The sequence below is a fragment of the Phyllobates terribilis genome, unplaced genomic scaffold (genome assembly GCF_046119375.1).
Source record: "Phyllobates terribilis strain yellow unplaced genomic scaffold, ASM4611937v1 Scaffold_11__3_contigs__length_659146591, whole genome shotgun sequence".
NCBI classification, from domain to species: domain Eukaryota; kingdom Metazoa; phylum Chordata; class Amphibia; order Anura; family Dendrobatidae; genus Phyllobates; species Phyllobates terribilis.
In genome coordinates, this window is record NW_027362771.1 from 386,665,931 (window position 1) to 386,954,288 (window position 288,358).

The 288,358-nt window shown below is 44.8% G+C and overlaps 2 protein-coding genes across 8 annotated transcripts; both read left to right on the forward strand.

The window, feature by feature from the left end:
• Positions 1-33,006: 33,006 nt before the first annotated feature.
• On the forward strand, positions 33,007-126,809 carry RAB27A (RAB27A, member RAS oncogene family). Of its 7 annotated transcripts, none has more exons than XM_073653007.1 (7): positions 33,007-33,131; positions 48,655-48,762; positions 73,564-73,736; positions 78,229-78,314; positions 98,514-98,617; positions 117,059-117,182; positions 124,418-126,809. In XM_073653007.1, the coding sequence occupies exons 3-7, from the start codon at positions 73,584-73,586 to the stop codon at positions 124,614-124,616; spliced, it is 666 nt and encodes a 221-aa protein (XP_073509108.1). In that variant the 5' UTR covers positions 33,007-33,131; positions 48,655-48,762; positions 73,564-73,583; the 3' UTR covers positions 124,617-126,809. The 7 variants fall into 7 exon arrangements, with proteins under 7 accessions (XP_073509108.1, XP_073509107.1, XP_073509109.1 ...); XM_073653006.1 differs by having other exon boundaries at positions 33,044-33,193; XM_073653008.1 differs by having other exon boundaries at positions 33,063-33,193; positions 48,652-48,762.
• Positions 126,810-143,915: 17,106 nt separating this feature from the next.
• Positions 143,916-161,596, forward strand: RSL24D1 (ribosomal L24 domain containing 1). The gene is made up of 6 exons (XM_073653013.1): positions 143,916-144,085; positions 151,128-151,241; positions 157,736-157,808; positions 158,092-158,155; positions 158,241-158,326; positions 161,357-161,596. The coding sequence occupies exons 1-6, from the start codon at positions 144,005-144,007 to the stop codon at positions 161,428-161,430; spliced, it is 492 nt and encodes a 163-aa protein (XP_073509114.1). The 5' UTR covers positions 143,916-144,004; the 3' UTR covers positions 161,431-161,596.
• Positions 161,597-288,358: the final 126,762 nt, after the last annotated feature.

Genomic DNA, 288,358 nt, shown 5'->3' on the forward strand with positions numbered 1-288,358 from the left:
CGCCCATCTGCTACCTGCCTGTTAGCCTACCTAGAGGCTCCGCCGTCACGTGCTGTGACCACCTGCCAGTCCAGAGACTCTTGCCCGCTCACCTGGGAGCGCTCATCTGCTACCTGCCTGTTAGCCTACCTGGAGGCTCCGCCGTCACATGCTGTGACCACCTGCTTATCCTGAGACTCTCGCCTGCTCACCTGGGAGCACTCATCTGCCATCTGCCTGCTAGCCTACCTGGAGGCTCCGCCGTCACATGCTGTGACCACCTGCTTATCCTGAGACTCTCGCCTGCTCACCTGGGAGCACTCATCTGCCATCTGCCTGCTAGCCTACCTGGAGGCTCTGCCGTCACAGGTCGTACCTGCCCGTTTACCCAGAGACTGCCCCGGTCACTTGCTGTGACCTCCTGCCCATTTACCCAGAGACTGTCTCGGTCACTTGCTGTGACCTCCTGCCCGTTTACCCAGAGACTGTCCCGGTCACTTGCCGTGACCTCCTGCCCGTTTGCCCAGAGACTGTCCCGGTCACCTGCTGTGACCGCCTGCCTGTCTTCCCTGGTCGCCACCCGCTTCCTTACAAGGACTGCCCCCTTGTATAAGTTGCTCAGAGGTTCCGCCTCCCAGACCCGTTACACGAGGTTCTTTATCCACCATCCGCACAATCTTGCGTTGAAATCTCTCCTCAATTTTTCTTTTCCGTCCACATCTAGGGAGGTTAGCCACAGTGCCATAGGCTTTAAACTACTTGATGACAATGCGCACGGAAGACACAGGAACATTCAGGTCTTTGGAGATGGACTTGTAGCCTTGAGATTGCTCATGCTTCCTCACAATTTGGTTTCTCAAGTCCTCAGACAGTTCTTTGATCTTCTTTCTTTTCTCCATGGTCAATGTGGTACACACAAGGACACAGGACAGAGGTTGAGTCAACTTTAATCCATGTTAACTGACTGCAAGTGTGATTTAGTTATTGCCAACACCTGTTAGGTGCCACAGGTAAGTTACAGGTGCTGTTAATTACACGAATTAGAGAAGCATCACATGATTTTTCAAACAGTGCCAATACTTTTGTCCACCCCCATTTTTAGGTTTGGTGTGGAATTATATCCAATTTGGCTTTAGGACAATTCTTTTTGTGTTTTTTCATTGAAGACAAATTAAATGAAGATAATAATACCAAAGAATTTGTGATTGCAATCATTTTCAGGAAGAAACTGAGTATTATCTGACAGAATTGCAGGGGTGCCAATACTTTTGGCCACCACTGTATTTAGTGGTAACTTCGGGATGGCTAGCCTGTACTCCCATTCATCCAGTGTTAGATCAGAGTGTGATCCAATTCTCTCAGATGAGAAAAAAATTTCTCCATCATCTCTTTTCAGTCAGTCTGTGGAAATCAGACTGCACTGAGATGTCATCCGAGTGCAGTCCAATGTTTTCCATGGACACATTGACTTACATGGCCAGGTGCCATCATAATATCGGATCCAACACAGACATGCAGCGATTTTTTTCTTGACCCAGCAAGATCCGAGGAAAAGATCTGACATCTGCACGGCCCCATAGAATAACATGGGTCCGAGTGCGATCTGATGTTTTGCTGGATTACAACTGGACCGAAAAATACGGCCATATGTACAAGCCCTAATAATCAGCCATCATCTGTCTCATACAGGCGTGGGTGGAGTGGACCCCGCGGCTGTTAACCTGTCAAATGCCGCTGCAACAGCACCATTTTCAGAGTGCTGGCAGGGGGCGCACTGTTCTATGCACCCATTTGCGCGCACGTGGGACGCTGATAAGTTGCCAAAACAGCCAGGGGTCTGAAGGACCCTGTGCCTGTCATGACGGTACTCCTGTGAAAGCAAGCCTGTGATTCTTGCTATACACTATACTGTGTATAGCACTAGCGTTCAGAGGATCACAGGTTCAAGTGCCCTAAGGTAACTAGCAAATGTAAAAAAAATATAAGTTCAAATAACCCTCCTCTTCCTCCATAAAAAATACACATATTTGATATCATTGCATTTGTAAAAGTCCGATCAATCAAAATATATAATAAATTAATATGATCAGTAAACGGCATAACGAGAAACAAAAAACACACGCCAGAATTGCATCATTTCAGCCCCCAAAATGATATCAATAAAAACATTGGCTCTGGGAGCAAAAATCAAGTCCTCACACTGCTCCCGGGAAATGGTGTCACAAGAGAATTTTTTTACTTTTTACAAGATTCTAAATATTTTTTCACCACTTAAGTAAAATAAAACCTATGCATGTTTGGTATCTCCGTGATTGCACTGACCTGGACAATCATTTTGCCAGGTAATTTTTACCATAAAATGAACTCTGTAAATAAAAACAACTACTGTGGAATTGCATTTTTTGCTATTTCGCCATACTTGGATTTTTTTTCCCCACTTTCCAGTATATCACATGATAAAATGGCTGGTGTCATTCAAAACTACAACTTGTCCTGTAAAAAACAAGCTCTCACACAGCTATGTCGACGAAAAAATAAAAAACTATGGCTCTTAAAAAAAGGGGAGGAAAAAAATGAAAAATCGCCCGGTCTAAATAACCCCGTATTCCCCATTAAACAATACAGATATTTAACAAAAAAAGAAATATACTTGGTATCGTTAAGGTACGCAAAATCAAAATATACAATTATTTCAACCATTTTCAGGAAACTGGTCCCCAAACAAAATGTGCAAAATAAAAAACAGATCTCACCCTCCCCAGGTCCACTGGTCATTCAAAGCTACAGTTCAGCCAATACAAGTCATTACGTGGATGGCAAAAAAAAGGTTATTTGTCTTGACTATGCTGAAGTTGGTTGCCAGTTTTATATTTTTTGTAGCTGCTTTTAGGTGTATTCACATCAGGGGACAGCAATGCAATGTATTTTATTATGGTGATTATTTCTGATTGTTATTTGCAAAATTTTTGCTTTTTTTGTTTAATAAGAAACCAACTTCATTTATTGTGTCCTCTCTCCCTCACTCCTCCCAAATTCATTATAGTTCCCTGTAAAATATCCTCCTTTCCACCCCAAATTCATAATAAGTTCATGTATAGTCATCTCTCTCCACCACCTAAATCATTGTAAGTCTCTGTCATGTGACCTCTCCCCCCTCCCAATTCTTTATAACTTATAGTGTCCCCTTTTCCACCCCCAATTCATTATAAGTCTCATTACTGTGGCCACTCTCTCCACCCAGTATATTGAGTCCCTGTATAGTGAAGTCTCTCCTTACCTCCCCAATACATTATAAGTGCCTGTGTTGTGTCCTCTCCACTCATCATGCTGTCTCACATTTTGTTATTAAAAAAATAAACAATTACAGACTTCTCCAGACGATGCTCTATGGCCGTGCTTCATCCTCTCCTAGCCGGTCACTTGCTGAATGACGTAGGCAAGGCGATTACATCATTGAGTGACTTCTTGCAGATCTACTGCTACGTTTTATTGCCATCAGCGGAGCTTGCAGGAACGCTCTCTGTCTGGCGATGCACATGATGGTGGTGAAAAAGAGTATAATGAAGGCAATCTGGCCATGGGCTACCCCGGAACCTCGGGAGCCAGGCAGTAGTCTACAGTGCCCTCATTACTGTCTGCCCCTGCCCCCCTCCACTTCTGGGCATCTGTGTAGCTGAACTAGTTGCATGCACAGTATATCTGCCCCTGATATATATATTACATACACGCTCACTTACATATTATACATATACACACGTGTTAGAATAAAATACATGCAGAGTATAAACATGGACACCACACACACTGAGCACATAACAGGCATACACAACATACAATTACTAGTGTTGAGCGAGCACTAAAATGCTCGGGTGCTCGAAGCTCGGGCCGAGCTCGCCGTGATACTCGGGTGCTCGACCCGAGCAACGAGCCCAATGTTAGTCTATGGGGGACTCGAGCATTTTTGCGGTGGCACCCCCGGCAGTCTTTTAAAAGCCTAACAAGTGCCCAAAACGATAGTGACAGTGCTCAAATGACATGGGGACAGCATGGGGATCGCCCCAGGAAGCATTTCTGACCCCCAGGTCACTGCTGTCAACAACGTGGTCAGCGGTATTAAGCCACTTTTACAGGCTCACAATAAAACGTAAGTGAAACTTTTTTCCTGTGAAATATGTTAAGGAACATCCTTTCCAGGGAAAAGACTTGTGTATAAGTTAAAATAAATGACCAAAAACAAAAATACTCCTCCACACCATCGGCTATGTTCACAAGTAGCATTTTTTATGCGTTTTTGCACTTTTGTATTGCTTTCAACTATGACAAATGCATTCACCGGGAAATGTCATTTTAACATTTTACAACGTTATTTGGCCATGTGCTGTGTGACACATGCATAAAGTGCTGAAAAGACATGGGAACAGCACGGGGAAGACCCCTGGAAGCATCTCTGACTCCCAGGTCACTGTCTAAAAGTGTGCCCATCATAAGTGATCCTTGCCGCATCAGAAGATGCAGACTTGCAACTATCCCCATGCAAGTTCTAGTCCCAGGGCAGTGTTCAATTGTACCTCCCCCATTCCTTGCAATACAAGCGCAAGTATGCAGCCTGCCACCCACCCACCCCCAGGCTGCAATACCATACTGCTTGCTTGCTTGAACTTGAAATTGGGCCTTTTAGGCATGTGGAGGCAGAATCTGGCCACCACGTCATGGCTGTGTTGGCGGCCTGGAATCCATACTCAGTCCCCAGCCGCCCGGCGGCCGGGTGTCCATACTCAGTCCCCAGCCGCCCCGCGGCCGAGTGTCCACACGGTCCCCAGCCGCCTGGGGGCAGTCGGGTGTCCATAAATGGTCCCCAGCCGCCCCCATTTCTCCTTGGAACATCCCCCCACACACTTTTCTTAGCCCAGCCTGCTTTAGGCAGCATTGGACGAGCCCACCAGAGAACCAGACTCCTCCGGTGGGCCCTGACTTCTCCATCGGTGGAGTTGAGAGTGCCAAGGTGAGGAGCATGATGATGATGACAGAAGTTAGCATCTGCTATGTTTTCTTTTAATGCAAGTGTAAGTGTGCAGCCTGCCACCCACCCACCCCCAGACTGTAATTCATACTGCTAGCTTGCACTTGAAATGGGGCCTTTTAGTTTAGAGGAGGCCGAAGCTGGCCACTACCTCATGGCTGCGTCGGCAGCGAGGTATCCATACTCAGTCCCTAGCCGCCCCTATTTGTCCTGGTGTGCCTTATACATAAGATTAAGCGTGTATACCAAAACATTACCTGTGCCCTCCCCAGTGCATTTAGTGGGAAGGAGAGCCTATTCCGCTGTAGTGTGTGCATGCCAAACCCCTGTTCATGGTACATGCGAAGATGCCTCCCACCTTGCACCTGTCGTTGCAGACTTGCAACTATCCCCATTCAAGTCCTTGTCCCAGGGCAGTGTTCAATTGTACCTCTCCCATTCCTTGCAATGCAAGCGCAAGTATGCAGCCTGCCACCCACCCACCCCCAGGCTGCAATACCATACTGCTTGCTTGCTTGCACTTTAAATTGGGCCTTTCAGGCATGTGGAGGCGGAATCTGGCCACCACGCCATGGCTGTGTCGGCGGCCTGGTATCCATTCTCAGTCCCCAGCCGCCTGGTGGCTGGGTGTCCCCGCTTGCTCCCCAGCCTCCAGGGGGTGGCCGGGTGTCCAAACTCGGTCCCCAGCCACCCCTATTTGTACCGGTAACCTTTCCCACACTTTTCTTAGCCTGGCCTGCTTTAGGGCAGCATTGGCCGAGCCCACCGGACTATCAGACTCCTCCGGTGGGCCCTGGCTTCTCCATCAGGGGAGTTGAGAGTGCCAAGGTGAGGAGCATGATGAGGATGATAGAAGTTAGCATCTGCTTTGTTTTGTTGTAATGCAAGCGCATGTATGTAGTAGCGGCTAGGCCTGAGGAGGTCAGCGTTTTTTGCCTCCGAGGATTGCTGGATGTTTTCCTGCTACTATCCAAGTTCTATGACTCCCGTTAAAACAAAGCTTCAGGTGATAAATGATGGATGAGGTAGTGGAAAAGGAGAAAGAGCAGGAGGAACAGGGACCATTCACATCAATATCAGGCCAGTCAACCAGATATGTCTTGTAGGATATGTTTCTGTAACAAAAGGAGCGGTTCGGCTACACAGTTATAGGGCATACAGTGAGTGCAATGCCTACCAAAAATTTCGAGGCACTCCAATGCCCCTTGGAAATGACATGGAGGTCAGAGGGCGTTAACTAAACCTTTTTTTCCATTTATAGCAACTGGGTCTCCTGTGCACTGTTGGCCTAAGCAGTGAATGGAATGCTTTCCAAAAATTAAGAGGTACTGCAATGCCCCTTACAAGAGCCATGTGTGGCACCCCAGGGGTCTGGTCACCACAGTAATAGAGATTACGTCGGAGAGCAAGTGGGAGGTTTCCTGGTCAGGATCCCTTAAACATGCAACATCCTCCTGCCCCAGTCCTGGGAGGGGAGAATTCAGCCCTTATAAACTGGATCTGGGGTGGGGTTGAGTGAGTCAGAGAACAGTCAGAGTCAGAGTGAGAGCAAGGGAAAGTAACAGCAAGGAGCTCTGTAGGAGCTAGGAGCTAAAGACGAGGGGCTGGAATCTGAGCAGAGCTCGCCCTGGCAGAAGACAATAGGAACCGGACACAGGAGTCCGAAGCTGTGAGGACTTATATATCCAGCAGCAGAAACCAGCCGGCAGGGGATTTCAGGTCCTCTGGCCATAGAAGCCCGGAGGCTCAGTCACAAGCAAGGGACCAGCACCGCCGTCGTGGAGTGGAGGCTAACAGAAGGCCCCAAGTCACCAGCCATACGGGTGAGCACTACACGGTACACTCAGGGACGTTGGCTACTTCTACCCGCTTACAGCAAGGTAGCCAGGAAGAGTGCAGACAGACGGGGATGCCTACAACTCCACCTGGCCAGGGGAACTCCTGCTTGCTCACAGACTGACCGGGCCTCTTATGCTAGCCAGTACTCCCGGGAGGGTCTACCTTATAATCATCAGTAAAGACCCTGAACTGCACTGCAAAGACTCTGAGTCATTCCTGCTGCGCTCGTGCACCATCACCCCCATCATCCACACTCACTGCCCTGAGGCTATACTCCTCCCGAGGGGAGTTATCCCATTTTATGCTTCGCACACAACACCAGCCTCAGCGCTCTGCCTCGCAGCGGTGGTACTCCCTGACCGCAATCCACGGGTGGCGCAGTCGGACAATTAACCTCAAAACCTAAGAAAGATTGCCACTGGTTTGACCAGCCTGAGCCACGGGACCGGGTCACCGCCACGGAGACTACAGACCCCAGAGACCCGGCACCGGGTATCCCACACACGTGTACACACGGCCCAGGGGGCGCGTCACATTCAGTACAGCATATTACAAACATAAGTCCCATTATTGGGGAGTGGGTGTCCCATAGTATTTGCTTATGCCTTGCAAGCAAAAGGTGCCAAAAATTAGGACGGAGCAACTTGCAATGCCCCTTACAAGAGCCATGCAGTACAGCATATTACAAACATAAGTCCCATTATTGGGGAGTGGGTCTCCCATAGTATTTGCTTATGCTTTCCCAGCAAAAGCTGCCAAAAATTAGGACGGAGCAACTTGCAATGCCCCTTACAAGAGCCATGCAGTACAGCATATAAAAAACATAAGTCCCATTATTGGGGAGTGGGTCTCCCATAGTATTTGCTTATGCTTTCCCAGCAAAAGCTGCCAAAAATTAGGACGGAGCAACTTGCAATGCCCCTTACAAGAGCCATGCAGTACAGCATATTACAAACATAAGTCCCATTATTGGGGAGTGGGTCTCCCATAGTATTTGCTTATGCTTTCCCAGCAAAAGCTGCCAAAAATTAGGACGGAGCAACTTGCAATGCCCCTTACAAGAGCCATGCAGTACAGCATATAAAAAACATAAGTCCCATTATTGGGGAGTGGGTCTCCCATAGTATTTGCTTATGCTTTCCCAGCAAAAGCTGCCAAAAATTAGGACGGAGCAACTTGCAATGCCCCTTACAAGAGCCATGCAGTACAGCATATTACAAACATAAGTCCCATTATTGGGGAGTGGGTCTCCCATAGTATTTGCTTATGCTTTCCCAGCAAAAGCTGCCAAAAATTAGGACGGAGCAATTTGCAATGCCCCTTACAAGAGCCATGCAGTACAGCATATTACAAACATAAGTCCCATTATTGGGGAGTGGGTGTCCCATGGTATTTGCTTATGCTTTCCCAGCAAAAGCTGCCAAAAATTAGGACGGAGGAACTTGCAATGCTGGCACCCTGGTGGTATAGTGGTGGTGGAGGCTGAGGATAAGGAGAAGAAGATTAAACAGCCGAAATGAGGAAGCGTATACCCATCTGTGGGTGTGAAGAGGTGCATGTGAATACACCTCCCGAAATAACACAGTGGATTTGACTTTATGTTACTCTGCTGTCATTTGGTGGTGATGAGAAGTCTGGCCCAATCCAGCCCTTGTTCATTTTGATAAGGGTCAGCTTGTCAGCATTGTCAGTTGACAGGCGAGTGCGCTTATCAGTTATAATTCCCCCAGCGGCACTAAAAACACGCTCCGATAACACGCTAGCGGCAGGGCAGGCCAGGACCTCCAAGGCGTACAGAGCGAGTTCATTCCAAGTGTCCAGCTTGGATACCCAATAATTAAAAGGCACAGAGGAATCACGGAAGATGCTGGTACGATCGGCAAGGTACTCCCTCACCATCTTTTGAAACTTTCCACTCCTTGTGAGAGTACCCCGCGCCTCAGGGCCTGTAAGCTGGGCGGGTGTCAGAAAACTGTCCCAGAACGTTGACAGTGTTCCCCTGCCTCTGCTGGATTGGAGATGCATCTCTCTCGCCTGTACGCCTTGGTTGGGCAACGAACTGTGACCTCTGCCGCTAGCGTGTTCAGATGGGAAGAGTTCTGCAGCAAGGGCCTTCTGGTATTGCCCCATTTTTGTAGACCTCTCCACCTCAGGAATAAGAGAGTGAAAGTTCTCCTTGTAGCGGGGGTCTACAAGTGTCACCAACCAGTAATGACTGTCACCCAACATTTTGACAACGCGAGGGTCACGGTTAAGGCAGCGTAACATAAAGTCAGCCATGCGTGCCAGACTGGTAACGGGCAAGATTTCCATGTCCTCACCAAGATGACGACTGACCATGCTCTCCTCCTCCTCCTCCTCTTCCTCCTCCCCCCTGTCCTCAGGCCACCCACGCTGAACCGACGGTATGACACTTGTACAGGTACTACCGTCTACAACGCATGATAGCAGCTCCTGTTCTTCCTCCTCCTCCTTCTCTCCCTCATTGTCCCCCAATGCACATTGGGATGAGATGAGGCTGGGCTGTGTGTAATCGCCCGCTACGGCTTCTTGATCCATCTCATCATACTCTGGCTGCAATGCCTCCTCTTTAATTCTCTGCAGAGGGCGTTGCAAAAGACAGACAAGTGGGATGCTGACACTAATGATGGCGTCATCGCCACTCACCATCTTGGTGGCCTCCTCAAAGTTTGTCAGGATGGTACATATGTCAGACATCCAGGTCCACTCCTGAGGTCTTATGTGTGGAGTCTGACCTGAATATCAACGGCCTTGTTGCAGCTGGTACTCCACAACTGCTCTCTTCTGCTCACAAATCCTTTGCAACATGTGGAGGGTAGAGTTCCAACGTGTGGGGACATCACACACCAGTCGGTGTGCCGGAAGCTGCAAACGCTGCTGCAACACAGCAAGGGCGGCGGAAGCTGTAGCCGACTTGCGAAAATGAGCTGACAGGCGGCGTACTTTCACGAGCAGATCTGGCAACTCGGGGTACGATTTAAGAAACCGCTGAACCACGAGGTTAAGCACATGAGCCAGGCATGGTACGTGTGTGATCTCACCTCGCCTCAGAGCCGCCACCAGGTTACGGCCATTGTCACACAGACCATGCCGGGATGTAGGTTCAGCGGTCTCAGCCACAGATCTGCCTGCTCTTTCACAGCTGTCCACAACTCACAAGCAGTGTGAGGTTTATCACCTAAGCTTATGAGTTTCAGCACAGCCTGTTGCCGCTTGGCGGAGGCAGTACTGCAATGCTTCCAGCTTGTAACTGATGTGGTGATATCTGAGATGGAGGCTGAACATGAGGAGGAGGAGGAGGAGGAGGATGCGCAGCAGCTGTACACTGTGGGGGCAACTCTGACTAACATAGGGCCCGCAATCCTCGGTGTGGGGAGGATGTGTTCCGTCCCAAGGTCCGACTGGGTCCCGGCTTCCACTATGTTTACCCAGTGTGCCGTCAGAGAGATGTACTGTCCCTGGCCACAAGCACTTGTCCACGTGTCCGTTGTCAGGTGGACTCTCCCAGTAACTGCGTTGTTGAGGGCACGGCAGATGCTTTCGGACACGTGCTTGTGTAGTGCGGGGATGGCACACCGGGCAAAATAGTGTCGGCTGGGGACCGAGTACCGAGGGACGGCCACCGCCATAAGATTGCGGAAGGATTCCGTCTCCACCAGCCTAAAAGGCAGCATTTCCAATGCAAGCAGTCGTGAAATGTGCGAATTTAGGACTGTGGCCTGTGGGGCGTTAGCTGCGAATTTCCGCTTTCGTTCAAAGGTCTGGGATATGGACAATTGAACGCTGCGGTGGGACGTGGACGTGGACGTTGATGCTGTTTCTTGAGAAACTGCCATAACAAGTGAAGACTGAGAGGAGGGGGCATCTTTACATGCAGCATGGACAGGGGATTGCCTTGCACACACAACAGGGGGTTCTATTGCACGCACAACAGTGGAAGAAGCAGTGGTGACACCCGCTGACACTGGTCGTGGACCCTGGGTTTCGCCCCACAAAGTCGGGTGCTTTGCTGCCATGTGCCTGATCATGCTGGTGGTGGTCAGGCTGGTAGTTTTGTCACCCCTGCTGATGCTGGCATGGCAGGTGGAACATGTGGCCTTTTTGGGGTTATCAGCAGAGTCTTTAAAAAAATTCCAGACTCTGGAAGACCTACCGCTTGTACTGGCAACGTCCCTCGTGTTGGTGTTACGGGGAACGGTTGCCTGCCTTCTGTCTGCGGCCACCACACTGCTTCTTCCTGCCTGTTGGGGTACTCTGCCTCCCTCCCCCTGTGTGCTGCTGGCCTCACTCTGCATGTCCTCCTTCCACGTTGGGTCAGTTACTAGATCATCCACCACCTCCTCCTCTTCCACTTGCGCACCACGATCCTCCTCCTCACTTCCTGGCAATTGTGTCTCGTCATCGTCCACCTCTTGTGACAGATTGCCAACGTCGACTTCCTGTGGCCGTGGCTGTTCAAATATTTGGGCATCGCAACATGGGATCTCCTCTTCCACCACTTCAAGCGTATCAGGCGAGGAGCCCAAATATGGAAATGGACCAGTGAACAGCTCTTCAGAGTGTCCAAGTGTGGGATCACTTGCTGTCTGACGACACTCGGCATGGTGGGAGGAAGGAGCATCAGGGTGAGGAGGAGTATGCGGTCGAGACTCACGGCTACTAAGAGTTGACCGTGTGGAAGACAGACCGGAGGTGGTGGTGCCAAGGTAACTGGAAGTATTGTCTGCTATCCAATTAATAACCTGTTCACACTGATCAGTTCTCAATACTGGTGTTGTTCTGTGCTTCCCTAGTAATTCGGTCAAGAAGTGGGAGCGAGAAGATGTGGCTGTTGGTTGTGGCACATTTTCACCTTGGCCATGGCCCCGTCCTCTGCACGAACCATCACCAGAACGTCCACTTCCACGTCCCTTGCCACGCGCCTTGCCCATTGTAAATGAAGTAAAATAGCTTACACTTGCACTATCAATGGAAAAAGGGTAATAAAGAGTAGATTAGAACCGTGGAAGAGGAAAACCACAGTTATTGTTTACTGGGGTATACCACACTTTTTTAAATAGAGATATTTGCGGCTGAACAGTGAGCGACACACTCAAACTGTTTTTTTTTAGATACCAAAGGCCCAAAACTGGATAGTACAGCGATTTGACCCGTGGAACTGCGAAACCACACTGGGATGTCGGGCCTACACAAGACTATTTTCAACAGATATATTTTTGTGTCACAACAGTCAGGAGACACTACTGTTTTTCTTTACGGAAAAAACTACCAAAACCTGAATAATAGAGATTTTTTACCGTGGAACAGCAAAACCACAGTTATAATTTACTGGTGTATACCAGGCTTTTTAAAATATATATATATTTGCAGCTGAACAGTGAGCGACACATTCAAACTGTTTTTTTTAGATACAAATGGCCCAAAAGTGGATAATACAGAGGTTTGTACCATGGAACTGCAAAACCACACTTGTATTTCTCGGGCCTACACCAGACTATTTTCAACAGATACATTTGTGTCTGAAAAATCAGGGAGACACTATTTTTTTTTTACAGCAAAAAATGCAAAAAGCAGGATAATAGAGATTTTTTTTACCCTGGAACAGCAAAAGCACACTTCTGTCTCTCTGGCCTACACCAGACTATTTTCAACAGATATATTTGTGTCTGAAAAATCAGGGAGACACTATTATTATTTTTATACAGCAAAAAATGCCAAAAACAGGATAATAGAGATGTTTTACCGTGGAACATCAAAACCACAGTAATAATTTACTGGTGTATACCAGGCTTTTTAAAATATATATATATTTGCAGCTGAACAGTGAGCGACACACTCAAACTGTTTTTTTTAGATACAAATGGCCCAAAAGTGGATAATACAGAGGTTTGTACCGTGGAACTGCAAAACCACACTTGTATTTCTCGGGCCTACACCAGACTATTTTCAACAGATATATTTGTGTCTGAAAAATCAGGGAGACACTATTTTTTTTTTTTTACAGCAAAAAATGCAAAAAGCAGGATAATAGAGATTTTTTACCGTGGAACAGCAAAAGCACACTTCTGTCTCTCTGGCCTACACCAGACTATTTTCAACAGATATATTTGTGTCTGAAAAATCAGGGAGACACTTATTATTTTTATACAGCAAAAAATGCCAAAAACAGGATAATAGAGATGTTTTACCGTGGAACATCAAAACCACAGTAATAATTTACTGGTGTATACCAGGCTTTTTAAAATATATATATATTTGCGGCTGAACAGTGAGCGACACACTCAAACTGTTTTTTTTAGATACAAATGGCCCATAGAACTGCAAAACCACACTTCTATTTCTCTGGCCTACACCAGACTATTTTCAACAGATATATTTGTGTCTGAAAAATCAGGGAGACACTATTATTATTTTTATACAGCAAAAAATGCCAAAAACAGGATAATAGAGATGTTTTACCGTGGAACATCAAAACTACAGTAATAATTTACTGGTGTATACCAGGCTTTTTAAAATATATATGATATTTGCGGCTGAACAGTGAGCGACACACTCAAACTGTTTTTTTTAGATACAAATGGCCCAAAAGTGGATAATACAGAGGTTTGCACCGTGGAACTGCAAAACCACACTTGTATTTCTCAGGCCTACACCAGACTATTTTCAACAGATATATTTGTGTCTGAAAAATCAGGGAGACACTATTTTTTTTTTTTTTTACAGCAAAAAATGCAAAAAGCAGGATAATAGAGATTTTTTACCGTGGAACAGCAAAAGCACACTTCTGTCTCTCTGGCCTACACCAGACTGTTTTCAACAGATATATTTGTGTCTGAAAAATCAGGGAGACACTATTATTATTTTTATACAGCAAAAAATGCCAAAAACAGGATAATAGAGATGTTTTACCGTGGAATATCAAAACCACAGTAATAATTTACTGGTGTATACCAGGCTTTTTAAAATATATATATATTTGCAGCTGAACAGTGAGCGACACATTCAAACTGTTTTTTTTAGATACAAATGGCCCAAAAGTGGATAATACAGAGGTTTGTACCGTGGAACTGCAAAACCACACTTGTATTTCTCGGGCCTACACCAGACTATTTTCAACAGATATATTTGTGTCTGAAAAATCAGGGAGACACTTTTTTTTTTTTTTACAGCAAAAAATGCAAAAAGCAGGATAATAGAGATTTTTTACCTTGGAACAGCAAAAGCACACTTCTGTCTCTCTGGCCTACACCAGACTATTTTCAACAGATATATTTGTGTCTGAAAAATCAGGGAGACACTTATTATTTTTATACAGCAAAAAATGACAAAAACAGGATAATAGAGATGTTTTATCGTGGAACATCAAAACCACAGTAATAATTTACTGGCGTATACCAGGCTTTTCAAAATATATATATATTTGCGGCTGAACAGTGAGCGACACACTCAAACTGTTTTTTTTAGATACAAATGGCCCATAGAACTGCAAAACCACACTTCTATTTCTCTGGCCTACACCAGACTATTTTCAACAGATATATTTGTGTCTGAAAAATCAGAGGCACACTTTTTTTTTTTTTTGGGGGGGGGGCACCAAAAGGTTAATAAGATGGGTATTTGTACATTGTGAAGGAGGAAAAAAAAGAGGATTTAGATAAAAAAAAAAGGATTTTTTCCTGGCCCCCGGGACCTGGAGCTAAGTCCAGCAATTTCAGCAACAGGAGCAGCACACAGGACTGTAATGCAGCGTTTGCTGGTATAACCACTGTGTCTCCTATACAGCCTGCCTGCCTGATATACCTGGGATGGATATTAGTCCTGAGAAGGACTGTTTGTTTGATCTGGCAGCCTTTACAGACCCTACACTAACTATTTTGCAGGATATATCTCTCCCTAAATCAGCAGCGCTGTCCCTACACTGTCTGATCCGGAGCGACTGTGTCCAAGATGGCAGCGCCCGATTTTAAATACTCGAGGTGACGCTGTGCGGCCAGCCAATCACTGTAATGCCACAACCAACATGGCTGCGGCATTACAGTGACTGGCTGGCAATCCCTGCATGTTCATTGGCTCTGTAAAGAGCGCCAAACATGCAGGGCGGAGACCCGAGCTCCCGCCCGAGTAACCCGGAAATGCTCGGTGCTCGCCGAACATCCCGAGTAGCTTGATGCTCGGGCGAGTACCGAGCAGTGTCGAGCATGTTCGCTCAACACTAACAATTACCTTTCTGCTGATTGGCTGCAGCCCAAACTATTCTATAAGAACAGAAGTCGATCCACACAGATCACTGCTTTAATATTATATAAAGCGTCCGAGAGTGGTAGTCATGACCGAGTTGCTGTCCCGTTACGCTCTGGCACTTTACAGGAAAACCATGTCCCAGCCCCAGTGTGCTGTCAGGTGTGGGGGGCATCACACTTACTTGTAGGCCGCAGGCCTCCACTGTTTCCAGGCCTCTGTCTTCAGGAGCCGCTGCACACAACTGAGGGGACACCAAGTTCATTTCAACAAGCAAACATTTACTGGACAGTTTAAGTTCATCAGATGGTAACATGTGGGATACGGCACAACACATGTTCAGCCTCACCATTCACTCCTCCTGGACTATCTCTTTGCCCACTGGCTCCGTCAGCCCCTGGGATTTTCTGTCCAGTTTCACAGTGCATCCGGGATCTGCTACCTTCCCTTCACACGATTCCACGTCCATCTTCCCCTGTGCCCCCAAGGACACGATGCACCCTTTAGCCCCAATGTCGGGCCTTGAGCGTCTGACGTTACTGGAATGTCCACATGGGATTCTAGCACAGCCCCCCGATGCCTTGAACGATAGGTACATGCTGGCCCTAGCAGCCCACTGCACTTCAATTTGTCCTTGTCACTGTACTTCCCCATCTAACAACTACCAGGAAGAGAGTCCCTTTTCTAACCTCACTAACCTCCTATTGTGGGCTAGTCCCAAACATTAACTGTATCTTACACCTGTACATTGAACTAACTACAGTTGCTATCCTACAATAGTATGTACTAAGTCTAATCTTACCTTATGTCCTATCCTTATACTGTGCACTATCACATGTCCTATACCACTGCCATGAACTATGCATATTATACTTCCCATTACTATATCAACAGTCTAGTTACGATAAATACTATATATTTTATATATATAGAGTGGGGAAAATAAGTATTTGATACACTGCCGATATTGCAAGTTTTCCCACCTACAACAAATGGAGAAGTCTGTAATTTTTATCGTAGGTACAATTCAATTGTGAAAAACAGTATCTAAAAATAATCCAGAAAATCACATTGTATGAATTTTAAATAATTAAATTGCATTTTATTGCGTGAAATAAGTATTTGATCCCCTACCGACCAGCAAGAATTCTGTCTCTTACAGACCAGGTCGTTTTTCTTTAAGAAGCCCTCCTACTCTGCGCTCATTACCTGTATTAATTGCACCTGTTTGAACGCATTACCTATATAAAAGACACCTGTCCACACACTCCAGGCCAAAGAGCTGTCTAAGGACACCAGGGACAAAGTTGTAGACCTGCACAAAGCTGGGATGGGCTACCGGACAATAGGCAAACAGCTTGGTGAGAAGGCAACTACTGTTGGCACAATTATTAGAAAATGGAAGAAACACAAGATGACTGTCAATCTTCCTCATTCTGGGGCTCCATGCAAGATCTCGCCTCGCGGGGTAAGGATGATTCTGAGAAAGGTCAGGAATAAGCACAGAACTACATGGGAGGACCTGGTCAATAACTTGAAGAGAGCTGGGACCACAGTCTCAAACATTACCATTAGTAACACACTACGCCTTCATGGATTAAAATCCTGCAAGGCACACAAGGTCCTCCTGCTCACACCAGCACATGTCCAGGCCCATTAGAAGTTAGTTCACCAATGACCATCTGAATGATCCAGAGGAGGCATGGGAGAAGGTCATGTGGTCAGATGAGACCAAAGTACAACCCCAAGAACACCGTCCCAACTGTGAAGCATGGTGGGGGAAACATCATACTTTGGAGGTGCTTTTCTGCAAAGGGGAAAGGATGAATTCACTGTATTGAAGGGAGGATGGATGGGGTCATGTATCGCAAGATTTTGGCCAACATCCTTTCCTCAATAAGAGCATAAGAGCATTGAAGATGGGTTGTGGCTGGGTCTTCCAGCATGACAATTGTCTGAAACACAGCCAGGGCAACTAAGGAGTGGCTCCGTAAGAAGCATTTCAGGGTCCTGGAGTGGCCTAGCCAGTCTCCAGTCCGAAATCCAATAGAAAATCTTTGGAGGAAGCTGAAACTCAATGTTGCCCAGTGACAGCCCCGAAACCGGAAAGATCTGAAGAAGATCTGTATGGAGGAGTGGGCCAAAATCCCTGCTGCAGTGTGAGTGCAAACTTTGTCAAGAACTGCAGGAAACATCTGACCTCTGTAATTGCAAACAAAGGTTTCTGTACCAAATATTATGTTCTGTTTTTCTATTGTACAAATACTTATTTCATGTAATAAAATGCAAACTAATTATGTAAAAACCATACAATGTGATTTTCTGGCTTTTTTTTTAAAGATTCTGTCTCTCACAGTTGAAGTGTACTTACGATAAAAATTACAGATCTCTCGATTCTTGGTGACGCACCCCTGGGCCTGTGTCGCACAGCGTTGCGCATGCAGGAGCTTACCCGGAGCCGGATCTGTTGAGGGTTGTAGTCTCGTGGCGGTGACCCGGTCCGTGCCCAGGGAGTCAGACTAAGTGGCATTGTATTAGCGGTAGATGTTGGACGACTACGCCACCCGTTGAATGCAGCGAAGGAGCTGCCGCTGCAGGGCAGACCGCTGAGGCCGGTGGTAGGATTGTGCAGCGTGATAGTATCACCCCCAACGGGAGGGGTATGGCCTCAGGGCAGCCGACGTGGATGATGGGGGTAGCAGGAATCACTCAGAGACGATGCGGTGTAGTTCAGGGTCTTTACTGGTGATAAAGATAGACCCTCCCGGAGTACTGGCTAGCGATCGGGGCCTGGTCAGTCCTTGAGCAGATGGGATCTCCCCTGGCCAGGCGGAGTTGTAGGCCTCCCAAACTGACTGTACTCTTCTGGCTACCTTGCTAGAGGCGGGTATAAGTAGCCCACGTCCCTGAGTGTACCGTGTGGTGCTCACCCGTATGGCCGGTGACTCGGGGCCTTCTAGTGGCGTCCGCTCCACGACGGCGGTGCTGGTCCCACGCGTGTGACCGTGCCTTCGGGTTTCTTGGCCAGAGGACCTGAAATCCCCTGCCGGGCGGTTTCTGCTGCGGGGTAAAGATTAGTCCCCACAGCCTCGGACTCCGGGTCCGGTGATAGCTTCTCAGTCAGGGCGAGCTCTGCAGCTGCCAGCCCCTGACTCCTTATAGCACTGCTCCCACAGAGCTCCTGATGTTCTTCTCCTATATCTGCTTCTCTTCTCTGTCTATACTTCTTCTCTACTCACTAACCCTGCCTCAGCCCTAGGTTTATATAGGGGAACTTCTTCCCCTCCCAGGACTGGGCAGGAGGTGTGGCATGCATAGGATCCCTGACCAAGAGACCTCCCACCTGCTCTCAGACGTAATATCTCTATCACTGTGGCAACCAGACCCCTGGGGTGTCACATTCCCCCCTAGTGAAATTTAGTACTCCGGGACTAAACATATTTTTAGAAAAACATAACAAGGTATAAACAATAATAATACAATAAGAAAAACACATAAAGATGGTTACGGCGTGTCCGCAACCGGGTGCAATTTTGAAGAAAAGCAAGGTGTCCATTTCACCAAAACAGGGAGACGTAACCAGGTAGGGGTCTGTCCTGCCCCGAGTCCTTAACAGTCTTTAGTCCATTCCTAGGTTACGCTCCAACCAATTGTACAAGGATTCCCGGTAAACCCACCAAGGACTCCTAAAAATAACTAGAAACACATAATTATTTACAAGTAACAGACAGGTGACCTCAATAAAACAATTTAAACACTTCAAATCCTCCAACGTGCGGGTAACTGGCCTCTAGTGGCCCTAGTGGACCTACGGAGCTGACTGTCTGGCCCTGAACTACAGGGTGTAGGAGCTGTCAAGGGTAAACTGGGCAGCTGTTTACGGGCTCTTTGGCTCACTAGGGGTACGGCAGGCTCACTATGAGCAGAGGGTTGATCCTCCTGTTCTGCTTGTGTGGAGTCTGCTGCCTCCTGGACCGGCTGCTCTTCCAGCTCTACCTGTTGCTCCGTAGGCACTTGGGATGCTGGTTGGAGGAACATGGGGACGGGTACCACAACTGCACCATTGACTTGAGTCCAGGACCGAGGGAAGTCTCCGAGCACAGTACTAACCATATCTTCCCTTTCCTCTACGGGTCGAGGGTCTTCTTGCTCTCCTTCTGGGTTCCGTAGCTGTTCGGGACACTTCTTCAGGTGGTCCCGGGATACAATGGCTGTGGTTTCCCCTCCGTCTTTGCTGATGGTACAAACCTTCGGGTTGTCGTGGCTTGAGGGCAGTACGGTGTACGGGTCCTTCTCCCACTGGTCGTCCAACTTGTGGAGCCGTCTCTTCCTCTTCAAGACCTGCTCTCCGGGTACCAGGGGAACAGCGGGAGCATACTGGTTGTAAGTTTTCTCTTGTCTTTCCCTAGCGAGACAGAGACTTCGCTCCACGCTCTCCTGTACTTTCCGGTACTGCTGCTGCCTCTCTGTGTCCCAGTCTGCTTCCGGTGAAGTGTCCTCGGGTGTCAGGACTCCCATCTCCAGGTCAACAGGTAGCTTACCAGGCCTTGCCCTCATTAGGTAAGCCGGGGTACAGTTGGTGGAACCTACAGGGATGTAGTTGTATAGGTCCACCAGGTCGGGCAGCTTCTCAGGCCACAGACTGCGTTCTTCCAGGGGCAACGTTTTCAGAAGATCCATTACCACCTGGTTCATTTTCTCACAAAGTCCATTAGTTTGCGGATGATAGGGTGTCGTCCTTATCTTCCGGTAGCCATACAGATTGCAGAATTCCTGGAAGACCTCCGCTTCAAAAACAGGTCCCTGTTAGAACCTTGCTGTTAGGTTTTTTTTCCTTTGCTGGTCACATGACCTTGTTGGCCTATTTAATCCTGCTCCGCCCTTCTGGCTTTGCTGGACTTCATTGTATATCTACTTTCTAGCTAGCCTGTGCTCTGTATCTAACTCTGTTAGTTTGCTTGGTCTACGGACCTCTAGGTTCTATCTATTTTGTTTGTTCGTCTGTCTGCTGCTATTTCTGTTAGGAGGTGTCCCATATTCCTCCCAGTCCTTAGTACTTGTAGGGATTCCCTCCCCAAATCTATAGGTCTCCGTACAGACTAGATTAGGACTTTAGCAGGTCTGATCGCAGGATCAGGTTCCCTGTTACATCGTAGGGATTCAGCTGAGTCTTATAGTAGGGACAGATCTCCTCTCTTTCCTTAGCTTTGGTAGCAGAACATAACAGTAAGTCCAGCCTGTAAATTCTCTAAGGAAAGATTTTTTTTTGTTCCATCATGGTGTCGGTTCAGGATTTGGCTAAACACCTGCAGGGACTCTCTCTGGAAGTGGCCGAGCTCCGTCAGCACGTGAGTAACTGTCCTGGAGCATATTTCTTGGAGCCTAAGGTATGTTTGCCGGATTTATTTTTTGGTGAACATCGAGAATTTTTTTCATTTAAAAATGCTTGCTTATTGTATTTTCGTTTGAGACCCAAGTCCTCTGGGGATGAATCCCAGCGCGTAGGGTTCATAATGTCACTTTTGCGCAAAGAGCCTCAGGAGTGGGCCTTTTCTTTGCAACCTAGTGATACATGCTTCAGATCAGTGGATAGTTTTTTTTCTGCTTTAGGACTATTATATGATGATCCTGACCGTGTGGCATCAGCTGAGACTGAGTTGAGACGTTTAAAACAAGGATCAGGTAATATGGAAAAATATTGTACACATTTTCGTCGTTGGTCCACTCAAACAGGGTGGAACGATTCTGCTCTGAAAAGTCTATTTCTTGCTGGGCTCAGTGAAAAGGTTAAAGACCTGCTAATTGCTTATCCTACACCTGAGGATTTGCAACAGGCTATGCAATTAGCTATACGGGTGGACAGAAGACTGCGTGCTAGGGTTAATGAGAGCAAATCCTCTGCTATGTCAGTTTCTGGTTATGATAATGTGTGTACTAACAGTGGTGAACCGATGGAGATTGGATCGGTGGCACCTCGCTCTCAAGAAAAACACCGTCGTTTTTCAGAAGGCTTGTGTTTCTATTGTGGAAAATCTGGTCATTTGATTAAAGGCTGTGAGCTTCGTATGAAGAAAGAAAAAAAAATGGTCAGTCACGCCCGTATTGCCTGTTTAAATTCCAAGGGTATATTTTTAGCTGCTTCCACGATTGCTCAGGAAAAATTAATGGAATTTCGGGTGTTTGTTGATTGCGGGTCTACACTGAATGTTATTGATGGGGGATTCGTGGAAAAACTCAATTTAAAACCTGAACCTTTATCATCCCCCATTGCTGTGGTTTCTGTGGATGGCTCCCCTTTGAAGAATATTACTCTCAAGGTCAGTGAATTTCCTCTCACTATTAATGGTGTTCACCATGAGAAATTGGATTTGGTAGTGTTGAATAACTTGCCTTCTCCAGTAATATTGGGTTTGCCCTGGTTAAAATTTCACAATCCTGTACTGGATTGGTCTACCAGTGAAATTAAATCCTGGAGCCATAAATGTTATGACAAGTGTTGTAACGGGCGTATTGCAGCTTTGGATAGGGGAGAATTGCCTGTTCCTATTCAGGATTTTTGGAGAGTTTTTTCTGAGAAAGAATCGCAGGTTTTGCCTCCCCATAGAGACTATGATTGTTCTATTGAATTTGTCCCTGGAGCGACTCTTCCTAAAAGTCGTTTATTTAACCTTACTATTCCTGAGAGGAAGGCTTTGGAGGAATACATACAGACAAGTTTGGCCGCCGGTCACATTAGGCCCTCTAAGTCTCCTGTGGCGGTTGGATTTTTTTTTGTAAAAAAAAAGGACGGCGGTTTACGTCCTTGTCTGGATTTTCGTGAGATTAACAAAATTACGGTACGCAATCCTTACCCACTGCCATTGATTCCTGATCTGTTTAACCAGTTATTGGGGGCCAAGTGGTTCTCTAAAATTGACCTTAAGGGGGCATACAATCTGTTGCGCATGAAGGAGGGTGATGAATGGAAGACTGCTTTTAACACTCCTGTGGGTCATTTTGAGAATCTGGTTATGCCTTTTGGTCTTACTAATGCTCCTGCATTTTTTCAGAATCTGATTAATGACATCCTTAGACCTTTGATCGGTAAAAATGTGGTTGTGTATTTGGATGACATTTTGATTTTTTCGCCAGATCTGGAGTCTCATTGGCGGAGCGTGCGTGAGGTATTACAGTTATTAATGGACAATTCGCTTTTTGCTAAGCTGGAGAAATGTGAGTTCGCTGTACAGAGAATTAGTTTTTTGGGCTACATTATCTCCAGCAAAGGTTTTGAGATGGATCCGGTTAAGGTTCAGGCTGTGCAGGAATGGCCTAGGCCTATTGGTTTGAAATCAATACAGAGGTTTTTGGGTTTCGCCAATTACTATAGAAAATTCATAAAAAATTTTTCTAGTATTGTCAAACCTCTGACTGATCTCACCAGGAAAGGTGCTGATGCGGTTCAGTGGTCTTCTGAGGCCATTGAAGCTTTTGTGTATCTCAAGGAGAGGTTCACCTCTGCTCCCATCCTTATGCAGCCTGATGTTACTAGGCCGTTTTTGGTTGAGGTTGATGCTTCCTCTGTGGGGGTTGGCGCAGTATTGTCTCAGGATAACGGGGATGGATTACATCCCTGTGCATTTTTTTCAAAAAAATTTTCGGAGACTGAATTGAATTACGATATTGGTAATCGGGAATTATTGGCTATTAAACTCGCATTTGAACACTGGCGCCACTTCTTGGAAGGTGCGGAATTTCCCGTTCAGGTTCTTACGGATCATAAAAATCTGATATATCTTGACGCTGCCAAGCGCCTGAATGCCCGTCAGGCTAGGTGGGCACTGTTTTTCTCGCGGTTTAATTTCTCCGTTACTTACATCCCTGGTACTAAGAATGTTAAGGCGGATGCCTTGTCTCGCAGTTTTTCTCCCATAGTCGGTGCTGAGAAAGAGGAAAACATTTTACAAGAAGGTGTTGTGATAGCTGCTTTAGACTCCGTTTTGGAAGATGAGATTCTTAAAGCTCAGGAGAATGCCCCATCTAACACTCCTCATGGGAGGTTGTTTGTGCCTGGGACCTTTAGGAGAGATTTGTTTGTTGAGTGTCACGAATCTCGGTTGGCAGGTCATCCCGGAATCTCTGAGACCAAGAGACTGGTGGGTCGCAGTTTTTGGTGGCCTGGATGGCAGAAGGAAGTCATTAAGTGGGTGCGCCAATGTACTATATGTGCTAGATCTAAGTCCTCACATACTCCTGCTGCGGGGTTGCTTTGTCCTTTGGAGGTCCCCAGTGCTCCTTGGACACATTTGGCTATGGACTTTATAACTGACCTTCCCCCCTCTGATGGTTTTACTGTCATCTGGGTGGTCGTGGACCATTTTAGCAAGATGTGTCACTTGGTTCCCTTCGTCAAACTGCCCTGCGCTAAAACTCTCGCTAAGGCCTTTGTCAAGGAAATTGTCAGACTTCATGGCGTTCCTACTGACATTGTTTCTGATAGGGGTCCTCAGTTCGTGGCTCGTTTTTGGCGTGCCTTTTGTGACAGGTTGGGAATTCATTTGTCGTTTTCGTCCGGATATCATCCTGAATCTAATGGCCAGACAGAAAGGAAAAACCAGGATGTTGAGCAGTTCTTGCGTTGTTTTGTGGCAGACAATCAAGAGGGGTGGTCTGAGTTTCTGCCACTTGCCGAATTTGCTCTGAACAATCATACATCTTCTTCTGCTGGTTGTTCGCCTTTTTTTTGTTGTTCTGGGAGACATCCGTCGTTTGGGTCGTTCTCCAAGTTGGGATCTGCCGTGCCTGAGGAGGAGAATTTTTCCGGTGATTTGGAAAGAGTTTGGACGGATGTGCGTGGTAATCTTCAGGAGGCCAACAGAAAATCTAAAGACTACTTTGATAGGAAACGACAGGAGGTTTTGTTCGCTGTTGGTGACATGGTTTGGTTGTCCTCTAGGAATCTGCGGTTGAGGATTCCTTCTAAGAAATTGGGTCCCAAGTTTGTAGGGCCCTTTAAGGTGCTTCAGGTTGTCAACCAATCTGCTGTTAGGTTGGAGGTTCCTACCTCCTGGAGAATTAATCCGGTCTTTCATGTCTCTCTGTTAAAAAAAGCTGTTGTGTCGGATGGTGACGCCTCTGCCTCTGTTCCTCCGGTGGTGGAGGACGGGGAATATGAAATTTCTCGCATCCTTGACTCTAGACGGTATAGAGGTAGTTTGCAGTATCTTGTGGCCTGGAAAGGTTTCGGACCCGAGGATAACTCTTGGGTGAGGTCAGATGATGTTTCCGCGTCCAGACTTATCAGAGCGTTTCACAGGAGATTTCCTGATAAGCCTGGTCCTAGGGGATCCGGAGGATCCTCTTAGAAGGGGGGGTACTGTTAGAACCTTGCTGTTAGGTTTTTTTTCCTTTGCTGGTCACATGACCTTGTTGGCCTATTTAATCCTGCTCCGCCCTTCTGGCTTTGCTGGACTTCATTGTATATCTACTTTCTAGCTAGCCTGTGCTCTGTATCTAACTCTGTTAGTTTGCTTGGTCTACGGACCTCTAGGTTCTATCTATTTTGTTTGTTCGTCTGTCTGCTGCTATTTCTGTTAGGAGGTGTCCCATATTCCTCCCAGTCCTTAGTACTTGTAGGGATTCCCTCCCCAAATCTATAGGTCTCCGTACAGACTAGATTAGGACTTTAGCAGGTCTGATCGCAGGATCAGGTTCCCTGTTACATCGTAGGGATTCAGCTGAGTCTTATAGTAGGGACAGATCTCCTCTCTTTCCTTAGCTTTGGTAGCAGAACATAACAGTCCCTGATCCGTCAGCACTTGGTCCGGGTACCCGTGTGGACGGCAGAAATGCTGCTGGAAGGCTCTAGCTGCCGTTTGAGCTGTTAAGTCCTTAACGGGGACGACAACCAAGAACCGGGAGTAATGATCCACAATGGTTAACGCGTAGACGTAGCCACTTCTGCTTGGGGTCAGTTTTACATGATCCAAGGCTACCAGTTCCAACGGCTGCTTGGTGACGATGGACTGAAGGGGGGTCTTCTGGCTGGCACGGTCCTTCCTTCTTAGGTTGCACGGGCCACAGTCTCTGCACCACCTCTCGATGGTTCCCCTCATGCCTACCCAGTGGAACCGCCCGCGCAGCAGGAACTCCAGCTTCTTCCATCCGAAGTGTCCAGCCCCGTCGTGGTATGCCTCCATCACCATGGCTGCGTCTCTTCGTGGCACCACTACTTGCCAGATTAGTTCATGCGTCCGGGAGTTAACCATTCTGCGGCACAACTTCCCCTTGTAAAGGAACAGTCGACTCTTCTCAGCCCACAGTTGTTTGGCTTCCTCCGGAGCGTCTGGGTCAAGGCGAGCCTCTGGCCGAGTCAGCATCTCCTTCACCAGTCGGACGGCAGGGTCACTGTCTTGCGTTTCCTCCCAGTTGTAGTGAGGCAAGGGGTTAAACGTAGCGGCTTGCTTACTCCTTACCCGATGGGAATACTGGATAGTCCCATGACGGTGGAACGCGGGGAGTTCGACTTCTTCCAGTCCCTCTGGATCTTCTCCTACGTCCGGTAGGTTTGGCATCCTGGACAGGGCGTCCGCGTTGGTATTGGAGCGTCCTGCCCGGTATTTGATTGTGAACTCGTAGTTGGACAGACGGGCCATCCATCTCTGCTCTAGGGCACCGAGTCTTGCCGTGTCCAGGTGTGTCAACGGGTTGTTATCCATGTACACGGTGAACCGGGAAGAAGCGAGGTAGTGCTTAAAGCGTTCGGTGACTGCCCACACCACTGCCAGGAACTCTAGCTTAAATGAGCTGTAATTCTCAGGGTTTCTTTCGGTGGGTCGCAGTTTTCGACTGGCGTAAGCGATTACTCGTTCTTTCCCCTGCTGGATCTGGGACAGTACGGCTCCTAGCCCGATGTTACTTGCGTCGGTGTAGAGGATAAAGGGCTGGCTGTAATCAGGGTACGCCAGGATTTCATCCCCCGTGAGGGCCATCTTCAGCTGGCGGAAGGACTCTTCTTCTAACTTCTCCCATTTGAAGGGCGGCTTCTGGTTCTTGGCCTTCCGGGACTGGCCTATCAGGAGGTCCTGCATAGGAGCTGCCTTTTTGGTGAAACCGGGGATGAATCTGCGGTAATAGCCTACCAACCCGAGGAACTGCCGCACTTCCTTTACACTGGAGGGACTTGGCCATTCCTTAATTGCGGTGATCTTATCAGGGTTGGGAGCCACTCCGTCAGCGCTCACCACGTGTCCCAGGTACTGCACCTTTGGTTTCAGGAGGTGACACTTGGAGGGTTTTACCTTTAGGCCGTAGTTTGCCAGAGCTTCGAACACTTCCGCCAAGTGTTTCAGGTGGTCCTCATAAGTCTTGGAATATACGATGACATCGTCCAGGTACAACAGGACCGTCTCGAAGTTTTTGTGGCCCAGACAGCACTCCATTAATCGTTGAAAGGTTCCTGGTGTGTTACAGAGTCCGAACGGCATGCAGGTAAACTCGCTAAGTCCCATCGGGGTGGTGAATGCGGTCTTCTCCCGGTCCGCCTCTGCTACAGGAACCTGCCAGTACCCACTAGTGAGATCCAAGGTAGAGAAGAAGTTAGCAGATCTTAAAGCAGCCAAAGACTCCTCTATCCTTGGTAAGGGGTACGCATCCTTGTGTGTGATACGGTTGATTTTCCGGTAATCTACACACATCCTCATGGTGTTGTCTTTCTTTTTGACTAAGACTAGTGGAGCTGCCCAGGGGCTACAGCTATCCCTGATCACCCCAGCCTCCTTCATGTCCCTAAGCATCCCCTTGGCGTGTTGGTAGTGTGCAGGGGGTACGGGTCGATACCTCTCTTTTATGGGAAGATGGTCTCCCGTGGGGATGCGGTGTTCTACCCCCTTGACTCGCCCGAAGTCTAACGGGTGTTTACTAAACACTCTCTCGTACTCTTGAACCACCCGATAGACTCCCTGTCTCTGGTGTGAGGGAGTGGAGTCAGTACCCAAATGTAGTTGCTGACACCAGTCCTCCATTGTTTCCTTAGAGCCGTTACCTTCCTCCGGGGAAGATGGAGGCAAGGGTTCTACGGACTGTATGGAATTTTGATTGATGGTATACAATTTGGCTAGCGTGGCATACCGGGGCAGGTACACTTCCCTCTTCCCGATATTTATTATGCGAACGGGCACCCTCCCATGGCGTACATTGACCACCCCCCGTGCTGTCAAAATGGTGGGCCTACTGTCTGAGTAAACTGGTTCTACCATTGCCTGGTAATCTCTACCTCTCAGACCAATAGCTGCCCGGCACCAAATCATCATTTCACTTTTTGGGGGCATGGCAATAGGGAAAGGGTCACACATTCTTACGCTACCAATCTCACCACCGGAGAGTTCTATCTGTTGCCGTCGCATCAGTGCCCGGATCTCTTTCTGGAGCACTCGCTGCTGGCCGGAGCTGGCGTTCTTGGCAACCTGCTGTAAAAGGAAAATCACCTCTGCAAGACAATTTTCAATTACATTAGTTCCTAGAGTTATCTTTGGGTGACTCTCGTGCTTGTCAATGTCTACAATGATCAGTCCCTGTGCCGCCAGTTCAACTCTACCGATTTTAATGGTCACCTCTTTAAATCCAATCTGTGGCACGGGCTGACCATTGCTGGCGATGATACTCAAATCGTCGTCAGGGTAGCGGGTGATATCCGAGTCATTCCAGTACTGCTTGAAGAGCACGTACGGGATAGTGGTAACCTGTGACCCGGTGTCCAGTAGGGCACTCATAGGGATGCCATCCAGTACCACAGGCAAGACTGGACGTCCTCCCACATATTTGTCGCGCCAGTTCGATGGGCCTGATGATCTTTTTCCTGGGGTTTGGCCCTCTACCCCAGGTTGTGCCAGTTTAAAGGACAGTACCTTGCCATATGTCCGGGTTGATTGCAGCGGCGGCAGATGGGTTGTCCGTCCTCGTTGTATCGGTCGCTGGGTCTTCCTCTGGCCGGTGGGGTCCTCCTTGGTCGACGCCACGGGATGTCCTCCGGTCCGGATGCCAGCTGGATCTTCCCTGGAGTGGAAACCTGTAAAGACTGCACAGTTCGGGTTAGCGCAGCAACGCTTTTAGCTAGCTCTTGGACCTGATGGTGCAGGTCCGGAGCCGGGTCATTGTTCAAAGCCTGCGCATCAGCCCCCACAGGCCCTGCCGACAAGGGCGCCGCCTCCTGGTGGTAAGTGATAGTAGGGCGCCTGTGGGTCACAACGCCACCCGGTGCCGGTTCTCGGAGCACCCGGATGGCTCTGTCCTTGAACTGTGCAAAGTCCAGATGAGGATCCTGTAAGGCCATTGCCCGCAACTGGGTCCGGTGGGCATTGCAATATAGTCCCTCTATAAATTGTTCGGTCAACAGCCTGTCCTCGTTTCCCACACCGTCAGGGTCGGTCTGCTTAATGGCTCTCAGGGCCTCTTGTAGGTTTAGTGCATAGTCCCTTATACTCTCATGTGCTCGTTGCTTACACCCATAGAATCTAAGCTTAATCTCGGCTGAGGTGCGGGTATCAAAGGTGTCCCTCAGCCGGGTTAGTATCCCTGCAACAGTCCTCCCCCCAGGTGGCCAGGACTTTACCTCCCTTTGGGCTGCCCCGGTTAATTGGGCCACCAGGATGCTCACTTTTTGCTCTTCTGTGAGGGGATACACCTGGAAGAGGCTATCCAGCTTTTCTCTAAAGTCATGCAAGGTATGTGACTCCCCTGAGTACTGGGGTAGCCAGGCCGCTCCCGGGATATAGGGCATGGTGAAAGGCATGACTGCAGCAGCGGTGGCGCTGGCGGGGGCTGAGGCAGTGAAGCTCTCCTCCGTATCCGACATCTTCCTCCCCCCTAGTGGACCGTGGCCTACCTTGCGATGATCCTCTTCCGTAGGCCGCGGCTCCGCAGTGGATCGTCAGGGTTGAGGACCTTCCGTCGCGCTCCTGTGACGTCGGCGTCTGCTGGGCTCCTTCCAGGACCTTACGCAACGTCCGGACGTGAGGCGGGGCTTCAGTTCTCGCGCGCTTTCGGAGTCCACGCCCCTCTTCTTCCCGCGCGGCGTCTTCAAGATGGCGTCCAACGGCGGGAAAACTCCACGGATGGCGGGAAGAAGGCAGAAGATGGCGCCGGATGGCGGGAAAACTTCGCGGATGGCGGGAAGAAGGTAGAAGATGGCGCCGGATGGCGGGAAACCTCCACGGATGGCGGGAATCTTCACCACTGGTAAGTTTGAACAGTCTTTTTCAGGCACGCAGTACCCGGTGGTTGCGGGCACGAGATCCTGCCGACTACGCCAAAAGTTGACGCACCCCTGGGCCTGTGTCGCACAGCGTTGCGCATGCAGGAGCTTACCCGGAGCCGGATCTGTTGAGGGTTGTAGTCTCGTGGCGGTGACCCGGTCCGTGCCCAGGGAGTCAGACTAAGTGGCGTTGTATTAGCGGTAGATGTTGGACGACTACGCCACCCGTTGAATGCAGCGAAGGAGCTGCCGCTGCAGGGCAGACCGCTGAGGCCGGTGGTAGGATTGTGCAGCGTGATAGTATCACCCCCAACGGGAGGGGTATGGCCTTAGGGCAGCCGACATGGATGATGGGGGTAGCAGGAATCACTCAGAGACGATGCGGTGTAGTTCAGGGTCTTTACTGGTCATAAAGATAGACCCTCCCGGAATACTGGCTAGCGATCGGGGCCTGGTCAGTCCTTGAGCAGATGGGATCTCCCCTGGCCAGGCGGAGTTGTAGGCCTCCCAAACTGACTGTACTCTTCTGGCTACCTTGCTAGAGGCGGGTATAAGTAGCCCACGTCCCTGAGTGTACCGTGTGGTGCTCACCCGTATGGCCGGTGACTCAGGGCCTTCTAGTGGCGTCCGCTCCACGACGGCGGTGCTGGTCCCACGCGTGTGACCGTGCCTTCGGGTTTCTTGGCCAGAGGACCTGAAATCCCCTGCCGGGCGGTTTCTGCTGCTGGGTAAAGATTAGTCCCCACAGCCTCGGACTCCGGGTCCGGTGATAGCTTCTCAGTCAGGGCGAGCTCTGCAGCTGCCAGCCCCTGACTCCTTATAGCACTGCTCCCACAGAGCTCCTGATGTTCTTCTCCTATATCTGCTTCTCTTCTCTGTCTCTACATCTTCTCTACTCACTAACCCTGACTCAGCCCTAGGTTTACATAGGGGAACTTCTTCCCCCCCCAGGACTGTGCAGGAGGTGTGGCATGCATAGGATCCCTGACCAAGAGACCTCCCACCTGCTCTCAGACGTAATATCTCTATCACTGTGGCAACCAGACCCCTGGGGTGTCACATTGGTAGGAGGGAAAATTTGGAAAATTGGCAGTGTATCAAATACTTATTTTCCCCACTGTATGAAAAACGCAAGACATAATTTACGTTAAGCATTATTGACACGATTGGTGTCTTCAGGGGTAGGATCGCAGCTGCACAATCAACTACTCTTACAATTAAATACAGGTGCATCTCACTAAATTAGAATATCATCAAAAAGTAGCCCCGACCAAGTATTGAGTGCATTTACTGAACATACATTTCAGTAGGCCAACATTTCAGATTTTAAAACATTTTTCAAGCTGTTGTTATAAAGTATTCTAATTTACTGAGATAATGACTTTTGTGTTTTCATTGGCTTTAAGCCATAATCATCAACATTAACAGAAATAAACACTTGAAATAGATCCCTCTGTTTGTAATGACTCTATATAATACATGAGATTCACTTTTTGTATTGAAGAACTGAAATAAATTAACTTTTTGATGATACTTTCATTTTGTGAGACGCGCATGTATGTCACCACAGTGTGCTGTCCTCTTTCCCTGTGATGCAAGCAATGTGATCCAGAACACGTCTCCAGAATTCTCTCTTAGTTTTATATACTTCTGAGGACATCCACATGTTGTCATATATATGACGCCTTTCGTTTTGCAATTAGCAAATTCTCGATTGCTGTAGGTCTTCTGTGTAGAGGCACTTCAAAATTATTTACTGCTTTCAAAGGCTTTGCAACCTTCACATGTAAAGGTACCAGTACTTTTGTTAGTCAACCAATTAGTCTCAACTTTAGGTTCTACAAAGTGACCGTGAACCAGATGGTCCTTGAGGTTCTTGCCTATATCCCAGAGATCACTCAGTATCTCACGGACTTTCCTGCTCTGATTGTAATAGGTACCAACAAGATGGCTAATGTTATTAACCTCTTTCTTTTTTTTGGGTATTAGTAGAGAATTGCGATTTTGAGTGAGGGCATATCTATATGCATCGCCAACTACTTTTCTGGGGTATCCCTTTTGGAGAAAACTAGTCTTTAGATCTTGTAACAATACGCAAACAATTTCTCCTCAATCTTAAATATTGGCCTTCAGGGATCCTCCTACGTAAAGGCTCCGGGTGATGACTTTCCCAGGAAAGCAGTCTGTTTGTCAAAATTAGGTTTCCGAAACTAGGTAGTTTCCAATAGACCACTTGATATAGTACTTATTGTAATGTTGAGAAAATTGATCCTTTCTCTCTGAATCTCGCTGGTGAAGAATAAACTAATTTGGTTGCAATTCAGTATCTCTACAAACTCTGTAAATTTAATCTTGGTGTCCATCCATAGAATGAAGACATCATCAATATAACTCACCCATAGCAAGATGGATGAGGTATATTGTTCCATGACTTCAATAAATACCACCCTATCCTCCCACCACCTAAGATAAAGGTTGGCGAAGCAGGGCATGTACGGGCTTCCCATGGCGGTCCCAAGCTGTTGATGGTAAAAGTGGCCACCAAAAGTGAAAACACACTTGGTCAGAATAAAACGAAGTAGCAAAATCACAAACTGATTGTGTTCAGCAAACTGCGTGCCTCTGGTTTGAAGGTAATATCGTACAGCCTCATAACCACAGTCATGGGGAATCAGAGGAGTTAAATGCTAGCACCGATCGTGGGCGCAACTTCAGGGTGTCAGCTCTCATACAGAGCTGACACCCGCATTTGATTGTGAGCCCGTGTGATCGTGAGGATTTATATGTACGGCGGTTTGCGGGAACGCAGGTCCCACAGCCCATCCATATACGGCGAATATCGGGAAGGGAATAAATAACATAGGATTCTTAGTAACACTGTTTTGATCAAAAATAGCATAAAAGCCAACCCAGGACAGCAAGGTGACCCTAATTGGGAGGGTCCTACACTGTCTAATATTAAACCTTAGCATGTGTCAAAAGTGACCAGTGTGAATAAGGGCAGACAAAGGACTGGGTCCTGAACTCTGGACACCTCAGCCTTGGGAAGCTTTTTAAATGTAATGTCCTGCTCAAGGTGGGGAGGCGACACCCTCACTTGCACAAAAATGCAAAAATCCAAGAAAAAACACACATTGAGCTGGAATTTGAGTTGGTATACATGCAACATATAAACGCATGTTCACATTGACCCCTATGGGATTACAGAGCGTTGCACTCAGCATTTTTCGGCAGCCCCATTGAGAATGAATGGAGCGGTGGTCCGGAGTCCAACTTGTTGCCGAATTTTTATTCCAGGTACAAAAGGAAGCATTCTACCCATCACTGACCCCACTAGCAGGAATTAGCCCCTTAAGGCAGTTTGCTCTGCCGCTTGCATTTATATTTGGGATCTGTATTAATTTTGGGGTCTGATCCACCATTTGTCGCTCATATCTCCTGAGCTCGGGGGTCTCCTATATGAATGGCTGGGGCAGAAAGACAAACATCTCGGATATCATCTCCCTTCCCAAAACGTGCACAATCTCAGCCATTCTGCACTTCCACCAATAGGGATGACGGCACAACTTCCATCGTCCAACCACGGTCTGCCGACTACTCCATAGATGTGATACTACCTCCGTGTGGGGGCGGGGCCTGACACCTCACCGGGCGGGGCTGGTACATCCGTGGGCGGAACGGCATACCTTTGTAGGCGGGGCCTGACACTAAGTGGGCGGGGCTGTCTACCGCTATGGGCGGGGCTGATAGCGGCTCGGGAAGTGATGTGCTCCGGGCAATGCGCTCAGCTGCGACCCAAATAAGGCAAGTGCGCGGTGCGGTGCCCGGGATGTGGACGGCGCTGACGGGGGCTCCGGAGGTCGCAGGTGGGAGCGCAATGGCCGGGACACTGTGCTAGTGGTAACAGGCAGTGCGGGGGGCTGGAAACTATATTACTGCTGCAGAGTGCCTGTAATGGAGGCACTACAAGTCCCAGCGCGCTGCACAGCACTGCTCTATGTGTTCTGTGGACGCTGAGGGTCAGCACCTGCCCCTTAGACTCACTATGTGCCTGCTTGGTGTTTAGGCTGCAGGGGGCTCTCCTCCTAGTTACCGGCCAGTGCCCTCACTGATGGCAGTGCTCTGTATCTCCTACATGGGGCAGCCTGGTGTCTGGGGGAGGGGGCAGCCTGGTGTCCGGGGGGGGGGGGGGGGCTGCCTGGTGTCTGGGGGAGGGGGCTGCCTGGTGTCCGGGGGGGGGGGGGCTGCCTGGTGTCCGGGGGGGGGCTGCCTGGTGTCCGGGGGGGGGGGGCTGCCTGGTGTCCGGGGGAAGGGGGCAGCCTGGTGTCCAGGGGGGGGGGGGGGCAGCCTGGTGTCCAGGGGGGAGGGGGGGGGGCAGCCTGGTGTCCAGGGGGGAGGGGGGGGGGCAGCCTGGTGTCCGGGGGGGGGGGGGGGGGGCTGCCTGGTGTCCGGGCCGGCTTCCTTCTGTATGGACGATGTGCTGTTCATACGCTCAGGCTTTTGCTCGTCTTATCTACTTCATGTTTCCAGTATGTTCACATGTTGCGTTTTTTTCTGTAAAAACCGCAGCTTTTTCCTGCCCCAGCAAAGTGAATGAAGTTGCTGTCATCTCGGCAGGTGCTTGGTTTGCTCCTTGCAGGTCTGAAGCAGTTTCACGTCTGCAGGATGTCAGTTCCTTCAGCGATTTTGCAGCATTTTCACCTATTCTAAAGGGAAAAAACCTCACACAGCATTAAACACATCGGTTTTTCCTGCCAAAAGACCCGTTCTTAATACCGAGACGTCTGCCGCTAATACCTAATGTGTACAGCGTCTTTGGGGTATGTGCAAGATGGGAGACGTGAGCGGACCGTCCTTCAGGGGTTCTCCTCTCAGAAGATACTATACGAGTCATTGGGAAGACGCCATGGAGCCTTTTTGTGCATTTTGCCAGCGTTTTTGTTTGGAAAGCTGTGAGCGGTCTCTTCTTGGTGAATGTAGTTAAAGAAATGACTGGAAAACGCCGGTAAAAGACACCAGAATAAAACACCCAGGGAATAAAAAAAAGGCGCCTCAGGAAAAATAAACTCCAGCATTTCCTGAAGCTCTGGACGACATGGCGGCTCTGGTCATTCTCACACTCTGTAGAGCTGGGATTGGCTGTATGGAATAGTCGGGCGTCTCGTGAGTCGGATGGTGCGGATCACAATGTGTCCCCTCTGCCCATCACTAGACGTGGCGCTGTAATATGTGTTGTCCCAGACTAATGACAATGTCCTAACGAAATCTCAGACTTGTGTGTTTTTGGTCAGGAAAACCCATTCAAGTCTATGGGTCCGTGAAAAGTACGGAGAGCACGCGGATGACGACAGTGAGCAGTCCGTGTGCCGTCTGCCTGAAAAAAGCGGCTCAAGTGCCCCAGAAAATGAACATAATGACGGCATTACTGTGCACATGCTCCGTCTTATGTGACACGTTTTAACCACTTCAGGGTTTGTCACATCTGTTCATCCCCTTCATGGTGTACATGCTCATTCTTCTGGTGGCTTCTGCCGGGAAGCCGCCAGCTCTCTGTACTTCAAAGTAGGCCGCCGCTAGGACAGCAGCAAAGCTACGTCTCAAAAACACCTGCTGGCATTTTCCTCAAGTTTCTTTGCCAAGGAAGATTCGGTGGCTGGGCACTCATCCAATTGTACGGGTTTGCAAAAAAAATTGGATGCCATAGGAGCCACAGTACAGCATCCGACTTTTACATATGCATTTCAGTTCTGTAACATGGGAAACTGTAAATGGTCTTGTAAATTAATACCTGTTGCTGTAAAAAAACAGATTGCACATGGCCTGTATGCTGATAAGTTAGAAAAGAATCATCTGAGTTTTCCAGATGAAAATCTGACTTGTATATTTTTTTTTTTAGACTGTTGTGTTAACCTACCCTCAGGATGAGTGCACACTGTGCCTAAAGTATATGTTGGGAGCTTTAACCAATGTATACCTTAACATTCCTGTATGCTCCATTCCTTTTAGCTAGGCAGCGGCCAAAAAAGTATTCTTTGTTTTGTTTTAGTAATTTTAGAGCAAAAACAATCTAGCATCAGCCACTGTGGTGTAATTTGATGCATTTCCAGACTATCTAGTCTAAAGCCCCCAATATGTATTAGATGGCTGTCGGATGTACAATGGTTCCATCCCATACACAAGAGTCCTGAGAGCCATATACCAGATGGACAGTCCAAGATCGGACATTCCAAATCAATATTTCACCCAACAATAAATTGTCCGGGACCGCCATATACATTTTAACGCTGGTCAAACACATTTATATCGGCGGGTTCAACCAACATTAATCTAATGTTTATGGGGGTGGGAGTAAATTTACAGTGTTCATTTTTTTATTCATTTTTTTTTCCCCATAAGTTTGTTTATATAGAACTTGAAAAAAATATATTTTCATTATAGGACACACCACCAAATTGTAATAAAAAAAAAAAAAAAAAAAAACTTGTGTATTTTTTTTTTTATTTTTTTTATTTTATAACAAACGTTTAAAATTTCTGAAAAAATAGTGCGGGACCTATAGAATACACTGAGGTTCCTGCTGTTCTTTACATACAGTAAGCAGCATTTGCTCATATGGAGCCTGGCCGGAAAGAAAAGGCTGGAGCTGCCCAGATGGCCCAAGGCAATAGAGTGGAAGCAGGCATATATAAGGCCACCGGGGCAGTGGCTTGGTCTTTTCTTCCTATCTTGGTAATTAGGGTCCTTGAAGTTGGTTTTAAATTGGTATGGGAGTGTCCACAGGACATGGATCCTTCGGTTACATGTGGTTTTGGGGTCTGTTGATTTGTGGGACTTACGTCAAATGGATGTCGAGTCCCGGATGTGGCGGTTTTAAACCGTTTGCACCCTCCACACACGGTTCGGGTGGGGGGCGGGGGTTGGTGGTGGACGGCTGGGAGCAAGTGGAATTGTGGCATTGGGATCACCGGACCCTTCTTAGCTTCAAGGACCTTAACGCATCTTTATGTGTGATATACGCTTCTTAACTATGCGTTAATAAAGTCCACTGCGGCCAATTGCACCCAAGCCATGGTGTCTGTCGTTTTTGGGGGGTAAGGAGGGAGATGACCGACACACCTCAGATTGACGATACCAATGTCAAGTAAACAGAGCTGAGCTTGCTCCTTGTATTCCTGATCAATCTATTGCTCCCAGGTCTGAGGAGCCACAGGCCGGATTACATTCTTACATCATGGCTGGCACCTCAGGTTGTAATTTAATGTCTCCATTTAATTGTCTGGAGAATATACTTGGGTGTTTTGCTGTATGCTGATCCAGGATATATTGGGCAAGGTGCTTGGTCTTCACTCTAAATCGTGCTCCTTGTCATATTGCAGAATAATGGGTCAGTTGTGTTGCCATAGATCCCGGATTCATAAAGAATTTGTAGCCTTTCCTTTGATTTGCACATTTCCTGTGTTGTCCACTGCTGAACCTTTGGTAGCATTAGGAATATCATTAAAATGAGTAAAGTGTTTAGGATCGCCCATACTATATCTGTACAGTGACTAAGAAGTGTTAGATTGGGTAAGCTATTTCAGTAAATTATGGGGCTCCCTTGTACGTCTTCGTATTATAGAAACACTTGCCTTGTAACTATACTGCCTTGCGTCATCTCACCTTTGAATTCACGCGTCACTTTTGGTGCAGTTTTTTAGGCAAAGCGAGAAGTAGATCTAAAAGAAAAACCATCAGGAAGGCTTTAAGGAAATTTGTCACCAGGTGTTTGCTGCCTCATTGGAGAGCAGCATAGTGTAGGGTCAGAGACCCTGATTTTAGTGATGTCACTTACTGGGCTTCTTGCTGAAGTTTTCATAAAATCACTGTTTTATCTGCTGCAGTTCTGCAAGTATTTTTAATAATAAGCTCTGTAACTGTTCTGCATCATTGACAGCTTTCTGTGTACACTGTGCATAGGCAGAAAGTTGCTGATTGTGGTTATACAGAGTTCATGAGTATGGGTGACTACATAATAGGTTTACTAGTCCTCTAGTGATAACATCCTGCTGAAATCACTGTTTTATCAAAACTACAGCAAGTGGCGCCCAGTAAGTGACATATCTTAGGAATTGGGGTCTCTGGCTCTACATTATGCTGCACCCATGTAAGATAACAAAAACCTGCTGACAGACTCCTTAGGGGGCTGAAAGAGGGGCGGACACCGACTGAAGAGGGCCCCTGTGCAAGAACAGTATGGGCTCTTTGTAGTCCAGTAGCTCATCATATTGCACAATTCCACCTGCTTTGGAGATAGAAGTGGCTCCCTACCTCTTGGGCTTCTGCACAGGCTGTACCAATGGTACGTCCGCCCCTGACTTAAAGGATGCTAAATGCATGATTGCTGGACACCTCCGCTCAAACCACCGTAATCACAAGAACACGGATCCCATGACCCCTATTCCTCCTCTGAGTGACTGCCTGGAGTAGTGGTCACACATTGGAAACTGACAAGCGCTGCTCCTAAATGCGGACCATTTTGAAGATTGTCCACTCAAAAAAAAACAAAAAAAAAAACAAAAAAAAAACTGCGAGAGCCACCTGTCCACTATTAGGCTTATTCATAAGTAGCGGATTTGTTGCTTTTTGGTTTTTTTTTTGCATGGGCTTGTTCCTGCAGTCTGTGCATGGATATGTGCGAGACCTATTCATATAATCATGTCCTCGCTGCGGCCAAAGCCAACCTGTCATGCCAATCAGTGTTGTGCAAGTGCAGCTAAAAGATTAATGGTCATGCTGCAACTACTTAGCTTCACAACTGCACCGCTGCTGTAAATTTAAAGTCCATGCTGATCTATATAGTGGCATAATTCAGTCTCAATGAGTGAACTTAGCCTAAAGGTGACACCACACAGTGTGCCTGGTTCACGTGGCCGAAACCCCTTACGGTATGTGCCCACGATCAGGAGTCGCTGCAGAATAGCAGCACCTCTTCTGCTCTCATTATTCAAATGAGCGGCCGTGATTTTTTTTTTTTTTTTTTCACATTTGAACTTTCCTCATTGATGCACGTCTATGGGGAAAGTCCACATGCGGACCCACAAGAGAAATTGACGTGCTGCGGGTCTGAAAGACGCACCGCGTGTCAGTTTCCGCGGGTGCTCTGCAGGTGCATAGACGCATAGTGGACATCTAGAAATCCCATCCACTATGCTGTAACATCTGGCCGCTGCGGGTTTGATGCTGCATAACACGCAGCGTCAAACCCACAGCATTTCCTGATCGTGGGCACATACCCTTAGGTGTAGGTTATGTTCACACAGTTGTATAGATTTTTTTTTTTAATAAAGGCAGATAAAATTGATAAGGTTTTCAAACAGAAACCCCTTCAGGAAACGCCCTTTTTTTTATTTTTATTTTTTTTACTTTTTTGGGGGTAATTTGCAGGTGCTTGGCAGGTGCTTTTTTATGTCTATTAAACTGTCTTTTTTAAGGCAGAAATTATCACAAAACACTCAAAAAGATATGCAGGCATCTTCAGAGTTTTTTTTTTTTTTTTAATCTATTTTGGCAATTGGCATTTTTAGAAGCTTCAAACTGTTAAAACCCGCTGAAACCTGAACATATGGGCAGCATGTTGTTTTTACAAAGGAATAGGAAGAGGTACCGGGGTGCTTCTTCTGGTGTTTGTTTTGAATGGACCTGTTCCAAACTCGACTAAAAAAAAAAAAACCACAACAAAAAAAAACATTGTGTGATTATAACGCAAGAGTGGAAACACAAGATTTTCAAGAATCCTCACACACCAACAAAATGTGGGTGTGGTAGCAGGGCGATGGGGTGCTTGTTTTTTTCTGTGTGTGCTTCTTGCCAGTATTTGCCATCTTGGGTAGGGTTTTGTCCTCGTGGGCCAACCACACCATGTTGTGTTACCTTTAGGTTCACGCCACACATTGAGACTAAATAATGACTATATGTAGATCCGCATCAAATTTACTGCAGTTGTGAAGCTAAGTTACTGCGTCACCATTATCAATGTTTTAGCTGCACTTGCACAACACTGATCGGCATGACGGCTTGGTTTGGCTGCAGCGAGGATAGCACTGGGGACATAATTATACAAACAGTTATACAGATATCCATGCACAGGCTGCAGAAACAAGCCCATGTGCAACCAATTTTTGATTTGCAAGACATTATTATGCAATAAATCTGCTACTTATAAATATTCCCAATAGTGGGCAGGTGGCTAAGTCACTATTCAGGTCCTCCAGGTTCATCCATTTATAGCTACTGTTTTTCTAGACATCAAATCCTGTTCTCTGAAATTCCCTTTCCCGTTGGTGTTTGGTTGGGCAAGAAAACAAATTTTAATTTGCTTTCTGAAACTTATTTAACCTGTTGTGGATGAACATTTCACTGAATGGAGTAGTTTTTGTTTTGTGTTTTTTTTTTTTTTTTGTAGAACATGTTTTGTTCATGCCTTGTATTTGGAGACACAGCTGGATTTTACCTATTATTTCTGTTCTTTTCCATCCTAATAGGAAGTAATTATTTATTTCCTCCTGAGACCTATTTTTCTGAGCAATTAGCAATGGATGACTGTGGTTCTGTACCTAGCTGCATTGTGCATCAGTGCCGCTAGATCCCATTACACTTCTAGCATTATTTATTTGTTCCTACAACACTCAGTTTCTGAGATATGGCCCCCTCTTCCATGTGTGTAAATCTAGTCTCTTTATCCAACTGTGTATGGTTCTCAAGATGATGCCGCCATAGAAAAGAGGTAAGGATCTGGGCTAACAAGGCTAGTTTTACATGCATGGAAGAATGAGTCACATTTCTGGACAGGGAAGGAAATCAAAGAAATGCAAGGCCAGATTTAGGAGGATGGAGGCACTTACACCAGATGAGAGAAAAAAAAAAGATGCGGTGTGGATCCCATACTAGAAACCCACAACAACTTACTATATAACACGTTGCTGGGGTTTTGAAAACGCCATCACCATATAGGGAAAATTTTAAAAAGTAAAAAAATTGAAACTAAATAAGCATGCTTTAAATTTAATGTAAATTGGTGGAACTGGTGGTCAATCTACAGCATTGTCTTAAAGTAACATTCTGATTTTGCTGCAAGATTTGCAGCTCTTTGATTTTGCCGCATGTGACCTGGCCCTAATATACTACTGCTGCATTTGTCTTTGCCAAGTACATCCACTTTTATTGGAGGAAAGATGGATTATTATGGCATTTCCCTTATTATTATTACTTATTCAGCACATCTCCACAAAAGTGCTCAGTCAAGCTGTTGGGTTCAACTATGTGTAATGTGTTTTTCACATTATTTGTGATTTTTATCCTATGCAATTGTTTTAATGCTCCTAGAAATTAGCTAAGGGTTCTTGATGTATGAAAATGAAAAACCATCCTTGTTCTTTTGGATTTAGATTTAACAACTGCTGTTATAGCTTATTCATGAAGAGTTAAAATCCAGGTACAGGCGACCCCCTGTATAGACTCTGAACCTGAGTTCTACGAGACTAGGTAATACATGTGCAATTCTTCTACGGGGAAGGCCAAAATCTGAAAGCTGAAAAGCACAGACACTAAGCATTTTAATTGCTTGTAAAATAACTAAATTTTCCCTCCCCATCCCAATCACCTTTAAAATCAATTTTTTGCTTGTTAAATTAATCTTTTTTTTGTTATTACTTTTGTACTTACCCTATGGCCGACTTCCCATGTCCATGAAACACGGTCTAAGTATGGACTGTGACTGCGATTTCTGGACTGACCGCGGGTCTCCTTAACCAAATTCAACAGCCTCCTAGACAAATCTGAATAAAACAACAATTCACCTTTTTCAATATGATAGCCATTCTCTTATTGATGCTCTTCCCTTTTAAAGCAAACCGGTCATCAGGATTTTGCTCAGTAAACTACAGGCAGTGTGATATTGGGGCTGCTGCACTGATTAATATGATAACTGAGGTGAAAAAATCAGTATTGTGTAATCAATGTTTTCAGTTTTGAGTTAATGATATGCCCGTGCTCTGGGGCGGGAATGTAGGCAGGGTCTTTCCTTGGTGCTCTAGGCCAGATCAGCAAGAAAACACCTGCCCACCCCGAAGCACAAGTATGTTCCTCATTATACAGACAGAGACAGATAGGGGTGGCCTGTATGCATATATTTTCTTGCTGATCTGTGATCTGGCATAGAGAACCAGGATAAGACCCTGCCTACAGTCCCGCCCAGGAGCATGAGCATATCATTAACTCAAAACTGAAAACACTGCGTACGCAAGAACCACAAGACGGATTTCTTCACCTCAGGTATCATATTAATCAGTGCAGCAGCCCCAACATGACACTGCCTGTAGTTTACAGAGCAAAATCCTGCTGACAGGTTTGCTTTAAGGCATCATTGTCCCACAGTGCCACCTTAAATAGGAGCTGTACTTTCTATAGTATAGGCGATTTATAATATTTTATATTAAAAATCTTATCATAGAAATCAGCTTCCTTCACACTTCCCCCTCACACCTGCCTCCTGAACTCATCATCCACTCTGGATTAAAAAACAGCTCAACTCAGTCTTCCTGAAGGCAAGACAGACTGCCAGCACACTGAGGTGTCAGGTTACACCTCCTATTATATTTTATGATGGGGGAGGAATGAGAAGCAGGTGAGAAAATGTGGAGTCGCAGATACCGACAGATTGAGATGAGCTTTCTAACAAGTATTTTACCTCACCATAGAGCTGGATTCACATCTGCATGGATCAGTACTGTTGTGTATTGTCCTTCATGCTGCTTCTGTCTGTGTTCTTATTAAAAAAATAAAAAAATAAAATTAGTAATCCCTCGCTGTGGGCTGTGATGTGTATGGGAGACATAGCAGTTAGCCTCTTCACTAGTCTCCTCCCACCAGCTCAGTCTTTTGCAAATTTTGAGGTAGAGATTTTAAGAGATCTTCTCGCCGGTCTTGGTGAGGTGGCGTGGCGGAGTCAGATGCTCCTAATTTGCACGTCTTCATTAATCAGGAGCATCTTACGAGTGGCATGCACCTTCGTAAGCCACACCAGAAATCTTAGTCCAGTGAGGGACTGGATTGAGATTTCTGGCAATGGGAACAGCTTGTTAGGAGTTAGACTAGCTGTGCCGCGTTGTGCCCCTGTCTTGTCCAACCTCTGCCCGTTTTGGTGGAGTTAGGAGAAACTGTGCTGAAAATGCCAAGTCGCAACATTTTTGCACAACTCTGAGTTGCGCCAAAATTTTGCATGCGTTCAAGCAATTTACGCCAGAATTCTGGTGAAATTGCTTTGATTAATCGGGGCCATAGTGTGCAGAGGGGAAAACTGGTGAAAATGCAGGATACAAGTCGTTTAATGGCCAGAAATTGTGTTATTCCTCATGTCCACACAGGACGGCTTCTTCTTAGATATTACCTGAACGTTTAGGTCCCTTTTTAAGGGATTGATCTTGAATATATAAATCTAGCTCAGTAGTCGGCATCCTCCCTCTGCGACGCTCTGTGGTCCCCCAATTCGTGCAGCTCTGTTCAGTGTTTACACCGGTTACTACTGGAGTTTATAGCACCTGATCGGTCGGTGTGAGGGGTACACAAACCGTGATGCCCTCTGCTCCTTTTTTCATGCACATGTGAAATAAGATAAAATGAGGCCAGACAAGCATTTATTGTGATGCAGATTATGCAGATGTAGGGCCGGCTCCTGACTAATAGGCTTATTCTGTTATCTATTTTGTAACCGTGAAGCATTGACTGCAAATTGCTTAAAAATGAACAAATCTGATGTTCCATCAGCGTTGTGAGGTGGCTTCGAGCCTCGTATTTTATCACTTCAAACCGCCTGTGGCGTAACAGGAAGCTGTGACACTGAAGGGACAAGCGTGTGCTTGATTGTGACAAAGTGGCTGCAGCAAATGAGCTATTAAACTTGTCTCTCGCTGCAGACTTCCTTGTGCTGACAAGAAGGGGTTCTTAACAAATTGTAGGATTTCCTGAGCAATAAGTGAAGAACTTTCTTTGTTCCTTTCCTTTTAGAATTGAGAACATTTGAAAGTCTTATATACCTGTTTTTGAAAAAGATGGCGTATATTCTTTCATTAGTTAACGTATAGATATGTAAGGCAGTTGGTAAGCAAAGATTCCAAAGAATGACATGTCGGCATGGGTGGGGAATTTAAAAACAAACTCCTCATGTGGTGGACATACCCTACATACAACCTATGTTATTTTAACCATTTGAAGCCTATAGGCTAAATCCAAACTGAGGTTTTCTCTTGAGTCCCTTCTCCAGCGCCAACTCTTTCAGCAGCTGCCCCTGGTGATTGTTCATAGGCTGCAGTGCTGATGGCAGAACTAGAAAGATATGAGCCGCTTAGTCCAGTGATGGCTGCTGCGGGCTCATGCAGTGTTATTGTGACTTCGCCACTTCAACCTGTACAGAATTACTGTGAGCAGCGTCCGAAAGCCAGTACTGGAGTAGAGGCCAATAAGTAAACCTATAGACAGGCTGCTGAGATGATGAATTTCATAGATGACTATAAATGTCTGAGGCACAAGAAAAGTGGCCAGTGATACACAATTGTAGGGCAAGAGGTCTATAAGCTGCTCTGTTGTCTGTGTTCTCCCATGATGGCCCGCTTTCTTCCTTTGTTTGCCCATGATGGCCCGCTTTCTTCCTTTGTTTGCCCATGATGGCCCGCTTTCTTCCTTTGTTTGCCCATGATGGCCCGCTTTCTTCCTTTGTTTGCCCATGATGGCCCGCTTTCTTCCTTTGTTTGCCCATGATGGCCCGCTTTCTTCCTTTGTTTGCCCATGATGGCCCGCTTTCTTCCTTTGTTTGCCCATGATGGCCCGCTTTCTTCTTGCCCATGATGGCCCGCTTTCTTCCTTTGTTTGCCCATGATGGCCCGCTTTCTTCCTTTGTTTGCCCATGATGGCCCGCTTTCTTCCTTTGTTTGCCCATGATGGCCCGCTTTCTTCCTTTGTTTGCCCATGATGGCCCGCTTTCTTCCTTTGTTTGCCCATGATGGCCCGCTTTCTTCCTTTGTTTGCCCATGATGGCCCGCTTTCTTCCTTTTTAGGACAATACACCTATTAATACTGAATGGGAAACCACAACCTCTGCTTTTAGCGCTTCTAAAATTAGTTTTATTTTAGTTAACTCTTGTCCAAAGTGTTCAGCGCTAAAATATTAGAGGTTGTCCTCCCCTTACTTTTGTATTTAAAAGAAGTCCTTTCCTAGCAGTGCCTCCTGTTGTTTGTTTGTTTGTTTGTTTGTTTTTTGTTTTTTTTTGCCAATCCTTGCTTCCTTTTCACAGCCAGTGATTGACTCCAGGGGTCACAAGCCCATATTACCAGGATTGGATGCACAGAGTCTGAACCTCTCTGTAGCCTCTCTACATTGTTGGTGCAAATCTGTTCCCACATCCCATGCTATTGGCCAAGAACTGTGGTTTGTAGCTTGCTAAGGGAGGGGGGGAGCCACCTCTTACCTGCTGTCATTCCTGGCTCTTCTGTTTCGCTAGCTTGGTGTAACATCGCATGTGCGTCATGCTGCAACGATGATGTTGTGCCAGGCTGGCTAATCAAAAGAGGAGCTGTGGATGATAGGGCATAAAAATTAATATAGTCTCTATTCATAAGCTGGACTTTAATTCAGAAAATTACCATCTGAAATGTTCTTTAAGCTTGTAAGTATCCTTAGAAAATCTCTGCGGTCAGTCTTTACAGTCATCAATGCCTTGCCTCAATGTTGGTATTGATTTAGCTTGAGAAGATGGTTTTGGCATAGTCTCTTCCCATGCCTCATCTTCTTTGTTCAGTCATGTTTTCTAATCCTTCTCGCATTCAATAAAAAAAAAACAACCCCACAGAGAACAGAACAGTAACAACTTATAATAAATAAGACGAGGCCTCTGTGCACTGAACACCATGTCTTACGATTACACCACATGAGATCACATTGACCTGGAGAACTGGGATCATCTCTGACATGGACACAGCTCGTGCAGCTCTTCAGGCTTTATTACTGTCAATCATTTCAAAAGATCTGGAGGATCATAGGTTATCATCATATTTATGGAATTATGCTAGTAGGTGGTTTTATTATGTAATATTACACATTGCAGAATTTTGACTAGTATTGCAAAAAAAAATTTTGGAAAGTGTAAGTTTTATAGCAAACAGGTCACCAGAGTTCATGATACAAGTTGCATACATTATTAAAGAGATATCTCAGATCTGTTGAGGCTGGCATACTTGCTATGAAAATTTGACAGATTGGCTGTATAATCCTGATATTAATATGAGCATTTTATAAGTCCAGCTATTGAGTGAGAGATCTCATAAGGCCAATTTATTCAGTGTCTGTGCACCTAGTGTGACTGACATTTGCCGCTTGTACTGAGCAGTGTGAGATCAGCAGCAGGAAGGAGATACACTGGGGAGCTGTCAGTCTAAACTTCCTCGGTCCGCTCATCCCTAATTATAAGTATTTGGTATGAGCATCACATATTCTTGGCCATGTTATGTGTATATTAGAGAATCCTGTTATATTGTGCTTTTTTATTTTAAATGGCACTACTCATTTCAACAAATTTTGCATAAATCAAGGAAATATATAATACCAGTCAAAAGTTTGGACACACCTGTTCATGCAATGGTTCTTATTGGAATGTGCACGTTCAGACTGAAGGCAGGAAACCTCCAATTCATTACAGTACATTCCCCAATTGACTCCGATGACCACTTCACACACCCTTGGCATCCTCTCAAACCGATTCATCAGGTAGCCACCTGGAATGGCTTTCCAAGAGTTTTGAAGGAGTTGCTAGAGGTACTGAGCTCTTGTTAGCTGTACAAACCATCTCCATTGAATTGTGGTCTGGTGATTGTGGAGGCTGTGTCATTTGACACACTACTCCATCCCTCTCCTCCTTGGTTACATAGCCTTACATGGTCTAGAGGTGAGTTTTGGCCATTTGTCCTATTTTAACACAAATGATTGAATCTGGAATAAATCAACAATTTGACCAGCAAACCACACCACACACCTCCCCTCAAAGCTTCACAGTGGGTATCAAAAACATGGGAACCTTCTGCTCAACTTTTCTGTGTTTCACAGAGACATGCTGACTGGTACGAAAAGTATGAATTTTTGACGACTCAGACTACAGTGCATATTTCCAGCGATTTTTCTGTCCAGTCCTTGTGTTACTTAGCCCAAGCAAGTCTCTTTTGGTTGCAGTCCCCAGTAGTGGTTTATTTGCAGAATTTTGACTGCAAGGCTATGTTCACACATCATGGTTTTTTCAGCGTTCATGTTCTGCAAAACTTGATCTTTTGCCAGGAGTTTGTTCAGGATTTTTGTTGGTGTTTTCTTGCTTTTTTTTTTTTTTGTGCTTTTTTTTTCAGCGTCTTTCACTGTCCTTTTGTCTGTTATGCATGTACATAAAGTTCAGTGGAAAAAAAAAAATCTCATTCTGAATTAGGCACAAAAAATGCTGAAAACTTGACACCTGCGTTTCTGGTGCATTTTTTTCACCACCCATTAATTCCAATGGGTGAAAAAATGCTGAAAGAAGTGACCTACTCTATTTTGCAAAAAAAACATGTAAAGCACAAAATCCTAAATGGGGAAAAAAAATGTGTGCATGAGATTTCTGGAATCTCATAGACTTTATAGGCAGTTATCTGAGGTGTTGTCAGTTTTCTGTGGGTGGTAACTCTGATGAACTTATCCTCTGCAGCAGAGCTAATTCTTTGTCTTCCTTTTTTGGGGGCTGTGATTTGATTTTTATGACTACACCTGAGGATACTTTCAAGATGCTAGCAGTTTTAACAATTGACTGACTTTCATGACCTTTTATATCTCAAAGTAATGATGGACTGTCATTTCTTTTTACTTAGCTGAGTGATGCCATAATTTGCATAGAACAGTTGTGCAAAAGTGCTCAGCACTTTGTTACCCCTGTATTTTGTGACGGCACTACTGCAAACACTTGGTTGCACATACTTGCTGAAGACCGGTAAATCTACAAATGAACTCTTGATGAGACCTACCTCGTTCATTAGAAGCCATGGCAGGTGACTGTCTAACGCTGCTTGAGTAAATATCAAGTGTGTGCAAAGTTGTCATCAGAGTAAAACAAGGGCACTAAAGAAATCTTTTTTTTTAACACATTCTGGTTTCTTTACACTTAGTTTCCATATGTGTTTATTTTCTGTGGTTTTGCTGAATTTTCAACTTGAACATTTTAATTTTTTTTTTTGCGAAAAACCACTGCATGAACAGATGTGTCAAAACTTTACATCAATTCTGTATCTTATTAAGAAATATCTTTTCCTCCACTTCTGATTGACTTTTCATAAAGGGGAGCAAAGTGAAAAAGCCAGAGATATATACTGTATTTTATTTCAACCAAGAGCTGGATTCCCATCTACACTGCTCAGTACTGCATTGTCTGTTCCTCTATAGTGCTGCTGCTTTTTGAATAAGTGCAACATAGAGAACGTAGAACAGCAATCCCTCATGTCTGTGTGCTGTGTATAGAAGAACTCATAGCAGCTAGTTTTTACTTTCTACCCACAAACTTAATTTTCATTTTTTTTTATGTAGAGAGCCTGTAGAGGAGAAAACTTATGAAAAATGCAGGCTGTCATATAATGGCCAGAAATGGTGTTTCTTACTGTATGTACACACGATTGCTTATTCTGAAATAATAGGTAGGCTTTAATTGGGTTGTCCAGGACTAACCCTAATATAGGTAGTCTCTGAGATGGTGGGGTCCAACACGTGGCACTCCCACCAGTCAGCTGACATTCTCTCCAGCAGATGCTGAACATTGCAGATCCATACATTTAATGTCTGCTGCAGACTATTGCAGATTCAGCTGTGCATGTGAGTGAAAGGCTTGGGTTCCTACGCTTCCAGCATTTTATATCTTTTTTAAATCTGTGACATAAAGTATGAAGTATATAACAGGAAGCTGAAACCAGAGACTACAGTCTATAACGCGTGCCTTACATGTGTGCTCTCATCAAATAAAGAATATAATAAGTATTTTCATAATCCCTGTAACCATGAGTCCAATTTGCTGTTGAACTTGTGCTTTGTTAGTGCAGCCATTTCTTAAGGATCTGTGTTGCTAAGCTTGTCAAAAGAAAATCATTTGATCAGTCAGCAAGACCACATGACAACCAGCTGAGAGGAATTAGATGGTCTTTGCAATGAGAATGCCATTGTGAGCGGCGAACACTTCTTGCAGACACTGGCATCAGATGGTCTTTATATGATGTGATTTTCTTTTTTTGTTACCAGCAGCAGAGTTACCGTTTTTGGCTTCTGATATGTGACTTGAATAAGGACTTGTGAGCAGCATCGAGTATTTGATCCTCAAGGCAGAAAAACAAGTAATTTCCTTCCAGGAAGGTACAGTATGTATGGCACCCTTCTACTTTTGTACATTTATTTTCTGAACTTCTACAGGAATCGTGCTGCACTTTCAGACTGACCCCTGAGATCAGCCATGTGACTTTATTTAGTATAGTCATGGAATAAAGTAGTGTTAAGGAATTATTTTCTGGAGTTGTTGTGCACATGTCAAAACCATACTTCTCTAATTATAATTCTTTCTCTTGTCAATCATAATAATCATCCAATATTGGCCTTTTTTTCCTTATTAAGCAACTCATTATAGCACTTTTATAGAAAATAATTCCTGGATAATAAACCCTCCACTAGATGCACTTTAAATATGTTTCACTGTTCTTTTTAACAAGTTATGTCAATGTGATTACATCACACATGACATCATCAAAAAGACTACATGTCACAGACTCCTAGAAGCAACCTTCTGTAGGGACTTTAGTATAGTTATTAATGTGTTCCTCACTGAAAATAAGAGTATGTAGTATAATTCTGGAGTTCTTTGTACTATTGAACTGGGCCAGCCATATAGTTAAAGGGGTTGTCAGGGCTTGGGACAAAAGTCTGCATTTACTATGTGACTGCAGACAACCAAATCGTGAGTGTGCGATGCGCATGCTGTCACAATTTATTGGTATTTTCAATGCAACCAGGCGTTATGTGATTTTACATGCTTGTGGTCACATGCTGACTAGAAGCTCTCGACTTCTCTCAATAGAAGAGAATTGACAGAAGCCAAATGAGTCTAGTCGGCACATGAGCACAAGCAAATGAAATGCACTTGGTCACGTGACCGCCCGGGAATAGCGGGGCATTGTGACGACATGTGGCAGCATTTCCAGTCACATAGAATGACTGCAGTCTTTTTTTCCCAAGCTCGGACAACTTCTTTAAAGAAATACAGACTTCCTTTCATGTTGTACTTTTTATTTTTTACTATATATTTATTAAGAATGAACTCTCACACCTCTCCACCAAACGGCTTAGAGCTAAATTGATACATTTAAAAACATTGATGTATATTTTCTACTTGTTTGATTGTCTTCAATATGTGTATAAGTGTTTGTTTGGTCATTAGCAAATTGTTTCTTGGAGAACGCACTAGTTGGCACAGTGATTTAAGAATCTGCAGAATGTGTGCTGCCACATGATCATTATGGACAGTTGAATTCAGTTTAACAACCAGTCTCTTGTCTGTTTTTATCTTTTATTTATTTAAATCACATTTTTTGTCTGTGGTTTCAAATAATTTCATGACTCTGCCTCTGTCTCATGCTGCCATCTCACCACTGTCACTTGTGTGGAGAGGTCACTACTTATCACAAGATTCACTGCCTCCTTTCCTACTTCACATCTTCCCAATTCGCCCACCTGACTACTGTTGAATGAAGTCAAGTGTGTTTTTTTTTTCTCAAAATAGCATCCCATATCTCTTATCTCCTTGCACCCTTTCTATATGACATGGAGAAGTGGAGTAACTACAGACTCTCCTGAATAGTAAAGTTTTGAGTGTAATTTGGCCTTAAAGTGGTATTTTGACAAGTTGCAAGGTGAGAAGCCGTAAATACTTCTACCATGCAATGGTGTTCATAGAAACTCCACCTATTAAACGGTTTATGGCATATTTAATGGTTATTATTTGAAATGTTATCCACTGGCATACCTTACTAAAGGTTTTCATATGTATTAGACACAATTCCTTCAAACCTGTCTATTTCAGCTGGAATGGATGTCTTGTGTGTAGGGGATCGTTCCAGCTGTTCCTCAATGCCAGATAATGGGGGGGGGGAGAGAGAATCGGGCATTTTGTATTTCAAATGTCCAAAGTTTGTTCCAGATGGAAATGAGATGGGCAGAAGCTTAAAATCCCTCTGCCTAGTTTACATATCACATGTACGAGTAGAACAATATATATAGTAGTAGTAGAACATTTTATATAACGTATAGTAGAACAAGGCACACCTGAATGAAGGTGCACAAGTAATCCAATATATGAAGAACTTGACACTCAAGTATAATGCGAGAAAATAATTTTAATTGCAATCCACAGTAAAATATATATGACGTTTCATTCTATTCTAGACCACCTTCAGACAAACATTGCCCATAGAATAGGTGATACAAAAAGATGTTGAAAACTTGTATGAAGTGCAGCGCGAGGTGATGGTGGAATCCCACTGCAGGTATAGCGCCTATGCTAGTCCATTACTGATTGCTTTTTTCTTCCCTCAAAATCAGCCAGTCAGCTGGGCATCTAAAGCCAGTTTTATAATTCCTTGAAACACGAAACCGTGCTTGGAACGCAACACTCAACTTGACCGCCTGGTCTCCTGTCCTGAGCTTACGGTTTCCTAGCCATACACGAAACAGTCGGCTCATGTGAGAAGACTCTGGACTGAGTTTTGTGATTTAGAGCATATCTGATGTTGGTAACAGGTCTAAAGCATAGAGCTGTTGCTCCTGCCTACACCTTTCCCCTGCCCCCCATTTTTTCGACCATACATGTCAAACTCTGGCCCATGGGCCAAATCTGGCTTGCAGGGTGGTTTTATTTGGCCCTCGACACCAGAACCACCATCCCTATTTGGGCCCATTGTGCTGTGTGGGGGCCCATTATTCTCTATACTGGTTGGCCCTCTGTGTTTGAGTTTGACATCCCTGTTTTAGATGAATGCTTAATTTGGCAAATTTAAATGGCGAGAGAGGGATTCGAGCAGTGATTATCTGCTGGGAGAACAGAAGGATCGAGTGCTAAAATTCATAAAAACCAATCCAGCTTCCACTGACATCTGAGAAAGGCGAGTAGGGAGGTCCCCATGGTCATAAGGTGGTTAGCCGATATCACAGAGATCAGCGGGTTCGCAAACTTTTTTTATGTGTTTGAGGCTTTAAGTGAAATAACCTACTATGAGCTCGTATTTGATCATCCTGTATGTTTTAGGCGTTCCTGCTGAAGGGAGGCACATCAGTGTAATGGCAATTACTGCTCTGACAAACACAGTCCTTGGCAAGCTGCTTATCTGAGGACAAGCTGAACCAATCATAAAAATGTTAGTGTTAAGTGGGAAAATGTCATGTGCTGCTACAAACGTAGCTTCATCTCGTCAAGATAGATGGAAAATTATTTGTCACACACACATTTTAGTGTAGAGTACAACATTTTGTTTTCTTGAAGTATTTTTGCTAAAGGGACAAACAATATGAAATAGGGTATTCTCCCAAAATTTGAAAATTTAACTTCATTTAGAATATTAGTAAATCATTAGCTGAAGTCGGTTAATTTCTAATATTTCTGTAACAAACTTCTCTTTAGTTGTAGAGGATATTTTTTTGTAAAAGATACATCAGTGACTGGTTCGGAGACTTCCTAATTTCACACTTTACTACCATCAAAACCTGTAATTTGGATCTTTTTCAACTTCATGTCCCCAAAAAAACAGGTACAAGTTCAAAAAGATCTCTGTAAGGGTATGTGCACACGATGCGTATTTGAAGTGAATTTCCTGAGCGTTTTTTCCTCTCCCTGGCAGAAAAAAACGCATGCGTTTTTGACGCGTTTTTACATGCATTTTTTTGAAGCGGCTTTTGAGCATCAAGGAATGATTTTTGGAGCTAAATAAAGTTATTTGGTGGGACATTGCTTAAGCCCTTGGATTACCATAAAACTGGGGTTAGTATATTGGTTCATTTAATTTATTAAAGAATGGGTCTGTTGTATTTCAAATAAAGTGTTTACACTGTCTGTGTGTTTCTTTACTTTGTTTGGTCATGAAAAGGTCTGATTGACACCTTGACATCACCAAACAAAAGAGCTGGGTGTCAGCTAGTCCCATTCACCCAGTCTTCATTAGCATTTCTATTCATGTAATTTATGCGACTGCTATGGGCTGTTTTTTTTTTCCTCTGAGAAGGTGCCATTAGGCAAGCATTTCCCTGGCCATAATTAACATCTCACAGCTGGTTCGTTAGCCGCTATGTCCCCCGAACAGCACTCAGCAGTGATTTGGACACAACGTATTTGTTGCGCCCAAAACGCGGTGTTCTAATGCTGCACTTTTGTTGTCGGTACATGTGAATCCATCACACATAATGACACTTCAATCTGATAAAATCTGCAGCACAGACTAGCATGTCCGCTACAGAAATTGACCTGCTGCGGGTGAGTTTGGGTACATGGCCACTGTTGCTGCAGGTTTGATGCTGCGTGTTTATACAGCGTCAATCCCGCAGCGTCCAGATGTTACAGTATAGTGGATGGGATCTCTAGAAATCCCACGTCCACTATGTGTGCATCAGAGGCTGCTGATCACCCGTGGACACTGACATGCGGCACGTCTTTCAGGACTGCAGCATGTCAAATTCTCGTGCGGAGTCGCTATTCTCCGCAACAGAAATTTGACCACTAGAAAGTATTGAATGCGGTAAAGCCGCATGGTTCAGTGAACATATTTGGATTTACCTGCGTTCAATAAAATGCAACGTTTTGGACGCAGCAAAAATTTGCGTCCAAGGCGCTGCTACATCTGAATTATGAGCACAGAGCTTAAAATAAAAAAAAGTAAAAAAACCGTGGGCTCCTGCGTCATTTTTATAAACAGCCGAGGGAAAGCCGACCGCTGGGGGCTGAGATTAGTAACTGCGGAAGGGACCATTAGCCAACAATGTTCCATGGCTATTAATATCGGCCCACAGCTGTTTGTTTAGCCTTTACTGGCTAGATTACAGGGGGACCCCAAATCTGGTGCTTAGCCTCCGCTCTTCCCACTGCCCTGTAGCGGTGGCGAGTGGGGTAATGGGGTTGGGGTTCACGTCAGCCTTTTATTGGCGGCTGATGTGAAGCCCAGATTAGTAATGGAGGGTGTCTATAAGACGCCCCCATTACTAACCACGTGGTAAAATGGTTCCCGCTTTTTCAATAAAAGACACGGCCAGAATAAAGTATTTGAATGAAATAAAACACACACTGTTCTACAATTATTATTTTTTTTATTACACGCCTCCGCGAAGCCCTTGATCTCCTGAAAAAAAAAACTTAAAAACAAACAATATTCCTCACCTGTCCGCCGTCAACGACTCAATCCACGTAATCCAAGGTACCACGACGATCTGGGTCACTTTAATAGCTGTGACATCAGAAATCACTGATGTCACAGCTGTAGAATACAGCACTGTAAACTGACAGGGGTGTAAAATCACCCCCTGTCAGTATACAGTGCTGCAGGAGGTCACTGGGGTTCATCAGCTGAAGATCAGCTAATAAGCCCCGGTGAGTTAGAGACCGAGGGAACATTCTTGTGAATGTCCCCACGGTCAGCTGATCGGTCATGAGACCGATCAGCTGATTACCGCCGTCGGCAATCAGCTGATGATCACGTGACCATCAGCTGATTGCTGCCGACACTGGTCACCTGATGGTCAGGTGACATCACCGGAGAGACATCGCTGCCTGAGGCCGCTGGACAGGTGATTATGAAGTTTTTTTCTTTTATTTTTACTGCTGCTTCTCCCATCCACGCTGCTCTCGCTGTTATCAGCCAGAGCAGCGGTCGGATGAGTCGTAGCAGCCTCCTCTCCCGACCCGGGTACCAGCCGCGGCGTGATTCCGGCGAAATTTTGCGCCTATTGATTTATATTGAAACGCAGCAAATCCACATGTATAGATATTATATATGTGGATTTGCTGCGATTTCAATGAAAGTCAATGGGCGCAAATTCGCCGTGGAATCGCACAAGAATTGGTTATGCTACGGTTAGTGAAGCAATAATAATCCGGTGCGGAAATTTCCGCATCATGTGCACAGCACATGCGGATTATCATTGCTATACATTGCAGACCTTTTAACAAGCGGTTTTAATGCATTTCCGTGGCGGAAAGACCGCCTCGGAAATGCATTAAAACCGCATCGTGTGCACGCAGCCTAAATATGACTTGGCAACTATGTGACTTATTCTGCCCCTACTTGCTTGTCTAATGACTAACCCAGTCACTTATAGCTGTTACTCCTTTCCGGCCTCCATGCCCCATTATTTAACAACTGGACGTTTCTGGAAATTCTGGGAGGAATCAACATTTTGGCCGGTGCCCATCAGGCTCGCCCCAACCTAGATAATTTTTTTTTTATCAAATTCTTTGGGTTCATTTCATGGATAAACCTTGCTAGTTTATACTTTAAATCTGATGTATATTTTACCGGTTAGTTATTGATCGAACATACTTGTATTATATCTTTTACCAAGAAACTGAAGATAAGCCAGTCAATCTCCTTTATGATCCTAAAATGCTGCTCCAACAGTGAGAAATCTAGTTTTCAAGTTGTCTGGATGTGCATTGGGGCTGTGACGATGAACTTCCAGCTACTCAGCCTTTCCTACCTTTCAGCGCCTTTCTCTGTCTGACTGACAGCTAAATTGCCATGTACCAGAGCAAACCATCATAGAATGTTGGAAGGGACCTCCGGGGTCATCTGGTCCAACCCCCCTGCTCAATTCAGGATTCACTAAACCATCCCAGACCTCTGGCTTGTGTCACTTGTTATTCACCCTCACTGTCAAAAAGTTTTTATCTAATCTGTATCTTCTCCCATTCAGATTCATTCCATTGCTTTTCTTGTTTCCATGTGCAAGTGAGAATAAAGCTGATCCTTCTACAGTGTGACAGCCCTTCAGATAGTTGTAGACAGCTAATAAGGCTGCGTGCCCACGATGCGTTTTTCATGCGTTTCCGCTGCGGAATTTCCGCAGTGGAAACGCATCAAAAACGCACGGTAATCCCCCACCCCATGGTCCGCAATGGCATTCCGCAATGTCAATGCACATGCTGTGGAGTTTTCTGCAGCGTTTCTGAAGCTCTCATAAATCCGCAGCATGTTCATTAATTTTGCGGAAGCACCGCCATTGACTTGCATTGAGACGCATAATATCCGTGTCTGTACATTTGTACACGCGGATAATATGCGTTTCAATGTGCGTATGGTACCCAGGTCAGGAGGAGAGAAGACTCTCATCCAGACCTGGGTACCATTGTACCTGTGAAAAAAAGAATAAAATAATAAATAAAGTTTATATTCACCTGTCCGGCGGCCCCTGCAGCACTTACCTTCCAGGACCTGAGATGACGTCGCGGTCATGTGACCGCAGGCTGTCTCGCGATGTGCCGGCAACCCGGAAGGAGCGCGACAACACACGTGGCAGCACACGCGGCGGGGGATCGCTAAGTATAGCTTTATTTTTTACGGTCACACTGTATAAATCCATGCTGTTTGCATGGATTTATATAGTGTGACCTAGTTGTCAAGCACTTTCCAAGTGATGCTATCGCCTGGAAAGTGCTTGTAGTTCGCATGCATAAACGCATGTGGATCCGCATGTATTCTGCAGGAAAAACGCATGCACAATCTGTATGCGTCTTTTCTGGCAAGGGAGATGCAGAAACGCTGCACAAATTTTCTGCTTCATTTCTGCATCGTGGGCACATAGCCTAAAGTCTCCTCTCAGTCTTCTCTTTTGCAAGCTAAACATTCCCAGATCCTTTACCCGTTCTCCATAGGACATTGTTTGCAGATCGGTCACCATCCTGGTCGCTCTTCTCTGAACTTACTCCAGTTTCTTCATGTCTTTTTTTAAGATGCGATGCCCAGAACTGGACACAGTATTCCAGATGAGGTCTGACCAAGAAGGGGTAGAGGGGGATAATTACTTCACATGATCTAGACTGTATGCTTCTGTTAATGCAACCCAGAATTGTGTTTGCCTTTTTTGCTGCTGCATCACACTGACTCATGTTGTTCAGTCTGTGATCTATTAGTATACCCAAGTCTTTCTCACCCGTGCTGTAGCTTAACCCAAGAGCATGTGTGAACTACTTGTAAACTAGACAATGGAGCGTGCTGCTATGGAGGAAATGCAATGTGAGGCTGAGAAGCTAGAAGTGCTTAGTCGCACTCATCCATTTCCAGGCACAACTTCCGAATGTTATTTCTCTCTTCAGCAGTGCTTAATTGTCTTCAGGGATCCAACTGACTTATCTTTTTAAAGAGAAACAATCATTAATATTTAGGGGTGGTTGTTTTGACAGGTTCCTTTCAAGGATACCATCATGGATACACTTCCTATCTGGCTGTCGGAGACATCAAGTCCCCCAAAAGATGGCTTTATTATTGTCTGTGCCTTCCCAGAACTGTGTGTGTATATATGTATTAAAAATAACAGATAAAAAAAAATAAAAAAATAAACTAGCACTGTCAATCCAAAACATGGTTACTAGGCCCGCCCCCAGTTTAAAAAATGTGCAATATATAAACATAATGTTCCACATTGTGTATAAAAAAAAAAAAAAAAAAAAAAAAAAAAAGTTGAAATGTAATTAGTATTTAGGACCTGTGTGGTTACAAAAAAAAATTCATGGGAAAAATGGATACTTATTTCCCTTATTTTTCAGACCTCGCATATCAGCACAAAAAAGAATGATAGTGACATAAATATTAAGCCCCATGTGTCATGAAAAAAAGACGCAAAAATTGCTTGACTATCTGAAGGACAGAAATTATCTGTTTTAAACAGAGAATACAAAAAAAAAATTAAATGTAACGGCGCAGTCTTGAACTGGTTAAACAGCTCTTGTTTCAATAACCATTTTGTTCAAGTAGATTATATATGCAATTTATATTTATAAGTGTTTTGCTCACAAGATCGCTGGTATCCTAGCTTGTTCTTCTACAGTCCTGGAATGGTAATGCACTGAATGAGCAGGGCTATGGAGAACCAGCCGTGTGTGTGAAGATGAGATGGTGGAAACTCCTACTGGGCTAAGTGCAGAGAGTTACTGCGACATGTACAGTTGAAACCTGAAGTTTACATACACTATATAAGAAGACACACATGCATGTTTTTCTCAATATCTGACATGAAATCAGAATAAACCTTTCCCATTTTAGGTAAATTAGGATTATCATAATTTTTAATATTTGACAAATGCCAGAATAATGAGAGAGGGAGAGAATGTTTTAAGGCATTTTTATTACTTACTGCAAAGTCAAAAGTTTACATACATTTCATTAGTATTTGGTACCATTGCCCTTAAACTGAATGACTTGGATAAAACTTTTGGGATATCCTTCCACAAGCTTCTCACAATAGTTGGTCGGAATTTGGGCACATTCTTCCTGATAAAACTGGTGTAACTGATCCAGGTCTGTAGGTCGCCTTGCTCGCACCTGCCTTTTCAGCTTTGCCCATAAATTTTCAATAGGATTGAGATCAGGGCTTTGTGATTGTCACTCCAAAGCATTGACTTTGTTATCCTTAAGACACTGTTACCATTTTGTCAGTATGCTTCGGGTCATTTGAAAGACCCATTTCCACCCAAGCTTTAACTTCCTGGCTGATGTCTTGAGATTTTGTTTCAGTATTGCCACATAATCCTCTTTTCTCATGATGCCATCTATTTTGTGAAGTGCACCTGTCCCTCCTGCAGCAAAACAACCCCACAACATGATGCTGCCACCCCCGTGTTTCACAGTTTGGATGGTGTTCTTTGGCTTCCAAGCTTCTCCCTTTTTCCTCCAAACGTAACGATGGTCATTATGCCCAAAAAGTCAGACCACAGGACATGTCTCCAAAAAATTAAGGTCTGTGTTCCTGTGTGCATTTGCAAACATTAAACTGGCTTTTTTATGTTTCTTTTGGCATAATGGCGGCTTCCTGGCAGAGTGGCCTTTCAGCCCATGTTGATACAGTACTCGTTTCATTGTGGATATTGACACAATCTTACCAGCTTCTGCCATCATCTTCACAAGGTCTTTTGCTTTTGTCCTTGGGTTGATATGCACATGTCGGACCAAAGCAAGTTTATCTCTGGGACACAGAACCTGTCTCCTTCCTGAGCGGTATGATGGCTGGACATTCCCATCTTGTTTGTACTTGCGTATAATTGTTTGTACAGATGAAGGAGTCAACTTCAGGTATCTTGAAATTGTACCCAAGGATGCAAGTCCACAATTCTCTTCCTGATAACTTGGCTGATTTCTTTAGACTTTCCCATGATGCTACACAACGAAGCAGTGTGTTTCAGGTGTGCATTAAAATACATCTACATGTTTGTCTCTAAGTCAAATGTTGCCAAAAAAATCAGAAGCTTCCAAACACATGACATCATCATATGGGCAGTCCAGAATTGTTTAAAGGCATAGTAATCTTAGTGTATACCACAAAAGGTCACAAACTTATATGCTTCCAATAAATATATCACCATCAAAGAAACCTAGGCCATATGCGCCTTGGTTTAAATGGAAGAAAAAATAGAAAGACACACAAAATTAAATATTATTTATTTCAACAGTTTAAAATAGAAACAGGATTAAAAAACAGGTGCCCTCAGAATACATAACAAACCTATTCCCTTAGCTAAACAAATACAGTGGTGGGGGGCCCTATATCAAAAAGGGTCAAAAGGTATATTACAACTAATAAATATTGTGCACAATTCCTAAAAAAAGGGGACTAATAATGATATAATAATTTGATAATTTAATATCGGTAAATAGTACAACCTGCAGATAAGTAAAGTGCAAATGTGCCTGAAACAGTATCAAAATATGTAAATTAATAAATATATATATACATACACCCTAAGTCAAATTATAAATAAATATATAAAGTGAAAAAGTGCATAAAGAGATTAGTGCATACAAAAATACACTTGCAGGTGTACCAGAAGAACAAAGGTAGTGCAATAATTGTAATTACATCTTATGCATCCCATTTAGCAAGTGCTAACAACAAGACCTGTCAGGTGGATGCATAGAAATAAAAGCACAGAAGTAATGTGTACACCTTAAGAGATTACTTACATAATGACCACCAAGGGAATAGCAAGGGGAGATATGCCGTCCTAAACCCCGACGACGCCCCTTTGAAAAAGCTACAGGCGAAACGTCGTCATCTGGGTTTATATTAATTATATTTATATTAATTATTATATTAATTTACATATTTTGATACTGTTTCAGGCACATTTGCACTTTACTTATCTGCAGGTTGTACTATTTACCGATATTAAATTATCAAATTATTATATCATTATTAGTCCCCTTTTTTTAGGAATTGTGCACAATATTTATTAGTTGTAATATACCTTTTGACCCTTTTTGATATAGGGCCCCCCACCACTGTATTTGTTTAGCTAAGGGAATAGGTTTGTTATGTATTCTGAGGGCACCTGTTTTTTAATCCTGTTTCTATTTTAAACTGTTGAAATAAATAATATTTAATTTTATGTGTCTTTCTATTTTTTCTTCCATTTAAACCAAGGCGCATATGGCCTAGGTTTCTTTGATGGTAATCTTAGTGTATGTAAACTTTTGACTTTGCCGTAAGTAATAAAAATGCCTTAAAACCTTCTCTCTCTCATTATTCTTGCATTTGGCAAATATTAAAAATTATGGTAATCCTAACTGACCTAAAACGGGAAAGGTTTATTCTGATTTCATGTCAGATATTGAGAAAAACATGCATGTGTGTATTTGTATATAGTGTATGTAAACTTCTGGTTTCAGCTGTAGTTTTATAGAGGAAAATGCGCTGTCGTGTGGCTGCTCTGCCTGATCACCCACTGTCATTGAACATAAGGAAGGAGAATGGAGCCATGAGAGACTGAACAGGGACAAATAGCCCTCAGTCAGCTTGTGACACCAATATAGAGCTGGTTAATGTACGTTATAATGGCTACTGAAGATTTAAGAGTGTCATATTGTAGGAAAGTGTTCTGCAAATTAAAAAGAGAAGGCGCCAGAAAATTGCATTCCTGTGCCAAATGTAGAAGGCATCTCACTTATAAGCCACAAGAATGGCAGCCTGGACACCATTGATGGGCAAATCATATTGGTAGAAAGATATTGAAGAGATTTGCTGTTTGCCTGATTTGCTATAATAGAAGCATGTTCTCACTGCCTAGAAGTAGAGCTGCGCACAACTTGTGTAGAACTTTATTTTATAGTCCTGTAAGTTTCCAACTTTCCTAAAAATAGCTAGCTAAAACTAGGTAAAAATTTCAGCTGTATTCTTACCCCCCTACAGTCAGTGCAGTCCAGTTTTGAGATGTTCCATTCCTATTTAGCATGTGAGTTTTAAATATGATACTTTTTTTTTTCCGCATTTTTCTTTTACAATAACTAACGTCACTGTATCTGGATCACAGGGCTTTGGCCTGGGAAAGGATTTACATAGTTTGGTGCTTTGCCAAGCTGTCTATAATGTGGGAACAGTGGCCCTGTCTGGAGTAATAATTAATCTATTGTGCCGTGGGTCATTTGCAAGTTATTCTTATGTACATGCCAAGGAAAATATCAGCAGCAGCTAAGTACATTTTCCCCTTTCCATTGTGTACAGCATGTAGTATCAATAAGTTAACATTCTATATCTTGCAGAAATTTGGTGTTTTTATTCTTTTTTTTTTTTTACGTATTTTTATTCCAAAGCAGGTAAAATAAACCGGTGAATTGGCAAATGTTCTTCATTAAAGCACTTTGAGCAAACCAACCACACTTACTTACAGTTGTACTCAAAAGTTTACATACCCCGGCAGAATTTTTTCCTTTCTTGGCCTTGTTTCAGAGAATATGAATGATAACAAAAAAACGTTTTCTCCACTCATGGCTATTGGTTGGGTGAAGCCATTTATTGTCAAACTACTGTGTTTTCTCTTTTTAAATCTTAATGACAACCAAAAACATCTAAATGACTCTGATCAAAAGTTCATACCCCAGTACTTAATACCGTGTATTGCCCCATGTAACATCAATGACAACTTGAAGTCTTTTGTGGTAGTTGTGGATGAGGTTCTTTATTTTCTCAGATGGTAAAGATGCCCATTCTTCTTGTCAAGAAGCCTCCAGTTCCTGTAAATTCTTGGGCTGTCTAGAATGAACTGGCGCTTGAGATCTCCCCAGAGTGGCTCAATGATATTGAGTTCAGGAGACTGAGATGGCGACTCCAGAACCTTCATTTTGTTCTGCTGTAGCCAATGACAGGTTGACTTGGCCTTGTGTTTTGGATCGTTGTCATGTTGGAACGTCCAAGTACGTCCCATGTGCAGCTTCCGGGCTGATGAGTGCAAATTTACCTCCAGTATTTGCTGATAACGTGCTGCATTCATCTTTCCTTCAACTTTTACCAAGTTTCCTGTGCCTTTTATAGCTCACACATCCCCAAAACATCAGCGATCTACCTCCATGCATTACTGTAGGAATGGTGTTCCTTTCATCATAGGCCTTGTTGACTCCTCTCCCAATGAAATGTTTATGGTTGTGGCCAAAAAGTTCAATTTTGATCTCATCACTCCAAATTAACTTGTACAAGAAGTTGTGAGGCTTGTCTCTGTGCTGTTTGGCATATTGTAGATGAGATACTTTGTGGCATTTGCGCAGTAATGGCTTTCTTCTGGCGACTCGACCATGCAGCCCATTTTTCTTCAAGTTCCTCCTAATTGTGCATCTTGAAACAGCCACACCACTAGTTTTCAGAGTCCTGAATTTCAGCTGATGTTATTTGTGGGTTTTTCTTTGCATCCCGATCAATTTTCCTGGCAGTTGTGGACAAAATTTTTGTTGGTCTACCCGACTGTGATTTGGTTTTTACAGAGCCCCTGATTTTCCATTTGTTAATCACAGTTTGAACGCTGCTGACTGGCATTATCAATTCCTTCGATATTCCTTTCCTGTGTTATACAGTTCAACTACCTTTTCCCGTAGATCCGTTGACAATTCTTTTGCTTTCCCCATGACTTGCATCCAGCCACTGATGTTTGTGGATTGTAAGATGCAAGAGTCTGTCTGGATTCCAGAAGCTCACTCAGCTTTTATGCACACACACTGATTTACAAGCAAACAAGTCAAAGGTGTTGATGTTACCTTTAGTAGCCATTTAAACCCATTCTGTGCATGTTATCAGGCCAAAATCACCAGGGTATGTGAACTTTTGATCAGGGTCCTTTGGATGTTTTTGGTTGTCATTAAGATTTAAAAAGGGAAAACACAGTAGTTTGACAATAAATGGCTTCACCCAATCAATAACCATGAGTGGAGAAAAAGTTTTTTTGTTATCATTCATATTCTCTGAAACAAGGCCAAGAAAGAGAAAAACTCTGCCGGGTTATGTAATCTTTTGAGCACAACTGTAGTATTGGCTACTGATCGGTGGTCCTGCAGTCAGAGGCACTTCCCTTCTCTGCTTCATCTGACTGTAAGTTATCAAGAGATGAGGTCAGAGGGATTAGCGTGCTTGATCATACTACATGCAAGTTGTGTTTGCAGTCTGTGACCATAACTCGAGACAGAAAACGGGGAAATATAGTTGTGCAAATGTATGTATCATTTAAGGAAGAATCTTATCTTGTCAAGGCCTCTCCTCAATGCTTATTATTTTAATGCATAATAAGACAACAGTAATTGCAGGCAAACAAAACCATGGAGCTCCATAAGAGGGGCATTGCTGAAATCTGTGTTTTAACCCCTACAGCATGCTGTCTTCAGATTACATAGCAAAACACTGCTGACAGATTTCATTAAATGGAACCTGTTCTGTAAAAAAAAAAAAAAAAAAAAGTTATTAATTTGCAGATATGCAGTTAATCTGCATGTTAATAGCGTTCTAAAGTACTGAAAGCCTGAAGTCCGAGAGGAAATTAACTTTAATCCTCTGGTTTTCAGCATAGAGGCGCTGACTGACAGTTGGTTCTGTACTGATGCACTGCTGAGTCGGCTGTCACTCAGTGCCAGGGCGTGGTTACTGGTCCGCGGCTCGAAGGCTGAAAACCGGAGGAATAATGCTCATTTCCTCCCAGCAGTCACATGACTTTAAAATGCTATTAAATTGCTGATTAACAGCATTTTTTACATGACAATTTCCCTTTAATGGGGACTTATGGATACTGCAGAGAATCAATGGAGCGACAGTGCATATGACCAACCACCACTCCATTCACACTAGGCTCTTCGGAGCCCCAGTTCTCGGGATTGGTGGGGTTACCAGCAGATGGAACCTGAGCAATCTGGAACTTATTTCCTATCCCGTCGATAGTCGATGACCTCCAAACTTGAGTATACCCTTTTAGTGTGAGGTCTACATATGTATACAATATATGAAAATAGGAGGAGCAAAGGGAGTGTGTATAAAATATACATTTTTATTAAATACTGGTTAAAAACATTCTTACAAATAACCAAGACAGGCAAAATAGCAACAAGCAAAAACCATGGGGTAGGGAATACACATCCAACATGCAAGTATAGAAGGTATTATATTACGACTGATGGGTGGAATCTTGACATGTATACAATTTGTCCTATGTCACACATGTGTAAATGAAAGTATGTCAGAAAAACCACCATCAAATAATTCAATAAAAAGAAACCATACCCATGTGGCAGGTGAAGCCCCCCCCAGGGAATGCACAAGTAGAAAGTCAAGGCTTCTGTGGGTTGGATTCATGTAACCTCTTCTTGCAGCTCTCTTTCCCCGACAGTTGGAGTGAACATTATTGGCTTACTTAAATATTTATGCCGTTCTGTCATTATTTAAAATGCAGTAGAGCAATGAGAGACGCAGAAGAGAAAGCGGTTGGCACGTGAGTTCAAGTGTGCAAATCGCATATGATCGGTCACCAGACCACCGCCAAGACTGAAAAACAAAGAAGGGATCCTAACCGTACATAACACATTATTAGATTGCCGTGCTACTTTTATTAATGGCCTGGAAAACCCTTTAGCCACATTCACATGTTTAAAATTCACATGTTGAGTATTTGATCAGTATTTTATATCGGTATTTGTAAGCCAAAACCAGGAGTCACCACTACTGCATTTTTTGCCCTCTCATGGTTTGGGCTTACAAATATTGAGGTAAAATACTGAATTTGTGGTAGTCACCTTTAAAGTTTAAATGATTATTAGCTGGTGGATCCAAAGTAGATGGACTCCTCCATCAATCAGTCTATGTATTTTGAGTTTGACATCCCTGCCTTAGAGGGCCAAAATGAAAAACTTGGAGACAGTCGCGGGCCAACTAGTATACAGTATAATGGGCCCCACATAGTCCTCCATACAGAATAATGGTCCCACATAGGGGTGATGGTTCTGTTGTCGCAGGCCAAATATAACCCACCTTTGGGCCAGAGTTTGACACGTGTGGTCAAAGGCCATTGATTTCAGTGAGTGTATTGTTAAGCTCAAGAAGGCCTGTATAACACCATGTTTTTCTTGTGTACTTGACCTATCTGTTTTTACTGTAAAAAAAAACAAAACAAACTGATACTTTTTGGACTTTCGTAGAATGTAGTGAGAAAAGCTTATGTCAAATGGGTGTTAATTGAACCTGCATTTGTGCTTGTATGTGTGTTTTTTTTTTTTTTTTTTTTTTTTTTATAGAATGTGAAAAATTCAGTCTTTTTTTAAAAGTGGAATGAAAACAAATTAATCTTTTATAACATTGTAGTCTATGGAAAACTGATGCAAACATATTGTAATATGTTTGTATCAGTCCCCCTTTCCCCACACACATACTTTTTTTTTTTTCTCTTCCAGAAAGTCATGTGATCTCCTGATACTCCCCAATGTAATTTATTTTTTTTACTGATGCAACAAAATAAACTTAAAGGGGTTGCCCGGCACTTTATATTAATGGCCTACCCTTAGGAAAGGTCATCACTTTGTATTGATGGGGATGTCACACAACGGCACCCCACGGCTGTTCACAGCGCAGGCGGCGGATGGATGTGCTCCGCTCCAGAGGGGAACTACAACAGCTCTGTCAACTGTGTAGTGGCCACAGCAGGGTATTGCCGATCCACCCTTATATAAATGAATAGGCGTGTATGTTTAGTGCCTGGCCGCTATAGAGTTGACGGAGCTGTGTAGTTCCGCTCTGTAGCTGAGTACATACATGCGCCACCTCCACCAAGAACAGCTAAGTGACTGGGGTGCCGGATGTTACATTCCCATTAATCGGCTATGGATAGCCTGTCCCAAGAAAACTCCCGTTTTTAAGTTTATTTTGTTGCATCCGTTAAAGAACAAAAACATGGGTTAATATAAGAAGATCACCAAACTTTCTAGAAGAGGGGAAAAAAAGATGCAAACTTATGAAAATACTTTTTCAATCCATTTTTCATAGACTGCAATGTTATAAAAAAAAAAAAAAAAAAAAAATTTTTAAGAGGTGTCAGATCTGACTTTCTTTGCGTGAAACATGTAATTCTATACAGCTCTGCTCTACTCGCTGATCTCCCTGCCAGCACTTAATTTGATTACAAGAGGGAAAGGGTAGTAGAGCAGAGCTGTGTCTCATTACAAACACCTCTGCAGCTCTTATCTCACAGCACTGCCAGCTTCTGTCCCTCCACACTGATAGTGTCTTGAGATTAGATCTGATCTGCAGCAGGTGTTTGTAATGAAACACCTCTACTCCACTTCCCCACTTGTAATTTCATTAGGTGGCGGCAATGAAATCACTTAGGAAAGCAGGGCTGTTTCACTAAATGTTTCACAGAGAAAGTGTATGCTCCTTTTTTTTTTTTTTTATCTTCTGCATGACACCTTTTTGCTTATTTGGCAATATACATGCCGCCATGGTTGAATTTCTGCTAATTTCTTGGTAAAAATTAGAATCTAAACTTTATAAGCCAACATCTCTTCAATGGAGATGAGAAATTACAGAGTAACACAACATTTTAATTAGTTCTCCAGCCACTATTCATGAGGTGGCCAGTTTAACATTCTCAAACTGCCAAAATGTCCTATTTAAAATCAATCTGTTTACATCAGTTTTATAATGGATCAGGGTTTTCGCCGGAGCACAGACCAGTGACACCCATCGGACCGGACAAATCGATTAGCAGATGGTATGAGAGGATTATAAAAGTTACTTTCTTATATGGGAGAGTTGGGCACTCGTCGAGTGCTGTTCAAAACAACTTAAAGGTGGTGGATTTAGTTTATATAGGAAAAACCTAGTTACAGGTTACTTTTTATAAAGGGGTATTCTCAAGATCTTAAATTTCTTTAGACAGTATGAAAATGAGCAAGTTTGCAATTGTCTTTTTATATCTGCTCTCATTCTCCTGCAATGAGAGCTTTTATAGTGTACAGCTTGTTTCCATGGAGCTTGGATTCCAGACCCTGGCCAAAAGTGCGCAGTTGTTATATTCCATGAGGCGAGTTGGCTCTTAACACTCCAGTCAGCTCTCTCCAACCTTTTGATTTCTTTAGTGCAGTTAGATGCTCACCTCCCCTGCCCTCTCCCTATCCTCTCGCAAAGTGATTTTAAGGCTGTGTGCCCACGATGCATTTTTTAAGCTTTTCCGCAGCGGCAAAAATGCTGCAGAAACGCTTAAAAAACGCATGGTAGAAGGCCTGCCATGTTCCCCAATGATAATCCACATGTGCTGTGCATCATGCTGCGGAAATTTCCGCTGCGGATTATCATTGCGGAAAAAAACGCAGCACTACCAATTATTTTGTGGAAGTGCTGCGTTTTCACCGCCATTGACTTGCATTAGAACGCGCCAATTCTGCAAGACTGCATCTGTACTTGTGTAATTGGCGCGTTCTAATGTGCGGATGGTACCCGGGTGTGGAGGACAGGAGACTCTCCTCCACACCTAGGTACCATTAAAAGCTGTAAAAGAAGAATAAAATAAAAAAGATTATATTCACCTTCCGAAGGCCCCCGGACTCCTTCCCTGTGCTGGTTGCCGACAGATCGCTCAGGACTGAAGGACCTTCGGTGACGTCAGTCATGTGACGGCAGGTCTTTCAGTTCAGTGTACCGCGATCTGCAGGGGCCATCAGAAGGTAAGTATAGGTTTATTTTTAACCATTCTCTCGGGTCACACTATATAAATCCATGCTGTTTGCATGCATTTTTATAGTGTGACCGAGTTGTCAAGCACTTTCCAAGTGATGCTAAAATCGCTTGGAAAGCGCTTGACACCCACATGTGGAAATGCCAGTGAAGAACGCTTCATTTCCGCATGTCCCTGGCAGGAAAACGCATGTACAATCCGCATGCGTTTTTTCTGCCAGGAAGATGCAGAAACGCTCAGGAAAAAATCCTGAGCATTTCTGCACCGTGGGCACATAGCCTAAAGCTGCATCTCCAGCCCACAGCTTTCAGAGCAGGTCTTTATGTCTTCTAATCGGCTCTCCGCTCTTGCTGTCCAAACTGTGTACTTGTGTAAATGCCCTGTTATCTCTGTATAAGTATAGTGATAGCAGTGTACACTCCAGAACAAAGGGCTGAATGTGATCAAACAGAACTTGTGCTGAGCTTTATAGTTCTACTAATACTACAGCTCTACTATTCACAAAGCTGTCACTCAAGGAGGAGTGACCGCCTTCCCGGAGACCAGGAAGTAAGGAGACTGCATAGCTCTGAGCTGCTCAAGAGACAACTTGAGAATAGCCCTTTAACATTCAGTTAGTGAAGGAGACAGACCAGCAGCACTGTCTTTTTTTAAATCTAGTGTGCTTGAGGAAGGGACTTGTGGTCCAGACTAATCGAAGTAGAAATCTCAGCACCACAAAATAGAAAATGGGACTGTAGGTCTTGTTGCAGTGTTACTTATTTTGATCCGGCAAGAAATCAAAATGGATATAGTCCAATGTCTCGACTGAGAACTGTCTTTATTAAGAACATCTGTGTGTAGCAAGGGTCGGCAACCAGGAAATGCGACTGGGTGTAAAACTTCAGTTAGTCGCGCCAAAATACTTATACTATTAGTCACGCGCGCCTCGCTATGTCTCGTGATGCACTAGACGCTTACCTGCCTTCCAGACTTGTCGAAATTATGAATAAAACAAACTCACTTGGGGTCCAATTATTATATGGCTCGATAGAATGGTGTATGTTTGCTATAACATAGACAAGAGGATGATCAATTAGAAGCTTGCAAAGTTAATTTTCATGCAGTTGGATGTGTCCAAACCTAGAGGAAGGAAATGTCTTAAGTTTAAAAATATTATTTCAGCAAGACAAGTAAAAAAAATTAAATAATTAAATCCTGTCCAAAACCATATTCCATTAACCACTAATGTGCTTTGGCGTATGTTTATACAAATACTATACAAATAACACAGAAACCACACAAAAACAGAATTATTCTAATTAAAACATGTTTTATAAAGCCTGGTGACAATCATTATCACTGCAATCAGCTCTCCCAGACTCTGACATGCCGATGAACAAATGCCGGAAGAATCGTGGTGAATCAGTCCCCACTTTTAACTAACCATAGAATTCCAATATAAATTTTGAAGATCATGTGAGTTGGGCTAGTGATGAGCATGGGGGAGGATGATTGCTCACATTGTTGTTTGCGGATTTTCATTTAATGGTTATTAATTGTAAAAGCAGTTCTATCAGACTACAGTAGGAAGTCACAATGACTTTAAGTTGTTCCAACATGTTAAAGATGCCCATTTTCTATCTTTAAATGAAATCTTAATTTCCAAGAGTCTGTTGTTTTATTTGTAGCTATAGGGGAAACTACTGTCGTGTCCACCCATGCTATATTGGTGGAATAGAAAAAAAGTGATTTTACAGTTAATATTCACCAGTAAAGTAAAGCTCCCTTTTTATAATTGTAACATTTTTCCATAGCTTTCAGATGCCTAGTCAATAAGCATAACAAATTGGCTAATTGTAGGACAGAAATGAAATCATGCAAAATAGAGTAGCAGGTTTCCTTATGCAAATGAACATTTCCTGCTGTGTGAGATCTTTCCCTGTTAGCTTGTACAAACAAAGAAATGCAACAGATCCTATCCATTTTTGGGGAAGATGCCAGGCTGGGCTGGAAGTGCCTCCTTTTTAAAAAGCAACATTTGAAGCTCAATTAAAAATTGAGGAATCTTCAATCTGTTACATTTCCTCAACAATACACTTTAGATCCTAGGATCCAATGATTTCCTCCCTTCCATGAGCAGTGTAAAGCCAGGCACCCTGACACTGTACAGCTGGGCTTTCCTGTAAGTGCAGACATTGGGCACACCTTCCGCTCACACTGACATTAGTGCAAGCAGGTGACACGTAGGCTCTGATGTGTGCTAAGCAGGTGGAGCGAGAAGGCACATCTACTAAACATCCACCTTTACCATTACACACCAGCTGGGATTTGCCTTCCCTGTGACAGTGGAGGTGAGTTTCTCTGCATCCTCTGTTCTAGGATTGATGCTACCTGGCACATACTGGGATCTTCCAGTCCACATTCATTCTGTAGCCTGACATTGATTCATTCTGTGGAGACTGTGTGTTAATGTGTCGCCTTTTTCTTCCCCTCGCTTTCCATCCATTCTGCTCAGTGCAAGGTGGAAATACTGTATGTAGACATTGATATGCATCAATGCACTCAGCAAACAGCTATATCTCATAGAAACTCCTCTTACCGTATCAAAACCCTTACCACCACCTAGTAAGAAAAAACACCTGATTAATTATAGCAGAACCTATGGCATGTGTGAATATTGGGTGCTACAATATGTCAGACCTTGTTTGGAAAAATGAATCACTTCCTTCTGATTACCGACTTGTGCTCATGTTTTAGATACTCATATTAATGTATTGTGACCATAATGTAATGTCAGGCTTCACATTTATGGTTCTATACACACATTCTCACACCCACAGACATGGTGCAAGTGGTATATAACTAGGTTACCATGACCTAACTTATGTCTACATGATTCTAATGTCTTGGGTGTCTCAAAGTGACTCAGTGGAGCGATTAAGCATTAAAGTATTCATGTTATGAATAAGGCACCAAAACCAGTGTAAGGATTTTTTTTGTGTGTAAATTGGTTATTGGAAGTTAAAAAGTAAAGGTCATATCCATCAAACACATAATTGTAAGAAGAGTACCTTAGTCATTAATAAAATCTACTGGAATGCTACCTTCATAAGCCTAGTCATAACTCATGTAGTGTCTGTTCAGTGCTTCAGATTCATGTGAAATCCAGTGAGGTGTGGCAGGCAAGGAATTCCTCACTCTGGGCTCCTTCACCCTGACAGTTCTGTAAGATGTACATTTTGCTGACTGGTTTTGTAAGCAAAAAAAGGAAAAAAACAATAAAAATATTAGACAAGTGTATTAGAATTTTAGCACATGCTGCATTTCACCAAATCCTTATAAGGAGTACAAGTAATATGGGTAAAACATGTGGATGTTATGGATACATATTAGTGACCTGAATAGTTACTTTTTTGTAATGTTGACTCTTCTTGTGGGTATTTTACTGTGAATAGTAATTTTACTCCATCATTATAGCAGGGCTGTAAATGAGTAGCATACCTATAATTTACTGGCTGAGCAGCTAGTATTTATAAGCCATTAACTTCAAAGCTGTTTGGAAGAGTTTTCCAAGCTCTACTTTTCAGGAGTCTTGAGACTACTTTATTAGTTGTTGTTTAACTCGTTTTGTGACTTTGAGTTAAACATTAACAATTTGACACAGGCTGACTTCACCATGCATATATTCATGTTATTTATGTGTGCCTTCTATTAACTACATGTGGAAAGTAGTAAAAACACTTGTACCCTGTTTAGTTGTGTTGACTGGATAAATTGTGCTTAAAGGGGTTGTCTAGAGAAGAAGAAGAAGAAAAGGACATTCTGTTGCTCCCAGCATATCTTTTTCCAATGTGACAGACCTAGAGCTTTTCTTGTGTCTGGATGTGACCAGAGCTCTGAGTGTGTGAAGGGGGCTGGCTGCTTATTTCCATCAGTTATACCAATCCGTTTTCTGTCGCAGCCGATTTATAGCACTTACTGGATCAGCTGTTGAACTAAACAGTCGGCAAGCGCCCCTCACAAATAGCCATGTTCTCATGCAACGCTAGACACCAAACGGACGAGGACCCAGGACCATGGCTTTAAGCTGCAGATCGGAATATCTTTTAAGATGGGAGCTTTTTTTTTTTTTTTTATAACCCTTTAATGTGAACTACAACATGTGTAGGCTACCATCAGACAGCTATGGGCAACAGCACCGCGGCTACTTATGTCTTTACACTTGTTATGGTGTAGTTGTCTGTAGGGTTGATCAAAAAGATTCTCAGGACCCTGATCCAGTGGCCACATCTGTGTCTGAGAGACCAGAGCCATGGGAACCTCCTCCTACATGCCGGAATTCCTGAGACCTTTTCTGATTAGTAGGTCCGGTACAACGTCATGCTTTTGTTTGCATTACATGTATAGCCATCATGGCCATTGATGCAGGATGCTCACTTGTGGTATAGAGCAGGGGAGAAGGAAGGATCAGAACAAGCTAAAGGAAATTGCACAGAACTAGAGCAATAGTTTGTGAAGTATTTATCAGTAATGATTATGCAAAAGTGGTTATGTAAGTGTTAAGTTTTACAACCTTTATATCTAAAGGCAGGCATATACTTTTCACACATGCTAAATGCACTGCATGAAATTCAAAGCTCTACATTTATTTTTCCTTCAACCACCTAAGTTGTGTTAACAGGTCACAGTTTTGAGATGATTGTTGAGGGTTCATTTTTTTTCTTTTTGCATTATTACTTGAAGACCACAAAGTGTGAAAACTGCCAGACAATAAATTACAATATGCTCTTTTTAAATACTCCTTACTTCTACTATGAGATTAAAGGGCATCTATCAGCAGAAGATGACTTATTGTTTAAATCAGTGTTTTTTATTTTAAATTTGGCCATATTTATTTTCCGCATAACGATTTTTCATTAAAAAAACCCATTAGTAATACATTTTTCTCACTGGCCACTGAGGCTTTAGATGCATTCTTATCAGTGTTCCTTATCGACAGGGGCAGGATTACAATGACAAGTAATATACAGCTAATAACACAGGACTCGCCAATCACAATAGGCAAAATCACAGCTAATCTTGCTCCCCGATCTCTTCTCGGTGACCTTTACACCCGCTTACTAGATGCTTTGATCCGAAAGATAGGTCAGAGTCTGTTTATTGTGGCTTTTGTGCATGTGTTGTTTCCTGAAACAGGAATTTGGAGGCTAAGAAAGTGCCAGTGCTCAGTGTGAATGTTGCAAGATTTTTAATACGAATTGTGATATAAAAAAAAATGAAGATTTAACGTACAAACATGACTTAAGCAATAGGACATTTTCTGATTGTTCTACTTTAAATGGAACATGTCGCCAGGTTTTCTCAATAAAAAGTACAACCTGCATCTTTATTCCCTATTTTACAGCATGCCATTCTGTATATTCAGTTTGTGCCCAATTCCCTATGCAAGACACAAAAAGACCTTTTATTATACTTGAACAGCACGGACCGGTTGGATGGGCGTGTCTGATCTTGATCCAGTGCTTCCACTGCTTACGATCGCCATCCTCCTTCCCTGCTTCATGTGGATGACTTTCTATGTCATCCACACAGTGTCCTCCATTGTGCTCCTGCACAGATGCACATCTTTCACCCCGACTAGGGTAAAGCATTGTAGAGCCGCCGAATGCACATTACCTATGGGTCATCGTAGACCACACTGCGCTGTCTGTAGACCAGTGATGCCCATCGGACCGGACTGTGCTGTCTGTGAATATAATAAAGGGTCTTTTTTTTTTTTTTTTTTTTTTTGTGCTTTGCATAGGCGGTTGGGGACATGCATACTAGTGTGCTTTAGGGGAGGGCTTAAAGATGCTGGCCGTACTTTTCTAAGGGGAAAACCGGGTGACATGTTCCCTTCAATGATAATCCCAGAAGTTTCTGCTATGGATAACGAGATTTTCATCTTTTTAATGTTTGACATTTTGCAGATCACTAACCAAGCTTCACAATGTTTGATGGGGACTATGACTACCTCATCAAGTTCTTAGCGTTGGGTGACTCTGGCGTTGGAAAAACCAGCTTTCTCTACCAATATACAGATGGGAAATTTAATTCAAAGTTCATCACAACAGTAGGAATAGACTTCAGGGAAAAGAGAGTGGTAAGAGTTTTTTTTATTTTTTTCTTCTGTGGGCTTTTGTATTCAAAATGATACCAAGGTTATTCCTCTTGTTTTGGTTCAGGCCACAATCTAGATGTTTGTGGATGGTATGGGTCTACTGTAGGCACTGAAACCATACATCTAGCTGTATCCTCCATATACTGAAATCAATACAACATATATTCAGGACAGCTATGGAATAAGGGAACATTTACACTGCAAGGACACTGTATTAGAAACACCCATTTAGTAGCGTGTTGGACCTTTTTTGGCCTTCATAACTGCAGCAATTTGTCATGTCATAGATTTTACTAGGTATTAATCTTTTTCTTCAGGAATATTGACCCAGGCAGACAGATGGTTTCTTATAATTTCCGCATATTAAATGGAAGTACTGATCTGCTCTGTAAGGCCCCATTTCTACGCAGTCTCAGAGATGCTCCATAGGAGTAAGATCTGGTGACTGTCATGTTCCTCGGACCAATCCATGACTAGCAGGATTATGCCCCAATGGTTGTATAAAGTGTCTATATTAGGGTAAACAGCTGCCGTGACGGAATGAACTTGGTGAGCCATACTGTCTGAACTCTCATCCATGAATTTTGGAGGTCCAAGTACATGCCAGGATAGCATTCTCCACACAATTACTTCATCTCCATTAACCTGAACTGTTGACAGTTGACAGGATTCATCAATTTATGCTGCTTGTACCAGTTCTAAGTATGTTGCAGCAAAAATCTGGATTCATCTGACCAGGCAATGTTTTCTGCTGACCAATTATTTAATTTTTGTGCTCTTTTGGCTACTGAAGCTTGTTTTTCTGTTCTTTTTCTAGTAGCAATGGTGCTTGAATTGGTTTTCGATCTGTGCTAAGGAACTTTGAGCTGTGTGTTCAGACAGATCATTCATTTGTGTTGCATTGGACTACAATTTTCTTGCCTGTTCACCACTCAGACCTATTCTGGACATTTTCCTCTGACCCCTTTCAATGTGAGTTTATGTCCACTGGATTCCCTATCGCTAAACACTTTTCTTAAATCATTGCCATTCTTGGTGCATTCTGGACACTATTGCACAAGAAAACCCGACAAGTTTGGCTCTGGCTATTCTAGTACCTATGACCATTGTGGTAAAGCAACTTGCTTGGGTCTCAGAGGCAGACACCGGAAACACGTCTCGGGTTAACTTCCTGCAGGTTTATTGATATATGGCATAAACCACAGCAGGATTCCACAAAATAAACATGGCCTCTCCGGGATAACGAAAAACAAAAAGATAAAGTATAGCACAGTCCATAGGCGAGTGGGGTTTCGCCCGCTCTGGGTCGCACATTAAGGATTCACCACAAAGTCCTTCTGTGGAGCTCTCTGGCTTCTACACACAGTTTAGAGATTTCCTTCTCCAGACCACACCAGAGAAAAAAAAACACTGAGCATTTAACTTCCCCAGCCACACCCTTGAGGTGGAGATATGGTGAATGACCTCCCACCCTTCACAATGTCATTCACAAAAAAACAATCCCTTTTAAAATGGTGTTTTAACCCCCCAACACATAACTTGCTGGAGAAACCTTTTAGGTTTAGTTCATTGAAGCTAGTATCCGCAGTGAAACATATCTCCCCTCACATATATCACCAGTGACTGTCACACCATATTGTGTTAGAAGTTGATAAGATCACTCGATTTCCTCATTTTAATGTGGCATCACATTGACTTTGATCCTCAGAAAACTTGCTGATTAGATTTTATACTGCACTATGGAATAATATAATTCCATTATTCTATGTATATAATTTCCATACAGATTGGATTCATAAATTGCTCCCATGTGCTTCTTTTTGCTTTTTTTTTTCCTGAAACCACAAAAGAAAAAAAATGCACCTCTAGTGCACTGCTGGAACCCACCCTTAAAGAGAAATGTTTCCTACAATTCTAGTTAAACTGGACAAGTCTTACAATACTATCTGGGAGGAAGGGAATGAAGTCACAGGTGCTTAGATAGCTGCATGGTAAATACAGCACATGCTGTCTGAACACCCAGATAATGGTCTCTGTGAACCATGTGGAAACCTTTGCACTGTTCCTTCCTGTACAGTGTATTTCTTAATTGCTTAAGAAAACCTTTATTTTCTTAGCTAAAAGCTTAAGAATGTATTGTTACGCTTTCATACCTTGCATAGTAGAGAAACTTTCATTTATTCCCTCGCTGTTAGACCAGTCGTACCAGTTCCACCGGTTTTAAGCTCGGTTGGTTTGGATATTTTTGAAATTTCGCTAGAAGCTGTTATCATAGAATGAAAATTAAATGTCCAACAGTTTCATTTGGCGTGAATGTTACCTCCGCCCTTCAGGTATTTCCTGATCTGTAACATTCTGATCTGCAATCTTAGCAGCCCCTTTCCCCTTTATGATGACCAGTTCATGCAGTGGTTCAGTACCATAAATTCCTGTACATCTTAAAGGGCCAACTTCTATAAATCTGACCGATATTCTAAGAAAATAAGTTTATCACCTGCTGATTTTTCCAACATTCCTAAGGAGTCTGTAAATAAAAGACCAACATAGAGAACCAATCGGACATTACTGTTTTAGTAAATACTCATGTTCTCCCAAAAAAATAATTCTGGTGCATAATTCCCCCCCCCCCCTGCTTTACATTGTATCCTTCCTCCGTTGTTTTATTGATAAATTGACAACTGAGTGTTACGTTTTCCATTATCAAAGGGAGTGTGTCTACACAGTCATCAGTGTCAACGCTCATTAGTAACACCCAATTGTAAGCTCATCAATTACAAGGATTTTCTACTACTATGACAACCCCTTCTCAATTACTGTGTTCCCCACACAGAATAAAAACACTTAACACTTTCTTCTGGTTCTAGCTCCATTCCAGCAACATCGGGGTCTCCCGGGGCTTGTGTGACACCGTTATATTACATGATATGTGATCCCTGCAGCCAATCTCTGGCCACTAATGTCGCTTCATTCTCGCTGCTTAACAACTGGAAGAAGTGAGAGGTGCTGCTGCTTTCTGACTCTTGATTTCTGTTACGCTGAAAGAAGTGCTAGTGAAGCTGTCCATTAGTGGCCGCTGATGGCTGTAGGGCTTATATGACAACGGCAAGAGAGCCCCGGGAGACCGGCCTCCAATGTCACTGGAACGGCGCCGAAACAGGAGGGAGGGGGGAGGGAGTATAAGGTGTTGTAACTCTACATAGTGGAATATTGCAACTGAAATGGGATTGTCTGAGTAATGAATAACCCCTTTAACTTATAGGAGGAATAATAGAGGAATGGAACAAAGCAGCTTTCAAATTCAAGTTACAGAAGTCTCAGTACATTTTTTTTTTAATTTATTTTTTTTACCTAAATTGTTTCAATTATGTATGAGATGTAATTAAAATACTTACCGATCGCCATCTTCCTGTTCCCAGCAATGATCCAGTCATCTTCTGGGACATGTGACCGCTCCTTCTCTTTGGTAGCTCACACAGGGACCAATGTGTGGAGTGGTGCTACTCCCTTCAGTGTAAGCCTATGATGGTAAAGAATGAGGCTGCATACACTTACATTGTGAAAGCAACTTCCGGTCTGCTCATAATCCCCTGTGTGATCTGGCAAGTCTGATTTAAAGTCCCTAAACCAAGAAGCGGCCGGAGCAGCGCAGGAAAACTGTGAAGATGATGATCGGTATTTTAATATATGTTCACTATATCTCATATATAAAGTGAACGATTTAGGGAAGAAACTCACGGATACTACTTTATTTAATATTTTTATTCCTAATGTCAGGAAAGCTTATGGGGCCTGTTGGAAAGGGAGTCTGTCTCCAGGAGTAGTGCCAGTACAGTTTTCGGAGCCTTAAAGTAAAGCATTGACTGGGTGTCCCTAATGGTTTAATAGTAAATAGGTGCTGGAAATGCAGTTATGCTGGTTAACATGTGCATTAATTTCATTTTATGAGACAGAATTTAACCACTATATAATAACTTCTTGTATGTCCAAAAGACGATAAGAAAAAAGTTCCAGCACTTTGCCGATTAAATTTGGACTTTATTCGAGGAGCATTTAAGATCCATTCTATTCTTATGTATTTCTGACCATGCCATCCTTAATCATAGCAATGTACATTCTGTAACTAAGAACCGCATGGTCAAACGTATAGGCTGGTCAAAGAGTTTACGTTTTATAGCAAAGCAAATGCCAGATCTGTTCCCATCTCTTGGATGATCAGAGATCGCTGAGGCTTTACTCGCGCACTAGATGTGGATCTGTTTAGTAGTGAGCTGATGTCTTCTCTACGTTCCTGATTTCTTCCTCGTTGGTGCTTTTGGCTATGATCCCGTGTTTCTAAGGACAGATATTCAAGTCCCCTGTGTGTCTTCAGCTACACAGCCCAATAGATGCATAGGTCTGCTGATTGTTATCCACTGATTCTTGATCTGTAATCACACTCTGTTTTTTAGTTTCTCCACATTTTATCTTTTCTCAGGTATATCGTTCAAATGGCCCTGATGGAATTGCTGGCAGAGGTCAGAGGGTTCACCTGCAGCTATGGGACACAGCAGGTCAGGAAAGGTGAGTATCCAGCACTGTCCTACAACCATTAGGACTTTTATTTCACATTTATAGTATAGTGACTCTACACCGTTTTGCATCATATCTAGTTTCTATTTTTTACTTTGAATAAAATTAAGTTTGGTTTATAAATTTAAAGTTATGACCTTTTTGGATCTAGGCTACAGACCAATGGTCTTCAGCCGGTGGCTTTCTATCCTGATGCAAAACTATAACTGCCAGCATGCCACAGGCAGGAGACCTTTGCTGTTACACTCTTGTGAATAAGTAGCTGCAAAGAAGAAACTGAATGTAAGGAATAAAATGTGCCATACCGGTGGGGGTCTAGCACAGCATGTCTATTGTCAGCAATATTTTAATCCTTATTTTTTTTAAATTTTAAAAAATTACAAAAAGGATAATGGGCCGATGCAAAAGTTTGGGCACCCTGCATTGTTAGTACCTAATGAACAAAAGACCCATGTCATAAACATGAGCCTATGGCACCACAGTTGGGGCTCCAAGGCTCATTTAAAATCACTCCATTAAGATTAATAGCATAGAAGAGAAGGAGGAGTATATGATTTAGAAAACACAGGCATATAGTTTTAGAAAAATGACAGTTCATAGTATGAGAAAATTAATTAAAAATGGGATAGCCCACACAAATACAGAAAGTGCTAACAGCGCCCAAGAGAAATAAGTAAACATCTCAGAATATAAATAACACTTGAGCAGATATTGCCTGTAATGAACCCACAGTAAGAGGAAAGCCCAACAAGATAGAATTCTATGTCTTAAAGCCAAGTGGCCAGTTGCAATAATGGCATCTCGGGTTGTCACTCTTACCAGGGCATGTGCTGGGAGAAAATTGATAGAACCAGGTGGGAAAGCGGTCCCTAAAGGGCCCCCGACGTGCGTTTCGCGTGCTTTTTCAAGGGGAGATTTGCCTCAAGGCACATGCCCTGGTAAGAATGACAGCCCGAGATGCCATTATTGCAACTGGCAACTTGGCTTTAAGACATAGAATTCTATCTTGTTGGGCTTTTCTCTTACTGTGGGTTCATTACAGGCAATATCTGCTCAAGTGTTATTTATATTCTGTGATGTTTACTTATTTCTCTTGGGCACTTTCTGTATTTGTGTGGAATATTCCATTTCCCGATGTGTTGTCCTATTTTTAAGGAATTTTTTCATACTATGTACTGTCGTTTTTCCAAAATAAATTATATGCCTGTGTTTTCGAAATGCTTTACTCCTCCTTCTCTTCTTTGCTATTATGGTTAGTAACTAGTAGCACCCCCATTTGAAAGTATCACAGCTTGTAAACGCTATTTGTAGCCAGCCAAGAGTCTATTAATTCTTGTTTGAGGGATTTTCATCCATTCTTCCTTGGAAAATTATTCCAGTTCTGTGAGATTCCTGGGTCGTCTTGCAGTTCTGGGTAAAATGTGTATAACCTGTGCTGGTCATGAAGATTCTAGGACGCCGATGTGTTCTTAATTTATTTTATTTGTGCAGGTTAAAATTCAACGCGTTTCAAAGTCATACACAACTTCTTCAGGACATAACCTGGGTCGTCTTGCATGCATAGCCACAGATTTCCAATGATGTTCAGATCTGGGGACTGTGAGGGCCATTGTAAAACCTTCAGCTCGAGCCTTTTGAGGAAGTCTATTGTGGATTTTGATGTGTGTTTAGGATCATTATCCATTTGTAGAAGCCATCCTCTTTTCAACTTCAGCTTTTTTTACGCATGGTGTTATGTTTACATCAAGAATTTGTTGAAATTTCATTGAATCCATTCTTCCCTCTACCTGTGAAATGTTCCCCATGCCATTGGCTGCAACATAACCCCAAAGCATGTTTGATCCATCCCTATGCCTAATGGTTGGTGAGACGTTCTTTTCCTGAAATTCTGTGCCCTTTTTTCTCCACACATACACTACCGTTCAAAAGTTTGGGGTCACCCAGACAATTTTGTGCTTTCCATGAAAACTCATACTTTTATTTATCAAATGAGTTTCAAAATGAATAGAAAATATAGTCCAGACATTGACAAGGTTAGAAATAATGATTTTTATTTGAAAGAATAATTTTCTCCTTCAAACTTTGCTTTCGTCAAAGAATGCTCCCTTTGCTGCAATTCCAGCATTGCAGACCTTTGGCATTCTAGCTGTTAATTTGCTGAGGTAATCTTGAGAAATTTCACCCCACGCTTCCTGAAGCCCCTCCCACAAGTTGGATTGGCTTGATGGGCACTTTTTGCGTACCATACGGTCAACCTGCTCCCACAACAGCTCAATGGGGTTGAGATCTGATGACTGCGCTGGCCACTCCATTACAGATAGAATACCAGCCGCCTGCTTCTTCCCTAAATAGTTCATGCATAATTTGGAGGTGTGCTTTGGGTCATTGTCCTGTTGTAGGATGAAATTGGTTCCAATCAAGCGCTGTCCACAGGGTATGGCATGGCGTTGAAAAATGGAGTGATAGCCTTCCTTATTCAAAATCCCATTTACCTTGTATAGATCTCCCACTTTAGCAGCACCAAAGCAACCCCAGACCATCACATTACCTCAACCATGCTTGACAGATGGCGTCAGGCACTCTTCCAGCATCTTTTCAATTGTTCTGCGTCTCACAAATGTTCTTCTGTGTGATCCAAACACCTCAAACTTTGATTAGTTTGTCCATAAAACTTTTTTCCAGTCTTCCTCTGTCCAATGTCTGTGTTATTTTGCCCATATTAATCTTTTCCTTTTATTAGCCAGTCTCAGATATGGCTTTTTCTTTGCCACATTGCCCTGAAGGCCAGCATCCTGGAGTCGCCTCTTCACTGACGTTGACACTGGTGTTTTGCATGTACTATTTAATGAAGCTGCCAGTTGAGGAGCTGTGAGGGGTCGATTTCTCAAACTAGGGACTCTAATGTACTTGTCTTGTTGCTCAGTTGTGCAGAGGGGCCTCCCATTTCTCTTTCTACTCTGGTTAGAGCCTGTTTGTGCTCTTCTCTGAAGGGAGTAGTAAACACTGTTGTAGGAAATCTTCAGTTTCTTGGCAACTTCTCGCACGGAATAGCTTTCATTTCTAAGAACAAGAATAGACTGTCGAGTTTCACATGGAAGTTCTCTTTTTCTGGCCATTTTGAGAGCTTCATAGAACAAACAAATGTAATGCTCCAGATTCTCAACTAGCTCAAAGGAAGGTCAATTTTATAGCTTCTCAAATCAGCCAAACCGTTTTCAGCTGGGCTAACATACTTGTGCAAGGGTTTTTTAGGGTTTTCTAAACATCCATTAGCCTTCTTACACAGTTAGCAAACACAATGTACCATTAAAACACTGGAATGGTGGTTGTTGGAAATGGCCCTCTATACGCCTATGTAGATATTGCAATAAAAACAAGACATTTGCAGCTAGAATAGTCATTTACCACATTAATAATGTATAGAGTGTATTTCTGATTCATTTAATGTTAGCTTTATTGAAAAAAAATGTGCTTTTCTTTCAAAATAATGAAATTTCTAAATGACCCCAAACTTTTGAACGGTAGTGTACCTTTTGATGATTGTGGCCAAAGAGTTCTATTTTAATTTAATGGGTCCACAGGACTTGTTTCTAAAATGCATCATGCTTGTTTAGATGTCCTTTGCATACTTCTGTCACTGCATTTTATGGTGAGGATGCAGGAGAGGTTTTCTTTTGATGACTGCCATGAGTGGCATATTTGTTTTGGTGTCTGGAGTTGCGGTACATTGTTCTAGTGTTCAGAGTCTGCTAAAAGTTTCTGAAGGTCTTTTGCAGTCAAGCGGGAGTTCTGATTTGCCTCTCTAGCAATCCTACAAGCAGCTCACTGAAATTTTGCTTGGTCTTCCAGACCTTATCTTGACCTCCACTGTTCCTTTTAACTGCCATTTCTTAATTACATTTTGAACTGCAGAAAGGGCAACTGGAAAACACTTTGCTATCTTCTTATAGCCTTCTCCTGCTTTGTGGGCCTCCACCATTTTCAGAGTGCTAGGCAGCTGCTTAGAAGAACCCATGGCTCCTTTTTTTCACACAAGGAAAGAGGAGGCTGGATTTTTATAAAACTGGGAAATTTTGCACCACCTGGCCCTTCCTAATGATGATGGAGAACAAGCCATAACACTAACAGGCTGAAACCTTGCTCAAAGTTATCTGAGCACACAATTCTGCAAGGGTGCCCAAACTTTTGCAGTGGACAGTTTTTTTTTATTTATTTATTTTTTTATAATTTTTAATTGTAAAAAATGTAAAAAAAATATAGATTTTTTTTTTTTTTTTGCCTAAAATACAAAGGAAAATGTGTCATCTTTAACTTTAGGCCTTCTAGAGTTCATTTCATCTTCAACTTGCTTAAGCGTTCGCAATAACGGTAATATTGACCAGGGATGCCCAAACTTTTACATGCCAGTTGTACATGGACCTTCCATAGACTACCACATGGTGAGACAAATATACAGGTAGGGAAAAGAGAAATACCGTATATAACACAGCCAAAACTTGTGAAAAAAAACACAAACCAAAGTGTGTCATAAAGAACAGGGTGGAAGACACAGTAAGTATCCAAAACTCAGACCCCACACCCCTGCCTAGCATTGACCAATAAATAATAAGAGTGAAAGCAAGCAGGCAGGTACTCGTGTGCTAGAGCGGTGTCTGAGATTGCAGCTCACCTCTATTGAAGTGAATAGGGCTGCGTTGCAATAGCTGAACACCTGTCAATAGGTTGTATTTGGTAGAAAGCAGCCATGTTTTTCTGAAACCCTTACATCTTTCAGAAGGATTTCAAAATTTGGTTATTCTGTGTTATAGAACAGCTACATTTGTCAGGATGTCTGCGGCTGGTTTTTCTGTCAGTGCCATATACTTGGTTGTGTGGTTACTAAAGCTATAGGGGACGGAGATGAGTGGGCATGAACCATTTTAGAAAGTCTTGGCTATGCAGTGGTTAAGTGATAAACTGACTAGAATATCCCTCAAATTAAAACCAGAAATGTAGCAGCTTTTTGAGTGTTATTTAAAATTTGTTTCACTTAGTTGTACTTTTACATTTCTTTAAATAAGTGATTGCATGTCTTGATAACTTGCCTATGGCATAGGACACCTGTAATGTGGACCATTAGTAACAAAATTGCTTTGTATATAGCAAAATTCTTTTTATATGGTAGATGGAAAATTAAAGCGCAGGTGCACATCCTGTCCCGTCTGGCAATTGCTGAGAACTAATGGGTTACTTACCATGGTAGCAGGGCCGGCTCCAGGTTTTTCTGGGCCCCGGGCGAAAGAGTCTCAGTGGGCCCCTTTAACACATACCACGATTCATGATGCAGAGATACGGCGGAGAAATATATATATAGTACAATGCCAAAGATTTCACTTCTTACATTACATGAGTGATATCTATTGCAAATTCCACAATAGCTCAGAAACCGGTGAATCGCTCCACACAGAATAGTGGCCCCCATATAACGCTTCATACGGAATACTGGCCCCCATATAAGACCCCATACGGAATACTGGCCCCCATATAAGGCCCCATACGGAATACTGACCCCCATATAAGGCCCCATACGGAATACTGGCCCCCCATATAAGGCTCCATACGGAATACTGGCTTCCATATAAGGCTCCATACGGAATACTGGCTTCCATATAAGGCTCCATACGGAATACTGGCTTCCATATAAGGCTCCATACGGAATACTGGCCCCCATATAAGGCTCCATACAGAGTACTGGCCCCCATATAACACTCCATACAGGATACTGGTCCCCTTATAAAGCTCCATACAGGATACTGGCCCCCATATAATGCTCCATACAGGATACCGGTCCCCTTATAACGCTCCATACAGGATACTGGCCCCCATATAATGCTGCATGCAGGCTGTTACCCCCCACATAATGCCCCATACAGGCTGTCCCCCCCCCCCCCCTTATAATGCTCCATGCAGGCTGTTACCCCCCACATAATGCCCCATACAGGCCCCCCCCCCTTTTTAATGCTCCATGCAGGCTGTTACCCCCCACATAATGCCCCATACAGGCTGCCCCCCCCTTATAATGCTCCATGCAGGCTGTCCCCCCCCCCCCCCCCCACATAATGCCCCATACAGGCCCCCCCTTTTAATGCTCCATGCAGGCTGTTCCCCCCCCACATAATGCCCCATACAGGCCCCCCCTTTTAATGCTCCATGCAGGCTGTTACTCCCCACATAATGCCACATGCTGTCACCCCTCCTCTTTATAATGCCCCATGCAGGATGCCCCCCCCCCTCTTTATAATGCCCCATGCAGGCTGTTCCCCACCTTATAATGCCCCATGCAGGCTGTTCCCCCTCCTCATTATAATGCCCCATGCAGGAATCCCCCCCCCCCTCTTTATAATGCCCCATGCAGGCTGTTCCCCACCTTATAATGCCCCATGCAGGATGTCCCCCCCTCTCTTTATAATGCCCCATGCAGGATGTCCCCCCCTCTCTTTATAATGCCCCATGCAGGATGTCCCCCCTCTCTTTATAATGCCCCATGCAGGATGTCCCCCCCTCTCTTTATAATGCCCCATGCCTCCATACATAAAAAAAAAAAAAATCAAATACTCGCCTCCCTTCTCGTCACCTGCTGCCCGCTGCTCGGGTCCGAACTCCAGCGTTGTCGGTGTCTTCCCGCTCAGCGCTCCCTGTGACGGCCAGGAGAGAGCACAGTGTAAAGACGTCACCGCGCCCTCTGACCTGAAACGTCACAGGGAGCGCAGAGCAGGAAGACAGCTGATCTGCGGAGGCACGGGGAGAGGTAAGTATCCAGCTGCCGGGGCCCTGAGCAAGCGGCGGAGAAGGGCGGGCGCTGACACCGCTCTCCTCCGCCCATAGCCCAGCGGGGTGCGCGACCACCAGTGGGCCCCTCTGCCTGCTCAGGGCCCCGGCATTTGCCCGGGTGCGCCGGGTGCGGACGCCGGCCCTGCATGGTAGTCTGCTGAAGGTCCTCTTCTTGCCATGTAGAAGAACCTCGATGTCTCTGCATATTACAGTACTATTGTATTTACATTGCCCACCCTTTCCCTTCTGGTTTCTCATCCTGTTTGAGGTTTAATAGAAGCTAATAAAGCTGTCTGTACTGCATGTGGTTTATTGTACACTCATCAGAAGATGATACAAAATGGTGAAACATTGCCAGGCCACAATTACCTCTTTCCCTCCACAGCCAATTTTAATTTTTACGTTTTTTTTTTTTTCGTTTTTTTTTTAAATAGCCATAACTTTATTTTTGCGCTGCCACAGAGATTACGACTTTTTTTCTTTTGTGGGAAAAGATGTCATTTTGAATGATACCATCCTTTTTATCATATAGAGAAAGGAAAATGACACTATTATAAAAAAAAAAAAATGAAATTCTGCCATTGTTTTTTCGGATTTTATTTTTACAGTGTTTATTTGTTAAAAAAAAAGACTGGTTGCATATTATGGTTTGATCTCTTCTTATTGCATTTTTTGACCATTATTGTGGTGACTGAAAAAATGCAATTCTGGCAGTTTTGTTTTTTTTCTCCTCTTTACAACATTGACTGATCATATTCCAATTAAAAAATAAAATAAAAATTAATTTGGACAAAGCGATATTAAATATGTATTTTTTATTGAAGGGAGAGGGGTGATTTGAATGTTTCAGATTTTTTATTTTTGTACCTTTTTTTTTTCTACTTTTTACAGTTAGTAAACCTGCGATCATTTGATTGCTTGTATTATATGCAGCAATAGTGCTGTATATAGTGAAAATCAGTCTCCTATGACGCCTGGCCATAGGCTGGATGTCACACAAAAGATTACATGACAGGCATCAAGGCGTTTAGACAAACTCCAGCTGTCATAGGAACCTGTCTCAGGGAGGCTTATGGGCGCCTGAACTAACTGAGCCGGATCTCTGCACTTAAATGCCGTTGTCAGTGAGCGGTAACAGCAATTGGCCAGCACTGCTGTTAGAGGCAGATAACAGTGTTATATTCTAGCCATCATCTGTCCTGTTTGGAGCGGACTCTGCTTCTGACCCCACTCCAAAGTCCCTGACACACTCCATGACGTGATATGCTATGTGACTGCAGACTTGTGAATTCTCACATTTTATTTTCTTTACTTATATGGCGCCATTAATTTAACAACGCTTTACAGACATCAGCACCATTGTCCCCATTTTAGCTCGCAATCTATATTCCCTATAACTTTGGTTTCCTCCCACACTCCAAACAGAGTATCCAGAGGAAACCTACAGAAACTCCTTGCAGATGTTGTCCTTGGTCGGATGTGGACCGAGGATCCCAGCGCTGCAATGCTACAGTGCAAATCAATGTGCCACCGTGCTGCCTGTGACAGCTCGCGTTGTCAGGATTTTCCACTGACAGTGCCGAGACCAGATCTCGCTCAGCTCGCTTCTATTGAGTGAGGCCGCACACGACTAGTCAGAATGTGGACAGAAGTACGCATATCACATACTTGCGATCACATAACTGCCCACTCTAAGCGCTGTTCGAATTATCTGGTGCGTAATGTGCAGATTCTTAAGACTTCTGTACCGAACCTGGACAACCCCTTTAAGTGGATAAAGGGAAGCTGTCAGTAAGATCAATACCCTAAACTGCGTATATGGGCATGCGGGTCTTTGAAAGCTAAATCCATCAGCGGTCACCTTTTATATGTTCTATCTGTTGCTTCATTTCTAAGTAATTAGCCTGGTAATTCATATGCAAATGAGGTGTTAAGTTCTCTGGGTGTGATGGAGCACTTCCTGAGCTTCTGCCTCCTGATGGTCATTCCACGCCTAGCACCAGCCTCTTTAGTGTGATTGGTTACATCATTTTATTTAACTTTTTATTACCTGAATGCCCATATAGGTGGTTAGGAGGCTTGATTCTACTGATAGATTCCATCTTAAGAGGGTTAATGTCAAATATTTGTTTGTTTTTTTTTAATCATATTTCAGAAGCCATAACTTTTTATTTTTCCATAAGCAGAACAGTATGAGGGATTTGTTTTTTTGCGCGACAAACTGTAGTTTTCACTGGTATCATTTTTGAGCAATTAGAACTTTTTGACCCCCTGTGTATTCCACTTTTTTGGTAGGATGCATAAAAAAAAATGCCAGAGTTGCTATATTTTTTTTTTTTCCCCAAGCTGCTCGCTGTGCAGGATGAATTGGATAAATTCTCTAAAACATCACATAAAGTCCATACTAGTAGCTGGTCACATTACTCAAATACTGCAGGACCACTATGATAAAAGGTGGAGACAATATTTGCTGATTTTTAGATTTCTATAAAACGGAGACATGGAGTTAAAATACAAAGTTATAGACCTTATCCACATTTCAGACGCTTTACATATATGATGTTGGTTTAGGGTCTAAAAACTGCTAAAAGTTCCCTTTTTTTAAAAAATTCACCACTTAAAAAAAAAAAAAAAAAAAAAAAAAAATCCATGTAAACATAGTATCGTCATAACTACACTGACCTGGAAAATTATGTTTCCAGGTCTTTCTTACCCTACAATAAATACTATTTTAAAGAGAGAAAAAAACAAAGGTGGAATTGCATTTTATTTTCACAACTTCATCATACTTGGAATTTTTTTTACCATTTTTCAGTAAATTGTAAAGTGAAATGGATAACAACCTTCAAAACTACAACTCATCTCCCCAAAAACAAGTCCTCATACCACTATATCTATGGAAAAATAAAAAAAAGTTATGGCATTGAGAAGGGGAAGGAAAAGTGCAAATTTTAAAAATTTAAAATTGGCTACTGAAACAAGGATTTAAAGAAGGGCGTAAAAAAAAGTTACATAAGCCAACCACAATCCTCCTGGGAAAATATTCTATGAACAAATGAAACTAAGCTAGAGTTCTTTAGCAATGCATGCCATCAATAGTGTACATGGAAATCACTGGGCACCATAGCAGAAGTCCTAATTGGGACCTCTTCCACCCCCACTGCCACTCCCAAAAAAAATATTTGGTGTAATAATCTGGGTCATACTGTGGCACCCCAGGGGTCTGGTTTCCACAGTAATAGCAATATTACGTCTGTGAGCAGGTGGGAGGTCTCCTGGTCAGGAATCCTATGCATGCCACACCTCCTGCCCTGTCCTGGGAGGGGAAGAACTTCCCCTATATAAAACTAGGGCTGAGGCAGGGTTAGAGGGAGAAAGAGCAGAGAACACAGACAGAGACACAGTCTGGTCTGTAGTGGAGCAGCTTTAGGAACAAGAAAGATCAGGAGCTCTGGGGAAGTCGTGCTAAAAGGAATCAGGGGCTGGCAGCTGTAGAGCTCGCCCTGATTGAAGAGTTACCACCGGACCCGGAGTCCGAGGCTGTGGGGACTAATCCTTACCCAGCAGCAGAAACCGACCGGCAGGGGATTTCAGGTCCTCTGGCCAAGAAACCCGAAGGCACGGTCACACGCGTGGGACCAGCACCGCCGTCGTGGAGCGGAAGCCACTAGAAGGCCCCGAGTCACCAGCCATACGGGTGAGCACCACACGGTACACTCAGGGACGTGGGCTACTTTTACCCGCCTCTAGCAAGGTAGCCAGTAGAGTACAACTAGTTGGGGAGGCCTACAACTCCGCCTGGCCAGGGGAGATCCCATCTGTTCAAGGACTGAAAAGGCCCCGACCGCTAGCCAGTACTCCGGGAGGGTCTATTTTTGTAACCAGTAAAGACCCTGAACTACACCGCATCGTCTGAGTGGTTCCTGCTACCCCCATCATCCACGTCGGCTGCCCTGAGGCCATACCCCTCCCGTTGGGGGTTATACCATCCACGCTGCCCAATCCTTCCACCGGCCTCAGCGGTCTGCCCTGCAGCGGCAGCTCCATAGCTGCATTCAACGGGTGGCGTAGTCGTCCAACATCTACTGCTAATACTCAGCCACACAGTTTGACTCCCTGGGCACGGACCGGGTCACCGCCACGAGACTACTACCCCCAACAGGCCCGGCTCCGGGTAGTCCCCGCGTGCGCAACGCTACACCAAGTAGGCCCAGGGGCACGTCAACTTTTGGCGTAGTCGGCAGGATTTCGTGCCCGCAACCACCGGGTACTGCGTGCCTGAAAAAGACTGTTCAAACTTACCAGTGGTGAAGATTCCCGCCATCCGGCGCCATCTTCTACCTTCTTCCCACCATCCGCGAAGTTTTCCCGCCATCCGGCGCCATCTTCTGCCTTCTTCCCGCCATCCGTGGAGTTTTCCCGCCGTTGGACGCCATCTTGAAGACGCCGCGCGGGAAGAAGAGGGGCGTGGACTCCGAAAGCGCGCGAGAACTGAAGCCCCGCCTCGCGTCCGGACGTTGCGTAAAGGTCCTGGAAGGAGCCCAGCAGACGCCGACGTCACAGGAGCGCGACGGAAGGTCCTCAACCCTGACGATCCACTGCGGAGCCGCGGCCTACGGAAGAGGATCATCGCAAGGTAGGCCACGGTCCACTAGGGGGGGAGAAAGATGTCGGATACGGAGGAGAGCTTCACTGCCTCAACCCCCGCCAGCGCCACCGCTGCTGCAGTCATGCCTTTCACCATGCCCTATATCCCGGGAGCAGCCTGGCTACCCCAGTACTCAGGGGAGTCACATACCCTGAATGACTTTAAAGAAAAGCTGGATAGCCTCTTCCAGGTGTACCCCCTCACAGAAGAGCAAAAAGTGAGCATCCTGGTGGCCCAACTAACCGGGGCAGCCCAAAGGGAGGTAAAGTCCTGGCCACCTGGGAGGAGGACTGTCGCAGGGATACTAACCCGGCTGAGGGACACCTTTGATACCCGCACCTCAGCCGAGATTAAGCTTAGATTCTATGGGTGCAAGCAGCGAGCACATGAGAGTATAAGGGACTATGCACTAAACCTACAAGAGGCCCTGAGAGCCATTAAGCAGACCGACCCTGACAGCGTGGGAAACGAGGACAGGCTGTTGACCGAGCAATTTATAGAGGGACTATATTGCAATGTCCACCGAACCCAGTTGCGGGCCATAGCCTTACAGGATCCTCATCTGGACTTTGCACAGTTCAAGGACAGAGCCATCCGGGTGCTCCGAGAACCGACACCGGGTGGCGTTGTGACCCACAGGCGCCCAGCTATTACTTGCCACCAGGAGGCGGCGCCCTTGTCGGCAGGGCCTGTGGGGGCTGATGCGCAGGCTTTGAACAATGACCCGGCTCCGGACCTGCACCATCAGGTCCAAGAGCTAGCTAAAAGCGTTGCTGCGCTAACCCGAACTGTGCAGTCTTTACAGGTTTCCACTCCAGGGAAGATCCAGCTGGCATCCGGACCGGAGGACATCCCGTGGCGTCGACCAAGGAGGACCCCACCGGCCAGAGGAAGACCCAGCGACCGGTACAACGAGGACGGACAACCTATCTGCCGCCGCTGCAATCAACCCGGACATATGGCAAGGTACTGTCCTTTAAACTGGCACAACCTGGGGTAGAGGGCCAACCCCCAGGAAAAAGATCACCAGGCCCATCGAACTGGCGCGACAAATATGTGGGAGGACGTCCAGTCTTGCCTGTGGTACTGGATGGCATCCCTATGAGTGCCCTACTGGACACCGGGTCACAGGTCACCACCATCCCGTACATGCTCTTCAAGCAGTACTGGAATGACTCGGATATAACCCGCTATCCAGACGACGACTTGAGTATCATCGCCAGTAATGGTCAGCCCGTGCCACAGATCGGATTTAAAGAAATGACCATTAAAATCGGTAGAGTCGAACTGGCAGCACAGGGACTGATCATTGTAGACATTGACAAGCGCGAGAGTCACCCAAAGATAACTCTAGGAACTAATGTGATTGAAAATTGTCTTGCAGAGGTGATTTTCATTTTACAGCAGGTTGCCAAGAACGCCAGCTCCGGTCAGCAGCGAGTGCTCCAGAAAGAGATCCGGGCACTGATGCGACGGCAACAGGTGGAACTCTCTGGTGGTGAGATTGGTAGCGTGAGAATGTGTGACCCTTTCCCTATTGCCATGCCCCCGAAAAGTGAAATGATGATTTGGTGCCGGGCAGCTATTGGTCTGAGAGGTAGAGATTACCAGGCCATGGTAGAACCAGTCTACTCAGACAGTAGGCCCACCATTTTGACAGCACGGGGGGTAGTTGATGTACGCCGTGGGAGGGTGCCCGTTCGTATAATAAATATCGGGAAAAGGGAAGTATACCTGCCCCGGTATGCTACGCTAGCCAAATTATATACTATCAACCAAAATTCTATACAGTCTGTGGAACCCTTGCCTCCATCTCACCCGGAAGAAGGTAACGGCTCTACGAAAATAATGGAGGATTGGTGTCAGCAACTACATTTGGGTACTGACTCCACTCCCTCCCACCAGAAACAGGGAGTCTACCGGGTGGTTCGAGAGTACGAGAGTGTGTTTAGTAAACACCCGTTAGACTTCGGGCGAGTCAAGGGGGTAGAACACCACATCCCCACGGGAGACCATCCTCCCATAAAAGAGAGGTATCGACCCGTACCCCCTGCACACTACCAACACGCCAAGGGGATGCTTAGAGACATGAAGGAGGCTGGGGTAATCAGGGATAGCTGTAGCCCCTGGGCAGCTCCACTAGTCTTGGTCAAAAAGAAAGACAACACCATGAGAATGTGTGTAGATTACCGGAAAATTAACCGTATCACACACAAAGATGCGTACCCCTTACCAAGAATAGAGGAGTCTTTGGCTGCTTTAAAATCTGCTAACTTCTTCTCCACCTTGGATCTCACTAGCGGGTACTGGCAGGTTCCTGTAGCAGAGGCGGACCGGGAGAAGACCGCATTCACCACCCCGATGGGACTTAGCGAGTTTACCTGCATGCCGTTCGGATTCTGCAACGCACCAGGAACCTTCCAGCGATTGATGGAATGCTGTCTGGGACACCGAAACTTTGAGACGGTCCTGTTATACCTGGACGATGTCATCGTCTATTCCAAGACCTACGAGGACCACCTGAAACACCTGGCGGAAGTGTTCGAAGCTCTGGCAAGTTATGGCCTAAAGGTGAAACCCTCCAAGTGTCACCTCCTGAAGCCAAAGGTGCAGTACCTGGGACACGTGGTGAGTGCTGACGGAGTGGCTCCCGACCCTGATAAGATCACCGCAATTAAGGAATGGCCAAGCCCCTCCAGCGTAAAGGAAGTGAGGCAGTTCCTCGGGTTGGTAGGCTACTACCGAAGGTTCATTCCCGGTTTCACCAAAAAGGCAGCTCCTATGCAGGACCTCCTGATAGGCCAGTCCAGGAAGGCCAAGAACCAGAAGCCACCCTTCAGATGGGAGAAGCTGGAAGAAGAGTCCTTCCGCCAGCTGAAGATGGCCCTCACAGGGGATGAAATCCTGGCGTACCCTGATTATAGCCAGCCCTTTATCCTCTACACCGACGCCAGTAACATCGGGCTAGGAGCCGTACTGTCCCAGATCCAGCAGGGGAAGGAACGGGTAATTGCTTACGCCAGCCGAAAACTGCGACCCACCGAAAGAAACCCTGAGAATTACAGCTCATTTAAGCTAGAGTTCCTGGCAGTGGTGTGGGCAGTCACCGAACGCTTTAAGCACTACCTCGCTGCTTCCCGGTTCACCGTGTACACGGATAACAACCCGTTGACACACCTGGACACTGCAAGACTCTGTGCCCTAGAGCAGAGATGGATGGCCCGCTTGTCCAACTATGAGTTTACAATCAAATACCGGGCAGGACGCTCCAATACCAACGCGGACGCCCTGTCCAGGATGCCGAACCTACCGGACGTAGGGGAAGATTCAGAGGAACTGGAAGAAGTTGAACTCCCCGCGTTCCACCGTCATGGGACTATCCAGTATTCCCACCGTGTAAGGAGTAAGCAATCCGCTACGTTCAACCCATTACCTCATTACAACTGGGCGGAGACGCAAGACAGTGACCCTGCCGTCCGACTGGTAAAGGAGATGCTGACTCGGCCAGATGCACGCCTTGACCCAGACGCTCCGGAGGAAGCCAAGCAACTGTGGGCTGAGAAGAGTCTACTGTTCCTTTACAAGGGGAAGTTGTGCCGCAGAATGGTTAACTCCCGGACGCATGAACTAATCTGGCAAGTAGTGGTGCCAAGAAGAGATGCAGCTATGGTGATGGAGGCATACCACGACGGAGCTGGGCACTTCGGATGGAAGAAGCTGGAGTTCCTGCTGCGCGGGCGGTTCCATTGGGTAGGCATGAGAGGAACCATCGAGAGGTGGTGCAGAGACTGTGGCCCATGCAACCTAAGAAGGAGGGACCGTGCCAGCCAGAAGACTCCCCTGCAGTCCATCACCAGACAGCCGTTGGAACTGGTAGCCTTGGATCATGTAAAACTGACCCCAAGCAGAAGTGGCTACGTCTACGCGTTAACCATCGTGGATCACTACTCCCGGTTCTTGGTTGTCGTCCCCGTCAAGGACTTAACGGCTCAAACAGCAGCTAGAGCCTTCCAGCAGCACTTCTGCCGTCCGCACGGATACCCGGAGCAGGTGCTGACGGACCAGGGGCCTGCCTTTGAAGCGGAAGTCTTCCAGGAGTTCTGCAACCTGTATGGCTGCCGGAAGATAAGAACAACACGCTATCACCCACAAACTAATGGACTTTGTGAGAAAATGAACCAGGTGGTGATAGATCTTCTGAAAACATTGCCCCTGGAAGAACGTAGTCTGTGGCCTGAAAAGCTGCCCGACCTGGTGGACCTATACAACCACATCCCTGTAGGTTCCACCAACTGTACCCCGGCTTACCTAATGAGGGCAAGACCTGGTAAGCTTCCTGTTGATCTGGAGATGGGAGTCCTGACACCCGAGGACACTTCACCAGAAGCAGACTGGGACACAGAGAGGCAGCAGCAGTACCGGAAAGTACAGGAGAGCGTGGAGCGAAGTCTCTGTCAAGCTAGGGAAAGACAAGAGAAAACTTACAACCAGTATGCTCCCGCTGTTCCCCTGGTGCCCGGAGAGCAGGTCTTGAAGAGGAAAAGACGGCTCCACAAGTTGGACGACCAGTGGGAGAAGGACCCGTACACCGTACTGCCCTCAAGCCACGACAACCCAAAGATCTGTACAATCAGTAAAGACGGAGGGGAAACCACAGCCATTGTATCCCGGGACCACCTGAAGAAGTGTCCCGAACAGCTACGGAACCCTGAAGAGGAACAAGAAGACCCTCGACCCGTAGAGGAAAGGGAAGATATGGTTAGTACTGTGCTCGGAGACTTCCCTCGGTCTTGGACTCAAGTCAATGGTGCTGTTGTGGTTCCCGTCCTCACGTTCCTCCAACCAGCATCCCAAGTGCCTACGGAGACACAGGTAGAGCTGGAAGAACAGCCGGTCCAGGAGGCAGAAGACCCCACACAAGCAGACCAGGAGAATCAACCCTCTGCTTATAGTGAGCCTGCCATACCCCTAGTGAGCCAAAGAGTCCGTAGACGGCTGCCTAGTTTACCCTTGACAGCTCCTATACCCTGTAGCTCAGGACCAGTCAGCCAGCTCTGTAGGTCCACTAGGGTCACTAGAGGCCAGTTGCCCATACGGTGGAGGATCTAAATGTTCAAGCTATTTTATTAATGTTTACCTGTTTATTGTTGCTTGTGTATAATTATGTGTTTCTAGTTATTTGTAGGAGTCTTTGGTGGATTTACCGGGAATCCTTTGTGCATATAGTTGGAGCGTAACCCAGGACGGACTAAAAGACTGATAAGGACTCGGGGCAGGACAGACCCCTACCTGGTTACGTCTCCCTGTTTTGGTGAAATGGACACCTTTGTTTTCCTCAAAAGTTACACCCGGTTGCGGACACGCCGTGACCACCTTATGTGTTGTCTCTACCAGAACGTTTTTGTTTATACCTTGTTATGTTTACAAAAGTATGTTTAGTCCCGGAGTACTAAATTTCACTAGGGGTTAATGTGGCACCCCAGGGGTCTGGTTTCCACAGTAATAGCAATATCACGTCTGTGAGCAGGTGGGAGGTCTCCTGGTCAGGAATCCTATGCATGCCACACCTCCTGCCCAGTCCTGGGAGGGGAAGAACTTCCCCTATATAAAACTAGGGCTGAGGCAGGGTTAGAGGGCGAAAGAGCAGAGAACACAGACAGAGACACAGTCTGGTCTGTAGTGGAGCAGCTTTAGGAACAAGAAAGATCAGGAGCTCTGGGGAAGTCGTGCTAAAAGGAATCAGGGGCTGGCAGCTGTAGAGCTCGCCCTGATTGAAGAGTTACCACCGGACCCGGAGTCCGAGGCTGTGGGGACTAATCCTTACCCAGCAGCAGAAACCGACCGGCAGGGGATTTCAGGTCCTCTGGCCAAGAAACCCGAAGGCACGGTCACACGCGTGGGACCAGCACCGCCGTCGTGGAGCGGAAGCCACTAGAAGGCCCCGAGTCACCGGCCATACGGGTGAGCACCACACGGTACACTCAGGGATGTGGGCTACTTTTACCCGCCTCTAGCAAGGTAGCCAGTAGAGTACAACTAGTTGGGGAGGCCTACAACTCCGCCTGGCCAGGGGAGATCCCATCTGTTCAAGGACTGACCAGGCCCCGACCGCTAGCCAGTACTCTCTGGGAGGGTCTATTTTTGTCACCAGTAAAGACCCTGAACTACACCGCATCGTCTGAGTGGTTCCTGCTACCCCCATCATCCACGTCGGCTGCCCTGAGGCCATACCCCTCCCGTTGGGGGTTATACCATCCACGCTGCCCAATCCTTCCACCGGCCTCAGCGGTCTGCCCTGCAGCGGCAGCTCCATAGCTGCATTCAACGGGTGGCGTAGTCGTCCAACATCTACTGCTAATACTCAGCCACACAGTTTGACTCCCTGGGCACGGACCGGGTCACCGCCACGAGACTACTACCCCCAACAGGCCCGGCTCCGGGTAGTCCCCGCGTGCGCAACGCTACACCAAGTAGGCCCAGGGGCGCGTCAATACCTCCCAATTTATCAGGTAGAGGGGCATATATTACAGCAGGTACACGGTAATTATGCCAATACTGAAGCCCTTTAATGTTCTCACGCACTACCCACTATACTGCATGATATCCCCACAGTGAGATCCGCTGACATTTTCACCCCACAGTCCAGCCCACATGCACAGTATGATGCTACCACAGTGCCTCCCACACAGTATGATGGCCCCAGAGATCCCCTATATATAGCATGGATGCCTCACCAGCCCCCTATACACAGGCATTATGAAGGCCCCTACACTGGCACACACTGTCACTCACAGATCCCACATGCAGTGTGAGGGCTTCCACGCACAGTATGTCACATACAGCCTTCTGCAAAGTATGAGTGCCCCCCACACACAATATGATTTTACCTATAGCGCCAACATGCAGTATGAGGACGCATAGACAGGATGTCACCCACAGCTCCCCACACAGTATGAAGGCCCCCCCACACAGTATGAAGGCCCCCCCACACACAATGATTCTCTACAGCCCCAACATGTGATATGAGAGCCCCTACACTCACACACAATATGGGGGCCTCCACAAACAATAGAGCTGTAGGGAGACATTGTAACATGCAGTATGAGGGTCACCACTTTGGTATGAGAGCCCCCAACACCATATGAGGACTCGTGCAGTTTGATAGCCCTGCAGCCCATAAACACTGATGCCCCCACAAGGCATCATGTCCCACACAAGTAGTTACAATAAAAATAAATACAAACTACTGTCCTTCCGCCATTCCTCCGATGTCTTCTCCTGTTAGTCCATTGTGCAGACTGAGGCACAGAAGGTGCAATCTAATGATTTCATTGCAAGCTGGTGCAGTAGGAAGTGAATGGCTCCCTGCTGCACTATTCTAACTCGATGGTATCTGCATCCTATAAATGCAGATATTGTTCAAATTGTGACTGGTGGGGGGATAGTGCCACTCTGCACTGGGCCCTCCCAGCTCGCCGGCCGTTCACAGGCCTCACGTGACCCCCCGGCTGCAGCCGGCTCTGACATCCGCTGAGGTCACGTCATGATTCCGGATGCAGCCGGGGGTCTCTGTCTTTTGCGTTCCACCAGTGGACGCTGGGCTGTGGGCGGAGTTACCCCGCACGTCACACCCGGCATCCACTGCACGCTTTCCCTCTCCTCATTCATTGGGAAAGCGCGCGGTGGATGCTGGGTGTAACGCGTGGGGTAGCCCTGCCCACAGCCCAGCGTCCACCGCGGGGAGCGTGTCACTGGTGGCAAACACCTCACATGATCTGAAATCAGTGGCAGGTCACGTGATGCCTCTGAGCGGCCAGCGATCGCGCCGCTCACAGGCAGAATCTGCAACAGAAGGTAATTACAAAGACACTTATGGGCCCCAGGGGGATACATTGGGGGCATAATCCAATTGAAAATCTTTGCATTGTTCCTTTTCCCAACAGATTTCAGCGCACTGTGTATTTTTTGGCGTTTTTCTGTGGCTATTTCCGGTGGTTTTAATATGGAAACCTGAAGCTGTTAAGACGCTCAAAAACCTGAACGTGAACAGCAAGCCGTTTTTGGTGTTTATTTAGCGCACTTTCAGGCAGGTTACACTTGAAAAGCCATCGTGTGCACATACCCTTACCTAGTGGAAGAAAATACCAGCAGGCAGGGGCAAGAAGCTCACAGATGACTACAAAAATGTACACAGGCTGTGGTTATTGCCAAAGGTTGTGCAACCAAGTATTAGAGAAGGATGCATGTCCTCCTATCCATGTCATTATATACTACAGTATGTTTTGTTTTTTTGTTTTGTTTTTTCTTTTTTGAAATGACTTGGCAAAAAAAGTTGACCTTTCACGATACACTAAGTGTGTTTGGAAATGCTTTTGAAATACTCTGATACATAGTTGGTACATATAAACTTATTTCTGCAAATACTGGATTTTTATAGTAAACAGTAATAAACGTTCCAATAATGTTCATCACAATTGTATATGGATAAAAAGTATAGTCTATCCTGCTAGTATTGTTGATATATGCTGGGTACTGACTATTTACAGTATATCCTTGCATATGCTGGTCATTGGTAATTTTACATGCTCTAGTTTTAAGAAATGATAACTTGGTAAATCGGAAAGAAGCGTTTGAGGCAGGTGGAATTTGTATGGTCAATGTAGCAGCACATTTGCTTCCACAAGCTCCATACTACAAAATGATATCTCTTCTCTCCTCCCTCCCTTTTTCAGGTTTCGCAGCCTCACCACTGCCTTCTTCAGGGATGCTATGGGATTCCTCTTACTTTTTGACTTGACAAATGAACAGAGCTTCTTGAATGCCAGGAACTGGATAAGTAAGTGCTCCTTATTCTGGTTGTGTTTCTTCAAGGTGGTATCTGGGTGGGATTATTGCGGTCAGAGTGCTTGAGTTCTATGTTCTGCTGACTGGCTTGAATGACTGCTTATTTTAAGATTCCTGTTGTGTGAATATTACACCAGAATAACCATTATTTTGCAAAAGGAAAACCAACAAAGCTGGTAAGAGGAATACAACTCAGCTGAACAATAATCAAAGCCAAAATAAAATGTGTGAATGAGCCCCAAGTCTCACCATCAGTTTTTCACCATCACTCGGATGACATCCAAGTGCTGTCCGTTTTTCACTCGGTTAGCTATAAGGTGGAGAACTTTTTTTTTTTTTTTCTGATCAGTGAAAACTGATCAAACTCGGTCCATTTTCTCGTATGTGAATAAAATGGACATCTGTATGAGGCCTTATATGAAATGTTATACTTTCAGGTAATTATTTAACATCAGAATGCAGCTGTATGTTTGTATTCACTGAACTGATTAATTTACAATGAAAAAAATGTGTTATAGAGGGCCATTTCAAGCATGTTGCGTATACACCTAACCTTTAAGGTCTCCCCATACATGTAAAATTTGTCTGAACCCACTAATTTTGGCAGGATTGTCCAACCATCTAATTTGTACAGGAGCCTCCCAATTCCTTCCTTTCCCCATACAATAGTTGGAAATTTCAACTTTAAAAAGTTGCTTCGAATGTTGCCTAAGCAGTAGCGATATATTTTATCTGCAGCAGTGGAATGGGAAGCAAGAGAAAACTACTTGGATATTTAATTGGACCTAACCAATGGGGCCGAATTATCCAAGGGGTTAGATCTTAGAGTACCTGTCACCAGCTCAAAAGTGCAGTTTTTGGTCTTCTAAGTTTTCCGTGCGTTCTTTAAAAATGTTCCTTAAATTCGCTACACTGTTGCAGAAATATAAGTCTGTAGTATTTTGGTGGTAATTTTTATGGTATGGGAGTTTCTCTAACAAGGTAATTATGCAAAGCTGCCAAGACACTCCCCCAAAGAATCCTGTGAGCCACGCCCTCTTGAAAAGACCATAAAAATCGGCAGGGGTGCGGGACCCCTGCCGATCATACATATCAATGTGAAAGTAGTGGACAACTTCTTTAAGTATCAGTTTACTAAAGGTGAGTCTTTTAAGGCATTTACTTGTTAGTGTGAAACTTTGTTCTATTTGCAACAGCTACTCTATCTACATATTTTATTTGTTAAGGGAAGCGTAACAAGACCTGTGGTATTTCATCTAGCAAATAACTAGAAACACCCTCTTCTTGTGCAAACACAGTGCTGTCTTAGAAGGAGTTTTGATTCCCACCCAAGATCAAGAACTGACTATTAGTTATGGAAACAGCAGCATAAACAGAAGAACTTTCACCTCATTTGTGCGTTTAATAGGAATCGATCACACGGGTTGTGATGCTGGAATAAAACCTATAAAAGTATCACATTCCACCCACACTAGTTTGTCACCATGTCACATACTTAACATTTTACTTCTGCAATTCTATTTTTATTTTGTTCCATGGATTAGATACTTAAAAACATAGCTAGGAGTCTACTTTCCCATTGACGGACACTTAATTTTCCCAAGGGGCCATATGCGAGACTGTGACTGTTGTGGAAGGCCGAATCAACAGGCTTAGCTTAAAGGAAGCCTTAAGGCGAGTCATGCTGTCTAAACCATGTCCCGATCCAACCAGAGACAATAGCCGGAGATAACACTAGTTCCCGGCTATGGCCCCCCGGTTGGTTTTTCCTCATTGCCACTGCAGGTGATGGACTGGTCTCTCCCTCGCGTGTACAAAAGGAAAAACCTGTTATTCGGCAGCTGTGGCGCTGGGAAGAGAGGACCGGGGCTGAATCTTCAAAGCATATTTTCTCTTAATCACTGAAGTGTTTCAGAGGAGAATAATCCTGGCTGCAATCAGTTTGGATAGCATGAATCACCTGATAGGTTTCCTTTAAGGCTGCTAATTATTATTATTGTTAATTTTTATCACTTAGTATTGAGCAGAATTAATTCTACTGACTTACTGTTAAATGTTACGATAGGGCTTATTATACCAGTAGCAGCTAATCAAAACCATATAGTTTACTGCTTTTTATAAAGTATATAAATCACACTGCTGCTGGTTTTCAGCCTTAACCACTTCGCACCAGAGCCTGTTTTTGCCTTCGTGACCTGCCCAATTTTTTCAATTCTGACCACTGTCACTTTATGAAGTAATTACTCTGGAACGCTTCAACGTATTCCCCTGATTCTGAGATTGTTTTTTTGTGGCATATTGTACTTCATGATAGTGGTAAAATTTCTTCGATATAACTTGCGTTTATTTGTGAAAAAATCGGAAATTTGGCGAAAATGTTGAAAATTTTGCAATTTTCAAACTTTGAATTTTCATGCCCTTAAATCAGAGTGATATGTCACACAAAATAGTTAATAAATAACATTTCCCACATGTCTACTTTACATCAGCACAATTTTGGAACCAAAATTTTTTTTTGTTAGGGAGCTATAATGGTTAAAAGTTGACCAGCGATTTCTCATTTTTCCAACAAAATTTACAAAAACATTTTTTTAGGGACCACATCATATTTGAAGTCACTTTGAGGGGTCTTTATGACCGAAAATACCCAAAAGTAACACCATTCTAAAAACTGCACCCCTCAAGGTGCTCAAAACCACATTCAAGAACTTCATTAACCCTTCAGGTGCTTCACAGGAATTTTTGGAATGTGGAAGAAAAAAATTAGCATTTAACTTTTTTCACAAAAATGTTACTTTAGACCCAATTTTTTTTTATTTTCACAGGGGTAACAGGAAAAAATGGACCCCAAATTTTTTTGTGCAATTTCTCTTGAGCTTGCTGATACCCCATATGTGGAGGCAAACCACTGTTTGGGCGCACGGCAGCGTTTGAAAGAGAAGGAGCGCCATTTGACTTTTTGAATGTAAAATTTGTTTGAATAATTAGCGGACGCCATGTTGCATTTGGAGAGCTCCTGACGTGCCTAAACAGTGGAAACCCCTCACAAGTGACACCATTTTGGAAACTAGACCCCTTAGGGAACTTATCTAGATGTGTGGTGAGCACCTTGCACACCCAGCTGCTTCACAGAAGTTTATAATATTGAGCCGTAAAAATAAAATTTTCACATTTTTCCCACAAAAAATGTTTTTCATTCCCTAATTTTGTATTATCATAAGGGTAACAGGATAAATTGCACCATGAAATTTGTTGTACAATTTCTCCTGAGTACGCCGATACCCCATATGTGGGGGAAAACCACTGCTTTGGTGTACGGCAGGGTTCGGAAGAGAAAGGAGCGCTATGTTGGCTGGGATAGGCAGCAGACACCATGTCACATTTGAAGAGTCGCTGACATGCCGAAACAGCAGAAACCCCCACAAGTGACCCCATTTTGTAAACTACACCTCTCAAGGAATTCATCTAGGGAAGTAGTGAGTATTTTTAAATTTATACCATTGGGCAGTGAAAAAAGCATAATTATATTTTTGCCACAAAAAAATGTTTTACCCTCCGATTTTACATTTTCACACAGGGCAATGGGTAAAAATGGTGCCGAAATGTCACACAATTTCTTCTAAAAGTGGCAATACCCCATATGTGGCTGTATCGTACTGCTCAGCCATACGGCGAGATCTGGGGGGGGCGGAGCGCTATTTGACAATTTGACAACAAATTATTGTAGAATAGGCATTTGGATTTGGGAGCACAACATTTTCTGAATTTCTTTTGGGTTGCAAGGGCCATTTTGCTTTTCCAGAGCCTTTCTGCTACCAGTAACTTGGAAGTCCCTTATATTTTTAACAGATGACGGACCTGAGTGGGGACTAGCTTTTTTTGAGGACTGAGTTGAAGCTTTTATTGGGAACATTTTACGTAACATTTATCCGGCGCTCTAGGCTGAGCACTTACATCGGGGTTTCCATCTAAATTTCCAAGTGATGTAATTCAGATGAAACCCCTGCGGGATCCATTTACTGTAATGAGGCAGCAGAGTTACTCTGGACTCCGTCTGGCCTCTGTTTAGCGGTGTCCTTTTTTTCAGAAGTGCACAAAACTGTGGCCAACTGCACTTTTATGCACGCCTAAAACAAATGACACCGTGGGATCACAGGCCAGATGGCATCCACAGTGGCCTATATCTGCCTCATTACAGGGAATCTTCCGTCATGGGTTCCGGCTGAATCACATATTTCAGAGATTTACATGGAAACTCTGGTGTAAGTGCTCAGCGCAGAGCGCAGGATAAATGTGAGAAGAGCCTTACTGCGATCTTTGGGAGACATAATAAACAAATCAGTAGCAGGTGAAGAATTGGTTTTATTTATTTTTTACGCCGTTCCTAGTGTGATATAACTGATTTAGATTACTTTATTCTTCGGGTCGGTGCGAGATGCCAGATTTATATCGGGTTTTTATGATTGACAGCTGTCACACACTAAAAGACGCTTTTTTTTGCAAAATCTAGTTTTTGCATCACCATATTTTGAGAGCTATAATTTTTCCATATTTCGGCCGACAGTCATATTTCGGCTTGTTTTTTGCGGGACGAGTTGACATTTTTATTGGTACCATTTTTGGGTACGTGACATTTTTTGATCGCTTTCTATTCCGTTTTTTGGGAGGTAAAATTAACAAAAACAAACAATTCAGGAATTGTTTTTTTGAGGGTTTTTTTTTATGCCGTTCTGCGTGTGGTAAAACTGATCAGGCAGCGTTATTCTTCGGGTCAGTACGTTTACAGCGATACTACACTTACTGTATTTTTTTTTATGTTTTGGCGCTTTTACACAATAAAACAATTTTATAGAAAAATATTTTTTTTGCATTGCTTTATTCTGAGCGCTATAACTTTTTTATTTTTCGGCTGATGGAGCTGTATGGCGGCTTTTTTTTTGCGGAACAAGATGACGTTTTCAGCGGTACCATTTTTATTTCTATTTTGTTTTTTGATCGCATTTTTTCCACTTTTTGTTTGGCGATATGATAAAAAGCATTTTTTTTTGCTCCGTTTTTTATTTATTTTTATTACGGTGTGCACAGAAGGAGTTAATTAGTGTGACAGTTTTATAGATTGGGTTGTTTCGGACGCGTCGATACCAAATATGTGTACTTTTTTTGGTTTTGTAAAAATATACGGATTTATTGGTTTAATATTTTATTTATTTTTATTTTGTGATTTTTTTTATTTTTTTTTTAACAGTTTAAAAACTTTTTTTTTACTTTTTTTTTTACATTTTTACTTAGTCCCTGTATGGGACATTCATTTTTATTTTTCTGATCACTGATCTCATGTAATGTAATAGATATGTATTACATTACATGAGATCTTCGCTGACTGTTTCACAGTCAGTCTCCTTCCTGGCTTCAGCTGCAGGCTGAGCCAGGCAGGACACCATATATGGCAGATCTGGAGGTGGTCATGTGACCTCCAGCTGCCATAGCAACCCCAGGTCCTGGAAGGTATCAGGGGTCGTCAGAGAGGTAAGTAAGACGACCCCCTCTCCTCCTTCTATCTTCTATATGCCGCGATCACTATAGATCGCGGCATATAGAACATAGCAAAGGGTTAACATCACTGGGACCTGATCCAATCAGGTCCCGATGATGTCCCCTGTCAGAGCTAACACTCTACACCGGAATCACAGCGCTTGCAGGACCCTGGGGGTCTTGAGCGCTGCGAGACCACCCACCGTTTTTAAACGTCGGCGCTGCACAGAGCCAAGCAAGCGCCGACGTTTATCTACAGTGGGCGGTCGGGAACCGGTTAAGTAATATACACTACCATTCAAAAGTTTGGGGTGACGAAGACAATTTTGTGTTTTCCATGAAAACTCATACTTTTATTTATCAAATGAGTTTCAAAATGATTAGAAAATATAGTCCAGACATTGACAAGGTTAGAAATTAATGATTTTTATTAGAGAATAATTTTCTCCTTCAAACTTTGCTTTCGTCAAAGAATGCTCCCATTTGCAGCAATTCCAGCATTGCAGACCTTTGGCATTCTAGATGTTAATTTGCTGACGTAATCTTGAGAAATTTCACCCCATGCTTCCTGAAGCCCCTCCCACAAGTTAGATTGGCTTGATGGGCACTTTTTGCGTACCATACGGTCAAGCTGCTCCCACAACCGCTCAATGGGGTTGAGATCTGGTGACTACGCTGGCCACTCCATTACAGATTAGAATACCAGCTGCCTGCTTCTTCCCTAAATAGTTCATGCATAATTTGGAGGTGTGCTTTGGGTCATTGTCCTGTTGTAGGATGAAATTGGTTCCAATCAAGCGCTGTCCACAGGGTATGGCATGGCATTGAAAAATGGAGTGATAGCCTTCCTTATTCAAAATCCCATTGACCTTGTACAAATCTCCCACTTTACCAGCACCAAAGCAACCCCAGACCATCACATTACCTCCACCATGCTTGACAGATGGCATCAGGCACTCTTCCAGCATCTTTTCAGTTGTTCTGCGTCTCACAAATGTTCTTCTGTGTGATCCAAACACCTCAAACTTTGATTAGTCTGTCCATACAACTTTTTTCCAGTCTTCCTTTGTCCATTGTCTGTGTTATTTTGCCCATATTAATCTTTTCCTTTTATTAGCCAGTCTTCAGCTTTTTTTTTGCCACATTGCCCTGAAGGCCAGCATCCTGAAGTCGCCTCTTCACTGTAGACGTTGACACTGGCTTTTTGCGTGTACTATTTAGTGAAGCTGCCAGTTGAGGAGCTGTGAGGCGTCGATTTCTTAAACTAGAGACTCTAATGTACTTGTCTTGTTGCTCAGTTGTGCAGCGGGGCCTCCCACTTCTCTTTCTTCTCTGGTTAGAGCTTATTTGTGCTCTCCTCTGAAGGGAGTAGTACACACCGTTGTAGGAAATCTTCAGTTTCTTGGCAATTTCTCGCATGGCATATCCTTCATTTCTAAGAACAAGAATAGACTGTCGAGTTTCACATGAAAGTTCTCTTTTTCTGGCCATTTTGAGAGTTTCATAGAACAAACAAATGTAATGCTCCAGATTCTCAGGAAGGTCCATTTTATAGCTTCTCAAATCAGCCAAACAGTTTTCAGTTGGGCTAACATACTTGTGCAAGGGTTTTCTAGGGTTTTCTAAACATCCATTAGCCTTCTTACACAGTTAGCAAACACAATGTACCATTAAAACACTAGAATTGTGGTTGTTGGAAATGGGCCTCTATACACCTATGTAGATATTGCAATAAAAAAAGACGTTTGCAGCTAGAATAGTCATTTACCACATTAACAATTTATAGAGTGTATTTCTGATTCATTTAATGTTAGCTTCATTGAAAAAAAATGTGCTTTTCTTTCAAAAATGTAATTTCTAAATGACCCCAAACTTTTGAACTGTAGTGTATATGTATATATTGATCAAGTGCTTCCTCACATATGATGTCCCTGCACACAATATTATGCCTCCAGTCACCTCCACACATTGATTCCCCCACAGCTCCTCATATAGTATATACCCTGATAGCTACTTCCATACAGTATGATGGTCCCACAGTTCCACCAAGCACTCTGGTCTATGCAGCATATGGACCGAGGCGCCGCGTAACGGGCATGATCTAGTGAGGTTATCGAGCCTGCTGCCCAGAGACTCAGGCACACAGCTTGAATTGTGGAAGACGCAGCCGATGGTTCTGTGTTCCACTATTGCATTCACCTGTATTTCTTTATGGATGCAGATATTGGTGAAATTTATGAGCGCGGGTGGCTGGGTAATGCGCTATGCTATGGTTTTCAGCCCTTTGGCTGTCCTGGTCTGCAGGCTGGACAGGAACAGCCAAAGGCTAGATGTGGCCTGCGGGATGCACTCTGCACAAGTCTGTTTTATCTCATTCCTGGCAGAAGAGCAGCCACATTCATGGTCATCTTACTCGCATAGGAAACCTGTTAATAGCGCAACCTCCAGCAGTAAGGCTATGTGCCCACGATGCAGAAATGAAGCAAAAAATTTCTGCAGCGTTTCTGCATGTTCTTGGCAGTCAAAAATGCTTGCGGATTTTACAAGCGTTTTTGATGCGTTTTTGCAGCGTTTTTACAAGCTTATTTGCCATGCGTTTTTATAGCGCATTGGGACCTCAAATCTGCATGCAGAAACGAACAAATAATGGACATGCTGCGGATTTTTGAGCGCATCAAAAACGCTGCGGAAAAATCCGCAGCATGGGCATTGAAATTGCGGATTCTCATTGGGGACCATGGGGGACGGATTACCAAGCGTTTCACCTGCGTTTACGCTGCGGAAATTCCGCAGCATATATGCTTGTAAAACGCTACGTGGGCACATAGCCTAAGACATTAATGAGCTTTATCTAATGTCATAAATATAGAGGGAGTACTTCTTCAATAGTTGCTGTTGTAAAATTGACCCGTTCGCTTTAATTTGATAAAATACTAAATCCCTATCATATAGGGAGCTTTCCAGGGGTATAGTTTGTAAAATGGGGACACTTATGGGGGGTGTTCTGCTGTTCTGACCCCTCAAGGGCTCTTCCAGTGCGACATGACACCCTCAAACCATTCCAGCAAAATCTGAACTCTATGCCGCTTCTTCCCTCCTGTGCTTTGGACTGTGCCTCAAAAGTGGTTTTTGACCACATATGGGGTATTGGCGCACTCAGGAGAAATTGCGTAACAAATTGTACCATTCATTTTCTCCTATAATCCCTTTTTGAAAATTAAAAACTTGGGGCCAAAGCAACATTTTAGTGGAAAACATGATAATTTTCCACTTAGCCTAATGTTATACAATTCTGTGAATCGCCTGAAGGTTAAAAATGCTCATTACACCACTAGGCATGTCAGGGGCTTTTTAAATGGGACATGGCATACGCAATCTATTTCAGCCAAAATAGAGCTCCAGAATTCAATTGGCATTGGTATTCCTTCCCTTCCGAACCATGTCCTATGCCCAAGCAGTAGTTTTCCACCACATATGGGGCTAACTGTGTACTCAAGAGAAATTGCACAACAAATCTTATGGTCAATTTTCTCCTGTTACCCTTGTGAAAATGAAAAATTTGGGGCAAAACCAAAATTTTTGCTGGAAAAAAATTATTTTTTCATGGCTCAACGTTATAAATTATGTGAAGCACCTGTGGGTTCAAGGTGCTCACCACACATCTAGATACAGTCCTGCTCATGATTATTTATACCCTTTAATTTTTTTCATAGACTGGTACATTTCCATTTATTTCTGAAGATATTGTACAAAGTTATCCTCAGGATTTTTTAATTATTGGTCCAAAGTAATACAACAATAAAACATTGTTTTTCAACTTCCATGTTGCAATTTCAAAGAAGTAACTGAATAAACAGCATGTGCAGCAATAAAGGCACCCCTAATTAATACTTGGTTGCACACCCTTTGGTTGAGGTCAAGACTCATTGCTGGCCCTTTTAAAACATCCATTTTTTCTTTTTCAACCAATCCTGTGTACTTTTGGATGTGTGCTTTGGGTCATTGTCTTGCTGGAGGACTCGTGATCTTCGACTCATACACTGGGTAGGGCATTACACTCTAAAATCTCTTTGATAATTCTCTGATTTCATGATTCCTGTGATACGGTCAAGGCCTCCAGTACCAGATGCAGCAAAGCAACCCCACAGCATTATAGATCCCTCTCCATGCTTAACTGTTGGCAAGGTGTTCTTTTCCTAATAAGCTTCATTGCGCCATCTGTAAACAAACTGTTGCTTTGCATTGCCAAAAAGCTCTATTTTTAGTCTGTCCCTGTCCACAGAACATTTTCCCTGAAGGATTATGGTTGGTCAATGTACTTTTTGGCACAGATCAGTCGTTCCTTTTATTATGCCTTTTCTTCAACAATGGTTTCTTCCTTGGCCTTCGCCCATAAAGCTCTGCTTGGTTTAGTGTGCGGCGAATGGTACCTGTTGAAATCATGACCCCAGACTGTTCCAGGTTGGTCTTAAGGTCTTTGGATGTTTGACGTGGTGTTTTTTTCCACCATTCCCACCAACCTTTGAAGACCTCTCTCGTCAATTTTCCTCTTTCCCCCGCGTCCAGGGAGGTTCCTGATGGTTCCATGCTTGGCAAACTTCTTAACATTGTGCACTGTTGAAACTGGGATACCAACATATTTGGAGATGGCTTTATACACTTTGAAAGTCTTGTTTCCCCTAATAATAGCATATCTAATGTCCTCAGACAGCTCCTTTCGTCGGCACCATTGTGACAAAGGATCTGGGCTTGCTGTATGGCTTTTTAAAACGGTGAAGTCATCGTTCATTTCCTAATTCATGTCACATGAGCACCGACAATCACAGGTGAATCTCTTTTGTGATTTACCACAGGCGAATCAAAATGTGTTTCCATACTAAATTAATGTAAAGGGTGCCAATACCATTGTCACAGCAAGCTTTAGGTTTTTCTATTTTCCCGCCCATTGTTTTAGTTTTTTAAATTGTTTATCATTTGATATTTTGTATTTAACAGGAGTGACCTATACAAAAAAACGGTTTCACTTGATTCATTGTTTTCAGGAGATATTCCCCATTATGTACTTAAACTTCATGGGTGCAAATAACGAAGAGCAGGACTGCAAGTTCTTTGAGGAGTATAGTTTCCAAAATGGGGTCACTTGTGGGGGGGTTTCCACTGTTTAGGCACATCAGGGGCTCTGCAAATGCGACATGGTGTCCACTGTCGATTCAAGCCAATTTTGCACTCCAAAAGTCAAATGGTCCCTTCCCTTCTGAGCCCTGCTGTGTGCCCAAACAGTAGTTTTCCACCACATACGGGGTATCTGTGTACTCGGGAGCAATTGCACAGCAAATTATACTGTCCATTTTCTCCTGTTACCAATGAGAAAATGCAAAATTTGGGGCTAAATCATAATTTTTGTGGGAAAAAGTAAATTTTTCATTTTTCCTTCCACATTGCTTTAATTCCTGTAAAGCACCTGAAGGGTTAAACTGTTTGAATGTGGTTTTGAGCACCTTGAAGGCTGAAGTTTTTAGAATGGTGTCACTATTGGGTATTTTTGTCATATTAGTTTCTCAAAGTCACTTCAAATGTGATGTGTCCCTACAAAAATTGGTTTTGTAAATTTTGGTGGTAAAGGGGTTAGATCTATTTAACACAAAGAACTGAGAGATTTATTGCCCTTTACCTCTGTCCTGTTGGTTTTAAACTGACAAAACAAATATTAGAGAATTTATTAAGAAGTCACGTGTCTGTAATGGGAACACACACATTTGAGTAAAGGTTATCTTTGTATTTTTGGTAACTTTAGGCCTCGGCCCCACGAACGGTATTCGGTCAGTATTTTTTCTCAGGAGTGGGAACCAAAACCAGGAGTGGGTGATAAATGCAGAATTGGTGACTTGTTTCTATTATACCTTTTCTGATTGTTCCTCACCTGGTTTTGGCTCCCACTCCTGAGAAAAAATACTGACCAAATACTGATAGTGGGGCTGTGGCCTTACTGTGTTAAGGACATTTTTGTATAGCATAGGTTCAGGGCCTGAACTTGCTGTCTTGGTGCCCTAGATATGGTTATGTATCTGACTGACTGGGACTGAAGGGTCAGAGGTGGCTTATGTCTCATAATATTTTAAATTTGAGTTGATGCATTATGAGAGTGCCTAACCAATTAAAACGGAACATCGAATCTGATCCTATGAAGGAGAACAGGAACATGTAGGAAGCTGCTTAGTCCAAGGGTGACATTATTCCAAAGGTATATTGGATTGAGAATACTGTGTATTTGTTCTATGGTGCTGATCAACACCCCCCCCCCCCCAATGTCCTCTTTTTTTAGTGTGTATTAATTTTAATACGAGCACTTGGCACTTTATTTTATGATGGTATTTTGATTAAAAGGTATACCGTTATACCAGAAAATTTGTTACTAGGGGGAGCCCCTCCTCCAGTACTGGCTTGTGGCCCCTGCTGGTTGCCAGTTGCATAACGTAGATGCCTGACACACATACTGGCTATGGTAGTACTTCTGTCATTGTACTAGAAGCAATGAACGCTTCCCTGCAGTGCATGGCAAGCGCTCATCCGACTCAAGGGGCCCAATGTGCAAGTGTGATCAGAGCTCAGACACCAGGCTGAGCAGCTGCAGTAAAAATCTACTGTTATTTAGATTAATTTGCAGCCCCCATTGTTTAACAGTGCCCTAGGCAGGTGCCTACCTATTGTCCCGGCCCTGCATAGGTTTACGGTTGAGGAACCTATACTTGTCTGAATTTATCTGAGTGTCTCCACATAAAAATCAAGATCACTGAATAATAAGGTATGAAATGAGACTTATTTTTGATTATACAAATATATTATTTGATTCCATAAAGGGGGCTTCTGCTTTCAGAAAAGTTCTGTCCCCGATCGTGGTGTGATATTAAAAAGCAAAGTGTGTTTTACTCACAGACCTGGGGAGGGTAAGTAAAGCACATGTGTCTTTTTGTTTTTGGAGATCAAACTATGCCTGGGGACAGAACTTTTCTAAACCGGAAAACCTCATTAATATGTAGTAGCAGAACCGGTAATGCATAGATTTTAGTGAATCCTCTCTGAGCTGACTGTTTCAGGGTATATTGCCTATTTGAAAAGTTCCTGTCAAAGCCAGGCTAGCCCTCTGAGAGAGCAACGTTGTATTGCTGTTTCCTTACGAAGATGGTGACAGCAGATTTAAATACTGAAAAAAGCAATTAGGGACCCATTTCCTCACGTATTAGGACATATGGTAGTCTCTTAAATGTTTTTTTTTTTTTTGGTGAATTTATTTATTTTATTACCTTCTGTATCTCTATTAACTTTTATTATTGTAAAAATAATGAAAAATTTGTAACCAATCAACAATCATTTGTTGTGAATCGCCCGTTTGTGTGGTGAAAGCACCAGGGTATTTATGACCTTTTTTGCCGAATCTATAATCCAGGCATGAGTGAAGTCAGTCCTAATACAGACTGTGAATTAAGATCTGTACTCGATAATCCACTTTTAAAGGAATATTCTAGATGCAAACCACAAAATGTTCTATAATGAACATGTGCTTTGCATAGGCTCTAAAATCTAGCAGATCAGTGAGATGTTACATTTATCATTAAAGGGTTTATCCATGGCTTCTATTATTTTTGCTATGTGGCTAAGAACTAATACAGGAAATTACTAACTACCTGCCTGTTCTGCACGGGGATGGTTTCAGCTGGTGAATCTGCTGCTTTAGTTGACCACAGAGCCACTCATCCTCTTCCGGTCTGCTCTGTCAATGGGGCATCACTACCGACGACATGCTGATTGACAGCTGGCTCTTTGCAGTTACGCAACAGGGATCTGGCTGTCAGTCAGCATGACATCAGCAGAAACACCCCTTCAACAGAGCAGAGCTGAAGAGAAATCACTGCCCTGTCGACATGAAGTCAGCAGGAGCGGTCTGTGACCACTCTGAGCCAGCAGAGATCTGTGCTGGGCAGAGCAGACAGGTAGTTGCTAACTACCTGCCTATAAGTTCTCGGACCCATAGCAAAAGATAATAAAAAAAAAAATATATATATATATTCAAAGAAAGGGAACACTGAAATAACACCTCCTAGAACTGAATGAATGAAATATTCTCATTGAATACTTTGTTCTGTACAAAGTTGAATGTGCTGACAACAAAATCACACAAAAATCATCAATGGAAATCAAATTTATTAACCAATGGAGGCCTGGATTTGGAGTCACCCCCCAAAATTAAAGTGGAAAAAGACACTACAGGCTGATCCAACTTTGATGTAATGTCCTTAAAACAAGTCAAAATGAGGCTCAGTATTGTGTGTGGCCTCAACGTGCCTGTATGACTTCCCTACAACGCCTGGGCATGCTCCTGATGAGGTTGCTGATGGTCTCCTGTGGGATCTCCTCCCAGACCTGAACTAAAGCATCCGCCAGCTGGACAGTCTGTGGTGCAAGGTGACGACGGATGGATGGAGCGAGACATGATGTCCCAGATGTGCTCAATCGGATTCAGGCCTGGGGAACGGGCAGGCCAGTCCATATCTTGAATGCCTTCATCTTGCAGGAACTGCTGACACACTCCAGCCACATGAGGTCTGCCATTGTCCTGCATTAGGAGGAATCCAGGGCCAACCGCACCAGCATATGGTCTCACAAGGGGTCTGAGGATCTCATCTCGGTACCTAATGGCAGTCAGGCTACCTCTGGAGAGCACATGGAGGGCTGTGCGGCCCTCCAAAGAAATGCCACCCCACCCCATTACTGACCCACTGCCAAACCGGTCATGCTGAAGGATGTTGCAGGCAGCAGATCGCTCTCCACAGTGTCTCCAGACTCTGTCACGTCTGTCACATGTGCTCAGTGTGAACCTGTTTTCATTTGTGAAGAGCACAGGGCGCCAGTGGCGACTTTGCTAATCCTGGTTTTCTGTAGCAAATGGCAAGCGTTCTGCACGGTGTTGGTCTGTGAGCACAACCCCCATCATTCCACCCTCATGGAGTTGGTTTCTAACCATTTGTGCAGACACATGCACATTTGTGGCCTGCTGGAGGTCATTTTGCAGGGCTCTGGCAGTGCTCCTCCTGTTCCTCCTTGCACAAAGGTGGAGGTAGCTGTCCTGCTGCAGGGTTGTTGCCCTCCTACGGCCCTCTCCACGTGTCCTGGTGTACTTGCCCGTCTCCTGGTAGCACTTCCAGCCTCTGGACACTATGTTGACAGACACAGCAAACCTTCCTGCCATAGCTCGCATTGATGTGCCATCCTGGATGAGCTGCACTACCCGAGCAACTTCTGTGGGTTGTAGAGTCCGTCTCATGCTACCACGAGTGTGAAAGCACAACCAACATTCAAAAGTGACCAAAACATCAGCCAGAAAGCATTGGTACTGAGATGTGGTCCCCACCTGCAGAACCACTCCTTTGAGTGTGTCTTGATAATTGCCAATAATTTCCATCTATTGTCTATTCCATTTGTGACGCGCCCCCTGGGCCGTGGGGTACTTGGTGCCAGGCCGGTCGTTGTTTGGGAAGATGTCACAGTGGCGGTTGTAACGGGTCTGGGAGGCGGAACCTCTGAGCTACTATACAAGGGGGCGGTCCTTGTAAGGGAGCGGGTGGCGACCAGGGTAGACGGGCAGGCAGTCACAGCAGGTGACTGGGACAGTCACTGAATGAACGGACAGGAGGTCATGGCAAGTGACCGGGGCAGTCTCTGGATGAACGGGCAGGAGGTCACGGCAAGTGACCGGGGCAGTCTCTGGATGAACGGGCAGGAGGTCACGGCAAGTGACCGGGGCAGTCTCTGGATGAACGGGCAGGAGGTCACGGCAAGTGACCGGGGCAGTCTCTGGATGAACGGGCAGGAGGTCACGGCAAGTGACCGGGGCAGTCTCTGGATGAACGGGCAGGAGGTCACGGCAAGTGACCGGGGCAGTCTCTGGATGAACGGGCAGGAGGTCACGGCAAGTGACCGGGGCAGTCTCTGGATGAACGGGCAGGAGGTCACGGCAAGTGACCGGGGCAGTCTCTGGATGAACGGGCAGGAGGTCACGGCAAGTGACCGGGGCAGTCTCTGGATGAACGGGCAGGAGGTCACGGCAAGTGACCGGGGCAGTCTCTGGATGAACGGGCAGGAGGTCACGGCAAGTGACCGGGGTAGTCTCTGGGCAAAGGATAAGTACGACCTGTGGCGGCAGATGATAGACGTGAGCTCCCAGGTGAGCAGGCGAGAGTCTCTGGATAATCGGGTGGTCACAGCATGTGACGGCGGAGCCTCCAGGAAGATCAACAGACAGGTAGCAGATGAGCGCTCCCAGGTGAGCGGGCAAGAGTCTCTGGAATAGCAGGTGGTCACAGCACGTGACGGCGGAGCCTCCAGGTAGGCAAGCAGGCAGGTAGCGGAGGAGCGCTCCCAGGTGAGCGGGCAGGAGTCTCTGGAATAGCAGGTGGTCACAGCACGTGACGGCGGAGCCTCCAGGAAGGCTAGCAGGCAGGTAGCAGATGTGCGCTCCCAGGTGAGCGGCCAAGCTGGTCCATAGACTGACTGACAGGAGTAGGAAGGCAGACCGTCGGACCTCAGGCTAGCAAGCAGGTAGCAGGAATATCAGGCAGGAAACAGACAGCAAACTGGCAGGACTCTGGCAGGAATCAGGCAGGTAACTGGCAACGGGACCTGAGGGCTGAAGCAGAGTAGTGAACAGTGCAACAACATTGCTCGGTCACCTCCATTTTGGAGGAGGTGCCTTATATATGGTGAAGTCCTCCGGCCATTGGCCGGGGACTCCTTAGGACGGCGCGCGCGGCCCCTTTAAGAGGGAGGGAGGGAGAGCGCGTGCCCTAAGCACATTGGCCGGGAAGGAGCGCGCGCTGCCAGCAGAGCGGGAGGAGGACGCCGGGCTCGGAGCAGAGAGGTGAGGGGAACAGCGTCCCTGCCTAGCAGAGGGCAGGGACGCCGACGCTACAGCGGTGACCCGGTCCGTGACCCAGGGCGGTCATTCAATAGGGGAAATTATTTACAGGAGATTTATGTACAAAGTTCATGACACCACCTGTGGAGCTGGTCCTCTGGAGCTGATGTTAGTGCAGCAAAGCTGGTGTGGCTCTCCACAGGTAGAGCTTAGCTCCAGGGCAGTGTAGATGTAGTAGGTTGTGCTGGGTGTTGTAGTGCAGGGGTGATGGCACAACAATAATCAGAGACAATGAAGTGCAGTCCTCAGGGTCTTTACTCACGGTTATTGCAGTCCAAGTTACAGGAACCAAAGTAACTTCCCTCGTCGTGCTGCGCTTACTCAGGGTGGGGTTCGGGCAACCCTCAGATACCTCCGGAGTACTTAGCAGGACCCCCTTCTGTGTCCTCTCTCTGGCCGTCTCCCTGCAACTCATACCTAGTGTCCCAATCCGGTACCTGCGGGCCTTGTCGGGCGACGTCTGTTCCGTCCCCTGGGTCCTCTATAGCTACCTTCTTGGTGAGACTGATATGGACTGTTGGCTGCAGGACTTGAAATACTGCAGCCTCCGGTTTCTAGTTGAGTCATAAAGTCCTCTGCTAGTTGAGGGACCGATCCCCTTTTGTGTGGCCTGACCCCTCCGCCTCCTGTTAGATTCGGGCGTATGGGTGGCCTCCAGCACTGCCCGTAGCCATGGGGTCCCTTCCTTCATTCCTGGAGCTCTTCCTGCTCCTCTCTCCTTTCTTCAGTCCTGGGCCTCTCCTCAGGCCCTCTGCCTGAGCAGAGCTCCTGCAGAGCCCTGCTCCACTCCTCTCACTGTAGACTGTTCTCACTCACTGCTCACTGTTCTGATCTCTCTAAACAAGATGGCTTCTCTATTTATACCTTCCTTCCATGTCCTCCCCTTAGCTACTTCCTCCACCCACACCCACTACATAGCTCTTCGCAACAGCTAGGGACCCGGGACTATGCTCTCCCTTAGGAGCAATCTCGCCCTCAGGGGCGCCACATTTGCACAACAGCATGTGAAATTGATTGTCAATCAGTGTTGCTTCCTATGTGTGTCAGTGGCATTATGCATGCATCTTTGCCACTGAAGATGTCATTCTTTTTTAACAGGGGTGGTTCAAGTTCTTATATGGTTTAAAATTTAAGCAAAGTTTGCAATTTGTATCAACGGAGGGTTGTTTGATTCAATTACTGCTTATTCTATTGTGTACAGCTTGTTGCCCAGGTTACTGGTGGAAACCCTGAGTGTCCGATTATCTAGATAAGGAGCTTGTGCCGCTATCAAGCTCCCTGCTCTAGCTCCTGAAAGCTCCGCTCTGAAGGTGGCTGGATCCGGCTAGCTTCTTCATGTGCTTCTCAAATGCTGAAGAGGCAAAGCAGTCTGCTAGAAGCCCGCAGAGCGCTCACTTCACACCAGCAGCACTACTGTGCCAATGGTACAAATGGTCAATCTTCGGTAGCTCCTGAAGATCCAAAATGAGCGCATTCCTGTGTTTTGGTTTTTTTTTTCCACCGCCTAAGTAGTATCACTTATGTAAGTCCCTAGTATTCTACTCCCTAGCCGCCATCTTCACCTGTTATCGGTGCCGATCCAGGCCTCTTCTGCTGTTTGTGAATTCTGGATCATTCCTTTATGAGCCGGACGTCCCTTCTCAATTTAAATCGGAGAGCCAGAACGAGGATCTCATAGACTTACACTGAGCGCTTCTGACCGTTCCTCTGACTTCCAGTCAGTCAGAAGCTGCGGTTACAAGATGGTGGAGCGGGATCAGAGCGACGCCGATAAGAGCAGAAGATGGTGGCTGGTAAGTGTATTACTAGGGACAGGGAACATGGATTAGTGATCACACACTGGCGATGACATAAAAAAAAGCAAAGGAAAAAACACTGGAGTGGTGCTTTATGTTGAAAACAAGCTTACCAATTATGTATTCTTTTTCTTAGGCCAGTTGCAAATCCATGCATATTGTGAAAACCCAGACATTGTGATGTGTGGAAATAAAAGCGATCTGGAGGATCAAAGAGCTGTTAAGGAAGAAGAGGCAAAGGAATTTGCAGAGAAATATGGGTGAGCAGTTTCCTTCCTAGAATTGTTCCAGCTGACATTCACTTTCACCATTTGGTTTGATTCCTATGACTGGACCTCACAATGCTATGTATAGAGCTTATTATATTCAGACAATACCAGATTTTTTCTTTGCACAACAAAATTATATATAAAATAAAAAAAAATATTGAGCTCATGTTTGTTGGTGTATATATGTTTAATACAGTGATGTGAGGGAGTATTGGGGGATGAGGTTACCGTTTAGGTGATCACGGCAGTGCTCTTCTGCTTCTAAACTCCAGTGGTTCAGGAAAATAATACACACAGGTTGTAAAGGTGTACTCACATGGGCCGGTTTTTTGCCTTTCTTTTTGTCACAATATGCAGGAAGTTGATGGAAAAAAATTCTTTGGCTTTCTAAAACTGTGGCAAAACACCTATTTTTTTGGTTCCACACTTTTGCAAAACTGCAGTCTTTTATTATTTTGCTTTAAGCTGTGTGCCCACGATGCGTTTAAGCGTTTCCGCAGCGGCAGAAACGCTTAAAAAACGCATGGTAGAAGGCCTGCCATGTTCCCCAATGATAATCTGCATGTGCTGTGCACATGCTGCGGAAATTTCCACTGTGGATTATCCTTGTGGAAAAAAACGCAGCACTACCAATTATTTTGCAGAAGCGCTGCGTTTTCGCCGCCATTGACTTGCATTAGAACGCGTGCATTCCGCTTCACTAGATAAGGACTTCCGGAATACATGCGTTCAATGTGCGGATGGTACCCAGGTCTAGAGGACAGGAGACTCTCCTCCGGACCCGGGTACCATAGGAACTGTGAAAAAAAGAATAAAATAAAAAATAAAGATTATATTTACCTTCTGGCGGCCCCCGCTTCACTCGTTCTTTCATGCCGGCAGTTCACAATGGACTGAAGGACGTGCGCTGACATCATAGTCATGTGACGGGTCACGCGACACTGACGTCGACCGGTCCTTCAGTGTACCGCTGCCGGCAGCCAGGACGGAGGGAAACAAGACAGTGGGGGCCATGGGAAGGTAAGTATATATTTATTTTATTTTTTACCATTCTTTCGATCACAGTATATAAATCCATGGATTTATATAGTGTGACCAAGTTGACAAGCACTTTCTAAGTGATGCTAAAATCGCTTGGAAAGCGCTTGTCAGCCCGCATGCGGAAATGCATGTGAAGAACGCTTCACTTCTGCAGGTCCCTGGCAGGAAAACGCATGTACAATCCCCATGCGTTTTTTTATGCCAGGGAGATGCAGAAACGTGCAGGAAAAAATCCTGAGCATTTCTGCATCGTGGGCACATAGCTTTAATCGGTTAAATAAGCTAAAATTGTGGCACATATGAAAGCATAGATTATATAATTCGACTTCTTTAAAGGGGTTGTCCACTACCTTGTAACGGCTTTTTAAATTAAGTACTGCTGGATGAAAATGAATAATAACTGATAATCACCTTCTGCACCAGTGACGTTCCAGGTACAGGAGGTTATTATTGATGTTGGCTCTTGGGAGGAGAATGGAAGCGCATTGATTGGCTGCAGGGCTCATGTGGCATAACAATGTCGTGGGAGGGGAGTATGTTTGTTTTTATTTTACATGGGTCACTACTTCATTTTAAAAGGGATTGTCTAGATAGTGGACAAACATCTACAGGGTGGGCCATTTATATGGATACACCTAAATTAAATGGGAATGGTTGGTGATATCAACTTCCTGTTTGTGGCACATTAGTGTATGGGAGGGGGAAAACTTTTCCAGATGGGTGGTGACTATGGCAGCCATTTTGAAGTCAGCCATTTTGGATACTTTATTTTTTTCAATGGGAAGAGGGTCATGTGACACATCAAACTTATTGAGAATTTCATAAGAAAAACAATGGTGTGCTTGGTTTTAACGTAACTTTATTATTTCATTAGTTTTTGACAGGTTTATGACCACTTATAAAATGTGTTCAAAGTGCTGCCCATTGTGTTGGATTGTCAATGCAACCCTCTTCTCCCACTCTTGACACACTAATAGCAACACCGCAGAAGAAATGCTGACTTCAAAATGGCCTCCATGGTCTCCACCCATCTGGAAAAGTTTTCCCCCTCCCATATACTAATGTGCCACAAGCAGGAAGTTGATATCACCAACCATTCCCATTTAATTTAGGTGTATCCATATAAATGGCCCGCCCTGTATAATTGGTTTATAGCTGTAGCCATTCTAAATACTTGCAAATATTACATTTTTAGCACCCTCTAGCGGAGCAAAAATGTAATAAGTCGTTAAAAGACATCATCAATCACTTTTTTCTTTGCATTGATCATTCTAAAATAAAAAAGCCTCAGATCTGTCTTCAGCAGGGGATCAAATTTCACATACTGCCTATAAAAGCCTGGGCACTAAAGCTATGTGTGCATGTTCAGGATTTGAATGCAGAAAATTCCTTAAGGTTTCAGCATCTCTTGGCAGGAAAAACGCTGCAGAAAAAATGCACTTTTTTGATGCGTTTTTGTGCATCAATGAATGCTTTTTGGAGCCAAATAAAGATATTTGAAAAAAGAAACATGGGACATCACTTTAACCTTAGATTACCTTCAGACCTGGGGTGAGTATATTGGTTTATTTAAATGATTAAAGAATGTGTCTGTTGTATTTCAAATAAAGTGTTTACCCTCAGTGTGTGTGTTTATTTAATTCTTTACTTAGGGTTAATAATGAAAGGGTCTGATTGACAGCTTGTCATCACCAAACAAAAGGACTAGGTGTCAGCTAATCCGATAAACCCAATCTCATTAGCATTCCCATTCATGTAATTTCTGGGGCAGCTGAGAGCTGCTATTAGGAAGGTGCCATTAGGCAAACCTGTTCCCTGGCTGTTAATAAAAGCTCACTGCTGTATCTTTAGCCAATATGTCCCCACGATCAGCAAGTAGCAGGTCTTTGGACGCAGCGTATTTTAGCTGCGTCCAAAATGCTGTGTTCTAATGCTGCACCTTTGTTGTCAATACATGCGGATCCACCTCATGTAATGACATTTCAATTAGTCAAAATCTGCAGCGGAGACTAGCGTCTCTGCTACAGAAATTGCCATTCTGCGTGAGAGTTTAGGTACGTGCCCACCATCAGGAGCCGTAGCCGGTTTGAAGCTGCGTATTTATGCATCATCAAACTCGCAGCGTCCAGATGTTACCGCATAGTAGATAGTATTTATATACATCCCATGTCCAGTATGCGTGTGTCTGAGGCTGCAGAACACCCGTGGACACTGACATGCGGCGCGTCTTTCAGGACCGCAGCATGTCAAATTCTCTTGCAGCGCTGCTAGTCTCTGCAACAGAAATTTGACCACTGGAATGTATTGAATGTGGTGAATCTGCATTGTCCAGAGAACGCATGTGGATTTACTTCCGTTCAATAGACGCCGCCTTTTTAGACGAAGCAAAAATATGCTGCGTCTAAAGCGCTGCTACGTTCGGATCATGGGCAAATGGCCTAAAATATGTGTGTAAAAAAAAATGGCGTGGGCTCCCGTGTCATTTTCATAACCAGCAGAGGGAAAGCCGACCACTGGGAGCTAATATTAGTAGCCTGGGAAGGGGCCATTAGACAAAAATGTTCCCTGGCTATTAATAACAGCCCACTGCTGTTTGCTTAGCCTTTACTGGCTAATTACAGGGGGACCCCAGAAAAAAAATTGACGTAGGGTCCTCCTATAAAATCTAACCAGACAGCTGTGGGCTTATATTAGTAGCCAGGGAAGGGGCTATGGAACCTGGCCCCCTACACAGCGAATATCAGGTCTCGGCCACCCCAGAAATGGTGCAACGATAAGATGCGTCAAATCGGGCACTTAGCCTCCGCTCTTCCCACTGCCGTGTAGCAGTGGCGAGTGGAGTAATAAGGTTGGGGTTCATGTCAGCCTTGTATTGGCAGCTGACATGAAGCCCAGATTTGTAATGGAGAGGTGTCTATAAGACGCCCCCATTACTAACCCCGTAATAAGGTTTTTGACGGTTTTTCAAATAAAGACATGGCCAGAATAAAGTTTTTATTTAAATAAAAATAGACTGTTTTAATAATTTATTTAAAAATAAACAACACTGTATACTCGCCTAACACCCAGTCCCCGAATCCCTCATCACCTGTAAAACAACAAAAATAAACAACCATATTCCTCACCTGTCCGCCGTCATAATGTAATCCCAGGATCCCACGGTGATCCGGGTCACTTCTACAGCAGCCACATCAATCACTGATGTCACAATTCATACATGAAGAAAGCGAGGTGGCACTCCGATGTAATAAAATCTTCTTTTATTCCATTTCCATTAAAAATGCAGGGAAGCGGCACCTTTTGCGGACGACGGCCGTTTTGCGTGTCTATCACGCTTCCATGGGACCATACCTGGACCCGTGGAAGCGTGATAGACACACGAAACGGCCGTCGTCCGCAAAAGGTGCCGCTTCCCTGCATTTTTAATGGAAATGGAATAAAAGAAGATTTTATTACATCGGTGTGCCACCTCGCTTTCTTCATGTATGAATTGTGACTGACTTTGTTTCTGGAGGGAGTTGCACCCGATGGTAAGATTGATTGCTCCAGCTGATGAGGTCGAGCTTCTGGAGTCTCTGCACAAGGACTGAGTCGCTGCAGTGCTGGTTGCCTGTGCGTCAATCACTGATGTGACTGCTGTAGAAGACAGCACTCTATACACTGACAGGAGCTGGGGCTGAGTTTACCTGAGTTCATCAGCTGGAGATCAGCTGATAATCCCTGGTGCCCTTATTTACTGCATCAGTGCTGCATGGGAAAATTCTCACACAGCACCGATGCCGTAAGTGAGGTCCCGGAGCTTGTCAGGTGAACTCAGCCCCAGCAGCGCAGTGATGTACACTGCTCTAGTCAATGTATTGTCGGGTGATTGGGTCGCCAGGGGACCTCGGGAGGACATGTGAGAATAAAAGGTGTTTTTACTTTTTTTTTTTTTTTTTTTTTTTCTTTAAACACTGCACACAGATACCAGCTGAGGAGACTACTTCTCCACTCAGCTGCACCTGCTCCCCCCATTATCAGCGGGAGTGGAGGTCGGATGATGGGAGGAGTAGTCTCCCCAGCCCGGGTACCATTCTTTGTGTGTTTTTTGCGGCGTTTTTGACTCATTGACTTGAATTGAGTCAGTCAAATACACAGCAAATCCGCAAATATTTTTATACCTGCTTTTTTGCTGCGGATTTGACTGACTCAACTCAAGTCTATGGGTGAAAAACGCTGCAGAAACGCACAAAGAATTGACATGCTGCAGATTTAAACTCAATGACAATCCTGACAGGAAAATTCCTGATCATGTGCCCAGCACTTCAGAATTGCCATTGCATTAGCTGGCATACTGATTACTTGGCGTTTTTGGTGCATTTCTGCGTGGCGAAAACGCATCAAAAACGCACAGTGTGCACATAGCCTTAAACGCACTAAATTAAACTGTAGTTTCTAGCATCTGCATGGGGAGAAACTGCTAAGGGTATGTGCAAAAAGTTTTTTTTTTTTCAAGGTTTTTGAGCAGAAACTCTCCAAATCCTCCTTGGAATCTTGAGGCTATGTGCCCACGTTGCGGACCTGAAGCATATTTTTTACGCTTCTCCGTGGCGGGAAAATCGCATGCGGATATTACATGCGGTTTTCCCGCCAGGTAGAAGCGTTTGTGAGGCGTCTTTGCATGCATTTCCGCATGCGGGTTATCAAGCACTTCTCCAAGCATCACTTGGAAAAGTGCTTGACAACTTGTTCAGAATGGTAAAAAATAAAAAAATAAACTTTATACTCACCTTCTGATGCATTCTCTGCCCCGTCCGGAGGCTTGAGCGGCTCACGCTGTTGTGTGCAGGACCTGCGGTGACGTCATTGAGTCATGTGGTGGGTCACATGACTCGATGACGTGGCAGGTCCTTCAGACAACAGCGCGACGGAGGGAAAACATCAGAAGATAAGTATAAACTTTATTTTATTCTTTTTTTTACAGGTTCTTTGGTACCCAGGTCTGGATGAGAGTCTCCTCTCATCCAGACTTGGGTACCATCCGCACATTGATTCCGCTGCGCTTCCGCAAAATTAATGAACATGCTGCGGATTTTTGACCGCAGCATATACGCTGCGGAAAAATCCGCAGCATGGGCATTGACATTGCGGAATGCCATTGGGGACCATGGGGTGCGGATATACATGCGTTTTTCAAGCGTTTACGCTGCGGAAATTCCGCAGCATATACGCTTGAAAAACGCTACGTGGGCACACAGCCTAAGGGTTCTACTCCGAAAATTCTACAAAAAGATTTCTTGTTCACATACCCTAAATATGTGGGATACAAGTAATATAATTGCATGAAAGTCTTCTACCTCTTGTACAGGCACAAATTATTCAGAAAGGTTACCAGAAAGTGCATTAACATTTTAAAATGCCCATATGTTCATCCGTGGTAGAAGGTATATCCTTGTCTTTTCTATACAGCCATATATTTGAAGTGAACTACAATTGTAGATATAGGGAAACTCCTCTCTACTACACTAATTCCTACTGTGTTTATATAGCATGGTAATATAATGTAGGCAAATACAAAAATCGATCAAGTAATTATCAGAAAGAAGACTCCATAAAAAGATGGTGATGGTATTCTAGTTCTGTCAATTTAAAGAGAACCTGTCAGCACGATTTTGTACAGTAAAGACATGGCTGTAATACAGATTACATTCATACCTTTGGTGAAGAGATCCACTGTGGTGGTGTTCTTTAATGACCATTTGGAGTTTTCGGCTAATTTGATTGCGGTGCAGAGGGGCTGGACTGTACACAGGGTCTTCTCTTCCCTGTGTGATTAACCAGCCCCTCCACTTGCCTTTTCCATTGGAAGTCGCCTCTGCAAGCAGAGCGGCCAGGGAATCGTAGACACGGAGGAGAAGACCCAGAGTACAGTCTGGCCCCTGTGTACAGAATCGAATTGGCAGAAAACTTCAAATGGTGATTTATTGAAGAATAATACAGCGGCTCTCTTCACTAAACGTATCAATTTAATCTGTATTACAGTGAGCGCCATTAGAGCCATGTCTTTACTTTACAAAATCCTGCTGAGAGGTTCTCTTTTTAACATCTCGGGGTCAAGGCTGACTTTCCTGATAATTCAGGAGGTAGATGCGCCCAACAACAAATGTGTCTGCAGTCTGTTAATCCCACTGTTCTTTTCTTTGCAGAATCCCATATTTTGAGACCAGTGCTGCAGATGGAACCAACGTGAATAAAGCAGTGGACACTTTACTGGATCTGATCATGAAGCGGATGGAACGGTGTGTGGACAAGTCTTGGATACCTCAAGGGGTGGTCCGGTCCAATGGCCATAGCTCTACCGAGCAGTTAAATGAGGACAAAGACAAAGGCAAATGTGGATGCTGAGACCACCCCTTAATAAGCCCATAATGTTTAATGCATAAGTGCCATTGGAGTTCTGTGGTCATGATCTCTGAATATACATTTTATTGTCATTACTTCAGAACTTCGTACGACTTTCCCAAACATCCAGGAGCATTACTGCTTTCTTTTTCTGCTAAGAATGTGCTATTCACGATTGATTTTCCCTACATGTACAAGTTGCTGCTCTCGGCCATATATTCATTGTAAAGTGTTGCCGTCCAGCATTTCCCGTTAAGCAGTCTTGCTGATATCTTCATGTGTTTGCCACGATACCTATTCCGCTCCTCTTATGTATGTGTACACAGCTAACAATGCAAAAATTATATATACGATTTCTTATTTTTCAACAGGAATTTAGGGCAGAATAAAAACCAGCAAAAATTCTTCAGGGCTGTTGCTAAGCGATGACATTGTATGTGCCATATTTGCATTTGGGACCCTTTAGGACAGAGACAGTTCCACATTGGTCCTGGTGAGACATGCTGCCACAATGTTCTGAGAGGCCATAATAATACAAAGGCTGGGTTAAAAATTGTATATTTAATGGATATCAATTACCGCTTCTTCTTCATTAATCCTGTGGTGGTCACTTGGCTGGGGGCTATTCTTTCTTTTTTTATAATGATTGGTAATATACATTAAATTTCCCTTCTTTGTCCATATTGTTATATAAAATAGATGCAAAATATTACTTTCTTTACAGATGCTATAAGACCCAAGATATTGTACCATGGGTTTTGATTGGTAATATGTATTTTCCTTTGAACTGATTTTTAAACATACAGTTCTGTTTATTATTGGGGACCGATGACCATGGTTATAATGAGACCCTAATACTGTGCACAGGTATATTGTGATGCAATAAGAAGATATTAACTTGACATATTTGTATAAATCTTTCTATATTTCCAATTCAATAGAATGTCCTATACATTTATATACCACCCCCCTTATAATATAGTACCATCCTGTAGATTACGCTTAAATAATTGATTTAAAACCGTTTTAACCTAAAATACTATATAGTTACAAAATCTGTTCCAATAAAGTATAGCTGTGACTTCGTATATGGCTTTTATTAGTCAGGACTGGCCCATTCTCTGCCGACTACCTATATGTTATGACTCAATCCATAATACTGATTTAGTTTCCCGGTTTTATATTTTTGGGATGTGAGTATTGTATATGGCAAGAATGAGCAAACCTTTTTCTACCTGAAATATCTGGCAGCCATGCATAGCCCTCCCTCAATTGTCCCAGTTATTGTGCTCCTTTTTTATATGAATTTACATGACCAGTTCCACTGTTTAGAAACAGATGTGAATCATTAAAATAGACCTAATATTAGAGAACTTTTTTATTTAATATGTAAAACTTCTAGATAAATCAGTCATATGTTTCTCTAATAGATAAAAGTTGAGCGGATATGCACAGTGCATATAAGGACAGCATTACACATACACCAGGATTCTCTAAATGTCAGAGGAGACTGAATATATGACACTAGTTTTCTCACTTATTTATTAATCCATAGATTTTCAGACCATTCCCTGCTCCATTGGATAATATTTGGACCCAATCATCTCCATCAGTAGTGACAGTAACTTTCCTGTTTCTACAGTGTAACACTGTACATTGGCATTACAACTTAGAATCTCTAAGAACTGCTGAACCCCTGATATTTTCTTGGCAGCAGGCTTTATATTTCATCTTAGCGATAACTTGGTAGTAAGGAGGATTAAACCATATATCTTGTGCCTGTGAGACGTTCACTCCTCCTAAATGGTCAATCTGCTGCAGACATACGGGGTAACATTGATGAGTGCCTTTGTAAGCAGTCGTCCAAAGTGATACGAGTGGTGTTAGCTACTGCCGTGCCAAATACCATTTGTCTACAGCTACTTATTCAAGTGTCGTCTTTGTACTTGTATTGCACAGCAGAAATGTCATATTGGGACAGGCCACTTACCATCTTGATTTCAAGATGAAGATATGTTTTTTTGGGGTTTTTTTATATTGGTCCGAGAAGATTTATAGTCAGATTTAATACATACTTAAATGGCATAGTGTTGGCAATGTGATAATGTATATTGTCTGTATCCAGATGTTTTTCAGAAATGAAGTATATTAAAATTTATTATCACTTTATTATGAATAAAGATGTCTTACAGAAGTCATTTTTGTTTGGTATCCTTTTTCTGTTCGCCATGATTTGTGTGAGAGACTATGTATGTCTATAATTTGTGTATGAGAGAGAGATTATCTATGACTTTTTTAAATAATACATGTATATGCATGTCATAGCAAAATCCATGATCCGTAAAGAGCTTAAAATGCAGCAAAGAGACATCATTGCTGAAAGTTGTCAAGAGTAGTGTACAAAAAAATTGAAAGGCATTAGATATACCATGGAGGACTGTGAGGACGGTCATCAAGTGGCTTAAATTTGGGATAGTAGTGACATTGCCTGGTACTGGACATCACTCAAAATGTGATGAAAAGATTTGAAGAAAATTGGTCTTGGTTGCTGCCAAGAGGCCTATACCAACATTAAGGGAGCTGCAAGAATTTCTGTCAAGTACTGGTTGTGTCCTGCATGTGAAAACAATTTCCTGTATTCTTCATATGTCTGGGCTGTGGGGTAGCGTGGCAAGTCAGATCCCTTTTTACTCCAAAAAAAAAAAAAAAATCAAGCCAAGCTATTTTTTTTCCAATGCCTAGATAGTTTGCCAAAAGCATGTGGTAAAAGTATTATTATGATGAGACCAAGGTTGACCTTCCTGCCATAATTCCAAAAGGTGTTAATGGTGCAAGGACAACGCCAAACGAACACCATATCCACAGTGAAGCATGGTGGAGGCAGCATTAAGTTTTAGGACTTTTTATCAGCAGCTTGAACTGTGGCGTTAGTCAAAGTGGAGGGAATTATGAATAGGTCCAAATATCTGTCAATTTTGATCAAAACCTTCAGTCCTCTGCTATAAAGCTGAAGAGGAATTTCACCTTTCAGCATGACTACCCTAAGCATACCTCCAAACCAACCAAAGAATGGCTTCTCCAGAAGAAGACCGTTTTAGAGTGGCCCTGACATGAATCCAATTGCAAATCTGTAGGTTAACCAGAAGATGGCTGTACACAGAAGATCTTCTTGCTATCTGACCGATTTGGGGCGCTAGTGTAAGGAAGAGTGGCCATAGATTGCCAATTCTAGATGTGCCATGCTAATAGACTTCCACCCAAAAAAGACTGTCATAAATTCAAAGGGCACTTCAACAAAGTATTACTTTAAGGGTGTGCATATTTATACAATCACATTATTTTTGTTCCTGAATTTTTTCTTTTATGATTGAATTGTATAGCTCATAGGTGACATTAAGGCTGTGTGCCCACGATGCATGTTTTAAGCGTTTCCGCAGCGGCAATAACGCTGCAGAAACGCTTAAAAACCGCATGGTAGAAGGTCTGCCATGTTCCCCAATGATAATAAGCATGTGCTGTGCACATGCTGCGGAAATTTACGCTGCGGATTATCATTGTGGAAAAAAAACGCAGCACTACCAATTATTTTGCGGAAGCACTGCGTTTTTTACTTGCATTGGAACGCATGGATTCAGCATCACTGGATCTGTACATGCAGAATCCATGCGTTGCAATGTGCGGATGGTACCCGAGTCTGGAGGACAGGAGACTCTCCTCCGGACCCGGGTACCATAGAACATGTAAAAAAAAGAATAAAATAAAAAATAAATATTATACTTACCTTCTGATGGCCCCCGGTCTCCTTGTCTTTGCTTGCCGGCAGATCGCGGTGGACTGAAGGACCTGCGCTGACGTCATTTAGTCATGTGACGGCAAGTCCTTCAGTGTACCGCGAGCTGCCGGCAAGCCATGCTGTTTGCATGGATTTATATAGTGTGACCAAGTTGTCAAGCACTTTCCAAGTGATGCTAAAATCGCTTGGAAAGCGCTTGTCAACCCGCATGCGGAAATGCATGTGAAGAACGATTCACATGTCCCTGGCACATGTCCCATGTCCCTGGCAGGAAAAACGCATGTACAATCCGCATGTACAATCTGCATGCGTTTTTTCTGCCAGGGAGATGCAGAAACGCTCAGGAAAAATGCGGAGCATTTCTGCATCGTGGGCACATAGCCTAAAGGTGGAAAAAATTCTGAAATGATTCTTCTTGATATGATTCTTCTTTACATGACAAACATGGTGTTTCAACAGGGGTATGTAGACTTTTTATATCGACTGGAGAGATGAAACTTAGTTTCATTTTTTTAGGAGGATGGCTTTGTCTGGATGGACTTGTTAAAATATACATTTATTTCTTTGTATTGCTTGTATTTTGCCCTCGCTGTAATTACCTGACCAGTGAGTCACGTATAGTGAGAGGATTTCCCAAAACCATAATTTTGATAATTTTTGCGGTTGGCTACAATTCTATAGTCTCGACCCCATAATTTACACACACTCTAAATTATAGTCTTCAATGAAATACTCAAATCATTGAAAGAACCAAAAATCTCAAGACACACAAAAAAAAAGTTAGTTTTAAGTTTAAAGTGTTTTATGATGTCTCTTTCAATCTATTGAAAAAAAAAACAACAACTATTGATCTTTGGTAAATGAGCATATAAAGTGGATTATACAATATTTCTTTTTCTCATGATCAGTCCCATGGAATCTTGATGGTTGCTATCACTTTAAATGGTGAACAAGTATGCTGATTACAGCCTAGATGAGGTACAATACTTGATGGATATGGAATTTATTAGTTGGACCAGGGTCCTGAGAATAGTTTTGCTCAACTTTAGTTGCTGCTATAACACGGTTCTTAGTATAAACCTGGTTGTTACGGCTGGTTGTGAATTGAAAATCTCATCCACTTTGATGCTACTGTAACACTGTGAAATTCCCAAACATGAATTCTGATGTGGAAAATTCCACCAAAGATTCAGTCTTCAAAGGTGATGTATTCAAAAGTTACAATTAAGAGATAAGATATAAAAAAAATCTTATTTGGAACCCCCATGAATGAGAGGCGGATCTGCCCTGTTACAAACGGGTGCAGTATTAGAATTTTTATTTAATCTCACAGCCATGGCAAGACCAAAGAATGTTGAGCATCAGTAATAATTATCCCCTTAACGACCGCCGGTACACCTTTTAACGGTCGTTAAGGGGCCTTAATCCTCAGCACCGCTTTTTAATGGCACTTAGGAATAAGAGTGTAGCATCGCCCCGTGGCTGAAATTCCTGTGGGTGTCAGCTGTATGTGACCGCTGACACCATGCGGTATTGTACCCAGCCGGTTTTCAAGACGATCAGGGCTGATTAACCCCTTTAAATACCACTGTCAATTGTGACAGCGGTACTTAAGTGCTTGCAAGGAGGCCGCAAAACTCCCTTAGTAACTATCAGACCCCCGTTATAAGAATCGTGGGTTCCAATGGTTACCATGGTACCCTGGGGTCATGTGATGACCCCAGGGTACATTGGCCTGTGGGATCCATCTATAAGCTGGATCTCACAGGCTGTGTCAGTGAGACACTGTAGTACTCGTGTACCGCATGAGACTGTGAGAGTATGACACCAGTGATCAAACTGAAAATTATACATGTCCCACAGTGGGACAAAGTGAAAAAAAGTAAACTAAAACCTGTAAAGATACACAAAAAAGCACACACATCACGAAAAGCCATTTCGACACTCAAACGCAGCGCTTGTGTTGAAACAAAAAATAAAAGAAAGTACACAATTGGTATTACTGCATCCGGAATGACCCGCTTTATAAAAATGACATGTTATTTATTCCATACGGCGAACACCGGAAAAATAATAAACACGCCAAAAATGTTGCTTTTTCATCAATGATTCACAAAAAAGTGAATAAAAAGCGATCAAAGACGTATGTAAAAAAAAATTGTATAGATAAAAATGGCAAACCATCCCGCAAAAAACAAGCCTTAATATGGCTCATTCGGCAAAAAAATAAAATATTACAGTTCTCAGAATGACTATGCAAAAAAATGTATTTTTTTATAAAATATTGCTTTTAGTGTGTAAAAATGGCAAAGCATAAACTATATAAATCTGGTATCGCTGTAATCGTACCGACCCAACGAACAAATTGGTCTCATTTTTACCACAAAAAATAAACAGTAACTGAATGATTTTTGTTCATTCTGTGTTTGAAAAATCTGAATAAAAGCGATCAAAAAATATTATGTGGTCAAAAATGATACCAAAAAAATCTACATCTCGTTCCGCAAAAAATAAGCCCTCAGACAGCTATGTTCGCAAAAAAATAAAAGTTACAGCCTCTCAGAATATTCAGACGAAAAAAAACTACTTTTTATAAAAAAAAAAGCACTTTTATTGTGTGATAGCAGCAAAACCTAAAAAAAAACCCTGATATATATCTGGTATCGCTGTAATTGCACTGATCCAAAGAATAAATCTGCCTCATCAGTTATACTGCAGGGTGAACTGCGCAAAAATAAAAATGCCCTTGTACTGCTGTCTGTGTTCATTCTACCTCTCAAAAATCGGAATAAGTCTCAGCTCACATTTATCCTGCGCTCTCCGCTGAGCGCTTACATATGTGTTTCCATGTAAATTTCGCAAAACCATGATTCAGATAAAGCCCCGGACGGAACCACTCACTTATGAGGCAGATAGTCACTTTGGACTAGTCTGTGTTCTGGCTTTGTCCGATCATTTTAGGTGTCTTTTTAGCGCACAAGTGTGGGAAACCACAGATCTGTGCATGCTTAAAAAGATGGAGACCAATGGAGCAGATACCAAACGGAGTACAAAGGCTCTCCATCTGCCTATTTATGGTGGGTGGTTCCATTGGTCTGAATCGTGTTTTTGTGAGATTTACAAGGAAACCTGACGTAAGTGCTCGGCGTAGAACACAAGAAGGTGATCCAGCCTTATTCTGGAAGCGATCGAAAAATATTATGTGCCCCAAAATGTTACCAATTAAAACCCCTAATTTATCCTGCGCAAAAAAACAGCCCCCACTCAAGTCTGTTACTGGAACTATAGTGGGTCCCCATGTTATTGGTAGAACATAGGCTCTGGAAAAGCGACATGGCTCCCGTCCCCTCATAAAATCCAGTCATATGTGTGTTCTCAAATCCAAATGTCACCCTCCTTCTGAGCCCCACTGTGCCTAAACCGCAGTAAGTGGCCACATGTTTGGCATTATTGTAGTGGGGAGAGAGCACTTAACACTGCATGTCTCCAGACGCACAAGCTGGGCACACTGTATGGGTTCACAATGTATGGGAACTAAACTGGCATATTTGCAATTCTCCAGAAAAAAAGCCTGGCGTGGATGTTACAAAATAGACACTGTAGCTGTAAATGAGTTCATTGAGAGGGGAAATTCGTACAAAGGTGTTTTTCTGCTGTTCTGGCACCTTCAGGGCTCCACAAATGTCGCCCGCAAACTATTCTAGCAAAATCTGTGCTCCAAAAGCCAAATGGCGCTCCTTCCTTCTCGGCCCTGACGTGTGGCCTAACAGTAATTTATGATGACATATGGGGCATCACTGCGTTCAGGAGAAATTGTGTAATAAACTGTGGGGTCCAGTTTCACCAATTTACCCTTGTGTACCTGACAAATTTGCAGCAAATAGAAAAAATACCTTTTTTCCACTAAAACGTAATATTTTCACGTCTCGCGTTATAAAATTCTGTGAGGCACCTATGGGGTCAAAATAGTCACTAAACCCATAGATAAATTGCTTCGGTAGTGAAGTTTCCAATATAGGGTGACCTGGGTGGGGGGTTCTACTGATTATGGCACTTCAGGAGCTCGGCTAATGGAGCCCACTATCTATTGATGCAAAATCTGCATTCTAAAAGCCTCCTTCCCACCAGATCCCTGCCTTGTGCTCAAATAATAGTATAAAACCCACATACTGCCACATTCGGGAGAAATTGGATAACAAATTGTGCTGTCCGTTTTCTCCTCTTGCCCCTCGTGTAAATTATAAATTTGGTGCTAAAACAGTATTTTAGTGGAAATTTTTTTTCTCACATCTAAAAGTTATCAAGTTTTGTCAATCACCTGTAGGTTAAAAATGCTCCATACACCCCTAGATGGATTCCTTGAGGGGTTTAATTTCCAAAATAGGGTCACTTGTGGGGGGTTTCTGCAGTTTTCGCATGTCAGGGGCTCTCCAAATATGACATGGCATTCACAATCTATTTCAGGCAAATAGCGCTCTTTTCTTTCCTAGCCCTGCCTCATGCCCAAACAAAAGTGGGCATGAGGCATCATCGCGTTTGAGAGAAATTGCATAACTAATTATGAAGTCTGTTTTTTCCTATTATCCATTATGAAAATTACAAATTTGGGGCTAAAGCAACATTTTCATGAAAAAAATTACAATTTTCAATATGACAACCTAATGTTATCAAATTCTGTGAAGTATCGGTGGGTTCAAAATGCTCACTATATCCCTGGATAAAATCCTTGAGGGGTGTAGTTTCCAAAATAGGGTAACTTGTGGGGATTTTCCACTGTTTAGGCACATTAGGGGTTCTCCAAACACAACATGACGCCCACAGACCATTCCATCAAAGTCTGCGTTCCAAAACATCAATCCTTTCTTTCCGAGCCCTGCTGTGTGCCCAAACAGTAGTTTTCCTCCTCATAAGGTGTATCGGCGTACTAAGGAGAAATTACACAACAAAGTTTGGGGTATATTTTTACCTGTTACCCTAACGAAGACAAAAAAATTGGGGATAAAAGTACATTTTTGTGGGAAATTTTTTTCTTTTCACGGCTTTACATTATAAACTTCTATTCAGCACCTGTGGGTTCAAGGTGCTCACCACACATCTAGATGCATTGCTTCAGGGGTCTAGTTTCCAAAATGGGGTCACTTGTGGGGGGTTTCCACTGTTTAGGCACATCAGGGGCTCTCCAAATGCGACATGGCGTACGCTCTAGATTCCAGACATTTTTCCGTTCAAAAAGTCAAATGGTGCTCCTTCCCTTCTGAACCCCTGCTGTGTGCCCAAACAGCCATCTTCCCTGACATATGGGGAATCTGCATACTCAGGAGAAATTGCACAACAAATCTTGTGGTCCATTTTCTCCTGTTACCCTTGTGAAAATAAAAAAAAATGGGGCTAAAATAACATTTTTGTGATTAAAAGTAATATGTTCATTTTTTTCTTCCACATTGCTTTAGTTTCTGTGAAGCACCTGAAGAGTTAATGACCTTGAATGTGGTTTTGAGGACTTTGAGGGGTGCAGTTTTTAGAATGGTGTCACTTTTGGGTATTTTCTGTCATATAGCCCCCCCCCAAAAGTGACTTCAAATGTCATGTGGTCACTAAAAAAATGGTTTTGTAAATTTTGTTGGAAAAATGAGAAATTGCTGATCAAGTTTTAACCCTTCTAGCTTCCAAAAAAAAAAAAAAAAATGTTTAAAAAATGATGCAGATATTGTAAATGTTATTTATTAACTACTGTGTGTGATATAACTCTGGTTTAAGGCAATAAGAATTACAAGTTTGAAAATTGTGACATTTTCAAAATTTTTGCGAAATTTGCGATATTTTCACAAATGAACACAAGTCATATCAAACAAATGTTATCACTACCGTGAAGTACAATATGTCATGAAAAAAACAATCTCAGAATCACTGGGGCCCATTGAAGCATTCCAGAATTATTACCATACGAAGTGACACTTTGCAGATTTAAAAAAAATTTGCCTGGTCATTAAAGAAGTTGTCCTTAATGAATGAGGAGAGGGAAAGCGCGCGGTGGATGCTGGGTGTGACGTGCAGGGTAACCCCGCTCACAGCCCAGCATCAAGCGTGGGGACAGCGTCACTGATGTCACGCCTTAATTGACGTGACACCAGTGGTAGGAAGAGCCGGCTGCCGCCAGGTTGACGTGGCACTTTTGAGCGGCCAAGGATAGCGCCGTTCACAGGCAATAAAGACTACCAAAGGTAAATATAAAAAGACTTATAATCACAGGGTAAATACATTGGGGCAATCGTAAAAAGTAGTGGACAGCTCCTTTAAGATCAAAATTGGCTCAGTCACTGAGGGGTTAATTCATAAGCAAAACATTATTAGTTTTCAAGGATAATTCTGTCGCAAATGACTTGGAGGTGTTTCATTTTAGTATGTTCTCTACAGAACAATGCCTTACAGAACATTCTAACAATAACTGCATTCTTAGGGTCCGATTCATTCAAGATTTTACGCCACTGGCATAAATTTCTTTGAAGAGTAGCAAAATTTTTTGTGACTATTGACATTTTGGCTGTGTGCCCACTATGCGTTTTAAGCGTTTCCACAGCGGTAATTCCGCTGCAGAAACGCTTAAAAAACGCTTGGTAGAAGGCCTGCCATGTTCCCCAATGATAATCGACATGTGCTGTGCACATGCTGAGGAAATTTCCACTGCAGATTGTCATTGCGGTAAAATCCGCAGCACTACCAATTATTTTGCGGAAGCGCGGTGTTTTCGCCGCCATTGACTTGCATTGGAATGCATGTCATCCGCATCACTGAATCTGAATGCATGTGAAGAACGCTTCACTTCCGCATGTCCCTGGCAGGAAAAACGCATGTACAATCCGCATGCGTTTTTTCTGCCAGGGAAATGCAGAAACGCTCAGGAAAAATCCGGAGCATTTCTGCATTGTGGGCACATAGCCTTAATGTGATTTTCTCTCAGCTCCGCAAAAATGGGTAAGGCTGGGGAGTGACAGGGGCGTGATGCCACAGCTTGTCTAATTCAAGACGAGCTATGGCATTACTTACTCCATAAATCTTACTCCTTTCAGAGACTGGCGTGGCCACTGGTAGACACTCCTTATTCATTGAGAGGCGTGTTCCTTATGGAGAGGCATGCGCCACTCCTACATGTGCCCTCATCAAGACGGGTGAAAAAAAATCGCCATTCTAGATGTATTAGGGCCACAGTCTTGGTTTCTTTTACCTGAAACAAAACGTATTATAACAATAGGACAGCTGACATACAGTGGCTTGCGAAAGTATTCACCCCCTTGGCTTTTTATGTATTTTGCTACATTACAACCAGTGTTTAAATATTTTTGTAATCCGATTTATGTGTGATGCATCAGCACTAAATAGTCTAAGTTGGTGAAGTGAGAAAAATATAGGCATAATTAAAAATTATGGGATCAAATAACTAAAAATTGGTATGTGAATATGTATTCACCCTTTTTGCATGAGGCACCACTAACCAAACAACACAATGAAGACCATGGAGATCTCCAAACAAGTCAGGAACAAAGTTGTTGAGAAGTACAAGTCCGGGTTGGGTTATAAAAAAAATATCCCAATCTCTCATGATCTCCTGGAGCACCATCAAATCCTTTATCATCAAATGGAAAGAAAAGGTACCACAACAAACCTGCCAAGAGAGGGCCGCCCATCAAAACTCTCAGCCTGGGCAAGGAGGGCATTAATCAGAGAGGCAGCACACAGACCAAAGGTAACCCTGGTGGAGCAGTAGAGTTCCCAAGCAGAGACTGGAGTATCTGTCCAAATTGGGAAGAAGAGAAAGCCAGCACCAAGTACTGTTATACAGTCTGTAATCGGTTGCCATTTAAGGTAAGCTGAGGCACCTCGCCCTGTGGAGACCAATCTTTTGGACCCGTGGAAGCTCTGTGTGCGCGAAACGGCCATCGTTTTTTAATGTGTACCACCGACCCCCTTGCTATGGATTTTTACCTGAAGAAATAAAGGAGGATTGTTACTTGTATCTGTCCATATGACCACAATAAGTCGTACACTTCCTAGAGGTGGCCTTTATGGAAGAGTGGGCAGAAAAGGCCTTTACTTACACACAAAAATTGTAAGGCTTGTTTTTCATTTGCCAAAAGACGTGGAAGCCTGTCTCGGGCCCTACTGGTTTGCCCATTGGCCTGTCTTGGGCCCTACTGGTTTGCCCTTTGGCCTGTCTCGGGCCCTACTGGTTTGCCCTTTGGCCTGTCTCGGGCCCTACTGGTTTGCCTTTGGCCTGTCTCGGGCCCTACTGGTTTGCCCTTTGGCCTGTCTCGGGCCCTACTGGTTTTCCCTTTGGCCAGTCTCGGGCCCTACTGGTTTGCCCTTTGGCCTATCTCGGGCCCTACTGGTTTTCCCTTTGGCCTCTCTCGGGCCCTACTGGTTTGCCCTTTGGCCTCTCTCGGGACCTACTGGTTTGCCCTTTGGCCTGTCTCGGGCCCTACTGGTTTGCCCTTTGGCCTCTCTCGGGCCCTACTGGTTTGCCCTTTGGCCTGTCTCGGGCCCTACTGGTTTTCCCTTTGGCCAGTCTCGGGCCCTACTGGTTTGCCCTTTGGCCTATCTCGGGCCCTACTGGTTTTCCCTTTGGCCTCTCTCGGGCCCTACTGGTTTGCCCTTTGGCCTCTCTCGGGACCTACTGGTTTGGCCTTTGGCCTGTCTCGGGCCCTACTGGTTTGCCCTTTGGCCTCTCTCGGGCCCTACTGGTTTGCCCTTTGGCCTGTCTCGGGCCCTACTGGTTTGCCCTTTGGCCTGTCTCGGGCCCTACTGGTTTGCCCTTTGGCCTGTCTCGGGCCCTACTGGTTTGCCATTTGGCCTGTCTCGGGCCCTACTGGTTTGCTCTTTGGCCTGTCTCGGGCCCTACTGGTTTGCCCTTTGGCCTGTCTCGGGCCCTACTGGTCTGCCCTTTGGCCTGTCACGGGCCCTACTGGTTTGCCCTTTGGCTTCTCTCGGGCCCTACTGGTTTGCCCTTTGGCCTCTCTCGGGCCTTACTGGTTTGCCCTTTGGCCTCTCTCGGGCCCTACTGGTTTGCCCTTTGGCCTCTCTCGGGCCCTACTGGTTTGCCCTTTGGCCTCTCTCGGGCCCTACTGGTTTGCTCTTTGGCCTCTCTCGGGCCCTACTGGTTTGCCCTTTGGCCTCTCTCGGGCCCTACTGGTTTGCCCTTTGGCCTGTCTCGGGTCCTACTGGTTTGCCCTTTGGCCTGTCTCGGGCCCTACTGGTTTAGCCTTTGTAAACCGATACAGAGAAAACGGAGACCTTATTCATAAATTAGTAAATCTTTATTTAAACATGAATAAAAACATTAAAAATCAACATAAAAAACCAAGGTATTACAAAAACTGGCATCAGGTGACATGACCATTTATTAACACAATTCCTTCAGTGATTAAGCTACAAATTTCATGAAAAAATAAAGTGCTTAGTGCTAGTAACTAATATATTGCAATTCTGTGGTGCCACCTAGTGGTAAAACAAATTGCCACCACATCGAATTTATTGCAAATATTAAACCAAATATAAACAAAGCCATGTCATAGAAGAAAATTCATAAGCTCAAATACACTAAAGCACCTAAATATATGCATTGCTCAAAATAATAAAGGGAACACTCAAATAACACATCCTAGATCTGAATGAATGAAATATTTTCATTGAATACTTTGTTCTGTACAAAGTTGAATGTGCTGACAACAAAATCACACAAAAATCATCAATGGAAATCAAATTTATTAACCAATGGAGGCCTGGATTTGGAGTCACCCCCAAAATTAAAGTGGAAAAACACACTACAGGCTGATCCAACTTTGAGGTAATGTCCTTAAAACAAGTCAAAATGAGGCTCAGTATTGTATGTGGCCTCCACGTGCCTGTATGACCTCCCTACAACGCCTGGGCATGCTCCTGATGAGGTTGCGGATGGTCTCCTGTGGGATCTCCTCCTAGACCTGGACTAAGGCGTCAGTCAAATTCTGGACAGACTGTGGTGTAACGCGTGGCGTTGGTGGATGTAGCGAGACATGATGTCCCAGATGTGCTCAATCGGATTCAGGTCTGGGGAACGGGCAGGCCAGTCCATAGCTTCAATGCCTTCATCTTGCAGGAACTGATGACACACAGCAGCCACATGAGGTCTGGCATTGTCCTGCATTAGGAGGAACTCAGGGCCAACCGCACCAGCATATAGTCTTACAAGGGGTCTGAGGATCTCATCTCGGTACCTAATGGCAGTCAGGCTACCTCTGGCGAGCACATGGAGGGCTGTGCGGCCCTCCAAAGAAATGTCACCCCACACCATTACTGACCCACTGCCAAACCGGTCATGTTGAAGGATGTTGCAGGCAGCAGATCGCTCTCCATGGCGTCTCCAGACTCTGTCACGTCTGTCACATGTACTCAGTGTGAACCTGCTTTCATCTGTGAAGAGCACAGGGCGCCAGTGGCGACTTTGCCAATCCTGGTGTTCTGTGGCAAATGCCAAGCATCCTGCACGGTGTTGGGCTGTGAGCACAACCCCCATCTGTGGATGTCGGGCCCTCATACCATCCTCATGAAGTCGGTTTCTAACCGTTTCTGCCGACACATGCACATTTGTGGCCTGCTGGAGGTCATTTTGCAGGGCTCTGGCAGTGTTCCTCCTGTTCCTCCTTGCACAAAAGCGGAGGTAGCGGTCCTGCTGCTGGGTTGTTGCCCTCCTATGGCCCCCTCCATGTCTCCTGGTGTACTGGCCTGTCTCCTGGTAGCGTCTCCAGCCTCTGGACACTACGCTGACAGACACAGCAAACCTTCTTGCCACAGCTCGCATTGATGTGCCATCCTGGATGAGCTGCACTAACTGAGCAACTTCTGTGGGTTGTAGAGTCCGTCTCATGCTACCACGAGTGTGAAAGAACAGCCAACATTCAAAAGTGACCAAAACATCAGCCAGAAAGCATTGGTACTGAGATGTGGTCTGTGGCGCCCACCTGCAGAACCACTCCTTTATTGAGGGTGTCTTGATAATTGCCGAGAATTTCCATCTATTGTCTATTCCATTTGCACAACAGCATGTGAAATTGATTGTCAATCAGTGCTGCTTCCTAAGTGGACAGTTTGATTTCACAGAAGTTTGATTTACTTGGAGCTATATTCTGTTGTTTAAGTGTTCCCTTTATGTTTTTGAGCAGTGTATAATAATGCCACCTTTGTACTGCATTCCTTGCGAAAAACAAAGCAAATGCCAAATCTGATAGACTGACCGCCACAGCCACTGAGTCCCCTTCTGCCATGCACGCAACAGCGGGCCTCTGTAGGTGATCCACGTCCAGTGATGCCGTAGCACCAAGACGCTGATGTCTTATAGACTGTAGGCCTACAAAATAGTAGGGCAGGGAGCCTGAGCCTGAGGCTCTCTGCTCTACCAAAGAATTTGAAAAGTATTAGTACAATGTTGACATTGATATATTTCAAAGTGGTGTTCAATGGATATTTGACAGGGGAACGGAGCAGATATTAGTGCATAGGGAAAACCACCACTGTGGCCCTACAAGCATGTCCCTATATCTGGGTGTAACTGGGCTCTATATCAGATGGATGCAGCAAATAACTGTCAGCCATACATTTTAATGTGTATGTGTGAGATGGACGAGTGATGAGGAACAGTAGTCTAGTGTTCTCCCCATATGAATGTAGCAACAAAAGTATCTGATGTAAACTGTTTTATTCTTAAACAAGGCATAACTCTTGGCAGTGATATCTCACTCGGAGGTATAAGCTTTATGGTTATTAGTGAACTACAGCACAAGTCTAAGGCCAGGTGCACACGTTGAGTATTTGGTGAGTTTTTACCTCGGTATTTTACATCAGTATTTGTAAGCTAAAACCAGGAGTGGGTGATAAATACAGAAGTGGTGACGAGTTTCTATTATACTTTTCCTCTGATTGTTCCACTCCTGATTTCAAAGATTAGGAGATAGACATTCTGGTAGACCTTGCTGCTGTGAAAAAGGAGTAGTTCCACGTGTGGCAAAACTTCAAGTAGCTTTTATTAACGCATTTCAAGTTTGTACTGAACCCTTTCTCAAAACTGAACTACAAAAAAAATCGGACAGCACACGGACCCATTGAGTAGAATGGATGTATTGAGACATCTGCTAAAATCATGGGTCAAAGAATGAGATCCATGCGTGTCTTATTCTGTTCCAATGTGTACTATTCTGTTCAACGGGTCCGTGTGCTTTCAGATTATAAAATCGAGCTGCACACTGACATTTCACACGGATGGGGGAGTGCAGACTAAAATATATAAGGCTCTTAAGTTCCTGTTAAGAGACCTATGCCGATACGTGCATCGAGGCCTGTACTCGGACTGTGAAACCAGTCTAACTGTGATAGACACTGCCGTGCCGGCTGTCCCTCAGGGTCACTCTCTAGCAGGGGATTTCTTCTCACTCCCATGCACTTGGTCTATGGGCATTCACACAAATTGTGCTACCACAGCTGATCAGTCAGGCAGAGCAGCGGCAGGCAGGTTTAGGTACAGCACAGCACCGCATCAGCCGTTGTCATGGGGAGAGGCTGGCAGTTGTAGGTACAGCACAGCATAGCATTAGCCATTGTTATGGGGAGAGGCAGGCGGGTGTAGGTACAGAACAGCACAGCATCAGCCATTTTTATGGGGAGAGGCAGGCGGGTGTAGGTACAGCACAGCATCAGCCATTGTTATGGGGAGAGGCAGGCAGGTGTAGGTACAGCACAGCATCAGCCGTTGTCATGGAGAGAGGCAGGTGGGTGTAGGTACAGCACAGCATCAGCCATTGTTATGGGGAGAGGCAGGCAGGTGTAAGCACAGCACAGCATCAGCCTTGTTATGGGGAGAGGCAGGCGGGTGTAGGTACAGCACAGCATCAGCCATTGTTATGGGGAGAGGCAGGCGGGTGTAGGTACAGCACAGCATCAGCCGTTGTCATGGGGAGAGGCAGGCAGGTGTAGGTACAGCACAGCATCAGCCGTTGTCATGGAGAGAGGCAGGCGGGTGTAGGTACAGCACAGCATCAGCCATTGTTATGGGGAGAGGCAGGCGGGTGTAGGTACAGCACAGCATCAGCTGTTGCCATGGGAAGAGGCAGGCGGGTGTAGGTACAGCACAGCATCAGCCATTGCTATGGGGAGAGGCAGACGGGTGTAGGTACAGCACAGCACCACATCAGCTGTTGTTATGGGGAGAGGTAGGCGGGTGTAGGTACAGCACAGCATCAGCCGTTGTTATGGGGAGAGGCAGGCAGATGTAGGTACAGCACAGCATCAGCCGTTGTCATGGAGAGAGGCAGGTGGGTGTAGGTACAGCACAGCATCAGCCATTGTTATGGGGAGAGGCAGGCGGGTGTAGGTACAGCACAGCATCAGCCGTTGCCATGGGAAGAGGCAGGCGGGTGTAGGTACAGCACAGCATCAGCCATTGTTATGGGGAGAGGCAGACGGGTGTAGGTACAGCACAGCACCACATCAGCTGTTGTTATGGGGAAAGGCAGGCGGGTGTAGGTACAGCACAGCACCTCATCAGCTGTTGTTATGGGGAGAGGCAGGCGGGTGTAGGTACAGCACAGCATCAGCCGTTGTAATGGGGAGAGGCAGGCGGGTGTAGGTACAGCACAGCATCAGCCATTGTCATGGGGAGAGGCAGGCGGGTGTAGGTACAGCACAGCACAGCATCAGCCGTTGTTATGGGGAGAGGCAGGCGGGTGTAGGTACAGCACAGCACCTCATCAGCTGTTGTTATGGGGAGAGGGAGGCGGGTGTAGGTACAGCACAGCATCAGCCGTTGTAATGGGGAGAGGCAGGCGGGTGTAGGTACAGCACAGCATCAGCCATTGTCATGGGGAGAGGCAGGCGGGTGTAGGTACAGCACAGCACAGCATCAGCCGTTGTTATGGGGAGAGGCAGGCGGGTGTAGGTACAGCACAGCATCAGCCGTTGTCATGGGGAGAGGCAGGCGGGTGTAGGTACAGCACAGCACTACATCAGCCGTTGTTATGGGGAGTGGCAGACGGGTGTAGGTAAAGCACAGCATAGCATCAGCCGTTGTTATGGGGAGAGGCAGGCGGGTGTAGGTACAGAACAGCATCAGCCGTTGTTATGGGGAGAGGCAGGCGGGTGTAGGTACAGCACAGCATCAGCCGTTGTTATGGGGAGAGGCAGGCGGGTGTAGGTACAGCACAGCATCAGCCGTTGTTATGGGGAGAGGCAGGCGGGTGTAGGTCCTGCACAGCATCAGCCGTTGTTATGGGGAGAGGCAGGCGGGTGTAGGTACAGGACAGCATCAGCCGTTGTTATGGGGAGAGGCAGGCGGGTGTAGGTACAGCACAGCATCAGCCGTTGTTATGGGGAGAGGCAGGCGGGTGTAGGTACAGCACAGCATCAGCCGTTGTTATGGGGAGAGGCAGGCGGGAGCAGGTACAACACAGCATCAGCCGTTGTTATGGGGAGAGGCAGGCGGGTGTAGGTACAGCTCAGCATCAGCCATTGTTATGGGGAGAGGCAGGCGGGTGTAGGTACAGCACAGCATCAGCCGTTGTTATGGGGAGAGGCAGGCGGGTGTAGGTACAGCACAGCATCAGCCGTTGTTATGGGGAGAGGCAGGCGGGTGTAGGTACAGCACAGCATCAGCCGTTGTTATGGGGAGAGGCAGGCGGGTGTAGGTACAGCACAGCATCAGCCGTTGTTATGGGGAGAGGCAGGCGGGTGTAGGTACAGCACAGCATCAGCCATTGTTATGGGGAGAGGCAGGTGGGTGTAGGTACAGCACAGCATCAGCCGTTGTTATGGGGAGAGGCAGGCGGGTGTAGGTACAGCTCAGCATCAGCCGTTGTTATGGGGAGAGGCAGGCGGGTGTAGGTACAGCTCAGCATCAGCCGTTGTTATGGGGAGAGGCAGGCGGGTGTAGGTACAGCACAGCATCAGCCGTTGTTATGGGGAGAGGCAGGCGGGTGTAGGTACAGCACAGCATCAGCCGTTGTTATGGGGAGAGGCAGGCGGGTGTAGGTACAGCACAGCATCAGCCGTTGTTATGGGGAGAGGCAGGCGGGTGTGTTTGTATGTGAAGCACAATCTGGCGCCATTGGATTCTGTGTATTGCACAATATTCCTAATATATTTGGGAACACGGCACGGTGTTGACTGCAATATGGTTTGATATAATTTTATAGTGTTAAATGAAATGTACACAATTATGTAAAAGAGACCAAGTTACACACCAGCCTGTATATTTTTCCATAAGAAATAGTTAGCGCTATGGGAATGTTCTGGTTTTGTTTCGCAGATTATTTCCACTGCCATTTCTAATATATTAATTCTACACCAATATAGAAAGTCACGTGTTACAGAGTTTTCAGATCACGCTACAGCTACACAGCGTGCCGCACCCGCCCAAGATAAGAGGCTGCCAGGACACAACTTGGACCGCCAGGTGGCGCTATGTTGAAAACGTTCCTTTTAGACGCTCTGCCTTTAGAGGAAATCACGGACACCTTGACGTCACTTCCTTTCACATTTGGTGCTGGTGCGTGGTGGACGGCGTCTGGTTTGAGCCGTAAATATGCGCATAGAGAAATGTTATTTCTGCTCGGCTCCCATCTACCCGGGGCACGGCATGATGTTTGTGAGGAACGACTGCAAGGTAAGCGCTACAGTGCCGGAGTGTGTGTACGGGGGACAGGCTGCGGGTGTGTGTACTGGAGGGTGGGGGGGGACAGGCTGCGGGTGTGTGTACTGGGGGGTGGGGGGGGACAGGCTGCGGGTGTGTGTACTGGGGGGTGGGGGGGGACAGGCTGCGGGTGTGTGTACTGGGGGGTGGGGGGGGACAGGCTGCGGGTGTGTGTACTGGGGGGTGGGGGGGGACAGGCTGCGGGTGTGTGTACTGGGGGGTGGGGGGGGACAGGCTGCGGGTGTGTGTACTGGAGGGTGGGGGGGGACAGGCTGCGGGTGTGTGTACTGGGGGGGGACAGGCTGCGGGTGTGTGTACTGGGGGGGACAGGCTGCGGGTGTGTGTACTGGGGGGGACAGGCTGCGGGTGTGTGTACTGGGGGGGACAGGCTGCGGGTGTGTGTACTGGGGGTGGGGGGGGACAGGCTGCGGGTGTGTGTACTGGGGGGTGGGGGGGGACAGGCTGCGGGTGTGTGTACTGGGGGGGGGGCAGGCTGCGGGTGTGTGTACTGGGGGGGGACAGGCTGCGGGTGTGTGTACTGGGGGGGGGGACAGGCTGTGGGTGTGTGTACTGGGGGGGGGGACAGGCTGCGGGTGTGTGTACTGGGGGGGGGACAGGCTGCGGGTGTGTGTACTGGGGGGGGGACAGGCTGCGGGTGTGTGTACTGGGGGGGGGGACAGGCTGCGGGTGTGTGTACTGGGGGGGGGGACAGGCTGCGGGTGTGTGTACGGGGGGGGGACAGGCTGCGGGTGTGTGTACTGGGGTGGGGGGGACAGGCTGCGGGGGGGTGTACGCGGGGGGGTGTACTGGGGAGGGGGACAGGCTGCGGGGGGGTGTACGCGGGGGGGTGTACTGGGGAGGGGGACAGGCTGCGGGGGGGGTGTACTGGGGAGGGGGACAGGCTGCGGGGGGGGTGTACTGGGGAGGGGGACAGGCTGCGGGTGTGTGTACTGGGGGGGGGACAGGCTGCGGGTGTGTGTACTGGGGGGGGACAGGCTGTGGGTGTGTGTACTGGGGGGGGGGGACAGGCTGCGGGTGTGTGTACTGGGGGGGGGACAGGCTGCGGGTGTGTGTACTGGGGGGGGACAGGCTGCGGGTGTGTGTACTGGGGGGGGGGGACAGGCTGCGGGTGTGTGTACTGGGGGGGGGACAGGCTGCGGGTGTGTGTACTGGGGGGGGGACAGGCTGCGGGTGTGTGTACTGGGGGGGGACAGGCTGCGGGTGTGTGTACTGGGGGGGGGGGACAGGCTGCGGGTGTGTGTACTGGGGGGGGGACAGGCTGCGGGTGTGTGTACTGGGGGGGGGACAGGCTGCGGGTGTGTGTACTGGGGGGGGACAGGCTGCGGGTGTGTGTACTGGGGTGGGGGGGACAGGCTGCGGGGGGGTGTACGCGGGGGGGTGTACTGGGGAGGGGGACAGACTGGGGGGGGGACAGGCTGCGGGTGTGTGTACTGGGGGGGACAGGCTGCGGGTGTGTGTACTGGGGGGGGGGGACAGGCTGCGGGTGTGTGTACTGGGGGGGGACAGGCTGCGGGTGTGTGTACTGGGGGGGGACAGGCTGCGGGTGTGTGTACTGGGGTGGGGGGGACAGGCTGCGGGGGGGTGTACGCGGGGGGGTGTACTGGGGAGGGGGACAGGCTGCGGGGGGGGTGTACTGGGGAGGGGGACAGGCTGCGGGGGGGGTGTACTGGGGAGGGGGACAGGCTGCGGGTGTGTGTACTGGGGGGGGGACAGGCTGCGGGTGTGTGTACTGGGGGGGGACAGGCTGTGGGTGTGTGTACTGGGGGGGGGGACAGGCTGCGGGTGTGTGTACTGGGGGGGGGGACAGGCTGCGGGTGTGTGTACTGGGGGGGGGACAGGCTGCGGGTGTGTGTACTGGGGGGGGGGGACAGGCTGCGGGTGTGTGTACTGGGGGGGGGACAGGCTGCGGGTGTGTGTACTGGGGGGGGGACAGGCTGCGGGTGTGTGTACTGGGGGGGGACAGGCTGCGGGTGTGTGTACTGGGGGGGGGGGACAGGCTGCGGGTGTGTGTACTGGGGGGGGGGACAGGCTGCGGGTGTGTGTACTGGGGGGGGGGACAGGCTGCGGGTGTGTGTACTGGGGGGGGACAGGCTGCGGGTGTGTGTACTGGGGGGGACAGGCTGCGGGTGTGTGTACTGGGGGGGACAGGCTGCGGGTGTGTGTACTGGGGGGGACAGGCTGCGGGTGTGTGTACTGGGGGGGACAGGCTGCGGGTGTGTGTACTGGGGGGGGGACAGGCTGCGGGTGTGTGTACTGGGGGGGGACAGGCTGCGTGTGTGTGTGTACTGGGGGGGACAGGCTGCGTGTGTGTACTGGGGAGGGGGACAGGCTGCGGGGGGGGGGTGTACTGGGGAGGGGGACAGGCTGCGGGGGGGGTGTACTGGGGGGGGACAGGCTGCGGGTGTGTGTACTGGGGGGGGACAGGCTGCGGGTGTGTGTACGGGGGGGGACAGGCTGCGGGTGTGTGTACTGGGGTGGGGGGGACAGGCTGCGGGGGGGTGTACGCGGGGGGGTGTACTGGGGAGGGGGACAGGCTGCGGGTGTGTGTACTGGGGAGGGGGACAGGCTGCGGGGGGGGGGTGTACTGGGGAGGGGGACAGGCTGCGGGGGGGTGTACTGGGGGGGGACAGGCTGCGGGGGGGGTGTACTGGGGGGGGACAGGCTGCGGGGGGGGTGTACTGGGGGGGGACAGGCTGCGGGTGTGTGTACTGGGGTGGGGGGGACAGGCTGCGGGGGGGTGTACGCGGGGGGGTGTACTGGGGAGGGGGACAGGCTGCGGGGGGGGTGTACTGGGGAGGGGGACAGGCTGCGGGGGGGGTGTACTGGGGAGGGGGACAGGCTGCGGGGGGGGTGTACTGGGGAGGGGGACAGGCTGCGGGGGGGGTGTACTGGGGGGGGGGGACAGGCTGCGGGTGTGTGTACGGGGGGGGACAGGCTGCGGGTGTGTGTACTGGGGTGGGGGGGACAGGCTGCGGGGGGGTGTACGCGGGGGGGTGTACTGGGGAGGGGGACAGGCTGCGGGGGGGGTGTACTGGGGAGGGGGACAGGCTGGGGGGGGGGTGTACTGGGGAGGGGGACAGGCTGCGGGGGGGGTGTACTGGGGAGGGGGACAGGCTGCGGGGGGGGTGTACTGGGGAGGGGGACAGGCTGCGGGGGGGGTGTACTGGGGAGGGGGACAGGCTGGGGGGGGGTGTACTGGGGAGGGGGACAGGCTGCGGGGGGGGTGTACTGGGGAGGGGGACAGGCTGCGGGGGGGGTGTACTGGGGAGGGGGACAGGCTGCGGGGGGGGTGTACTGGGGGGGGGACAGGCTGCGGGTGTGTGTACGGGGGGGAACAGGCTGCGGGTGTGTGTACTGGGGTGGGGGGACAGGCTGCGGGGGGGTGTACGCGGGGGGGTGTACTGGGGAGGGGGACAGGCTGCGGGGGGGGTGTACTGGGGAGGGGGACAGGCTGGGGGGGGGGTGTACTGGGGAGGGGGACAGGCTGCGGGGGGGGTGTACTGGGGAGGGGGACAGGCTGCGGGGGGGGTGTACTGGGGAGGGGGACAGGCTGCGGGGGGGGTCTACTGGGGGGGGGACAGGCTGCGGGTGTGTGTACTGGGGGGGGACAGGCTGCGGGTGTGTGTACTGGGGGGGGGACAGGCTGCGGGTGTGTGTACTGGGGGGGGACAGGCTGCGGGTGTGTGTACTTGGGGGGGGACAGGCTGCGGGTGTGTGTACTGGGGGGGGGACAGGCTGCGGGTGTGTGTACTGGGGGGGGACAGGCTGCGGGTGTGTGTACTGGGGGGGACAGGCTGCGGGTGTGTGTACTGGGGGGGGACAGGCTGCGGGGGGGTGTACGCGGGGGGGTGTACTGGGGAGGGGGACAGGCTGCGGGGGGGGTGTACTGGGGAGGGGGACAGGCTGCGGGGGGGTGTACTGGGGAGGGGGACAGGCTGCGGGGGGGGACAGGCTGCGGGTGTGTGTACTGGGGGGGGACAGGCTGCGGGTGTGTGTACTGGGGGGGACAGGCTGCGGGTGTGTGTACTGGGGGGGGAACAGGCTGCGGGTGTGTGTACTGGGGGGGACAGGCTGCGGGTGTGTGTACTGGGGGGGAGACGGGCTGCGGGTGTGTGTACTGGGGGGTGGGGGGGACAGGCTGCGGGTGTGTGTACTGGGGTGGGGGACAGGCTGCGGGGGGGTGTACGCGGGGGGGGGTGTACTGGGGAGGGGGACAGGCTGCGGGGGGGGTGTACTGGGGAGGGGGACAGGCTGCGGGGGGGGTGTACTGGGGAGGGGGACAGGCTGCGGGGGGGTGTACTGGGGAGGGGGACAGGCTGCGGGGGGGTGTACTGGGGAGGGGGACAGGCTGCGGGGGGGGTGTACTGGGGAGGGGGACAGGCTGCGGGGGGGGGTGTACTGGGGAGGGGGACAGGCTGCGGGGGGGGTGTACTGGGGAGGGGGACAGGCTGCGGGGGGGGGGTGTACTGGGGAGGGGGACAGGCTGCGGGGGGGGTGTACTGGGGAGGGGGACAGGCTGCGGGGGGGGGGGTGTACTGGGGAGGGGGACAGGCTGCGGGGGGGGGGGTGTACTGGGGAGGGGGACAGGCTGCGGGGGGGGGGTGTACTGGGGAGGGGGACAGGCTGCGGGGGGGGGGTGTACTGGGGAGGGGGACAGGCTGCGGGGGGGGTGTACTGGGGAGGGGGACAGGCTGCGGGGGGGGTGTACTGGGGAGGGGGACAGGCTGCGGGGGGGGTGTACTGGGGAGGGGGACAGGCTGCGGGGGGGGTGTACTGGGGAGGGGGACAGGCTGCGGGGGGGGTGTACTGGGGAGGGGGACAGGCTGCGGGGGGGGTGTACTGGGGAGGGGGACAGGCTGCGGGGGGGGTGTACTGGGGAGGGGGACAGGCTGCGGGGGGGGTGTACTGGGGAGGGGGACAGGCTGCGGGGGGGGTGTACTGGGGAGGGGGACAGGCTGCGGGGGGGGTGTACTGGGGAGGGGGACAGGCTGCGGGGGGGGTGTACTGGGGTGGGGGGGACAGGCTGCGGGTGTGTGTACTGGAGGGGGGGGGGGGACAGGCTGCGGGTGTGTGTACTGGAGGGGGGGGGGGGACAGGCTGCGGGTGTGTGTACTGGGGGGGGGGGGGACAGGCTGCGGGTGTGTGTACTGGGGGGGGGGACAGGCTGCGGGTGTGTGTACTGGGGGGGGGGGGACAGGCTGCGGGTGTGTGTACTGGGGGGGGGACAGGCTGCGGGTGTGTGTACTGGGGGTGGGGGGGACAGGCTGCGGGTGTGTGTACTGGGGGTGGGGGGGACAGGCTGCGGGTGTGTGTACTGGGGGTGGGGGGGACAGGCTGCGGGTGTGTGTACTGGGGGTGGGGGGGACAGGCTGCGGGTGTGTGTACTGGGGGTGGGGGGGACAGGCTGCGGGAGGGGTGTACTGGGGAGGGGGACAGGCTGCGGGAGGGGTGTACTGGGGAGGGGGACAGGCTGCGGGGGGGTGTACTGGGGAGGGGGACAGGCTGCGGGGGGGGGTGTACTGGGGAGGGGGACAGGCTGCGGGGGGGGTGTACTGGGGAGGGGGACAGGCTGCGGGGGGGTGTACGCGGGGGGGGGTGTACTGGGGGGGGACATCCTGCGGGTGTGTGTACTGGGGGGGGACAGGCTGCGGGTGTGTGTACTGGGGGGTGGGGGGGACAGGCTGTGGGTGTGTGTACTGGGGGGTGGGGGGGACAGGCTGCGGGTGTGTGTACTGGGGTGGGGGACAGGCTGCGGGGGGGTGTACGCGGGGGGGGGGGTGTACTGGGGTGGGGGACAGGCTGCGGGGGGGGGTGTACTGGGGAGGGGGACAGGCTGCGGGGGGGGGGTGTACTGGGGAGGGGGACAGGCTGCGGGGGGGGTGTACTGGGGAGGGGGACAGGCTGCGGGGGGGGGGTGTACTGGGGAGGGGGACAGGCTGCGGGGGGGGTGTGTACTGGGGTGGGGGGGACAGGCTGCGGGGGGGTGTACGCGGGGGGGGTGTACTGGGGAGGGGGACAGGCTGCGGGGGGGTGTACAGGGGAGGGGGACAGGCTGCGGGGGGGGGGGTGTACTGGGGAGGGGGACAGGCTGCGGGGGGGGGGGGTGTACTGGGGAGGGGGACAGGCTGCGGGGGGGTGTACTGGGGAGGGGGACAGGCTGCGGGGGGGGGTGTACTGGGGAGGGGGACAGGCTGCGGGGGGGTGTACTGGGGGGGGACAGGCTGCGGGTGTGTGTACTGGGGGGGGGGACAGGCTGCGGGTGTGTGTACTGGGGGGGGGGACAGGCTGCGGGTGTGTGTACTGGGGGGGGGGGACAGGCTGCGGGTGTGTGTACTGGGGGGGGGGGACAGGCTGCGGGGGTGTGTACTGGGGGGTGGGGGACAGGCTGCGGGGGTGTGTACGCGGGGGGCTTGTACTGGGGAGGGGGACAGGCTGCGGGGGGGGGTGTACTGGGGAGGGGGACAGGCTGCGGGGGGGGTGTACTGGGGAGGGGGACAGGCTGCGGGGGGGGGTGTACTGGGGAGGGGGACAGGCTGCGGGGGGGGGGTGTACTGGGGAGGGGGACAGGCTGCGGGGGGGGGTGTACTGGGGAGGGGGACAGGCTGCGGGGGGGTGTGTACTGGGGAGGGGGACAGGCTGCGGGGGGGTGTGTACTGGGGAGGGGGACAGGCTGCGGGGGGGGGGTGTACTGGGGAGGGGGACGACGACAGGCTACGACAGGCTGACTAGTGCTGGTTGCTTGTCACATGGCTGACCCTGTAATGTACCAGCGTGGGTTACTGTAAGTATTTCCTGTTTGCTCCATTCTTATGATACAGGTGTGGATTGTTTGTGTACACTGTGTATTTGTATCTCTCTTCCTATCTACATACTGCTTTGACAGATTATAGAATGTATACACACTTCTCAATTTAGAGAAGTAGGTGCTGGATTATCAGATGCTAGATGCTGAGATGTCGCAGTAAAGTATACTTGATATTTTATTTTTTTTCAGATGTTCAGATTCTGCCGTTCAAAATGTCACAAGAACTTCAAGAAGAAGCGTAATCCCAGAAAGATCAGGTGGACAAAAGCTTTCAGAAAAGCGGCTGGTAAAGAGTTAACTGTGGTAAGTTGCAATTTCCAGCCCTGCACATCTATAACATATACGGATTCCTCTTGTACAGAGGGGGTGATATTGGTGATTTATCCTTAGTGTACAGAGGGAGCAGGCATTAACAGTGTGATGGAGCTCTTCTGTTCTGCGCCATACAATTTTGACATCTGTCTGGTAACAGCTGATCTGTGGGGGAGTAGGGTGTTCTACTCCTAGAGAGCTGATATTGATCCTAAGCCCAATAACTGAGCTTAGCGGGGATGTCAAGGTAGTTGGCATGTGTGAATGAGGCCAGGTGCAGTTTTCTAGTGGTATGCCATCACTCATGAGATAAAACTACTTAACTGGTTATTTCTATGTCTGCACAAAGCCTGTTGATGTTTTGCATTATAACCTATTGTAGGCTGCGTTCAAATAAATAGCGTCAAGGGCATTAATTCTGTAAGGGCAAGATTAAACATTTTAAGTAAAAACTGAAGATGCCTGTGCCAGACCCAACACTTTTCTAGGTGTCAAATATATATTCTTGTCTTCGTTCACACGGCAGTATTGTGGTCAGTATTTGTTAAAGTTTTGGAAAAGTATAACAGAAACACTTGCACCACTTCTGCATTTTTCACCCACTCTGGATTTTGATTTACAAATACTGATGTAAAATACTGCTGTGTGAACATGGCCTCAGGACGATCCTTAACCCCTTTCTGACATGCTACGTGCTAATATTTATCTGTGCCCTGGGCCTTATGGACCAGATACGTACTAGTACACATCAGCGATTCCGCCCGCACACAGGATGTGCGGGCGGAATCGCCGCCGGGTGTCAGCTGACGACATCCGGGTCACCTGACACCAGGAAGATACTTTGATCATGCGCAGTGCACGATCAGTTTCTTCTCCCTGTGCAGCTCTGACAGCCTGTATAGCACAGGGAAGCTGCTGCATTCCTGTGCTATACAGGAGATCAGAATGTAAAAAGTGAAAGTCCCATAGTGGGACAATGTGTAAAAGTTAAAAAAGAATCAGAAAGTGAAAAAAATAATCCCCAAAAAATAAAAATATATTGTACCCATCAATGAATAGTATTGTGGGAGAAAAAAAACAATAAAAGTACACATATTTGGTATCGCTGCATCCGGAATGACCTGACCTATAAAACTGTCCTGCTAGTTAACCCCTTTAGTGAGCACGGTAAAAAAATAAATAAAAAACGAGGCAAAAAACGATGCTTTATCATCATACCGCCAAACAAAAAATGGAATAAAACGCAATCAAAAAGACGAATGTAAATAAAAATTGTACCGCTGAAAACGTCATCTTGCAAAAAAAAAGCCGCCATACAGCTCCAACGGCCGAAAAAGAAAAGCTATAGCTCTCAGAATAAAGCCATGCAAAAAATATTTTTTTCTATAAAATTGTTTTTATTGTGTAAAAGCGCCAAAACATAAAAAAAATATAAATATGGTACAGTTGTAAATGTACTGACCCGAAGAATAAAGCTGCCATATCAATTTTACCACATGCAGAACTGCATAAAAAAACCTCAAAAAAACTATTCCTGAATTGTTGGTTTTTGTTTATTCTGCCTCCCAAAAATTGGAATAGAAAGCGATCAAAAAATGTCACATGCCTGAAAATGGTACCAATAAAAACGCCAACTCATCCTGCAAAAAACAAGCCATCACATGACTGTCGGCCGAAATATGGAAAAATTATAGCGCTCAAAAATTGACAGCTGTCAATCATAAAAACCTGATATGAATCTGGCGTCGCTGTAATCACACCGACCCGAAAAATAAAGTCGTCTAATCACTTATATGGCACGAGGAAAGGTGTAAAAAAATAAACTCTAGGGCGGTGCTAGGGTTCGGATTTTTTCAAAAGTTAAAAAAAAAAAAGTGACGATATGTTGACTAATGTTGAGCAAGTGCTCGCTACTTGAGTTTGCATCGGGTGCTTGGGTATGTACTGAGTATCGCGGGTGCTCGAGTGACATGCTCGAGTCTCCGCCCCTTGTGCTTTGCGGCCAAAAAAACCTGGCGGGGATTGCCTGCCATGCACGAGCGATCCCCACATGTTTCTTTTTCGGTGTCTAACAGTGAAACATGCAGGGCGGGGACTCGAGCATGTCACTCGAGCACACGCTGTACATGGTGCATACCTGAGTACCTGATGCAAACTCAAGTAGCGAGTACTTTCGCTCAAGACTAATGACAACTTATTCAATATATGACGACCTAATGTTATCAATTTCTGTGTCGTACCTCTGGGTTCAAAATGTTCACTATACCCCTTCATAAAATCCTTGAGGGGTCTAGTTTCTAAAATGGGGTCACTTGTGGGGGGTTTCCACTATTTAGGCGCATCAGGGGCTCTCCAAACACGACATGACGTTCCCTCTCAATTCCAACCAATTTTGCGTTAAAAAAGTCAGTCTCCTTCCCTTCTGAACTCTGCCTTGCACCCAAATAATTATTTTCCCCACATATGGTTTATCGGTGTACTTAGGAGAAATTGCACAAAAGTTTTTGGGGTCCATTTTCTCCTCTTACCCTTGTAAAAATAAAAAAAAATTGTGGCTAAAACTTCATTTTTGTGGAAAAAGTTAGACTTTTTTATTTTCGCTGCTCCATGTTATAAACTTTTGTGAAGCATCTGGGGGTTCAGGGTGTTCACCACACATCTAGATAAGTTCCCTGAGGGGTCTAGTTTCCAAAATGGGGTCACTTGTGGGGGGTTTCCACTGTTTAGGCACATCAGGGGCTCTCCAAACGCTAATTATTCAAGCAAATTTTATATTCAAAAAGTCAAATGGCGTTCCTTCCCTTCCAAACCCTGCCGTGCACCCAAACAGTGATTTTTCCCCACATATGGGGTATCTGCGTGCTCAGGAGAAATTGCACAACAAATTTTGGGGTCCATTTTTTCCTGTTACCCTTGCAAAAATCAAAAAAAATTGGGGTCTAAAGTAACATTTTTGTGAAAAAAGTTAATTGTTCATTTTTTTTTTTCTTCCACTTTCCAAAAATTCCTGTGTAGCACGTGAAGGGTTAAACTTCTTGAATGTGGTTTTGAGCACCTTGAGGGGAGCAGTTTTTAGAATGGTGTCACTTTTGGGTATTTTCTGTCATAAAGGCCCCTCAAAGTCACTTCAAATGTGATGTGGTCCCTAAAAAAAAAATTTTGTAAATTTTGTTGAAAAAATGAGAAATTGCTGGTCATCTTTTAACCCTTATAGCTCCCTAATAAAAAAAGTAAAAATTTTGGTTCCAAAATTGTGCTGATGTAAAGTAGACATGTGGGAAATGTTATTTATTAAATATTTTGTGTAACATATCTCTCTGATTTAAGAGCATAAAAATTCAAATTGCTAAATTTTTTAAAATTTTAGCCAAATTTCTGATTTTTTCACAAATAAACGCAGGTGATAACGGAGAAATTTTACCACAATCATGAAGTCCAATATGCCACGAAAAAATCTCAGAATCAGGGGGATCCGTTGACGCGTTCCAGAGTAATTACCTCATAAAGTGACAGTGGTCAGAATTGAAAAAATTGGTCCGGTCATTAACGTGCAAACCACCCTCGGGGGTAAAGGGGTTAAAATTAAGCGGTTGTAGCTAAAGAGTACTTATCACTAATTTGTGCCTGCTCTTTTAATTTAATAAGAATGAGCCACCTTAGATTCGTGATTTTACTAAATATAACTAGTTGTAAAAAAGGCTCCGACTTTCTAAGTTGTGAGAACTCTACATGAAAGCTGGATCCCTCAACCCTCTGAGGCCACTCGCGTTGATAGTGAGATCTTGTTAGATTGGAAGCATTGGAGCAGTTACCGTTCTGTAACAGCTTAGTAAAGTACGTGTCATCGCTGGGTTAATCGGAAGAACAAGATATTGCCAGAACTTGTTCTTTCACCGTGAGAGTGGCTGGTGAAGATTTACGCTCTGCATGTCTGGGTTCCACAATCTGGAAGTTCATGTCCAAATTTGATAGTCAGACCATCTCAGGGGCTTTGCTCATATGGAGCTGCCCACTGTTCATTGAATTAAAAAGGGAAGTCCCAGATTAGTATTAGGAATTGGGACCTTTTTTCAGCAATCTGTCACTTACTGGTCTGCTCGCTGCGGTTTTGATAAAATTACTCTTATCAGCAGATTATTGTCACTAGGGGACTAGTAAGCCTAATCTGTATAACCCTGCCCCCACCACTGATTGGCATCTTCCTGCCTGGGCACATTGTACATAGAAAGCTGCCAATCAGTGGTGTGGGTGGGTTATACAGAGCTCAGCATTCAGAGTATATCTGTAACAGAGAAAACGATGATTTAAAAAAAAAAAATATATAGATACAGCCCAGTAAATCGACACATCACTGGAATCTGGTTCTCTGCCCCTACATCATGCTGCTCTCGGATGGGATAGCCAATACCTGCTGACAGATTTCTTTTAAGGTCTGCATTACCATCACACATTTTCTCTGCACATGTGCGTTCCAGTTCACCCACTATACAACCCCTGGCAAAAATTATGGAATCACTGGGCTCGGAGGATGTTCATTCAGTTGTTTAATGTTGTTGAAAAAAAGCAGATCACAGACATGGCACAAAACTAAAGTAATTTCAAATGGCAACTTCAGGGCTTTAAGAAACACTAAAAGAAATCAAGATAAAAAATGTGGTACTCAGTAAGGGTAATTTTTTTCAGACCAAGCAGAGGGAAAAAATTATGGAATCACCCTGTAAATTTTCATTTCCAAAACTAACACCTGCATCAAATTAGATCTGCTCGTTAGTCTGCATCTAAAAAGGAGTGGTCACACCTTGGAGAGCTGTTGCACCAAGTGGACTGACATGAATCATGGCTCCAACCCGAGAGATGTCAATTGAAACAAAGGAGAGGATTATCAAACTCTTAAAAGAAGGTAAATCATCAGGCAATGTTGCAAAAGATGTTGGTTGTTCAGTCAGCTGTGTCTAAAATCTGGACCAAATACAAACAACATGGGGAGGTTGTTAAAGGCAAACATACTGGTAGACCAAGGAAGACATCAGAGCGTCAAGACCGGAAACTTAAAGCAATATGTCTCCAAAACAGGAAATGCACAACAAAACAAATGAGGAACGAATGGGAAGAAACTGGAGTCAATGTCTGTGACCGAACTGTAAGAAACCGCCTAAAGGAAATGGGATTTACATACAGAAAAGCTAAACGAAAGCCATCATTAACACCTAAACAGAAAAAAACAAGGTTACAATGAGCTAAGGAAAAGCAATCGTGGACTATGATGACTGAATGAAAGTCATATTCAGTGATGAATCGCGAATCTGCATTGGGCAAGGTGATGATGCTGAAACTTTTGTTTGGTGCCGTTCCAATGAGATTGATAAAAATGACTGCATGAAGAGAACATGCAAATTTCCACAGTCATTGATGATATGGGGCTGCATGTCAGGTAAAGGCACTGGGGAGATGGCTGTCATTACATCTTCAATAAATGCCCAAGTTTACATTGATATTTTGGACAGTTTTCTTATCCCATCAATTAAAAGGATGTTTGGGGATGATGACATAATTTTTCAAGATGATAATGCATCCTGCTATAGAGCAAAAACTGTGAACACATTCATTGAAAGAAGACACATAAGGTCAATGTCATGGCCTGCAAATAGTCCGGATATCAATCCAATTGAAAATCTTTGGTGGAAGTTGAAGAAAATGGTCCAAGACAAGGCTCCAGCCTGCAAAGCTGATCTGGCAACAGCAATCAGAGAAAGTTGGAGCCAGATTGATGAAGAGTACTGTTTGTCACTCATTAAGTCCATGCCTCAGAGACTGCAAGCTGTTATTAAAACCAGAGGTGGTGCAACAAAATACTAGTGATGTATTGGAGTGTTCTTTTGTGTGTTTGTTTTTGATGATTCCATAATTTTTTCCCTCTGCTTGGTCTGAAAAAAATTACCCTAATTGAGTACCACATTTTTTATCTTCATTTCTTTTAGTGTTTCTTAAAGCCATAAAGTTGCCATTTGAAATGACTTTAGTTTTGTGCCATGTCTGATCTGCTTTTTTTTCAACAACATTAAGCAACTGAATGAACATCCTCCGAGCCCTGTGATTCCATAATTTTTGCCAGGGGTTGTAGTAGACATGAGCATCACTGTGCACATATAACCTGTGAGAAGAATGAGCTGGGGGTCAGGAAGTGATGGCACATCTTAGCGACATGCCATCATGCTACATACATGGTGGTAACATCAGTATAATTTTGTAGTATTTACTGCGGTGTTCTCCAGCATTATTTTTTACTGTATAAGGTGTTGCTGGCACTGTCCAGTCGTCCCACTTTTACTCCTAGCCCTAGGCCCAGGCTGCATTAGTGATGTGTGGTAGACAAATTGCCGATAACTTTAGCACTTGTGAGAAGTTTGTTCATGTCCCAGCATTTGCAGGCTCTGTGTAAGGCACCTGCATGTACAATGTAATAACAGATCATAATTCTTGTGCAGGATAATTCATTTGAATTTGAAAAACGAAGAAATGAACCTGTGAAATACCAGCGGGAGTTATGGAGCAAGAGCGGTAATGTCTTTTTTTTATCTTAATCCTTGTAGATTTACACATCATATAGGTTAATTTATTGTTCTTTGGAACAAAAAATAAGATTTCCCTCTATTTACTGCCGGTGTAAAAACAAGAGCAGGTAATCATGGCAAGTTCACAGTCTTTTATGATCTGCTCTTGATTGAATGATTGTTCTTGCCAGCATTTTATATGTAAGCATCAATGTGGAGTGTTTAGTCCATTCATTTGTGTTCTATATTTTCTTTTTACCTTATCGTATTTATTCAATTCTTGCTTTTAGTCGAGGCTATGAAGAGAGTAGAAGAGATCAAGCAGAAGCGACAGGCCCGATTTATCATGAACAGGTAAGGAAGCATCGTGTCACAGGTAGCAAAGATCCTTACTGACTGAGAAGCCAAGCGAGATGTCATGCACATTTCTCTCTTTTAGACTAAAGAAGGGCAAAGAGTTGGAGAAAGTTCAGGATATCAAAGAAGTCAAGAAGAACATACATCTTATCCGGGCCCCACATGCTGGTAAGTCACTTAGTCTGCCAGAGGATCTGGCTTTTTCTTAAATTCGCATTTCTTTCTTACTTTTCTGGGTATGTTAAAAAGTCTCTGTCTGTAGTATATCACTATATATATTGGCTATTACCCGACATTGCTATTTTCCTGGGTTCAACAATGGTTTATATGTATCAGAAACTTAGTGTGTTGTAATTGGCCAGTCATGACTTTTACCCTATGGGCTTCAACAGTTTACAAATAACAAACAGAGCCTTACTCACCCACCTCTGCTCTCTCCTGCTCCTCGCTGCTGCTTCCGGACTTTGCCGATAGGCTGCAGAGGTGATGTTACAGCAGAAGTGATGGCTGCAGCAAATCAGTGCAAATGCCAAGCAAGTTGGTAAGAGAGTGCTGAGCCCAGTGATTGACTGCAGCAGTAATGTGCACTGTAGTCATGACCTCAGTACTGCACAGAGACCGAGACAGCCAGTGCTGGAGCAGGGTTGGGTGAATAAAGCTGTTAAACAGTGTGAAAGCTTATGGGAGGAAAAAAAGTAGTTATTGTAGTAACCCTTTTGAAAGGGTTTCTTGGGCACCACACGTTAGTGATTTATCTTATCCATAGGATAGGTCATCAATATCAGATTGATGGGGTTCCTACACCTGGCACCCCCACCACCAGCTGTCATTTGCTCCTTCTGTCTCCGAATGTAACATTTTGAAAGGATCTGCAATGCTCAGCTCCATTTAAAGCACTACTCTAGTTTTTTTTTTTTTGAGCACAGGAGTGGTGCTAATGATCTAAGTTCCCTGACCCTAGCATTATACTCACCTGCTGCTGTCTTCACCTCCGCCTGGCACTGCTCTGGTCCCGCTCCGCCATTTTGTGACCACAACTTCTGACTGAGTGGGAGTCAGAGGGTAACGGTCACAAGCTGTTAATATAAGTCTATTAGAGCTTCGTTCTGGCTCTTATAGATTTGCATTGAGTAGTGACCTCCGGATTTCCCAGCAAACACTGAACTGAACAGACAGGTCACAACCTGCAGAAGACTGACTAGAGCGGCATCAATAACAGATGAAGATGGTAAGTATAAGACTAGGGGCAGGGAACTTAGATTAGTAGCCCCACTCCAGTGCTGCAATAAAAAAGCAACCTTTGGAGTGCTGCTTTTATGAGTAGTGGCTGCTGTCGAGTACTGCACAATCACTCCCGTCTTTTGATAGTTTCGTTATGGCCGGACAACCTCTTTAACACTAGTGCTAAAGTTGAGCTGAAAACCCAGTTTAACTCTAAAATATTGCAATCTGTGACATACTTTATCCAGGTTGTATATTCGTAAGCCCTATGTAGATTTGGCAACAGGGGCTAACCAGCACCTCTCCCTTGTGCATCAGGAGATAAGGGGCTGCTGGGGCATTCATCCTTCCATTGGCAGGTTATGCACATACCTGTCAATCGTGCACTGCTAGTAATTAGAACATGACACAATCACGATATCTATAAGTGACTGTACAGTGTGGTTGATAAAGGCCAGCAAATTGTTAGGTTACCATATTGTTTGTATTTGTTTTCTGGGATACCCCTGTACAATATCCCGCACGTGTAGGTGTCACTAGTATATAATTAACCCCTTCAAACACCTTGAGAGATCAGTTTTTGCATTTTCGTTTTTTGCTCCCCTTCTTCCCAGAGCCACAACTTTTTTATTTTACAGTCAATATGGCTTAATGAGGGCTAAATTTTAGGGGGACGAGTTGTACTTTTGAACGAATGACACCATTGATTTTACCATATAGTGTACTGGAAAACAGGAAGAAAAATCCAGGTGTGGTGAAATTACAAGAAAAAGGTGCAATTCCACTTTTTTTTTATATTTTTTTTTTTACTGTGTTCACTAAATGCTAAAACTGACCTGTGGTGAAAAAAAAATCCAAAGTCTATAAAAAAGAAAAAAAAATAACGCCATTTTCCAAGACCCCTAGCATCTCCATTTTTCGGGTTCTGGGGCTGGGTGAGGGCTATTTTTTGCGCTGGCTCGAGGTTTAGCATTTGTGAATCATAATTCTGGCCTTTTTATTTTTTTTTTTCTCTTTACGCTGTTTACCGATCTGATTCTTTTTATGTTTATAGATCGGGTGTTTCTGAACACAGCGATCCGAAATATGTGTATTTTTTTGTTTTATTTGAATGGGGCAAAAGGGGGGGGGGGTGTTTTGAACTTTTATATTTTTTAAAAAAATATTTTTAAAGATTTTTTTTCTACTTTTTACTTGCTTCAATAGTCCTCTTAGGAGACTAGAAGCTGCGATCATCTGATCGCCTGTGCTACACATAGCAGGGCTTCCGTCCAGCTATGTGTAGCAGAATTGATTATCTGCCATGAACGCCTGCCACAGGGCGGTGCTCATAGCAGATCAGCAATGACAACCATAGGGGTCTCCTGCAGATCCCAGGTTGTCATCCCAGCTCTTCGGCGCCCTGCGATCATGTGACGGGTGCTGATGGGCGGAACTACTGACTCGCATCTGGTTTGTGTGAGTTAAATGCCGCTGTCAGAGATTGACAGTGGAATTTAACATGTTAATAGCAGCAGGTGCATCGCAATTCCACCCGCAGCTGTTTGGGGATCAGATCAGCTGTCATGTGACTAAAAACATGAAATGCAGGGACACCAATTATGATGTACCTATATGTCCTAGGTCGTGAAGGGGTTAAAACCTTGTTACTCTGACTATAGTGGCTAGGATTGGATTACTAGTGGTTCTGGTATGAACCCCGCCATGCAGTGTCTGGTCTTTAGGTCTGTATATGGACTGCAAATGCTCAACATACCTATAAAATGCCATTCCATACATTTTTGCAGGACCATTCCTAACAGATGCCTGTGCTTAATATCTACTTCTGGAAAACATTGTAACCGTATATAATTTGCTACATTTATATGTCCTCTCATTATTTATAATTTGTGTTCATTTATAGTTCTCTTCCTTTCATAGCCTAGTGTGGTGTGATACATATATATGTATATAATATAATTTTTTTTCTATTTACAGGAAAAGCGAAACTGTTGGAAGACAAAATGGTTCAGCAGTTACAAGAGGATGTGGATATGGAAGCGGATTCTTAGAAATCGATACAGCTATCATCTTGACATTGTTGCAGTGTATGCTTCAATATAGGGACATTTTTACAGCACTTTGGACTGTTGCACGAGTTTCATATTTGAAGCCAGATATCGTGGATCAAGACTGTATTCAGTACCGTCAGCCTGAAAAATAAATTTTTAGTTCCTCGTTTTGTTTGTTCGTGCAGTTAGTGTTAGAAAGGATTTTCTTTATACAGTGCTGTGATCTCATACACAAGTTTTACTGGTAGAACTATTGAATGATATTAACCCTTTCACCTCGCAGCCATTTTCCATTTTTGCGTTTTTGTTTTTTCCCCCTCCTTCTTCCCAGAACCATAACGCTTTATTGTTCTGTTCACATAGACCTATGAGGGCTTGTTTTTTTGTGGGACGAGTTGTACTTTTTGAATTATTCCATTCGTTCTACCAAAGTGTACTTGAAAATGGGAAAAAAAAAATTCTAAGTGCGTTGAAATTGTGAAAAAACAAAACACAATACTGACATTGTTTTTTTGGGAAATGTTTTCACGGTTTATATTTTGTGGTAAAAAAAGACCATACAATATGATTCTCCTCACAGCCATCACCTGCTGTGGGAGACCGCTCCATACACCCGCTTCTGACATGCGCCGTACATCATGAAGGGGTTCAAGCAGCACACCTTCTCCCATCAAAATTTTTATTCTCTTAATATACTGCAATCATCATAATATATCACTGTTCTGACAGTTGCTCAGTTTGCCTTTCTAGCTGAATCCGTCTAAGCTCTATGTAGAAACAGGAGGTAATTTTTCCTGGTTCAGGAGGTGAAGAGGGGAATGATAAATGCAGGGACAAGAGACTTCCTGTTTCTACATAAAGCAGAGAAAAGAGAAGAATTAACTGGGCAGAAAGGCAAAATAAGCAACTGTAAGTACACAGTGCTGTATAATATGATTGTACTATATTAAGAGGATAAAAACTTTAATGGGAGGAGGGCTTCTTTAAGTGATCAAAATACTATTAGTGCAGCTATAATAGCCTGGATTATTTGGATATATTCATCAACCAGATTTTGTGAAGAATCCTTTTGAGTTTATCCTGAAGCTTGCGGTTTTCATCTTTCAAAACTTTATTTCCATCTATTTCAACAGTCGAGATATTTTCAAATCTAGAAATACGCGCGCTCTCACAGATATCAATAGCGGATGCTGACCCATCCGTGCTAGAGATGTGTTCTCTTCCACAGCCTGTTGTAGGGTACAGAGAGCCATTCTATATGACGAAAGTATTGAGTGAACCTATCCTATTCCAGGAACACATGAGCCCACATTTACTAGGTTTTTGAGTCTACATTTTGGCATAAGTTGCAACTATTCGCTGGTGCAAATCAATAGAGAAAAATGTATTTGCTCCAAAAAGGGCAGATCATGTGTGCCTCACTTGACGCATTTTAAAAGTTTTTAGGTACATTATTCGTCTAAAGTAAACCCAATAAGAGTTGGTGTAAGTAATAGCGATGCATGGATCTTTTGAAATTTTAATTTGATTAATTTTCCCAAAAGCACTTGCTTTGTGGTGAATAAATTTGCTCTTGTCTCACTACTGGAAAGCTTGGAATTGCTCAAAAAATACACGAGGGGGAGATGACCTTGTTGACCATAAGTGCTTACATACTACAGACGGAAGAGAGCGTGAACGAGAAGTTCCTGCTGACCAAAGGAGCTCACAGTCTACAGAAGAGAGAGAGGAACCCCACTGAGCATAAGAACTGACACTCCACAGGAGAGTGCTCATGAATTTTTTTAAATTTTTTTTTATTTTTTTTATTATAATATGGATGGATGTGCCACTTGGATACCCATCCGTATGGCATTCCAATAGTTTTTTTTTACTGCCTTTTTATTAGTGATCCTTCCTATTAGCGTACTATTTTTTTTCTCAATTTTTGCATGTATGCATTGAGTCGATCACACTTATTTTTATTTTTCTGGTGGTGCCAGCACTTTAGCCTTTTGTTCCCAGAGCAATTACAGTCACCGCTCACAGCATAAGTGGCGACTGTAAGTAGTACATCAGTGCAGAGCTGTCAGTCAGTGCTGAGGCGTGGTTACAGCTGTGGTGACTGTAATTGCTCCGGACACATCTGCATGACTGAAAATCGGCGTCATTTCACAGGAAAAAAAAGAAATTTTTTTTTCATGGGTGCTGCACCTTCAGTACTGCAGCTGGGCACCCTCATAATGCTATTAACCTACAGATTAACCTTCTATCTGCAGGTTAATACCATTATTGTGCCTTACAGGTTCGCTTTAAGTATATATAACAAGTGAATAAGTACCTTAATAAGCAGCGTCCCCTTACAGTGTGATGCCACCTAACATAACAAATACAGTAACTTAACAAACAAAAAACCCCCAAAACATACAACAGATATTTCACCGTAATATGACAGCGGTATTGGAAGTTAACATCAGTAATTTATAAGCCTAAACCAGGAGTGGAACAATCAGGAAACGTATAATAGAAACTCGTCACCACTTCTGTATTTATCACCCACTCCTGGTTTTGGCTTACAAATACTGATGTAAAATAGTGAAGGTGGAGACGTGGCCTAAGGGTGCAGATACTGGCGAAAGTGAGAAGCCGGGTGCTGCAGGCTCCACCGAAATGGTCAAGGGTCGCATGTTGCCCAGATCTGCGTTAGCAGAAGTAAAAGGAGGCCATTGCTTTTAGAAGAGAACAATGTGCCCCCAGGAAGTGGCACATAAAGTATCTACTGGTCAGTAAAGGTATATTCACATAATGTGTTCTTATTGTTAAATCACCACATATCCTATCAAACACTTGTAGGATAGCATTGTATGAATGTCATATTGGACGGTACTTTCAGTAACCCAATAACAGAAAACTCAAGCGTGATTGATTATTCCGCACTGATATCCATTAAACTGATGGGGGAAGATGTTTGGCTAGTGTTCTTTTCTCATACTGCATGCTCGTGCCTTGGGAAGAAAACGTCACTCCATCGATTTGCTCTTCTATTTGCTTTCTTTTAATCCCTATGCTATGCACGAACCCCCCGGACCCTGTATCACAAGATAAATTCAAGTAAAAATATCACTGCGTGTATGTCTTCACTGAACTGCAGTACATAGAAGGCTAGGTGCACAGAAGCAGATTTGCTGTCTGAGTACGAAATGACAAATCATCAGATTGCAAACGGGCCAATGATATTCTATGGGGCTGTGCATGTCTGATTTATTTTTTTTTTCTTGGACAGAGACTGTCTGAGGAAAAAAATCGCTGCATGCATGTCCGATATTCAGATTACACTCGATAACGAAAGTCTATGAGTGTGTGGGAAACATCATACTGCGCTCAGATGACATCTGAGTGCAGTCCGATTTCCACGCACTCATAGAATGGAGAAGAAAGAGACATTGTCTTCTCTATCTTCTCATCTCAGAGAATCAGATCACACTATACTACTCTCACACTCTGATCAGTTTCATCAGTGTCATGTGCATAACTGATCCGGTTTTCTCGGATGACATAAAATACACTCGTGTACATCTAGCTGAAAAGAGGGAAGCCCAATATCTTTTGATTTCAGTTTCCCACTTGAATGTGCCAGGCAGCCTAGCTGATCAGCCGGCATATTATGAGAAAAGAACTCAGTTCTAGTATTCCTGGTTTGACTACAGGGCTGTGGAGTCGGAGTCGGTATAAAATGGACCGACTCCAACTCCTAAAATATATAATAAATTGGGTATAGTAGTTCAATGCAGTTTGTGGGGAATATTTTTTTTCATAAGAATTTGGGAAAGCTATGAAATGGCCTATAAATGTCTGTCCTATTCCTGATCTAAGGGTCTAGACTTTTAGCTGAGAGGAATCTGTGCTACAGTAAATGTATCACTTAACCGCTTCCCGACCGTCCACTGTACATAAACGTCGGCACTTGCTGGGCTCTATGCAGCGCCGACGTTTATAAACGGTCGGTCCCGCAGCGCTCAGGACCCCCAGGGTCCTGCAGGCGTTGCGGTTCAGATCAGTAGCAGTGACAGGGGACATCATCGGGACCTGATTGGATCAGGTCCCAATGATGTTAACGCTTTCCTATCTTCTAGATGCCGCGATCTATAGCGATCGCTGCATTTAGAAGATAGTGAGAGGAGAGAGGGTCGTCCACTTAACTCTCCGACGGCCCCCTGGTGTCTGAGAGTACCTGCCGTTGTCATGGCAGCCGGAGGTCACATGACCGCCTCCGGGTCTGCCATGTATGGTGTCCTGCTAGACTCAGCCTGCAGCGGAAGTCTAGCAGGAGACACGGACTGTGAAACTGTCAGCAAAGCTCTAGTGCAATGTAATACATGTCTATTGCATTGCATGAGAACAGTGATTAGAAAAATAAAAATTAATGTCCCTTACAGGGACTAAGAAAAAATGTAAAAAAAAAGTCTAAAAAATGTTTTCAAACTGTTTAATAAAAATCACAAAATAAATAAAAATAAGTAAATAAAATATTAAACCAATAAATCCGTATTTTTATGCAAAAACAAAAAAAGTACACATTTGGTATCGTCGCGTCCGAAACAACCCGATCTATAAAACTATCACACTAATTAACTCCTTCTGTGCACACCGTAATAAAAATAAGTAAAAAACAGCAAAAAACTATGCTATTTCATCATATCGCCAAACAAAAAGTGGAAAAAAATGCGATCAAAAAGCAAAATGTAAATAAAAATGGTACCGCTGAAAACGTCATCTTGTTCCGCAAAAAAAAAGCCGCCATACAGCTCCATCAGCCGAAAAATAAAAAAGTTATAGCTCTCAGAATAAAGCGATGCAAAAAAAATATTTTTTCTATAAAATAGTTTTATTGTGTAAAAGCGCCAAAACATAAAAGAAAATGGTAAGTGTAGTATCGCTGTAAATGTACTGACCCAAAGAATAATGCTGCCTTATCACTTTTACCACACGCAGAACGGCATAAAAAAAACTCTCAAAAAACAATTCCTGAATTGTTGGTTTTTGTTAATTTTACCTCCCAAAAAACGGAATAGAAAGCGATCAAAACATGTCACGTACCCAAAAATTGTACCAATAAAAATGTCAACTCGTCCCGCAAAAAACAAGCCGTCACATGACTCTGTCGGCCGAAATATGGAAAAATTCTAGCTCTCAAAATATGGCGATGCAAAAACTAGATTTTGCAAAAAAAGCGTCTTTTAGTGTGTGACAGCTGTCAATCATAAAAACCCGATATAAATCTGGTATCTCTGTAATCGCACCGACTCAAAGAATAAAGTAATCTCATCACTTATACCGCACGAGGAACGGCGTAAAAAATAAAACCAATTCTTCACATGCTACTGATTTGTTTATTATGTCTCCCAAAGATCGCAGTAAGGGTCTGCTCACATTTATCCTGTGCTCTGCGCTGAGCACTTACACCAGAGTTTCCGTGTAAATCTCTGAAATACGTGATTCAAACGGAACCCATGATGGAAGATTCCCTGTAATGAGGCAGATATAGGCCACTGTGGATGCCGTCTGGCCTGTGATCCCACGGTGTCAGTGTTTTAGGCGTGCATAAAAGTGCGGTTGGCCACAGTTTTGTGCACTTCTGAAAAAAAGGACACCGCTAAACAGAGGCCAGACGGAGTCCAGAGTAACTCTGCTGCCTCATTACAGTGAATGGATCCCGCAGGGGTTTCATCTGAAATACATCACTTGGAAATTTAGATGGAAACCCCGATGTAAGTGCTCAGCATAGAGCGCCGGATAAACAATATGTTAAATGTTCCCAATAAAAGCTTCAACTCAGTCCTCAAAAAAAGCTAGTCCCCACTCAGGTCCGTCATCTGTTAAAAATATAAGGGACTTCCAAGTTACTGGTAGCAGAAAGGCTCTGGAAAAGCAAAATGGCCCTTGCCCCCCAAAAGAAATTCAGAAAATTTTGTGCTCCCAAATCCAAATGCCTATTCTACAATAATTTGTTCTCCAATTGTCAAATAGCGCTCCGTCCCTCCCAGATCTCGCCGTATGGCTGAGCGGTACGATACAGCCACATATGGGGTATTGACACTTTTAGAAGAAATTGTGTGACACATTTCGGCACCATTTTTACCCATTGCCCTGTGTGAAAATGTAAAATCTGAGGGTAAAACATTTTTTTGTGGTAAAAATACAATTATGTTTTCTTCACTGCCCAATGGTATAAATTTAAAAATTAAAAAATACTCACTACTTGCCTAGATGAATTCCTTGAGAGGTGTAGTTTACAAAATGGGGTCACTTGTGGGGGTTTCTGCTGTTTCGGCATGTCAGCGACTCTTCAAATGTGACATGGTGTCTGCTGCCTATCCCAGCTAACATAGCGCTCCTTTCTCTTCCGAACCCTGCCGTACATCAAAGCAGTGGTTTTCCCCCACATATGGGGTATCGGCGTACTCAGGAGAAATTGCACAACAAATTTCATGGTGCAATTTCTCCTGTTATCCTTATGATAATGCAAAATTAGGGGATGAAAAACATTTTTTGTGGGAAAAAATTTATTTTTACGGCTCAATATTATAAACTTCTGTGAAGCACCTGGGGGTGCAAGGTGCTCACCACACATCTAGATAAGTTCCCTAAGGGGTCTAGTTTCCAAAATGGTGTCACTTGTGAGGGGTTTCCACTGTTTAGGCACATTAGAGGCTCCCCAAATGCGACATGGCATCTGCTAATTATTCAAACAAATTTTACATTCAAAAAGTCAAATGGCACTCCTTCCCTTCCGAACCCTGCAGTGTACCCAAATAGTGGTTTTCCCCCACATGTGGGGTATCGGCATACTCAGGAGAAATTGCACAGCAAATTTCTTGGTGCAATTTCTCCTGTTACCCTTATGATAATACAAAATTAAGGGATGAACAACATTTTTGTGGGAAAAATGTGAAAATTTTATTTTTATGCCTCAATATTACAAACTTCTGTGAAGCACCTGGGGGTGCAAGGTGCTCACCACACATCTAGATAAGTTCCCTAAGGGGTCTAGTTTCCAAAATGGTGTCACTTGTGGGGGGATTCCACTGTTTAGGCACATCAGGGGCTCCCCAAACGCAACATGGCGTCCGCTAATTATTCAAACAAATTTTACATTCAAAAAGTCTAATGGCGCTCCTTCCCTTCCGAACCCTGCAGTGTGACCAAACAGTGGTTTTCCCTCACATATGGGGTATCAGTGCGCTTATGAGAAATTGCACTACAAATTGTGTAGTCCATTTTTTCCTGCTGCCCCTGTGAAAATAAAAAAATTGGGTTTAAAGTAACATTTTTGTGAAAAAAGTTAAATGTTCATTGTTTTCACCCACATTCCAAAAATTCCTGTGAAACACCTGAAGGGTTAATAAACTTCTTGAATGTGGTTTTGAGCACCTTGAGGGGTGCAGTTTTTAGAATGGTGTCACTTTGGGTATTTTCTGTCATAAAGTCACTTCAAATGTGATGGGGTCCCTAAAAAAATGTTTTTGTAAATTTTGTTGGAAAAATGAGAAATCGCTGATCAGCTTTTAACCCTTAGAACTTCCTAACAAAAAAATGTTGGTTCCAAAATTGTGCTGATGTAAAGTAGACATGTGGGAAATGTTATTTATTAACTATTCTGTGTGACATATCTCTGATTTAAGGGCATGAAAATTCAAAGTTTGAAAATTGCAAAATTTTCAACATTTTCGATTTTTTCACAAATAAACGCAGGTGATATCGAAGAAATTTTACCACTATCATGAAGTACAATATGTCACGAAAAAACAGTCTCAGAATCAGCGGGATCCGTTGAAGCGTTCCAGAGTAATTACTTCATAAAGTGACAGTGGTCAGAATTGAAAAAATTGGCCTGGTCACGAAGGCGAAAACAGGCTCTGGTGCGAAGTGGTTAAACATGAGCCATGTATGAGGGAGTTGAAGTCGGTGTCATGGAAATTGAGGAGTCGGAGGTTTGGCGTACCAACTCCACAGCCCTGGTTTGACAGCTCTTATTGATTCCTATAGAAGCCTGTAATGGGTGCCATACAGTGGCGTCTGTTACCCACAGGGCCTTAATTTTGTGACTGAGAATCATTATGGACACACAAGCCGTAGGTGCCATACTACAGAATTGTACAGTATCCTCTGCAATATGACCCAGGTACATGAGGGCTTGTGCGTCATGGCTGACATTGGTTCTTTTAATAGATGTATTTATAATCAATTTTAACAGTTAACAGATGTCTCTATATGACTGTACAATACACGTCCACTTGGGTGAAGTAATACCACATTTCATGTCTGCAGCTTGGTTGCGTATATAAAATAATATTACTCATCCTTGGAGGCAACAATAATTTAGGCCTAAACTGCAAGGCCAGGTTCTTCATGAAGAAATTACAAACACTTTATCATGTCTTCTGCTATAGTGACTCATACTGCAACTTTGTGCTTGGCCATATTTCTAGAAAAAAATGAGTTTAAAGAGAGAGACCCTTTACTAGCATGGTGTAAGTGTTTTTCCCTTCTACTGAATTTTGCTAAATGTTTCAGTGCACATTAAATAGGCACATTAAAGAAATATCTGTTGTTTTCTATGCAGCATGCTATTCTGGCTTCTGTCTAACAAATACGGCAAGCTTTGCTGAACTAAAGACCCCCATACAAACTAGACAAAAGTTGGCTGATATTAGCAAGATGAGCCAATAGTCTAAGCTATATGGGGTCCTCCTTATTCTCCTCCAACTGATTATGTCGGAGGAGAGATGGACCCATCTGGCTGAATTTCCTTTTGTTCTGACCATGGAGATAAGCTGCTGCCAGAAGAGTCTGGCAGCTGCTCTCTCATAAAGAACACAGCAGTGCTCAGCTGCTTTCTGGTGTATGAGGAAGTTGGAAGAGATAACAGATTGTCCAAACAATCGTTCTGGAAACCGCTATCTAATGTGTATATGGAGCCTTTAGTTTGTTCGAGTTTGTGGTTGGCAAGTTATCGGTATGTGTTACTACTTAAACCTTTTTCATGCAACTGTCAGACTTTGTGCCTCCAAAAACCCCATATCCGTTAACAACAGATAGCTTCAGAGACCATTAGACTTAAAAAGGCCCATGCTTGATCTGCAAAAAAGGTTTAGATAAGAATATACATTTTTAAAAAAGATGACACAGACAAGAAAAGTGTGTCATGAAAACTTCCTTAGGGGTTGGTCACCCCTTTTTTATTTTACCAAGGGCCAAAGTGTGCTCTAAAAATTATGCAAAGTACAGTCACCTAATGATTGCTACCATTCTCCAAACGCCATCCTGGGTCCTCTGCCAGTCTTCTCTCCTCTTCTGGCGTGGTTGACATACAACGAATACAGGAAATCCATAGCAACAATGATTGTTACATAGGTTAAAAAAAGACCTAGGTCCATCAAGTTCAACCTTTTTCCACCAAGTATACATTTTTTGTCACTAAATTATCTATAACCCACAGTGTTACGTGTAATACCTCTTGTGGTGGGGCATTTCACAGTCTGACTGCTCTAACTGTAAAGAACCCTTTCCTATTTAGCTGCTGGAATCACCTTTCTTCCACCCACAATGAGTGCCCCCTGGTCCTTAGCATGGTCTTTGGAAGGAATAAATCATTGGCTAGTCCTCTGCACTGACCACACATATATTTATACATGTAAATGAGATCCCCTCTGAGGTGTCTTTTTTCAAAGCTAAACAAGCCCAACTTTTCCAACCTCCCATCATATGAGAGGCCTTCCATCCCTTGTAATAATCTAGTTGCCCGCTTTTGAACAGACTCTAACTTCTGAATATCCTTTTTAAAATGTGGAGCTCAAAACTGGATCCCATATACTAGATGTGGCCTTACAAGTGATATATAGAGGGGTAACAATACATTGGGATCACAGGATTTTATCTATTTTTATACATCCTAAAATCTTGTTTACTTTTGTGGCTGCTGCTTGACATTGAGTACTGCTACTCAGCTTAATGGTAACCAGAATACCCAAGTCCTTCTCCTGTTTTGTAGTCCCGAATATACTCCCATTTAATGTGTATGCAGCAATAGGATTACTCCATCCTAGGTGCATTAATCTACATTTATCTACATTAAACCTCATCTGCCAAGTGTTTGCCCATCTTATCCAGATTAATTTGTAATATTGTACAGTTTTTAATATCCTACATAGTTTGGTGTCACTAGCAAATACTGACACTTTACTCTCAATCCCATCCCCCAGGTAATTAAAAAGAATCGGTCCTGGCACAGATCCCTGCGGCACCCCACTGCTGACTATATCCCATTTAGAGAACGTACCATTTATAATGACTCTTTGTTTCCTGCTTTTCAGACAGTTCCTTACCCATCTGCATATAGATTCCCCTAGTTCCTGCTTCTGGAGCTTCAGTATAATGTTGTTATATGGTACAGTATGAAATGCCTTTGCAAAGTCCAGATAAATCACATCAGCCGTATTACCAATATCCAGATTTGCACTTACTGTACCACCTTATAGAAACCCAACATGTTGGTTAGATACGACTTATCTTTCATGAATCCATGCTGGTTGTCAGTTAATATATAATTCTCTGCAATATATTTTTGCAGGTTATTTTTTCTAATGTCCTCAAAAACTTTGCGCACTACTGATGTCAGACTTACCGGACGATAGTTGCCTGGATCCACCTTCTTACCTATCTTAAATATCGGTACCACATCAAGTATCCTCCAATCTTGTGGCACTACCCCTGTTACAAGAAAGTCTAAGAATATGAGATACAGCGGTCTGTCAATTACTGAGCTCAATTCCTTCAATATACGTGGATGAATACCACTGGAGATTTGTCAATGTTTAATTTGCTCAGACGCAGGCATAATTCTTCTTGTGTTAAATTATCCCTGGAACAGTCATTTCATTGGTGAACACAGATGAAAAGTGCCTGTTTAATATCTCAGCCTTTTCTTTGTCCTCTATAATTATCTTGTTATTATCATCTTTTAAGGGGCCGATACCATTGTTGTTTTTATTTTTGCCATTTATGCATTTATACAATTTTTGGGGATTTATTTTAATGTCACTGGCGATTTGTGTTTCAGTAGCTAACTTTGCTAGTTTGATTTCTTTTTTTTAAGGCTGTGTGCCCACGATGCGGATTTAATGAGTTTCCGCGGCACCATTTCCGCCACGAAAACACATTAAAAACGCATGTTAAGTTGTCTACCATGTTTCCCAATGATAATCCGCATGTGCTGTGCACTTGCTGTGGAAATTTCCGCTGCGGGTTACTCCTACCTTCACAGGGGACTGCTTGCTGGTTGCTCACTGATCCATCTGATATATTCCCTTAAACGGAACCTGAAAGCTGGATTTACCACCATAAACAGTTAGGAGTGCTCTATCATTTTCCTAATGACATTTGAAATGTTGCCTGTATTATAAATTTGTGTTAATATATTTACTGTAAAATTGAAGTTTAATGGGCAGCATAGTGACTCTTGCAATGCTGAGATCCTGGGTTCAAAATCCCCGACATCTGCAAAGAGCTTGTATGTTCTATCCGTGTTTGTGCTCTAAAGACATACTGATAGGTAATCTAGGTTGTACGAGAGTCCCAATAGGCACAGTGATGATGATGTCCGTTAAGGGTTGTTGTATTAACCCCTTAACCCCCGAGGGTGGTTTGCACGTTAATGACCAGGCCAATTTTTACAATTCTGACCACTGTCACTTTATGAGGTAATTACTCTGGAACGCTTCAACGGATCCCCCTGATTCTGAGACTGTTTTTTCGTGACATATTGTACTTCATGGTTGTGGTAAAATTTCTTCGATATCACTTGCGTTTATTTGTGAAAAAAATGGAAATTTGGCGAAAATTTTGAAAATTTTGCAATTTTCAAAATTTGAATTTTTATGCCCTTAAATCAGAGAGATATGTCACACAAAAGAGTTAATAAATAACATTTCCCACATGTCTACTTTACATCAGCACAATTTTGGAACCCAAATTTTTTTTGTTAGGGAGCTATAAGGGTTAAAAGTTGACCAGCGATTTCTCATTTTTCCAACAAAATTTACAAAACCATTTTTTTAGGGACCACATCACATTTGAAGTCACTTTGAGAGGTCTTTATGACAGAAAATACCCAAAAGTGACACCATTCTAAAAACTGCACCCCTCAAGGTGCTCAAAACCACATTCAAGAACTTTATTAACCCTTCAGGTGCTTCACAGGAATTTTTGGAATGTGGAAGAAAAAAATGAACATTTAACTTTTTTCACAAAAATGTTACTTTAGACCCAATTTTTTTTATTTTGATAGGGGTAACAAGAAAAAATGGACCCCAAAATTTGTTGTGCAATTTCCCCTGGGCACGCAGATACCCCATATGTGGGGAAAAAACACTGTTTGGGCGCACGGCAGGGCTCGGAAGGGAAGGAGCGCCATTTGACTTTTTGATTGTAAAATTTGCTTGAATAATTAGCGGACGCCATGTTGCGTTTGGAGAGTCCCTGTGCGCCCAAACATTGGAGCTCCCCCACAAGTGACCCCATTTTGGAAACTAGACCCCCCAAGGCACCTATCTAGATGCATAGTGAGCACTTGGAACCCCCAGGTGCTTCACAAATTGATTCGTAAAAATGAAAAAGTGTTTTTTTTTTTCACTTTTTCATTTTTACGAATCAATTTGTGAAGCACCTAGGGGTTCCAAGTGCTCACTATGCATCTAGATAGGTGCCTTGGGGGATCTAGTTTCCAAAATGGGGTCACTTGTGGGGGAGCTCCAATGTTTGGGCACACAGGGACTCTCCAAATGCAACATGGTATCCGCTAACAAATTGAATGGAAAATCGGCTCAAATTGTTAGCGGACACCATGTTGCGTTTGGAGAGCCCCTCTGTGCCCAAACATTGGAGCTCCCCCACAAGTGACCCCATTTTGGAAACTACACCCCCCAAGGCACCTATCTAGATGCAGAGTGAGCACTTGGAACCCCCAGGTGCTTCACAAATTGATTCGTAAAAATGAAAAAGTGAAGAAAAAAAACACTTTTTCATTTTTATGAATCAATTTGTGAAGCACCTGGGGGTTCCAAGTGCTCACTATGCATCTAGATAGGTGCCTTGGGGGGTCTAGTTTCCAAAATGGGGTCAATTGTGGGGGAGCTCCAATGTTTGGGCACACAGGGACTCTCCAAATGCAACATGGTGTCCGCTAACAAATTGAATGGAAAATCGGCTCAAATTGTTAGCGGACACCATGTTGCGTTTGGAGAGCCCCTGTGTGCCCAAACATTGGAGCTCCCCCACAAGTGACCCCATTTTGGAAACTAGACCCCCCAAGGCACCTATCTAGATGCATAGAGAGGACTTGGAACCCCCAGGTGCTTCACAAATTGATTCGTAAAAATGAAAAAGTGAAAAAAAAAAACACTTTTTCATTTTTATGAATCAATTTGTGAAGCACCTGGGGGTTACAAGTGCTCACTATGCATCTAGATAGGTGCCTTGGGGGGTCTAGTTTCCAAAATGGGGTCACTTGTGGGGGAGCTCCAATGTTTGGGCACACAGCGACTCTCCAAATGCAACATGGTGTCCGCTAACAATTTGAGCCGATTTTCCATTCAATTTGTTAGCGGACACCATGTCGCGTTTGGAGAGACCCTGATGTGCCTAAACAGTGGAGCTCCCCCACAAGTGACCCCATTTTGGAAACTATACCCCTCAAGGATTTTATTAAGGTGTATAGTGAACATTTTGAACCCAGAGGTATGACACAGAATTTGATAACATTAGGTCATCATATTGAATAAGTTGTCATTAGTCTTGAGCGCAAGTGCTCGCTACTTGAGTTTGCTCGGGTACTCAGGTATGCACCATGTACAGCGTGTGCTCGAGTGACATGCTCGAGTCCCTGCTCCGCATGTTTCACGGTTATTAGACACCCAAAAAAAAACATGCGGGGATCGCTCGTGCATGGCAGGCAATCCCCGCAAAGTTTTTTTTGGCCGCGAAGCATATGGGGCGGAGACTCGAGCATGTCACTCAAATACCCTCGATACTCAATGCATACCCGAGCACCAGATGCAAACTCAAGTAGCGAGCACTTGCGCTCAACACTAGTCGCCATATCGTCATCTTTTTTTCTTACTTTTGAAAAAAATCCCAACCCCATCACAACCCTAACCCCAAACCCAGCCCTAACCCCAGCCCAACCCTAAACCGAGAGTTTATTTTTTACGCCGTTCCTCGTGCGGTATAAGTGATTAGACGACTTTATTCTTCGGGTCGGTGTGATTACAGCAATACCAGAATCATATGGGGTTTTTATGACTGACAGCTGTCACACACTAAAAGACGCATTTTTTGTAAAATCTAGGTTTTGCATCACCATATTTTGAGAGCTATAATTTTTCCAGATTTTGGCAGACAGTTATGTGACGGCTTGTTTTTTGCGGGATGAGTTGACGTTGTTATTGGTGCCATTTTCAGGCACGTGACATTTTTTGATCGCTTTCTATTCCGATTTTTGGGAGGCAGAATAAACAAAAACCAACAATTCAGGAATTGTTTTTTTTGTTTTTTTTATTCTGTTCCGCGTGTGGTAAAATTGATAAGGCAGCTTTATTCTTCGGGTCAGTACGTTTACAGCGGTACCACATTTATATTGTTTTTCTATGTTTTGCACTTTTACATAATAAAAGCAATTTTATAGAAAAAATTATTTTTTAGCATAGCTTTATTCTGAGAGATATAACTTTTTTATTTTTCGGCTGATGGAGCTGTATGGCAGCTTGTTTTTTGCGGGACGAGATGACGTTTTCAGTGGTACCATTTTTTTTATATTTGTCTTTTTGATCGCGTGTTATTCCATTTTTTGTTTGGCGGTATGGTGATAAAGCATTGTTTTTTGCTTTGTTTTTTATTAATTTTTTTTAACGTGTTCACTGAAGGGGTTAACTAGTGGGACAGTTTTATAGGTCAGGTTGTTCCGGACGCGGCGATACCAAATATATGTACTTTTATTGTTTTTTTTTATAATAATATTTATTGATGGGTATATTATATTTTTATTTTTGGTGGATTATTTTTTTTATTTTTTTTTTTAATATTTTAGCAATTTTTTTTTTTTTTTTTTCACTTTCTGATAGTTTTTATACTTTATTACTTTGTCCCACTATGGGACTTTCACTTTTTTTTGTCTGATCGCCTGCATGGCACAGGAATGCAGCACCATCCCTGTGCCATGCAGGCTGTCAGCACTGGACAGGGAGAAGATTGTTTGGAGATGCACTGCGCATGTCCAAAAAATCTTCCTGCTGTCTGGTGACCCGGATGTTGTCATGACGACATCGGGTAAGCCTTTGCAGACAGCGCTGCAAGCCGGAAGAGGAGGTGAGTATCTGCGATCACCTCCCCTTGCCATCGCAATGCTGCGATCGACTTCGATCGCAGCATCACTGGGGTTAATGTGCTGGGAGCGGTGCGTGACCACTCCCTGCACATAGTACCGGGTGTCAGCTGTGACAATCAGCTGACACCCGGCGGCGATCGCGCCCGCACAGCCTGTGTGCGCGCACGATCGCCATGATTTACTAATACGGGGCTGGCTCTTAAGTCCCAGGGCACAGACGCGTATTAGTACGTCAAATGTTGTTAAGGGGTTAAAGAAGCACTTCTCAAATCAAAATTGTTATCCTCTTAATATATTGTCATCATCATATTATATAGCACTGTGTACTTACAATTGCTCATTTCGCCTTTCTACACAGTAAATTCTTCTCTTTTCCATTAGGTCTATGACATCACATTATTAAAAACAGACTAGCTGAATCCTTCTAAGCTCTATGTAGTAAGGGGAAGTCAATTTTTCCTGCATGAGTCTGTAAACTGGCCCCGGCAGTAGTCATGTGAGTGGCCACCAATTCCATGTCGGGGCCAGCTACAGGAAATTGTGTTGTTGGTGGGTGTGTGTGACTTTGTTCCTGGATCTGTTGCTTCCATTGTTGGTTCCATTGCACTTAGTGCAGTCCCGTTCCCATTAACTGTTTCATTCAATAAGCCAGACCAGTCCTTAAAAACAATGTCCATTTTATATGCGGTGATCAGGGGATAACAGATTATACATTCTCTTCCTCTATTTTCCACACAATACACCGGCTCCATTCTCAAACGTACAGTTTGCACTTTGTTCTCAGCAACAGGTACCTCAGGGGATATGGGGAGATGTTTGAATTGCCTGCGTTTTTAAAGGGTAGGGTTATAAGGGTCCACGTGTAACAGTATGATCCCGATACCCAGAGCCTTTAGCTAAGACAGACCCAGGGGCCTCTCGTTGAGACTAAGCTCCCTGTTTCCAGTAATAATAATAATAATCTTTATATAGCGCCAACATATTCTGCAGCACTTGACATACATTATCAATGCTGTCCCCTTTGGGGCTCACAATTTAAATTCCCTATCAGTATGTCTTTGGAGTTTGGGAGGAAACTGGAGAACCCGGAGGAAACCCACGCAAACATGGGGAGAACATACAAACTCCTTGCAGATGTTGTCCTTGGTGGGATTTGAACCCAGGACCCCAGTGATGCATGTAGTGCTAACCACTGAGCCACTGTGCTGTCCTAGTACTCACAAGAGGGTGCTACCTTTTCCTAAGGTCCCCCTCTTCCACTGGATCGTATTTTTCTCAGACTTCTAAGATTTTCTCTCCTTGCTGCAGAGGTCCACACTTGCCCGTGATGTCCTGCTGCCTCTCTAACTAGCGTCTTTCCATGCTGAGCCTTGTAGTTCTACCGTAGTGTTCAAAATAATAGCAGTCCAATATGACTAACCAGATTAATCACTGTTTTTGGTATAAATTATTTTACCACATGTCAAACAATTTATCAGTTGGTGCAATAGATTCTAAGAAAACCAACAGACTCAGCATTCATGATCTGCATGTTTTTGAGTCTGTGTGTTTAAAATAATAGCAGTGTGGGGTTCAATTAGTGAGGTCAATTATTCTGTGAAGAAACAGGTGTGAATCAGGTGGCCCTTATTTAAGGGTAAAGCCAGCACATGTTGTACATGCATTTCTCCTTGAAAGTCCGAGAAATATGGGTCGTTTGAGACCTTGTTCAGAAGAACAGCGTACTTTGATTAAAAAGTTGATTGGAGAGGGTAAAACTTATAAAGAAATGCAGACCATGATAGGATGTTCAGATAAAATGATCTCCAATGCTTTAAAATGGAAAGCAAAACCAGAGAGATGTGGAAAGAAATGCAAGACTACCATAGCCAGAATGGCAAAGGCTCAGCCAATGATCAGCTCCAGGATGATCAAAGACAGTCTCAAGTTACCTGTGAGTACTGTGACAGTTAGAACATGCCTGTGTGAAGCTAATCTCTTAGCAAGAAGTCCCCGCAAAGTTCTACTGTTTAAAAAAAGACATGTACTGAAGCGGATACAATTTGCCAAAGAACACATCAACTAGCCTAAAGAGAAATGGAGAAACATTTTGTGGACTGATGAAAGTAAAATTGTTCTTTTTGGGTCCAAGGGCTGCAGACAGTTCCTCAGATGACCCCCAAACTCTGCATTGAAGCCACAGTACACTCTGAGGACAGTGAAGCATGGTAGAAGCATCATGATATGGGCATGTTTCTCTTACTATGGTGCTGGACCTATTCACCGCATACCAGGGATCATGGACCAGTTTGCATACATTAAAACACTTGAAGAAGTCATGTTGCCTTATACTGAAGAGGATATGCCCTTGAAATGGGTGTTTCAACCAAACAACGACCCTAAACACACCAGTAAACTAGCAAAATCTTGGTTCCAGTCCAACAGAATTGAGGTCATGGAGTGGCCAGCCCAATCCCCGGACCTTAATCCGATAGAACACTTGTGGGGTGACATCAAAAATGCCGTTTCTGAGACAGGTGCCAGAAGTTGGTTGACTCTATGCAAATAAATGTAAAGTAGTTCTAAAAACTGTGGTTATACAACTGAATATTAGGTTAGTGATTCACAGGAATGCTAAATCCTAAAAAAAGAGAGAGTACATATTGTGAGTTTGTAAAGACAAATGCAGATACTGCTATTTCTTAGCACAGCCCAATGTTCATTTTTTGTTATTTTCTGTAAAGTAGTTAAAAATTATATACATTTCTCGTCATGTTTTGAATTAGAAAACAGTGTGCAATGTTACCAATGCTTGGAAATAAAAACTAGTATAAAAATTTTGTGCTTAACTCATGGTTTTGAACACACTGCTATTTATTTGAACACTACTGTACCACTGATTAACCAGTTCTCCTTCAGTCACCTTCTCTCCAGCACACAGACTGCTCCACACTCTGCCAACTGAGCACTGACTAACTACTTCCTATATCCCTATAGCCTTCCCACTGGTTCCCCCTGTAGGGCTGCTTATCCCCTCTCTCTGGGGACGGCCTTGAGGTTAAGTTAACCCTCCAGGAACCTGAAAAACACACAGGCCATAAGGATAAAATATATAGGATAAAATATATAACATATGCAAACAGTGTAATCGCACATTTAACTGTTAACAACTTGCCTCAATATCTTCTTGAGGAGTACAGGACTCCTGTCCACCGTCTCACAAGTCATCACTGCAAGGTCCCAGGCAGGGGGGAGGAGGGAGCACCTGGGTCAGGAGTTGAAGAGGGGAATGATAAATGCAGGGACAGGAGACTTCCTGTTTCTACATAGCGCAGTGAAAAGAGAAGAATTAACTGGGTAGAAAGGCAAAATGAGCAAGAGGATAAAAACTTTGATGGGAGTGCTTCTTTAATGGTGCTACATGAACCAGTAAAACAAATCTCAGCGCTTCTGTCCCAGGACTAGTCCGGTAGCACCATCACTCGTCTTGATACTTTGCTGGTATCATGCCCCCTACGCTGCATGATTGACAAACCAGTGTGCAGGGAGAACAGGGTGGAGGAACAGGTACACATTTACAATGAAGACATTGTTACAACTGTCATTAGGAGGCTGATACAGGACTTTATAAATCCTGCTGTCAGGTTCCCTTTAAAATGTGATGTCTAGATAATCTCTGAAACTGGCCAGGTTTAGTTTTGCTGTTATTTTGTGCACCTCCTAAATGCAGAAGCCTGGTGTCTCAGTGTGTCCTTGAAAACCCTTGCTATGCTGAATGAATAAATTCATAATCCACTTGAAATTTCCAATCTGTGGGCGTTTTCATCTCTCGGTACTCTTCTCAAAGTCACAGATGTTGATGATAACTCCTTTGCATAAAATATGACTGTCGTATTAAAAAAGGACTTACACAAGTTACTATGATGTTGTTAAGGCTATCAACATAGATGCCTGTGTTAATTGGCTGTGTTTAATACAGTCGTTAACTGTGCGATGTAAACTTAAATATGGATTTGGGGAAAATGCTGTCCAGTGCTGGGTTACACTTATTTGTACCTAAACATAAATTTTTGATTAATTAATATTTTCCATTCCCAGAGACTTATGCAAACATGGTTGAAATATGGATCGGTCTATGAACGTGTACTACTGATGTTCCATCTTTGCTGCTTTACTTTGAAGTTCCCACCAATTCCCCCGCCTATCGCTTCCAACCAACTGCAAACTACTGCAACCTCTCCTATGTAAAATCCGTGCCCCGGACGCCCACCCCCCTGCTCCCTCTCTCTGGAGCACTCCGGAATGCCCACTCTGTCTGTAACAAGCTCCCTGTTATTCACGACCTCTTTACCTCTCGTAATCTCTCCTTCCTGGGCATCACAGAGACATTGTTGACACCCTCCGGACACTGCTTCCCCTGCTGCGCTGTGTTACGGTGTCTTGCACTATACCCACACTCCTCGCCCTGGTAACAGACATGGTGGAGGAGTGGGTCTTCTCCTCTCTAACAACTGCACCTTTAGCCCTTCTTCTCTTCCCTCCCTTATTCTCCCTTCTTTTGAAGTCCACTCTGTCCGCATCTACTCTCCCTCCAACCTCCAAGTGGCTGTCATATACCAACCTCCTGGCCTGGTCACTGCCTTTATTTACCAATTCTCCACCTGGCTTCTTTACTGTCTCTCTGCTGACATTCCCACAATCATCATGGGTGATTTCAACATACCCACTGACACTCAAAAGTCAGCAGCATCTTAACTCCTGTCGCTCACTTCATCTTTTGGACTTACTTAATGGTCCTCCTCAGCCACCCACACAGACGGACACACACTAGACCTCATCTTCACTCGACTCTGCTCCCTATTTAACCTCACAACCTCCCCCCTACCCCTATCTGACCACCATCTACTCACCTTCTCATCCCTGTCCACTTCACCTGTCACCCATGTGCAGCAACTAGCACACCCCCGCAGAAACCTTGCACATCTAGACACTTACACACTCTCTGACTCTATTCTACCACTGACATCCATATCTTCACTCCAGGACACAGACAGCGCCACTGCTTTCTACAATGCCACTCTCGCATCAGCTACTGACTCGGTCGCCCCTCTTGTGCATGGCAGAGTCAATAGGCAATCCTGGCAAAAAACCTCACTAAACAGCTTCGGCAAGCATCCAGGGTTGCGGAGCGGCGTTTGAAGAAAACACATTCGCAAGATGACTTCACTGCATTCAAACAAGCAACACTCGCATTCAAATCAGCTGTCATCTCTGTTAAACCGACCTACTTCACAACCCTTATATCTTCCTTATCCCACAACCCCAAACAGTTATTCAACACTTTTAACTCTCTCCTCCGCCCACCACTGCCCCCTCCGTCCTTTGTCATCTCTGCTGAGGAGTTTGCCACACACTTCAAAAACAAGATTAACCAAACAAGGCAAGTCTTTACTGTCTGACCCGACCACCACAACCTCTTTGTTTTCCAGACCATTGCCCTTCCCCCATAGCCTCCCTTTCCAGCATCACTCAAGGAGACCTTACTCGTCTCCTCTCCAAATCACACCTCACCACTTGTGCACTCGACCCCATCCCATCCCACCTCCTCCCCAACCTCACCCCCACACTCATCCCATGCCTAACCCATCTCTTCAACCTATCACTAACTTCTGGTACCTTCCCCTCTACCTTGAAACATGCCACAATCATGCTAATCCTCAAAAAGCCATCCCTCAACTCAACCGTCTTGTCCAGCTACCGCCCCATATCGCTGCTCCCATTTGCCTCCAAACTCCTTGAGCAACACGTTCATGTTGAACTTCCCTCCCTCTTCTCATCTAACTCTCTCTTCGACAAACGACAATCCGGCTTCCGCCCCCACCATTCCACCAAATCTGCCCTTACCAAAATTACTAATGATTTACTTACAGCCAATGCTAACAGACAATTCTCTGTACTCCTTCTTCTTGACCTGTCATCTGCCTTTGACACAGTTCACCACTGCCTCCTACTACAGATCCTCTCTTCCTTTGTCGTCAAAAACCTTGCCCTATCCAGGATCTCCTCATACCTTTCTAACCGCACATTTAGTGTCTCCCACTCCCACACTACCTCCTCATCCCGCCCTCTCTCTGTCGGAGTCCCTCAAGGCTCTGTCCTAGGACCCCTACTCTTCTCAATCTATACCCTTGGCCTGGGACATCTCATGAAGTCCCATGGCTTCCAGTACCATCTGTACGCTGATGACACCCAGATCTACCTCTCTGGCGAAGATGTCACCTCTCTGCTGTCCAGAATCCCAGCATGTCTATCAGCCATATCCTCCTTCTTCTCCTCCAGTTTCCTCAAGCTCAATGTGGACAAATCTGAACTCATCATTTTTCCTCCATCTCTTGTATCTTCCCCACCTGATCTTACTATCACAATAAATGACATCACGCTTTCCCCTGTACCGGCAATCTGCTGCCTTCGAGTAAACCTTGACTCTGCCCTGTCCTTCAAACCCCACATCCAAGCTCTCGCCACCTCCTGTCGTCTCCAGCTTAAAAAAAATTCCAAAATCCGTGCTTTCCTCAACCCTCAATCTACTAAACTGCTTGTACATGCCCTCATCATCTCCTGCCTCGACTACTGAAACATCCTCCTCTGTGGCTTACCCGCTAACACTTTCGCACCCCTCCAGTCCACCCTTAACTCTGCTGCGCAACTAGTTAATCTCTTGCCTCCTACTCCTCTGCTACCCCCCTTTGCAAATCCCTTCACTGGCTCCCAATTGCGGAGCGTGTCCAGTTCAAACTACTAACACTGACCTACAAAGCCATCCATAACCTTTCTCCTCTGTACATCTCTAAACAAATCTCCCGATATATTCCCTTACGTAATCTCTGGTCCTCCCAAGACGCCCTTCTAACCCTGGAGATTGCAGGGTGCTGAAGTTAGAAGAGGCTGCTAACACTGTTGTCCACCCTGTCTTTCTGATCTAATACTGATAATATTAGGGGTGCTCAGGTAAGAAGATGCTGCTTATAGCGCTGTATACCTTGTCTATCTGATCTAATACAGGAGTTACAAGGGGTGCTGAGGTAAGAAGAAGCTGCTAACACTGCTGTCTACCCTGTCTTTCTGATCTTATACTGAAGAAACCAGAAGTGATGAGGTGTGAATAGTCTGCTTACACTGCTGTCCAACCTATCTGATCTAATACAGGAGATACAAGGGGTGCTGAGGTAAGAAGAAGCTGCTAACACTGCTGTCTACCCTGTCTTTCTGATCTAATACTGAAGAAACCAGAAGTGATGAGGTGTGAATAGTCTGCTTACACTGCTGTCCAACCTATCTGATCTAATACAGGAGATACAAGGGGTGCTGAGGTAAGAAGAAGCTGCTCACACTGCTGTCCATCCTGTTTTTATTATCTAATACCACAGGTCCCAGGATTGATGAGGTAAGACGAGGCTGTTTAGGCTGCTATCCTCCCTGTCTTTCTGATCTAAAACTGGAGATACCAGGGGTGTGGAGGAACAAGAGGATGCTGCTCACACTGCTGTCCACCCGGTTTTTCTGATCTAAAACTGAAGATACAAGGGGTACTGAAGTAAGAAGAGGCCGTTAACATAGCTGTCCACCCTGTCTTTCTGATCTAATAATAGAGATACCAGGAGTACAGAAGTAAAAAGAGGCCGCTCACACTGCTGTACACCTTGTCTTTCTGATCTAATACTGGACTTACCAGAGGTGCTGAGGTAAAAAGAGGCTGCTCACACTGTTGTATGCCCTGTATTTCTAATATAAGGGCAGGTGCACATGACAGTAGATTCTCTCATCTGAGAGAATCAGGTCAATTATGCAAATGACACTCTGATTGCAGTTTGAGCTGAGTGTCAACATAGTGTGAACTATTCTATCAGATGAAAGATTTGGAGCACACTGTGAGGAGAAGCTGCAGGACAAAATTTCTCCATCTTCTCTATTCTGTCAGTACGTGGAGATTGGACTGCACTCAGATGTCATCCAAGTGCAGTCCGATGATTTCCTTGCACTCGATGACGTGCATGGTCAAGTACAATCGGAATATCGGATCAATCTTGGTCATGTAGTGATTTTTTTCCTCGGAAAGCCTCTGTCTGAGGAAAAAAATGGACATTTGCATCGCCCCATAGACTAATATTGGTCTGGGTGTGATCCGATGTTTTGTTGGATCCCATTCGGATGGAAAATACAGTGATGTGACCGAGCCCTAAAAATGGACCTACCAGAGGTCCTGAGGTAAAAAGAGGTCACTCATACTGCTGTCCACCCTGTCTATCTGATCTAATACATGAGATACAAGGGGTAAGAAGTGGCTGCTCACACTGCTATCTACCCTATCTATGTGATCTGGTACAGGAGATAACAGTTGTGCATAGGTAAGAAGAGGCTTCTCACACTGCTGTCCACCCTGTCTATCTGATCTACAACCCCTGGCAAAAATTATGGAATCACCGGGCTCGGAGGATGTTCATTCAGTTGTTTAATGTTGTTGAAAAAAAAGCAGATCACAGACATGGCACAAAACTAAAGTCATTTCAAATGGCAACTTTATGACTTTAAGAAACACTAAAAGAAATCAAGAAAAAAAATGTGGTACTCAGTAAGGGTCATTTTTTTCAGACCAAGCAGAGGGAAAAAATATGGAATAATTTTTGCCAAGGGTTGTAATACATGAGATACAAGGGGTGCTGAGGTAAGAAGTGGCTGCTCACACTGCTGTCTGCCCTGTCTATCTGATCTAGTACAGGAGAGAGCAGGGTGCTGAGGTAAAAAGAGGTTTCTCACACTGCTGTCAACCCTGTCTTTTTAAATTCCTAAGCAGCTGATGTGAACTGGAGATACAGTAGCTTTAAAGTATGTGATATAGTTTATCTCTAGGTCACAGCAGCAGAAAATTGTCCTACATATTTTCACAGGAACCTGTCCTATTAACATTCTAGGACAGGTTTTATTTAGTGTAACAAAGTTGTCATTTTAATTCTATAGTGATTACATCCCTACACCAGATGAATGTGATTTGCAAATTAAAAGTATTTAGGAATATGTTTATAAAGATATTGAAGAGTGGTACTGTTTCTGAGAAAAAAGCATGACTCTAAGTATTAACATGAATTGCAAAGCAACAATATACAATAGAAGCAAAACTGTATCTGTCTCACGTATTCTGATTAATTATTGTTTATTATAGAATTGCAAAATCATGAGGTCAAATGGCCTTGGTTACAAGGGACATAAACTTCACTACTTTCTTAGATTGCCTTTTCTGCTGCTTCTCTTGTACATCTGTGTATTATTCAAGAACAGGAGAACCAAGTAGTCATATATTTAAATATTAACATTTTATTCACAAACAAACGAAAGAATAAAGTTCAAAATATAACTACCAGCAAAGGGTAGTATACACTCCTCAACACCGAAAATGCAATACCTAGACGGAAAAGTCTTGGAGTTATGAAAATCACAGGATCGATAGACATGTTAATGATTGGCAAAAGATGAGAACAAAGAAACAAAATTTGAAAACATCTTGACTTATTCAATATCGAGAATGAGAGCCACGAGCAAAAATACATGCACTTTCACACTTTGATGGCTGTCAATGAGGTTATTAATGGTTGTTTCAGGAATGTTGTACAATGCTGAATGCACTTGTGTATGCAAATCATCAAGGTCTGCTGCTGGCAGCTCCCTTTGCAATTGCCAGCCTACAATATCCCAGATGTGCTCGGTAAAAGAGAAGTCTAGAGATGCTGCAGGCCATGAAAGCACATTTAATTCACGGAGGCTACTCACGGTAGCACAAGCAACACGTCGTTGCTTTACGTTGTCAAGATGGGCCCTGTGGCTGGTGAGAACAATAGGCACATAATGGGTAGGGCCATCCTTGATCTTTGTTGGCTAGCATGATCTGGTATATTATGGTGAAGCACTTGTGATTTTACTTTTATGCGGCTGATTGTTAGACCATACTGTATGCCTTATAGTTATGATCTTTGTATTGTTGCTAGATTAATTGGAGATAATCGGACGTAACTTTTAAACCTATCTCTTCAAGAAAGCTTAACCACTTCGCGCCAGAGCCTGTTTTTGCCTTCGTGACCAGGTCAATTTTTTCAATTCTGACCACTGTCACTTTATGAAGTAATTACTCTGGAATGCTTCAACGGATCCCCCTGATTCTGAGATTGTTTTTTTCGTGACATATAGTACTTCATGATAGTGGTAAAATTTCTTCGATATCACTTGCGTTTATTTGTGAAAAAATCTAAAATTTGGTGAAAATTTAGAAAATTTAGCAATTTTCAAACTTTGAATTTTCATGCCCTTAAATTAGAGAGATATGTCACACAAAATAGTTAATAAATAACATTTCCCACATGTCTACTTTACATCAGCACAATTTTGGAACCAACATTTTTTTTTGTTAGGAAGCTATAACGGTTAAAAGTTGACCAGCGATTTCTCATTTTTCCAACAAAATTTACAAAAATATTTTTTTAGGGACCACATCATATTTGAAGTGACTTTGAGGGCCTTTATGACAGAAAATACCCAAAAGTGACACCATTCTAAAAACTGCACCCCTCAAGGTGCTCAAAACTACATTCAAGAAGTTTATTAACCCTTCAGGTGTTTCACGGGAATTTTTGGAATGTGGAAGAAAACAATGAACATTTAACTTTTTTTCACAAAAATGTTACTTTAGACCCAATTTTTTTATTTTCACAGGGGCAGCAGGAAAAAATGGACTATACAATTTGTAGTGCAATTTCTCATGAGCACGCTGATACCCAATATTTGAGGGAAAACCACTGTTTGGGCGCACTGCAGGGTTCGGAAGGGAAGGAGCGCCATTAGACTTTTTGAATGTAAAATTTGTTTGAATAATTAGCGGACGCCATGTTGCATTTGGAGAGCTCCTGATGTGCCTAAACAGTGGAAACCCCCCACAATTGACACCATTTTGGAAACTAGACCCCTTAGGGAACTTATCTAGATGTGTGGTGAGCACCTTGCACCCCTAGGTGCTTCACAGAAGTTTATAATAATGAGCCGTAAAAATAAAATTTTCACATTTTTCCCACAAAAAATGTTTTTCATCCCCTAATTTTGCATTATCATAAGGATAACAGGAGAAATTGCACCATGAAATTTGTTGTGCAATTTCTCCTGAGTACGCCGATACCCCATATGTGGGGAGAAAAGCACTGCTTTGGTGTACGGCAGGGTTCGGAAGAGAAAGGAGCGCTATGTTGACTGGGATAGGTTGCAGACACCATGTCACGTTTGAAGAGTCGCTGACATACCGAAACAGCAGAAACCCCCACAAGTGACCCCATTTTGTAAACTACACCTCTCAAGGAATTCATCTAGGGAATTAGTGAGTATTTTTTAATTTTTAAATTTATACCATTGGGCAGTGAAGAAAACTTAATTATATTTTTACCACGAAAAAATGTTTTACCCTCAGATTTTACATTTTCACACAGGGCAATGGGTAAAAATGGTGCCGAAATGTGTCACACAATTTCTTCTAAAAGTGGCAATACCCCATATGTGGAGCGCTATTTGACAATTGGAGAACAAATTATTGTAGAATAGGCATTTGAATTTGGGAGCACAAAATTTTCTGAATTTCTTTTGGGGGGCAAGGGCAATTTCGCTTTTCCAAAGCCTTTCTGCTACCAGTAACTTGGAAGTCCCTTATATTTTTAACAGATAACGGACCTGAGTGGGGACTAGCTTTTTTTTGAGGACTGAGTTGAAGCTTTTATTGGGAACATTTTACGTAACATTTATCCGGCGCTCTAGGCTGAGCACTTACATCGGGGTTTCCATCTAAATTTCCAAGTGATGTAATTCAGATGAAACCCCTGCTCGATCCATTCACTGTAATGAGGCAGCAGAGTTACTCTGGACTCCGTCTGGCCTCTGTTTAGCGATGTCCTTTTTTTCAGAAGTGCACAAAACCGCACTTTTATGCATGCCTAAAAAAACTGACACCGTGGGATCACAGGCCAGACGGCATCCACAGTGGCCTATATCTGCCTCATTACAGGGAATCTTCCATCATGGGTTCCGTTTGAATCACGTATTTCAGAGATTTACACGGAAACTCTGGTGTAAGTGCTTAGCGCAGAGCGCAGGATAAATGTGAGCAGAGCCTTACTGCGATCTTTGGGAGACATAATAAACAAATCAGTAGCAGGTGAAGAATTGTTTTTTTTTATTTTTTACGCTGTTCCTCGTGCGGTATAAGTGATTAGATTACTTTATTCTTCGGGTCGGTGCAATTACAGAGATGCCAGATTTAAATCAGGTTTTTATGACTGACAGCTGTCACACACTAAGAGACGCTTTTTTTGCAAAATCTAGTTTTTGCATCGCCATATTTTGAGAGCTATAATTTTTCCATATTTCGTCATGTGATGGCTTGTTTTTTGCGGGACGAGTTGACATTTTTATTGGTACCATTTTTGGGTACGTGACATTTTTTGATCGCTTTCTATTTTGTTTTTTGGGAGGTAAAATTAACAAAAACCAACAATTCGGGAATTGTTTTTTGAGTTTTTTTTTTATGCCGTTCTGCGTGTGGTAAAAGTGATAAGGCAGCATTATTCTTCGAGTCAGTACGTTTACAGCGATACTACACTTACTGTATATTTTTTTTATATTTTGGCGCTTTTACACAATAAAACAATTTTATAGAAAAAATATTTTTTTTCCATCGCTTTATTCTGAGAGCTATAACTTTTTATTTTTCGGCTGATGGAGCTGTATGGCGGCTTTTTTTTTGCGGAACAAGATGACGTTTTCAGCGGTACCATTTTTATTTCCATTTTGCTTTTTGATCGCATTTTTTTCCACTTTTTGTTTGGCGATATGATGAAAAAGCATAGTTTTTTGCTCCGTTTTTTATTTATTTTTATTACGGTGTGCACAGAAGGAGTTAATTAGTGTGACAGTTTTATAGATTGGGTTGTTTCGGACACGGCAATACCAAATATGTGTACTTTTTTTGTTTTTGCATAAATATACGGATTTATTGGTTTAATATTTTATTTATTTATTTTTATTTATTTTGTGATATTTTTTAACAGTTTGAAAATATTTTTTAGACTTTTTTTTACATTTTTATTTAGTCCTGTATGGGACATTAATACTTATTTTTCTAATCACTGTTCTCATGCAATGCAATAGACATGTATTGCATTGCATGAGAGCTTTGCTGACAGTTTCACACTGTCTCCTGCTAGACTTCAGCTGCAGGCTGAGTCTAGCAAGACGCCATATATGGCAGATCCAGAGGCGGTCAGGTGACCTCCGGCTGCCATGACAACGGCAGGTCCTGTAAGACATCAGGGGGCCGTTGGAGAGGTAAGTTGTCGACCCCCTCTCCTCTCACTATCTTCTAAATGCCGCGATCACTATAGATAGCAGCATATAGAAGATAGCAAAAGGTTAACATCATTGGGACCTGATCCAATCAGGTCCCGATGATGTCCCCTGTTAGAGCTGTCGCTCTGCACCGCACCCGCAGCACTTGCAGGACCCTGGGGCTCTTGAGGGCTGCGGGACCACTGACCGTTCATAAACGTCGGCGCTGCACAGAGCCCAGGCAGCGCCGATGTTTATGTACAGTGGGCGGTCTGGAAGCGGTTAAAGCCTTCAATGACCCCGCTGCCACCTCACCACCACCAGAGCTGCTGCAACCCCCCCAACCTACTGACTCCTTCCCCATTGCTCAATAGACTGTAAACCTACTAGGGCAGAGTCCTCTCCTTTCTGTTCCAGACTGTCATTATTAGTTTGTTCATTTAATTTTTTATGTAACTCCTTCTCACATGTACAACACCATGTAATCAATGGTGCTCTAAACATATTAATAATAATAATAATAATAATAATAATAATAATAATAATAATGTACACTTCCTATTTGGTTCTCCCATGTTTCCCTTTGCTGGTAGTCATATTATGAACTTCATGCTTGTTTTTAATTGTGCCTGAATAAAATGTTAAGTTTTAAAGAGCACCATGACTCCTAGGTTTTCCTGCTGTTGAGTATTAGATTATTGGAGTTGCTATTTCTACATTATGTATTGTAAAAACCTTTGACTGGAACTATGTTTGTGTGACATCTGTTTAATGTCTGTTTGGAAATTGGCTTTTGCCAATTCTATATATTGATGCCTTGTTATTTCCTATAAGACTAACAGAGATATTGCTGCTTTGTAATTGTGTTTAGATATTTTTGTCTGTGAGCAAAATGAATAATGGAATTAATGATTTTATATTATGAATCTCTATTTATATTCAGACGATCCCCCACAACTCGACCAATCTACTCAGTAGGAGTGAAATTGTAAGCATTACCACTGATTAATGTTCCAGAAAACTGCATAAATGAAATGATACTTCATCTTCACCATCTTGAAATGTTTTTATGCGTGAAACAACATTAGCTGTATGTTCTCGTATAAACAGAGCCATAACGACTAGGGGTTAATCTCGCAATGGAGACATATAAAGTTAAAGGTAATTTATCATGATTTTTTTTTTCTTCAATGTTTGAAGTTTGTTAAAAAGTTTACTGATAAATGTTTACAATTAAATGATGTAATGTTTTTTTTTTATACAACTTGGTAACTTGAGCCACTAGGGGATTCCATTTTTATTTGCTCATCATGAGTAAATGTCAGAGAACTTCACTTACTGAAAATATGGCAGCTGGGCACGCACCCTGGGTTAGGTGGCGTCTGGTGCCATTCTGTTGTAGACCAGCACTTATAATTTACTTCTGTCACCTATAATTAATAGTAGAGCCCAGATCACAGCAATTACTGGTGAATGCTAACAGGGTCCAGGAACTAGCACTGTGGAGGTGATTTCTTCCAGTGACGTGTACTCCACCACAGCCCTGGTGCCTGACCCTGATGAGCACTCACGGGTAATAACTGTGATCTGAACATAGCCATGATGTCATTGCAGCTGCTGCACTCAGATTATGGAGGACTTCATCCAGTGGTGAGTACATGTCACTGTAGGAAATTGCCGCAGCACTGGTGGTCGGAACTGCTGAGTGCTGCAGTGACATAACTGCCGCCCTCAGATCACAACAATTGTTCTCTGAGCCGTGTATCTAATCCTATCATGTGTGATAGTCCGCAGAGCCATGCATCTAATCATGTGTGATATACAGTGCATGGTGAAAGCATTTGGCCCCCTTGAACTTTTCTACCTTTTGCCACATTTCTGGCTTCAAACATAAAGATATAAAATTCTAATTTTTTTGGGGAAGAATCAACAACAAGTGGGACACAATCGTGAAGTGGAACGAAATTTAAAATATCCAATAAACTTTTTTAACAAATTAAAAACTGAAAAGTGGTGCGTGCAATATTATTCGTCTCCTTTACTTTCAGTGCAACAAACTCACTCCAGAAGTTCAGTGAGGATCTCTGAATGATCCAATGTTGTCCTAAATGACTGGTAATGATAAATAGAATCCACCTGTGTGTAATCAAGTCTCCGTATAAATGCACCTGCTCTGTGATAGTCTCAGGGGTCTGTTTCAAGTGCAGAGAGCATCATGAAGACCAAGGAACACGCCAGGTAGTTCCAAGATACTGTTGTGGAGAAGGTTAAAGCTGAATTTGGATGCAAAAAGATTTCCCAAGTAGGAGCACTGTGCATGCGATCATATTGAAATGGAAGGAGTATCAGACCACTGCAAATCTACCAAGACCCGGCCGTCCCTCTAAACTTTCATCTCGAACAAGGAGAAGACTGATCAGAGATGCAGCCAAAAGGCCCATGATCACTCTGGATGAACTGCAGAGATCTACAGCTGAGGTGGGAGAGTCTGTCCATAGGACAACAATCAGTTGTACACTGCACAAATCTGGCCTTTATGAAAGAGTGGTAAGAAGAAAGCCATTTCTCAAAGATATCCATAAAAAGTCTCATTTGAAGTTTGGCACAAGCCACCTGGGAGACACACCAAACATGTGGAATAAGGTGCTCTGGTCAGATGAAACCAAAATCTAATTTTTTGGCCACAATGCAAAACGATATGTTTGGTGTAAAAGCAACACAGCTCATCACCCTCAAAACACCATCCCCACTGTCAAACATGGTGGTGGCAGCATCATGGTTTGGGCCTGCTTTTCTTTAGCAGGGACAGGGAAGATGGTTAAAATTGATGGGAAGATGGATGGAGCCAAATACAGGACCATTCTGAAAGAAAACTTGTTGGAGTCTGCAAAAGACCTGAGACTGGGACGGAGATTTATCTTCCAACAAGACAATGATCCCAAACATAAAGCAAAATCTACAATGGAATGGTTCAAAAATAAACGTATCCAGGTGTTAGAATGGCCAAGTCAAAGTCCAGACCTGAATCCAATCGAGAATCTGTGGAAAGAGCTGAAAACTGCTGTTCACAAACGCTCTCCATCCAACCTCACTGAGCTCGAGCTGTTTTTCAAGGAAGAATGAGCAAGAATTTCAGCCTCTCAATGTACAAAACTGATAGAGACATATGTGGCGCCCAGCTGCGCTTGGTACCACAGATCCTAGAGGAGTGCATTAACGGATTCCTCCACAAGAGGCCCCCACAGCACACACACCTCCACCTTCCACTTCAGACCACCAGAGGAAGCCCGTTAGGGATATAAATAGGGAAGGTGGAGCTAGGCAGTGGAGTTCCTCTGAAGAGTTCCTGCAGAGTGAGACACAGAAACAGGTCAGTCTGCAGTGGGCTCAGTCTAGTTTAGAGAACTCAGCTAATAGTTCAGCAGTGGAGCACGAGGCTCCTGCTAGCTAGATTCAGGGAGCTCAGTTAGAGCTTAAGGTGTGCCGACGCCATAAGAACGGCGGAAGAAGCAGCCAGCTAGCTGCCAGTGTGTATAGCCTAGTGAGGGCCCCGAGTAGGCCGAAGGCTAGAGGAGTGAGTAGCATTGGGGGCAGAGGAGCTGTACAAGCTCACCCCAGAAAGCATATACCGGACACCGGGTCCGCGTCTACAGGGCCGTATATCCCCCTGTAGAGACAACCGGAGACCCCTGGAAGAATTCACGTCCCAGGATCACCCAAGAGCTGATACGTACCAGAGCCAGGAGTCACGGAGGCCCCGCAAGCTGGGAGTGTGTACTCCAAGAGAAAGCCCTACCACAAAGTCAGCCGGTGCAGGACAAAGACAAAGTTAGGCCTAGCTCCAGACAGGTCAGAAACTTACTACACAAAGGCAAGAAACAGGAGGCCCTACACCCGCTCACTGGGGAGGATCCTGATATGCACCCTTCACCCTACAGTGCTTCGGATTGTGCCTTGAATACCATCAGTAAAAGGTACTGAAATGACTATCGTGTCTGCCCCTGTTCTTGCTCTGACCCGGCTGGGTCCCATCTGTTCTGCATCCTTTCATCCACGCTCCCCTGAGGCCTAGCTCCACCTGTGGGGAGCTAAACCACGCAAGCTGCCTTAACACCGGCCTCAGTGGGCTGCCGCAGCACTGGTGATCCTCACCAGACACCACAGGTGGCGTCACGAACTTATACATAGTTAACCCCCCTTTTAAAAGAGAGGCCCAGGGTACGGCCCCGGGAGCCGACTACCGTGACATCCCCCAAGGTCAGGCCACAACCACGCCCGGGCGCCGAGTCCTCCCCATCCCCTGGGCTATACACATACCCGAAGCGACTTGCAGCTGTAATCGCAGCAAAAGGTGGCACTACAAAGTATTAACTCAAGGGGGGCGAATAATATTCCATGCCCCACTTTTCAGTTTTTAATTTGTTAAAAAAGTTTAAAATATCCAATAAATTGCGTTCCATTTCATGATTGTGTCCCACTTGTTGTTGATTCTTCCCCCAAAAATTTGAATTTTATATCTTTATGTTTGAAGCCAGAAATGTGGTAGAAAAGTTCAAAGGGGCCAAATACTTTCACCATGCACTGTAGCCCTCATATCCGTGTATCTAATCCTATCATATGTGATGTAATACGCAGAGTTGTGTATATAATCATGTGTGATATTGTCCATATAGCCATCTAACTAATCCTATCATGTGTGATAGTTTGCAGAGCCATGTATCTAATCATGTTAAATAGTCTGCAGACCTGTGTATCTAATCCTATCATGTATGATAACCTATCATTATGATTCAGTCCACATAGCCATGTATCTAATCCTATCATGTGTGAATCAGTCCACAGGGCCATGTATCTAATTATGTGTGATACAGTTCACATAGTCCTGTATCTAATCCTATAATGTGTGATTCAGTCTGCTGAGCTGTGTATCTAATCCTATCATGTGTGATACAGTCCTGCTGAGCCATGTATCTAATCATTTGTGATACAGTCTACATAGCTGTGCATCTCATCCTATCATGTGTGACACTGACCGCTGTGCATCTCATCCTATCATGTGTGACACTGACCGCTGTGCATCTCATCCTATCATGTGTGACACTGACCGCTGTGTATCTCATCCTATCATGTGTGACACTGACCGCTGTGCATCTCATCCTATCATGTGTGAGACTGACCCCTGTGCATCTCATCCTATCATGTGTGACACTGACCGCTGTGCATCTCATCCTATCATGTGTGACACTGACTGCTGTGCATCTCATCCTATCATGTGTGACACTGACCGCTGTGCATCTCATCCTATCATGTGTGACACTGACTGCTGTGCATCTCATCCTATCATGTGTGACACTGACCGCTGTGCATCTCATCCTATCATGTGTGACACTGACTGCTGTGTATCTCATCCTATCATGTGTGACACTGACCACTGTGCATCTCATCCTATCATGTGTGACACTGACCGCTGTGCATCTCATCCTATCATGTGTGACACTGACTGCTGTGCATCTCATCCTATCATGTGTGACACTGACTGCTGTGCATCTCATCCTATCATGTGTGACACTGACTGCTGTGTATCTCATCCTATCATGTGTGACACTGACCGCTGTGCATCTCATCCTATCATGTGTGAGACTGACCCCTGTGCATCTCATCCTATCATGTGTGACACTGACCGCTGTGCATCTCATCCTATCATGTGTGACACTGACTGCTGTGTATCTCATCCTATCATGTGTGAGACTGACCCCTGTGCATCTCATCCTATCATGTGTGACACTGACCGCTGTGCATCTCATCCTATCATGTGTGACACTGACCGCTGTGCATCTCATCCTATCATGTGTGACACTGACTGCTGTGCATCTCATCCTATCATGTGTGACACTGACTGCTGTGCATCTCATCCTATCATGTGTGACACTGACTGCTGTGCATCTCATCCTATCATGTGTGACACTGACCGCTGTGCATCTCATCCTATCATGTGTGACACTGACTGCTGTGTATCTCATCCTATCATGTGTGACACTGACCGCTGTGCATCTCATCCTATCATGTGTGACACTGACCACTGTGCATCTCATCCTATCATGTGTGACACTGACTGCTGTGCATCTCATCCTATCATGTGTGACACGGACTGCTGTGCATCTCATCCTATCATGTGTGACACTGACCGCTGTGCATCTCATCCTATCATGTGTGACACTGCTGTGCATCTCATCCTATCATGTGTGACACTGACCGCTGTGCATCTCATCCTATCATGTGTGACACTGACCGCTGTGCATCTCATCCTATCATGTGTGACACTGACCGCTGTGCATCTCATCCTATCATGTGTGACACTGACTGCTGTGCATCTCATCCTATCATGTGTGACACGGACTGCTGTGCATCTCATCCTATCATGTGTGAGACTGACTGCTGTGCATCTCATCCTATCATGTGTGACACTGACCGCTGTGCATCTCATCCTATCATGTGTGACACTGACCGCTGTGCATCTCATCCTATCATGTGTGACACTGACCGCTGTGCATCTCATCCTATCATGTGTGACACTGACCGCTGTGCATCTCATCCTATCATGTGTGACACTGACCGCTGTGCATCTCATCCTATCATGTGTGACACTGACCGCTGTGCATCTCATCCTATCATGTGTGACACTGACCCCTGTGCATCTCATCCTATCATGTGTGAGACTGACCCCTGTGCATCTCATCCTATCATGTGTGACACTGACCGCTGTGCATCTCATCCTATCATGTGTGACACTGACCGCTGTGCATCTCATCCTATCATGTGTGACACTGACCCCTGTGCATCTCATCCTATCATGTGTGAGACTGACCCCTGTGCATCTCATCCTATCATGTGTGACACTGACCCCTGTGCATCTCATCCTATCATGTGTGAGACTGACCCCTGTGCATCTCATCCTATCATGTGTGACACTGACTGCTGTGCATCTCATCCTATCATGTGTGACACTGACTGCTGTGCATCTCATCCTATCATGTGACACTGACCGCTGTGCATCTCATCCTATCATGTGTGACACTGACTGTTGTGTATCTCATCCTATCATGTGTGACACTGACTGCTGTGCATCTCATCCTATCATGTGACACTGACCGCTGTGCATCTCATCCTATCATGTGTGACACTGACCGCTGTGTATCTCATCCTATCATGTGTGACACTGACTGCTGTGCATCTCATCCTATCATGTGTGACACTGACCGCTGTGCATCTCATCCTATCATGTGTGAGACTGACCCCTGTGCATCTCATCCTATCATGTGTGACACTGACCGCTGTGCATCTCATCCTATCATGTGTGACACTGACCGCTGTGCATCTCATCCTATCATGTGTGACACTGACTGCTGTGCATCTCATCCTATCATGTGTGACACGGACTGCTGTGCATCTCATCCTATCATGTGTGAGACTGACCGCTGTGTATCTCATCCTATCATGTGTGACACTGACCGCTGTGCATCTCATCCTATCATGTGTGACACTGACCGCTGTGCATCTCATCCTATCATGTGTGACACTGACCGCTGTGCATCTCATCCTATCATGTGTGACACTGACCGCTGTGCATCTCATCCTATCATGTGTGACACTGACCGCTGTGCATCTCATCCTATCATGTGTGACACTGACCCCTGTGCATCTCATCCTATCATGTGTGAGACTGACCCCTGTGCATCTCATCCTATCATGTGTGACACTGACCGCTGTGCATCTCATCCTATCATGTGTGACACTGACCGCTGTGCATCTCATCCTATCATGTGTGACACGGACTGCTGTGCATCTCATCCTATCATGTGTGACACTGACTGCTGTGCATCTCATCCTATCATGTGTGACACTGACCGCTGTGCATCTCATCCTATCATGTGTGACACTGACTGTTGTGTATCTCATCCTATCATGTGTGACACTGACTGCTGTGCATCTCATCCTATCATGTGACACTGACCGCTGTGCATCTCATCCTATCATGTGTGACACTGACCGCTGTGTATCTCATCCTATCATGTGTGACACTGACTGCTGTGCATCTCATCCTATCATGTGTGACACTGACCGCTGTGCATCTCATCCTATCATGTGTGAGACTGACCCCTGTGCATCTCATCCTATCATGTGTGACACTGACCGCTGTGCATCTCATCCTATCATGTGTGACACTGACCGCTGTGCATCTCATCCTATCATGTGTGACACTGACTGCTGTGCATCTCATCCTATCATGTGTGACACTGACCGCTGTGCATCTCATCCTATCATGTGTGACACTGACCGCTGTGCATCTCATCCTATCATGTGTGACACTGACTGCTGTGCATCTCATCCTATCATGTGTGACACTGACCGCTGTGCATCTCATCCTATCATGTGTGACACTGACTGCTGTGCATCTCATCCTATCATGTGACACTGACCGCTGTGCATCTCATCCTATCATGTGTGACACTGACCGCTGTGTATCTCATCCTATCATGTGTGACACTGACTGCTGTGCATCTCATCCTATCATGTGTGACACTGACCGCTGTGCATCTCATCCTATCATGTGTGACACTGACCGCTGTGCATCTCATCCTATCATGTGTGACACGGACTGCTGTGCATCTCATCCTATCATGTGTGACACTGACTGCTGTGCATCTCATCCTATCATGTGTGACACTGACCGCTGTGCATCTCATCCTATCATGTGTGACACTGACTGTTGTGTATCTCATCCTATCATGTGTGACACTGACTGCTGTGCATCTCATCCTATCATGTGTGACACTGACCGCTGTGCATCTCATCCTATCATGTGTGACACGGACTGCTGTGCATCTCATCCTATCATGTGTGACACTGACTGCTGTGCATCTCATCCTATCATGTGTGACACTGACCGCTGTGCATCTCATCCTATCATGTGTGACACTGACTGTTGTGTATCTCATCCTATCATGTGTGACACTGACTGCTGTGCATCTCATCCTATCATGTGTGACACTGACTGCTGTGCATCTCATCCTATCATGTGTGACACTGACCGCTGTGCATCTCATCCTATCATGTGTGACACTGACCGCTGTGCATCTCATCCTATCATGTGTGACACTGACTGCTGTGCATCTCATCCTATCATGTGTGACACTGACCGCTGTGCATCTCATCCTATCATGTGTGACACTGACCGCTGTGCATCTCATCCTATCATGTGTGACACTGACTGCTGTGCATCTCATCCTATCATGTGTGACACGGACTGCTGTGCATCTCATCCTATCATGTGTGAGACTGACCGCTGTGTATCTCATCCTATCATGTGTGACACTGACCGCTGTGCATCTCATCCTATCATGTGTGACACTGACCGCTGTGCATCTCATCCTATCATGTGTGACACTGACCGCTGTGCATCTCATCCTATCATGTGTGACACTGACCGCTGTGCATCTCATCCTATCATGTGTGACACTGACCGCTGTGCATCTCATCCTATCATGTGTGACACTGACCGCTGTGCATCTCATCCTATCATGTGTGAGACTGACCCCTGTGCATCTCATCCTATCATGTGTGAGACTGACCCCTGTGCATCTCATCCTATCATGTGTGACACTGACGGCTGTGTGGTGTAATTACTGTGATCTGAGCAGCTGAAATGTGCGCTGGTGTCGCACCCTCTGCAACCACGATCATTACGCCCCTGTATTGAAGCTACAGTCATGGCCAAAAGTTTTGAGAATGACACCAAAATTATATTTTCACATGATCTGCTGGCCTCTCGTTTTTATTAGTGTTTGTCTGATGTTTATATCACATACAGAAATATAATTGCAATCATATTATGAGTACCAATAGGTTATATTGACAGTTAGAATGAGTTAATGCAGCAAGTCAATATTTGCAGTGTTGCCCCTTCTTCTTCAAGACCTCTGTAATTCTCCCTGGCATGCTCTCAATCAACTTTTGGACCAAATCCTGACTGATAGCAGTCCATTCTTGCATAATCAATGCTTGCATTTTGTCAGAATTTGTTGGTTTTTGTTTGTCCATCCGTATCTTGATGATTGACCACAAGTTCTCAATGGGATTAAGATCTGGGGAGTTTCCAGGCCATGGACCCAAAATCTCTATGTTTTGTTCCATGAGCCATTTAGTTATCACCTTTGCTTTATGGCAAGGTGCTCCATCATGCTGGAAAAGGCATTGTTGGGCGCCAAACTGCTCTTGGACGGTTGGGAGAAGTTGCTCTTGGAGGACATTCTGGTACCATTCTTTATTCATGGCTGTGTTTTTAGGCAAGACTGTGAGTGAGCCGATTCCCTTGGCTGAGAAGCAACCCCACACATGAATGGTTTCAGGATGCTTTACAGTTGGCATGAGACAAGACTGGTGGTAGTGCTCACCTCTTCTTCTCCGAATAAGCTGTTTTCCAGATGTCCCAAACAATCGAAAAGGGGATTCATCAGAGAAAATGACTTTGCCCCAGTCCTCAGCAGTCCACTCCCTGTACCTTTTGCAGAATATCAGTCGGTCCCTGATGTTTTTTCTGGAGAGAAGTGGCTTCTTTGCTGCCCTCCTTGAAACCAGCCCTTGCTCAAAGAGTCTCCGCCTCACAGTGCGTGCAGAAGCACTCACACCAGCCTGCTGCCATTCCTGAGCAAGCTCGGCACTGCTGGTAGTCCGATCCCGCAGCTGAAACAGTTTTAAGATACGGTCCTGGCGCTTGCTGGTCTTTCTTGGGCGCCCTGGAGCCTTTTTGACAACAATGGAAGCTCTCTCCTTGAAGTTCTTGATGATGCGATAGATTGTTGACTGAGGTGCAATCTTTGTAGCTGCGATACTCTTCCCTGTTAGGCCATTCTTGTGCAGTGCAATGATGGCTGCACGTGTTTCTTTAGAGATAACCATGAAGAGAAACAATGATACCAAGAACCAGCCTCCTTTTAAAGTGTCCAGTGATGTCATTCTTACTTAATCATGACTGAATGATCGCCAGCCCTGTCCTCATCAACACCCACACCTGTGTTAATGGATCAATCACTAAAACGATGTTAGCTGCTCCTTTTAAGGCAGGACTGCAATGATGTTGAAATGTGTTTTGGGGGTTAAAGTTCATTTTCTGTGCAAATATTGACTTTGCAAGTACAGTAATTTCTGTTAAGCTGATCACTCTTTGACATTCAGGAGTATATGCAAATTGCCATTACAAAAAATGAGGCAGTAAACTTTGGAAAAATGACTATTTGTCTCATTCTCAATACTTTTGGCCATGACTGTACTTAGCTCTGGCTTTCTTTTTAAATGACCTTATGGCTCTCAGATGGTTGAAGAGTAGGATCTTCAGTGATCAGCTCATCACCAAGACGTCTGTTTTTAGTGAAGAAATTGAGACAACCCCTGTGTTCTCTGCAAAATTTCTAAAACACTTGTATCAGAATATTTTTTCTTCCTTTTTTCAGTTTTCCTTCCATTTAAAATTATTGATCATTTCCATACTTAGTTTTCAGAGTCCGCCTGTATGTTATCGCTGTACAATATATCAGTGTTGTTTTGTTAAACTGCAATTGTTGAGGTAGCTATGAATTCTTTTGATATGTGTCTCAGCCAATGGACTGAAGCTTTGATTCTCCTGTTTATCCTAGCAATATCTATCTTATTCAGTTTGTCAGCACCATAAGACCAGGAATTTACAATCTGGATTCCCATGCTGTGGAGATTAAGTCTAAATATCCAGTATCTTATATACACTGCTCAAAAAAAAATAAAGGGAACACTTAAACAACAGAATATAACTCCAAGTAAATCAAACTTCTGTGAAATCAAACTGTCCACTTAGGAAGCAACACTGATTGACAATCCATTTCACATGTTGTTGTACAAATGGAATAGACCACAGATGGAAATTATTGGCAATTATCAAGACCCACTCAATAAAGGGGTGGTTCTGCAGGTGGGGACCACAGACCACATCTCAATACCAATGCTTTCTGGCTGATGTTTTGGTCACTTTTGAATGTTGGTTGTGCTTTCACACTCATGGTAGCATGAGACGAACTCTACAACCCACAGAAGTTGCTCAGGTAGTGCAGCTCATCCAGGATGGCACATCAATGTGAACTGTGGCAAGAAGGTTTGCTGTGTCTGTCAGCGTAGTGTCCAGAGGCTGGAGGCACTACCAGGAGACAGGCCAGTACACCAAGAGACGTGGAGGGGGCCGTAGGAGGGCAACAACCCAGCAGCAGGACCGCTACCTCCGCCTTTGTGCAAGGAGGAATAGGAGGAGCACTGCCAGAGCCCTGCAAAATGACCTCCAGCAGGCCACATATGTGCATGTGTCTGCAAAAACTGTTAGAAACCGACTCCATGAGGGTGGTATGAGGGCCCGACGTCCACAGATGGGGGTTGTGCTCACAGCCCAACACCGTGCAGGACGCTTGGCATTTGCCACAGATCACCAGGATTAGCAAAGTCACCACTGTGGCCTTGTGCTCTTCACAGATGAAAGCAGGTTCACACTGAGCACATGTGACAGATGTGACAGAGTCTGGAGACGCCGTGGAGAGAGATCTGCTGCCTGGAACATCCTTCAGCATGACCGGTTTGGCAGTGGGTCAGTAATAGTGTGGGGTGGCATTTCTTTGGAGGGCCACACAGCCCTCCATGTGCCCTCCATGTAGGTACCGTGATGAGATTCTCAGGCCCCTTGTGAGACCATATGCTGGTGTGGTTGGCCCTGGGTTCCTCCTAATGCAGGACAATACCAGACCTCATGTGGCTGGAGTGTGTCAGCAGTTCCTGCAAGATGAAGGCATTGAAGCTATGGACTGGCCCGCCCGTTCCCCAGACCTGAATCCGATTGAGCACATCGGATTCATGTCTCACTCCATCCACCAACGTCACGTTGCACCACAGACTGTCCAGGAGTTAGCGGATGCTTTAGTCCAGGTCTGGGAGGAGATCCCACAGGAGACCATCCGCAACCTCATCAGGAGCATGCCCAGGCATTGTAGGGAGGTCATACAGGCACGTGGAGGCCACACACAATACTGAGCCTCATTTTGACTTGTTTTAAGGACATTACATCAAAGTTGGATCAGCCTGTAGTGTGTTTTTCCACTTTAATTTTGGGGGTGAGTCCAAATCCAGGCCTCCATTGGTTAATCAATTTGATTTCCATTGATGATTTTTGTGTGATTTTGTTGTCAGCACATTCAACTTTGTACAGAACAAAGTATTCAATGAGACTATTTCATTCATTCAGATCTAGGATGTGTTATTTGAGTGTTCCCTTTATTTTTTTGAGCAGTGTATATCTAAAAGCATCTAACACAGGATTTAGTGCAGAGAACTCCAATCTCCCAGTGAAGAGTGTAGGAGAAGTTTAGGAGTGTTTTTTAGTCCAGTAGTCAAATTAATTTATGTTTCTGATTAACTTTTGACTTAGTAGGTGGAGAAAAAAAATCTTGATCTCCTTCTCCTTCAGTCCTCTTAGATAAATACAGTGGCCCTCAGTTATTAAAATAGATATAGATATTGGTAATTTGCACCAAATCTTTACAGTACTCAATTCAACTCTGTTGTTCCATATTTATCAAATGCTTTAGCGAAAGACATAACAATCGCAGTTACAGAGTGCGTAACCACACCTTGGCCCGAAGCATCAGTTTCAAACTATTGCGAAGCAGAGAGACACTGACTCTCTGCCCCATAATAGCTACACAACCAGCCAGCCTGTAAGAGACCAGCCGGTGACATCTGGCCATCACTGCCTGTAGAGGCATAGCTAGGGGTTCAGCTCAAGGTTGGGGGAGAAACATCTGAGTGGGCCCCTAACCGGTAGCCCTGATTACAACTATAGTAGTGTAGGTGGATGGGCACCTTCTCGTAATGTTTACAGTGTAATGTGTAGTGTGTACTGTGTGATATGTAATGTGTGATGTTAAGTGTAAAGGCAATAACATTGTTATAGTCTGCCAGACAGTGAATAGTGTAAGATAGAGTTAAGTTCAGAGTTTAGCCCAGAGAGGGAGCAGTTATGCAGCAGGATCAGAAAGGACTTCCTGGTAGTAAGTCAGAAAGAGCCCAGAGTGTGCAGAGTAAAGACCTCAGGTGTAGTGTGAGCAGTGCTGCTGGGTGTGCCTGTGGCATGAGAGGAACTACCGGAGCAGATAGTAAGAGCCTTTAAGAGAAGAGATAGCAGAGAAGAGAAGCGAGTGGCAGTCCAGAATCGGAACAGATAGAGTGAGAGAGAATATCGGGGCCTGGAGCAGGAAGCCTAGCAGAATGGTACGGGGTCTTCATCAGAGAGGTAACGGAAGGCAAAAGTAAAGGAAAGCAAAAGGAAGAGTATACGTATATTATTGTAGCTACTAAGCGTCTAAAGAAAGTCAAGTGTCACCTTATTGGGACACATCTGCTCCTACGGAGAAATCACAGGACGTGTTGCTACAGAATGGAGTCTATGACTCTTGTGGACTGGAAACTGAGAGTAGCTGTGAGGAGCCGTCGCGTAACACCTCGACCCATGCGGTCCCCACAGAGGAGAAGGGGCCACAGCGTTACACCTCAACCCGTGCAGACCCCACAGAGGAATAGGGAAGCTCCCAAGATAGTGTGCAGGGCTGTGCAAAGAGTAGAGGAAGTAAGCGAAGAAGATAAAGTGTTTTTTTAGTAAAGAAGGAGATGTGTGTGTTCATGTCGCTTGTGGTTAAAGAAACGTCCTTGAAGATAAATGAACACTATCTGCTGTATATAGTTATAAACTGTATATCAAGTTATTCTTCAGTAAAAAGAAATGTAATTTTAAATGGTGGTCTCCTTTCATGAACTGGTTAACATCTGGTCCTGGCAAACCAGCGTCATCAGTTACATGCTGCTAGCACAGGTGTACCACCCCTACGACACAAATACACACACCCAGCCAGGATCCTCACTTTCATGTAACGTGCCAGGGCGCAGGAGACGAGTGCTTCGCACATGGCTGCCATCCCGCGCCACATTACACTAGCACTCTGATATTACCTCCATATGGTGACATATAGTTGAACATACCAGTCCTGCAGAACATACAAGTGATTACAGTACAGTTATATATAGTAACTTACAGCTGACACTCTTTCTGATGGAGTCTTTCACTTTTCCTGTCTTTTCCATCTGGCCCAGACTGACATGATGACACTTCTTCCAGCCTGGACTATTCTGCAGCAATTAGAACAAAGACACATATGACTTCTCACATTTCCAGCACCATCCCCATCTATTGCCAACCTGCACAAATGCCTCATCCTGCTGATATCTCAATACTGAGCCACTGCTGCCATATGTGTCCCTATTACTGCACCTACTGTTTGGCACAATAACAGCGCTTCTCTTACTGCCCCACATAGTAATGCCCACCACTGTGCCCCTTACATAATAATAATAATGCCTCCTTTGTGCCCTCTATATGGTAAAATTGCCCTGTAGAAAATATGAATGCTTGTGCAAATACCCTAGAAAACAGTGTACACATTTTGCCTCTTTGACGGCCACAGTACTCAAAGTGACCCTATAACAATAATGCTTCTTAAGTGCCCACTTAACATTTGATAATGTCCACTGAGTTCCCCAATGTACAGCTCCTCTAGAATGGTGGGCCCATAGCTCCTGGTGGGGACTCCATACTGAGTATGGTGTCCCCACAACTCCCCTATACACAGTATGGTGGGCCCAAAGCTCTGCTATACACAGTATGATACCCCCACAGCTCCTCTATACATGGCATGATGTCCCCACTGCTCCCCCAAAACACAGTATAATGACCCCCACAGAAGCCATCACACTTTATAATGGCCCCCACAGTAGAACCCACACTGTATAATGGCCCCCACCACGCTGTATAATGTCCCCCACAGTACTCCCCACACTGTGTAATAGCCCTCACATTGGCCCACAAACTGTATAGTGACCCTCACATTAGTCCCCAAACTGTATAATGCCCCCTACATTAGCTTCCACACTGTATAATGGCCCCTGCATTAGCCTCCAAACTGTATAATGGCCCTCATATTAGTCCCCAAACTGTATAATTGCTCCTGCATCAGTCATGGTTTTATGCATTTTAAAGTCTGCAGAGACATTTCCTTCCTGGAAGAAATCATAGCAGTCAGCGTTAGATGAAGAAGAAAAGCAAAAATGAATAACTTCAACTGGAGAAGTCGGTGATCAGTGCATTACCTGTATACTTACACTTTACACTACAGTGGGCACGGAAAGTATTCAAACCCCTTTAAATTTTTCACTCTTTATTTCATTGCAGCCATTTGGTAAATTCTAAAAAGTTTATTTTTTTGTCATTAAAGTACACTCTGCAACCCATCTTGACTGAAAAAAAAACAGAAATGTAGAAATCTTTGCAAATTTATTAAAAAAGAAAAACTGAAAAATCGCATGGTCTTAAGTATTCAGACCCTTTGCTCAGACACTCATATTTAAGTCACATGCTGTCCATTTCCTTGTGATCCTCCTTGAGATGGTTCTACTCCTTCATTGGAGTCCAGCTGTGTTTAATTAAACTGATAGGACTTGATTTGGAAAGGCACACACCTAGTGTGACCCTGGCCTTATGACTAGACCATAGTGTGCATGGAGGTGAAATAAGGGCGGAGCCAGTACGACATCACAACTCTGACGCTTGTGTACTATTGGTCCATTGTGATAACTAAATATTTACATGGATTGGTATGGTGAAGAGCACAAAGTGCTTTAACCATTGGAGCCTGAAGGAGCAGGTAACAGTTCCACAGCAAGTAAAATAAGTAAGCAGGGCGCCTAAGCTTCATCTTAGTCAGCCTGAATAATATGGTCCTGATGTTTAGTATCCTTAGGTAAGGGAAATCCGTCCCTTCCCCAGAGGTTAGTCCCCAAAACAGTGTATTTAAGATAAGAAAATATTAGACAAAATATGAAACTAGAAAAATCTTAACCCTTATCAATGTCAATGAGGGAGTTGTTGCACAAACCCCATTTTCTACGTATAATCCATAAATCAGAAGTTAATATGAAGTTAAGGTGGGATTCCAAAGTCTGGGACTATTACTATTGCCAGAGGTGATATCCCCTCTTATCGTAAGTTGGCCATACACATGATATACAGTGCCTTGTGAAAGTATTTGGCCCCCTTGAACTTTTCTATCTTTTGCCACATTTCTGGCTTCAAACATAAAGGTATAAAAGTCTAATTTTTTTGGGAAGAATCAACAACAAGTGGGACACAATCGTGAAGTGGAACGAAATTTATTGGATATTTTAAACTTTTTTTAAAAATTAAAAGCTGAAAAGTGGGGCGTGCAATATTATTCGGCCTCTTTACTTTCAGTGCAGCAAACTCACTCCAGAAGTTCAGTGAGGATCTCTGAATGATCCAATGTTGTCCTAAATGACTGGTAATGATAAATAGAATCCACCTGTGTGTAATCAAGTCTCCGTATAAATGCACCTGCTCTGTGATAGTCTCAGGGTTCTGCTTCAAGTGCAGAGAGCATCATGAAGACTAAGGAACACACCAGGTAGGTCCAAGATACTGTTGTGGAGAAGGTTAAAGCTGAATTTGGATGCAAAAAGATTTCCCAAGTAGGAGCACTGTGCATGCGCTCATATTGAAATGGAAGGAGTATCAGAACACTGCAAATCTACCAAGACCCGGCCGTCCCTCTAAACTTTCATCTCAAACAAGGAGAAGACTGATCAGAGATGCAGCCAAAAGGCCCATGATCACTCTAGATGAACTGCTGAGATCTACAGCTGAGGTGGGAGAGTCTGTCAATAGGACAACAATCAGTTGTACACTGCACAAATCTGACCTTTATGGAAGAGTGGCAAGAAGAAAGTCATTTCTCAAAGATATCCATAAAAAGTCTCATTTGAAATTTGCCACAAGCCACCTGGGAGACACACCAAACATGTGGAATAAGGTGCTCTGGTCAGATGAAACCAAAATCGAACTTTTTGGCCACAATGCAAAATGATATATTTGGTGTAAAAGCAACACAGCTCATCACCCTCAAAACACCATCCCCACTGTCAAACATGGTGGTGGCAGCATCATGATTTGGGCCTGCTTTTCTTCAGCAGGGACAAGGAAGATGGTTAAAATTGATGGGAAGATGGACGGAGCCAAATACATGACCATTCTGGAAGAAAACCTGTTGGAGTCTGCAAAAGACCTGAGACTGGGACGGAGATTTATCTTCAAACAAGACAATGATCCCAAGCATAAAGCAAAATCTACAATGGAATGGTTCAAAAATAAACGTATCCAGGTGTTAGAATGGCCAAGTCAAAGTCCAGACCTGAATCCAATCGAGAATCTGTGGAAAGAGCTGAAAACTGCTGTTCACTAACGCCCTCCATCCAACCTCAATGAGCTCGAGCTGTTTTGCAAGGAAGAATGGGCAAGAATTTCAGCCTCTCGATGTGCAAAACTGATAGAGACATACCCGAAGCGACTTGCAGCTGTAATCACAGCAAAAGGTGGCACTACAAAGTATTAACTCAAGGGGGCCGAATAATATTGCACGCCCCACTTTTCAGTTTTTATTTTTTTTTATAAGTTTAAAATATCCAATAAATTTCGTTCCGCTTCACGATTGTGTCCCACTTGTTGATTCTTCCCCCAAAAATTTGAATTTTATATCTTTATGTTTGAAGCCAGAAATGTGGCAAAAGATAGAAAAGTTCAAGGGGGCCAAATACTTTCACAAGGCACTGTAACGGTCTATTTAACATTTGCTATCTTTCCCAACTACCCCATATATATGAGTGCTCAGCCCAGCCGAGTGTTCATGTTTTTTAAATGGGTAAAGAAGAGAAAGCTGCGGTCAGACACCTTTGGTAGCAGTTTATCTTCCCTGAAAACAAAAGGATCAGACATTGAAATTCCAACAGACTGGTCCTTCTCTCATCCAACATCATCTATTGAGGGAAAATTGGCAAACCCCCATACGCATCAAATGAACAGCCGTTCCTGCAAAAATTGGCGAGTTCAGCCAACATTTATCTAATGTGTATGGGGGCATTTAATTTTATTTCCTCTCTGATGTTAAAAAACTTAGAAAAGGATTAAGCACAAAACCTACTAATTTAATCTGAATTTAGGTCTTTGTAGGACCTTGAGGATCTAAATTTGGCTCAATAAAATGCAGAATGTTGGGTCTGTTAAATGGATGCTAAATGGTTGCTGTATTATAGTTATGTAATACCGGCTTCAAGCACAGTTCCCTTTTATAATACTATGCAGCTAATATTGCATGTTAACCATGTAAAACCTGTCGATTACTGTTCTCATTTAGGCTTGGCTGTGCAGCATTATGGTATGTGATGGTATAGATGTTAATTTTTGGTAATACTGAATCTTTGAATCAAAAGCCGATAATAAATATGTAATATTAAAAATCTCGTTTTACAAAAAGCTTTAGTTTATGCACTCGGTGTTATCTTATCCTACTTTACTTGGTGTCTGATGATTAAAGCTAATTTCTGTAAAGAGAAGAATGCTAAAAGACTAAAATTGACTTTCACTGTAGACATAAAGCTTTAAGTTTGGCAATAAAGTCAGCTCTTCATTCTATCTTTAGATTATTCCCTTATGTTGGCCATAAAACACTCTCCTCTTTCTTTGTTGCTGTGGCATATAATTTGGATCGGCTCAATGAGCCATTTCGTATGACCTTATTATCATGATTCTGCATAATTACCATTAAAATGTTTAGTACTGAGTAAGTCTGGGGTACGAGTGATTCATTTATGTATATCGCCTCTTGCTAAACTGTTCAAGGTATTAAAACATGTCTATAATCAGAGGCGCAACTTGAAATTCACAGGTGCCAATGAAAGATTTCTAAGTGGATCTCACAGTTTTACATGTAAATTATATTACTGTTTTCCCTTATGTGGAAGAGAAAGGGTTGGACCACCTCAGGCACCAGTTTTGAGGGGCAAAATTATCTCTCTCACTCTCATTTGAAGCCATTGAAAAAGCACACACTGAGGTCACAGCACAGAACTAAATTACTGGTATGTCACAGAACCTGGAATGTACACGACAATATCCTACCGCAGAGATAATAAGCACAGTGATGTCACTGTTATGCACATAATAATATCTTACCACAGAGAAAATAATCAGTGATGTCACTATTCAGTAACACCTTATAGTAATTTCATAGATCCTGAATAATGCCATTAATCATCCACCACCACAGATATTATAATTGCAGTGATATGACAGTTTAATTTTAACAAATACAGTCATGTACAGTTGAAACCAGGAGTTTACATACACTATATAAAAAGACACATAGGCATGTTTTTCTCAATATCTGACATGACATCAGAATAAACCTTTCCCATTTTAGGTCAATTAGGATTACCATAATTTTTAATATTTGCCAAATGCCAGAATAATGAGAGAGAGAGAGAATATTTTAAGGCATTTTTATTACTAAGTCAAAAGTTTACATACACTAAGATTACTATGCCTTTAAACAATTCTAGACTGCCCATATGATGATGTCATGTGTTTGGAAGTTTCTGATAGTTTTTTTTTGGCAACATCTGAGTTAATTAGAGACACACCTGTGGATGTATTTTAATGCACACCTGAAACACACTGCTTCTTTGTGTAGCATCATGGGAAAGTCTAAAGAAATCAGCGAAGATATCAGGAAGAGAATTGTGGACTTGCACAAGTCTGGCTTATCCTTGAGTACAATTCCAAGATACCTGTAGGGGCCTCATTTGTCTGTACAAACAATTATACACAAGTACAAACAAGATGGGAATGTTCAGCCATCATACCGCTCAGGAAGGATATGGATTCTGTGTCTCAGAGATGAACTTGCTTTGGTCTGACATGTGCATGACGCGCCCCCTGGGCCGTGTGTGTGTGGGGATACCCGGAACCGGACCCGTTGTGGATGCTGGGGGGTGTAGTCCTTGCGTGGCGGGGACCCGGTTCCATGGCTCAGGGTGGTCAACCCAAATGGCAGTCTATATGCTGAATGTCCGACTACACCACCCGTGGATTGTGGTCAGAGTGAACCGCCACTGCAGGGCAGACCGCTGAGGCTGGGGTTGTGGGTGCAGCAGAGGATAGTATAACTCCCCACGGGAGGAGTATAGCCTCAGGGCAGCAAGTGTGGATGTTGGGGGTAATGGCGCGCAGGAGCAGCAGTAACGACACAGAGTCCTGTAATGCAGTCCAGGGTATTTACTCACAGTTCTTTATCCACGTTACTACAGCTGGTCATAACGTCCTACGTCGCACTGTGTTCACCAGGGAGGGGCTCGGCCTACTCCCAGATAACTTTGGAGCGTTTCACAGGACCCCCTTTGTGTGTCCTTTCTCTGGCCTGTCATACCCCGCCAGTGGCCTCGCTTCTGTCCGGCTGCCTCGGGCCTTCTCTGGTAAACCTTGGCGCCGTTTCCCTGACCCTATGTGGTGCATTCCTAGCGGGTGTAGCGAGGGGCTGCGCCACGTAAAATGTCACAGCCTCCGGTTTCTAGCTGAGGGTAGTTCCCCGCCTCCACTAGTTTCGGGGACCGGTCTCCCCCTTTGGCCTGACCCCCCTACGCAGGTAGATTTGGGCGTGCGGTGGCGACTCGCCAGTCCACACCCCTGAGGTCCCTTCCGTTCCTTGTTCCTGGAGCCTCCTCTGCTCCCCTTCCTTCCTTCTCCTTCCTCCAGGCCCCGGCCTCCCTCTCAGGCCCGCCTGCGGAGCAGAGCCCATGCAGAGCCTCTGCTCCCACCTCCTACTCTCTCTTCTTCTCTGTTTGGACTCACTCTTTCTCTCTGTCTCTAAGATGGTGCCCACCTTTTATACCTCCTTCTAAGCGCACCCAGGAACTGCCCTCTCCCTACTATGCACTACAGGGTCCCCCCTTCCTCGGTGTTCCCTCCCCCCACTCCAGCCAGGGACAGGGACTGTCGTGCTCTACTTGGAGCATATCGGTCGCCCTGCCCCCCGGAAATGTGGTGTAATGCATGCAGGTTTCAGGGTCCTGATCCACACTCCATCCTTACCTAGAAGTGAGATATCGCACATCTGGTTGAGATGCAATACCTCTGTAGCGGCCGAACCCTCGGGGCGTTACATGCATATCAACCCAAGGACAAAAGCAAAAGACCTTGTGAAGATGATGGCGGAAGCTGGTAAGATTGTGTCAATAACCTGTCAAGCACAGTGTGGGAAAGACTAAGTGCAACACAAAGGGATGAGGGGAGGGTAGTCCAAACGCTAGGAAAAGGGGGAGTGGAGACCCCTAGGCAGATCTAATATCACCCTACCTGTCCTACCATCCTTATGTAGGTTCCGCACCTATCGCCGAACAGGAAACCTAATCCCTTAATCCCTGTATATCCCTAGAGCTAGACCCTAGATAGGGAAGGGGAGTGAGCACTGGTCAGTCCCCATTATAAACTAAAGACAACAAGGGAGACAAACAAAGGGGGGGAAACTTAGCTTGAATAGACACCAGAGAGATAACACAAAATGTCCTCCAAGGCACCAGAGAAGAAGCTATTGCTCCAAACCTTCAGAAAGGAAAATGAGAATATCACCGGCGACTCCCTGAAGCAGACTGAGATCTTATAAACAACCAGACCAGGGAGTGTCAATCAGAGCAGGAGGGAGGTTTCTGCTGGGTCCAAAAGTCAGAAGGATTAAGAAGGCATCTGCAATGCCAAACGCAGTGACCTTCTGCAGCCAGATACAGAGAGACTGTCTGTTACATCTGACACACCTGTGACATAACCACAGTGAAACGAGTACTGTATCAATATGGGCTGAAAGGCCACTCTGCCAGGAAGAAGCCATTACTCCAAAAGAAACATAGAAAAGCAAATTTTTGGAGACATGTCCTGTGGTCTGATGAAACTAAAATTTAACTTTTTGGGCATAATGATCATCGTTACATTTGGAGGAAAAAGGGAGAAGCTTGGAAGCCTAAGAACACCATCCCAACTGTGAAACACGGGAGTGGCAGCATCATGTTGTGGGTTTTTTTTGCTGCAGGAGGGACTGGTGCACTTCACAAAATAGATGGCATCATGAGAAAAGAAGATTTTGTGGCAATACTGAAACAACATCTCAAGACATCAGCCAGGAAGTTAAAGCTTGGGTGGAAATGGGTCTTCCAAATTGACAATGACCCAAAGCATACTGCCAAAATGGTAACAAAGTGGCTTCAGAATAACAAAGTCAATGTTTTGGAGTGACAATCACAAAGCCCTGATCTCAATCCTATTGAAAATTTATGGGCAAAGCTGAAAAGCTAGGTGCGAGCAAGGCGACCTACAAACCTGGATCAGTTGCACCAGTTTTGTCATGAGGAATTGGCGCAAATTTCGACCAACTATTGTGAGAAGCTTGTGGAAGGATATCCCAAACGTTTGACCCAAGTCATTCAGTTTAAGGGCAATGGTACCAAATACTAATGAAATGTATGTAAACTTTTGACTTTGCAGTAAGTAATAAAAATGCTTTAAAACATTCTCTCTCATTATTTTGGCATTTGGCAAATATTATAAATTATGGTAATCCCAATTTCCCAAATGGGAAAGGTTTATTCTGATTTCAGAATCAGAATTTCTGATATTGAGAAAAACATGCATATGTGTATTTTTATAAAGTGTATGTAAGCTTCTGGTTTCAACTGTATATATATAATAATGTATTTCTGTGCATGGTTCTAATACTCGATTCTCAATAAATCAAGATGTTTTGTACATTTTGAAAAAAAATAATAATAAAAAAAAATATATATATATATATATATATATATGTATATATACAGTACAGACCAAAGGTTTGGACACACCTTCTCATTTAAAGATGTTTCTGTATTTTCATGACTATGAAAATTGTACATTCACACTGAAGGCATCAAAGCTATGAATTGACACATGTGGAATTATATACTTAACAAAAAAGTGTGAAACAACTGAAAATATGTCTTATATTCTAGGTTCTTCAAAGTAGACACCTTTTGCTTTGATGACTGCTTTGCACACTCTTGGCATTCTCTTGATGAGCTTCAAGAGGTAGTCACCAGAAATGGTTTTCACTTCACAGGTGTGCCCTGTCAGGTTTAATAAGTGGGATTTCTTGGCTTATAAATGGGGTTGGGACCATCAGTTGTGTTGTGCAGAAGTCAGGTGATAGTCCTACTGAATAGACTGTTAGAATTGGCATTATGGCAATAAAAAAGCAGCTAAGTAAAGAAAAACGAGTGGGCATCATTACTTTAAGAAATGAAGGTCAGTCAGTCCGAAAAATTGGGCAAACTTTGAAAGTGTCCCCAAGTGCAGTTGCAAAAACCATCAATCAAGGGCTACAAAGAAACTGGCTCACATGAGGACCGCCCCAGGAAAGGAAGACCAAGAGTCACCTCTGCTTCTGAGGATAAGTTTATCCGAGTCACCAGGCTCAGAAATCGCTTGTTAACAGCAGCTCAGATTAGAGACCAGGTCAATGCCACACAGAGTTCTAGCAGCAGACACATCTCTACAACAACTGTTAAGAGGAGACTTTGTGCAGCAGGCCTTCATGGTAAAATAGTTGCTAGGAAACCACTGCTAAGGACAGGCAACAAGAAGAAGAGACTTGTTTGGGATAAAGAACACAAGGAATGGACATTAGATCAGTGGAAATCTGTGCTTTGGTCTGATGAGTCCAAATTTGAGATCTTTGTTTCCAACCACCGTGTCTTTGTGCGACACTGAAAAGGTGAATGGATGGACTCTACATGCCTGGTTCCCACCGTGAAGCATGAAGGAAGAGGTGTGATGGTGTGGGGGTGCTTTGCTGGTGACACTGTTGGGGATTTATTCAAAATTGAAGGCATATTGAACCAGCATGGCTACCACAGCATCTTGCAGCGGCATGCTATTCCATCCGATTTGCGTTTAGTTGGACCATCATTAATTTTTTAACAGGACAATGACCCCAAACACACCTCCAGGCTGTGTAAGGGCTATTTGACCAAGAAGGAGAGTGATGGGGTGCTACGCCAGATGACTTGGCCTCCACAGTCACCAGACCTGAACCCAATCGAGATGGTTTGGGGTGAGCTGGACCGCAGAGTGAAGGCAAAAGGGCCAACAAGTGCTAAGCATCTCTGGGAACTCCTTCAAGATAGTTGGAAGACCATTTCCGGTGACTACCTCTTGAAGCTCATCAAGAGAATGCCAAGAGTGTGCAAAGCAGTCATCAAAGCAAAAGGTGGCTACTTTGAAGAACCTAGAATATAAGACATATTTTCAGTTGTTTCACACTTTTTTGTTAAGTATATAATTCCACATGTGTCAATTCATAGTTTTGATGCCTTCAGTGTGAATGTACAATTTTCATAGTCATGAAAATACAGAAAAATCATTAAATGAGAAGGTGTGTCCAAACTTTTGGTCTGTACTGTATATATATATATATATATATATATATATATATATATATATATATATATATTTTTTTTTTCAAAATGTACAAAACATCTTGATTTATTGAGAATCGAGTATTAGAACCATGCACAGAAATACATTATTTACAAGCCTTGGCATGCTATCAATGAGGTTATTTATTGACGTCTGAGGAATGTTCTGCCACGCTAAATGCACTTGGGCAAGCAAATCATCAAGATCCGCTGCTGGCCGCTTCCTTTTCTAACCATTGATATCCCAGATATGCTCGTTAGTAAACAAGTCCTGAGTCGCTGCAACCCATGGAGGCAGATTTAGGTTATTCACATTAGCATGAACAACATGTGTCCTGATGGTGTTGTATTGAACAACGGTTCCTGGGACACTGTGGAGAAATGGTTGTACAACTGACACCAAAACCAAATCAACATAATGACAAAGACTAGAGGGGTTCAGCTATCATTCATTATGCCATTATGCCACTCCACACCATAATCCCGAGAGTAGGACTGGTGTAAAGTTCTCTTGTATAGGCCTTTCATGGTGTTATACATGTGGTGTCAAGACTAATTTCCAATTATCATTGCATCCAATGATCATTGCGGGACTCATGGCTGAAGAGGAAAGACATTGATTCCAGCCTCCATTGTCATTTTGCTCTGCAACATGAGAGCTTTTGAGAGTGATGGCGTGAGGTCAATTGAACACCTGTAGCTGGATGTTTGGCTCATAGCCCAGTGTCATGTAAATGAATTCTGATGGTTTCTGTAGACACTGTTTGATGGCTTAAGCTTGATATAAGATGTCCAAATACTCTAGCAATACAGAATGGTTCAATTGTGGAACCAGTATGGCTATTTCTCCAACGTTTCCCAGGAGCATGTTGATCATGCTACTGGGAGCAGCCTGCATAGTCTAAATGTGCTACCATGCCCTGCAACATCTATGGGATTGTCTCTTACCAAGCACATCTGGTACGTGATTAGTCATTGGGTGGCAATTTCAAAGTAAGCTGCCAGCAGCAGATCTTGATGATTTTCCAAACTTCATTCAGCGTGGCATAACATTCCTCAGGAAACAATTAATAACCTCATTGATAGCAGACAAGGTGTGTAAATGCATTTATTTCTGAGAGTGGCGCTCATACTTGGTACTGAACAATTCAAGAAGTTTTAAAAATGTTGTTTCCATTTGTTGATAATTTGCATACCATTAAGAATAGCAGAGAGCACGTAGTTGGGCTCCCACTGTATGAACTCCCCACTCCACACACGGGTATTTAGGACAATGAAATAAAACATTCTTCACAAAATAAAACAATTTTCTCTGCAGCAGATATAACCGGCTTGGCATCCCTTTTTCTCTGGTGTACCAATCCCAGATTGCCTCGTGTTACACAGGCCGGGCATGCTGAGTTGTCACCTCTGTAATTTGATGTGATACAACTACAGAAAACAGATCAAAGCATGGCACCGAAGCCCTGAAATATAACCTACTGCTGGTAAATAACACATACGTTAATTTGAGCAGCAAATGTGGATTTCATTGGTTTCACTTATGAGACTGCTGGCAGGTTTTTCTTTTTTTTGTTTTAATTACAGAATGAAATAATGAAGGTTGGATATTCATTAGTGGCACATAATTTATGTGCATTTTTAGCCTGTGCATCAGATAATGTCCTGTAGTCTCTAGATTTGACTTCAGTTTTGCTCTTCTAAAATTGTTGCATTTGATTTGTGACTTTGTGCTTAATAAAATCATTATTTTTCGCATGGAAATGCAGGGCTGTAGTGAAGAAGATGTTCCACCAGACAGTCATTACGGAAATGTCAGCAATTCTACAACTGCAGTCATTTGTAATTCCTAGAAAACAAGGGACACAACATTACAGCGCTCTATGTATGTGCTGGGTGTGTATTAGGGGGGTAGTTACAGATGTAGCAGCCACAAAGACGACCACCGGCGTGCTACGTTAGCGCTATCTCTTATATACATTCAGTGAGGAGCACATCGCAGAAATATCAGAGGCTTGCCACTCTGTCGGCATAGCGTGCCATGGCTGACATGTCGGTGGCAGCTACATCTGTATTATTACTTTTTTATTGATTAAAAGTTATTAATTAAACTAACATTATTGTATTATACGTGTGTTTTTCCAGCATAACTGCTCATTTATTTAATACATGTTTTACAATGGTCATTAAAGGGTTATTTTCAATATTACATTATCCCGTAGAGCGGACAACTTACTGATCGCTGGGGTCTGACTGCTTGGACCCTAAGAGAACCAGAGATTGGAGCTATGAAACCTGGGAACTGGGATCTGCAGAGCACCATCTTTCATGGAGCTATAATGCAGGTGTCTCGATGCAACGCACAGAGAACACGAGGCGGAAAACAGTCAGAGATTGATAAAGTTCTATTTATATACAGCAATAACTTTACAGTGATTTAAAGTAATTCTAAACAATTAGTGTTAGTAACTAGGCAAATCAACATTCAAACGAATAACAATAAGCTTGGAATAGCAAAGACAGTCTTTCACTATACAGCAGAGGTCCCCAACCTTTTTTGCACCAGGGACCGGCTTTAAGCAAGAACAGTTTTCCACGGCCCGGTGGGGGTGGGGGCGGGGCTTTGGTCATATGGGGGTGGGGTTATGGAGGGGTGGAGCTGTATGGGGAGGATGCTGGCGGGACCTCGGTGTACAGCGCTGCTAAGTAGCAGCATTGTACATTGAGCGTCAGTGTATACAGCGCTGCTGCTTAGCAGCGCTACACACTGAACACCGGTACCGGGAGCCGCGTCACTGAAGCCAGTCTGCTGCCCCAGCACGCCCCACATAACATGTTCTGCCGGGGGCGTGTCAGTGAGGAGAGCCTGCCGCCCCACCCCGTCAGGAACACACCATGCTGTGCAGGAGGGCCGCGTCACTAAGACCCGCCCCGTGACGTACAACAGGTACCATGCTGTGCTGTGGAGGGCTGCGTCACTAAGACCCGCCCGACGCCCCACCCCGTCCTGCATAATGTTCTCTGCCGGGAGCTGCGAGCTGTCACGGCTATGGCAGAAAACATTATAAATCCACACAGAGCGAGCTCTGACCAGGCGCAAGGCCGCGGAGCTAGCTGTCAGCGGCGCCGCGGACCGGCTGAAAAACCCCAACGGCCCGGTCCTGGTCCGCGGACCGGCGGTTGGGGACCTCTGCTATACAGTGCCTACAAGTAGTATTCAACCCCCTGCAGATTTAGCTGGTTTGATAAGATGCAAATAAGTTAGAGCCTTCAAACTGCAAACGAGAGTAGGTTTTATGAACAGAAGCATAATTCTTACAAACCAAAAAGTTATGTTGCTCAGTTGAATTTTATTAAATTTTAAACATAAAAGTGTGGGTCAATTATTATACAACCCCTATGTTTAATATTTTGTGGAATAACCCTTGTTTGCAATTACAGCTAATAATCGTCTTTTATAAGACCTGATCAGGCCGGCACAGGTCTGTGGAGTTATCTTGGCCCACTCCTCCATGCAGATCTTCTCCAAGTTATCTAGGCTCTTTGGGTGTCTCATGTGGACTTTATTCTTGAGCTCCTTCCACAAGTTTTCAATTGGGTTAAGGTCAGGAGACTGACTAGGCCACTCCAACACCTTGACTTTTTCCCTATTGAACCAGGCCTTGGTTTTCTTGGCTGTGTGCTTTGGGTCATTGTCTTGTTGGAAGATGAAATTACGACCCATCTTAAGATCCTTGATGGAGGAGCGGAGGTTCTTGGCCAAAACCTCCAGGTAGGCTGTGCTATCCATCTTCCCATGGATGCGGACCAGATGGCCAGGCCCCTTGGCAGAGAAACAGCCCCACAGCATGATGCTGCCACCACCATGCTTGACTGTAGGGATGGTATTCTTGGGGTCGTATGCAGTGCCATCCAGTCTCCAAATGTCACGTGTGTGGTTGGCACCAAAGATCTAGATCTTGGTCTCATCAGACCATAGAACCTTGAACCAGTCTGTCTCAGAGTCCTCCAAGTGATCATGAGCAAACTGTAGACGAGCCTTGACATGACGCTTTGAAAGTAAAGGTACCTTACAGGCTCGTCTGGAACGGAGACCATTGCGGTGGAGTACGTTACTTATGGTATTGATTGAAACCAATGTCCCCACTGCCATGAGATCTTCCCGGAGCTCCTTCCTTGTTGTCCTTGGGTTAGCCTTGATTCTTCGGACAAGCCTGGCCTCGGCACGGGAGGACACTTTCAAAGGCTGTCCTGGCCGTGGAAGGCTAACAGTAGTTCCATAAGCCTTCCACTTACGGATGATGCTCCCAACAGTGGAGACAGGTAGGCCCAACTCCTTGGAAAGGGTTTTGTACCCCTTGCCAGCCTTGTGACCCTTCACGATCTTGTCTCTGATGGCCTTGGAATGCTCCTTTGTCTTTCCCATGTTGACCATGTCTGAGTGCTGTTCACAAGTTTGGGGAGGGTCTTAAATAGTCAGAAAAGGCTGGCAAAAGAGATCTTTAATCCACACATGTGAAGTTCATTATTCTTGGTGCCTGAACTACTTCTTAATACTTCAGGGGGACCAAACAGAATTCTTGTGGTTTGAGGGGTTGAATAATAAATGACACTCTGAATTAACTTTTTACGTTTTAAAAAAACAAAAACAAAAAAAAACAAAAAAAAATTTTGCTGCAGTGCATTTCCCACTTCCAGGCTGATCTACAGTACAAATGTCACAATGCCGAGTTAATTCCGCATGTGTCAACCAGCTAAATCTGCAGGGGGTTGAATACTACTTGTAGGCACTGTATAATGTCAATGTTCCTTTCAAACTGGTGGTGTGCCCAGTCGTGGGAGTCACCACGTAAGTTCTCTCTGCAGCTCTGGCCCTAGCGGGGGGGGGTCACCGGGTTTTACCACTAGGCCGGAAGTCTCTCTCTGTCATAGTCTATGAAAGCTCATTGAGCCTCCCACGCACCAACCTGCCCCCTCTCAACCTGTGGTGGTCCTAATCCCAGCCGACCTTGGTACCGCAGGTTATAGTTGGAAGTGGCGGCCCTGCTCATGTGCGCTGTCCAACCACAGTCGCAGGCGTGCCTCGCCTGTCACAGTCTCCTCACTGATATCGGCTTGACCGTAGGAGGAAGTCTCTTAGGATTGGAGCGGAACGTACCAGGCCTCGGATCTTGACAGGTGACGTCTGGTCTCTGAGGCTTAACCAACGTAGGGCACGGATCTTGGTCCTGACCAGCGCAGGTGGAACTCGGAGTCCTCCTGAGCGGATTCCGGGCCTTCAGGCACTTTGGTGGCATAGACTTCCCGTTGAGGCCTGTCTCGCTGGCCTCAGCGACATCCCTGGAGTGCATCTGCTCCACTCTCTTCTCTGGTGCCAAAACTGCCAGCTGTTTGGTTCGCAGGGCTTTTATATCAAGAAAGTCGTTCCTGTGGGTCACTTGATCTGGTCCACCACACGAAGTCGTTCCCCCTGCAAATCTTCCAGCACAATTTGGTTCCACTTGATTTCGCCTGGCCAGCAGATGGCAATTTCTCCTCATTAATGTCACATCTAGCAAGGACTCTTCAAGGATTTCACTGCTTCTTATTATCTAGCTATGAGCCTGAATGTTCAGGTAAAACAGAATCTTAAAGGGGTTTTTCACTATATTTTAATTACAGGTCTTTTGCTTTAGAGAAACAGCTGATTGGCCCTACCTGTCACGTGAAGCACCCCACTAGATGATGCTCTAAGTCTGACGATGAACACAACTGTGGTGCTACTCAGGGAGGTGAGTATAGGTGTATTTTATTACACTCCGCTGGGCCAATTGAGCTTTGGTTATAACATAGTGGAAAATCCCCTTAATGCCGGTAGCACATATTTTTATAAATATACCAAGATTAGCATACCATATTATATATTCCATTGGGACAAACCCCAGCACAAGTTACATTGTTTCAGAACATGCAAATGATCCCCTCAAGGAGGAAGCGGACTAGAACTCTACAGCACCACCTGTTAGAAGCAGCGATCCTATAAGTCACTATCAACCCTTTAACGAGTCGTGCAATATGACTTAGGATAAAAGCCAAATCAGAATATCAATTTGCAAACACAGTGTTTTTGGGTATTACCCCTAGTCAGTGCACAGTATGAGAACTGATTTGGCTAGGAGCGAGGCTCTGGACTGAGGTCTAAGGGGTAAGGTTTCTCCTTGTGGAGAGTGACATACTTTGCTCTGGTGCAAAGTTTCTTTGTGTCTGAAAAATAGCACTGCAATGTATAGTAATAAAATAGAAAGAGCTTTATTGGTTGTTTGGGAGTTGGCATTAATGTAAGATAGAATTATCTGTGGCTTGTATATTTGGAAACTTTCAGTGATATGCTAGCCATTACTTGGTAAATATGCTGATAGAAAATGTTATTAGTCATTTCCACATTACTTCTCTGTTCTTTTTCCTGCATAATATTCCCATGCCTTCAAAACATTGCCAGCCAAGATAGTATTCAAAAAATATTATCATTTGCTGAGACAATACATTTCTACTTGAGAGAATTCCATTTTTGAGGAGTGTTAGCTTCCCCCTAATGTCAGGCTTAATGGCAGGAAATAGCATGAATGTGGCAGAGGAAGAATGCAATTACGCCATAAAATATACAATGTACCTAAGAATTAGAAGAAAGATTAGAACCGAAAAATAAGTTACCAAACACATATATGAAGGAGATAACAAGTATCTCCATATTGGAAACTATTCAGAGGACTATGTATCTAGGGCCATTCGTATAAATAACATATATCACGAAGTGCCTAAGCAAGAAACAATACGAATATACGGCCAAAAAAATATATAATAGAAAATATCTTTATTGAAAAAATGTATATATAGATAAATAATCACAACATCATTACAGGTTATGGTGGCACAACATATGTCAGAAAACATTACAGAGAAATAAATAAAACATACTTAAAACCAACCACCAGGTGTCGCCACAGAGTACAGATATCGCATGCCTCATATAACATTATGGACTGTAGCCATATCAATTAGGGTAATCATATATGAGAACTGATGAATGGCTACCATAGTAATCACCAGCACAACCACCTAAAGATGTACACCTTCATTATATATATATAGTTTATAAGAAAATAACAAAAGAAGGAAGTGACACATCAGACATATGATTCACCTTTATATTGGGATCGAGACTGCACGCTGTGTGGCTCCCCGACGCGCGTTTCGGCGCTCCTGCCTTTGTCAAGGGGATAGCTATAACCGGAGATGTGTCCCCTATAAATACACCCACAATGGGGTGGGACCTGCCGCTAATGCCGGAACTAGATGGTCATGTGACCGTTGTCATAGTAGCACATAACGCTACCAACTATGAATACGCTCACAGTGGGATGGGACCTGCCGCTAATACCGGAACCAGATAGTCATGTGACCGTAGTCATAGCAGTGAGGCATTCTGCGTCCTTTTCGGGTCAATTTGCAGGGTGGGCAGTTTTTTGTGCTGCCACAGTAACATACATATGTCCCTATAGTCCTATGATAGCGCCCCAATTGCTTTCCGGGCTGTAATATATAGTGGTTAGCGTTGTACACTACCATGGTAACGGTCACATGCTTATGTGGCTTCCGGGTTGCGGCGCATAGTGTGCAGCGCTATGCGCTGCTATGGTAACGATCACATGGTCATGTAATTTCCGGATTTTAGTGCATGGTGGGTAGCGTTATGTGCTGCTATGACTACGGTCACATGACTATCTGGTTCCGGTATTAGCGGCAGGTCCCATCCCACTGTGAGCGTATTCATAGTTGGTAGCGTTATGTGCTACTATGACAACGGTCACATGACCATCTAGTTCCGGCATTAGCGGCAGGTCCCACCCCATTGTGGGTGTATTTATAGGGGACACATCTCCGGTTATAGCTATCCCCTTGACAAAGGCAGGAGCGCCGAAACGCGCGTCGGGGAGCCACACAGCGTGCAGTCTCGATCCCAATATAAAGGTGAATCATATGTCTGATGTGTCACTTCCTTCTTTTGTTATTTTCTTATAAACTATATATATAATGAAGGTGTACATCTTTAGGTGGTTGTGCTGGTGATTACTATGGTAGCCATTCATCAGTTCTCATATATGATTACCCTAATTGATATGGCTACAGTCCATAATGTTATATGAGGCATGCGATATCTGTACTCTGTGGCGACACCTGGTGGTTGGTTTTAAGTATGTTTTATTTATTTCTCTGTAATGTTTTCTGACATATGTTGTGCCACCATAACCTGTAATGATGTTGTGATTATTTATCTATATATACATTTTTTCAATAAAGATATTTTCTATTATATATTTTTTTGGCCGTATTTTCGTATTGTTTCTTGCTTAGGCACTTCGTGATAAATGTACCTAAGAAGTTTGGTGATCAACTATCTCTGGGGTTATTAACTATAGGAAAGTGATGACACATAAACCTGTATGCCCCCCTCACACAATAGCTTATATTGATTGGTGTTAGTAACTGCCATGGCTGTATTGTTAATAAGGCTGACAAGGCTACAGCCTAGCAATCTTGTAGGGACTTCAGGGCTGTCACTTTGCACCGCAGTAATATATAGATATGGAAAATCACAGGATCATTAGACATGTTAATGATATGCAAATAATGAAAAACTGGAAACTGGGTACCCAGGGGCAGACATACCATTGGCACAACTTGTACGGCTGCATAGGGGCCCAAGAGGTAAGGGAGCCCATTTCTACCTCCAAAGCAGGTGCAAATGTGCAGTATGATGAGTTATTAGACTGCAAAGGGTCCATATAGTGTTCTTGCATAGGGGTCCTCTTCAGTCTGTGTCCGCTCCTGCGACTACCGTACAATATGTGAGCCCACACCATAATCCTGGGAATAAGACCGGTGTGATATTCCTGTAAGGGGGTGCACAGTAGAAGATGTGGTTCCTCAACGTTGTGTAACACTTGTGACCAAATTTCGCCATCTACTGTCCAAACTGTATAAGGCAGAGCCGAAAGATGGAAGAAGTGTTTCTGGAAGGATGGATCTAAAGAGAACACCAGGTCAGGTGGTTGTGGCGCAGTTATCTATAATATAACGCTGGATGCGTCCTTCTGTCCGAAGCCGGTATAGGCTGCACCTGCGCAGTGTGGCTGGAATCAGGAGGATGCATCCAGCATTAATAGACTGACGGTCCAGTGCTTCGAGGTGACAAGGAGGAGGATGAGGCTGGAGCTGGAGTGTGGCGCCGGAGTCAGCGTCTACGCATACCGAGATTCCGGCGCCATGATGACGAGGCTGATCTCCGGCTTACAAGGCTGGAGGAGGAGTGTCATTTTATTGAAGACAAATTCACACACAGTGTCTTCAACATAATGGAGCCGAATAGCGTAGTATGCACACCCGCTGACTCCGGCGACATTTTATTTAGCTATTTAACGCATGCCCACACTACGTCATTTTAGCACATTCGCATAGAGCACTGCTGCGCCATTTTATTGAAGACACTGTGTATGCGAATTCACACTCACAGTGTCTACAACAAAATGGCACTAGATAACTCAGTATTCTCAGACGTGAACCACCACAAGGAGGTGATACTGGTGCAGACCCGGGAGGAGGTGGTGCGTGGCGATGAGTCCGACATGCAGGCGGATTGCAGCTATGACGACGACCAAATCGTCATCCTGCTGCGGACCCCGAGAGGGGACAATCAGTACATCGAGCAGACCCTGGTGCCGGCGGCTGGGAAGAGCTCGGGGGGCGGCGGCTGAAGAAGGGCGGCACTGGCAAGAGGAGTGGCGGGGCGGGTTCCTGAGGGGCGCCGAGGCCACGGGGCGCAAATGGAAGCAGAAGAAAGTGCAGATCAAGATGCTGGAGGGCGAATTTTCCATCACCATGTAGGCCTCAGGTGAGTGACCAGCAGGAGTGTGGGAGTGAAAAAAGGGACAGCCGTGGCTGACGGCGTCTGCTAGGCGCTACCATGTTTGCTCGACAGTATGGCGGAGCCCAAAAAAACATGGGTGGTTGTGAGAGGGAGACACAGCCAGGGAAGATGGCGTCGGAAAATGGTGGCGGCCGAGCGAGCCCGGGACTAGGCCGCAATGGTGCACTTTATGAGGAGACGGGGGAGGGTCGGCCGCCATGTCTGCTTTCCGGGACCGAAATATAATTCTATATTATAATGCTGGATGTGTCATTCTGTCCAAAGTCTTCACACCTGCGCAGTGTGGCACCGTAGTCAGTGCATGCACATAACACACTACGGCGCCATTTTATTGAAAACACGTTATAAGTGAATTCGCAGACACAGTGTCTTAAAAAATATGGCACCTGATAGCATGGTATGCATAAAAATGCTCGCCAACGGGGCGTAGAACGCGTTCAATAGCTAGTCTATTATAAAAGGCCAGAGTGAAAAGGCAGAAAGACAGTTGGCGCCAACAAGCGAAACCAGCAGAATGTGTGAGCGGAGGGATGTAGAGGTCGAGTTACTGGGGTGTGCAGATGGGACAGGGACTGGCCAGTGTGAGAAAGACACATAGAATATTACAAGTCTTTGTGCTGAGGACTTGCGACTTAGCGGGAAATACAGATGACCCCCGTATATCAATTGGAAAACGCTTGAAACAGCCTCATCATTGTGAGTGCCGTCCGTGGGAGTTACTACACAAGGGACATCGGAACGCTGTCCTTACTGAAAGGTAGTTAGATAGACTAGAAAATACAATACTGCATCTGTTACATTGTGTTTATTGTCATTATTGATAATATTGTATGACCCGATACCTTGTATCCGAATAACTGACCGGTCGCACAATTAACCCCTTCACTCTCTTATTAAGAAAATAAATGGTTTAGTTGGTTACCTCCGCCTCATCCTTGTCTGCGTGTTGCATCCTAATAACCTGTTCACATTCCCTCATGAAGACTTTTCCATTGCATTGCTCATGTTGGCTCATCAGATTTGAAGAATGGTGCATAGTGATGTATTCTACACTGTAAGTGAAATTAGACATCACATGTTAAGCTAAAGGTGTCAAACAGTGTCTACAAAACCACCAGAAATAGTTTTCAGATGTCCAGCTACAGGTGTTTCATTGACCTCCTGCCACTGCTTACAAAGGCTATCATAGTGCAAGACGGTATTGGAGGCTGGATGTAGGTCTATCCTCTTCAGAGCTAAGTTCTGCTATTATCCTGGGCACCTTGATAGGGGGAGATTAGTCTTGAGGTCACATGGGCAACTCTATAAAGAGGTCTTCATGAGGAAATGTAAACGTTAGGCTGCAAGTTGCTTGTGCTACTGTGAGCAGCCTGTGTAGCCTAAAAGTGCTACCATGGCCTGCAGCGTCTCTGAATGTCTGGGATGTTGGCAATCGCAAAGGGAGATGCCAGCAGCAGATCTTGATGCATTCATCGTGGCAGAATATTCATCACACAACTTTTAAAAACCTCACTGTCAGCATGCCAAAGCATGTGTGTGTTTTTCTGTGTGCTATGATATTTTTTCAAAATTTTGTTTCCATTTTTTGATCATTTGCATATCATTAACTTGTCTATTGATCCTGTGATTTCCATAATTTTTTTCCTTTTTTGTGTTGCAAATTCAATGTTCAGGAGTGTAGTATACAAATAACAATATACAATGCAATGTACGTTTATTGCCTGAGTAGTGTTGGGGAGAAGGTATAAAATTGTAGGAAGTGTGTCAGAATATAGTTGTGCCCTTCCGTGTGAAAATAGGAATATTTGGGCTTCTGGACAGAAAGTCACAAGACAAGAGTAAAAGAAAATAGATATTTTATTTAAGAGAATTTTTAGAAGGAGGCTTAGAGTTGAAATTTATTTAGCATAAAATAACAAAAGCAAATCTTTTGAGGGTGCGTCTGTGCCTACGACTACCCACACCCAACTCTGGTATGGTCCCATCAGGTTTCCCTCATGCAGGCTTATGTTGGCCACACAACCAACTGCTACAGCAGCAAGGATGGACTACTCACATTTCTCTCTGCTATTTGCTTTCCCACAGGAGGCTTCTTCTGCTTATGGGTGGACAACATGGGTCAGTTCTTAACTATTATCTTTGCATCTATGACTTAGGCCTACTTCTTACACATCACGGATGCAGAACCCTACCACATCAATATCTGCAGCTCTCAAGCTGTCTATTCTCTCACTCATAGTGACCACTCTTCCCTCTTTGGATAACTTATGATCTTTTCAAAGAAACACTTTTATGTCTTATAGAGATGGACACTTCTCATGTATTAATGCTCTTCCATGCTTGGAACTCTACAAAAACCTTAATTTCTCATCCTACGTAGTCAAAGTGGCAGTTTGTACTGTACCTTCAAGTGTACCTGTCTTCAGGCTAACAGTTACAGCTGTGTCTAACAGCATAGCTGCCACCTGGATAAGCTCCATTTATGACTGACCCTGAATGTGAGGAAAGGCCAGATTAAAGGAAATATGTTACCAGGCTACTCCATCTGAGAACAGCATGATGTAGGGGAAGAGACCCTGATTAAAGCAATATCTCACATACTTTACTAGTTACTGCAGTTTTTTATTAAAAATGTTTTCTCTGCTGCAGATCTAGCAGATCTGGCAGTTCTCAGAATGCTGAGCTCTATATAACCCCGCCCACATCACTGATTAACAGCATTCTGTGTAAATTGTGCAAAAGCAGAAAGCTGCCAATCAGTGGTGGGGGCGGGGTTGAACTATCTGGCAGCAGGTTTACTATACCTCAAGTGATAATCTCCTGCTGATAAAACATTGATTTTTATAAAAACTACACTAAGCAGCCCAGTAAGCAATACATCACTGGAGTCAGGGTCTCTGTCTCTACATTATGTTGCTCTCAGATTAGGTTGCCTTAAAATACAAATGACTACATCACTTGCTTTGTAAAAACACAATACACATCTCATCTGCACAGGCGCCATACATGGCTTATTCATGTACACCCTCAGTCATCTAAAGCACTTTCTATCCAGGGATACTACCAGGCAGAGGCTAATCTAGCTTTTCCTGCACCCAGGGCAAAAATTCAGTTTGACGACCCCACGTTATGCATAAATTAAGCAGTTCGAGTAATCCTCATGAGATAGCTCATACGTGATTTGCATACTTATATTCTTGTGCCGTCAAACTGCTCTTCCTAATTATCGCAATGTTCAGTGAAATACTAGAGCCCCTGTTTCACTGAGAGAATCAGGAAGTGAAGCTAGTCCTCTTGTTACCGTAAGTCTGAAAATCACATATTAGTGGTTATTTGACGACTACTGGAACCAGCAAGCAACTGAATCCTGACAGTAAGTATATTACACATTGTTAGGATTTGGCATGCTACAGTGCTTTATTTTATAATTAATACTCCTAACATAAATACAAATGTAGTAACCCTTAACTTGTCTGACAGCATAATACTTTATTAACATAGCCATATATCATGTTGCCTGACAAAATGTAGATTGCTACATGTTTACAAGATCAGAACCAATAACAGCACAGGAATACATTACCAGAACCACCATCAGTACAGAAATACAGCACCAGAAGCACCAACTGTACAGAAATACATAATTAGAACCACCAACAGTTCAGAAATACTCTATCATAACCACCATTAGTACACAAATACATGACCAGTACCACCATCAGTACAGAAATACATTACCAGAACACCAACAGTACAGAAATGCATCACGAAAACCATAATCAGTACAAATATTCAGTATACCAACCACCCTGAGTACAAAAATACAGTATCACAACCACCATGAGTATAAAAATACAGTATCACAACCACCAGAGGAAAAGGTCATTTGATCACGCTGCTGACATCACACATGCACCGCAAAGGTGGCTCACCCTGGTGATCTGATCACTCTGCTGATGTTGCCATGACCCTAAAAGAGGTGGCTGTCAGATATTCAATTGTGCTTGCGTCTGAAAGATGCGAACAATTGAATGAAGGGAGTCGGTATGTTACATGCGCTGCACATCAGCTGTCAGCCTGCGCAGAAAATACTACCTGGGTGATATTTAATACGCAGAAATATACAGCGTCAAAAGCTCACCAAAAACTCATTGTGAGCACACAGCCTTAATGTGTAGATATAGGGTGAATCTGCATGTTGATAGCATTATGAAGGTGCCTGGCTGCAGTACTGAGAGTGCAGCACCTGGGTGAAAATTAACTTTATTTCTCTTGGGGGCCACGGGCTTTCAGTCATGCAGACTAGCATGGAGCAATAACAGTCACGGCTCCCACCACTGAAATTGGTGGCTGTAGGTACGCCCTGGCACTGATTGACAGCCGTCTCTGTACTGATGCACAGCTGACCCGGCTGACAGTTGGTTCTGGCCGGGGTGTAATTACAGCCGCCGCTTTCAGTGCTGTGAGTGGTGACTAATTGATCCAGGCACATCTGTGTGATTGAAAGCCGGCAGGTCCAGGGAGAAATAACGTTCATTTTCTCCAGGGTGACGCACTTTCATGACTGCAGCCGGGTACCTTCATAATGCTATTAAACTGCAGATTAATCCTATATCGGCACGTTAATAGCGTTATTGGATCTGACAGGTTCCCTTTGAAGGTATTAGCCTAACCATGCTGCAGATTCTGACCACTATCATTTCTGCCATGTTTCCGATGCTTGTTTGTCCAGTCATTCCCAATCAGCTATAACAGTGATCACTTAAAATGTAGAAAGATCATATATATCATTTTCTCCCTAGAGATTTACTATGATTTACTTTGTTTTTGACTTGTTGAAAGTTCTCTGTTAATTGAATATGGTCAAGGAATAAATGTATACATCAGACATTGATCGTTCATGTAACACTCTGGGATAACCCTGTTCTACGTCATTATACACTTTTTAAATGACCAGCATTATTGGCAGCCTGCATAGATAATAGTGCTGGATTATGTCCCTCATTTACAGGTGCTGCACTAGATTTTCATAGTAGAGGCATTATGGTCACTTGCTCATGTAATTTTCATGAATGTCCTGTAGATGGCAGTGGTCAGTTTCCAATAAATGCACATAGAAAAACATTCTAGAAAGGCTCCCATTTTATTGAATGCCCTTCACATTCTAATGTGAAGTCTACATTTTAAATTGATGACATTATTTGAATGCCATTAATAGGAATATATGAGTTTCTGTATATTGAATAAAAAAGTTAGATGTATCCCTGTTAATTATATTAACAAGACTTAACACCGTAAATAATTGCAAATTGCTGTCTCTCTTGTCCCTATAATAGCCGTGCTAATCTTGAAGAGAATATAGATTTATCTGGAACAGAATAAAGATTAAGGCAAACAGACTTGAATTTCAATTTTTAACCTTATAAACTGAACTTTCTCTGCTGTCCTATTCCTATATTGCAAATGAACTCCACTGTATAATGTACTGTATAAAATACATTTATTAAAATATTTAGCCCATATTTTAGCTTGGTGTCAGCATGTTGTATAAGTTAAATAATAGTGAGTGTTCTGTGTTAAAATAGTAATAATCTCCTGCCTGTCTATGTGTCATTTGTGTTTTCCAGGACTGTAACATTGATGGCCTATCCTCAGCAATAACTGATCTATGTCCAGCTTCACTACTATTCTGCTTATAAAGGGTACGGAGTGCAGCGTCGCCGTCATTGTTGAGCTGCGGTGCCAGTCATTGCCACAACCAAATATACAGCGCTGTCCCTGGTAAACAATGAAGGGCAGTCAATGCATACCTGCTGTTTCCGACAGTGTATTGATGGTTTCCATGAAGAAGTAGGAGATTATTTTTTATGAGACTGAATTGTTTTATTGGACAATGTGTACTGATTAGCAGAATTATTCCCATTACCAAGGCTAGGGTCACACGAATGTAGATTCTCTCAGAATCTAGGGCATCGATCAACCACCAGCATTGGTATGTGCTCCTTTTTATAAAGAGGATCAGGGGGAGCACTGTCTCAACCCTACAAAATGACCTGCAGAGGACTCTACTGGTGTGCATGCTTCAAACCCAATTATCAGGAACAGACTCCATGAGAGTAGAATGAGAGTCTGATGTCTTGTATTGATACCTATGCTCACAGCCCAAAATCATGCCTCGATTTATATCCTCCAAAGAACTCTAGAATTGGCAGGTCCGCCATTGGTACCCTATTCACTTCATAGATGAGAGGAGGTTCACAATGAATGCATGTGACAGATGTGGAAGAGTCTGGTGACAGCTCTGTAAATCTTAACATCAAGAGTTTAGTGGTGGGTCAGTAGTGGTTTGGCATATCCTGACTGTTCTTAGATACTGTGATGAAATCCTCATTGCCATTGTCGGACTTTATGCTGGTGCAGAGGACCCTAGGTTCCTCCTGGTGCAGGACCATCCCTGACCTCATGTGTCCAGAGTGTGTAGGCAGTTCATGGATAACAAAGGCATTGATGCCATCAAGTGGCCCTCACATTCCTTAAACATGAATCTAACTGAGAACATCTTGGACATTATCTATCGGTGCATCAGACACCGATATATAGCACCACAGTCTATCCAGGGGCTCACTGATGGCTTGATTCAGGTTTATGAGGAGATCTCCCAGGACACCATCCTCCATCTCATCAGGAGCATCCCCAGAATATGAGCCAAATTATGAGTTGTCGAGATGAAATTCACAAAATTGCCTTAATTGATTAGTGATTTGGTTTCCACTAACTATTGATTTGCCATTTTACTCTCAACAAATAGCACAATTTATATCGGCAAAGATGTGTACTTGGATTTTTCATTCATCAAGACATATCCTGTGGATTATATTGCACCATATTAGTATCTACTAAAATGACAACAATATGACTATTTCTCTCTCAGACGAGGCTTTCCATTACCCTTAGCAAAGATTCTGTTTTTTGCACTCATGCACATTAGACTAAAGTTGGACGAACCCGTCGACCTTCTTCCTCCAGCAGATGATGTTGGGGGAGATTAGGTTCCATGCCGCTGGACTTCAACAGCCAGTCGCTTTGTTTGGAGAGGAGATAAGCTGCGGTCAGAGGAGTCTCACAGCGGAACACAGAGAACACAGGAACGCTGGAGCGAGTCAGGAGAGACAGCTAATTAATGTGTATGGGCACCTTAAAAACTTGGCAAAAGTTACAACCTGCCCCATCCAGTTACATTGACTGCACCAAACAATTAATTGTCACTCTGCAAAGACGTATACCTTAACCCTCGTGTGCATGCGTGTACTGTTTCTGAAACTAGATACTGAGCCCTATTTGTGATGGGGACTGAGATAAATGTTTTTTTTGTCTTTTGTCTTACAGCCACATGTGGCAAAATATTAAAGAGTGTCCCCTTCCACCCAATTTTTGTCTATTCAGACTGTATTATACCTTAAAAAAAGAATTTATTTTAATGGACAACAAATGTGATATATTACATGTGATATGTGACTGATGGTTTATTTAGGATATCATTAATCCCCAAAATATTTCAATATATTTAAAAATGGAAACCTCATAAAATACTTTGATATTTACAAGATGTATGAAATATAATGAGAGCAACAGAATACCAAAGACAACTGCATTATCGGATTAGAAAACTGCAAATTGTAGTCCTGTCTTTTACCAGTCAGTAGTAATTAAAAGAAACATAATCATTCACATAATGTATCTGTTGAGCTCTATACTCATCATTACTGAGTTTCCATTAATTGTAATGGTTCTGTGGTGTGGAGTTTATCTCTAAAATGACAGAGTCGGTCTGGGCTTCTCTAGCTGATGTTTTTCACATTGTTTCCACTGAATGAAGCAGAGCCAATAAATATAAATGACTATAATTTGAAAATTTAGGAACCTCTGAATGAACAATGTACAACGAAGAGACTAAATCAACAGATTGCAAGGATTGTTAAGAGAATAATAATAATAACTTAGAGGATAGAATACAAAGACATTAGCTATGTGTCTTATAAATTTGCTAAGATATCTTAATGTGACTTTCACATGTTATTTTCCAGATTATGCTAAATTCTGCAGGGTAATCAACACAGAGGAGGATAATTTAATGTTACAGAGGGATTTATGTAAGCTGGAGGCTTGGGCTAAGAAATGGTAATCGAAGTTTTAATGTAGATAAATGTAAGGTTATGCACTTGGGCAGAGGAAATAAAATGTATAATTATGTACTAAAATGTAAAACGCTGGGTAAAACTGTCATCGAAATAGACTTGGGTGTAAGGGTGGATGGCAAATTCAACTTTAGTGACCAATGACAGGCATCTGCCGCCAAGGCTCATAAAATAATGGGTTGCATTAAAAGATGCTTAGATGCTCACGACAAGAACATAGTTTTGTGTCTTACAAGTAACTAGTACGGCCATATTTAGAACACTGGGTACAATATTGGTCTCCAGTGTATAAGAAGAACGTAGCTGAAATTGAGCAGGTGCAGAGAAGAGCGACCAAGGTTATTAAGGGAATGAACTATTGAACTACTATATCAAGACAGGTTATTATTACCCTTTGGGTTATTCAGTTTGGAAAAACAAAGGCTTAAGGATGATCTTATTACACTGTACAAATATATGAGGGGACAGTACAGAGATCTTTCTAATGACCTTTTTACACTTGGGACTGCGTCTGGGACAAGGGGGCATCCTCTACGTCTAGAATAAAGAAGGTTTAATTATAATCACAGACGGGGGGCATGGCCGGTCTCTTCAGGAATTTAACCCTGCTGTGTCCTGCAGAGATTAAGTTCCCTGGCCTATCCTGTGCTAGTAGGGCCTTTATTAGGCCACTCCGCCTACCAATTCCCGCCCGAACGTTGGTTCATGCACTGATAGCACATGTGTATGCATTCTCCTGTATTCTGCTTCCCATTATCAACCCAGCCTGTTTACCTGTAATGCCTGACCTCTCTGCTCCTGACCTTGGTTATGTTTTCTGATCTTGCGCTGCCTGCCCCGACCTACAGGACAATAGGCAAACTGTGTGTTTGGAGGAAAAAGAAGGATGAAGTAAGGAAAGAAGGTTGAGTACAATCCCAAGAACACTCTCCCAACCGTGAAGCATGGTGGGGGAAACATCATACTTTGGGGGTGCTTTTCTGCAAAGGGGACAGGACAACTGCACTGTATTGAAGGGAGAATTGATGGGGTCATAAATTCACAAGATTTTGGCCAACAACCTCCTTCTGTCAGTAAGAGCATTGAAGATGGGTCGTGGCTGGGTCTTCCAGCATGACAATGACACGAAACACACAGCCAGGGCAACTAAGGAGTGGCTCCGTAAGAAGCATTTCAAGGTCCTAAAGTGGCCTAGCCAGTCTCCAGACCTGAACCCAATAGAAAATCTTTGGAGGGAGCAGAAACTCAATGTTGCCCAGGGACAGCCCCAAAACGTGAAAGATCTGGAGAAGATCTGTATGAAGGAGCGGGCCGACATCCCTGCTCCAGTGTGTGTAAACTTGGTCAAGAACTACAGGAATCGTCTAACCTCTGTAATTGCAAACAAAGGTTTCTGTACCAAATTATTAAGTTCTGTTTTTCTATTGTATCAAATGCTTATTTCATGTAATAGAATGCAAATTAATCATGTAAAAATCATATAATGTGATTTTCTGGATGCAAATTAATTATACAAAAATCATACAATGTCATTTTCTGGATTTTTTTAGATTCTGTCTCTCACAGTTGAAGTGTACCTACGATAAAAATTACAGACCTCTCCATTCTTTGTAGGTGGGAAAACTTGCAAAATCGGCAGTGTATCAAATACTTATTTTCCCCACTGTATGTAGCTGCACTCTATGTTGCTAGAATGGTAAATTTAGACAATTGGAACTGCACTACTGCCATGAAAAATAGATTAATGCTACATTATATACATGGGGAATTTTGGAAAAATGGAACTGCAATATTGCTCTAGAAAATGTACAGTAGAAGGAAGGTACTTAGCACATAAATTGGCCAATGTATATGAGCCCAACACTAACGTCAAAGCATACCTTGTTGATGTGTCCCTGTCCTGATAAAAAATCCCTGTCCTGATGAAAATCCTATAGTACTGTTAACTCGTCATCAGTTATTGCTGACTAATCATACAGCTACCATCAATTTATTTAAGTACAAAGGAAGATCATACAAAATATTGGTCACATCTCCCTAATCATACATATTGATACAATGCAGTAAGAAGAGCTTATGAGTGATGAGTCTATGGAAACTTTAGCAAGTATACAATCTTTGTGTAGAATGGGAGGAAGAAGGCGCTATTAGGCCGCTTACTATGGTGGCTGCAAATTTGTAGACAGGGAACCGATACCTGTCCGTATGGATGTATATATTATTATATTATAGATATAAAGTATACAATCTTGGTGCTTCTGACTAGCTGAGAGTAGGGGTGTCCAGGTATGCTGCACTCCCTAGGTGCCAATGTTCACACCCTACTTTTAAAGAAGTTGTACAGTACTTTATATTACCCCCCCCCCCCCAATGTATCTCCCCGGGGCCCCTAAGGATTTTTGTAAATACCTTATGTTGCAGATAATGCCTGTGTGCGACGCTATCAGTGGCAAGTGAGGCGTGACTCAGCGCTGGGGACCCCGCTTTGGCTGCTGGGTTGTGGGCGGGATTACTCCCGCGTCACACCCAGAATCCACCGCACGCTTTCCCAATGAATGGGGAGAGGCAGAGCACGTGGTGGATGCCGGGTGTGACGCGGGGGGGTTACCCAGCCCCCAGCCTGGCATCCACCTGATGATAACTCTACAAAAGGATCTCTCAAATTCACATGTAATAGTACCAGTGCATTCTCTTATGTAGCAAAGAAACCAATAAGCAAGTACAGACACCAGTCCCTTGGTGAAATTGGGAACTATCCAATGTACCAATTCCTGACTAGCTGTTCTAGTTAAACCAGAGACTGGTGATCATCCAGATTAGATAAAAATTGGCTTGAAAAAGTCTGAACGTGATGGAATATTCTCTCACTTTACCATCACTTTATAACACGTCAATGCCCTTTTAAAGAAACTCTGATCAAAGCTGATACTTTTTGTTATACGTAGTGCAGGATCTGAAGCACGACTTACAGTCCTAAAAGCAGATAAAGAAAACCAAATCAATTAAATTAGTCAAAAACATTAGACCGTAATTTTTTTTATTGAGGAAAATGATCCAATATCACATATCTGTGAGTGGCAAAAGTATGTGACCTTTTGCTCTCAGTATCTGGTCTGACCCTGAGGTACAGCAATAACTGCATCTAAACGATTCTGGCAATTGTCGATTAGTCCTGCACATAGACTATAGAAGAAAAAGTTTTCCAGCGGAGTGGTATCCAATTTCCAAAATTTATTATGCAGAAAATAAAATCATGGCATGACTAAGACCATCTGTCGAAACATGTTGGCTTAAGCACTGTGTAACTCCCTGTTTGGATTGAAGATTTTATTTTCTGCATAATAAATTTTGGAAATTGGATACCACTCCGCTGGAAAACTTTTTCTTCTATGTTGATTACTGGTCACAGGACGGTGTATCTAACGGGAAAGATTTATACTACTGGCTGGGGAGCTGCTTTACCTCCTTTTGCACATAGACTATAGTCCATTGCTTCCTTCAAAACAGCTTCAACTTTGTTTTGTTGGTGGGTTCTCTCCCATGAACTGCTCTCTTCTATAGGATTAAGATCAGGGCTTTGATTTGCCCATTCCAAAATGATAATTTTATTCTTATTTGACCATTGTTGCAGGATGATTTGTGTGCTTTGGGTCATTGTCTTGTTGCAGGATCCATGTTTTGATTTTGTACATGGACAGATGTCCTGACATTTTCATGTAAAATTCTTTAGTAAAATTCAGATTTCATTATGCCATCAAGGATGGTAAGCTGCCCTGGCCTGGATGTAGCAAAAGAGGCCCAAATCGTAATACTACCACGATCATGATTTTGTGCCATAACACAATGTTTTTTCTCTCTAAACTATACATGTCAAACTCTGGCCCATGAGATATGCTCCTCTGTGACCCCACTGAATATTAATATTTTGTTTTTCAATAAATATAGGTTGACCCGCGACTGTCCAAGTTTTCAATTTTGGCCCTGGGTGTATTTGAGTTTGACATCCCTCCTCTAAACATATAGCTTCTCATTTAACCCAAAAAGCTCTATTTTGGTCTAATAAACCAATAAAACATTGTTCCAATAGCCTTCAAACTGCAGCTTAGCAGCAATGTTCTTCTTCGATAGCAGTGACTTTTTCCTTGAAATCCTGCCATACACACCATTATTATTCAGTATCCTCCTGATGATAAACTCATGAACATTAACATTAGCTAATGTGACAGAGTCCTTTAGTGGGTTAGCGGTTATCTTTGGTTCCTTTGTGACCATGTAGAATGGTCTTTGTTGGTCAATCACTATTGGATAGGGTAATATTTGACTTGAACTTCCTCAAATTGTATACTGTACAATCTGTCTCACTATGGATTGGTCCAAGCTCCTTAGACTTGGTTTTGTTACCTTTTCCAGCCCAATGAGTCCTAATTTGTTTGTGCCATAAATATGTGTTGTGAAGGTTAGACTTTGATAGAACCTTGTTTTTTTCTTTGAACATGTTGCCCACTCATACCTGATTGTCATCCTATTGACTGAAAACACTAGACTCTAATTTCACCTTATCTGCTAATCCTAAAGGTTTACATACTTTTGCCACTCACAGACATGTGATATTGGATCATTTTCCTCAAAAAAAATATGTGACTTCTGTGAAAATCTGATGTATTTTAGGTCAAATTTATACAGAAATATGGAAAATTCATAGTTTCAAGCACCACTGTAGTTATCCTCTATACAGAAAAAAGGTTTTGCACTAGCGCTGTGTTTGTTAACTTCCAAGTTGCAAACTCAAGAGCACCTTTGCCTAAGTGCAGACTAGTGAAACAGGTAAAAATCCAATGTAAAAAGTTAGAGTCACTTCTTAGCGCATTTCTAACTTTTTACATTGGATTTTTACCGGTTATCCTCTATAGTTTTTTTTCAATGCTTTCAAGTTAATAAGCACTACTCTGGCCAGGTAGTTTAAATGTGCCTGTCTGGTGAAAGATTTCCTTTAACATAAGCAGAGAAATAGGCTAAGGTTTTTTCAGTAAGTGGTGCTTATTCCAGATGCTATAAAATGGGACTAAGGGCAATCTGCCAACTGATCCTGTGTGCCACACTTACCTACCCACTCCATGTGAGTCACTGTTTGGAGCCAGTAATGAACAATACCCTTCATTGTAATCACATCTTCATACATTTTCTTGTATATTCACTACATTTGTAGCACTCCTCATGCTCGCAGTGCTAAATAAAGACATTTCTCTTGGGCAAAAACAAACAACATTCTTCATGAATACCAACTATGTGAAATATATCACAGCAGACAAATCCAAAATTGTCCTTCAGTACCATAATACATTGGTGTGGGCGAAGAATAATATGAGAAAAGAGTCATTCTGGAATGAATAGACACTTCATGGCATCGGTAACTGGAGGAGGGCGTAGTAACAGCACAGCAAACTATTTTTGGAAGAAATTGTAGGAGATAACGGTCTATATGAATATCTATTATAATTAAGATAATTTGCAAAAGTTATTATTATAAAATATATACAAACAAAATTTTCTTATTATTTTTTATCTATTAACTCAGGGTAATTGATTTTAGTATATATATATATATATATATATATATATATATATATATATATATTATATATATATATATATATATATATATATATATATACATATATATAATGCTTTCATATCTAATTATTTTTAGAATGAGGAAGTTTTGTTCAAGGCAATGAGGATGTAGAATATAATTTACTCTTTCCTATATTTATTCCATTGATTTTCTATTTTGGACAAATAAAACCCAAGATAAAAACATAATAAGCAAATACTCTGCAGTAAATAAATAAACAGCAATAGTGCATGAATAAACAGTGCATTTTCTTTATCAAAATTATGTAAACTAAGCACCCTTGCTTAGTTACCATAATTTTGATAAAAAAAAGCAAAAAGCCATCCCACCACTTCACAGTGACCCTATTCAGGGCGGTCCTAACCTCTAATATTAAAACCTTACCGTTTCTCAAGTAACATACAGTGGTGGCCAAAAGTATTGGCACCCCTGCAATTCTGTCAGATAATACTCAGTTTCTTCCTGAAAATGATTGCAATCACAAATTCTTTGGTATTATTATCTTCATTTAATTTGTCTTCAATGAAAAAACACAAAAAGAATTGTCCTAAAGCCAAATTGGATATAATTCCACACCAAACCTAAAAAAGGGGGTGGACAAAAGTATTGGCACTGTTTGAAAAATCATGTGATGCTTCTCTAATTCGTGTAATTAACAGCACCTGTAACTTACCTGTGGCACCTAACAGGTGTTGGCAATAACTAAATCAGACTTGCAGCCAGTTAACATGGATTAAAGTTGACTCAACCTCTGTCATGTGTCCTTGTGTGTACCGCATTGAGCATGGAGAAAAGAAAGAAGACCGAAGAACTGTCTGAGGACTTGAGAAACCAAATTGTGAGGAAACATGAGCAATCTCAAGGCTACAAGTCCATCTCCAAAGACCTGAATGTTCCTGTGTCTTCCGTGCACAGTGTCATCAAGAAGTTTAAAGCCCATGGCACTGTGGCTAACCTCCCTAGATGTGGACGGAAAAGAAAAATTGACGAGAGATTTCAACGCAAGATTGTGCGGATGGTGGATAAAGAACCTCGACTAACATCCAAACAAGTTCAAGCTGCCCTGCAGTCCGAGGGTACAACAGTGTCAACCCGTACTATCCGTCGGCGTCTGAATGAAAAGGGACTGTATGGTAGGATACCCAGGAAGACCCCACTTCTTACCCCGAGACATAAAAAAGCCAGGCTGTAGTTTGCCAAAACTTACCTGAGAAAGCCTAAAACGTTTTGGAAGAATGTTCTCTGGTCAGATGAGACAAAAGTAGAGCTTTTTGGGAAAAAGCATCAACATAGAGTGTACAGGAAAAAAAAAGAGGCATTCAAAGAAAAGAACACGGTCCCTACAGTCAAACATGGCGGAGGTTCCTTGATGTTTTGGGGTTGCTTTGCTGCCTCTGGCACTGGACTGCTTGACCGTGTGCATGGCATTATGAAGTCTGAAGACTACCAACAAATTTTGCTGCATAATGTAGGACCCAGTGTGAGAAAGCTGGGTCTCCCTCAGAGGTCATGGGTCTTCCAGCAGGACAATGACCCAAAACACACTTCCAAAAGCACTATAAAATGGTTTGAGAGAAAGCACTGGAGACTTCTAAGGTGGCCAGCAATGAGTCCAGACCTGAATTCCATAGAACACCTGTGGAGAGATCTCAAAATGGCAGTTTGGAGAAGGCACCCTTCAAATATCAGGGACCTGGAGCAGTTTGCCAAAGAAGAATGGTCTACAAGTCCAGCAGAGCATTGTAAGAAACTCATTGATGGTTACCGGAAGCGGTTGTTCGCAGTTATTTTGGCTAAAGGTTGTGCAACCAAGTATTAGGCTGAGGGTGCCAATACTTTTGTCCGGCCCATTTTTGGAGTTTTGTGTGAAATGATCAATGATTTGATTTTTGCTTCATTCTCTTTTGTGTTTTTTCCTTGCAAGCAAATTAAATGAAGATAATAATACCAAAGAATTTGTGATTGCAATCATTTTCAGGAAGAAACTGAGTATTATCTGACAGAATTGCAGGGGTGCCAATACTTTTGGCCACCACTGTATGTGTGGATAAGGGCAGAGTAGAACTGAAACCCAGCTAGTGGACACGCAGCCATGGGGAACTACATGAATATAATGTCCAGTCCAAAAAAAAAGGCAGGCCACACCTTTATATGCAATGATTGCATATAAATAGGGTCCCGGATAGGGTCACCATGATGTTGGGGGATGTTTTTTTGCATTTTTTAAATCAAAATTATGTTAACTAAGCATCCTATGTTATTTTCATGCTCTATTGCTGTTTATTTACTACAGGGTATTTGCTTATTATGTTTTTATCTTGGGTTTGTGTCTGTTTAGTGGCCAGTGTGAACATATGCTTACATGCTGCATGCACACCAACTTATATTCCAGTTCATCTCTTTAGGTTCTCTGTTTCAGTCTGCTTGTATTCAGTGCATATAAAGGTGTGGCCGGCCTTTTTTTTTTGAGCTGGACATTGTTTTCAAGTCATTCCTCATGGCTGTGTGTCCACTAGCCAAGTTTCAGTCATTTTCTGCCCTTATCCACATTACATAACTTGACAAATGGTAAGGTTTTAATATTAGAGGTTAGGACTGTCCTGAAGAGGATCACTGTGACGTAGTGGGAAGACTTTTTGCATTTTTTAATCAAAATTATGTTAACTAAGCACCCTAAGTTATTTTCATGCACTATTGCTGTTTGTTTATTTACTGCAGGGTATTTGCTTATTATGTTTTTATCTTGGGTTTTGGTCTATTTAGTGGCCAGTGTGAACATGGCGAATATGCACTTACATGTTATATGCACACCAACTTATATCTCAGTTCATCTCTTTAGGTTTTCTATTTTAGACAAGTGCAAAATATCTTGACAGGGCCATCGTGAAGTGCCATCATTTAAACCATATATACCATGTATGCAGCTAGAACAACAGATTCGACTTCAAGGCTGTGGGGTCTAAAAGATAGGGGGAGGTCGAGAAACAAGCGCAGATCTAAATGTAGATTTTCTATGTAGGTTAAAAAAGAAAAAGGTTTTAGGCTCACCTTTAAATTATCTTGTAATATTGCATGTCAACCTCACGGTCCTATTTCAATATCCCTCTCCTCAGGTATGCAGCTTCGTCACAGGTGTAACAGGATCTCTCAGCCAGGGATCCGTAGGATAGGATTCAGAAAAAATTACCCGATAGGACTAACGCTCCCAGACTTGCAAGGATTGGAAAATTAACTCTTGGTCTTCAAAAGGGTTATTCCACTCTGTTTTCTCAATATAGTATATATTAAAAGAATAAAACAACGCGTTTCGGCTATAAAAATGAAAAACACATAGCCTTCTTCAGGTAACCTGAAGAAGGCTATGTGTTTTTTATTTTTATAGCCGAAACGCATTGCTTTATTGTTTTAATATATACTATATTGAGAAAACAGAGTGGAATAAACCTTTTGAAGACCAAGAGTTAATTTTCCAATCCTTGCAAGTCTGGGAGCGTTAGTCCTATCGGGTAATTTTTTCTGAATCCTATGTATGCAGCTAGGGAGGCTACTGCTCATAGAAATAGGACATGTAGGTCAAGTTATCAAACAGGTAAGGGTGGCAATGGGCATATTGATCATTATTAGTATTGTATTTCAAAAGTGTATATTCACCTGGAAGATTTGTTGCAGAAATGTTTGTGACCTTGCCATCCATCCGAATAAGGCATGCATAAACTCCAAGTGCTTCCTATTCAAGCATCCTCATTTAGTTGCAGAACTTTCTATAAGGCCACGTTCACACTTTCAGTATTTGGTTAGTATTTTACATCAGTATTTGTAAGACAAAACCAGAAGTGGGTGAAAGATGCAGAAGTGGTAACGTGTTTCTATTAAACTTTTCCTCTGATTGTTTCACTCCCGATTTTGGCTTACAAATACTGATGTAAAATACCGACCAAATACTGTACATGTGAATGTGGCCTAACAAGTCTGCTGCATGTAAATGAACCTAACTCATTTCTTTCCAGGGGGCAAACAGAAGAGAGGCAGCACTGGTAAGGCCACTTCAATAATTAGAAAGGTGTATAATAGGTTAGGGCTACCCAACGCATTTTGGGATGTGACTGAAATTTTCATAGAAATGTTTTAGGGTAAGTTGAGATGGTGCAGCACTGATGCGGCCATGATGCAGCTGAAACCTGAAGAAATGTTTTTCTTATTTTTTTTATGGAATTCTGTCAGTTTGATTTCACGCCCAAACTATTTATATATATACAATATAAATATGGAGCTCTTTCAGAGGCAGGTCCAGCAATATCTTTACATAGCCAGTTCATCCCTCCATTGCTGAGAAATAATCGTTTGAATGGATATGCAAAAAAGGCTGTAGATCTGAAGCCTCTGTCACTCTAACTCTATTCCCCGCCCAGCAAAACCTTCTCCTGCTTTCTATTTCACCACTGACTAGCACTTTGTAAAATATTTGGAAAAGACTCTTTGGGCCTTCCAACATCGAATCAGAAATATATAAAGTTAATATACAGGGCTGTCCAAAAGTAGGTGGACAGAAAGTGTAATAAGGTTATGAAGGGGGAGATTTATCAAACATGGTGTAACGTGAAACTGGCTCACTTGCCCTTAGCAACCAATCAGATTCCACTTTTCATTCCTCACAGACTCTTTGGAAAATGAAAGGTGGAATCTGATTGGTTACTATGGGCAACTGAACCAGTTTCACAGATCTAGTTTTCACAGATAGATCTCCCCCAAATCTGTTTTCTTTTCAGATAATTCAGATAACACATAATGGCAAATAATTTAACTACAGATCAAAGAAAATGGATTTTAACAGAGTTATTGGAAATCTCAAAATGCTGAAACTATTGGAGCAAATTGAGTTGAAACATTTGGTACTCAAGCCCCAAAGAGACAAACCATTTACCGCATTTGTGACTAATTCAATGCAACTGGCTCAATCCTTAATGCTCCAAAAACTGGTCGACCCAAAACAGTCTGTACAGAAGATAATAAACAACTTGTTGCTGAAACATTTGTTCAGAGTCCAAAAAAGTCCACCCGAAGAGCTTCTTTGGAATTGGGAATTTCACAAGCTTCTATCATGTGAATCCTCAAATCTATTGGGTGGAAAGCTTATCGTCCACGTCTAATTCATGGTTTATTGGAGGATGATCCAGACAGGCGGCTGCAATTTAGTGAGATTATGCTTAACGAAATTGAAGAAAATCCAGTAATTTTTAGATAACATTATGTGGAGTGATGAATAATTGTATTTACTGGTATAATGATAACATTCATTTAACATTAGAGCAACAACTAAATGAGCCTGGTGTCAATGTTTGGGGTGGTATTTCAAGTTTTGGTGTTTTAGGACCAATATTTTTTGATGGAACAATCACAGGAGATAAGTATCTCAAAATTCTAATGAATCAAGTTGTTCCCCAGTTACAGCAACAGCCTAATTCAAATGACCTTTATTTCCAACAAGATGGGTCCGTCCACATTATTCAAGAGTAGTCCGCGAGTATCTTGATGAAACATTTCCTAATAAATGGATTGGCTGAAGAGGCCCACTTGAATGGCCGGCCGTTCACCAGACTTAACCACAATGGATTTTTTCTTTTGGGGAGTACTCAAGGACAAAGTTTATAGTCGAAAACCAAAAAGTGTCAGTGATTTGAAAAATTACATAAGAGATGCATTTCAAGAAATTAATACCCAAAGAGACTTGTGCAAAAAAAGTTTGTCGAAGCGTAAGAGGCAGACTTCAAAGCTGTGCAAATTGTAATGGAAAACAGTTTGAGCACCTGCGTTGATAAAATTTAAGGGCTTTTGTATTATTGTTCAGAATAAAATTTAATTGTCAATGTTATGCTTGTGTTAGTAAATATAATTTTATATATAAATCAAAAAAATGTTATTATTTTCCAGCCACCTACTTTTGGACCACCCTATATAACACAATATCATAAGGAAGTAGTTTTGACATTAGTTATGGGACCACTTCCCATCCCCTTTTGAGCCCAATCTATCTCCATCTGCTTGAAAATGAAAGCTGTATCCAAAGTATGATGGACTGTGAAGTACAATCATAGGCTTATGATATTGATGACCTTAACTTAAACCACCACTCCAGTGGTTTTCCTTTAATTTACCACTGAAATGGTGCCTCTAATCTAAATTCCCTTCACTTAGTCTCATAATTACTAGTGTTGAGCCACCCCCGTAGTGTTCGAGTTCGGTTCGGTTCGTCGAACACCCGTGTGTTCGCCGAACTGTTCGTCGAACTGTTCGTCGAACACCTTCGAACACCGTTAAAACCAATGGCAGGCAAACAAAAACACATAGAAACACATAGAAAACACCTTCAAAGGTGTCCAAAAGCTGACAAACTGCTCAGAAGACACAACTAACACATGGAAAAGTGACAAGTACATATAGTCATGCGAAAAGAAAAGAGGTGGAGGAGTAAAAGGAGGGGGAGACACAAATATAGGCATGTCATGCCCTTCTAAAATCCAAAAAGTGAGAAGCCGACACGTTCAGTCCGCTCCTGCCCGTGCCACCTCCGTGTCGCCGGGTTTGTGCCAGAGCCGCGGTGAACCCTGACGGCCAGCCCCCCTCTCCCAATACTGGTGCCTGTCCGCTGGTGGGTCGAGCGAGCCCCCCTGTGGTGGAGGCAGCTCTAAGCTTTTTAATTTAAATTGTCTCTCTAATTTGAATGAATACACTTTAAATCCATTTACAAGGATCTATTGGAGGGCAAGTCTCATGCCAGCAGCCGCGTAATTCCAGCTCCAGTAGCGTCCACTAAAGCTGCTGCAGTTAAAAAGCTTTTATAAGGATCGAGCTCGGCTGTCCACCGCAAGGCATCCTACTGCCAGTCCCAGCCCCTATGCCTTGGGGTGCCTCCTGATGCTCTTCACTGAGTATATCGTGGTCCCGCAGCATTTCCTTTGAAAAAATTAAGTGTCCAAACTACAGGTGGTGTAGCTTGCTTAACAGCCGGGATAATCCGCTGACTAGCAGACACTGCTACTAGGCACAAAGTATTTCCTGGGCTAGATGCAGTTAAAAATTTGTAATTAGATACTCTCGTTGGATGCTGAGAAAGCATTCCATAGAGTCTCCTGGCACGCCATATATGATTCTCTTAAAAAGCTTGGGGTAGGGGTCTAGGGGACCCTTTTATAGCCAAAATCAAGGCCCTGTATCACAATACGTCACCTAGGCTGAAGATAAATGGAACTGTAGCACCCTGAGGGCTCGGTTGCTACAGAGGTATTGCACCTCACCCAGAGGTGTGATATCTCACTCTCAGGTAAGGATGGAGTGTGGATCAGGACCCAACACCTGCATGCATTACACCACATTGCCGTGGGGCAGGGCGACCAATATGCCTCTGAGATGAGCACGACAGTCCCTGTCCCTGGCTGGAGTGGGGGGAGGGAACACTGAGGAAGGGGAACCCTGTAGTGCAGGAGCAGGGAGGAAGCAGTTCCTGGGTGCATTGAGAAGGGAGTATAAAAGGTGGGCACTATCTTAGTTCAGTGCAGAGAAGTCTGAGCAGAAGTGGCAGGGAGCAGGGGCTCTGCAAGAGCTCTGCTCCGGAGGCGGGCCTAGTAACAGAGGCCCAGGCCTGGAAGAGGGAGAAGGAAGGAAGAGGAGCAGAGAAGGCTCCAGGAACGAGGAATGAAGGGATCCCAGGGGTGCGGACGGGCGAGTCGCCACCGCACGCCCGAATCCACCTGCGTGGAGGGGTCAGGCCAAAGGGGGAGACCGGTCCCCGAAACTAGTGGAGGCAGGAAACGACCCTCACCTAGAAACCGGAGGCTCTGACATTTTATGTGGCGCAGCCCCTCGCTACACCCGCTAGGAAGGCACCACATAGGGTCAGGGAAACTGGCGCCAAGTTTACCAAGAGGAGGCCCGAGGCAGCCGGACAGAAGGGTTGGTAAGAAAGGCCAGACAAAGGACACACAAAGGGGGTCCTGTGAAGCGCTCCAAAGTTATCTGGGAGTTGTCTGAGCCCCTCACCTGGTGAGCACAGTATGACGTGGGCAGCTGTTACCTGCAGACGTGGTCTGGATAATAAGAACTGTGAGTAAAGGCCCTGGACTGCATCACTGACTCCGTGTCGTTACTGCTGCTGCCCTGCACCATCACCCCCATCCTCCGCATACACTGCCCTGAGGCTATACTCCTCCTGTGGGAAGTTATGCTACGCTCTGCTGCACCCACAACACCAGCCTCAGCGGTCTGCCCTGCAGCGGCGGTTCACTCTGACCGCAATCCACGGGTGGCGTAGTCGGACATTTAAACATCAAAACCACATCAATAGTTCCGCCACTGGTTTGACCACCCTGAGCCACGGAACAGGGTCGCCGCCACGAAGACTACAACCACCAGCATCCACCAAAAAGGGTCCGGCTCCGGGTGTCCCAAGGCCCAGGGGGTGCATCAGAACATTTTCATCACCTTTCACAATCACCAATGGGACAAGGCAGGGATGTCCTCTGTCCCCTCTCTTATACATCCTAGTGACGGAGCACCTGCTCTCATCAATTCGCCATAACCCCAATATTAGGTGGATTGAGGTGGGAGGCACCAAGTACAAGTGCTCTCTATTTGCTGATGATGTCCTAGTATATATCACTCAATCACATATATCCATCCATGCTGTTATGGCTGAAATAGATCACTTTGTTACATGGTCAAATTTTAAAATCAATGCAGCGAAGTCTGAGGCCCTCGATGTCTCCCTCCCCAAATCCATATAGGATTCCATCCAGTCCAACTTTCCCTTTGCCTGGCCCTCACAGGGTATCAAATATTTAGGAATTCCTATTCATAGAGACCTCTCCCATCTATGTTATCTTAATTTTGGGCCCTTTATTGAACAACTCCATACAGACCACGGTTGGCAAGTTAGAACTGTAAGATTCACTACGTGAACCACTGGTGTTTTGTGGAAAAGCACATGTACACTGTGTTCCAAATTATTATGCAAAAAGTGTTTAGGAGTGATAAGGGAAGAATTTGTTTGCTTGTCAGTTAAACTCATTGATGGTGATGTGTGTCAGGGCTCTTTATATCACTGTAAGCAATTGCAGACACCTGTGCTAATTAGTTTGGCAGGTGTGTCCAATGAAAGGCAAGACTACTTAAGAAGGCTGTCTCACATTATTAAGCAGCCTACATTTTCTGCCAAAATGGGAAAGAAAAAGGATGTGTCGGCTGCTGAGAAGCAACAAATTGTGGAGTGTTTAGGTCAAGGCATGACTACAATCAACATTGTGCGATGATCAGGATGAAGTGTCTTGGCAATCAAGAAGTATGTAGCTGATTCACAGTACACACGTGTGCGTGCTGATAAGGGCAAATTGAGGACTCTTTCCTACAGGCAATTATGTCAGGTTGAAAGAGCAGCGGCCAAAAAGCCTTGTCATAGCAGCAGACAAGTTTTTGAAGCTGCTGGTGCCTCCAACGTCCCCCGAACAACAAGATGCAGGGTCCTTCAGAGGTTTGCAGCTGTGCATACGCCATCCTGTCGACCTCCTCTATCCACTTCACACAAGCAGAAACGGCTCCAGTGGGCTAAACATTACATGAAGACTGATTTCAAAACTGTTTTGTTCACGGATGAGTGCCGTGCAGCGCTCGATGGTCCAGATGGATGGAGTGGAGGATGGCTGGTTGATGGACACCCCACGCAAACACGGCTACAGCGCCAACAAGGAGGAGGTGGAGTAATGTTTTGGGCTAGAATCATGGGGAGAGAGATTGTCGGCCCCTTTAGGATCCCTGAAGGCGCTAAAGATGAACTCCATAATGTATGTGGATTTTCTCAAACAGCACTTCCTGCCATGGTTCAAGAAGAAGAACCGTGTATTTCACAGCAAGATCATTTTTTTGCATGAAAATGCACCATCTCATGCTGCACATAAAACATCTGCATCTCTGGCTGATATGGGCATAAAAGGGGACAAACTTATGGTGTGTCCCCCATGCTCCCCTGACCTCTACCCCATTCAGAACCTCTGGAGCATCATCAAAAGGAGTGTCTATGATGGCGGGAGGCAGTTCACATCTAAGCAACAGCTCTGGGAGGGTATTCTGTCCTCATGCAAAACAATTGAAGCAGAAACCATCCAAAACCTGACAAATTCAAATGGACGAGAGAGTTCAGAAGCTCCTTTCGAACAAGGGGTCCTATGTGAAAATGTAACATCACCTAGAATAAAGTTTTGAGTTGAAAACTGTTTGATTTCAGTTTCTAATAACCTGCTAATGCTTATAATTTAAAAAATTACCATTTTTTTGGTCTTTATTAAAATGAAAAGGTTGATCGAAAAGTTTGGGGGATCTAAGAGTGTGGCAACCCAGTAGTCATGATTACTTCGAATTCTGACAATATGAGGGTCATGTTGCAGGTAGTGCAGCAAGAAGGCACTTATGTGTCTTGCGCATCTCGGAGCCCCAAAATTATTTTCCGGGCTAGATGCAGCTAAAAATTATTATTAATTTTAAATCTGGTGGAGCTTAGTATAGATGGCCTAATAGGATCAGTGCTGCACACTGCTACAAAGCTCAAATTATTTTCCAGCCAAGATACAGATAAACATGATTAGTAATTTTAAATCTGGTGGAGCTTATTATAGATGGCCTAATAGAATCAGTGCTGCACACTGCTACAAAGCCCAAATTATTTTCCAGCCAAGATACAGATAAACATGATTAGTAATTTGAAAGCTTAAAACGGTTGGTAGGGTGATTTTAACCAATCATCAAGCTTTTACTCTCCCCAGGATGACACAGGGGTAGAAAAGTCGTTTCGGATCCATGATTTGTTCATCTTTATGAACGTGAGTCTGTCTACATTATCAGTGGAGAGCCGCGTGCGCTTATCTGTCAGCACACCACCAGCAGCGCTGAACACACGTTCAGACAGAACGCTGGCTGCGGGGCATGACAAGATCTCCAAGGCGTAAGTGGCTAGCTCCGGCCATTTATCCAGATTGGAAGCCCAAAAAGAGCAAGGGTCCAGTGACACAGTCATGGCTTCAATGTTTACTTGGAGATACTCCTGTACCATCGTCTCTAGGCGTTGACTATGTGTCAGACTTCTTGTCTCCTGTGGCCTTGCAAAGGATGGGCTAAAAAAGTGGTGAAATGATTCCGCAAAATTGATGTTACCAGCAGATACTGTGGTTCTGTTGCGGTTTGAGTGCTGAACACTTGACGGTCCCACGGTTGGCAAGTTGGAACTGTGAGATTCACTACGTGCACCACTGGTGTTTTGTGGAAAAGTACATGTAAGATTCTGCAACAGTCTCTGCTGATACTCCTGCATGCGTGCATCCCTTTCTATGGCAGGAATAATTTCTGCAAATTTACTTTTGTACCGGGGATCTAACAGTGTGGCAACCCAGTAGTCAGGATTATTTCTAATTCTCACAATTCGAGGGTCATGTTGCAGGTAGTGCAGCAAGAAGGCACTCATGTGTGTTGCGCATCCAGGAGCACCAAGTCCCTGTTGTGTTGGTGGCGAGGTAACAATCATGCTTCCTTCCTCTGTCCTCTCCCCCCAACCTCGCACAACAGAAATGTGATCAAGGTCTCCCTCATCTGATGAGTCTTCCATCAGTTCGTCCTCCACTTCTTCCTGGGCTCCTGCACCTTCCTCACTAGTTTGGCTGCTACCATGCGCCCTGGTAAAACCATCTCCCCCACCCTCACATGCCTGCCGCCTTGGTGCTGCCGACCATCTGGACCTTGCAGATGTTAGCCCTTCCGCATACAACTCCTCCTCCTCTACTTCCTCCACCTCCTCTTGTGCCACCACCTGACTCCGAATTCTGTTTAACATGTGCTCCAGCATGTAAATCACCGGAATAGTCATGCTGATAATGGCATCGTCAGCACTAAACATCTTCGTCGCCATTTCAAAACTGTGCAGAAGGGTGCATAGGTCCCTGATCTGAGACCACTCCTCCAGCGTGATTTGCCCCACCTCTGGATCTCGTTGGCCCAGGCTATACGTCAGAACGTATTGCACCAGGGCTTGTCGGTGCTGCCACAGTCCCTGCAACATGTGCAGAGTTGAATTCCACCGGGTAGGCACATCGCATTTTAGCCGGTGAAGTGGCAGGCCCAACGACTTCTGTAGAGATGTAAGTCGCTGAGCTGCGGGATGCGAATGGCGGAAGTGAGCACACAGCGACCGTGCCCTCTGCAGAAGGCCATCTAGTCTGGGATAGTGGGCTAAAAATTGCTGGACAACCAGGTTCAACATGTGAGCCATACAAGGCACGTGTGTGACATTGCCCCGGCGAAGGGCCGCACCCAGGTTTGCAGCATTGTCGCACACGGCCTTCCCTGGTTTCAGGTCCAGTGGAGACAACCATTCATGAAATTGGTTCTCCAGAGCTGACCACAACTCCTCAGCTGTGTGACTCACATTTCCCACACATTTCAAAGTAAAAACCGCCTGATGACGTTGAGCCCTACTGCCAGCATAGTAAGGAGGTGTGCAGGATCCCTTCTGCGCAGTTAGAAAGCTTGTGGCATGACCAGACAGGCTTTGGGTGCAGGTGGAAGACCGAGAGGAGGTTGAGGAGGCAGAAGCAGTGGAGGAACTTTGACATAAAGAGGATTGACGCACAACTCGTGGGGACGGCAAGACTTGGACAGCAGCCCCTTGTCCTGCTGTCACCATAGTTACCCAGTGCCCAGTCAGCGACATGTAACGCCCCTGTCCATGCCTACTCGTCCAAGTGTCTGTGGTGAAATGCACCCTGTCACACACAGAGTTTCTCAAAGAAGTGGTGATGTTGTGTGCGACATGCTGGTGGAGCGCAGGCACACCTTTCTTTGAGAAGTAGTGCCGACTGGGCATCTGGTACTGGGGCACTGCGACGGACATAAGGTCTCGAAAATCCTCTGTGTCCACCAGGCGGAAAGGCAGCATTTCTGTAGCCAAGAGCTTGCAGATGGTGAAATTCAACCTCTTAGCTTTCTCATGGCTAGGAGGAAATGGTCTTTTACTTGTCCACATCTGAGGGACCGAGGGCTGGCTATTGTGCTTAGACGGGGTTGATAAGGGTGTCCCCGGCAAACTGCCGGTCTGTGAGGAAGATGCAGGCGGACATGTTAGGTTGCCTTGATCCAAAGGTGGTGCTATCGATGTCAGACAGCGCTCAACACCAGCTGGTGTTACCACCTCCAAAGAAAATGATGACCTGCCAATCACGCTGGCTGTTGCGGGTAAAGAGGTGGCAGGTCTGCGCCCCAAAACAGGTGTGACTGCTGTCCCCCCAGTCACAGAGGATGAAGAGGCCGCGGATGCACAAGATATGGCAGACGGTGGTTGGCCCGGCCGGCTAGGCCGCATTGTAGCACAATGAGCTTCCCACTGCAACTTATGCTTCATGTCCATGTGCCGGTTCATGCATGAAGTACTCAAACTATGTATTTTTTGGCCTCTACTTAGCTTTTGCTGACAAATGTTACAGATAACACGAGTTGGGTCATCTTTATCGATCTGAAAAAATGCCCAGGCTATGCAAGGCTTAGCACCCATGCGACCTGAAGAGCCACCACGACTTGTGGTGAGAGGCAGAGTTGTGTTTGAGGATGCAGTTGTTGACGTGCTTCCAGTACTACGTCTCTGTCCAGGAAGGCGCAACCTGACCTCGTCGTCACTAGCATCTTCCTCCACCTCCTCTGCTGACCTCATCTCTTGGCTGACTGTGGGTTGACAGTAAGTGGGATCTCCAACCTCATCATCATCACCCTGTGCATTATCACACCCGTCGTCCTCAGAGCCAACCTGTTCCTGCCCTGACAAAAAACTAAAGTTGTCGCTCCAATCAGGTATTTGAGTCTCATCATCGTCTTCCTCATTGTCTCCACCAACAGGAGTTACAGTTTGGGAATGAGGGTCTACATTATGGTGAGAACCTTCTGCGTCTGGTCCTGGATCCGACTCATAAAGATTCTGGGCATCAGTGCAGATCATTTCCTCGTCTGGATTCACAGAAGCGCTGGAGTCGACCTCTGATTCCCAGGCTATAGTATGAGTAAACAGCTCTGCAGACTCAACCATCTGTTCTACCTCATACTCAGACGGGCAGCTGGAGATTTGGGAGCTGTGAGGAAGCAAGTGCGATTGGGGTGACACCTTTGAGGACTGGAGTATTTGTGATGTTGAAGTTGATGTGGAGGAGAGCCCACTTAAAGGAGCACTTGATATCCGTTGAAGCACCTGCTGTTTTTTTGCCTCATCTGGAATTTGTAGCGATTGGCGTGGCCGTAAGAAAGGGATCTTATCACATTGTCCGCTAAAAGAAGTAGACATTTTAGTTTGGCTGGAAGATGGTCTTTCTTCTGCAGATGTTACTGTTGCTTTAACACCTACCCCACGGACACAACCTTTTTTCCCCTTCCCAACACGCCTATTCCCCTTTCCACCAGCAGCAGGCCTTTTTCCACTCATTTTCGTTGTTAACTAATTCACAACTCTGGAGTTGTTTGCACAAAAAAACAATGGATGGGAACCGAGCAGAGCTGAGTGGCCAAACTGTGGTATTAGGCCAAAACTATTGGCTGGGTTAGATGGAGAAAAAAATTATATTCGATTTGCAACCTGATGGAGGTCAGTATAGATGGACTAATAGAACAAGTCCCACACACAGCTAGAAGCCAAAATATTTTTTCAGAGGTAGATGCAGAAAAAAAATATATTCAGTTTGCAACCTGATGGAGGTCAGTATAGATGGACTAATAGAGAAAGTCCCACACACTGCTAGAAGGCCAAATATTTTTTCAGAGCTAGATGCAGACAAAAAATTATTTTGAATTTGCAACCTGATGGAGGTCAGTATAGGTGGACTAATAGAACAAGTCCCACACACTGCTAGAAGGCCAAATATTTTTTCAGAGCTAGATGCAGAAAAAAATTATATTCAGTTTGCAACCTGATGGAGGTCAGTATAGATGGACTAATAGAACAAGTCCCACACACAGCTAGAAGCCCAAATATTTTTTCAGAGGTAGATGCAGAAAAAAATTATATTCAGTTTGCAACCTGATGGAGGTCTGTATAGATGGATTAATAGAACAAGTCCCACACACAGCTAGAAGCCCAGTATTTTTTCAGAGGTAGATGCAGAAAAAAAATTATTTTTAATTTGCAACCTGATGGAGGTCAGTATAGATGGACTAATAGAGAAAGTCCCACACACTGCTAGAAGGCCAAATATTTTTTCAGAGATAGATGCAGAAAAAAATTATATTCAGTTTGCAACCTGATGGAGGTCAGTATAGATGGACTAATAGAAAAAGTCCCACACACAGCTAGAAGCCCAAATATTTTTTCAGAGGTAGATGCAGATAAAAATTATTTTTAATTTGCAACCTGATGGAGGTCAGTATAGGTGGACTAATAGAGAAAGTCCCACACACTACTAGAAGGCCAAATATTTTTCAGAGCTAGATGCAGAAAAAAATTATATTCAGTTTGCAACCTGATGGAGGTCAGTATAGATGGACTAATAGAACAAGTCCCACACACAGCTAGAAGTCAAAATATTTTTTCAGAGGTAGATGCAGATAAAAATAATTTTTAATTTGCAACCTGATGGAGGTCAGTATAGATGGACTAATAGAGAAAGTCCCACACACTGCTAGAAGGCCAAATATTTTTTCAGAGCTAGATGCAGATAAAAATTATTTTTAATTTGCAACCTGATGGAGGTCAGTATAGATGGACTAATAGAGAAAGTCCCACACACTACTAGAAGGCCAAATATTTTTTCAGAACTAGATGCAGAAAAAAATTATATTCAGTTTGCAACCTGATGGAGGTCAGTATAGATGGACTAATAGAACAAGTCACACACACTGCTAGAAGCCCAAATATTTTTTCAGAGCTAGATGCAGAAAAAAATTATATTCAATTTGCAACCTGATGGAGGTCAGTATAGATGGACTAATAGAATGATGCTATGCCCAAAAGATTTTACTTCACTAGGTGCAGTAAAAAAATTGGTATTCTATACACAGGTGGTATATCTTGCAACACAGATAGGCTACTCCACTGACTAACACACTCTGCAATAGGCCAAAAAGGATTAGCTTTGCTAGATTCAGCCAAATGCTGTGAAAAAAACTTGCACAGCACTGGCACAGACCTGCCTGGCAAAAACTGATAGGAACTGATGTAACCTAGTCCTGAAAAGGACTGCAATTACAATTAGTCTTTACTCCCACAATCTATCTATTTAAGAGCACAGACCTGCCTGATAAAAGTCGTAGGAAATGCTGTAACCTAGTCCTTAAAAGGACTGCAATCACAACTATTCCCTACTCCCAAGCTATCTGTAGATTTGTGTGAAAATTGGCTAGAAATTAACAAGGTATAGTGCACACAGCAACAGCGGTGCCGTCTAACACGCAGCTGCAGCAGTGAGAAAATGGTGGCGACGGGGAAAATGGCTTGGTCTTATAGGGCAAGGACATGTGACATACACTGCCAATGACACATGCCCTTGCTTGTGTGAAAAACAGCAGTTCGCTCCGTGTGTGCGCTGCTGATAGGCTGACAGACTGCACCTCCCCACTGCAAATGCGGGAAAGAGAAAAAAAAATGGAGATCTTCATTATTCCTGCAGAGATCCATCCCCTGCCCCTCCCCCCACCCCGCTGTACACTCAAACTGCGTATTAACATTAATTTTCATCATTACTGAGAAAAAATCCAGTTATGATTTTGGTGCACGAACAGTTATCGAACATAACCTCGAACAGCCGAATTTTTCTCAAATCGTTCGTGTTCGCCGAACGGCTCGAACACCGCCCAAAACAGCTCGAATTTGAGATTGGCGAACAGTTCGAGTAGAACAACGCTCATCTCTAATAATTACCAACCATCATCTTTATCTGTTATGAGTGCCGCTTTGGTGGTCTCCAGCAGTTTGTGACCTACAGGGTCGCTCCACTATTTGCTGGGCGATCTAAAAGTCACAACTCAATGTAAGTCTATGAGAGCCAGAATGAGGACAGAACTAGCCTGTCATAGGCTCACATTAAGAGCTTGGAACCGTGGCCTCTGATTTCTGGTCAGTCAGAAGTTGCTGTCACAAGATGGCGGCGGGAGAACCGAGCGGCGCCAGGAAGAACTGAAGATGGAGGCTGGTAAGTATAATACTAAGGTCAGGGAACTTACATTAGTGGCACCACTCCAGGGCAGAAATAAAAAAAATGCTGAAGTGGTGCTTTAAGAAAGATTATGAATAACAGATCGATAGAGATCTGATGCAGGCACCCCCACCGACCAGTTGTTTTAAGGTGTAACTATTAGTTTTGAGCGAGCACTAAAATGCTCGGGTGCTCGAAGCTCGGGCCGAGCTCACCGTGATACTCGGGTGCTCGACTCGAGCAATGAGCCCAATGTTAGTCTATGGGAGACCCGAGCATTTTTGCGGCGGCACCCGCGGCAGTCTGTAGAAAGCCTAAAAAGTGCCCAAAACGATAGTGACAGTGCTCAAAGACATGGGGACAGCATGGGCATCGCCCCAGGAAGCATTTCTGACGCCCAGGTCACTGCTGTCAACAACGTGGTCAGAGGTATTAAGCCACTTTTACGGGCTCACAATAAAACGTTCAAAAACGAAACTGAAACTGTTTTCCTGTGAAATATGTTAAGGAACTTCCTTTCCAGGGTAAAGACTTGTGTATAAGGTAAAATAAATAACCAAAAACAAAAATACTCCTCCACACCTTGAGCTATGTTCACAAGTAGCATTTTTTATGCGTTTTTGCACTTTTGTATTGCTTTCAACCGTGACAAATGCATTCACCGGGAAATGTCATTTTAACATTTTACAATCTTATCTGGCCATGTGCTGTGTGACACATGCATACAGGGCTGAAAAGACATGGGAACAGCATGGGGAAGACCCCTGGAAGCATCTCTGACACCCAGATCACTGCCTAAAAGTGTGCCCATCAGAAGTGATCCTTGCCGCATCAGAAGATGCAGACTTGCAACTATCCCCGTACAAGTCCTTGTCCCAGAGCAGTGTTCAATTGTACCTCCCCCATTCCTTGCAATGCAAGCGCAAGTATGCAGCCTGCCACCCACCCACCCCCAGGCTGCAATACCATACTGCTAGCTTGCACTTGAAATGGGGCCTTTTAGTTTGGAGGAGGCCGAAGCTGGGCACTACCTGATGGCTGCTTTGGCAGCGAGGTATCCATACTCAGTCCCCAGCCGCCTTGCGGCAGGGTATCCACACACGGTCCCCAGCTGCCTGGGGGAGGCCGGGTGTCCATAAACGGTCCCCAGCAACCCCTATTTCTCCTTGGAATTCCCTCCCCACTTTTCTTAGCCCGGCCTGCTTTAGGGCAGCATTGGACGAGCCCACCAGAGAACCAGACTCCTCCGGTGGGCCCTGGCTACTCCATCAGGGGAGTTGAGAGTGCCAAGGTGAGGAGCATGATGATGATGATAGAAGTTAGCATCTGCTTTGTTTTCTTGGAATGCAAGTGAATGTATGCAGTAGCGGCTAGGCCTGAGGTGGTCAGCATTTTGGCGCATATCCTACCTCCTCCGAGGATTGCTGGATGTTTTCCTGCTACTATCCCAGTTCTATGACTCCCATTAAAACAAAGCTTCAGATGATGAATGATGGATGAGGTGGTGGCAAAGGAGAAAGAGCAGAAGGAACAGGGACCATTCACATCAATATCAGGCCAGTCAACCACATATGTCTTGTAGGATATGTTTCTGTACCAAAAGGAGTGGTTCGGATACACAGTTATAGGGCATGCAGTGAGTGCAATGCCTACCAAAAATTTTGAGGCACTCCAATGCCCCTTGGAAGTGGCATGGAAGTCAGAGGGCCTTAACTAAACCGTTTTTTCCATTTATAGCAACTGGGTCTCCTGTGCACTGTTGGCCTAAGCAGTGAATGGAAGGCTTTCCAAAAATTATGAGGAACTGCAATGCCCCTTGAAACAGACGTGGATTACAGCATACTTAAAACCTTCTACCCATTATTGGGGAGTGGGTCTCCCTTAGTTTTCGCCTATGCAATGAAAAGCAAAAGCTGACTAAAATTAGGAGGAAATGAAATGCCCGTTGGAAGAATGGTGGAGTTCGCAGTGGAATAAAAAGACAATATCAATGCCCCTTGAAAAAGTGGTGGAGGTCGCAGTAGCTTAACAAGATGGTTTTAATGCCCCTTGGAAGAGACGTGGAGGTCGCAGTGGAATAAAAAGAGAATATCAATGCCCCTGGGAAAAGTGGTGGAGGTGGCTGTAGCTTAACAAGACGGTTTTAATGCCCCTTGGAAGAATGGTGGAGGTCGCAGTGGAATAAAAAGACAATATCAATGCCCCTTGAAAAAGTGGTGGAGGTCGCAGTAGCTTAACAAGATGGTTTTAATGCCCCTTGGAAGAGACGTGGAGGTCGCAGTGGAATAAAAAGAGAATATCAATGCCCCTGGGAAAAGTGGTGGAGGTGGCAGTAGCTTAACAAGACGGTTTTAATGCCCCTTGGAAGAGACGTGGAGGTCGCAGTAGCTTAACAAGACGGTTTTAATGCCCCTTGGAAGAGACGTGGAGGTCGCAGTTGCTTAACAAGACGGTTTTAATGCCCCTTGGAAGAGACGTGGAGGTCGCAGTGGAATAAAATGACAATATCAATGCCCCTGGGAAAAGTGGTGGATGTCGCAGTAGCTTAACAAGACGGTTTTAATGCCCCTTGGAAGAGACATGGAGGTCGCAGTATCTTAACAAGACGGTTTTATTGCCCCTTGGAAGAGAAGAGGAGGTAGCAGTGGAATAAAAAGACAATATCAATGCCCCTTGAAAAAGTGGTGGAGATCGCAGTAGCTTAACAAGACGGTTTTAATGCCCCTAGGAAGAGACGTGGAGGTCGCAGTAACTTAACAAGATGGTTTTAATGCCCCTTGGAAGAATGGTGGAGGTCGCAGTGGAATAAAAAGACAATACCAATGCCCCTTGAAAAAGTGGTGGAGGTCGCAGTAGCTTAACAAGACGGTTTTCATGCCCCTAGGACAAGTGGTGGAGGTCACAGTAGCTTAACAAGACGGTTTTAATGCCCCTGGGAAAAGCGGTGGAGGTTGCAGTAGCTTAACAAGACGGTTTTAATGCCCCTTGGAAGAATGGTGGAGGTCGCAGTGGAATTAAAAGACAAAATCAATGCCCCTTGAAAAAGTGGTGGAGGTCGCAGTAGCTTAACAAGACGGTTTTAATGCCCCTTGGAAGAATGGTGGAGGTCGCAGTGGAATAAAAAGACAATATCAATGCCCCTTGCAAAAGTGGTGGAGGTCGCAGTAGCTTAACAAGACGGTTTTAATGCCCCTTGGAAGAATGGTGGAGGTCGCAGTGGAATAAAAAGACAATATCAATGCTCCTTGAAAAAGTGGTGGAGGTCGCAGTAGCTTAACAAGACGGTTTTAATGCCCCTGGGAAAAGTGGTGGAGGTCGCAGTAGCTTAACAAGGCGGTTTTAATGCCCCTTGGAAGAATGGTGGAGGTCGCAGTGGAATAAAAAGACAATATCAATGCCCCTTGAAAAAGTGGTGGAGGTCGCAGTAGCTTAACAAGACGGTTTTAATGCCCCTTGGAAGAATGGTGGAGGTCGCAGTGGAATAAAAAGACAATATCAATGCCCCTTGAAAAAGTGGTGGAGGTCGCAGTAGCTTAACAAGATGGTTTTAATGCCCTTTGGAAGAATGGTGGAGGTTGCAGTAGAATAAAAAGACAATATCAATGCCCCTTGAAAAAGTGGTGGAGGTCGCAGTAGCTTAACAAGACGATTTTAATGCCCCTTGGAAGAGACGTGGAGGTCGCAGTAGCTTAACAAGGCGGTTTTAATGCCCCTTGGAAGAATGGTGGAGGTTGCATTAGTTTAACAAGACAGTTTTCATGCCCATTACAAGAGCCATGCAGTACAGCATATTAAAAACATTATTACCATTATTGGGGATTGGGTCTCCCATAGTCTTTGCCTATGCCTTCCAAGAAAAAGCTGCCAAAAATTAGGACGGAGGAACTTGCAATGCTGGCAACATGGACCACGATCACCCTGGTGGTATAGTGGTGGTGGAGGCTGAGGATAAGGAGAAGAGCAAAATACAGCCGAAATGAGGAAGCGTATACCCATGTGTGGGTGTGAAGCGGTGCATGGGAATACACCTCCTGAAATAACACAGTGATTTGACTTTATGTTACTCTGCTGTCATTTGGTGGTGATGAGAAGTCTGGCCCAATCCAGCCCTTGTTCATTTTGATAAGGGTCAGCTTGTCAGCCTTGTCAGTTGACAGGTGAGTGCGCTTATCAGTTATAATTCCCCAGCGGCACTAAAAACACGCTCCGATAACAAGCTAGCGGCAGGGCAGGCCTGGTGTTAGAACCTTGCTCTTAGGTTTTTTCCTTTGCTGGTCACATGACCTCGTTGGCCTATTTAATCCTGCTCCGCCCTTCTGGCTTTGCTGGACTTCATTGTATAACTACTTTCTAGCTAGCCTGTGCTCTGTATCTAACTCTGTTAGTTTGCTTGGTCTACGGACCTCTATGTTCTATATATTTTGTTTGTTCGTCTGTCTGCTACTATTTCTGTTAGGAGGTGTCCCATTTTCCTCCCAGTCCTTAGTACTTGTAGGGATTCCTTCCCCACATCTATAGGTCTCCGTACAGACTAGCTTAGGACTTTAGCAGGTCTGATCGCAGGATCAGGTTCCCTGTTACATCGTAGGGATTCAGCTGAGTTCTATCGTAGGGACAGATCTCCTCTCTTTCCTTAGCTCTGGTAGCAGAACATAACAGTCCAGCCTGCAAATTCTCTAAGGAAAGATTTTTCTGTTCCATCATGGTGTCGGTTCAGGATTTGGCTCATCGCCTGCAGGGACTCTCTCTGGAGGTGGCCGAGCTCCGTCAGCACGTGAGTAACTATCCTGGAGCACATTTCTTGGAGCCTAAGGTATGTTTGCCGGATTTATTTTTTGGTGAACACCGAGAATTTTTTTCATTCAAAAATGCTTGCTTATTGTATTTTCGTTTGAGACCCAAGTCCTCTGGGGATGAATCCCAGCGCATAGGGTTCATAATGTCACTTTTGCGCAAAGAGCCTCAGGAGTGGGCCTTTTCTTTGCAACCTAGTGATACATGCTTCAGATCAGTGGATAGTTTTTTTTCTGCTTTGGGACTATTATATGATGATCCTGACCGTGTCGCATCAGCTTGAGACTGAGTTAAGACGTTTGAGACAGGGATCAGGTAATGTGGAAAAATATTGTACTCATTTCCGTCGTTGGTCTACTCAAACAGGGTGGAACGATTCTGCTCTGAAAAGTCTATTTCTTGCTGGGCTCAATGAAAGGGTTAAAGACCTGCTAATTGCTTATCCTACACCTGAAGATTTGCAACAGGCTATGCAATTAGCTATACGGGTGGATAGGAGACTGCGTGCAAGGGTTAATGAGAGCAAATCCTCTGCTATGTCAGTTTCTGGTTATGAGAATGTGTGTACTAACAGTGGTGAATCGATGGAGATTGGATCGATGGCACCTCGCTCTCAAGAAAAAGACCGTCGATTTTCTGAAGGCTTGTGTTTCTATTGCGGAAAATCTGGTCATTTGATTAAAGGCTGTGAGCTTCGTATGAAGAAAGAAAAAAAAATGGTCAGTCATGCCCGTATTGCCTGTTTAAATTACAAGGGTGTATTTTTAGCTGCTTCCACGATTGCTCAGGAAAAATTAATGGAATTTCGGGTGTTTGTTGATTGTGGATCTACTCTGAATGTAATTGATGGGGGATTCTTGGAAAGACTCAATTTAAAACCCGAACCTTTATCATCCCCCATTGCTGTGGTTTCTGTGGATGGTTCCCCTTTGAAGAATATTACTCTTAAGGTCTGTGAATTTCCTCTCACTATTAATGGTGTTCACCATGAGAAATTGGATTTGGTAGTTTTGAATAACTTGCCTTCTCCAGTAATATTGGGATTGCCCTGGTTAAAATTTCACAATCCTGTACTGGATTGGTCTACCAGTGAAATTAAATCCTGGAGCCATAAATGTTATGACAAGTGTTGTAACGGGCGTATTGCAGCTTTGGATAGGGGAGAATTGCCTGTTCCTATTCAGGATTTTTGGAGAGTTTTTTCTGAGAAGGAATCGCAGGTTTTGCCTCCCCATAGAGACTATGATTGTTCTATTGAATTTGTCCCTGGAGCGACTCTTCCTAAAAGTCGTTTATTTAACCTTACTATTCCTGAGAGGAAGGCTTTGGATGAATACATACAGACAAGTTTGGCCGCCGGTCACATTAGGCCCTCTAAGTCTTCTGTGGCGGTTGGATTTTTTTTTGTAAAAAAAAAGGACGGCGGTTTACGTCCTTGTCTGGATTTTCGTGAGATTAACAAAATTACTGTACGCAATCCTTACCCACTGCCATTGATTCCTGATCTGTTTAACCAGTTAATGGGGGCCAAGTGGTTCTCTAAAATTGACCTTAAGGGGGCATACAATCTGTTGCGCATGAAGGAGGGTGACGAATGGAAGACTGCTTTTAACACTCCTGTGGGTCATTTTGAGAATCTGGTTATGCCTTTTGGTCTTACTAATGCTCCTGCATTTTTTCAGAATCTTATTAATGACATCCTTAGACCTTTGATCGGTAAAAATGTGGTTGTGTATTTGGATGACATTTTGATTTATTCGCCGGATCTGGAGTCTCATTGGCGGAGCGTACGTGAGGTATTACAATTGTTAATGGACAATTCGCTTTTTGCTAAGCTGGAGAAATGTGAGTTCGCTGTACAGAGAATTAGTTTTTTGGGTTACATTATCTCCAGCGAAGGTTTTGAGATGGACCCGGTTAAAGTTCAAGCTGTACAGGAATGGCCTAGGCCTATTGGTTTGAAATCGATACAGAGGTTTTTAGGTTTCGCCAATTATTACAGAAAATTCATAAAAATTTTTTCTAGTATTGTCAAACCTCTGACCGATCTCACCAGGAAAGGTGCTGATGCGGTTCAGTGGTCTTCTGAGGCCATTGAAGCTTTTGTGTATCTCAAGGAGAGGTTCACCTCTGCTCCCATCCTTATGCAGCCTGATGTGACTAAACCGTTTTTGGTTGAGGTTGATGCTTCTTCGGTGGGGGTTGGCGCAGTATTGTCTCAGGATAACGGGGATGGATTACATCCCTGTGCCTTTTTTTCAAAAAATTTTTCGGAGACTGAACTGAATTACGATATTGGTAATCGGGAATTATTGGCTATTAAACTCGCATTTGAACACTGGCGCCACTTCTTGGAAGGTGCGGAATTTCCCGTTCAGGTTCTTACGGATCATAAAAATCTGATATATCTTGATGCTGCCAAGCGCCTGAATGCCCGTCAGGCTAGGTGGGCACTGTTTTTCTCGTGGTTTAATTTCTCCGTTACTTACATCCCTGGTACTAAGAATGTTAAGGCGGATGCCTTGTCTCGCAGTTTTTCTCCCATAGTCAGTGCTGAGAAAGAGGAGAACATTTTACAAGAAGGTGTTGTGATAGCTGCTTTGGACTCCGTTTTGGAAGATGAGATTCTTAAAGCACAGGAGAATGCCCCATCTAACACTCCTCATGGGAGGTTGTTTGTGCCTGGGACCTTTAGGAGAGATTTGTTTATTGAGTGTCACGAATCTCGGTTGGCAGGTCATCCCGGAATCTCTGAGACCAAGAGACTGGTGGGTCGCAGTTTTTGGTGGCCTGGATGGCAGAAGGAAGTCATTAAGTGGGTGCGTCAATGTACTATATGTGCTAGATCTAAGTCCTCACATACTCCTGCTGCGGGGTTGCTTTGTCCTTTGGAGGTTCCTAGTGCTCCTTGGACACATTTGGCTATGGACTTTATAACTGACCTTCCCCCCTCTGAGGGTTTTACTGTCATCTGGGTGGTCGTGGACCGTTTTAGCAAGATGTGTCACTTGGTTCCCTTCGTCAAACTGCCCTGCGCTAAAACTCTCGCTAAGGCCTTTGTCAAGGAAATTGTCAGACTTCATGGCGTTCCTACTGACATTGTTTCTGATAGGGGTCCTCAGTTCGTGGCTCGTTTTTGGCGTGCCTTTTGTGACAGGTTGGGAGTTCATCTGTCGTTCTCGTCCGGATATCATCCTGAATCTAATGGCCAGACAGAAAGGAAAAACCAGGATGTTGAGCAGTTCTTGCGTTGTTTTGTGGCAGACAATCAAGAGGGATGGTCTGAGTTTCTGCCACTTGCTGAATTTGCTCTGAACAATCATACATCTTCTTCTGCTGGTTGTTCGCCTTTTTTTTGTTGTTCTGGGAGACATCCGTCGTTTGGGTCGTTCTCCAAGTTGGGATCTGCCGTGCCTGAGGAGGAGAATTTTTCCGGTGATTTGGAGAGAGTTTGGACGGATGTGCGTGGCAATCTTCAGGAGGCCAACAGAAAATCTAAAGACTACTTTGATAGGAAACGACAGGAGGTTTTGTTCGCTGTTGGTGACATGGTTTGGTTGTCCTCTAGGAATCTGCGGTTGAGGATTCCTTCTAAGAAATTGGGTCCCAAGTTTGTAGGGCCCTTTAAGGTGCTTCAGGTTGTCAACCAATCTGCTGTTAGGTTGGAGGTTCCTACCTCCTGGAGAATTAATCCGGTATTTCATGTCTCTCTGTTAAAAAAAGCTGTTGTGTCGGATGGTGATGCCTCTGCCTCTGTTCCTCCGGTGGTGGAGGACGGGGAATATGAAATTTCTCGCATCCTTAACTCTAGACGGTATAGAGGTAGTTTGCAGTATCTGGTGGCCTGGAAAGGTTTCGGACCCGAGGATAACTCTTGGGTGAGGTCAGATGATGTTTCCGCGTCCAGACTTATCAGAGCGTTTCACAGGAGATTTCCTGATAAGCCTGGTCCTAGGGGATCTGGAGGATCCTCTTAGAAGGGGGGGTACTGTTAGAACCTTGCTCTTAGGTTTTTTCCTTTGCTGGTCACATGACCTCGTTGGCCTATTTAATCCTGCTCCGCCCTTCTGGCTTTGCTGGACTTCATTGTATAACTACTTTCTAGCTAGCCTGTGCTCTGTATCTAACTCTGTTAGTTTGCTTGGTCTACGGACCTCTATGTTCTATATATTTTGTTTGTTCGTCTGTCTGCTACTATTTCTGTTAGGAGGTGTCCCATTTTCCTCCCAGTCCTTAGTACTTGTAGGGATTCCTTCCCCACATCTATAGGTCTCCGTACAGACTAGCTTAGGACTTTAGCAGGTCTGATCGCAGGATCAGGTTCCCTGTTACATCGTAGGGATTCAGCTGAGTTCTATCGTAGGGACAGATCTCCTCTCTTTCCTTAGCTCTGGTAGCAGAACATAACACCTGGACCTCCAAGGTGTACAGAGCGAGTTCATTCCAAGTGTCCAGCTTGGATACCCAATAATTAAATAGCACAGAGGAATCACGGAGGACGCTGGTACCGTCGGCAAGGTACTCCCTCACCATCTTTTGAAACTTTCCACTCCTTGTGAGAGTACCCCGCACCTCAGGGCCTGTAAGCTGGGCGGGTCTCAGAAAACTGCCCCAGAATGTTGACAGTGTTCCCCTGCCTCTGCTGGATTGGAGTTGCGTCTCTCTCGCCTGTACGCCTTGGTTGGGCAACGAACTGTGACCTCTGCCGCTAGCGTGTTCAGATGGTAATTTTTTTAACAGTTCTGCAGCAAGGGCCTTCTGGTACTGCCCCATTTTTGTAGACCTCTCCACTAGAGATGAGCGTTGTTCTACTCGAACTGTTCGCCAATCTCAAATTCGAGCTGTTTTGGGCGGTGTTCGAGCCGTTCGGTGAACACGAACAATTTGAGAAAAATTCGGCTGTTCGAGGTTATGTTCGATAACTGTTCGTGCACCAAAATCATAACTGGATTTTTTCTCAGTAATGATGAAAATTAATGTTAATACGCAGTTTGAGTGTACAGCGGGGTGGGGGGAGGGGCAGGGGATGGATCTCTGCAGGAACAATGAAGATCTCCATTTTTTTTTCTCTTTCCCGCATTTACAGTGGGGAGGTGCAATCTGTCAGCCTATCAGCAGCGCACACACGGAGCGAAGTGCTTTTTTTCACACAAGCAAGGGCATGTGTCATTGGCAGTGTATGTCACATGTCCTTGCCCTATAAGACCAAGCCATTTTCCCCGTCGCCACCATTTTCTCACTGCTGCAGCTGCGTGTTAGACGGCACCGCTGTTGCTGTGTGCGCTATACCTTGTTAATTTCAAGCCAATTTTCGCACAAATATACAGATAGCTTGGGAGTAGGGAATAGTTGTGATTGCAGTCTTTTAAGGACTAGGTTACAGCATTTCCTACGACTTTTATCAGGCAGGTCTGTGCTCTTAAATAGATAGGTTGTGGGAGTAAAGACTAATTGTAATTGGAGTCCTTTTCAGGACTAGGTTACATCAGTTCCTATCAGTTTTTGCCAGGCAGGTCTGTGCCAGTGCTGTGCAAGTTTTTTTCACAGCATTTGGCTGAATCTAGCAAAGCTAATCCTTTTTGGCCTATTGCAGAGTGTGTTAGTCAGTGGAGTAGCCTATCTGTGTTGCAAGATATACCACCTGTGTATAGAATATCAATTTTTTTACTGCACCTAGTGAAGTAAAATCTTTTGGGCATAGCATCATTCTATTAGTCCATCTATACTGACCTCCATCAGGTTGCAAACTGAATCTAATTTTTTTCTGCATCTAGCTCTGAAAAAATATTGGGCTTCTAGCTGTGTGTGGGTCTTGTTCTATTAATCCATCTATACTGACCTCCATCAGGTTGCAAACTGAATATATTTTTTTTCTGCATCTAGCTCTGAAAAAATATTGGGCTTCTAGCTGTGTGTGGGTCTTGTTCTATTAATCCATCTATACTGACCTCCATCAGGTTACAAACTGAATATAATTTTTTTCTGCATCTACCTCTGAAAAAATATTGGGCTTCTAGCTGTGTGTGGGTCTTGTTCTATTAATCCATCTATACTGACCTCCATCAGGTTGCAAACTGAATATAATTTTTTTCTGCATCTACCTCTGAAAAAATATTGGGCTTCTAGCTGTGTGTGGGTCTTGTTCTATTAATCCATCTATACTGACCTCCATCAGGTTGCAAACTGAATATAATTTTTTTCTGCATCTAGCTCTGAAAAAATATTGGGCTTCTAGCTGTGTGTGGGTCTTGTTCTATTAATCCATCTATACTGACCTCCATCAGGTTGCAAACTGAATATAATTTTTTTCTGCATCTAGCTCTGAAAAAATATTGGGCTTCTAGCTGTGTGTGGGTCTTGTTCTATTAATCCATCTATACTGACCTCCATCAGGTTGCAAACTGAATATAATTTTTTTCTGCATCTAGCTCTGAAAAAATATTGGGCTTCTAGCTGTGTGTGGGTCTTGTTCTATTAATCCATCTATACTGACCTCCATCAGGTTGCAAACTGAATATAATTTTTTTCTGCATCTAGCTCTGAAAAAATATTTGGCCTTCTAGCAGTGTGTGGGACTTGTTCTATTAGTCCACCTATACTGACCTCCATCAGGTTGCAAACTGAATATATTTTTTTCTGCATCTACCTCTGAAAAAATATTGGGCTTCTAGCTGTGTGTGGGACTTGTTGTATTAGTCCATCTATACTGACCTCCATCAGGTTGCAAACTGAATATATTTTTTTCTGCATCTACCTCTGAAAAAATATTGGGCTTCTAGCTGTGTGTGGGTCTTGTTCTATTAATCCATCTATACTGACCTCCATTAGGTTGCAAACTGAATATAATTTTTTTCTGCATCTAGCTCTGAAAAAATATTGGGCTTCTAGCTGTGTGTGGGTCTTGTTCTATTAATCCATCTATACTGACCTCCATCAGGTTGCAAACTGAATATAATTTTTTTCTGCATCTAGCTCTGAAAAAATATTGGGCTTCTAGCTGTGTGTGGGTCTTGTTCTATTAATCCATCTATACTGACCTCCATCAGGTTGCAAACTGAATATAATTTTTTTCTGCATCTAGCTCTGAAAAAATATTGGGCTTCTAGCTGTGTGTGGGTCTTGTTCTATTAATCCATCTATACTGACCTCCATCAGGTTGCAAACTGAATATAATTTTTTTCTGCATCTAGCTCTGAAAAAATATTGGGCTTCTAGCTGTGTGTGGGTCTTGTTCTATTAATCCATCTATACTGACCTCCATCAGGTTGCAAACTGAATATAATTTTTTTCTGCATTTAGCTCTGAAAAAATATTTGGCCTTCTAGCAGTGTGTGGGACTTGTTCTATTAGTCCACCTATACTGACCTCCATCAGGTTGCAAACTGAATATATTTTTTTCTGCATCTACCTCTGAAAAAATATTGGGCTTCTAGCTGTGTGTGGGACTTGTTGTATTAGTCCATCTATACTGACCTCCATCAGGTTGCAAACTGAATATATTTTTTTCTGCATCTACCTCTGAAAAAATATTGGGCTTCTAGCTGTGTGTGGGTCTTGTTCTATTAATCCATCTATACTGACCTCCATCAGGTTGCAAACTGAATATAATTTTTTTCTGCATCTAGCTCTGAAAAAATATTGGGCTTCTAGCTGTGTGTGGGTCTTGTTCTATTAATCCATCTATACTGACCTCCATCAGGTTGCAAACTGAATATAATTTTTTTCTGCATCTAGCTCTGAAAAAATATTGGGCTTCTAGCTGTGTGTGGGTCTTGTTCTATTAATCCATCTATACTGACCTCCATCAGGTTGCAAACTGAATATAATTTTTTTCTGCATCTAGCTCTGAAAAAATATTGGGCTTCTAGCTGTGTGTGGGTCTTGTTCTATTAATCCATCTATACTGACCTCCATCAGGTTGCAAACTGAATATAATTTTTTTCTGCATCTAGCTCTGAAAAAATATTTGGCCTTCTAGCAGTGTGTGGGACTTGTTCTATTAGTCCACCTATACTGACCTCCATCAGGTTTCAAACTGAATATATTTTTTTCTGCATCTACCTCTGAAAAAATATTGGGCTTCTAGCTGTGTGTGGGTCTTGTTCTATTAATCCATCTATACTGACCTCCATCAGGTTGCAAACTGAATATAATTTTTTTTTGCATCTAGCTCTGAAAAAATATTGGGCTTCTAGCTGTGTGTGGGTCTTGTTCTATTAATCCATCTATACTGACCTCCATCAGGTTGCAAACTGAATATAATTTTTTTCTGCATCTAGCTCTGAAAAAATATTGGGCTTCTAGCTGTGTGTGGGTCTTGTTCTATTAATCCATCTATACTGACCTCCATCAGGTTGCAAACTGAATATAATTTTTTTCTGCATCTAGCTCTGAAAAAATATTGGGCTTCTAGCTGTGTGTGGGTCTTGTTCTATTAATCCATCTATACTGACCTCCATCAGGTTGCAAACTGAATATAATTTTTTTCTGCATCTAGCTCTGAAAAAATATTTGGCCTTCTAGCAGTGTGTGGGACTTGTTCTATTAGTCCACCTATACTGACCTCCATCAGGTTGCAAACTGAATATATTTTTTTCTGCATCTACCTCTGAAAAAATATTGGGCTTCTAGCTGTGTGTGGGACTTGTTGTATTAGTCCATCTATACTGACCTCCATCAGGTTGCAAATTGAATATAATTTTTTTCTGCATCTAACCCAGCCAATAGTTTTTGCCTAATACCACAGTTTGGCCACTCAGCTCTGCTCGGTTACCATCCATTGTTTTTTTGTGCAAATGACGCGCCCCCTGGGCCAGTGTTGTTGGGGATACCCGGAGCCGGATCAGATGGGGGTTGTAGTTTCCGAGTGGCTGTGACCCGGTCCGTGCCCAGGGTGTCAAGCTCAGTGTGTGGCAGTCCTTACTGATGTTACTAAAGTTCTTTATGTCGACTACGCCACCCGTTGAATTGCGGTCACTACGGCCGCCGCTGCAGCAGGGTCCGCTGAGGCTGATGGTGTTTGTGCAGCCCAGGTAGTATAACCCCCAACGGGAGGGGTATAGCCTCAGGGGGTCAGGTGCAGAGGATGGTGGTTGTGGAGGTGCAGTGAGGATAGTAATGAGAGTCAGAGTCGGGCTGTGCAGTTCAGGGTTTGTTTACTTACTGCTGTTCTTGTACCGGTCACTCCGGCCTTAAGTGACCACCCGAGCCGTGCTGCGTCCACCAGGTCCTGGACTCGGCCAACCCCCAAGTAGTTCTGGAGCGTGGTTCTGAGCTCCCTTTCTGTCCTGTCCTCGTCTCTGGCCTTCCCCACCAGGGATCCACCTAAGTCCGGCTCCCTCGGGCCTCTTGTTGGTGAACCCTTGTCTCTGGGTTCCCTGACCCTATGCGTGGTCTGCCTTCCGGGTGGATATAGTGGGTGGCCGTGGCAGATTCTGCCCACGGCCTCCGGTTCCTGGCTAAGGTGTGCTGTAGCCTCTGCCAGCTTGGGATCTGGTACCCTGTTGCCAACTCTTCACCCTCTGGTCTAATTTGGGCTCTTGGAGTTCCTTCTTTCTCCCCCTCTGGGTCTTTCTTTCTCCTCTCTCTCTCTCTTGGCCTTGGAGCTGCTCTTCTCCTCTGCTCTAACAGACTGACCTTACTCTGCAAAAGACCCTGTCCTAAGATGGTGCCCACCTTATATACTCCCTCTATGTGTGAGCTCAGGTGACCAGCACCCAATGAGCTCCTAGCACTACCCAGACTGCTCCCCCTATCTGCCCCTACACTACTGGGATGTTCCACCCCCCTCCCACTCCAGCCAGGAACAGACTCTGTCGTACCTGCACATTTCTCTAGTGGGAGTACCATCGGTCTGTTCCCCGGAAATGGGATGTGTGTAGTGCATGCAGCCTACTGAGCTCAGTTCCACACTCCATCCTTACCCGGGAGTGGAATACCACACCTCTGGCTTGAGGTGTAATACCCCTGTAGCAGCCGAATCCTCAGGGTGCTACATTCCCCCCTGGTAAATCACAGCACGTCCTCGGGCTGTAAGATATAAACATCCACAAACATACATTTTTTTTTTTTTCATAAAACATAAACATATAAAACATATAAAACATCATCAGCAGCAATAAACTTTTCATATAAACATTCTTGTTTCTGGTTCCTCCGGTCACGGTGCAACTTGTGACCGGGTAAAGTGCGACAGTCTCTCTTGGAAGAAAACAGTTTCCTTTAAAACCGGTAGGGGGCGCTTTAGGAAGCGCAACTATATACAAGGGGATATGGCCGCTCTCAGTCCTCGGCCAGGTATTAGGGAGGATTGACCGCTCTCAGTCCTCGGTCAGTGGGAATAGGGACACACGGGGTTAACAGTTCACTCTTGGCTGGTCCCAACGGGGACTATATTTTAACTAGAACAGTTCTTATACCCTGACGGGTAACTTTATACAGTCTCTCTCTACCGTAGTTCAACGACGGCGTCCTCCTGCTCCTTCTTTAGATTCTTCAGACCCGTCCGGGTCCTCTTGCTCCTCCTCACACCGCAGCTCCTCCTCCGTCAGGCGATGCACATGGAGGGCGTAGGGTCCTTTGGCACACTTGTGCCGGGTGAAGGTGACCTCGTCCCCTACATACAGGTCACGACCTCTGTGTCCCTCCGGCAGATGGCTTTCTACGTCTCTGCGGGTCACAAAGACGTCGCCGGGGGTATGATGGTCTCTAATGAAGCCCCATCCGTGCTGCATATTGAATTTTATCACAGTCCCGGTGGCACGGGGACCATGAGCTGCACGGGGTTTCCTCCTGGTCCGGCTCTTCTGCTACGCGCTTCTTATCTGCATCTGCTGTTCCCGGACCCGCCTCTCTCTCCGCTCCCTCTCGAAGACCTCGAGCTGCTGCCGGCAGCACTCTGCACGCTCCGCTGCGGCCGCCCGAGTCTCCTGAGTGAACCCCATGAGGTCTTCTCCGGTGGGGTCCCACTCGAACTGTGCCTCCTCCAGCGGGGGCGAGGTCCTCTTTACGGGCTTCGGAGCCAGAATCAGGGGCTCGCACATGGGCCTTGCTCTCTGGAGTTCCAGCTGAATGTACTCCTGGGGCCATATGAAGGGCTGCCCATCCGGGCACGTATGCTGGGCAAATAGATTTTCACCCAGGTGCGGTACTTTAGGTGTTATGGGCGCTGTGGTGGTAGCGGCGCCCGGGTTGACCAGGCCTTGTGACCAGGCCTGGGGCACCTTGAAAGTAAAGGGCACCGTAAGAACGGCGGCGCCCTGTGTTACTTGGCCCTGCGACCAGGCCGGGGGCTCCGCGGAGGTAGGGGGCGCTGTTGGTATTGCGGCGCCCGGGGGTACTAGGCCTTGCGACCAGGCCGATGGTACTTCCTGCTTGGCCACGCTCGGGGTCGAGGCGTGTGACGTCACAGGGGTCGCGGCTTCCGTTTCAGGCCTAGTCTGCGGCGGTGACGTTGCAGCGACGGGCACGGCAGGGGGAATTTCGGGCTCTGCGACGGGGAGCTGGGGCAGGCACGCGGTTTCCCGGCTCGGGGTAGAGACGTCCCCTTTACCTGCCTCCGTCCGTTCAGCTCCCTTCTCGGCGCCGTCTCCGGCCCTCAGTCCTCCTGCGCCATCCTCAGAGGCGGTCTGTCTCCTCGTCTCGGGTGGCGTGCTCCGCTGACGAGTCTCGGTCTGCTGGGCCATCTCTCGGCTCCACTCCGCCAACGTCTCTCGCTGCACCCGGGCCATCCTCCGTGCGAGGCCCTCCAGCGCGGTCTGTGCACACTCCCGGTCTCGGGGGAGCTGTGCTAGGATCTCCAGCAGGCCTTCTGGAGTGGCGACCTGCAACAGGCTCCTGACCACTGGGTCGGTGCTGCCTGGAGTGGCGGCCCGCATCAGGCTCCTGACCGCTGGGTCGGTGCTGCCTGGCTCTCCCTCCATCTCCGGGTAGGCTCTCTCTGGACTCTCTTCCAGACGTCTTGTCTCCGGGTGCGCTCTCTTCAGACTGCTCCAGGCGACACCCATCTTTGTTCTCTTCTTCTGTCTCCGCCCACATTGAGGGTGGTCCCGGGGCAACTTTAGTTCCAGGGGCAGTTCTCTTACGCTGATGGACACTTCCAGCATCACAGTCTCTGTTGGTGGGCGCGGTTTCCGCTTTTGGCGCCATTCTTCGACCTGGCCCACGATGGGAGGTGGCCTTTTGCCACCCTCTGGCACGCCCATAATGGCGTCCGCTCTTCCAAGGCGGGAAATCTTCGGAAATGGCGGGAATCGTCTCCCAGTGGCGGGAAACTCCATGGATGGCGGGAAAAAGCTGCAAATGGCGGACAACCGGCGGGAAACGACCTGTGATGGGGCCCGATGGCGGGGACCCTCCGGAACAGGCAGGAGACTTCTTTTTAAGGTAACGGTGTACTTTTCTTCAGGCACGCAGTACCCGGTTGTTGCGGGCACGTTATCCTGCCGACTACGCCAAAGTTGACGCGCCCCCTGGGCCAGTGTTGTTGGGGATACCCGGAGCCGGATCAGATGGGGGTTGTAGTCTCCGAGTGGCTGTGACCCGGTCCGTGCCCAGGGTGTCAAGCTCAGTGTGTGGCAGTCCTTACTGATGTTACTAAAGTTCTTTATGTCGACTACGCCACCCGTTGAATTGCGGTCACTACGGCCGCCGCTGCAGCAGGGTCCGCTGAGGCTGATGGTGTTTGTGCAGCCCAGGTAGTATAACCCCCAACGGGAGGGGTATAGCCTCAGGGGGTCAGGTGCAGAGGATGGTGGTTGTGGAGGTGCAGTGAGGATAGTAATGAGAGTCAGAGTCGGGCTGTGCAGTTCAGGGTTTGTTTACTTACTGCTGTTCTTGTACCGGTCACTCCGGCCTTAAGTGACCACCCGAGCCGTGCTGCGTCCACCAGGTCCTGGACTCGGCCAACCCCCAAGTAGTTCTGGAGCGTGGTTCTGAGCTCCCTTTCTGTCCTGTCCTCGTCTCTGGCCTTCCCCACCAGGGATCCACCTAAGTCCGGCTCCCTCGGGCCTCTTGTTGGTGAACCCTTGTCTCTGGGTTCCCTGACCCTATGCGTGGTCTGCCTTCCGGGTGGATATAGTGGGTGGCCGTGGCAGATTCTGCCCACGGCCTCCGGTTCCTGGCTAAGGTGTGCTGTAGCCTCTGCCAGCTTGGGATCCGGTACCCTGTTGCCAACTCTTCACCCTCTGGTCTAATTTGGGCTCTTGGAGTTCCTTATTTCTCCCCCTCTGGGTCTTTCTTTCTCCTCTCTCTCTCTCTTGGCCTTGGAGCTGCTCTTCTCCTCTGCTCTAACAGACTGACCTTACTGTGCAAAAGACCCTGTCCTAAGATGGTGCCCACCTTATATACTCCCTCTATGTGTGAGCTCAGGTGACCAGCACCCAATGAGCTCCTAGCACTACCCAGACTGCTCCCCCTATCTGCCCCTACACTACTGGGATGTTCCACCCCCCTCCCACTCCAGCCAGGAACAGACTCTGTCGTACCTGCACATTTCTCTAGTGGGAGTACCATCGGTCTGTTCCCCGGAAATGGGATGTGTGTAGTGCATGCAGCCTACTGAGCTCAGTTCCACACTCCATCCTTACCCGGGAGTGGAATACCACACCTCTGGCTTGAGGTGTAATACCCCTGTAGCAGCCGAATCCTCAGGGTGCTACACAAACAACTCCAGAGTTGTGAATTAGTTAACCACCAAAATGAGTGGAAAAAGGCCTGCTGCTGGTGGAAAGGGGAATAGGCATGTTGGGAAGGGGAAAAAAGGTTGTGTCCGTGGGGTAGGTGTTAAAGCAACAGTAACATCTGCAGAAGAAAGACCATCTTCCAGCCAAACTAAAATGTCTACTTCTTTTAGCGGACAATGTGATAAGATCCCTTTCTTACGGCCACGCCAATCGCTACAAATTCCAGATGAGGCACAAAAACAGCAGGTGCTTCAACGGATATCAAGTGCTCCTTTAAGTGGGCTCTCCTCCACATCAACTTCAACATCACAAATACTCCAGTCCTCAAAGGTGTCACCCAAATCGCACTTGCTTCCTCACAGCTCCCAAATCTCCAGCTGCCCGTCTGAGTATGAGGTAGAACAGATGGTTGAGTCTGCAGAGCTGTTTACTCATACTATAGCCTGAGAATCAGAGGTCGACTCCAGCGCTTCTGTGAATCCAGACGAGGAAATGATCTGCACTGATGCCCAGAATCTTTATGAGTCGGATCCAGGACCAGACGCAGAAGGTTCTGACCATAATGTAGACCCTCATTCCCAAACTGTAACTCCTGTTGGTGGAGACAATGAGGAAGACGATGATAAGACTCAAATACCTGATTGGAGCGACAACTTTAGTTTTTTGTCAGGGCAGGAACAGGTTGGCTCTGAGGACGACGGGTGTGATAACACACAGGGTGATGATGATGAGGTTGGAGATCCCACTTACTGTCAACCCACAGTCAGCCAAGAGATGAGGTCAGCAGAGGAGGTGGAGGAAGATGCTAGTGACGACGAGGTCAGGTTGCGCCTTCCTGGACAGAGACGTAGTACTGGAAGCACGTCAACAACTGCATCCTCAAACACAACTCTGCCTCTCACCACAAGTCGTGGTGGCTCTTCAGGTCGCATGGGTGCTAAGCCTTGCATAGCCTGGGCATTTTTTCAGATCGATAAAGATGACCCAACTCGTGTTATCTGTAACATTTGTCAGCAAAAGCTAAGTAGAGGCCAAAAAATACATAGTTTGAGTACTTCATGCATGAACCGGCACATGGACATGAAGCATAAGTTGCAGTGGGAAGCTCAGTGTGCTACAATGCGGCCTAGCCGGCCGGGCCAACCACCGTCTGCCATATCTTGTGCATCCGCGGCCTCTTCATCCTCTGTGACTGGGGGGACAGCAGTCACACCTGTTTTGGGGCGCAGACCTGCCACCTCTTTACCCGCAACAGCCAGCGTGATTGGCAGGTCATCATTTTCTTTGGAGGTGGTAACACCAGCTGGTGTTGAGCGCTGTCCGACATCGATAGCACCACCTTTGGATCAAGGCAACCTAACATGTCCGCCTGCATCTTCCTCACAGACCGGCAGTTTGCCGGGGACACCCTTATCAACCCCGTCTAAGCACAATAGCCAGCCCTCGGTCCCTCAGATGTGGACAAGTAAAAGACCATTTCCTCCTAGCCATGAGAAAGCTAAGAGGTTGAATTTCACCATCTGCAAGCTCTTGGCTACAGAAATGCTGCCTTTCCGCCTGGTGGACACAGAGGATTTTCGAGACCTTATGTCCGTCGCAGTGCCCCAGTACCAGATGCCCAGTCGGCACTACTTCTCAAAGAAAGGTGTGCCTGCGCTCCACCAGCATGTAGCACACAACATCACCGCTTCTTTGAGAAACTCTGTGTGTGACAGGGTGCATTTCACCACAGACACTTGGACGAGTAGGCATGGACAGGGGCGTTACATGTCGCTGACTGGGCACTGGGTAACTATGGTGACAGCAGGACAAGGGGCTGCTGTCCAAGTCTTGCCGTCCCCACGAGTTGTGCGTCAATCCTCTTTATGTCAAAGTTCCTCCACTGCTTCTGCCTCCTCAACCTCCTCTCGGTCTTCCACCTGCACCCAAAGCCTGTCTGGTCATGCCACAAGCTTTCTAACTGCGCAGAAGGGATCCTGCACACCTCCTTACTATGCTGGCAGTAGGGCTCAACGTCATCAGGCGGTTTTTACATTGAAATGTCTGGGAAATGTGAGTCACACAGCTGAGGAGTTGTGGTCAGCTCTGGAGAACCAATTTCATGAATGGTTGTCTCCACTGGACCTGAAACCAGGGAAGGCCGTGTGCGACAATGCTGCAAACCTGGGTGCGGCCCTTCGCCGGGGCAATGTCACACACGTGCCTTGTATGGCTCACGTGTTGAACCTCTTTGTCCAGCAATTTTTAGCCCACTATCCCAGACTAGATGGCCTTCTGCAGAGGGCACGGTCGCTGTGTGCTCACTTCCGCCGTTCGCATCCCGCAGCTCAGCGACTTACATCTCTACAGAAGTCGTTAGGCCTGCCACTTCACCGGCTAAAATGCGATGTGCCTACCCGGTGGAATTCAACTCTGCACATGTTGCAGCGACTGTGGCAGCACCGACAAGCCCTGGTGCAATACGTTCTGACGTATAGCCTGGGCCAACGAGATTCAGAGGTGGGGCAAATCACGCTGGAGGAGTGGTCTCAGATCAGGGACCTATGCACCCTTCTGCACAGTTTTGAAATGGCGACGAAGATGTTTAGTGCTGATGATGCCATTATCAGCATGACTATTCCGGTGATTTACATGCTGGAGCACATGTTAAACAGAATTCGGAGTCAGGTGGTGGCACAAGAGGAGGTGGAGGAAGTAGAGGAGGAGGAGTTGTATGCGGAAGGGCTAACATCTGCAAGGTCCAGACGGTCGGCAGCACCAAGGCGGCAGGCATGTGAGGGTGGGGGAGATGGTTTTACCAGGGCGCATGGTAGCAGCCAAACTAGTGAGGAAGGTGCAGGAGCCCAGGAAGAAGTGGAGGACGAACTGATAGAATACTCATCAGATGAGGGAGACCTTGATCACATTTCTGTTGTGCGAGGTTGGGGGGAGAGGACAGAGGAAGGAAGCATGATTGTTACCTCGCCACCAACACAACAGGGACTTGGTGCTCCTGGATGCGCAACACACATGAGTGCCTTCTTGCTGCACTACCTGCAACATGACCCTCGAATTGTGAGAATTAGAAATAATCCTGACTACTGGGTTGCCACACTGTTAGATCCCCGGTACAAAAGTAAATTTGCAGAAATTATTCCTGCCATAGAAAGGGATGCACGCATGCAGGAGTATCAGCAGAGACTGTTGCAGAATCTTACATGTGCTTTTCCACAAAATACCAGTGGTGCACGTAGTGAATCTCACAGTTCCAACTTGCCAACCGTGGGACCATCAAGTGTTCAGCACTCAAACCGTAAAAGAACCACAGTATCTGCTGGTAACATCAATTTTGCGGAATCATTTCACCACTTTTTTAGCCCATCCTTTGCAAGGCCACAGGAGACAAGAAGTCTGACACATAGTCAACGCCTAGAGACGATGGTACAGGAGTATCTCCAAGTAAACATTGAAGCCACGACTGTGTCACTGGACCCTTGCTCTTTTTGGGCTTCCAATCTGGATAAATGGCCGGAGCTAGCCACTTACGCCTTGGAGATCTTGTCATGCCCCGCAGCCAGCGTTCTGTCTGAACGTGTGTTCAGCACTGCTGGTGGTGTGCTGACAGATAAGCGCACGCGGCTCTCCACTGATAATGTAGACAGACTCACGTTCATAAAGATGAACAAATCATGGATCCGAAACGACTTTTCTACCCCTGTGTCATCCTGGGGAGAGTAAAAGCTTGATGATTGGTTAAAATCACCCTACCAACCGTTTTAAGCTTTCAAATGACTAATCATGTTTATCTGTATCTTGACTGGAAATTAATTTGGGCTTTGTAGCAGTGTGCAGCACTGATCCTATTAGGCCATCTATACTAAAGCTTCACCAGATTTAAAATTAAAAATAATTTTTAGCTGCATCTAGCCCGGAAAATAATTTTGGAGCTCCGAGATGCGCAAGACACATAAGTGCCTTCTTGCTGCACTACCTGCAGCATGACCCTCATATTGTCAGAATTCGAAGTAATCATGACTACTGGGTTGCCACACTCTTAGATCCCCCAAACTTTTCGATCAACCTTTTCATTTTAATAAAGACCAAAAAAATGGTCATTTTTGAAATTATAAGCATTAGCAGGTTGTTAGAAACTGAAATCAAACAGTTTTCAACTCAAAACTTTATTCTAGGTGATGTTACATTTTCACATAGGACCCCTTGTTCGATAGGAGCTTCTGAACTCTCTCGTCCATTGAATTTGTCAGGTTTTGGATGGTTTCTGCTTCAATTGTTTTGCATGAGGACAGAATACCCTCCCAGAGCTGTTGCTTAGATGTGAACTGCCTCCCGCCATCATAGACACTCCTTTTAATGATGCTCCAAAGGTTCTGAATGGGGTAGAGGTCAGGGGAGCATGGTGGTCACACCATAAGTTTGTCCCCTTTTATGCCCATATCAGCCAGAGATGCAGATGTTTTATGTGCAGCATGAGATGGTGCATTATCATGCGGAAAAATGATCTTGCTGTGAAATACACGGTTCTTCTTCTTGAACCATGGCAGGAAGTGCTGTTTGAGAAAATCCACATACATTATGGAGTTCATCTTTAGCGCCTTCAGGGATCCTAAAGGGGCCGACAATCTCTCTCCCCATGATTCCAGCCCAAAACATTACTCCACCTCCTCCTTGTTGGCGCTGTAGCCGTGTTTGCGTGGGGTGTCCATCAACCAGCCATCCTCCACTCCATCCATCTGGACCATCGAGCGCTGCACGGCACTCATCCGTGAACAAAACTGTTTTGAAATCAGTCTTCATGTAATGTTTGGCCCACTGGAGCCGTTTCTGCTTGTGTGAAGTGGATAGAGGAGGTCGACAGGATGGCGTATGCACAGCTGCAAACCTCTGAAGGACCCTGCATCTTGTTGTTCGGGGGACGTTGGAGGCACAAGCAGCTTCAAAAACTTGTCTGCTGCTATGACAAGGCTTTTTGGCCGCTGCTCTTTCAACCTGACGTAATTGCCTGTAGGAAAGAGTCCTCAATTTGCCCTTATCAGCACGCACACGTGTGTACTGTGAATCAGCTACATACTTCTTGATTGCCAAGACACTTCATCCTGATCATCGCACAATGTTGATTGTAGTCATGCCTTGACCTAAACACTCCACAATTTGTTGCTTCTCAGCAGCCGACACATCCTTTTTCTTTCCCATTTTGGCAGAAAATGTAGGCTGCTTAATAATGTGAGAGAGCCTTCTTAAGTAGTCTTGCCTTTCATTGGACACACCTGCCAAACTAATTAGCACAGGTGTCTGCAATTGCTTACAGTGATATAAAGAGCCCTGACACACATCACCATCAATGAGTTTAACTGACAAACAAACAAATTCTTCCCTTATCACTCCTAAACACTTTTTTCATAATAATTTGGAACGCAGTGTATATGTGCTTTTCCACAAAACACCAGCGGTTCACGTAGTGAATCTTACAGTTCTAACTTGCCAACCGTGGTCTGTATGGAGTTGTTCAATAAAGGGCCCAAAATTAAGATAACATAGATGGGAGAGGTCTCTATGAATAGGAATTCCTAAGTATTTGATACCCTGTGAGGGACAGGCAAAGGGAAAGTTGGACTGGATGGAATCCTATATGGATTTGGGGAGGGAGACATCAAGGACCTCAGACTTCGCTGCATTGATTTTAAAATTTGACCATGTAACAAAGTGATCTATTTCAGCCATAACAGCATGGATGGATATATGTGATTGAGTGATATATACTAGGACATCATCAGCAAATAGAGAGCACTTGTACTCGGTGCCTCCCACCTCAATCCACCTAATATTGGGGTTATGGCGAATTGATGAGAGCAGGTGCTCCGTCACTAGGATGTATAAGAGAGGGGACAGAGGACATCCCTGCCTTGTCCCATTGGTGATTGTGAAAGGTGATGAAAATGTTCTGACGCACCCCCTGGGCCTTGGGACACCCGGAGCCGGACCCTTTTTGGTGGATGCTGGTGGTTGTAGTCTTCATGGCGGCGACCCGGTTCCGTGGCTCAGGGCGGTCAAACCAGTGGCGGAACTATTTATGTGGTTTTGATGTTTAAATGTCCGACTACGCCACCCGTGGTTTGCGGTCAGAGTGAACCGCTGCTACAGGGCAGACCGCTGAGGCTGGTGTTGTGGGTGCAGCAGAGCGTAGCATAACTCCCCACGGGAGGAGTATAGCCTCAGGGCAGTGTATGCGGAGGATGGGGGTGATGGTGCAGGGCAGCAGCAGTAACGACACGGAGTCAGTGATGCAGTCCAGGGCCTTTACTCACAGTTCTTATTATCCAGACCACGTCTGCAGGTAACGGCTGCCCACGTCGTACTGTGCTCACCAGGTGAGGGGCTCAGACAACTCCCAGATTACTTTGGAGCACTTCACAGGACCCCCTTTGTGTGTCCTTTGTCTGGCCTTTCTTACCAACACTTCTGTCCGGCTGCCTCGGGCCTCCTCTTGGTAAACTTGGCGCCAGTTTCCCTGACCCTATGTGGTGCCTTCCTAGCGGGTGTAGCGAGGGGCTGCGCCACATAAAATGTCAGAGCCTCCGGTTTCTAGCTGAGGGTCGTTTCCTGCCTCCACTAGTTCGGGGACCGGTCTCCCCCTTTGGCCTGACCCCTCCACGCAGGTGGATTCGGGCGTGCGGTGGCGACTCGCCCGTCCGCACCCCTGGGATCCCTTCATTCCTCGTTCCTGGAGCCTTCTCCGCTCCTCTTCCTTCCTTCTCCCTCTTCCAGGCCTGGGCCTCTGTTACTAGGCCCGCCTCCGGAGCAGAGCTCATGCAGAGCCCCTGCTCCCTGCTACTTCTGCTCAGACTTCTCTGCACTGAACTAAGATGGTGCCCACCTTTTATACTCCCTTCTCAATGCACCCAGGAACTGCTTCCTCCCTGCTCCTGCACTACAGGGTTCCCCTTCCTCAGTGTTCCCTCCCCCCACTCCAGCCAGGGACAGGGACTGTCGTGCCCATCTCAGGGGCATATTGGTCGCCCTGCCCCACGGCAATGTGGTGTAATGCATACAGGTGTCGGGTCCTGATCCACACTCCATCCTTACCTGAGAGTGAGATATCACACCTCTGGGTGAGGTGCAATACGTCTGTAGCAACCGAGCCCTCAGGGTGCTACAGTTCCATTTATCTTCAGCCTAGGTGACGTATTGCGATACAGGGCCGTGATTTTGGCTATAAAAGGGTCCCCTAGACCCCTACCCCAAGCTTTTTAAGAGAATCATATATGGCGTGCCAGGAGACTCTATGGAATGCTTTCTCAGCATCCAACGAGAGTATCTAATTACAAATTTTTAACTGCATCTAGCCCAGGAAATACTTTGTGCCTAGTAGCAGTGTCTGCTAGTCAGCGGATTATCCCGGCTGTTAAGCAAGCTACACCACCTGTAGTTTAGACACTTAATTTTTTCAAAGGAAATGATTCGGGACCATGGGATACTTAGTGAAGAGCATCAGGAGGCACCCCAAGGCATAGGGGCTGGGACTGGCAGTAGGATGCCTTGCGGTGGACAGCCGAGCTCGATCCTTATAAAAGCTTTTTAACTGCAGCAGCTTTAGTGGACGCTACTGGAGCTGGAATTACGCGGCTGCTGGCATGAGACTTTCCCTCCAATAGATCCTTGTAAATGGATTTAAAGTGTATTCATTCAAATTAGAGAGACAATTTAAATTAAAAAGCTTAGAGCTGCCTCCACCACAGGGGGGCTCGCTCGACCCACCAGCGGACAGGCACCAGTATTGGGAGAGGGGGGCTGGCCGTCAGGGTTCACCGCGGCTCTGGCACAAACCCGGCGACACGGAGGTGGCACGGGCAGGAGCGGACTGGCCGTGTCGGCTTCTCACTTTTTGGATTTTAGAAGGGCATGACATGCCTATATCTGTGTCTCCCCCTCCTTTTACTCCTCCACCTCTTTTATTTTCGCATGACTATATGTACTTGTCACTTTTCCATGTGTTAGTTATGTCTTCTGAGCAGTTTGTCAGCTTTTGGACACCTTTGAAGGTGTTTTCTATGTGTTTCTATGTGTTTTTGTTTGCCTGCCATTGTTTTTAACGGTGTTCGAAGGTGTTCGACGAACAGTTCGACGAACAGTTCGGCGAACAAACGTGTGTCCGACGAACCGAACCGAACTCGAACACTAAGGGGGTGGCTCAACACTACTCTCCACCTCAGGAATGAGAGAGTTAAAGTTCTCCTTGTAGCGGGGGTCTAAAAGTGTCACCAACCAGTAATGACTGTCACCCAACATTTTGACAACGCGAGAGTCACGGTTAAGGCAGCGTAACATAAAGTCAGCCATGCGTGCCAGACTGGTAACGGGCAAGACTTCCGTGTCCTCACCAAGATGACGACTGACCATGCTCTCCTCCTCCTCCCCCGTGTCCTCAGGCCACCCACGCTGAACCGACGGTATGACAGTTGTACAGGTAATACCGTTTACAGTGCATGATACCAGCTACTGTTCTTCCTCCTCCTCCTCCTCTCCCTCATTGTCCCCCAATGCACGTTGGGATGAGATGAGGCTGGGCTGTGTGTAATCGCCCATTACGGGTTCTTGATCTATCTCATCATACTCTGGCTGCAATGCCTCGTCTTTAATTCTCTGCAGAGAGCGTTGCAAAAGACAGACAAGTGGGATGCTGACGCTAATGATGGCGTCATCGCCACTCACCATCTTGGTGGACTCCTCAAAGTTTGTCAGGATGGTACATATGTCAGACATCCAGGTCCACTCCTGAGGTCTTATGTGTGGAGTCTGACCTGAATTTCGACAGCCTTGTTGCAGCTGGTACTCCACAACTGCTCTCTTCTGCTCACAAATCCTTTGCAACATGTGGAGGGTAGAGTTCCAATGTGTGGGGACATCACACACCAGTCGGTGTGACGGAAGCTGCAAACGCTGCTGCAACACAGTAAGGGCGGCGGAAGCTGTAGCCGACTTGCGAAAATGAGCTGACAGGCAGCGTACTTTGACGAGCAGATCTAGCAACTCGGGGTACGATTTAAGAAACCGCTGAACCACGAGGTTAAGCACGTGAGCCAGGCATGGTACGTGTGTGATCTCGCCTCGCCTCAGAGCTGCCACCAGGTTACGGCCATTGTCACACACGACCATGCCTGGATGTAGGTTCAGCGGTCTCAGCCACAGATCTGCCTGCTCTTTCACAGCTGTCCACAACTCACAAGCAGTGTGAGGTTTCTCACCTAAGCTTATGAGTTTCAGCACAGCCTGTTGCCGCTTGGCTGAGGCAGTACTGCAGTGCTTCCAACTTGTAACTGATGTGGTGATATCTGAGATGGAGGCTGACCATGAGGGGGAGGAGGAGGATGATGTGCAGGAGCTGTACACTGTGGGGACAACTCTGACTGACATAGGGCCCGCAATCCTCAGTGTGGGGAGGATGTGTTCCATCCCAAGGTCCGACTTGGTCCCGGCTTCCACTATGTTTACCCAGTGTGCCGTCAGGGAGATGTACCATTCCTGGCCACAAGCACTTGTCCACGTGTCCGTTGTCAGGTGGACTCTCCCAGTAACTGCGTTGTTGAGGGCAGGGCAGATGTTTTGGGACACGTGATTGTGTAGTGCGGGGATGGCACACCAGGCAAAATAGTGTCGGCTGGGGACCGAGTACCGAGGGACGGTCACCGCCATAAGGTTGCAGAAGGATTCCGTCTCCACCAGCCTAAAAGGCAGCATTTCCAACGCAAGCAGTCGTGAAATGTGCGAATTTAGGACTGTGGCCTGTGGGGCGTTGGCTGTGAATTTGCGCTTTCATTCAAAGCTCTGGGATATGGACAATTGAACGCTGCGGTGGGACGTGGACGTGGACGTTGATGCTGTTTCTTGAGAAACTGACATAACAAGTGAAGATTGAGAGGAGGGGGCATCTTTGCATGCAGTATGGACAGGGGACTAAAACTTGACCGTGTGGAAGACAGACCGGAGGTGGTGGTGCCCAGGTAACTTGAAGTATTATCTGTTATCCAATTAATAACCTGTTCACTCTGATCAGTTCGCAATACTGGTGTTGTAATGTGCTTCCCTAGTAATTCGGTCAAGAAGTGGGAGCGAGAAGATGTGGCTGTTGGTTGTGGCACATTTTCACCTTGGCCACGGCCCCGTCCTCTACACGCACCATCACCAGAGCGTCCAGTTCCACGTCCCTTGCCACGCGCCTTGCCCATTATAAATGAAGTAAAACAGCTTACACTCGCACTATCAATGGAAAAAGGGTAATAAAAAGGAGATTAGAACTGCGGAAGAGGAAAACCACAGTTCTATTCTCTGGCCTACACCAGAATCTTTTGAACAGATATATTGGTGTCTGACCAGTCAGGGAGACACTATTACTGTTTTTTTTTACGGCAAAAAATGCCAAAAGCCGGATAATACAGAGATTTGACCCGTGGAACTGCAAAACCACAGTTCTATTTCTCTGGCCTACACCAGACTCTTTTAAACAGATATATTGGTGTCTGACCAGTCAGGGAGACACTATTACAGTTTTTTTTACGGCAAAAAATGTCAAAAGCCGGATAATACAGAGATTTGACCCGTGGAACTGCAAAACCACAGTTATAGTTATGTGGCGTACACCAGAATCTTTTAAACAGATATATTGGTGTCTGACCAGTCAGGGAGACACTATTACTGTTTTTTTTTCCACAAAAAATGCCAAAAGCAGGATAATACAGAGATTTGACCCGTGGAACTGCAAAACCACAGTGATAGTTATGTGGCGTACACCAGAATCTTTTAAACAGATATATTGGTGTCTGACCAGTCAGGCGGACACTATTACTGTTTTTTTTTTACGGCAAAAAATGCCAAAAGCAGGATAATACAGAGATTTGACCCGTGGAACTGCAAAACCACAGTTATAGTTATGTGCCATACACCAGAATCTTTTAAACAGATATATTGGTGTCTGACCAGTCAGGGAGACACTATTACTGGTTTTTTTTACGGCAAAAAATGCGAAAAGCAGGATAATACAGAGATTTGACCCGTGGAACTGCAAAACCACAGTTCTATTTCTCTGGCCTACACCAGACTCTTTTAAACAGATATATTGGTGTCTGACCAGTCAGGGAGACACTATTACTGTTTTTTTTAAAGGCAAAAAATGCCAAAAGCAGGATAATACAGAGATTTGACCCGTGGAACTGCAAAACCACAGTTCTATTTCTCTTGCCTACACCAGACTCTTTTAACCAGATATATTGGTGTCTGACCAGTCAGGGAGACACTATTACAGTTTTTTTTACGGCAAAAAATGCCAAAAGCAGGATAATACAGAGATTTGACCCGTGGAACTGCAAAACCACAGTTATAGTTATGTGGCGAACACTAGAATCTTTTAAACAGATATATTGGTGTCTGACCAGTCATGGAGACACTATTACAGTTTTTTTTATGGCAAAAAATGCCAAAAGCAGAATAATACAGAAATTTGACCCGTGGAACTACAAAACCACAGTTCTATTTCTGTGGCCTACACCAGACTCTTTTAAACAGATATATTGGTGTCTTACCAGTCAGGGAGACACTATTACAGTTTTTTTAAGGCAAAAAAATGCCAAAAGCAGGATAATACAGATATTTGACCTGTGGAACTGCAAAACCACAGTTCTATTTTTCTGGCCTACACCAGACTCTTTTAAACAGATATATTGGTGTCTGACCAGTCACAGACACACTCAATTCTTTTTTTTTTGGGGGAGGGGGGATACCAAAAGCTTAATAAGACGCGTATTTGTACAGTCTGACTGAGGAAAAAAAAAAATACAGGATTTAGATGAAAAAAAAAAAGATTTTTTCCTGGCCCCTTAGACCGGGGGATAAGTCTAGCAATTTGACCAACAGGAGCACACAGGACTGTAATGCAGTGTTTGCTGGTATAACCACTGGGTCTCCTATACAGCCTGCCTACCTGATATCTGGGATGGATATTAGTCCTGAGAAGGACTGATTGTTTGATTTGGCAGGCTTTAGAGACCCTACACTACCTATTTCACACTATATATCTCTCCCTAACTCAGTAGCACTGACCCTACACTGGCTGATCCGGAGCGACTGTGTCCAAGATGGCGGTGCCTGGTTTTAAATACTCGAGGTGACGCTGTGCGGCCAGCCAATCACTGTAAGGCCCACAAACAACATGGCTGCGGCATTACAGTGACTGGCTGGCAATCCCTGCATGTTCATTGGCTCTGTAAAGAGCGCCAAACATGCAGGGCGGAGACCCGAGCTCCCGCCCGGGTAACCCGGAAATGCTCGGTGCTCGCCGAACATCCCGAGTAGTGAGATGCTCAGGCGAGTAACGAGCAGTGTCGAGCATGTTCGCTCAACACTATTAACTATCACTATATAAAAGTTTTTATATATGACAGGCATTGCACAGTGGGGGTCCAGGTCCTGAGACTCCCACCAATCAGTTAAAATACCACTTTAAAGTCTGCAGCTCCTGCATAAGCTGCAAATATAGAGCTGTCTACAGGCTCAATAGTAAGTCAGTGGGTCCATAGACAGTTCTGTGAAAGTGTATGTACAGACCAAAAGACTTGCTATTGAGCCTGTAGACAGCTCTGTGTGGGCAGCTCATGCAAGAGCTGAGGATGCCAGAGCATTATCGTTGAGGGTCTCAGGGACCGCACACCCACTGATTAGCAGCACTGTGCAGCGCCTGTCATATATAATATTTTTTAGATGCTTAGGCAGCTACAAAAACTACCTAGAAGATCATCCTTGTATTATACATGACAGTATGAGCACAGTATCTCACTTGCAGCACAAGACAAATAAGCACCTTCCACCCGCTTATATCTATCTGTACAATGTCTATCCAGCATATATTATCTGATGAAGGCTGAGTGCTCCGGCTAGTAGACGCATAGGCCATAAAGAAGTTATATTTGTTGCAGTAAAGATATAAAATCATTAGTAACCTGTGAGTATTAGTTAGTTTGTTTATTTGGAATGAAATACCACAAATCTCATCAGAGCCATATTGATTTTTTATTCTTTGTGTTAAGATGCTAAATAAATAAGACGACTGATTTACATATATAGCAGTAAGAGGTTTATGTGTTTTGTTTGTCTAGGTTATAGA

What these genes read in the sequence shown, in the direction of transcription:
- RAB27A (XM_073653007.1), top strand. Translation starts at nt 73,584, where the DNA reads ATGTTTGATGGGGACTATGACTACCTCATCAAGTTCTTAGCGTTGGGT. An exon ending in ACTTCAGGGAAAAGAGAGTG is followed by an intron (nt 73,737 to 78,228) that starts GTAAGAGTTTTT and finishes ATCTTTTCTCAG; the next exon opens with GTATATCGTTCAAATGGCCC. An exon ending in GAATGCCAGGAACTGGATAA is followed by an intron (nt 98,618 to 117,058) that starts GTAAGTGCTCCT and finishes TCTTTTTCTTAG; the next exon opens with GCCAGTTGCAAATCCATGCA.
- RSL24D1 (XM_073653013.1), top strand. Translation starts at nt 144,005, where the DNA reads ATGCGCATAGAGAAATGTTATTTCTGCTCGGCTCCCATCTACCCGGGG. An exon ending in GGAGTTATGGAGCAAGAGCG is followed by an intron (nt 157,809 to 158,091) that starts GTAATGTCTTTT and finishes TCTTGCTTTTAG; the next exon opens with TCGAGGCTATGAAGAGAGTA. An exon ending in TATCCGGGCCCCACATGCTG is followed by an intron (nt 158,327 to 161,356) that starts GTAAGTCACTTA and finishes TTCTATTTACAG; the next exon opens with GAAAAGCGAAACTGTTGGAA.